The 265,293-nt window shown below is 40.5% G+C and overlaps 28 protein-coding genes and 1 non-coding gene across 47 annotated transcripts; 13 read left to right on the top strand and 16 right to left on the bottom strand.

Annotated features, from left to right (window-relative positions):
* The first annotated feature begins 58,779 nt into the window (after positions 1-58,779).
* Positions 58,780-58,861, top strand: Trnal-aag. Its single transcript has one exon. It is a non-coding gene; the product is annotated as a tRNA-Leu (tRNA).
* Positions 58,862-59,759: 898 nt separating this feature from the next.
* Positions 59,760-64,116, top strand: LOC112461581 (epoxide hydrolase 4-like). The gene is made up of 6 exons (XM_025026873.1): positions 59,760-60,949; positions 62,719-62,843; positions 62,936-63,211; positions 63,328-63,485; positions 63,578-63,832; positions 63,938-64,116. The coding sequence occupies exons 1-6, from the start codon at positions 60,734-60,736 to the stop codon at positions 64,114-64,116; spliced, it is 1,209 nt and encodes a 402-aa protein (XP_024882641.1). The 5' UTR covers positions 59,760-60,733.
* A 1,187-nt stretch (positions 64,117-65,303) lies between these two features.
* LOC112461563 (WD repeat and HMG-box DNA-binding protein 1-like) lies at positions 65,304-76,324 on the bottom strand. The gene is made up of 22 exons (XM_025026848.1): positions 76,238-76,324; positions 76,035-76,175; positions 75,838-75,952; positions 75,570-75,721; positions 75,368-75,476; positions 75,042-75,284; positions 74,733-74,948; positions 74,338-74,622; positions 74,040-74,256; positions 73,701-73,925; positions 73,363-73,583; positions 73,061-73,303; positions 72,566-72,932; positions 72,208-72,483; positions 67,295-67,578; positions 67,099-67,202; positions 66,826-66,980; positions 66,583-66,751; positions 66,185-66,510; positions 65,805-66,109; positions 65,518-65,654; positions 65,304-65,436 (listed from the first exon to the last, which is right to left on the bottom strand). Exons 2-22 carry the CDS (start codon positions 76,109-76,111, stop codon positions 65,412-65,414), a joined length of 4,251 nt encoding a protein of 1,416 aa, XP_024882616.1. The 5' UTR covers positions 76,112-76,175; positions 76,238-76,324; the 3' UTR covers positions 65,304-65,411.
* A 616-nt stretch (positions 76,325-76,940) lies between these two features.
* On the top strand, positions 76,941-79,207 carry LOC112461531 (mitochondrial import receptor subunit TOM20 homolog). The gene is made up of 4 exons (XM_025026800.1): positions 76,941-77,153; positions 77,483-77,574; positions 77,669-77,842; positions 77,917-79,207. The coding sequence occupies exons 1-4, from the start codon at positions 77,027-77,029 to the stop codon at positions 77,959-77,961; spliced, it is 438 nt and encodes a 145-aa protein (XP_024882568.1). The 5' UTR covers positions 76,941-77,026; the 3' UTR covers positions 77,962-79,207.
* Positions 79,208-79,685: 478 nt separating this feature from the next.
* Positions 79,686-83,622, bottom strand: LOC112461529 (porphobilinogen deaminase). Its single transcript, XM_025026795.1, has 6 exons — positions 83,197-83,622; positions 82,479-82,551; positions 81,922-82,105; positions 81,083-81,353; positions 80,689-81,005; positions 79,686-80,552 (listed from the first exon to the last, which is right to left on the bottom strand). The coding sequence occupies exons 1-6, from the start codon at positions 83,266-83,268 to the stop codon at positions 80,378-80,380; spliced, it is 1,092 nt and encodes a 363-aa protein (XP_024882563.1). The 5' UTR covers positions 83,269-83,622; the 3' UTR covers positions 79,686-80,377.
* A 41-nt stretch (positions 83,623-83,663) lies between these two features.
* On the top strand, positions 83,664-86,610 carry LOC112461528 (probable ATP-dependent RNA helicase DDX49). Of its 2 annotated transcripts, none has more exons than XM_025026794.1 (7): positions 83,664-83,756; positions 83,871-84,112; positions 84,491-84,684; positions 85,058-85,402; positions 85,476-85,648; positions 85,747-86,102; positions 86,189-86,610. In XM_025026794.1, exons 2-7 carry the CDS (start codon positions 84,040-84,042, stop codon positions 86,470-86,472), a joined length of 1,425 nt encoding a protein of 474 aa, XP_024882562.1. In that variant the 5' UTR covers positions 83,664-83,756; positions 83,871-84,039; the 3' UTR covers positions 86,473-86,610. The 2 variants fall into 2 exon arrangements, with proteins under 2 accessions (XP_024882562.1, XP_024882560.1); XM_025026792.1 differs by having other exon boundaries at positions 83,673-83,756; positions 83,867-84,112.
* LOC112461530 lies at positions 86,498-90,985 on the bottom strand. Of its 4 annotated transcripts, XM_025026797.1 has the most exons (8): positions 90,888-90,985; positions 88,711-88,948; positions 88,544-88,632; positions 88,277-88,408; positions 87,906-88,178; positions 87,480-87,748; positions 87,228-87,405; positions 86,498-87,160 (listed from the first exon to the last, which is right to left on the bottom strand). In XM_025026797.1, the coding sequence occupies exons 4-8, from the start codon at positions 88,364-88,366 to the stop codon at positions 87,020-87,022; spliced, it is 951 nt and encodes a 316-aa protein (XP_024882565.1). In that variant the 5' UTR covers positions 88,367-88,408; positions 88,544-88,632; positions 88,711-88,948; positions 90,888-90,985; the 3' UTR covers positions 86,498-87,019. The 4 variants fall into 4 exon arrangements, with proteins under 4 accessions (XP_024882565.1, XP_024882566.1, XP_024882567.1 ...); XM_025026798.1 differs by lacking the exon at positions 90,888-90,985 and having other exon boundaries at positions 88,703-89,242; XM_025026799.1 differs by lacking the exon at positions 90,888-90,985 and having other exon boundaries at positions 88,532-88,632; positions 88,711-89,242.
* Positions 90,986-95,571: 4,586 nt separating this feature from the next.
* LOC112461539 (SH3 domain-containing RING finger protein 3) lies at positions 95,572-102,886 on the bottom strand. The gene is made up of 13 exons (XM_025026816.1): positions 101,674-102,886; positions 101,480-101,594; positions 101,294-101,392; positions 101,069-101,205; positions 100,865-100,991; positions 100,466-100,774; positions 99,986-100,290; positions 99,563-99,909; positions 99,268-99,470; positions 99,028-99,170; positions 98,384-98,551; positions 97,454-97,567; positions 95,572-97,338 (listed from the first exon to the last, which is right to left on the bottom strand). Exons 1-13 carry the CDS (start codon positions 102,150-102,152, stop codon positions 97,158-97,160), a joined length of 2,727 nt encoding a protein of 908 aa, XP_024882584.1. The 5' UTR covers positions 102,153-102,886; the 3' UTR covers positions 95,572-97,157.
* A 953-nt stretch (positions 102,887-103,839) lies between these two features.
* LOC112461588 lies at positions 103,840-109,015 on the top strand. Of its 2 annotated transcripts, XM_025026897.1 has the most exons (6): positions 103,840-104,168; positions 104,648-104,750; positions 104,815-104,904; positions 104,995-105,275; positions 105,367-105,664; positions 105,787-109,015. In XM_025026897.1, exons 3-6 carry the CDS (start codon positions 104,901-104,903, stop codon positions 107,541-107,543), a joined length of 2,340 nt encoding a protein of 779 aa, XP_024882665.1. In that variant the 5' UTR covers positions 103,840-104,168; positions 104,648-104,750; positions 104,815-104,900; the 3' UTR covers positions 107,544-109,015. The 2 variants fall into 2 exon arrangements, with proteins under 2 accessions (XP_024882665.1, XP_024882664.1); XM_025026896.1 differs by lacking the exon at positions 103,840-104,168 and having other exon boundaries at positions 104,180-104,904.
* A 103-nt stretch (positions 109,016-109,118) lies between these two features.
* Positions 109,119-109,788, top strand: LOC112461589 (cytochrome c oxidase subunit 6B1-like). Its single transcript, XM_025026898.1, has 2 exons — positions 109,119-109,351; positions 109,423-109,788. Exons 1-2 carry the CDS (start codon positions 109,173-109,175, stop codon positions 109,655-109,657), a joined length of 414 nt encoding a protein of 137 aa, XP_024882666.1. The 5' UTR covers positions 109,119-109,172; the 3' UTR covers positions 109,658-109,788.
* A 60-nt stretch (positions 109,789-109,848) lies between these two features.
* Positions 109,849-118,445, bottom strand: LOC112461587 (microtubule-associated protein futsch-like). Of its 6 annotated transcripts, none has more exons than XM_025026891.1 (7): positions 118,366-118,445; positions 117,725-118,144; positions 113,597-117,240; positions 112,330-113,435; positions 111,948-112,226; positions 110,932-111,765; positions 109,849-110,728 (listed from the first exon to the last, which is right to left on the bottom strand). In XM_025026891.1, the coding sequence occupies exons 2-7, from the start codon at positions 117,954-117,956 to the stop codon at positions 110,629-110,631; spliced, it is 6,195 nt and encodes a 2,064-aa protein (XP_024882659.1). In that variant the 5' UTR covers positions 117,957-118,144; positions 118,366-118,445; the 3' UTR covers positions 109,849-110,628. The 6 variants fall into 6 exon arrangements, with proteins under 6 accessions (XP_024882659.1, XP_024882660.1, XP_024882661.1 ...); XM_025026892.1 differs by having other exon boundaries at positions 109,849-110,340; positions 110,581-110,728; positions 117,725-118,433; XM_025026893.1 differs by having other exon boundaries at positions 109,849-110,340; positions 110,586-110,728; positions 117,725-118,433.
* A 509-nt stretch (positions 118,446-118,954) lies between these two features.
* On the bottom strand, positions 118,955-121,054 carry LOC112461562 (ferritin, heavy subunit-like). The gene is made up of 3 exons (XM_025026847.1): positions 120,008-121,054; positions 119,502-119,693; positions 118,955-119,246 (listed from the first exon to the last, which is right to left on the bottom strand). The coding sequence occupies exons 1-3, from the start codon at positions 120,059-120,061 to the stop codon at positions 119,010-119,012; spliced, it is 483 nt and encodes a 160-aa protein (XP_024882615.1). The 5' UTR covers positions 120,062-121,054; the 3' UTR covers positions 118,955-119,009.
* Positions 121,055-121,157: 103 nt separating this feature from the next.
* Positions 121,158-122,408, bottom strand: LOC112461561 (mediator of RNA polymerase II transcription subunit 21). Its single transcript, XM_025026846.1, has 4 exons — positions 122,284-122,408; positions 122,012-122,190; positions 121,819-121,930; positions 121,158-121,732 (listed from the first exon to the last, which is right to left on the bottom strand). Exons 2-4 carry the CDS (start codon positions 122,051-122,053, stop codon positions 121,350-121,352), a joined length of 537 nt encoding a protein of 178 aa, XP_024882614.1. The 5' UTR covers positions 122,054-122,190; positions 122,284-122,408; the 3' UTR covers positions 121,158-121,349.
* A 692-nt stretch (positions 122,409-123,100) lies between these two features.
* LOC112461555 (histone-lysine N-methyltransferase SETD1) lies at positions 123,101-130,100 on the bottom strand. Of its 2 annotated transcripts, XM_025026840.1 has the most exons (10): positions 129,382-130,100; positions 126,950-128,736; positions 126,592-126,864; positions 126,185-126,496; positions 125,833-126,096; positions 125,101-125,753; positions 124,328-124,964; positions 123,945-124,166; positions 123,607-123,864; positions 123,101-123,392 (listed from the first exon to the last, which is right to left on the bottom strand). In XM_025026840.1, the coding sequence occupies exons 2-10, from the start codon at positions 128,702-128,704 to the stop codon at positions 123,219-123,221; spliced, it is 4,548 nt and encodes a 1,515-aa protein (XP_024882608.1). In that variant the 5' UTR covers positions 128,705-128,736; positions 129,382-130,100; the 3' UTR covers positions 123,101-123,218. The 2 variants fall into 2 exon arrangements, with proteins under 2 accessions (XP_024882608.1, XP_024882607.1); XM_025026839.1 differs by having other exon boundaries at positions 126,950-130,100.
* A 1,594-nt stretch (positions 130,101-131,694) lies between these two features.
* Positions 131,695-135,204, bottom strand: LOC112461523 (F-box/LRR-repeat protein 4-like). Of its 2 annotated transcripts, XM_025026787.1 has the most exons (8): positions 135,107-135,204; positions 133,861-134,130; positions 133,618-133,750; positions 133,068-133,524; positions 132,824-132,983; positions 132,331-132,706; positions 132,083-132,252; positions 131,695-131,798 (listed from the first exon to the last, which is right to left on the bottom strand). In XM_025026787.1, the coding sequence occupies exons 2-8, from the start codon at positions 134,119-134,121 to the stop codon at positions 131,778-131,780; spliced, it is 1,578 nt and encodes a 525-aa protein (XP_024882555.1). In that variant the 5' UTR covers positions 134,122-134,130; positions 135,107-135,204; the 3' UTR covers positions 131,695-131,777. The 2 variants fall into 2 exon arrangements, with proteins under 2 accessions (XP_024882555.1, XP_024882554.1); XM_025026786.1 differs by lacking the exon at positions 131,695-131,798 and having other exon boundaries at positions 131,833-132,252.
* Positions 135,205-135,370: 166 nt separating this feature from the next.
* Positions 135,371-136,344, top strand: LOC112461522 (cytochrome b-c1 complex subunit 6, mitochondrial). The gene is made up of 2 exons (XM_025026785.1): positions 135,371-135,605; positions 136,054-136,344. Exons 1-2 carry the CDS (start codon positions 135,507-135,509, stop codon positions 136,225-136,227), a joined length of 273 nt encoding a protein of 90 aa, XP_024882553.1. The 5' UTR covers positions 135,371-135,506; the 3' UTR covers positions 136,228-136,344.
* Positions 136,345-136,370: 26 nt separating this feature from the next.
* LOC112461519 (rabankyrin-5) lies at positions 136,371-143,793 on the bottom strand. Its single transcript, XM_025026782.1, has 13 exons — positions 143,641-143,793; positions 143,382-143,571; positions 143,174-143,283; positions 142,826-143,085; positions 142,611-142,760; positions 139,647-140,050; positions 138,731-139,444; positions 138,360-138,632; positions 137,799-138,240; positions 137,528-137,725; positions 137,181-137,421; positions 136,801-137,056; positions 136,371-136,716 (listed from the first exon to the last, which is right to left on the bottom strand). Exons 1-13 carry the CDS (start codon positions 143,642-143,644, stop codon positions 136,575-136,577), a joined length of 3,384 nt encoding a protein of 1,127 aa, XP_024882550.1. The 5' UTR covers positions 143,645-143,793; the 3' UTR covers positions 136,371-136,574.
* LOC112461521 lies at positions 140,438-142,554 on the top strand. The gene is made up of 4 exons (XM_025026784.1): positions 140,438-141,033; positions 141,121-141,286; positions 141,356-141,529; positions 141,606-142,554. Exons 2-4 carry the CDS (start codon positions 141,229-141,231, stop codon positions 141,881-141,883), a joined length of 510 nt encoding a protein of 169 aa, XP_024882552.1. The 5' UTR covers positions 140,438-141,033; positions 141,121-141,228; the 3' UTR covers positions 141,884-142,554.
* An 855-nt stretch (positions 143,794-144,648) lies between the features above and the next one.
* On the bottom strand, positions 144,649-146,647 carry LOC112461520 (UDP-galactose transporter senju). The gene is made up of 6 exons (XM_025026783.1): positions 146,366-146,647; positions 146,110-146,224; positions 145,974-146,020; positions 145,730-145,869; positions 145,503-145,646; positions 144,649-145,430 (listed from the first exon to the last, which is right to left on the bottom strand). Exons 1-6 carry the CDS (start codon positions 146,451-146,453, stop codon positions 144,954-144,956), a joined length of 1,011 nt encoding a protein of 336 aa, XP_024882551.1. The 5' UTR covers positions 146,454-146,647; the 3' UTR covers positions 144,649-144,953.
* Positions 146,648-148,856: 2,209 nt separating this feature from the next.
* LOC112461606 (TBC1 domain family member 23) lies at positions 148,857-152,255 on the bottom strand. The gene is made up of 9 exons (XM_025026927.1): positions 152,227-152,255; positions 151,612-151,832; positions 151,333-151,537; positions 150,962-151,198; positions 150,511-150,886; positions 150,150-150,363; positions 149,732-150,067; positions 149,510-149,642; positions 148,857-149,432 (listed from the first exon to the last, which is right to left on the bottom strand). The coding sequence occupies exons 1-9, from the start codon at positions 152,253-152,255 to the stop codon at positions 149,159-149,161; spliced, it is 2,025 nt and encodes a 674-aa protein (XP_024882695.1). The 3' UTR covers positions 148,857-149,158.
* Positions 152,256-152,258: 3 nt separating this feature from the next.
* On the top strand, positions 152,259-156,214 carry LOC112461607 (mitochondrial import receptor subunit TOM70). Its single transcript, XM_025026929.1, has 8 exons — positions 152,259-153,455; positions 153,969-154,142; positions 154,254-154,461; positions 154,627-154,762; positions 154,842-155,196; positions 155,292-155,525; positions 155,622-155,842; positions 155,991-156,214. The coding sequence occupies exons 1-8, from the start codon at positions 153,195-153,197 to the stop codon at positions 156,172-156,174; spliced, it is 1,773 nt and encodes a 590-aa protein (XP_024882697.1). The 5' UTR covers positions 152,259-153,194; the 3' UTR covers positions 156,175-156,214.
* Positions 156,215-156,949: 735 nt separating this feature from the next.
* LOC112461609 (UDP-N-acetylglucosamine--dolichyl-phosphate N-acetylglucosaminephosphotransferase) lies at positions 156,950-162,643 on the bottom strand. Of its 2 annotated transcripts, none has more exons than XM_025026934.1 (7): positions 162,199-162,643; positions 161,804-161,918; positions 161,124-161,569; positions 157,535-157,723; positions 157,372-157,442; positions 157,134-157,318; positions 156,950-157,071 (listed from the first exon to the last, which is right to left on the bottom strand). In XM_025026934.1, the coding sequence occupies exons 1-7, from the start codon at positions 162,363-162,365 to the stop codon at positions 157,006-157,008; spliced, it is 1,239 nt and encodes a 412-aa protein (XP_024882702.1). In that variant the 5' UTR covers positions 162,366-162,643; the 3' UTR covers positions 156,950-157,005. The 2 variants fall into 2 exon arrangements, with proteins under 2 accessions (XP_024882702.1, XP_024882703.1); XM_025026935.1 differs by having other exon boundaries at positions 156,953-157,071; positions 157,134-157,297; positions 162,199-162,641.
* Positions 157,882-160,959, top strand: LOC112461608 (beta-1,4-mannosyl-glycoprotein 4-beta-N-acetylglucosaminyltransferase). Of its 4 annotated transcripts, none has more exons than XM_025026932.1 (3): positions 157,882-158,581; positions 159,366-159,604; positions 159,694-160,959. In XM_025026932.1, the coding sequence occupies exons 2-3, from the start codon at positions 159,446-159,448 to the stop codon at positions 160,822-160,824; spliced, it is 1,290 nt and encodes a 429-aa protein (XP_024882700.1). In that variant the 5' UTR covers positions 157,882-158,581; positions 159,366-159,445; the 3' UTR covers positions 160,825-160,959. The 4 variants fall into 4 exon arrangements, with proteins under 4 accessions (XP_024882700.1, XP_024882701.1, XP_024882699.1 ...); XM_025026933.1 differs by having other exon boundaries at positions 157,882-158,790; positions 159,430-159,604; XM_025026931.1 differs by having other exon boundaries at positions 157,882-158,790.
* A 448-nt stretch (positions 162,644-163,091) lies between the features above and the next one.
* Positions 163,092-165,538, top strand: LOC112461537 (E3 ubiquitin-protein ligase RNF14-like). Its single transcript, XM_025026813.1, has 5 exons — positions 163,092-163,387; positions 163,461-164,312; positions 164,401-164,629; positions 164,780-164,952; positions 165,035-165,538. Exons 2-5 carry the CDS (start codon positions 163,464-163,466, stop codon positions 165,299-165,301), a joined length of 1,518 nt encoding a protein of 505 aa, XP_024882581.1. The 5' UTR covers positions 163,092-163,387; positions 163,461-163,463; the 3' UTR covers positions 165,302-165,538.
* Positions 165,539-165,939: 401 nt separating this feature from the next.
* LOC112461538 (tubulin alpha-1 chain) lies at positions 165,940-168,062 on the bottom strand. Its single transcript, XM_025026815.1, has 3 exons — positions 167,899-168,062; positions 167,252-167,474; positions 165,940-167,160 (listed from the first exon to the last, which is right to left on the bottom strand). The coding sequence occupies exons 1-3, from the start codon at positions 167,899-167,901 to the stop codon at positions 166,031-166,033; spliced, it is 1,356 nt and encodes a 451-aa protein (XP_024882583.1). The 5' UTR covers positions 167,902-168,062; the 3' UTR covers positions 165,940-166,030.
* A 1,659-nt stretch (positions 168,063-169,721) lies between these two features.
* LOC112461540 (protein arginine N-methyltransferase 9-like) lies at positions 169,722-173,183 on the top strand. The gene is made up of 7 exons (XM_025026817.1): positions 169,722-170,397; positions 170,494-170,620; positions 170,731-171,132; positions 171,269-172,261; positions 172,340-172,487; positions 172,636-172,731; positions 172,797-173,183. The coding sequence occupies exons 1-7, from the start codon at positions 170,238-170,240 to the stop codon at positions 173,139-173,141; spliced, it is 2,271 nt and encodes a 756-aa protein (XP_024882585.1). The 5' UTR covers positions 169,722-170,237; the 3' UTR covers positions 173,142-173,183.
* Positions 173,184-173,199: 16 nt separating this feature from the next.
* Positions 173,200-175,270, bottom strand: LOC112461541 (serine hydrolase-like protein). Of its 2 annotated transcripts, XM_025026818.1 has the most exons (3): positions 175,123-175,270; positions 174,764-174,912; positions 173,200-174,539 (listed from the first exon to the last, which is right to left on the bottom strand). In XM_025026818.1, exon 3 carries the CDS (start codon positions 174,492-174,494, stop codon positions 173,586-173,588), a length of 909 nt encoding a protein of 302 aa, XP_024882586.1. In that variant the 5' UTR covers positions 174,495-174,539; positions 174,764-174,912; positions 175,123-175,270; the 3' UTR covers positions 173,200-173,585. The 2 variants fall into 2 exon arrangements, with proteins under 2 accessions (XP_024882586.1, XP_024882587.1); XM_025026819.1 differs by lacking the exons at positions 174,764-174,912; positions 175,123-175,270 and adding an exon at positions 174,942-175,095.
* A 1,284-nt stretch (positions 175,271-176,554) lies between these two features.
* On the top strand, positions 176,555-182,494 carry LOC112461545 (ras GTPase-activating protein 1). The gene is made up of 15 exons (XM_025026826.1): positions 176,555-176,808; positions 177,704-177,885; positions 178,016-178,197; positions 178,574-178,971; positions 179,051-179,196; positions 179,284-179,617; positions 179,817-180,160; positions 180,235-180,426; positions 180,565-180,714; positions 180,787-180,835; positions 180,914-181,132; positions 181,218-181,450; positions 181,583-181,724; positions 181,877-182,017; positions 182,100-182,494. The coding sequence occupies exons 1-15, from the start codon at positions 176,761-176,763 to the stop codon at positions 182,175-182,177; spliced, it is 2,838 nt and encodes a 945-aa protein (XP_024882594.1). The 5' UTR covers positions 176,555-176,760; the 3' UTR covers positions 182,178-182,494.
* A 1,754-nt stretch (positions 182,495-184,248) lies between these two features.
* LOC112461550 (GTPase HRas) lies at positions 184,249-187,857 on the bottom strand. Of its 2 annotated transcripts, XM_025026836.1 has the most exons (6): positions 187,801-187,857; positions 187,569-187,688; positions 185,807-185,995; positions 185,465-185,608; positions 185,185-185,391; positions 184,249-184,993 (listed from the first exon to the last, which is right to left on the bottom strand). In XM_025026836.1, the coding sequence occupies exons 3-6, from the start codon at positions 185,933-185,935 to the stop codon at positions 184,907-184,909; spliced, it is 567 nt and encodes a 188-aa protein (XP_024882604.1). In that variant the 5' UTR covers positions 185,936-185,995; positions 187,569-187,688; positions 187,801-187,857; the 3' UTR covers positions 184,249-184,906. The 2 variants fall into 2 exon arrangements, with proteins under 2 accessions (XP_024882604.1, XP_024882602.1); XM_025026834.1 differs by lacking the exon at positions 187,801-187,857 and having other exon boundaries at positions 187,569-187,775.
* Positions 187,858-265,293: the final 77,436 nt, after the last annotated feature.

Genomic DNA, 265,293 nt, shown 5'->3' with positions numbered 1-265,293 from the left:
ACAAATCAAAATTTGATTATTCGTACTACATATACCTCGAAAGTTATTGCAATCTCAATATTTTCATACTAAAATTTTCAATCCTAATTAATTTCAAGACAAGCGCTATTGAAATATTGTACGGTGATAATGGGATACTCGGTATAAATTTGATTAATTGTTATAGAGAACATAAATTCAAAACGTCACTGACGAAAAATGCGAGCGTTCCCAACGTTCGCGCATATGAGTCCGCTTAAAATGTCACCCGCGTCTCGCCGTAACCCGTAATAAAACACTGCAGATTTTCAGTTTGAAAATCGACGTCTCGGTTTTCACGTGGGGTCCCAATCCAGGTTCACACGGGGTTAATGAGAGGTTAGATATAAGTTGCTATTCTGTGCCATAATGCGACACCGGCGTCCGTTTAATTTAAGTATATCCCGTACATGGGACTTCAATGGGGGTGTGTCACGCGCCACCCTTCCTACCTCCGTAACGGGGCGGCAATAACTTCATGGGAAAAACAAAATATTAGAGAAGCTGAGAGCCGTGGCTTTTTTACTTGTAAAGCAATGCGATGATTATGTATTGATTTAATAATAATAATATCAGGAATCACTATCGAATTAATTAAATATATCGGCAATTATAGTAAATAAATGTACGTTTAAATCCAATTAATTTCTGCTTACATTATACAACAAATAAGATCGGATGTTGTAAATTCCTTCTCTGTCTTTTCTGTCATTGACAATCTACGACTGATTTTAGATAAATTTCACGGAAAAATATAGATAGATAGGAGTATTTCAGAATTAGAACAATTGTTCCCGCAAGGTTTTATCATCTCGAAACATTCTGAACGAGATTTGCAGAGGTTCTCAAAGACTCGAGGACAAAAGTAACCACGGGAGAAACCTTCCCTGAATCGCGCGAATTCGGAGCAGGGTATACATGGATATGTCAGGCGTCAGTGCCCTTACGAGGTACTAAGCCGCTTAGCACTATGGGGTTTATGTTGTGCCCGGCGGGATATCTACCAACTCCATAGAACTTATATAGGGGCCCACACCTCGCTTACCGCGCATTATCTTATCCCCCCATCCATACCCATGCGTCCATCATGATGTTCAGCAGGATCCGGCGAAATGTCAGAATCTACGACGATCCTGACACCCACGGGCTGCGCCGAAATTGCATTTCGCGCTGCAATTTGATTAATCGTCCTGCGATTTGGTCAACGATCAAAATGGGGGACAACGGTCAATTATTCGCAAAGCAAATTAAATGATTGTCATAATATGTGTCTGATGTGTCACGAAAAGGTAAATATATGAAAACACATACCGAATTGCTTGAAATTATATAGATTTTAGCGTAAAAATATGTAACTAACATCGAATCGTGCAGTCTAAAGCTTTTAAATATATTGATAAATTATTATGACAATCTTAATTTTTCGATTTTATATATTTCGATTAATGTAGGATACATAAGTATCATTTATTAATCTTTAATTAATAAATAATATATAAATTATAATATAATTTATATAATTTTATAAACCTAAAGATCGGTGTTACAATAATCGCGAGATAGATATCTCACTATTTTTTCAGTTTATCGACGTGATACCATTTATTTCTTAAGCAGGCTTTCGTCAATGCAAATGGAAATGAATAAAAATCGTTTAAGCTTATTGTCATTGTTAGTGCAATTTGTACACAAAACAGCTCCTCTCACGCTGTTCCCTATCTAGAAGACCGCTCTTAACGATGCGGATAGAAAACACCGCGAGGAAGTTCCTGACGAGGGTATTACGCAAAACTGTATCGGCTTTTCCGTGTTTTGATTTCGTCCGGGGACCGAGGCAGGAGGACGAGGAGAGAGGGGTTGCGCCCGATGGAACGGGAACGCCGGGAACGAGAAGGACAGATACTTAGCCAAGGACTAACAGCAGGCCGCGGATTAAAGGGGGCGAAATGTTATTATTGCAAGGGGTACGTCTGCACCCCCGTGAGTACTAAGTAGCCCGGTTAAGTATGTTGTTTAAGCCAACACTGTAAGTAACCATCCCCGGAGAAATTGCCGTGACGGCATTGCGACAAAGTCCAAACTCCGTTACGCCGATGGAAAATACTTTGCGCGGAGTGCCGCCTCGGTCAGATGGCTCTCGTAATGCTCGCGTTTTCAACGAAGCCGCGATGGAAAATCGAAGCACCCCGCACGTCATGATACGAGCGACGACAAGAAGTCACCGAAGTGTCGCGAAACTTCGAAGGAGCTCGTGTCGCGAAAGCGAGTTACAAGAGTTTCCTTTGCATGCCATCAGGTGATGGTCTCAGATATTAATAATGGATATTCAAAAAATAGGAAACAATAAAAATCAAAATTACAAAAAAATAAATTTTTGAACAAGAATATAAAATAATAATTTCTTTCGTAGCTGTTTATTATTTAAATATAAAAACAGCTAAAAAGAATTTTGTAATATAGTTGTTGCATTAACCCAATTTTATGTTTTAAAATCCGTACTGGACAAAACAGGACGTTTCGTCGTAAATGTAAAAAAATGTTAATTTTTGCGGAAACTGCTGCATGTCGTTACGTTAAACATATGAGAGTAAGAATAATCTTGATGCCAAGTCAAAGCGGGTTTTCAGATATCGTGCCAGAGGGATTATGCTTATTTTTGATTCAACAAATTTCAATCTACGCGAGAGGTGGCCGAGCGCGTAGCTGAATTCAGCGAATAATTTCGCCGGGTGATTGCAGTTTCTGAAACGAGTAGCCTTTGTGCGACGAGGGAATGACAAATGCACTTCCTTGAGCCGAGATTAAAATACGATATTGCCGCTATTAGGCTCCAGGTTTGAGCCTTTGCTCGCGATAGAACGGTAACAGACGTATAATTTCCTGGAAGCTTTGAATTGAACGGCTCTCTCGCTCCGCCGGGGCGAGTGAGACGAGTGTAACCGGCTTTCAAAGCTTTGAGGGTGAGGAAGCTCATTAACGAGAGCTTTCTGTTCCTTCGTTTCGACCTGACGTATACCTTCCATCCACTACCCGATATCCTTTATGGAGTCCTGAGACTCGAGCCACCCCACCCCTCCTACCCGTGCTTCTATACCGACGGCAAACCGAATTCCTTACTTATGTAAATGCGGATTCGTTGATGGTTGTAAATTTGACAATTCCACGTCGCACAAGATACCACGATATATCTCACGATAAAAATTGCTACAGCATTACATCTATAATATCTATTATACCGAAAAGTGATTCGGTGATTGCAGACAGTGTGAATGAAACATTTTTCTACGATATCATAACCAGAAACATTTATTCATCCTAAATCTTATTACGTAAGATCTTCACGCAAGATAAGAATTGGCAGGATAAAAGATGTGCACGTAATAAAATGTTTCTCTCATGGTGGACACAAAGGTATGTTCTATTATACTCTCCCTTGATCAATCGACGATTTATATTACTTGATATTAATTCTAATAAAAGTCATTTGTTAAGCCGCCAACATTAGAGGGTGGACTGCTACGATTGCGGCTGCTTTTAATGATACTTTCTCAAATAATTTATTGTAATACTAGTATACGGGCGCGTCAGAGGTAATTATTCCTCCTCGTTACGATCAAATGAATTCAATTAATCGTCAGCGAGCCGCTCTAGTGTTTGTATATTACTGCTGTGGGGCTCATTCTCATCGAATTTCCATGAATAACCAGCTCGCACAACCTATACAATAATCAACACTGCTAATTTCGCGCTGCAGTTACCCAAATTTCGCATAACGGGGAAATTTCGAGACGAGTTTATCAACGACTCCAACAACGTAAAATCATTAACAGAAAGACTCCTGATATTCTCCTTTTATTTAAATATAATAAATTTAAAAAAAAAAACAGTACGTTTACTCCGACTTGATTCTATCTTATATACAATCAGTTACCTTCATCAGTAATGTAAGCACAAGAAAACAGTATAATAAAAATAATAATAATAAAATTTATAATCTACTAGAAAAAATGCCATTTGCATAATAAAATTTATGTTTGCTATAGCAACAGGCTCGAATGATGTTGATCACTTCTTTCGTTGTTGGGTCGTAGAAATAATTTGAAAAGCGCGTTAATTCAATGACACCAGCGGCAAATAATATAAAAGCCGTCACTCTCCGCTTTCAACTCCGCGGCGCCCATAACACGAGATGGCATCATTTCACGATTCTTCTCCTCCCAGGCGCGAATAAAAGTGGAAGAAACTAAGTATTCCATCTTGACTTAAATACAGCCCGCGAGATGTGGCTAATGCAACCGCGAAATAAAGGGCGTGGTTTTAATACGCAGCCGGGGATTGGCTGTTGAACTTGGCTACCCGGTCGATACTGGCCGACTATATCTGCCCGACCTGTATACTTGATACTTATCCGGCACAGGAGTATATACACCTCGACTTCCATCTCTCGTACACCGTCGGGGTGGAGGAGGATGTTTGCACGCTCGCGGGATCGAATGCGCCAAGATTCTTCAAGTAGAATCATCGCTCTGAGATTCGAAAGGAAAACTGCGCGCATAAATCCTCCTCCCGCGACATTAAAATACCACGGAACTAATTAACAAGACAAATTTGTTAGGGTACAAGATACCGCAAAGAGTGATAATTGGTCCGTAGTTAGTTACGATATTGGAGAACCTATAGTACACGATTTGCAAGTTATGCTACGTGCGCATTGCTGCATAGATATTTCATGATTATTTATGTTTCCGATCATTCTACGGTCAGTTTGTACCACCGTGTCAAATATTCATAAATTTCAGGCTTACGCTGACACGTCGTTAATTGTGCTTTTTGTTATTCATAGATCTATGGTCAAAGCGTTAAACTTCTGCCGTCAGTACAGTAATTGCATCGCGTGTCATCAGTATATTAATTACAGGCGCATTATGTCAAGCAAATAAAGTCATTTTAGCGAAGTACGTCCGTGTTCCTCGGAAGGCTCAATGAGCTCCGAGAATGATCCATCTTGGCTCCCTTATTCCTCGTCCTTAACGCGATATTAATAGCACACGATTAAAATCTTCCTAATGACACCTCGACATCCATCCATCGTAGATTTATCGCGCCGATTATTTGCAATTTGCACCAGAGAAAGCACAGATTACTTTCTAATTTGCGGCGGAAAACGCACGTCCGAATTTCTTCCGACGTCACGTAACATTTATGCGCGCGCTTAAACCTTTCCATATCCTTTTATCACCTGTTATTAAAACTATACTGGGTAACGGCACCCGCAGCAGCGATTGTAGCCATAAAATAATTTAAAGCGAATGCAGCGCAGTGTACCAAGAAGCCTGATATGTTATTAATCCAAGCTCGTATGGTGCTATGAATTGCAAGCCAGCCCGATGCATGATTAACGAGTATTTTAGCGCACAAATTATTTACATAACTAACTCCATTAATCCAAACGATTCTGCGCCAGTAAATTAATACAACCTCTCGCAACCGAGATACCCGCAACCAATAGATTCGAATTCGCAAATCAGCTGAATCAAGTCGGCTCGTCAGTAAACCACCTCTGCGAGTGGCCACATCGACAATTCGCCCAACGTGGGGGTCGGCTACCGGATAACTTATATCGTCGCACAAAAGCGACTAGGTTAGTATAATAACGCGATACCCACAATAAACGCGACCGGTGTCCTCTCATTGAGGGCAACAATGCCCATGGTAGATGAGTTAATCGGTAAGTTCCTCCCCCGATGCGCGCACTACCCGAGTCGGTCGGCGCTGCGCGACCTATTATACGCCGTCATTCGTCGACGACGATGATGGCGGCGTGCCGGGGAGTTTACACGGCGAGCCCTGAAACAGGATATAGGAAAGGCGCGGTATCGGGGAACAAAAGGATGACTGACATCTCCGGTGATCCTGATCGGGAGATCGCAGTGGCTCTCTGAACGGACCGCCGTGTATCCCGACCTATTCCGATCTATCGAAATGTCTGACTGTGACAGACGAGCCGGCGGAGTAGTTTGAAAGGGAGGTCGCGATTATTTGAATCGTGCATCTGTTGAGCCACGTTAGGTAATGTTAATTTAAAAAATGTTATGTGAAACTTTGATAATGTTGAAATCGTGTCATAAATTAAAAAATACTTTATATATCTTATGTAAAATTCAAGAACGATAATGCTACTAATTAATTAAGATTTGTTAATATACTGCGAAAGATTAAGATAATGTGTCGCTTTTACTTTTTAAATCTAATCCTCTTATTGTGATATCAATTCTTATATCACGCTGCACTGATTATCGATATGTCTAAGCGACTGTTCATAAAAAGAACAGCATATACACAATATGTACGGGGTGTAGTAACTACAATCTGGGAGAGAAATCGCTACGAGAAGTACAATATCAGAAAGCTCCGGTAATCCTCATCAACGGTGGACAGAGATTCTCAACGGAGACAAAGTGCTGCCCGTATCGTGTGTAATAAAAAAGTGCATTGTGTCGAAAGAGCGAGCGGAGAGATGAGAACTACTGATCAGCGAAGAGTAATTCATCAGACAGGATGCTGAGGCTGACGGCCGGCTACGTCCGCCTCTTATTCTCTCTTCTTCGAGGCTCTCTCTATCCACTTTCTGTCTCGCGTTCCGTCTCTGTCCGGCGCGTTGCGCTCTTCTTGAATTCCGATTCTACGATGGGCAACGGAGTCAAACCGCAGCCTCTACTTGTTAATTCGTCGCTTCTTCGGCTTGTGTCCTGGCGCGCTAAAAGGCGTCCGCCGACTGCGCCTCCGTTAAATGTGCAACCCGATGAAAGGGACTTACGTCATGCATTATTACTAATCGCGAACGCCGGTATCAATTACCGCACGATGAATCAATCGCATTGTCGTCGGATGCGCCAATTGGTTAAATATATTCCGAGGATATTGTTAGATCGATTCTCGGTCGGCCTTGCCTGCCATTGCTATTTATAACCATTCGTTAGACCTTGATTGAAAACATCTTAAATTCCACTTGAATCAACAATAAATCAATGATAGATTGATAATTTGCTGCAATTTATAATTAACATTTTTCATAATTAATTCTAAATATATATATGGAATGTATATTGGACAACTAAAATAAACCGTAATAAAATATAATGCATTATTTCATCACGCTATTAAAGTAAACAGATTTATCCTTGAAGGTGAAATATTTCTACCTTTCAATTATACGTTACTCAATAATCATATATGCACTCTATATATAACATCCTTCACGACCACAGCAGCGCAAGACAAGTAGGCGCTGCATCGAACTATTATTAGCGTGGCCGAGGTGTCCATATATAAATTTAATAATACCGACAATAAGCGCTCATACACTCATCAATGCATCTTCGCATGGAGCCTCGATGCATAGAGCATAGAAGACGGATAGAAGGGGGAGGGGGATGCGAAGCTATATTAAGGAATGATTGATAAACAGGCTGACCCACATTCGCATACGAACGTGAAGAGCGTTATAGGCGAGTCCTTGACGCTTGCACTTCGTGCGGATAATTACGCGCGCGGAAGGCACGTGCCTTCTGATCCATGGATTTGAAGCTACATGAGGAAGGGGAACCCTCTCTCTACCTCCCTTTCTCTGTTTCTCTCAGGAAGTCCCTCGTGTTTTTTCGGAGTGTTAAATTGCCCGATCGCGTGAACGAGAGCGCGTCTACATACGCGATGAGATTAAAATAGGCTCTTACGCGGTCATTTCCTTAGACACGTACATCTCGAATCCGTCAGCGATCAAAAATTGTGTTTTCTCCCGTGCTTGTACGTTCACATTTGCCGCATCAATTCTCCCGTGTATCAAATTATCGTCTAATCCACGGATCCTACTATTTTAGAAAACTATATTATAACTTTCGCTCGATATCATCTTCACGCGATTTCTCTTAAAATCGCGAACTTTCCGCAAATATACGCATCTGACGAAGATTGCCGTTCTTTTCCGTTCACGGATCATTAGACCCGCGCGTTATCCTCGAGCATTCAGTTTCCCGCATAATCAAACGTAGCGCTCGCGCGACGGCCGGGCCGAGCGGCCGACCGGGCGACGACCGTAGGAATTCATCTCCGAATTAAGTAGCTAATCAATTACGCTCGTCCCGAACGATCGGACACGGTCGACCGCGGCAATGGTATGAACGGCGGAATGGAGATCGTTGCGGCGGCTGTGCGCCGCGCGCAAATTGCTTCATCTCGCGCGAAGAAATCGAGCATTTGGTTCTGGCACCGGGCCCCTCGTCGATATTAAAGTCGGGCCGCGATCAGGTGCCGGCGCGGCGTCCTGACGATTTCATCAACAGGCACGTCCGCGCCGGGATCATCATACTTTGTAACCGCGCGGCAAAAAGCAACTGCCCGCGCCAGGACACGCCAGGAAATATATGCCCGTAATACGGCGTGGATTCAGCGCGACCGCGCGCGCAACGGGTGACGTATGATGATAGTGTGGCCCAAGAGAATCAAGATGGCCGTAATAATATCATTATCCCAGTGGTCTCCATCGGCCGTTCGGGGCTCCGAGTGAGACATTTACCGTAACGACCGGCCATCCGTTATCGAGCCCCGGCATGCCTAAGCTTATATACGTAGCGGCCCGGCGATACCGACAAAACGCACGACTCGAGGCAGATATCCCTGACGCTCGAACGCCAGTCCACGGACGCCTTCTGCGATGCGTTCTGATGAGATATTTGGTCTCTGATTACACCACGTTTATCTTCTCGATTTTCAACTTAACGCGTTATGTCCTTGTTATCATAATTTTCAGAATTTATCGTTTTCTCTTATCATAAACTTTTATCACAAATGAGCGCGAATGAGCGTTGGGAGCGTTAGAAAAGACACAAATACCTATTTCCTTCAATCGTTAATGACACTTTGCAATGACAGCTTATGATTGCGCCTGGCCAGATACCGGGCAATCGCTTTAACTTAGCAACAAGCCGAGCATCCAACATCAAGTCCGCTTAACCACGCTCCATACGTTTTCACGTGCACTCCGCCGTCAGTTTTTCTGAAGACCCATAAAGCCTCTATCACCATCATCATTATCGCCATTACTGCACATCCACTGGCTCGCATTCGAGAGCCACGCTCCAGCGAGTTCCTTTACCCTAAAGAGAAACGTGGTTACCGCGGCCGATAGCAGCCCGGCAGAAGCATCAACGAGCGGCATTTGTTTTGCGAATTTCACGGTGCGAGCTGCATTCGTCTCGACGACAACGATCATCCCGTCTTTGCGTCTCGGACTTCGAACGTGGACTTAGCATGGCCGCGGCCAGTGCACAACTTCATTAAGAGTTTCCAAGTTGGTGGTGCTGATGATGTATATCGACGATATCTCAAGGAAGGTCGGGGTGAGGAGATAGAAAAAAAGAGAGCATGCAGAGCGAAAGAGAGAGAGAGAAAGAGAGAAAGAGAGAGAGAAAGGGAGGGCAAAAAGATCGGTAATGACGTCAGCGCGTTAGGGCAGCTGCCTCGGTTATTAATTAAGAGTGCGGACGGACGAGGCGGCGAAGGCGATCGCGGGGCCTGAAATTCGCCCAGGGGACCGCGGGAAATTAATCGCGCGCGATGGATTTCGAAGTTGGGAAGACCGGGACCGCGCCGGGACATGGATACCTTTAGGCTAGAAGCGAGCGCGTGCTAAGAGGACCGAACTTAATTATCGCGCTCGGGCCGCGCAAGGTGCAGAACGCGAACCGAGGAGACGGAATAGGGTGAAAGGTGCTGCCCGACTGCTAATTACTACGAAAGCATCTAACGACGAGATTCATCAAAAAATCATCACCATGCCGTGGTGTCGAGATGCGTATGATGCATGTGGTTATCGTGTTTTAAAAGTATTTTTCGGATGAAACGCGAAGCTTTAAATCTCGAGATAATTGAAAATTTCTTCCTATTTCCTTCCGCTGCCGCATGGTAATTGAGGAGTAATTAATATATTGTAGAATAATGAGAGAATCCATCGAAAAGCGATACAATAATAATATAAGTAGCAAACCGTTATTCACATCGTGAGATGCGTATCGTAACGTCTCGTTATTAATTTCGTTTCTACGTCTGTCTTCCACACGAGTAACGAAGGGAACGATTTGAATCGTGAGATCAACGACGAGCGCTCATGTCGCTCTTCCCAGAACTTAATTAAATGAATCGTCGTCGGCGTAGAGATAGCGCGCGCTCTATACAACGTGGGGCTCTACGACGGAAATAAACTACGGTATAAATAAAGAGTCACGAGGTAGAAGTCCAAGCTAATTCGCATACTAAATTAACGGAGCCGAAGGACACCGTAGGTCGACCGCGGGCGACCTTTTGCAAATCGAGATCTTCCCGGAGTTGCGCACCCAGCCGCGATGGCAGGAGAAGTTGAGAGTACAGAGCTCTCTTCTCTCGACGGGGTTAGCTCCGCGCGGCGCTTCCCCAAGAATTATAATAACGAATGCTTAAATCAGCTTAGCCGCGCTAACTTCGCTTTTGCGACTACCTCCCATGTAAATATGGAAGTAGCTCTCTACAAAGTGGAAGAGTGGGAGCCGCCGGCCGATTGGGTAGACCGGGGTAGGCGGGTAGGGAGTTCTCGCCGTCGCTCTCGCGGACGAGGAAGTAGGAGGAAGAGGAGGAGGAAGAGCAAGCAGGAGGAGGAGAAGGAGGATGAGAAGGACGAGGCGGCGGTGGCGGAGGAGCCAGAGGGATTCATGAATCCCAGATGCGGTGGATTAGACCGTCTTTGCCGTATTTCTGTTTTCGAGGAAGATGGCAACGGGCTACAGATTACCGTGAAAGTAGCGCCGGCGGCGCGGCTGGATTAGGAATTAAATAGCCATTAAGTACCCTCCGCCACGCCAGACCTAGAGCCTGGCCGCACGAGAACCGCTCAAGTGAGTGTGCGTGCTCTCGCGACTTTTCCGCAAGAAGAACCGCCGCGGAGGACGCGGAGGACGCGGAGGACGCGAGCGTAACGAACCGGAGGTACGCCCGGTGCCATGTGCCTGAAGGACGTTCGGATTATAGCATTTAGATTGTTTGCCATTTAATCTTACAAATGCGTGCCGAGAAACGCGATTAAATATGAATTGTGAACATCTGGTCTATGAGTATATTACGTGGAATACATGGGGAGAAATAATTTATTTTATATTTGGTACTCTAGAAGCTCATCTCATTCGTCAAGTTATCTCTGAGAATTCAGTATGGTCTGAAATCGGAGCGCAACACGATTCGATAAAGATGCCGCGTCGCGCTGCACCTTCGATTTCAGATCGTACTGAATTTAAAAAATAACTCGAGAATCGAGCCGATATGATCCTCGAATAGGAGAGATATCTTCTTGAAAACGAAGCATAACGGTTTATAACAACGTGTCCGTATAACGTCGTGCACCTCGATAGCAGTAATGTTTCGCTGATGGCGAGAAATACACAGCGCGGACGAGAGCGATGGAAACGTTTATCTGATGTGTGTCATGATGAATTTTTAAAACAATGAAAGCAGGATCCCCGAGCTATCCCCGTGTCGCGGCTATTCGATTCCATTTGAGCACCTCTGATCTGACTGGTTTAGCTATAGAGAGCTCTAAACCGAATCCAATCCTGATTGACGTGAGGGAAGAAAGAGGGGAAACTATCGCGAGGATTATCTCTGGCGCCACTAACACCACCCGCGGCTGATGTACGCTAGATCGTCTCATATTGTATTCCAACGAGGATGCCGCGCTATGAACGGTGACGGTGTAGCCTGCGCGCCTCGAAAAAACCTCGGTCATCATTATCATCATCCCGTCGAGTAAAACAAAAGGTCGGCCTGTCAAAATGCATCCTAGATATCTGCTTGCATCTCCATCGACACACGAATCCAACGTTGATCCGCATTAAAACGGCTGGGTCAGGTCGCTGTTACACCTACGCTTACCAGAACGAAACGCGCATAATCCGCGGAGAGAAGAGCTGGTGGAACGAGAGTCCTCCCTCGCGCGGCTGTGCAGATCGAGAAAAGGCCAGGTATCCTCATCGTTATCTCGTGAGAATATGCTGAGGACTTCGAGGCACCTCATCCAATTGCACCGGGCGTAATCCAGTCGAATCGGCAATCGTTGTCGGGAACAATAACTGCCGGTGAGAGGACGCGCGCTTACGTGGGAAAATGCGTTCCGAGACGTCTATCCCAACGCCGGATTAACACCGGCTCCATCTCGGGAACAAGGACAGATCGCGTCGTGAGAGACGCAGATGGCAGAAGGAAATGCATATGAGAGACCGAGGTTACGTTGAAGAGAATTGTTTGTAGGCAAACACGGCACCACGGTTCTGTCCTCCTCCCTCTCTCTTTTCCGTATAGACAACGGTGATATCCGAGATGTGTTAGTGAAGACGTTCCGTCGTCCTGTCTATGGAAATGACAACGAACACAACGACGACAACGATGATGATAATGATGATGACGCTGATGATAATGATGATGATGATGATGGCGATGATGATGATGATGGCGATGGAGGTAGTGGGCCGTGAAATAAAAAAAAGAAATGGACGGAAAGAGAGGCACCACGCCGCGCGCCGGGGATGAAATTACCAAGTCGCAAGTCACTCCAGTAACACGTTAACCCGAGGCACGGCCGGACCCACGATATTATAAGTAAGACGTCTCGGGAGAAGTCGGCCTCCAGATATCCGATCACTGGAATGTAACGGAGGGTGGCGCCTTTTCAGCCCCGCGCCTCGTTGCCAGCTCGCGTGTTAACCGCGTTGGGTCATCCCCGGCGCTGGCTGTATTAGTGTTCCGCAGTATCGAGTGCAGGACGTGGCTGATCGATGCAAAACGTATTAACCCCCTCGATTCGACTCTTTCGCTCGTTCCGCAGTCAGGTTTATCAAGCCGGATTATGTTCCGAGCTAAATTTGCACGGATCGTCATATCTGATTCTACTCTTACAGCATGTGTGTGTTTTATATATAGATAATAGATTGATATACATGTAACGATCTGTAAGAGACAGATTATGTATAATCATCGCGCGCAAGCTAGAAACATTTTTCATGGTTTAAACTTAATGCTACTCATTTCATACAGACTAACAATTATAAACAAATAAAATTGCGGTTGATAATAATAAACGCGATTGTTTGTTATTATCTCTATTTCTCCTGATGAATAAGTGACTAATTCGCATTAAATGTATTGTACTTGAATAATTTAGAATATTCGCAATACACCTTCAAGATGCTTAATTACCCGAAATCGCTGATTAGAGACGATGACTAGTGATGCTGTTCGCACGAACTTCCGGAATACCTGCATTCATCAGCGTGACAAGCAAGCGGGCGCGAGTCGTTCTTTCATGGTGTGGAAAGACAAACAGAGGACAGAGGCCAGAAGTGAAGAAACGCAGCCACGGACAGAAGGAGAGAAAGAGAGAAAGAGGGAGAGGTAGGAAGAAAGGAAGAGAGAGAGAGAGAGAGAGAGAGAGAGAGAGAGAGAGAGAGAGAATCCGAGGAGGGAGAAAGGGAGAAAGCAGCAGCACAGGACCGAGAGATGCACGGTTAGTTAGGGCTCGTGTTTGCCGAGCGAGTTACCCTAACCCAACTCAGGCGGTTGGCGGAATTAAACGTTCGACGGAGGCTCGTTAACGTCATGAATATGTACCCTCCTACTCCCGGTACTCGCTACTCTAACGCGGTCCACTCTCGCCCCCTCGGTCCCAACCCCCGCCCGTCTCCCTGACACAACCGCGCTTCGTTCGGGTGACGGTCGGCACACCGCTGTTTGCTGGTTAATATTCATCGGTTACCAGCCATACACCCAGCCAGATCCTGGGTGATTTTCGATGGGCTCTGATTACAATCGACTCGATCATGAGTCTGGCTATAAAGTAGAAAAAAGCCGGATACATTGCGAACGCGAGAGAAATCGGTAAGTTTTCTCGAAAGTAAGTATGATCTATCGTCTATCGTATCGTGAACAGAATGAAGATTATTCTTGAACAAAAGTCGATGGCGAAATTTGAAAAGGACATAATTTTTACACTGGATCTCTCTTTATCTTTCAACAAAGATTTTTAGACTTAAAGCTGCTGTCTCTTCTTTGATTTCAATTTGATTCTATATACTTTATATGCCACTATTTCCTGCTCTATTCTGTTAATTAAATATTAAAGTTTTATCATTCTCACTACAAAGAAAGTATGTTAGAAATAATATATAAAGAGAATACAATATAAATATTTTTTTTTCTAAAGCCGAATGAGAAACACTGAATCGTCCCGATACTATCCCCATCGAACCGCGATATACATTTATGTGCGACGACGGTACGATTGTTTTCGACAAAAGAAACACGGGGTTTTCTTCAGGAATGAAAAGTAAATGGGGTTAACCAAGCTCTATGGTTGAGCGACCTATTATTTCGAGGGTGGATACGTACGATGAAGAAACGAATCTTTCGAGCATCACCACGAAAAGAGAATCCTTTGGAATAAAGACATCAGACACATCGTAACGAAACAATATTAGAATATGCGATACCGGAGATATATTTGAGAAAAAATCCGGGAAAGTAGAGATTTCTTTAAAATTATCTTTACGTGATTTTCGCTGATTATTTATATTCCGCAAAATAGTCCGCACCGGATGTATCGCGTAATGTAATATCATTCTCTCATTGCAAATGGTTCATTTCTTTGTAATTTGGTAACGTAACGCACATTTAAGAGTTGCCGTCTTCAATTAGCCAAGCAAAAGAGATGGGCGCAGTCCTCAAACCACGGTAGTCCAAGGGCTCCATGTGACAAGTTATGGTCCTTTCAAGCAGGAAGGCACCCCTTGAAAGCCGTGACGAGTCAACAATGAACACCATAACCGATCCATCCGCCACGTCGTTTAAACTTACGAGCGAGCGGTCGCCGGTGGCGTGTACGGACATTCCAAACAGGCGACAGATTTAAAATCATCGCTCCCAAAATCACAACAGTGTGCCGCACTAGTCGTCACGGAGGTATCTCTTCCTTCGACAAAATATAACGAGACGCAGCGTCCGTATTGCGTTCCTGTCACACTTCTAGCAAAGAAAACGAAGAGCCGCGGAGTTACTTCATCCCGCGACTGGAAATAGATTGCGAAAGGCGGCGAAGTGAAATCTCGCCGTTAACCGTGACATTAGTTCTGCGTCGCAATTAATTTATCATCGAGTCAACACGCGGAGTCGGAGTGTATACGTGTACGCGTACGTGTGTACATGTATATATGCGCGTGCGTGTGTGTACCCGTCGTGAAAACAGGCGCGCGCGTTAGTCCTCCGCCGGGTGCTCCGAGTTATGCGCTGGTCATTTATATAAATAAGAAGCAGAAGCGATACCTGTGTGTGACTACCATCCGCACGGTGACTCCACACTTTGCATTATTCCCGAGACGGCCGCGTTCGTACCCGGGAATCAGACGTAGAGCCGGGGGGATTACGAATACACAAGGTGAAGCGCGCGAACGCGAGCGGCATTCAGAACACGTTCACGAGCGGTATCGTTAGCGTATTTTTCTTCGTGCAACGAGCAGCGGCGTATATACGCTTTTAATGAACGGCTACTGTCCCGCACGTCGACGATATAATTGATGAAAGGAGTTTCCACTACTCGAAATGTCTTCATCCCGTCCTCTAATGCGAGCGCGTTCCTCGATACGCCCGTTAGACACGAACTGACTAATGATCCAATCCTCGCGCTCATTGAACGCGAGAAGCGGATATCACAAGGCGCTTTTCGAGCAAAACTCGAAAGGCAATCCGGGGCATCGATGGCAGCGCATAAGCGAGCGAGCGAGTATGCAAATCCTTATGATTTACCGGAGGTGCGAAATCCTATCAGGCAATCACTTAAGACGCGTGGAAGTGTTGTCCATAATTTAAGATGAATCATCGGTAAGATAAAACCGAAGGAGAGGTATGTAATTCTCTTGATTTGACGTATGTACCGATAATTATGGGAGATCGAGGTATATAAGTGCTGAATCACTAAAAGGATCTTGATTAGTATAAATAATTGACTAACATGATAATAAAAATGTCTTGTTAGATGCGATTGTAGATATTAGAAATGTAATCAAACGCAATTGCATGATTAAATTCCTTTAAATCATTGGCTCGAATTTCGTGACGTTTATCATATACTCGTAATTCGCGACAACAATTGCAAGCGCCGTGTCTACGGCATCGTACCAATCGCCATAAAATTCTGTGTCATCTTTCGCTTGCCTTTGAGGAAATAAGTGGAACTTTAAAAGAGGAGAACGCGAAAGCTGTTGAAAGGCATCCCCCCGTGCCCACGGGACATATGCGGCGCGGAGAAACTGGGGACGGTAACAGGTCGTCATAACACTAGTCGCAGGCCCGACAAAAGAGCCATAAGCAAATAAACATTCTAACGAACCAGTTACTTAACCGCCACAACCACTGACCGTCGCCCGCCGAAGTCCGTGCCGTAGGAAAAAAGAAAGGAAAACATTGCGCCGAAACCAGAACTGGTCCACGAACCTGATTCGGGGACGTCTCATTACCGGATGCTGCGGCAAGCTGCGGAAACACCGAGATTCAAGTGGCATCAGACCAGCTTCAAGGACGTGGCGATTCGAGACGATTCTGAAGACAATTGAGGGGCGCCGATGACCCAAGAAGGTCGGATTGGGAGCCCACTGAAAAGGGTTCCAGCATCGAGTGCTTCATGATGAGATGAAATATTCATGCTGTTATTGCAGCTTTCAGCAACCCATTGCAAACGTTACTGGGTACTTAGCCGTTGTGCAATAATACTAGTTTCTCTAGTCGAAACATTTTAGTAGTTAATAAGAAACAAGAAAAAGAAGTCTATTAAAATATCGAAGATTATATCTCTATCTCTCTAATTAGAAACAAAAAATATATTTTATATAATAATGATTATTATATTAAGCTGCATTCATTCAATTAATTATAATAATATATAAAGAAAAAATTTATAAAATATATTATGTGTATAATTCAATTAAAATATAAAAACGTTCGCAAGCGGTATTTACGTGTCAGTATGAATGAATAGATAATAGCAAGCCGATCAAAAATCGAGACTCGCCGCCGCTATTAAACGGCGAAAGGCAACAAGGGATATCGCGATGCATTATCCGACATCGCAGCCTCGTTGGTCCATGAAAGCCCTTTTGTGTCTGAGGGCTAGTTCGGCTCTCAATTAACCCATCAGCTACCGGAATGGCTCCCGCGCTTAAGTTGCCACGGAGCCTCCAAGTGAAAAACAAAAAATTGAAAAGGAGAAAGACAGATCGGGCTGAAGTGGGGGAAATAGGGGGGGCGGGAGAGACACAAGGTCGATGGCGGAGTGAAGCAGCGAGCGGGTGAGAATGAGAAACGGAAAAAACGAACGGCTCGAAAGTCTAGGCCGAAACCGCTTAATTAATTCGAATTTATCCGAGGCATGACGGGCCGGATTTTAATTCAATTCTCTCTTTTGTGCCACGTCCTCTACCTTCTCGCGCACTCGAGGATCTCCATTCGTATTGCGATGCATGGAGAAAGAAAGAAAGGAAGAGAGAGATAGAGAGAGAAAGAGAGAGAGAGAGAGAGAGAGAGGGAGGGAAGGAAGGAGAGAGAAAGAAAGGTTTCGCCAACGTGACACCTCCGCGATTATAATTCCTCGGGAGATTATTATTCCCGCAATTAAGCGGCATCCCAGAGGAGAAGGAGAAAGAGAAGAAGGAGAAGGCGAAGCTCGTCGACGGCAGCAAACTGCGAAATGCCTAGCATGGCAGGTCGCACCTTTTTTTCAATAGGCCGAGAGAGCCTGTTTGTTTTATTATCCACCGTGACCATCGCGCCGAGAAATTCACTACCGCGAGACGTATTCGTATGCGCGTTGAATCTCTCACGATTACTGAATATTCCGTTGGAAAAAAAGTAGATACAACGGAAGATTCTACCGCGCGGTATTAAAACATGTGTGAAGTGGCGGAGAGAGAGAATGTGCATCCTTCCGACTACGCGATAAAAAGTGACGCTTTTTTCATTCCTACGAAAAGTTGTAAAATTTATAAAGTGATAGAAATACTGATTGTGTGATATAGGGCCCTCCCTATTGGATATAAAATCATCACATTCTTCTGTAAAAACATAAAAATCAAAATCATGGTGATTTTGGTGATTCAAATTTTTACTTTATCCCAAATTCTTCTCTGTCTCTCTACATTCATCTATATTTAGGTATACATCTGCCTGCCATCGTCTATTCACAGTCAAGTTTTTAGTGCGTCGATGATCTCTAACTTCCTCGAGTGCACGAATCATCGGCTACGAGAACAGAGCTAAAAATCGCACGTCGATTTAAGAGAAAGAAAGAGAGAAAGAGAGAGAGAGACCGGCTAGCAGCGCCGGATAAAAAACTGGTTGAAGAGTTCGAAGACGCGAGAACGCGACCGAACGATCGTACAAGACCGAAAAGTATCGTATAAGATTACAGTTACGCGACTGCCATAACCAGTCGGGCGTCGACCCGACGTAAGTAGACAGTCCGATGAATATATTGCATCCTCCTCGAATAAAATGTTGAATTACTACCGTTTGACGTGCAAGAAGTCGCCTCTCTCTCTGCCGGTCGTGTCAGGTGGCCGGCGTTCTCGTTCCCGTCCGCGCGTTTCTACGAGTCACACCTTGCAGGAAACACTTCAGGCTTAATTGCTCCTTCAGGGATCCTCCCCCGGGGCCCCGTGAAGCGCAGAATCAGCACGGAGGTTAAGGATATATCCAAACGAGTTCTTAACATTCCACCTGCATGAAGCCGTGGCTGCCAACGCGGCCGCTTCTAAGACCTGAGACAGATCCTCCCTCGGCGCGCATATTATATTTCAGATGAAAATGTCGATGAAGAAAACTCGCAGACGGAAGAATTTTCGCGATTATGTGACAATAGATATTTAATTTCGTGGCGGCTGCAGTGCATTGAAGGTATCAATGGATGAATTATTTTGCACCTATTCTCTATACAAAATATTACCTTACAATATGTTTTATATCTGTAATGTTATTTTTCGATGTTAAATATTAAATCTGTGAGAAATAGAGTCACATAGTTTATACACTTGTGTGTATGTTACATGTGAATTGGTTATTAAATTTAATGTCATGTCAATGTACGCGCGGCAAGTAATCATCAACGTTCAGCAATTGTAGTGATCGGCCGCCACGAGAAGGACAACGCACGTGACAAGTCGAGGGAATTAATCCGTGCCCTTCAGGAAGATTACGGATTTTGGGGAAAGTAAGGATTTCCGCAGGCGGGTGCGACGCGGGCAACGTTGCAACGCAGAAGCGGCAATCTCCTGAAGTGTTTGCCCTGTGTCCAACAACGCTCTCTCCGATCTCTTCGCTCTCTATCTCTACGTTCCTCTCTTTCCCTCTCTCACCTTCGCTCCGAGTTTCCTACCACGTGCCCTCGATTCTACCCCCGATACTTCCATCGTCGTTCTTCTTCGGCATCAAGCTCTTTCCACATCATCGAATATATCAAAAGCATAAACACTCGATTAAAAAGGCGCTAAAATTAATTACAAATTTTTCAAAGAAGAAGACAAGTTTGTAAAATTTTGACTCGTTAAAGTAGCAATTTAAAGAGACTTAAAAGAAATAGAAAGAAGTGCGTTATTCCTCTTAATCCTCTTCATATATATGTAGAATTAATAATTAAATTGCTCCTACAATATATATCAAATTTAAAATATACGTAAGTAATCACATTTCAAGAGGAGAAAAACGACGTGGAAGAACCTTTACGCGCACAACTTCGGCCGACTCTTTATCCCCGTATCCTTCGTCGGACTCGTTGGTGAATTTCGCGAAAATCGCCAGGGGCGAGTGACCGGCAAGGCGGCGATGTTTGCCGCCTACACGTCGAGTATTGTTGAATCACGGCCAGCCCCGCGAGGAAAGGGGAACAAATAAAGGGTTATTGTATTTGCACCGAGGCTTCGAGCAACGGTCTCGACGTGTGTGCGCGGTGGCAGCCTCTTCTTCTCGTCGAGAAAACTACCCGACGTTTCGAACGGAGATATATATCTACCTACTAGCTAGAGAGATCTCGAAACGAAGATACATCGAAGTTCGAGGTTGCGGACATATAGGAATGTCGAACGACCTTTAATAGCTTTCCGCTAAAGGTAAGAAGACTAGACTACAAATGACTATTAAAACATTATGCTATATAACTGCAATCAGTTGCAATATTATTTTTTACCTTTTCATTTTGCTAATAAGATCTTCTAACATTACTATCAGTTTCGTACTATAAATTGTATAATAGTTTTGAAAGCTTTTAATGCTGAGAAAGAGTTTTAATCTCTTACCTCAGGCCTTTATTTCTCAGAAAAGAAAAAGTTAATATTAAAACTATTATTACTATTTGAGGAGATAACAGATTCGTTTATACTTCCCTTCTTCTGTCTTTTTCGCTCTAGTGATAGTGTGATCCTCCCATTACACGATTTTACTCGCATAATAAACTTCGCAGCCGGCAGCGGCAACACAGCGATCCTATCAATAGGATTGCTGCACAGAACTCTTCGCGAAATCGACGACTCTAGTTACAGACCTCTCTTCCGGGAGCATTATCGCACTCTCGTTTGACGCTGTTAACGCGCGCGCGACGCCTGCCGTATCAACGTTTCACACAGCGTAATGGCAAGAGAGGACAGGGTGCGACACAAGAGGGGTTAACGGGGAAAGAAGGGACGAGAGTACGACGAAGTAGTCAATGGCAGCGGGGGTGATGGCTCGCAGCAGCAGCAGCAGCAGCAGCAGCAGAACAAGCCATCATGCCTTGTGATTACGACAGACCCGTGGCGCGGGGTTAACGGGTGGCAGAGAGAGGGACGAGGGAGGGTGGCAGGCAGCGACCATAGCCTCTCATTAGAACTCGCGTGGCGCAACGCGAAATAAGGGTGTATCGCCGGTCGGGAAAATTGTAAGTGTCGCGAGATCAAAGGCCGACGCAGTAACGCGATATCACTCCCGCATGATAGGGCGCGTGCATTCTCCCTCCTCCCACCCTCTGCGAAAACTTCCACCCGCCATCGAAGAGAATGCCAACCTCTTTCTCGCCGGCCGAAAAGGAGCGTTGGGATCGGAATTGGCGACGTAAGAAAATATCGTTGCCGGTAAGGTGTCAACTGCAGCGCAGTCAGCGCGGAAAGGGGAGAAAATGATCTCGCCTCAAAGAGGCGATCGGACGACGCAGAGAAACTACCGGAAACTAGACTGGTTTATAATTGGTAATTTCAACGATTATTTTTTTTGCAAAAAATGAAATAGTAACTGAATAAAAATGCAATAATATAAACATGGTAGGAGAGAACAATTTTCTTCTATGTACATTGAACAGAAATAGAAACTCACTAACCAGAAGTTGACTGAAACTCGTATGCAACTCATTCTAAAGGAAAACGTACAACCAACCGATATTATCATTGTGCAATTAAAACGGCATGTTGTACCGCTTGCAGTTTCCAAGGAACAGATTGCGAGAAACAAAACTGTCGTTAAACCAGTCGATCAAGCGCGTGCCAAGGGGGTTCCTTAATTAAAAACGCTCTTTCATAACGGACGAACTCAAAGCTTCTTTGTCACGTCGCGGACGCAATCGTGACGTTACCGCGTATAATTATCGATAGTATGTCCGAGCGATAACCGAGCGGTTATGGCTAATAAAATTGTTTCATAGTCGACATCGGTCAGGCAACCTTCCGACAGTCCTCTCGCTGTATCGAGATCGCTGATCAGCGATCGCTCGCCGCGCAGGACTATCGCGAGGTCATCCAGAGATCGTCCTCTACGTTCGGAGAATAAACCCGCTGTGCCCGTCGACAATGCCGCGTCTTAACGTTCGCGCTCGCTCGAGTCCGTCGAACCCTCGGCGCCGTTCACGCCGCGTGCTGTGCGCGCCGTTCGTTCAAAGAAACTACCACGGAACGCTATCAAAACAAGAATCGATATGACGTGCCCCGCGGTCGCATTCGCGCTCCGGGAGAGACAGGCAATACAGGCATGGCGATTGGAAATCGAGTCGCGATCAGCGAGACCGAGGCAAAGCGAGAACGTGGTGTGACGCGACCAAGCGCTACGAGTTATTCGTCGTTCGCCTTCTCGCGACTGTGTTTTTAGCAATGCCAAACGCGGCCGATCCGACTCTGCCGCGATTCATAGGCGCGATTACGTCGCGAGGGATGTCACGTATCGCGATTAGGTCGGATTTTAATTAAACGAACGCCGATAGCATCGCGCGCAAACGCCCCGTTCACTCGTTCAGCCCCGGCCAGCGACGAATTACTTTCGTGCAATTAATTTCCATACCGCAGATTTTAATCCTCCTGACGTGGATGTGTAACAAGGGCTAAAATGCCCAATTAAATACTTTGACTCAATGTCGCGCGTCGAGCTTTCTACCCGAGGGTGAATGTGAGTTTCTAAGAAAAAAGTTCCGTAACTTTTTTGCAACATAGCATATAATATGCAGTTGCCTCATAATTGCTATTTGAGGGTTTCTGAGTTCGCTTAATTACGTTAAATTCAAAATTTCCATTTTCTATAAATTTTTTAAAATCTAGAGATCCCCAAAAATTAAATTTATACAGTTTTTAAAAATAGCATATCTATTGTACATTTACGAAATGAAAGACACAAATGCTAATATTTCTAAGCAGTTTAAAAATGCTATTTTTTTGTATGTAATTTTTGAAGAATATATGTGTAATAATCGAACAAGTATTTAAGCTGTACAATTCAGCTTTAGCATAATTAGAATTTTACTTGTATAAGACACGTACGACACTTCATCGAAACAGTAATCCTAATCGGCATGAGTGGTCGCAGAACCAAGTCGGTTTTCTCTACACGAATGAACTCGATCGAAAGTAGGCATATGCGAGAACGCAAATCCTTCCCTCGGTCGCCGCTGCTATCAGTCGCTGCGCGACGACTTTTCTCGCCGCGTGAAAGTGGCCGCCATTATCATAGCTGGGAATCGTGCAGAGGCCGAGCGTGTCGTGGCTCGTGGCCACGACTTGTACGGACTTGACTTGCGCCAGGTAACCGGCGACTCGCGCAAAGCAGCGCAGTTCGGCACGGCATGGCGCGGCGCAGCGCGTTTCCCGCAGCGCAGCGCAAATCACACGTTGCGCATCGGTATGCGAGAGAAACCGGGAGTGCTGTGCCACCTCGTCCGCAATTACAACCGCGCAACTCATAATAACCATGCGCGGCCACGGCCACGTGTAATATATCCAAGCCACCCTGAAAGCGACCGCGCGAACGGTCCCCGGATAGGAATGACGACGGCGCGGGGGCCCCAGGCCCGTTCCTATTTCTTTCTCATTCACTCTCTCTTTCTCTTTCTCTATCTCTTTCGTCGGCCAACCCCGTTTCGAAGACAACGCGCATCCTATATCATCCAACGGCCGTCGCGGAACTGCGGGGTGAAGCCGCATATCGGCGATGCCAAGTGCCGGGGCACCGATAGGATCGGGCTGCCGTGCGGCCCGCGACGTTATTTACGATCGATAATTAGCGGTATCTATCGCTGCCGGCACCAGCCTCGCGCGGTACTCCGCCCAACCTGGGCCAATGATATACCATAGGCCGCGGGTAGGAGAGAAAGAGGTTCTCTCTGCTCGTGTCCCCGTTGCCGTCCGCCTGCACAGAATTATTCTCAACGCCTATCGTCCTTGAGTTCCGCGCGCGAATTTACCGGAATTGCGAAAGAATGATCAAGGTATCGATTAAATATTAAGATAAGATAAATGTTAATCATATCGTGAAAATCATTCAGTAGATACAAAATTTTTAGTTTTGATTCAGGAAAATCGGCAAAGGCGTAAATGAATAGTTAGCGAATAGTTAGCGAATTTCGTAAGTGACTGGATAAAGCGGATTAGAGGCGAATGCGCCGAGCGAGTAATCGGCAGGACAAATATCTATAGGTATACAATATTTGCATATTAAAATTCAGGATAATATACGTCTATCACAGATTCTCGACGTTACGTTACTTTAATTTGAAAGTTAATTTTTGACTCACCGACCCCGATGCGCAGCAGCGGAGGTGTAACTACGATGTTAACCTGTAACATACAAATATAAAGTCCAAATTATAATAATGGTCAAAATAATTAATATTTTAAAGAATATCTATTTAGCTCATTAAATTTTATATTTATACTTTAAGTAAATATTTAAAATAATTATATAATTTTTTAAAAAACTCAAGATCTTCTAATTTTACAACTAAAAGTTTCTTTGTCCTACTGTTTATTTAAATCCGAATATTTAAATAAAGAATAAGAAATAATAAGAAGTAAGGAATAATAAACAATTAAACTAGCAAATAATATATAAAAAGTAAACTCACCCCAAAGTTGGTCCGCCGTCGCCCGATGCCTCCCAGGCCTGCTCCTCCTCTCAGATCATCAGGGTACGTGTACACATTTTCACAATACGGTAATTACGATCGCGCGGTACTTTGAACGACACTCCCGAGACGGTTGTTACAATGCAACGATCGCGCGATACTTTGTACGGCACTCCCGAAACGATTGTTATAATGCAAGAATCGCGCGACACTTCGTACATCTTCGAACTCTCGCACGCACTTAATTTAGCTCTGCCTTCGGGATAAATCTTGGCATTCTCTTTTCCTTGATCCTCCGTTGTTATTCCATCAAGGCCCTTGAACAATATTCAAATATTTTGAGCGTAATATAATTACACGCGTAAAATAATTATACGGTTTTCGCAAAAAATCTTTCTATTAAGCCTCTAAATTCTTATAGAATTTGATCAATGAAAGTTTAATTATGGCCCGTATTTATTGCGATAAATCAATAATTTATAATTCACATTGTCTATCATATTAATTCTTTCTTTATAAATCGCGCGAAAAACTATTTCAGTGAAACTGTTATTTCGATCCGCATATTATAAGTCATTAGTCGCAGGTTGTGAATCGTACGGACTAATAGAGTTGTCAATTGCTCGTAGGGAATAATTGTATTTAAAAAAATAATAGTTTGCAAAAGAATGGAGCGGGTTGTGTAGCATCTAGCCGGTTCGAGTGTCGTCGTACAAATGATAGCGCGTAACCTTGTTTACGCATATCGGTCTACACCCCCCCCCCCACCCGGCTATACGCCACACGAACAAGACTTTTAACATGCCTGCTTATAACTGTCGCGAAATATTTAATACCTTATAACATTGATTATTTTGTGCCTCACAATTTAAATCAATCTCGATAAACGAAAATATTATCGCGTACTTACATTTACCACTTTGTACGATCGATCCAATTCGGTGATTCGTGCATAAAACCGTGCAGTTTGAAATTTAAATTAAAATTATTTATGATTCAATAATACATTTTTCGCAAACGTATCATAATTGAATCATAATTAATTTTAATTCAAATATCAAACTGGCTTAGTGTATAAATAACTGGTAAAGTATGTACGATTCATGTCAGAAACATGATGACTACGCGAGGATTCCGCGTATTGCATAACAAATATCTAATGTGCCAATTGTGAAGAGAGCAGATAGCACAATAGCGAAATCTTCGCGTTGATGTCGTACTTAGGTTGTATAGAATCAACGGACCGGCAAAGCGCAAGATATTTACGATGAAGAAAGCAAGCCCTTGTGTAGCAAAGTTGACTTTGCAGAATATATATATATATAGTTGTTACTGTATTCCTATATATCGAAGGAAAACATAGATCATAGTCAGAAAATATACTACTATACGATTTACTCCTTACACGACACGGCCAACTTGTCATTATCGTGCAGTTTGCGAGTTGCGAGGGAACAATGCATGCATGGCAAAAAAGAGCCTGAGAGACATTTAACAATCGACAAAGAGTATCGTTGTCCAGTTGAATGCAAAGGATACATTGATCGCTGTATTTCTGGCATGCGTCATACATATTCATAAAATAGTAACAGAGCATTTACATACGTCTACGCGTATATACACGTTGCGTCCGGCTATGGAACAAAATTTCGTGGAAATACATGCGGGGAAATATCAAGAGATAAACCTTCGCATAACAGCACGATATACCTACCACCGCATTAACAACGTTAATCAGTGGACGTATACACCTGCAGGGAGAGAGCTATACGCGCTTTATATAAATCATTACAATGTAGATGGATTCTAACGCTTATCTCTCCGTTGCTAGTTCCGCGGCCATTGCTGCCGGCTGCTCTCAGATATTACAGATGCCGTACGCGAGTTACATCTTCGCACAGTGTCGCGAAAGAAAGCTGCGGCAGATTGTAATCGCGATAAAAGATATCCTGTTTACCTCTGTAAAGTCGGTTTTTGAAACATTTATACAATTGATGAGTTCTGGCACCTTTTCAAAGATTTGTGGCAATTAAAAAAAATAAGGATCTGAGGATATGCGGTGTCATTTTTTCGTAATATTATATCCCGACAAAAGAATAACGTGTGATATAAAATCGTAATTAATAAATTATCTGAGCGTGTAAAAAAAATTATAAAAAGATCGCATTTCCAAATCAACTCGATAAATTCGAATGTGTGAGCGTTCCATTTATATTGTAAAATATTTCTCGTGGTGAATTGTATTACGAATAATTACTGTAACTAGATGCAATTCTTTTTTTGTACAAGAACAAAGAGCATAATTACGTGCGCCGATGCCGATAAGCTCGATAAGCTTCTCTCCCGTGCGCGGTTTTTACGTGTAAACCGGGAGAACAAACATTGTTGCAACGTGCAGAGTCACTTGACGGAACAGATGGCGATCACAGTGTTGTGCAAACCGGTGGCGCGCGCCCCACAAGGATATTCGTGTTCGAGACAATTAACACCCCGGGCGCACCATTTTTCAGAGCGCCGTCCGTCGATTTGACACTTTTGACTTGGTTCGCCGCGCCCGCGGTGTCGGAAACCCTAAAACCCGAATTAATTAAGCTAATGGTCAGGACCGCCAATAAATTGGTGAGGAGAGAGGAACGGTAGCCAGGAAATGCGACGGCAGGAAAAGTTGAAATAAATGGACGCCTGTAATGGCGGTGAGATGTGCCGGCGCGTTGAAAATAATCGTAGAAATTAAAGTCGAATTAGTAACGGCGACGTGATGTGGCGCGCTAATGGCGGATTTAATACCTCAAGGTCGCGATACCTCCGCTAATTATGCACAGCGACGTCAAAAGGCAATCTCGTTATTAATATTCATGTGCTCTGCACGTTAATAATTATCGTCGCGCGTAAAATATTTAATTATTGCGGAATAATTAGTAACAGACGGTGAAAAATTTAAATCAAGATTGATAGCTAACCATCCCGCTAATTAATATCTAACGCTTCAAGAAGAGTATTGAATAATAATATAGGTTTGTGTAGATTTCCCCCGTCGAATAGCACGCGCGTCTACCATCGTGTTGAAATATTTATAGATCACTAAAAATGTAAAGTGTTATATCTTTCAACCTTAACTTTCCAAGGGATAGGTGCCACAACGGGTTGCATAAAGCTACTTAGTTTTCCAGTTAAACTTTCCTCTTCGAAAGTTCGTCGAGACGTAGCGAAGTTTCCTCGTCCCCCTTCCCCCCTAGATGGCAAGCTGCCGATCGATATTAGATCGATTTCTTGAAATATCTCGGGAAATCCGTCGGTGATGGACACCACCGACGTTACGCATGATGCACGGAGCAATGACGGGCGGCGTGATGTGTATCGGTATACGTACATATGTGTGTACGTAAACACATTTACGCGTTCAGAAACGGAACGAAGTCAAGAGCGCTCGACGGAAACGGAAGTGCCTGTCATAGCTGGATACATAAACACGTCGCGCTATTATATATTCACGCAACGGGTGCCGCGAATAATCTCTTAGTCGCCTAGAATTTCCTACCGGAATGCCTGAACAAATACCGTCACCATGCGCTCTCGCTCGCTCGCTCGCTCGCTCGCTCGTTCGCTCGAGATGCGCGTGATGCGAGAGTATGGCGTTGCAAGCCGAGATGGAATGCAATCTAGATTCTCTCAGAACGCCGGCTGGCAAATTGCTTTATCGCGATGCAACACGGAGCTAAAAATATTTCACGCATTTATGATCTTACGTACAACGGATATTACTACCGCTTCGTATCACCCATTGAAAATTGATTCTCTACAATAAAAATAAAACGATTGAAAAACGTGCGCTTCTACTAAAACTGGAATTTCATGGTTGCAACGGTCATATTTTCCTTTTTTGCTTTTCAATTTATTTCTCAAAATTCTGTAAGATAAATATAATTGATGTGTATGGAAAATAAGCCGCTTTGCAGAATAAAAGAATTGATAGCGCTAGAATTGATAAAGCAAGAGGTCCTGTATTTAGCAAGAGGGAAACCTCGATCGCAGTTTTCGACGACGAAGCTTTCCGGTACCCGCAGGCCACGTACGCAAGCACGCATATTATTCAGGGCCGTATCTGTGCCATGTGGTCAGCAGGGCTCTCGGCAATATTTATGCCGTCGTAACTGTCCGCCTACCAGTAAAGGGGTCTCTAAACGCATCAATTTCACGCGGCGGCGCGAGAAGGGCGTGAATATTTGAAACGGATATCCATCTTCGGTTACTTTGTTATTTGGCCGGTGCGATCGCGCAAAGGACCCACGTTTTCCGTCTCGCCATTCTTTTTAACTTCGCGTATCACGTGGCTACGCATAGGACTATTTGTATCAAAGTATTAATTTGAAAGTTAATTTTTGACTCACCGACCTCGATGCGCAGCAGCGGAGATGTAACTACGACGTTAACCTGTAACATACAAAAATAAAATCCAAATTATAACAATGTTCAAAATAATTAATATTTTAAAGAATATCTATTTAGCCCATTAGTAAATATTTAAAATAATTATACAATTTTTTAAAAAACTCTTTTAAATATAAGATCTTCTGTGATAACAACCGATTTTCCGGCGAGCAGGTTGAAAGTAACTACAACGGAATAAGAGTTTGCGGCGAAAATATAACACGCAATCTTCGGCAAATATAAAAAATTACTACATAGAAAGTCGTTACGCAGTTCCTGTCGTTGCTTCCTCTGATATAGCATACTCGTGACATTTATTCTCGTACGTCAGAGATAGGAAGCTCTGAATTTCAAGCGGAATTTCGAGCCGGCCAGCGCTCTTCCCATGGAAACGACGACCGAGACAAATTCGAACTCGTACATAATCGATTTGCGCGCACACACGTCGATTCTAGCCGAGAATACGCGAAATTTGCCTCACACGGACGATTTGTTTTCTATTCATGGGCGATTTGACGAGGAGGTCGCCGCGACGGCAGCTTTGTTCGCAATTCGGTATAATGTCGCATGTATTTGGATCACGTTCGACGATATGTCAATATAAAGGAGTTACTCGCGGGTCTCTGCATACCAATTCGGGGGCGGAGCAGCTTGTTATCCTAAATACACGAAATCCTTTGGAGACGCACGGTCCGCCTTTGCCCTCCTCCCTTCGCCTTGTCCTTCCCTCCCCCAACCCTCTCCGATCGTCCGTCCTTTTCTGCCATCCCGTCTCAATCCCCCGGCGAGACCTGGATATAATGCTAGACAAATTGGCGATTCAATCGAACACCAAAGGATACACTGCGTCGCTCGCTGCAACCGTTGGGCCAAGGATCAATTTAAGTATTATGGAAATTGATCAAACGTTGTGGATTTCGTGCAAATCAGAACCGATGAGAAATTGTGCGGATGACAAAGCGATAGATGTAAATGCAAATATAAAACGTATCTATATTAATAACATATTAATTGTCTCGAAAAAAAGAAAGATTGAAGGAGAAGCGAGGGTATCAAATACTTAGAAAGAATATTATAAAAATATATTAACTTCACATTATAACAATACACTTATATAGTCCGTATAGACGAGATGGCAGGTGTTTCTTATCTCGCGGTACACCGAGTCAGCTCCGTATAAATTTCTCCAACAGGAAAAAAAAGAACTCTACTCGGTTCCTTTCTCGACATCGATTTCGCGAGCTGCGAAAGAGAAACGGAAGGAAGGAGTAAGAGGGGACGCTGCGACCTATCTAATTTTTAACGCCGATCGCTTCACCTCGGAATATCGACGATGCGGGGAAGGGTGTCGAACGCTGGATATAAAACAAGCGAGTTGAAAGATAAATCGCGGATACTAGTGAAAAGGGATTCCTTTTATATTCCCCTAACCCGCGACGCATCCCCGCGACGGTTGTCGTCGTCGTCGTCTTCGTCGTCTTCGTCTTCGTCGTCATCGTTGCCGGCAGTGGTCGGGGGAGGGGGGGGGCAGAAATTGGACGACAGAAAGAGGAAGTAGAAAGAGAAGAGAGAGCTCTCGCAGCTTTATTCAAAGCTCTTTTTTATATCTCGATTCCTATCCGGCGGCATCTCGTCTTCGCTTCAACTTCTTCCCTGAGCCTCGTCGTCATCGTCGTGTCGTCGTCGTCGTCGCCGTCGTCGTCGCCGTCACCGGGGGCTCGACTATAAAATATTTGCTTTGGTAATGAGGCCACGGTTGAGCAGCGCCCATGGGTGCACCCCGGCCGAAGGGTAGGATTCGAAGTGCAAATAGAAGAATAGGAGGGATTTGAATTATCGTGACACCTCTGACTTCGCTGCGACTCCGCTACTCTCTTCCGTGCTCTGGCACACGATCCAGCCGATAGCCTCTGCCAAGAGTGCTCGCAGGAGCAATCGCTGAATCGAGAGCATGCGAAACGAATTCGAGAAACGCGCACGTCGTTAGTAAGTTACTAAACGACGACGAAAAGGACGAGAGGACGAAAGTGACGCGAAAAATTCAATTTTGAAGATGATAGAAGAGCTCCTTTAGAAGTTCATATCTCATTAGAAATTTGTAGAGAATCTAATAATATAAATTTCATAAATATAATTAATATCTATTTTATATATAATATTTATATTTAATTTTATATATGATAATTTTAATTATCTGTTACTTAAATCAGTTGATTGGATCGGTGAAAAATTAAAGTACAACGCAAGACGTAATTGAAACCACGCGTTAGAAATGATTATTGTTCAAGAAAAACTTATATGGTTCATTTTCTCCGCTCTGTGATTCCTATATAGGTACGCCAAGTGAATAAATTACACGAGATATCTGTTTTGATGAATAACCGTCATTTCGGTTTATGAACAGTTAAGCTTGGAAGTTAATTAATCATTAGATTGATAATCGTTAATTGCAATATACGTAGAAAATGAACGCGTTCGGCATCTCGTCGTACTTGTCGCGATCACGTATCGAAGACTAATGCGACGACGCGACGCATGGAATAACTCGCGCCGCTGCGCTGCCTGCCTACTCGAGCCTCTCTACGCGATTGACAACAAGGTCACTATGCGTACGTCCGCGAAATAACAGTCCGTTGAAAGTTGCAAAACAAACACGGCAAACGCCATGTGCTAGTCGATTTTTTTTAGCTTCAAGATACATAACGTACCATAAAGATAATACCGATAATAATATTCTGTTTCTTAATTTCTTAATGTTTGAAATTAATTTCGGACACGTTGTACAGCAGTGCAATAATTTGGAGGTACGAATACCGCGTTTAATCAAATATTAGGATCACGTAACGCGTCGATCTTCGAAACAAAGCACTCGTCTGGCGGATAATTTCGGGAAGGGAAAAGCGGAAATCTTTGACTATACGCGTGATAAATTTAAATAATCTTTCAAAGAAAGGGAGAGAAGCAGTAGAGAGACTCGTTGACTCGTGCAGGGGTCGCAAACCCTGTAATCTCGGCCACGTGCAAGTACGGGGTCGAAGGCGTCGATGAGACACGGTCGCGAACGAGCCGCGCAGCCGACACCGGCGTCAAATATACGACGCGATAATAAAATATCCGATAAGAATGCTCCTCCTGCGATAACTCGGCGGCGATCGAAATGGCGACCGCGGCGTGAAAATTTTATTGGCTCGAGCCGCGCCAACGAATCTTCGATCAACAAAATCGCTCGATTCCTGCCCGCGTCACGCTCGGCAGGGATCGAGCGAGGCTCGGACGGAACGCGATACGCGCCGGATCTAATTTGCATGAGATCGAAATGCGCGAGCCCGACTTAAGTATAAGTTTCTGCGTCGGAGTGCTGGTTAGCAAAAAAGCTCGCCTGACGAGCGCGCCTGGACGTTGCGCGCTCGTTAGATCGCGCGCCGATATAACGCGATTGCCGCGTCAAATTATTCGTTTCGTCGACAGTGCATTGATGCGATTTATAGGGTATGGGGGAGCTCGCACATTTATTGGCTCAGCACTTTTAATAAAAATAATGAAATATATCGTAACTCTCTAATAAGATAATTTATATATACGAAAAGAATTAATGTTTATTGTAAAGATATTACATCGACAGTTGACAATGTATTGACGCGATTTATAGTAGACATGTGAAAAAGCATGAATTTTTATCGGTTTAACATAACAAAAAATAAAATATGTTCTTCTAATAATGTTTTATTATTTAATAATAACAGTTTTACTTTTAGTTGTTACTTATTTTCATTGTTGATTAAAGAAATCATAGATTACATCAATGTTTAAAACTTTATAAACATTTTAATTGAAAAACTTTTGTCATATATAGAAATAATACTGAACGAGAGGTTGAGCATTTAGTTTAACCCCTGATTTCACATGACAAAAAGTTTTCAATCGAACTCTAATTGTATACGCAGCTTTCTCAGACTTTAGAGACATATCCCGGTTGCTAATATTGATTATCCTTTGTAATTAATGTGTCAATCTTCCTCCACTCTGGCGAAGGAAGCTAATTGCGGAACGCCTCGTATCTCCTTCAAATTACCGTCGCCCGACGCCGCTGAGATATCGACCGAGAGACGCGCTACGACTACGCGCGAAAATCGCCTCCGATAACTATCGATAAGTTGAAAAAAAAAAGACAACCGAGAAACTCCACGGCTCCAACTGCCAGATCCATTTCGCGCCAGTTCGATCTCGCTCGAAGGCAACAGTGCCGTAGAACGTAGGCGCCTCGAGGGGGTCGTCGTTCCCCACGTAGAGAGAGATCGACCGAGTAGTCGTTCGAGCAGCGGTATGAGGGAAGAGGGAAGGCAGCAGGAATCAGGGGAGGAGAGCAACATGCCGAGGACGTCTCGACGATGACTGGTGCATCGTGCTCGAGACGTGAAGCGTAGACGCGTGATTCTCAGAAAAGGGCCAGGCCATCGGGCTCCGTCCGATAGAGTCATCACGTGTCGGCGCTAGGATAGTACTTTTATTGTAACATATCGAGCATGGGGTATCGGCGGTGTGTGTGCGTGTCAGGCGGGAATCGGGCCGATCAGTGGGATAGGGAGGGGACGCGGGCGCGTTCTTTCAAGCGGGGGAAACCGATTGCGGGGCTAGTTGTCCCGTACACAGCGGGGATGCTTCGACGCACGATCGGCCGATGTATGATCGATCTGACACGTGGGGCACTGGACCTCACGTCGCACGTACCTGGCGTACTTCGCCTCGTCTTCGGACTCGTCGGGATCCATGTACAATCCTCGTGTACAGCTGAGAACCGACAATCCCGTAACAGGACAACACCGCGAGCAGTGCAGTCGGGAATTTGTCGGAAGAAAAGGGGGACGGGAGGTGGATTCGACGTAGCGGGATTGATTGAAATTACACGCGGGGATTACAATCGGGTTTCGGGTACAGGACAGCTCTCGGCTGTCCCGGGTTGCTCCGGCAGTATGCGAAAACAAACAGCACGAGCGGCTTCGGAGCAATTTGTAGAACGAAGTATCTCGCGGCTCGAGGCTGTGTGGAGATTTCGATCGCGGGCGGCTCCGCTGATCAAAAGCGACAGGCTCCTGGTTCCGCGCGCACGGTTCTAGCAATACCACCGCGGGATTTCATCGCGGAGTCGTAAATACCGATCGCGACGTATCGTCCGTCGTATCGCTTCCCGAACGAGCCTCGTTCTCGGAAAGATCTGATCTGCACGTCCGATTCCGTTGATCTAACGACTCGCGGAGTTGTGCGACCGGTAGATTTTCTACCAGGCGGTCTGCGTCAATTAGTATTCTCTTATAATAGAGAAAAGAAAGTTTGAGAGAGAGAGAGCGTGTCTCTCCAGATCTATGTTTAAAAAAAATATCTAAGTTTCCTCATATCAACCGACATCTACAGATATTTGAGCTATTTGTATAAAAAGATTACGTAATAATATAGAATGTAATAACATAGACTGTAACTAAGCTAATTTTTATAAGTTTCACATGAGCGAATTAATATCTATAGGAAATATGAGTAATATAAAATTGATGAGAAAAATCACAGGTGTAGAGAGATAAGCGAGTTTTCATCAACAATGACGATGACGATAACGACGACAGCGACGACGATGACAGCGGCAGATGCATTATCGTAAGTACGAGATTGCGTGTTTCAATTATCCGAGGTGATTCGCCCCGAGGTATGTATATACCGGGATTGTCTTCGTCCTAGCTTCCTCTCCCCCCGTTCCATCCTTTCGTCTCGTCCGAGGTCCGCGCGCGAGGAATCGCTTCATCATAATCGGTCATCCGGCGTTTTTCTACGGGCCGGACCCCCTACCGGCACGACGCCCGGATATCTTAGCATCGAAATGCCGCGCTGACAGGCAAAGAATTTGATATCGTGATTAGCTCGTTACGGCATTGTGCGTTAACGCGCTGCAACGACTCCGCTCGATCTCTTCCCTCTCCCTTTTTCCCTCCCGAGAGAGACGGAGCAGCGAACGACGACGACGACGCTCATCTCGGAGATCCGATACGATTGATTCTATGCTCGGTGTGTAAATAGATGCATCGCCGTTGCCACACAATTTACACGTGGCTCTAATTAGCGTATAATTCGTGCGTGAGTCTGCACCGGCTTGTTTTTATCTCGATTGAATTATCACCGCGAGATGACGCAGGAATAACTTTGTACACCCTTGGGAAGCAGTAATTAATGTTTTGCAAAAGTTGATTGCTTCCTACAAGAAATACACCGAGAGGAGTTACCGAGACTATTTTATCTTTCAAATCTAGAGGTGGCAGACAAATTAGTTAATTTCTCACACAAGTATATAACTGTTATATATATTGATTTACGATTATTTATTAATATGTGTATTTCGCAGGATGAATATGCAATTGATTCTTTAAAAGTCACATCGGAATAAAACGATCGCTGAATGATTTTTAAAGTTTCTCCGTCGTTTGAGATTCATTCATTTCACCTGTTTACAAAACATCGCGAATGTTGAGCGTATCATACTTTTCTCGCGTTATTCTTCAATCGCAGTGTAATAACGTGCGCATCGCGTGCGATTAACAGCGGGGATGCTACGCAAAGTGCGCGCGATCGCAATTAACCATATTTTCGCGAGTGAGTGTTGTATTAATGCCATAAAAGAGAAACAAAGAAGAAAAAAGAGGAAGCCTGGGAATAAGCATCAGGCGACGACGGAGGAACAAGAGAGTACGTAATTCACTATTTATATATTACCATTTGGAGAATTAATCGTTTATAATTATATTTCATGCATGCAACAATTATTTTTCGAAATAATAATTATATTTTGCACTCTATTATAATTTAGATTTTATATTTGTATTTTATTTTTGACGTATACAATACTTCAGGTAATGGATTTGTGATAATTTCGGATATATCTAATTATGAGTTGTCTGCAAAAGTATGTACGTATCAAAAAGAAGATTACGAATAGAAATAAATAAAACATTTCATAGATTCATTGCCTCAAAATGGATGAGCGCATAAATCTTGTGCTTTACAAATATTACTTTTTTTTCACTTGAATCGGAAACTATCATATTTTCAATATTTTCACATAGAATTAATTGCAATTTTTATGTCTAATTAATCTTCAAAATATACTATGTCAGTATTATATGTTAATAGTGGGACACCTCGTATACTTCGTAAGTTCATACACCAAATAGATACATATTCGTGTTTAGAAAGAAATGTTATCTGCTCTCGAAGGCGTTATCTTTTAAATATTATATAAATGGATCTTCAACGAATCGATAATGAAGTAATTTACGATATGCAACGAATGATTGGTCACGAGATTGGAATCGTTGACATTTAATGGGACAAAGGATCGAAAATGACGAACGAGATGACAGTTTCGTGCACTCCTAATTGTCCATTCGGCGAATTAAAAAACGGGATAGACGGGTGATTCATTCTTCCCTCCCAATTGAAGCTCCCAATCAGAAGATAGACGGATGCTGAACCTCATCGTATTCTGATCACGATGCTATTCTGGGGTACAAGAGTTGTTGAATAATTCGGTTTTAATATTTCCTCCGACTAAAGTAAATGTAAATTATATTTCCAATAATGTATCTTAGCAATAAACACGAACGACAATATTCCATTTGCGGTCTCAGTCTCCGTCGCTGTAGCTGCAAAGTAACCGCAGACCTCAGAAAAAATCCATATTTCTCTCGATATTAATAACTTATTTTAATGACTACAATATCATTTCGATAATTACTGCTTCTCCTCCGTAACTACTAGAAGTAATTCTTTATAAAGAGTCCATATCAATAAGATTATACAAACTACGCCCACATATTTTAAAAGAGTAATATATCTAGAGTACAATCAACTTGTACGTTTTCCTAACGCGAAGTATCAACGTCGCACGGAACGCCTATCCCAAAAGTAATAAAGATAACGAGCTACATGATTGCTTAACGATTACCGAGAAAGAGGAATGCCACGAGACCCTCCAAGTTTTCCCGAGTCCACTCGCGTCGAACGACGTTCAAAGACTCTCGGTCTTTCGAGCGGGCCGGCCGCTTCGCGGCGCGGCGCGGCGACGCGAGAGGATCTTTAATTCCCGCTGACCGGCGCCCATTTACTTTGCGGTCGGCACTTGCAATTGCAACGGGCCGCGCAAGTCGGTCCCTGATGCGTCCTGCGGTCGAACGTCATCACCGTAGCTCACGCGCCCTGACGCAGGATGCACCTACCCTGCGGGACCTTCTAATATTCGAAATTGCTCGTCCTGGCATGTTTATTTGACGTCGGGGCTGCCGTAGAGAGTCGCCCGTCCTATCTCACCCTACTTCCCTCTCCCCCTCCCGTTCTTTCACCCTCCCGTCTCGCCCTTTCTTCCCCTCTTCCAATTTGCCGGCTGACATTTCTCAACTCCTTCCGTCGCGCCCGCGCGCGTCGTGGTACTCCTTTTTTCGCCTCCTATGTATCCGTCCCACGGCCTCCCCCTTTCTTTCCCCTTTCCTTTTCGTCTCGTCTCGTCTCGTCTCGTCGCGGCGACGACGACGGCTTTCGTCGTCGGCTGAAGCGCCAACTGAGAAAAACGCGGTAACGCGCCCGAACGAGGCTGTATTGGCACCGGAGCTGGTGTATTCTACGTCAACTACATATCACGACCGCGACGTGCCTGATTCACGTATATATCAGCAGCTGCATCTTATTCATCATCTGATAGATGGAGATGTTTAATTTTAATGAAATATCACAATACTTTTACTCGTATATAACGAGCAAAAATAATGTTGCGCGATTTTCTAAATTCTCTTTTATGCCGATTATCAATGCTACATTTTCGTCGAGGATTCGTTAATTCGACGAGAATAAACATCTGCGAGGAAACCTGTTCGGTAAATATCTTTCCGAGAAGTCCCTAAACAATTCATCGTATATATATAAAAATAAAATAATTTAGAAGGCACCTACAAAATCTACATTTTTTTTAATGTCAAGAAATTAAACAAAACAAATAAACGAACAGAACTTAACTTTTCAGTTATCTAATCAATTTAATAAATAATTGATTTTATAGGTAAATCTTACTTTAAAACTTAAAATAATTTAAAGAATCTCTTTTCAAATATAAAAATAGAAAAGAATTATGACAAAAGACATTGAATTTCCACCCGTGGAACGATAAATTTTCTACGAGATCTAGTGATAGTATGATAGTATATCATCTGCGGGACACCCGGTGTAGAGCAACGCTATCACGTAATTAATGTAGTCAAGTGAATTACAAATGAAGTCGAATCTCTCGCAAACTGAAACTTCTCGCAACTCGTGCACTTTCGCGAAATTACGAGGATCCCGCCGTCAATGCGAGCGTTATAGGTACATACATATGTATAGCGAGCGCAAACCGCGTGGTCAAAGTCTCGCTCGCAACAAGGCCGATTCGGGTTCGTATATTCGTCACCCCACGCCGTCGGGTCGCGAGCAAATGGCGCTCATTTGTAGTGATAGGGATCGGATGGCATCTCGCAAAAAAAAGCGCGGAGCCTAACGACCGAGATGTGCCTATGCGATATCCGGCCACAGATCCGCCAGTGATATCGAACGTGGCTCAATGCACCTACCGGAATTAAAAATGTATTACGTAAAAGTGTTGACCGACCGCTGCGCGTTTAATCGGTGATCGTTCGCGTCACGGAAACGGGCATCGATTTAAAACTAAAACGGTAAACATGTAATATTTGTTCCCTTTAAGATATATATTTCATACAGATTCAATATTCTTCTCTCGCCATTTTTTCAAGTCAAATATTGTTGGGCGAATGTAAAATTGATTTTTGTTGAAAATTTGGAGAAGAAAGTAGCCCTTTCAAGTTTTTCAATTTTCAGTGTTTTAATAATGACGCAAATAGGAGTTCTATCAGAACAATTTAAAACAGCATCTCAACCAATAACGATCGTATGTGTAGATAAATCACTTTTTAACCGACTGAAAACAACCGACATTATTTAGGGGCATCCAATTATTGCGTAATATACATATATGTATTCTGACATAAAAAATCGCTATTCGTGGCGATATATCGTATTTTTACGCCGATAGGACGATCTCTAGGATCGTATGGTATAACGTTCGCTTTTTCACGTCGATTCCTAGAAGCCGCCTCATCTGCATGAGAACAGCGAGCGGCGCGCAGAACCGGGAGACTATAATTAGCGAGCTGACGCCGGTGGTTTCATAAAACGCACTTTCTGGTAATTATCTGTTCGACGATATCGCGCCGCGTAACATCGCACCTCTGCCGTATATATCACCCGATTTATCGCCGGCGGACGTATCTTAGATTGATGCGCCGCGCGCCGTTGTTCGCGCGATGCATAATGCAAGGATGCGCCGCGTTACGAGCGCTTTTGCGGCCGCGGTTGTCGTTCCGCACGACGTAAGTGCATTGTCCTACGTCCGACTGTATCCTACATTTTAACGTGAAACCTGGAAAAAGCGTCGTCGCCGTAAGCGCGTCGACGCTGCTTAAGACGCGAGTCGACAAGCAATTATTTATTCCTTTTTTCTTACCATCCCCCAGAAAAGAAAGAGACGAGCGTATTTGGTGTTGTTCTTCGTTTAAACTTAAACAGTAGAGAGGCAGGAGCGTTTCCGCAATGTCGCCTAACGGTGCTCTCCCCTCCGTAGATAATCATTTACGATGATCAAGTAATTAGCGAACGGATAGAACTCGGTTTATCTCACATCGTGCAGTTAAGCAACCGTATGACTTTGTACAATAACGTTCATAAATAATTTATAGCAAATCGATGAATTCTTTAGGGACTTCTCGGAAAGATATTTGCCGAACAGGTTTCCTCGCAGATGTTTATTCTCGTCGAATTAATGAATCCTCGACGAAAATGTAGCATTGATAATCGGCATGAAAGAGAATTTAGAAAATCGCGCAACCTTTAGCAATTATTTTTGCTCATTATATACGAGTAAAAGTATTATGATATTTTATTATCAATATTTAAGTATCGAGAAAATTAAATATAGTTTCAACAAATAAAGTTTAAACGAGAGTTTAAGTCAATTCGAATAAATCTTATTTTAATTTAAAGTTATTTAAAAAAAATCATTTTAAGAACAGACCAAAAATGTATAAAATAATTTATACAGCAATAAATTTTGCAATCTTTGCCAAACAAACAATATTACCACACATTTACATTGCGTTAATATAAATCTCTAAAAAATAACCGTACTTTCCCTGACGATTCTAAATTCGTTACGCAACTCCTTCACTTTCGATTTCTATAGAGTCCTGAAAGATAGTTTCAAGGAGGATTTTTTTTTCCCACAAAAAAATCACCGATGCTCGAGATCGGATGTTCGTACTTGCATTGGCAAGCAGCGAAGGCCCGCCAATTTGCGCTTATTAATTCGAATTATCGCTGCCAAGTGGGTGTCCAGCAGAGGATATTAAAACCTCTGACCTTTAGCAGGATGAATTATGCCGAAGTCTGTCACGGCTAAGGCGTTCTCGTATTTTGCGCCCCATAAAAAATGTTCAACAGGTTCAACGTTCATTCCGTAAAATCGACCTGAGAGATTAGTGTATCCTTCAAACGTATCATTTTTCCATAGATATTTTCTTATATTTTTTGTAATTTTTTTCTCTGTACGTGATACAATCAAATTGGAGCATTTTATGTGATGATCGTAAGATTTATTATTAATATACATATTACTGTACGTAAAAGACAGCACAAAAAATAAATATATGGAGTATAATAATCTAGTCAGATCGATCGTATCTTAGGGAGAGGAGCTACTTTAAACACGAAGCAGAATAATAATATTTAAATAACAATAATTATTTTTTCGCGCGATATATTTAATCTCATTCAAAATCGTAATTTTGATTACAATAAAATAAATAATTTTTATAATCGTAGCAACTATATTAATATTAAAAAGTAATTTCGTGTTTTTAATCGATAGAAAGTGATTAAAGCAAAAAACGATCATGATCTCTATTTATTGCTATCCCTGCATTTTTCAATTAGTTTCACGTAATCAATTTGTGGAAAATTCATCGTGCAAAGTAATACTACGGTCACGCGGAATTTACTTGACGAAACTGTCGCATTGCCGGAATGTGATATATCCAGTAGTCATATATTCCATTTATGTATATTTATTTCTAGCAATGTAAATTAACTTTAATTTCGCTTTAACTTACTTTTTATCTTTTTCTAGTTTAAAAGAATTAGAAAAAGATAAAAAGTAAGTTAAAGCGAGATTAAAGTTAATCAGCATTGACAGAAGCGAGAAAACCTATACGTGTTCGTAACGTCGCCCCTCTCCCCTGAGAGCAAACAATATCTTCTCGCATAACCGAGGTAGACTAAACTCACCGAAACGGCAGGCCGCGAACCGTCGGCGTCGTCGTTTCCCCAAGTCGAATCGAATTGTCCCTCCGCCGCGCCGGTCAGCAGCCCTTCGGACGCTCCGGAGAATTGCGCGCCAATTGAAGCGGGCGATTAGCGGACGCTCCGTGTAGACACTCGTGTAGACCAGCCGTGACGTCACCACTAGTGCACTAGCCGAAACCGGGCGAGATCCAGGATACGCCCTTCGCGAACGGATCTCGTCGTGTTCCTCGCGCGACGCGGATCGCGAACAAGCTCGACGAATGCTCGGAGCCCGCGGAATCCGTTCGACGGGCAGTTTCGCGGCGAGTCGCTCGGAATTCGCCGAATTCTCGATGGATTCGACGAGCGAAGCGGCGGACCCGACACTCGACTCACCGACCATTACGCGATTTCATCACGAGGGGGCGGGGTGGGGGGGAAATCGATCCGCGCGGCCGAGATCGTTCCGCTGCAAGTTCACGGTGGTCGCGCACTCACACCGATGCGACGCCCATACCCTTTGTCCTTTTATTAATTATGATTTCGTAATGGACGTATGAATACTCGTATGTATACATACATACAGTAGCGAAATATATATGCGCGACTGAAGCGCATATTACGTATGCTAATTTTATTGATTCACAGGTTTCTTTCGACTGGGCGAATAGGTGAAGTTGGGCGTATCGAAAGTCCATGAGTAAGATAGATAATTAGCTTGTAACGCGATACCTGTCAATCCGTTCCTCGCCATCATATCGAACGAGTAACTCGATCACTATTCAGCTATTAGTCGAGTCAACGACGGCACGACGCTAATTGTGACAAACTCGACGAGCTCCAACTCTGCGGAGTTATTTCGGCGAGCTCTTCCGCGCGAACACCTCCAGCGGACCACGAACATAATAAACTTTTGTCGGACGACTCGATTCGTCGATGTTACGCGGTTTCGCCAATAGGAACACGGGATCGCGATCCGAAGCGTTCTGATTTTTAGTTGCAAATTTCGACGATTTTTCTCTTCTTATTGGTGATCTGATATCATTACATAGTAATAAAATGTAGCCAACGATATGTGCAGACCGAATATTTTCTTAATTTTACATGAAATTTTTTGTATAGGATGCATCGCATTTTGGAATTCTGAGTTGCTTGTTTTCAATGAGAACGTGAGTTAAGTCTCAAAATTTTTTAGCGGCATTCGTAGTCGCTTGGTGGATAGAAATTTCTTATTTACACATATGTGCGTAAACGAATGTGCACATTGCACATATGCGAGGATTCGAGAATTGCCGTTCCATATTGTTCTTTATTGTGAAAAAAAATACAAAGCTGTTGGTTTCTCCCATACAACCTGCATTTCGCGTCTTTTTTTTTTATTATTATAAAAATATTTTTTTATTATAAAAAATACAATCTCTCATACGTAACGCTGAATTCCACATCTTTCGAAAAACCGTACACCCAGCGCCATCTACCGCAGGGCGAACGAAGCAACGCTCGTTCCGCGGGCGTCGTTCTTACCGACATTGCGGACGCGGCCGGAAGCTCATAAAGATATACATCGTCGGCTGCGATGATAATAATAATAATAATAATAATAATAATGACAACGCGCGACGAGACGGATGCGGAGCGCGTAGCAATCTCCGCCCCAGGAACGCCCTCTAGTAGGCTATTGGCCCGATATCCCTAGCCCGGAAAAAGGCTGCCATGGCCGGCGCGACCGGGCGAACGCGCCAATCGGAGCGCGCCTCCGGCAAAACAAAAGGCACGCACATCGCCGTTCTCTCTCTCTCTCTCTCTCTCCCTCCCTCCTTCTCTCTTTCGCTTTCTCTCTCTCTCTCTCTCGCTTCGAGAGCGAGTCTCCTCGCGAGAACCGAACAAATGAATGCCGCGCGCGCGGGATGAGGCCCCCAGGGGTGTCGCGCACCCGGCACCCGGCAAAGGAGGATCGCTCGGGAATCCAGCGACCGCAGAACGTGGTGGATGGAACGGCCGGGAGAGAAACGAGGGGGGGAGGGGGGTTCTCCGAGTTTTTGATGTATTAAAACGCGGGCTCTACGTGACACCGAATGCTAAGTAAGTAGACCTTCACACCGCGCGACGGCTTCGAATCGCGAGTAGCCTCTCTCTTTTTCTACCTGCCTGCCTTGCCTCTCGGGCTTGGTCTCATGCGTTTCTCTCTCTTTCCCTCTACATGTATACATATACAGTCATTTCTTTATCATCATCATCATCGCCCTTCTCGCATACGGCGACCGTTATTACCACGCCGTCGCGCTCGATAAATTGGACAGCCCGCTTGAGCGTGACCCGATCATGGCCGGCGATAAGATTTCGATCTACTTAAACGTACCCATCTATATCTAGTACGCTTTATGCCTCGTCGAGATATTGCCGGGTATCCCGCGCTCCCGGCCAGCTGTCGGGACTGTCGAGAGACGGGACGGGAGGTTGCAATGTTGCATAAGCATAAGTGTATCGCAGGCGAATGCAAATTGGCGTCGACGTCGTCTCACGGCTCACGGCTGCTGCGAGTGCTGCGTTGATCGTACAAGTACGTATGCGTTTAACAGCATGCATGCCTACCTCACACCTCACACTTCACATCTCACGAACGCAACTGTTAATTCTTCGCGGTGCTCGACTCGAATAAATTGATTGTTACTCGAAAGAGCTGCGTGATAATTTCGAGAGAAATTATTACATAAGATGATTTAACTTAACCTAATCTCTTAATCTGGCCCCACGAAATCTTTTTTTATCTTCTTTATTGGCCTGTGAGCTGTACAGCTCTAAAATGGCCAGGACGAACCACTCGTCAGGGATCTTTTTTTTTATCATCTGCAGATGAAATATTTGAGAAACAGTATTATGTTCGCGTTCTCAAGCTGGCTTTAGACGATCTATAATTTGTATCGGAGTAGAACTTTATTTGCAACTCTACCTGCCGTGTGCCGTGTAGTATATAAAGAAACATATCAGAACAATCGGTACACATATGAAGTACATATATTAAAATACGCACATATATATCGAAATGCACGGCATATAAAAATATAAAATTGCAGGTAGAATTTTTTTATCCTGAAGTATATGACATGAATTATGGATGGTCTGAAGCGCGAAGTCCACGCTACACGACGAAAGGCAAGTAATTTTCTACCATACTTAAGTTGCCTCACGCAAGAGAGCCGGACATGACGGATGTATCAGCGCGTTAAAACGCAGTTTTTATACAGTCGATATACAGACGGCATCTTCTCCTTGGCTAGACTTTTACACCGGAACGGCGCCTTTTACCGGCGCCCGCGATGATTTCTCCGTAGTCATCGCCGTTACTGTTTGTTGTTTGTAGAATGTAGTCTCTCTCATTTAGCCGATAATCGCTCTTTTCCTCGAGACCTATAATTTGCAACCCGATTGGGCGCCGGCGCGAGTCAATTAGGGATGAACGGGCCCTACGGACCCGTTGAAATGGAGCGACATTTGTGTGGCCCCCGTGCACTTCTCGCTCTTCATTTTCGAAGCGTTTCAAAAGCGCTCGTCACGTCCGGTCTCTCTGCATTCTCCCATATACTTTTCCGATTCCGTTTCGGTGACAGTGCGAGAAAAGCGCCTGGGTATATCGAAGCGGTAGGTATCGACCACAAAAGCCTTTGGACAAAAGATATCTTTTGCGACTATGCTCCGTTCGTACTTTTAATGAAGCCGGGCGAGCACGTAAAGCCAGTCAGCCAGCCGGCAGGAGGGGGTGTCTGAACATCGAGGTTGCGTAATTGAACGAATAACGCGAAGCCGGAAATCGAGAATACGCGACAATGGATGCTGCTTCAAACGAATCTTATTCATCTTCTGTTCTCTGCAATAATATTCTTAACAATTTGTTTGCCTTTGGCGTTTTTTGAATCTAGAGACTCGTTGGCCCCGCGGCATTCCGCTCTTCGAAGTTTTACTCATCCGAATTTTTATTCGTTAATTCGCCGGACGGGAATGGTATACAAATTCGGAAAATGTCCGTCTTCCGCGCGGGACCTTAATTAACGCGGCGCGGCGCCCCGCGGCGCCTACCTCCCGGATACGAGAGCCGTGGGATCGAGACGTGCCTGGGATCGCGATGTTACCCATTGTCGCCAACGGTGAACATTACGATACGGTGGTAACCATTGCGGTACGGCACGGGAAGTCGAGCCGGTGCGGCGCGACTCGTCTCTTCGTTAATGTAATGGCGAAAATGGGGAAACGGCCCGACGATCACGTAGAGGTAATTCGGCACGCGTACGCTCGCCTATCAAATTGATTTTCGCCGAACCGCGTCCTTACGGGCACCCGGGCACGTTTATCCAGCCGCGTTCTGCCGGACAACTACGTCCGCAGCGGCTGTTCCGCATGCGGATTTCGTGAGATGCAGCTTAAGAGAGAAAGAAAGAGAAAACCTGCAAATATCGATAGCTTTCATTCACAAGCATTAAGCAAGGACATTTTTCGAGTAAGGTCAAGCTTGATTTAAATTTAAACGATCCGTAAGACGATAATCTGCTGAAGATTTGTCGTATGTATACCTGAGCAAGTGTCAAATGCTGAGACTGACAGTGACCATTGAAGGAAATACGATCCTATGAAAACACGATCTACTATAATCCGCTAGATCCGTTTTCAAAAATTTTTCTAGTGAATAGAGTTTTCCGATGCCAGTGAGAATATGTTTACACAGATTTGCTCAGGCGTAATTTTTTTTTTTTTTACTATTATTTCTATTGCTTATTAAAAAGGTTTAAATATGAAGATAAGACGATGTTTTTGTGATCTTTCCTGATGCGAGCGCTTTACCGTTTTTGTAAATTTGACATTCTTCGAGATTGCTGGAAATCAAAATACATAGTTATGTATATATGTCGCGAGGATTTCGTGTAATTCATTTTTTTTTTTTTTGCATAAAAAACCGGGATCTTGTGGAATGAATAAAAATTATTAACGTTTAGAGAGGACGGGAAGCCTATTTTTAGGTTCCACCGGAGTTTCCCGGCCACGGTAAAGGGCCAGACTTATAACCGCGAGGAAGCGGGTTTGAATCCCACCTGAGCCGCCTGAGCGGTCTCGAAACTAAATTAAATTGTTAGTTGTGTGTGTGAGACTCGTCAGATTATCAAAACTATTGTCAGTTTATTGATTGTCATATACAGTAGAATCAAATGGTCTCACTTCTTTTACATATGGTATATAGGTCCCTAATATTCTGCGAGGTAGCTGTCGTTCTGCATTTGGAGTTAAGGCATCGTCGAGAGTTGAAGGCTTTCGTCGTCGCGCGAGTGTGCACCTCATCCTTTGCGACTTACCGTCGCTCACACATGAGTACAGTCGCTTTCCGTTATTGCAGCTAATTGCGGCGACTTACACCTCGCGGCCAGTCATCGGAGAATTGTTTCTTTGTTATTAGGATTGGTATCTGCCCTTTCGCGATAATAAAACTCTCAACCGTATAACTATATACCGTCTTAAACACAGTTCGAAACGCATTAATTTTTCCCCCAAGCTCATTATTGTGCGATAATATTTTTGCTGCCATTTCTTTGTATTCTTAAATGCCACTCAATTTTTAACGTAAATATTTTCTAGTAAACGAAAGTTATGTATGCAACCTTCTTTTTACAAGTCAAAAGAAAGAGAGAAAGAGAGACAGATATCAGGAAGAAGTTTGTGGACAGCGCTTAGTTAGATCTCGCAATCGCGTTGCGTAAATTTTGTCACTCCTTATCGAATTACTTTCCAGACTTCCGAGAGTCTAGAGCCAAATGAATCAAAGCACGTCAGTTATCATTAGCTCAATTTTCTCTCTTTCTCTCCAGCATTATCGTGAGAATCTCGATCTAGAGAGGGATAGAGTTAGTCGTTACGTAAAATTAGTTAATGAAGAAAGTGCCGGTGTGCGCGAACGCGCTTTCTAGCGTTCGGCAAAACGGAACAACAGTTTCGCAACTTCTATGAGCCCACTCGAGTTGCTTCTGCACGTGATTAACAGGCGCGTTATCCACGGCTGAACGAGGTGCTACAACTCGTATAATACTCTTCCACGCACCCCGGATAAACGCGACGAGGGGCCCATTGACTTTGTTCATTGATTTTACGTCAATCTGCAGAGAGCACCCTTACGGGAGTCTCCGTGATGCGTTTACCATAAGCGATAAGGGCGGCGCGCGGAGAGAAGGGGGATGGAACCGCGGAGGGTCGTTCGCTCGACACACCCCATGGAAGGGAAATAGAATAGAAATGACCCCCCACGGGAGCCGCATTAGGGACACATGGCCGGGCGACAAAGCCCGATTCCCTTCGAGCCCTCCAGGATCTTAGGCATGTATACGATTACATAACGTTACGTGCTCGCTACCCCTCGGATCGCTCAGGGGTTGGCACGAGGGGTTGGAATGTACACTCCCGTACCACCCTTCGGCGATGGAAACGCCATTTTGTAAGTGGAGAACGATCGGCGGACAGACATAGTTTCCTTTCATTCTTCTTCACTCTTGATTTTGCCATACGGGATGTTTAAAGACCTGCTTTCGATAACGTGATCCTACGCTAATAGACCTCGTGTTACTTCTCGTTACGTTTACAATTATATTTAGATGCGAGCGTGGATTTTAGCGTGCAAAAACGATCTTTTCTTAGTAACTAACGCCAGATATGATATATAAATATGTAAACCGACGATTTAAGATCTTTATTTCCTCTTTACATTACGCATATCTCGTGGTATCACGTAATGCCTCGTACAATGCTGAAAAACGTTATTTCGATCTTCGCGCTGGATGCAGGCAATCGTCGAGGAGACCGATCGCGCAGTAATTGACTCGTTATAACACGCGCGTTGATTCGCGCCTAATCCCCTTTCATAGAAGCGTAAAGAGGATCTACAGCAGAACGAAGTGGCGAAACGAGAGGATCAGCCGCGGTCGCAAATGGACTCGACCGGGCGTGTTCCTCGGTAAAACCGGAGGATCTGTAGATCTGTATCGGGACATTCTGTGGACACCTGTTGTGTTGTGTCACCAAACGCGCACTTCTCCAGGTTCGCGTTATCGCGCCCGGATTGAGTGAGTTCTCGTGTAAAGCCGAGACAATCAGGGGAGAATGGGGCAGGGAGGCGACCGCGAGCCGAGGGTGCAGGCGCGGGCTGAGGAGAAGGAGGGACAGAGTCCTGCGAGAGAGAGGAGACAAAGGTTAATTTGGTACGAGCTATAATCCGTCTCATCCGTCGGATGGAGTTCCAGGGTCCATGGACGGGTGACAGCGGCCCGGATTACTGCCTCGCACCGACAAGGATTATATCGAGCGCGAAAAAAAAAATCAATCGGCGTGTTTCCACCCCGACCCGAAACCTCGTGCCGTACTTTTAATGAAGCCGGGCGAACACGTAAGCCAGTCAGCCAGCCGGCAGGAGGGGGTGTCTGAACACCGAGGTTGCGTAATTGAACGAATAACCATCAGCTAGGCGCACCGAGATGAAGTCATGGGTCACCGCCTGGCAGTAAATCACCGCGTTTTCTCGCGTCATATCGATATCACGCGATTGGAGAGAAATTCGGAAATACATTCAATCTCCATGCCGCGAAGCCAGAAATCGAGAATACGCGACAATGAATGTTGCTTCATTAAAATTTTTATTAATTTATATTTATAAATATATTTCAAATTATGCTTCTAAATACATATAAATCTAATTATATAAATTTATATTTGTAAATTTTATTTATATTTATATTAATCTTTAGAAAAGACGAGCAGGTTTTTTCATGACTTTTCATGATTTTTATTTATAACTTTTACATGTGTGTTAAAGTGTTATACTACCAAAAGTAAGGAATTGCCAGGAATTGAACCCGTCAATTTCGAGAGTCACGCTGGCGGACCATGGGAAAAAACCCGGTCCATAGACTAATTTCCGCGCCTGGTTTATTTATATCTACCGTACGTGTAATCGACACTCGGCTACCGTGCGTCGTAGGAGAATACGATGGTTAAGCTCTCGCGGAGCCCGGGGCTCATAAAGTGGAAGAGTCATCGTCGCTAACGAGACACCGGACACTCGAGGGCCGCCATTGACGTCCTCTTTCGAGGATACCTAGTCCCCCGCGACAGATAGTATCACCACTGTTAAGATTCTCGTTCCGAATACCTCCCCTACACAACAAATGTATACACATATACGTGTATATATATACACACATACATATACATATTTATATATATTTCTCGCGATCGTTGCCATTAAATCTTTGAAGCCCTCCACGGATCGCCTTTGGCGAGCTGACGTATCGGTGAATGCCTTGACGTTCGATGTCAGCGCGATGGGGCCTGAATTTATATAGCGAGAGTTATTTAGGTCGCGATAATTGTGACGTCAGCTGCTGGCAGGCGTTACGATACGATTTTGTATGAATGTAGAATACGCGCCTTTCATGTGCCACCTGCGAGAGGCGCGTACAAACTTAATGTCCATTCATATTTCTATTTAAGAAAACATACGTTAGAGTTTAGCGGGTGAGATAGTACGACAGCGCATTATATACCAAGTACAGATCTTTGAAGCTAGCTTTGAAAAGCGAATATTTAGCGAAATTTAATCTCATTTATTTGTTACACTTATGGCGTCGCATCGATTAGTGATTCGATCATCCCGTCTAATTTTTTCTTTAGTGTTCACGTCGTGCAGCAACTTTCCATAGAATCGAAAATCACGGGTCTGGCGTTGCCCGTGTCCGCCGCTCGAGAACCCTCTTTCACTTCTCGACGCGCGATATTACGTGAAACATTTCTAAATAATAGAAGTTCGCTCTTCGAAACGGACCTCTCCGAGCGGTTACGATCGCGGAAACGACACGGGAACGAGAGCAGCGATCCTTCTCTCTCCCTCTCTTTCTCTCTTTTTCGAGAATCGGCACCTCCGCTCTCGGCGCGTTAACCGGGAGTTTTCCGCGGAAACGAAATAAAAATGACGGCGAAACGCTCTCTTCCGAACAGGTAATTCCCGGCATTTCGCTCTCCCTCGTCGCTCGCCCCCGTCCCGTCTTTCTTCCTTCCGCCCCCGCGCGAGCATGCGAACGAGTAGCAACAACGGGGCACCCTCTCGCACCCGCTGCCGCCCCTCGGACGCCAGCGGCAACCCCCGCGAGCAGCGAACTCTCGGGGGTTGAACGGTTGTCGAACGGATTGCTTTTTGTTCCGCGCCTCCGTACCCCGGCCTTTGTTTCCGCGAGTCGCCGCGCCGCGAGGAAATGACAAACAAATGAGCGCCGTTGTATATAACGGCTGCTGGCCGCCCTCGCGTCGCCATGGCGATGCGACGTGACGATCGACGTTTTTAACTCGTCGTCGTCGGCGTCGTCGCCGCCGGATACCTCGGCCTCTTGGCGACGCGATCGACGCAATGTGCGACGAACGGAGCGATCCACGAGAGAAAAATCGTTCTTCTCGCTAAGTAAATCTTTAATTTATGTACAAGTATCGTGCAATTGATTGTTTTAATCGAGCCTCTTCTCGTACGAACCTTTTTCTTTTAGGTACGTAAAGTTTCGGAAACTAATTTTTCTTGGAAGTTGAAGTTTGACCTTTGTACGATTAATCGTGACGCGTTTCCAATAGAATTTTCTATTAGTAGAGTAATAGTTTTTCAGAATTAACTTGTATCGAGAAATGTATAGAAATTTTATCTGCGTAACTCGATTGAACGATCATTTAAAGTAGTTATCGCGTTATAACAAAAAAATACGTTTTATTTCATGAAGAGCTGACGTAAAGGTTTCAAAGGTACATCTGCATCACACAACCGGTGTTCTTACGTCAGAAAATATAATACAACTTTTATGAGAAGTCGAGAAGTCGATTAATTTTGAAAATAGGAATCTTAAATAATTACGAATAAATTTTTATTTTGCAATATTCTGTGTTTAAAATATCGTGAGTATGATAGCTTAATAAGATTTGAAAATTATAGCTTTTTCTCTCTGCGTCGGTTCAATAAGTATAACATAAAATTAATATAAAATAATGAATATAAATTAACCGAGAATATATTACCCAAATTATCAGCAAAATCCATTCTATTTCGACTTAATCGTGAATTCAGATTTCAATTTATACAGACACCCCGTGGTACAAAAATTAAAGTAAACACGCCTGTGTTCGCTCGCGCACGAGTCGTTCTCTTTGAAAGCAGGAATGTTCGTCGTACATTAAAGCGCCGGGGGCTTTTGTATCAGAAACAAAATGGCGCCTCCACCATGCTTTTCCAAGAGAGAGGCGATAACGCGTGTATATTGGCGGGGGTTGCGCCGCTCGGCCACGGGGGTCGATCGCGTGTGTGCCATTCAAAGTCGATGAAGAGGTGAGCCGTTTTCGCCGGGTGGACCTCGTAACTATCGATTGTGCTTCAAAGTCGATTGTGTCCCCATTATGTACGCAAGAGGGGGAGAAAGAAGACGCGGGGGATAACGGCGAGGGGCGGTCAGGAGAGAGATGACTGTGCTCCGGATCCCGGTGGAACGGAGGAAGAGGAATAAGAGAGGGAAGGAGAGAGAGAGAGACAGAGAGACAGGGACACCCCTAAAGTACGGGCCGTCCAATTGACTCCGCCATATTGAGTTTGGTTCTATGGGCTCTCGAGCACACGGGCTCTTGGAATTGAGACACGTTATACGAAGGTCCGTCGTTCGTAGCTGGAAGGAGCTTCCAGCTTCGGTAACTTCGTTACGGGGTTTCTACGTGAGCAAAATCCAAGCGGCCCGAGAGGGTATATCACCCGGTGGCTTCCGCCTTCGGGTGCTACACAGAAGCCGGCGACGTCGATACGGCTAATTAATCGTACACCGTTACGTCCTTGGAAATATGTTAGCGGAAGAATTAATTACGGCGCGCGCGAGAGAAGAGTATAGAAAGCCCTTGACGGAAAATCGAAGGGAGAACTAATACGTTACGCTCTTGGTGTCTAGACTAACAGTCGTTTGGATATAGGCGCGATATTAATACAATATGAAATCACGTCATATCGTAAGCAGCAATATCTTGATAAAACACTTGTTTTAACTTGTTTACTTGAATTAATTAATAACACTAATTGTAATCAACGGTACAATTCTTAAATTTGTTTTACTTCACGATTCACTATACTTGGTTTTAGTAATATTTGCTTCTAGACACACGCGCAGTTTTTGCAAAATGCAGATCAAATAAAATCGCATCTTTTTTTCGCAGTTATTCCGACGCAAAAGCAGGACAGAACCGCGGAATAAATTTTAGCGCTCCCGGAGCCTGCTCCCGGAGAGCAACAGGACCCTCGTAAGCCCCCGGCCACGATATGTATCAAATTATCCTTATAATAGAAAATGGCGGCAACTTTACACCTACCAGGTGTCGTGCTACGAGGCGCCGAGAAACGGTGCTCGCCATGAGAATGGCGCGGTGAATTACAATGCGTCTTCGCCGCGCACAATAATGCCGCCACAATGCACGTTTTTAGCGACAATGGGTGTTGCTTTAATGGGAGTCCGATTGCAACGGGTCCCTGCTGAAACCACCTTCACCGCACGATTTTCCCGTGCGTGTAAACAGCAACCCTGATCTCTTTCTCTTTCCCGGACGGATCCACTGGACGAAAAAAAAAGATACAGCTCGCTGTGCTTGCAACGTCAAGATTCTGAAACGCGAAACGGCCAAGTAGCAGAACTCTCAAAGAACCGGTCGTTTCACTCGCCGGAAAACTCCGTGTATCGATCGCCGAATGTAATCCGTATTAACTCGGCGGAAAAACTCGAGTAAATCTTGCCGTTGAGAATCATGTAGGGAGCGGTTAATGAAAGAGATACTATCAGTATGCTTAAAAAAACGTACTAGAAAAGAAACAGTTAATTTCTTGGTAAAGAGCAAGAGTGGTAGTTTCATTGTATTTGCAAAGTTTCAGTTAAATTGCGGTTTCCAGCATCCACCAGCGTCGACATACGATTACGCTTTAAAAAGATCAGAAAAGAATTACAGGCTTCTTTTGCAATGCTTTTGTGATAGGCTCCGCGAAGGAATATTGCTTCCAACGTGTCAAAACACGCGCGAAGTCTCTCCCTAACTAAAACGCAGCGATTGATCGGCGACGGTACGGCTTCTGCATCGTTCATGTTTATTCGATCGAGGCGAGAGAGGTGAGAAATAATAGCACGCGCGGACGAAAGATCGATCGTTAGGCTCGCTTGCTTGTGCTAAAACGAACTTGCACTTTAAGGAAGTGCGCCGGGTCGCAAATCAAAATGCAGTCGCTACCGGAAGGACACTCCAGCGGCTGGAGGGTCCTTTGCTATTACTGTGAAGGACTTCGCAGTGCTTGACGAATCACTCACTAATTGCGTTCGTGACATGGCCCAGAACTAACAAACGGTTCCTTCGCTTACGAATACAATGATGCTTTTTTTGCCACCATGTCGATACGCGCGAACAGACGCAACGCATATAATATGAAGAAAAATGCAATCCGATTATATATCTTCTTTTCAGAAATTCTATCAAATGTGGAATTGTTGCTACGTGTCTCAAAAATACGCGCAGCGTTCGTATTTATATTAATTGATATTAGATGTGCGTCGATTGAAAAAATTTCAAAATTTTAGGAAACTCGAAAAGATATCAGTTTCTAAAGACATTGATATTTTTTAAATTTGCACATGTGCGTGTCATATAGTATTATAAATTAGTAGTACAGATATACAATTAATATTATGTAATCGGAATTTTAATAGAATTTGCAATCAATCAAAGTTGCCTTCCGATTCCGATAAATTCTCCGCTTTCTCCTCTTTCTCTAGCTATTATTCTCTATTGTCCTAATGGTGGATATAATCATAAGGTTCTCCTCCAGAGTCTCATTACGAATCAAGGACCCCTTAATGGCTCCTATGAAACTCATTGGCCATTTAACGCCGAGAACACGCCGCGGCTCGTGAGTGATTGACAGTTTCGAGAGCGAATTTTCTTGTCAACGATTTCGCCTTACGTAATATTCATTGACGAAATTTTTACTAATATTGCATTAAAATAATATTACATAGCATACAGTAAAGTTTTTGTGCTCCTACAAACTGTGATAAATTACATCTGAATTTTTCTTTTCTAAATCCTTTAATAATCAATATGATTATATCACCAAAGATAAAGGTATTATAACTATAATACTACATTAATATAAATCTTCCTATTGTATACAAATATACATATTTAATATAATTAATATTACATATCTAAAATAAATCCATGAAAAGTTGATGGAATTTTTCTATATTATTATTAATTTCTCTGGAATTAATTATATAATCTTGTGTATTTTTTATGTATTCAAGTAGATTTAAAAAAACAAAATGATAGAAAACGTTGCGTTATTAATGTGACATCATAGACGTGATACGCGCGTAAGTTTCAACAATGGCAGTCTCTCCATACTTGCATACGTACGGCCGACACCCTTTACACGTTCCCCTTGCGGAAACGCGACGTCTCCATGGTTACAACATTGAAACCCCGCTGGGGGATGACAAAATGGAGAGGCGCAATACTCGGCCCGACAAAAGCGAAGTAGAATCGAAGAACGTCGACTACGTGTACCCGTATTTGAAAGGTCGATTTCTATATACAAAGTGCTCCACGTAGTCGCACTTCTCTGATAATGCACTCGCTGATAATTAAAATCACCCTATGGCGTAGAGCGGTATAGCACTTTAACGAATCAATTCTGGAAGTCGATTTTTCCAGAGTAGATATCAATCTCTAATGGTGCCGATCAGTATTTTTTTAAATTTACATAAGTATATCGCGTAGCAATTTTAATAATATAGATATAAATAAATATACGTAAATAGAATGTTTTCTGTTAAGTTAACGTCTTCCAAAGTATCAATCTATCATTTATTTAACTCGTCATCAATTTTGGAAGAATTACAGTTTTTTTAGGCATTTCTTGATTTCACCAGTGTGACGGTTATCTTTTCGCTAAGTTCCAATTCGCTGATAACAATTTAATATTGAAAATATATTGTGTGAAAGAGTGAAATAGAAGCAGACTAGTCTTCAAATAGCGGAATGCAAACACGAACGCGATATTCGTAGCCTGTCACGATTCCGAGATATCTTCTTTCCAGGCTTGGTATATTTCTCTGGTTAAGTGTAGAAAAGGTGGGACGAGGAATATATTTCGCGGCGCAATCGTATCTCGTATTGTCGTCGCGAGCCAGGACCCCTATTCTGTAACTCGTAACGACAGTGTCGGTATCGTTACGTTGTCGTTGCGCAGGTATACTATATGGAAAAAAAGCTGCGCAACGACGACATAACGATACCGACACTGTCGTTAGAGTTACAGAATAGAGGTCCAGGTGAAGATCACATAGCGTGATTCACACACACAGCGGTCCACCGATGGTACCCGCATTGACACTATCTGTCATCGGAGATGCCTCGAATCAAGCACGAAACCCGGAACGTCACGTTTCTCGACGTCCACCCCAACCGGAACAATCCGAACGATCCTATCTACGCGTTTCGACGATACGGTCATCCTTTGACAATCGAGAAAGAGAGAGAAAGAAAGAGAGAGAGAGAGCATCATAAAAATATCTTCTTTTTTTCTATTTTTTTTCTTTCTCTCCCTATTTCTATTGAAATCATAGACATATTGCATCGTTGTAATCATTTAATTCTTCTTGATTTGATTCTTGATGTGAAATAAATTATTAAATTGTTATGTATTTTATATTATGTTATAATAACCTTATGTTTACTAAATTGTTATCGGTCATTAATTTCTCTCATCCTCAAAAAGATGCTGGCGCAATAATCTGGGCTTAGGTCATTAAATACGATTAACAGCATGATTGCTGTATCTATAATACGTTGTTGGAAGCGAAATGTGACGAGCTGTCTGAAAGACAGCGATGAAAGTAGAGCCCCTAGGTAGCTGATAAACAGAGGGGAATCGCCGGAGAAAATAGTCGCCCGTGGTATAGGAGCGTCTAATCCCGGATGAGAGAGACGACGGCGGATGTGCGACGACGACGACGTGGAGGTGGAAGCGGGAGGCGGCGCAGACACATCTCTCGGATTACGTCTTAACAAGCTCCACGACGTTCATTTGTCTTATCCGCTGCCGCTAATGCGACGCAGCAGCTGTTTGAAATGATTAATTCGGCGCCCTCGTTCCTTTCCGCTCAGCTCCGCTCTGCTCTGCTCCGCGCTTCGCTTCGCACGCGATCCGATCCGTTCCGTTCCGTTCTGCGTCGCGAACACCTCGACTTTGTCGTCGTCGTCGTCGTCGCAGACGTGTCGCGTTTAATCAGCGCAATGTGGTTAATCACCGTCGCTGCGAAATACAAAGCCCGAACGAATGGCATCTCGTTCGGCACGCGCTAAACACGATTCGCGAGGGTAGAGGAGGAAAAGAGGAAAGCGAGGCTGAAGGCCTTAATAGATTCGAGTTCAAATCCTAACTGTTCCGCCGCGTATAAAATCTCGATACGATAATCTTGGAAGGTGTCGGATGGGGAGCTGTTCCTGCGAACTGATCCTACTGCCGCCTACGTTTACTACATTATTACTACACAGGACGTTCTCATTCGCGTTAAGGGATGAGATCCTAAACCGATGATAAGTTAAAAAGCTCGTATACCGTTTCGGCACGCGTATTCTGAGAACGTTAATCGATTCAATTTCAATCTAATCCTAAACTCCGCGGCGCGGCACGGCGTTTCGTGGGCAATCGCATAAACGTTGAATGGATTGCAGGGCGCGATGTGTGTTCCACCGCACGATCGTCGTTCGCGGCAGAAGCCCTACGTTCGCACCCTGTCCAAACAGCAGACGGAGACGCGCGAGCGCGCGATTTAATTGGATTAATTTTCAATTTGTGAGGGCCACCTGTCGCTGACAGCGGCGGCGTGCGGTGCGGATCGTCGATCGCGCTCGCCGTTCGATGAGTAATCCGCGAAAACGAGAGCTGATCCGGTCGCGACTTCTCGCTGCGTGAGGCGGGGGAGAGGGAGCTCTCCCGGTCGCGGCGAGAGAGGACAAAGAAGCGGCGCGGCGCGACAATTGTGCCTCGTCGCGCGGATATAGAGTTACAGGCGGGTGCGAACGGAGAAAATGAGCGGCGCATATTAAGCCGGTCACGGCAAAATGGCCGACGCGGCGCGCGAACGGAAGAAAAAAAATGGGGACGCATTCGTCTCTCTTTCTCTTTGCCGGAGCGCACGGCGCGCGTAACGAAACACTCGATGCTTCGTCATATACATGTATAAATACACGCACACGCGGATCGTGCGCGCGCGCGCGCGTCTCGCTCCGCACCGTGGGGTTACGTCGACGTGACGCGGGTCGAAATTCCGCCGCGCCGGCGACGCATGCGTGACGCGCGCCGATCGAAAGCCCCGCCCGGCGACAGTCTTTGTTTAATCCATGTGATATCTACGCCCACGATAGCAGTGACGTAGTCAGAGATCCTGCTGACGGATATCGCGAGAGAGTGCTTATTAAACATTTTTTTTTAATTTTATATATAGAAATTGAATGTAGAAAGAATTAGAGCGAAAATTCGATTGTATGATCTTTGGCGAAGATGACTTTTGAAAAAAAAGAAACAAAGAAGTCGTCTGTCCTACTTTGCAACTCACAATTAGTCATGTCATTTTATCAGCGTGCAATGTCCTACATCATCTTTTGTCTTAAAACACAGAAATAAGGCGTACGATCTTTAAAGCCCCTTGCACAATAGGCGATAACGATAGCGATAGCGACAGTGACAAAGTTGCCGACAAAGGTGTAGCTCGGCAACCTTGTCGCTGTCACTATCGCTATCGCTATCGCCTATTGTGCAAGGAGCTTTAGATTAACGTTACTAAAAATAACAAAAGAAAGAACTATTAAATCTTCTTTGTCGGAGGTATTTGAAACATTCATTACGCTACTGTCTACTTGTAACTGCATGCGACCAACAAACCGGCAATCGTCATTCAGTTCCAAAACATTTCTAATCATTTATGATTAAATGGGACGAATAGAATCGCTCGATCGTTCCTCAATAAATTAGAGATTATTTATAAATCAATTACGAAGTTATTTCTGACATAGATATTTTCGCATAGAATTCCACAATCGAAGCAGACATTTCCGACGTTTGGAAGATATTTGACGAGGAAGAATGTGGGTAATTTATGTTTGAAACGGAGCTTACAGATTTATTTCATTAGATTCTCGAATATAATATAATGGATATATTAAACTTCATTAATATATATCAGTACATGAAGTTACGCACATTTCGAAGCATGTATGCATTTACTTCACGTATGTCTTAATAATAAGTTTACGTATTAAGGTAATAGTAACTCCGCGTACCCAGGAAAATACGACTGTGAAAGAAAACTCTGACAGATGGTAGCGTGGCCGAGCGGTCTAAGGCGCTGGTTTAAGGCACCAGTCTCTTCGGAGGCGTGGGTTCGAATCCCACCGCTGCCAATTTTTTTTTCTTTTTTCATGAGTCCCTTGGAGACCCACTTTTTTTACACTTGGAAAGAAACATTACTATCTCACTTTGATTTGATTACGACATCGTAATCATGACCAATTTGCAATTTTACAATTATTCGGTCGTCGATAAACGATCGCGCTGCTTATTGGCGTGCTAATTTGCTTAATCGATAAAACAGACCTAATGCGATCCCATCAAACTCGGAAATAAATGAATTTAAAGTGATAGGATTACGTGGTCTCTATTTTTTCTGCGTATTTTTAAAATCGACATCGCGTCACGGTAGACGGGGAGATAAGATACGAACATAGCGATCCGAGCTCGAGATAGCGCTCCGTAGAAGTCGGGCCGATTATTCAGTTCTCAAACGCGTGTATCACAACGACTGTTCAACCGTGCGTAATCGTCTACTTCGAAAACAGATAAACATTGTCACGCTACCATACACGTCACACCGTGGTGGAGTGAGTTGAAATGAGACAGCGCGAGTACGAGTCCACAGTTCAACAGCGGTCAGCTGACAATCCGAAGCTCACTCCTCGCTCCTCTTTCCTCGTAAAGCGACAGTTAAGAGGAAACCGTTAATTAAGCGGGAACGAAAGTGAGGAAACGACTTGGAGTTAAAAATGACGAAGCAAACAAAGTTTCCAAGATTTTGGGACTGTTTGTTGAATCATATCATGTATACATATTGGCACGAGAATCGTTTCTTTTTAGCACGAATAGTTATTGCATCTTTCGGTCTGCAATAAGAAATAAAATCTTCGTAAGATTACCGATTTATATTTTTCTCCGCATACGAACAGAGAATATCAACAAGAAACATAATAGAAAATATTCTGAAATAATCTCAACTCAAGAAAACGAATTATACAGCATATACGAGAATTAATTGGAGTAAAATAAGAAATATTATATTCTAAATATTATATTTTTCTTTCTTGTCAGAGTTAAATTTTTAACTACATTGTAGAGAAGTATCTCGCCTTCCTTGCTCCGGTCTAGTCACCCTAAAAAGATTCTTCAGGAAGCTGGATCGAGAATGGTTTGCTGTAGTTTAATAATTTTCTATTTCTCGCTTGTCCTCCCACGAAGTATCAAACTAAATATCGTGAAATTGAAGCCAGAAAGAATCAGCCTTTTACGAAAAGAAATAGTCCTTCAAGTTTGAAAACCTCCAAAGGCACATCGCCAGATAGATAAAGCAACTTTCGGATTCTCTCCATCGAGGAGATCCGATAAGGAGATACCTCGTCGCCTCGTGGCCTCTGAGCTCACAACGCACAAAAAGTCCGATCAGTGATAGCCTCTCCACGGTCGTGGAGACATTGGAGAGTGGCCTAGACTGGCCGGACGCGCTGACGAGCCTCGCGAGGCGCCAGATACCGATCTGCGGGGAGATTCATTACATCATCCGGCGTGAAGCGTGATGTGTAAAGTCACCGCGTGATTGGGAAGCTGTTGATACGGCATCTACTATCAATAGTATTGTGTTCTTCGAGATCTCTCCCGAGATCGGAGTTCTCTTATCGTTTCTCTTATAATTAGAAGCGTCTCTCCCTTATTCGGCAAAACTGAAAGTATTCTGATAATCGCGCGTGTGTGAGAAGTACTCGTCCTCGAGTAGAATTAATACGATTGACGACTCTTCGCCGAGCGTACCGCACGGAACGTGATCTCACATTCTGTTTCGCGCACGTGTCGGCTGCCTGCTAGAGTGCGAGCTCGCACACGGCTCGCACTACTCGAGCCCGGTTGTTTGTACGAAGAGAGGATTTCGAGTGACGTTGTAAGGAGCTGGTGCCGTCGTCGTACGATCGCAGATCCTCCGAGATCACCCCTTTCGATCGTCACCGATCATGATCGCCGCGGATGACAGGATCGTGCGCGCTTCCACGCGCGAGACGATCGAGCTGCATTTTCTGTCCTTCGTCTACGGCCTGTACCTGATAGTCCGACGGTTCCTTAGATGGATATGGGACCCCAAGAAGTTCTTCATGTTGCAGCAACGGGACCAGCCGCCGCCGTGTCTGGTCGATAACAGCCTCGGCACGCATTCCTACGTCAAGATCAAGGTGAGCTGCGGATGTATCTGGATCACGCGAGTCCGCGGATAGCATGAATCAAACTCTATGCAAGATAGAAGATAAGAATGCGTGTGTCTTCGGTGACTTTCGATAACGCCGGTGATAACAGATTCGAAAAGAATCGCTCACGCTTTTGCTTCTTCGCGACTCCAAAATTGTCCCCGGAAGCAGGGTAAAAGGTGTTTTATGCTCGGCAAAAATATCAAATATCTTCTAAAACGTAGCCGCGAAGACGAACGGGTTCTTCACTTGGAGGAGAAATTTTTAAATGTTTTTACTGATATTGCCAGATTACAGATAGTGTAATTATTACATAATTATATTTTTTAATCATACGTTTTATCTCTCAACACGTTATTCCGTTACTGCGTTGAAGTATCTCGCCCTCGACTGTATCTAATGACGCGAATCGCGGTGTTTGTACACTTTATATGTCGCGTATTAATTGTCGCGCTGTTTAAAAGACGAGAGATTGACAGTATAGAATTTTCGCAAAGTAACTGAATGTAAACTTCGTATAACGGATTTATCTTGCGACATCGAGTGCAGGCGACACTCAAGTAAAGAATAAACACGTTGCACGTTATTTATAAATGGATATTTTTCACTCGATACACGGCTTCTTGTCTCTGTTTTTTTTCGATATTATTAATTACAAATTCTGATAGCAAGTATTGAGATTTGGAGATGTGACCGCTGTGACAGCTGTGACATAAATAAACGTGTAAATAGGGGGATTCTTAATTATATGTCAATACTTCAGTTTATTAAGTACGTGACGTGATCTGATGTTTACTAGTACATTTTAAAAACATAATATACAGTATAACATCACACATAATAAGATGTGACGAAGGAGTAGGCACTTTGAGAGAAGTTTTCTTTAACTTTACAACTTGGCAAATGAAGATCTAAACCGGCCTGCGTTTGTATGACATTTCTTTTTTGGATTGTAATAGTGCCGAATTAGCGAAATTATACTGTATATGAAGAAAATCACCCTATTTATATATATAATTTTTAAATATATAACATAATAGATTATGTAGTAATCGTATTGTCGTAATGTTATACATTATGTAATAATTTTCTTTAACGAGCATCAATTTCTATAAGCAAATTCAAAGCCGGAAAATTCTGACGGAAAACTAAAATATGTTGGAATCTCACTGCGGATTGTCGTAATGATGATTGTGAAAATTACGATAACCCGCGGTGAGATTCCAATATATCTTTAAACAAACTCTTTTCGCTGATTGTCGCGTGCTTTGAACTTTCTCGCAGAAAATTAGTTTCTGCTGAACAACAAATGTAATATTCAATTAAGTAGTGCTGCGGGATCGGCGCCGGCGCCGGCTGCAAGTTCATTGTCTGTATCTTTTTATCGGGAGATTTGAAAAATTACGACGATATCAAATTGTTTAGTCTGGAAAACAGACGGAGGATTCCCTCCGTCATCGATGGGGAAATTACAAATCCATAAAGGAGAGCTACCGTTTATGTGTACACGAGAGTCTGATGTAATTTAATTTCATTTCTCGATACGCACGCTGTATTATTATGATTTATGCTATCATAATTGCGCCATATCTCTATTGTATTCGCACTGACAGCCGCAAAGCGAAAAATCGTGAAGGGGAGTTCTTATATAAAGCTCACTTTCTATTTTAAATTTAAAATGTGTGAACAAATTGATATAATTCAGACATTAGGAAAAAAATTCCGTTTTTTTTATACATTTATTTTTCTTTACGCAGGGTGTTAAATTCCACTACGTAGAAGCGGGAGACAAGAGTAAACCGCTCGTGTTATTATTGCATGGATTCCCGGACTGTTGGTTAACTTGGAGGAAACAAATCCCATGTCTCGCGGAACACTACAGGTACGTTTGATAATTTATATTCATAAAATATTTCACATAACGCATGTTTTTTAGTGTATTGATTATGACTCACGTTTTCTATGCTGTTCTAGAGTAGTGGCTATAGATTTAAAGGGATTCGGCGACAGCGACAAGCCGCTCAACAAACGATCTTACAAGGTCGAAATTTTAATAAACGAGTTGAAACAATTCATTTTGACTCTCGGCGTGAAGACGTGTAATATAATCGGCCATGATCTAGGAGGACTTCTGGGGTGGTACATGGTCACTCTGCACAGAGACATCGTTTCCAAATTCGTAGCCATTTCGAGTCCGCATCCCAATTTTTATTGGAATCGAGTATCAGGAAATTCCGCGTTAGATAGAAAGTAGGTATATCTTCGAAATTATATTCACGAAGATTTATTAAGAACTTTGACAAGTGCTATGTAGATGTAAAATTTTATATTTACGCATTTTAATGACAAACAATGTGACGTTTCAGGTGGATACATTTCAGCAGACTACCATTTCTGCCAGAAATAGATGCGCTTAAAGAGGATTTGTCTATTATTAACGATATATTTCAACATCTTCAAATATCTCAGGATAGCACGGAGAAAAGTTATGTCGAGGCATATAAATATGCCTTCAGTAGGAAAGGTAAATTAATCCTAATTCCTACAAATTAATTTTTACGTCATATATTATTTTTCTCTTACATTTTACTAAAAAAATCGAAACAATTTTTGTAGAAGACTGGACAGGACCGATTAATTATTATCGCAACCTTCAGTTTACAAAACTGAATATAGATAGTGGCGAACAAATTGATAATAAAACGCTGCTTCTAGTCGGAAATATGGATCCTTTTGTAACAATAGAAAGTATTATTCAAAGTGCCGAGCACGTAGAAGTGTCGAGGGTCAAAATCATATCAGAGGCGCAGCATTTTCCGCATCAAGAAAAATCAGACGCCGTAAATAAGGCAATCATTAAATTTTTAATAGGTGAGTTTTATTTCTCTTGCATAAAGTTTCCTTACAAAAATCATATTATTTAATAGATGATAGTATATTGTATATCTCGCATGTATGTAATATAAAATGTTTTAGGCACAACTAACTTGACGCCTTCGAAAACACCCGCAAAGAGTCTCGTGTCCTCCTGGCTAGGATCTTTAAGTAACACCGTTAAGTATGGCAATCAGATGATCGACGCTATGCACAAACGAACTAACGACATCGTGAACGTGTTGCCCAATAAAGCACTTTATTTGGGACAAACAAGTTAGATGGTGTTACGTAACATCAGCGTTACGTTATTTAGAACTTTGTACTTTGTTACGAAGAATCTAGATATCCTACCTGCGCTAACGCTGACGTATGAAACTCATAAAAGGCTGATTTGGTCCTATTTATTACTTATTTTATATGTAAGTATATCATTACAAATGGGGATTGCAATTTTTGTGGATGACGAAGTCTCGGTGTATAAAGATTTCTGTCACATTCACTTTTACGGAAGCGATATATCTCGAATTATTTTTAGTATTTTTTATACGTATTCTTGATCTAAGATCTGTATGGGTAATATGTAGTGAAATGAATTTTTTATAATTGTATATAATCATTATTTAGAAAAAAAAAAAAAAACTAATGGAAAACTATGTGAAATCTTCGGCATAAAATCGTCCAATATTACTTTTTAATATTCTCAATAAAATACCGATATAATTTTCATAATTAAGTAATATCAATATTAATTATATAATTAATGTTAATATTATTTTGTTAATTACATAATTAATATAATTATATATGTATATAAAACTATAGAACTATAATAATTATGTACAAAAATGCTTCGTCTATATCAAAATTGTAATATTACTTAATATAAGAATTTTACTAGATAAATATATTAATTATATATCGATTAAACATTGTGCAGCAACGGATAAACATAAAATTTTGTTGCATATTTGAATCTCAAAGAGCGTATCGTGAAATATCGTCTTTATAATAATTTAAAAGACTGATATTTCGTGTGTCGTACAACAAGCGTATTGATTGACTACAAGATAGAGGATTTCTAGAAACTCGATAATTTCTCTATCTTGCAACTTGCAACTTGCAACCAATTAACATGTTTAAAAAATGTGTCGTTTGACACATAAAATATCAGCCTGAGAAGCGATATTGTTGAGCACTTGTAAAATCATACGTTATCATAAAATGCAATGTACATTATATAAATATTATTGTTATGTAAAATTTGCTGTGTGATACAAAGCATTGGTACCATATATCGATCGTATATATATTTATATATACGAAAAATAATACAAATTATGATAAGAAAGTTCTCTTCTTTTTAGGCATAAGATTTCATAATTATATACTATATATTTAAAAATATAATGTGTACCAATCTTTTGTACAGACTCAATAACTTTATAAAAAATACTGACACATAAAGTATCTTGAATGGTTGAATTTAATGTGCCGTGCTAAATTATTTTTTATAAAATATTAAATTATGAAAAATTATGCAACCTAATGCATATTTCGCGTATCAATTACCAAGTCAATGTTCTTCCTCGGATTTTTTCCTGAAAGATATAAGATTTGTTGCATATTAACAATATTGTAACATTAATAAAAGTGTTTTTATAGTATTTATAGCTTCGTACTTTCCAAAATTTTCGGCATCTTCTATTGTCTCTGGTAACTCGCAATTCATCGTTTCCGGCAAAAATAAACAGAGTACGGCACCTATTATCGGCCCTAATCCAAATATTACTGGAGGCAGCCAAGGTTGAATGTAGCCCTATAAGTTATGTCTTTTTAATTTTAAAACGATAACTCGTTACTTACATATACATATATATATATATATATATATATATAAAATAAGACTCTTGGTCACTAATATAAAATTATTTCATTGTAAAAAACATATACAATACGCATAAATTACCATTGTGGCAATATACGGTGCAATTATACTTCCAATTCTTGCAGAAATACTCCCCAAACCAACGCCAACATTTCTCACGACGGTCGGAAATACTTCACAACTGTACAGATATACTGTGGGAAAGCTAATAGCCATACCCACGAGGCCTAGCGAGGCTAAAAATATCCGGACAGTTGCGTTAGATATAAGAGTTATCAGAAGTAAACTCACGCCGGACAAGATGTTCCCGCCGATCAAAATCTTTAAACGTGAAACTCGCGATATCAAAAACAGCACTATTACAGTTCCAGGTATTTCCATGGCAGCTGCAAGTCATAATAAATATTATAACACAATCGCAGAATTTAATCGCAATCCGAAGATGTATTATTGAATTTTACCAGAAACTGCGACGTTAATGAATATATTGCCGTCGAGATGACCCATGTATTGCGCCAGTCCGAAGAAACACATACCACAGACGAACCAGTTGACGCTCACATATATAGTTTTCAATCTCAAATTTGGAGTTCTAAACAAATGCGAGATATTGTATTTCTCATTGTTTTTCGTCTGTCGGATCGTCGACTGATTCTCATAAGTTTCAAGCGCCAGCTTTACATTTTCCACCGGTATCTTGTTTCGTCCGGCAGCTTTCAGCAAAATTTGCTCCGCTTGTCTGCTTTTGCCCATAGCTAGCAACCATCTCGGTGATTCCGGAATAATCCTATTTTGCAAAACATCGACTCTTAATAACCTTTGCTTTTATATAACAGCGTACATATACTTATCTACGTACCAGTAGTACGCTAATAAGAAAATTGACGGTATTGAGACGGCCATTTGAAATCCAGACCACGTAAGTGTCAAATAGGATATCAGGGGATTCATTACATGTCCGATTAAAAATGGTACGTGAAAGAGAACCGACATGATTGATCGCCATTCTACTCCAACAATCTCCATAACTGCAATCGATTAATTTATCAGTCTTATAAATTATACTTTCATAAATTATGTGACTTGCGCTTAATTAACTTACGTAAAACGAAGCTGACGAGCATGGTTCCGCCAGTAGATAGGGCACAAATAAATTTAAGTACCAGGAACAATTCGTACCATGGTGCGAATGCACTCGCGAATCCTGTCACCGATTGCAACGCGATAGCGATCATTAACGGTTTCTTTCGGCCAATTCTATACAATTAGATATAAGCAAAGTCATTAGTATAAAGTGAAAATACATTTTATATTTACCTATAAAATTACAGCCATTTAAGTTATGATATTGTGCAACGATTTCAAATTAACATACCTGTCAGCCATCATGCTGAAAATTAAATTACCAACGAGCACACCAAACATTGTGCAAGATTGTGCAAAATTCGCCAATTGCTCTCGGTCACATACTAAATTCCACTGAAAAGATTATAACATAATTATTCACATGTATCTCTTTATTATTTTAAATTTACCTGAACAAGAAAGTCATTAAATTATACCTAATTTACCTGCGTTATGATACTCTCTCGGAATATTCTCTTATCGTATCGAAAGTGAGTGCATTCTTCTATAGTACCATTCCCAACGTCAACCTCGCATTTCATTGTCATGGATTCGTTAGTTGCTGACAAAGGGGCGATGCATGAAAAATTAGTGGGCGGTGCGAGAAACACGATGGAAAGCTGATGCCAAGCTACTGGAAATTTGACGAGGGAAATCGCCACGGCGATGACGATGTGCCATGGGCCCATGGAGCCCATGGCCTCTTGAACGGGATCCAGTGGTACGAGACCTGAAAGAGAACATATCGTATAGTATTTGACGTAAAATAAGGTGTATTTTTAAGAATATGAATGCATTTACATTTATTTTTTATTTTATTTATTTTTTAAGAAATCCTTAATTAATCCTTTGCAAACTTATGTCCAGCTGGACTCAATATAACACTCTATAGTAGTCTTTCGCAGTTCTTCAAGCATTCGAATTGAAGAATGTATGATTGTAATTAACACAATATTTTTCTAGAATCTTGATAAGTTCCTTCAAATAATGCTGCTGGCTAATTGAGAACGAAATATCTTATCTTTGTTGATTCATGAGAAGTAATTCGAATCGCAAAGAATTGAACTACGCAGAATATCTTACGTACCAAATTAATCTATGCAATTATTCTGTAAAATTACTCAATACAATTTGCACTTGCCGCGAACTTTTGTTTATGCCTCGCGTTACTTGAAAATAAGCGAAACTAAGCGGGGTGTGATATTAATAATGTTTTGATGAGACATTAGCTTCTATCGATCGCTCTATATTGGGCTCTAATCTAAACACACCGCAAGCTCCACAAACCAAATCTAATAATAAGACGTAACATTTCCGTACAATTCGTGGCAATAATAATTATCACTATTTAATTATCACATTTATAAGATTTAACTATTGAAGATTACTCAAAACGCAACTAATAACTCAGCCTCTTTCTTAATCCAACAAGAAATTTTTATCAAACTTAAATCTTGAAAAATCTCGCAATTAAAAAAGACTGTTAGAAACAGCAGAGCGGAAAATTCAGGTCAAAATTCGCGACAAAACAATTTATTTCTATACCTAAGTACGCGTTTCCACGCAATTCCCAGTTTTCTTATGGGAGTATTACATTCTAAATCTGATTATTAATCCGCTGTAATTCAACTCGGGTTTCTGTTGGACTCTTTTCTAATCACGATGAAACTTTTCCACGTTTTATCCGCCATTGTGACCGAGTATATCGCAAGCAGTTTGATTTAGAGTCAATATCCGATAAGTTTCGTTGCAGCAAACTCGTAAAACTTTCCGAACCGCGGCGGTATTAGCTAACAGAACATGCACGTAATTAGTGTCGTTGCGCCGCGCGCATATATCCACGCGGTTATCCATGCGGTTGCAGATGTGCAAATCGGTGTTGCAATAACAGCGTATCGTGTCACCGTTACATATAAAATTGCCCGACGTTAGCGGTCGACTCGCAAACGAAACCTTAGCGCAGCATTTTTATCAAAATCTGCATATAGAATTACGCTGCTTTAGATAACCTGCGCAATTCTCGCGTCGCGTCGGGATTCAGAATAAAATTCCATTTACAATTTAAAACGTATTTTGGGCGACCTATAATTCGCATCAGATTTCTATTCCGAATCTATTCTACATAATCTTTTTTTGTGCCGCTAAAATTATTAACAATATATTAATATAGATTTTGTATTATGCATATATTCCGAGTTTTTAATTGTTCTTTGTAGTAAACGGCAAATATAAAATTATATATAAATAAAATTCTATTCTGAATTCCAGCGCTAATTATAGAGCGTCTGAAATATGAGCTTTGACGAAATTTGAACTTTTGTCTTCAAGCAACGCAGAGATCAGGAAAAAAGCTTGCAATTGCAAAGAAATTGCGTATAGCCTTGATTATTAATCATCTATTCTGATTAATGACCAATGATTAGTGATAAATAAATTTTGTACAAAAAAGTTTCTGTTTTTTCTTCTTAAAAAAAAAATGTTTCGGCGAAATGCTTCAAACGAAAAGTTATTCTGTTTAAAAAATGGTATTTTTTAACATTATTATGTAAGTTATATAGAAGCTTCATCTTCGTTTTTAATTTCGCGTATCGTTTTTATTTCATTGAGAAAAATCGTATCTTAATTATATACAAATTATATCGACAAATTTGGTCTGAAAAATTAAAAAACCAAACACACAATCACAATTAGAATTCGATCATACTCATTACGATATAATTGATCAAATATTGTATCGAGACGCGGATAACGATAGCGGTACCAATACAAGATTACAAAATATACTAAATATTGATTTTGTTTATGTGATTTTACATATATAAAAAAGATTACCGTTTATGCCAGAGTTAGCTTCAACACGTTGGAGAATCCGAGGAAAGATCGAAATATCCAAATCGAAGTTTGTCGGGTTTATCGGGTTTGCATTATTCACAGAGGTCAGGAAACCGATGTCTGTATAATACTAACGCGTTTCCAGAGACGAAAGTTTATTCGTTATATAAATAATAATTTTCAACACGTCATGAAGATAAGTGTTCAAGAAATTGTTCAGAGAAATTAAAATTTTGCACTTCTACTACCGACAAATGTTAAACGCAAACAATTAGCTGCAAATGTCCTCGTTTTCTTGCTCTCGCAATGTATATTCATAGTATGGAAGTGTTTAAAATGCACGCGTTAAAAATGCACAAGCTTTGTAGAAACGCACGTGACGCACGTCAGACACGAATCGCATCTTGGTAGAAAAATAATGGGCTTTAAGCAATAAAAAAAATCTCTGCATCAACTTATATAGCTAATTCTTTGCAGAACAAACTTTTAATTCCTTTCAACATGCGAGGAATTATTTAAGGATAAGAACAACATTATCGAGTTTATAATTATTTACATAACATGTTTGCGTATTGTTACGCTATAATTAACGAGTATTATCTCGCAAATGCGATTCGCTTAATGAAATTGAAACGGGCATATGTGCTTATTCGCCGTTTTAAACCGCAAATTAGAAAGGTGCGCGATGATTATGATCAAAACAGCGTTACGAGTTAAGACGTCACGATTAACAGTAAACATTATTGGCAAAAAAATGTATCTTAAAATAGCGATGTTAAAACAGGGAGCATCGCACAAACGGATAACAATATTATCAATGCCATTACCGATTTCGCGCCAACTTTTCCCGATGTCGGATTGCATTTTTCTTGAATTAAGAACCTGTTACACGATCAATTATTTTCGCTGTAAAACGTATAAAATAATATTAACGTTGTGATAAGCTACAAAATATTAATACGATAACTTTTCTCCATTATTATAGGAAGTTAATATTATCTTCGATAAAACGATCGGTATTAAAATATCATTTCGCCTTGGCAATAATTGCAAATATGGGTTTATATCCATATAAAGACTAAAATAATAACTAAAATATGTATATTAAAAAATATATAGCATATATATTATACATTAAATACAATATGAGATATCACCAGAAATTTATGTTCTTCCGCAATAGATAACACAATCATTCGAAATAGTATAAATCATGTACATACATTAGAGTAAGGTCAATTGACGTAATCACGTCTTGCACAAAAGACAGCGGCTTATTTAGAATAAGATTTAATTCCATTATCACCACAAATTCATATAGTTTTACAAGATGCTTTTGAAATGAAGGTGGAATATATATATTGATCATACGTAGAAGAAAAATGTAGCTCAGCTTTTTCAGCTCAGCTAAAAAAGAAGAAAAGAAACCGATGAAGAATAAATTACATGAATCTCTTGGCATTGTCGCAATAAATCACATTTAAACCCGGGGAACGTGAGTGCTCATACATCGCGAGATTATGTACCGTGGAAATTAGCCGTCGCACGGCACGTGCACCGTCGCGATGATGCAATTTAAGGCACGCATGCCCGTATGCACACTGGCCGTCATCTGATGTATATTTAGCGCGCCGAGTTCTCCGGATGAGTCTTGAAGGCGAACAATTCCGAGGCCCGAGGAGATCAACTTACCTTTCATCGTGCGGCCGATCGCCCACCGTCTTCGCCGAGCACAAATTTATTTCCGCCGCCACGTATCGCCGTGCTGCCGAGTGCCCGAGAGACTGGAGCAAACTAAAAACGGATCTTAAGTTTGCCACCACGCTGCCTTATCGGCGCAGAAGGGTGAACGTGGGGCAGCGCGCCTGCTTGACACTTGAAAGACACGAATTCATATCCGATCATTATCCACTTATCGCGTTAATACCCTCTCGCCGTTTTAACAAATGACCTGCCTCACCTTCTCAGAGACTTCCGCGCTTCTACACCTAGGAATATACAGCATTAGTGCCATGTGCAAACCTTGCTTTCTTACCATTTCACATAAGTGCAGACATAATGATATAAATAAATACATATTGATACAAGAAGACAAAAAAGACACAAGACATTTCAGTTGATAGTTTAATATCAAAATTAATAAAAAATGCGATAAATAAAATTTATTATTATATATTTAATTCTAGAACGTTCAGAGATGATTGGATTCCTTCGATCTATTTCGCATTAGAAACTCTTTGTTTTCGTGAGAGATACTCGAGGCTAAAAGCGAATTACACCAAATATATAAATGAATAAAAATGTATCCAAAAAACACTAAAATCTATAGTCTTAGGCTTTTCTTCGTGATACTAATTTAGAAATATAATAAACTTCCGGTATCTTCAAATTAAATTGCCAAAAATCTTACAATTTCCACGATTAAAATGATTTTCGTAGCCGAATAAGATTTACTTGTCGAATGCGAATTCGCTGAGTTTGCTGCTAATAGATCGTTTGGCTTCACTACTGTGTTCGTTGTCTGGACTCGATAATTTTCGTTTCTTGAAAAGTTCTGAAGATCCAGCTGCGTTGTCTGCACTTGATTGCGTCAGCTCTTCTTTGTATCGCGTTAAACCGATTTTAGTTAATTCGGCAACATTCACCTCGGGAAATTCTTCTTGCAGATTTTTTTTATTTTTGGCGTACCAATTAACGAACGATTCTTTCTTTGATTCAGTCTTCGATTTTGACTTAACAGGCACGATTTTGGATAAGGCAGGTTTCTGGGGTTTTTCTGGTAAACTGTTCAAACCAGCTAAACCTATAATAATATAATAAAAGAAAATATTTTTAATAATACAGTAGAAATGTCGTAGAATTAAAAAAGAGTAAGTATTATTTACCTTTTGGCGATAGAGACGGACTTCCGGCTTTTAAAAATGGGTTTACTCTTTTTAACGTTTGACTCATGGCCAATGGCTTAATTTCTATCTCTGGTTTTTTAATGGACGGTAAAGACACATCGTCTTCCTCTTGATCATTAATGCTAGAATTACCGTTGGTTGTGAAATCGTCTTGGTGATTTCCCACATCTTCTTCTTTTGAATCTTTGGAATTCGATTTTGCATCAGCGATTGTTTCCAATTTATTTGCCAATGCCACTTTATTTACACGCAAGGCATACCGTATGGCCAAATCTATCACTTTTGTCGACGCAATTTGTTCGCAAATGTCCACTGCGCGATATTCCAAATTGCTTCTGCAGGCAAGCTGATTGCAAAAGATTAAGTATCATCAATTAAGTATCAGCAAAGATAATTACAAGATTCAATGTACCAAATTTATAACCAAAAATACTAGAGTAGAAACGAATGTGTTACCATTCAAAAATTACTTACCGCTATTAGAGTTAACATCGCCTCGGTTTCATCCAACGGACTGCTTCCTATCTCCCACAGTTTACGCTCTTTTTTAGTTTTCTCAGATTCCGGTTCGCAGAGAGGTGCAGATAAATCTATCTCGGTAATTATCGGTCGCGGAGTTGTCGGCGGATAATAACTACCTTTACAGAGAATACACCGCATGTTCCGTTCATGTTCGCTCACGCCGATTATAAAATAGTGATCTGCTCTACCTTTTCCCTAAAGCAGAAATTCAAGTTACGTGGACCGCTGTAAAATTCGTTCATAATTTGCCATACCTGCGCATTTGTATCACAAAGCACTCTCCATTGACAAGATCTCTTATCATATATTCTGATAATATCGTCAGAATCCACGATAGTAGGCGAACGAGCGTCTGATAATCCTAACCACATGAGATCCGATGCTGGCGAAAGCGGAATCGTTAAAGTTTGACTGCGTATATGCGTTCCCTGTATTTGCATCCATAATAGATTTATATTCTGATCACCCGCTGGACCTTTTTACAAAAAAAGAACAGTATTATACTTTTAAACAACACGTATATAATTAGCTGTTTTCGGTTATCAGATTACTGGGCTTTGCATTATGTTAACTAACTAAAAAATGTTCTTACCAATTCCAGCGTGATAAGCTATCACAAGATGATTTCCTAGACCATTCATTGCAACTACAGGCCCGGGCAGAGCTAAAATTTCACGTTGCGTTCCTCCTATCATAAATATTCTTAAATTCCTCCTAGATGTTGCTACTGCAACGAAATTATCACCAGCCGCTAAGCAATCACTTTCCTCTCCTTCCGGCAGATCCAGGATCCATTCTTTATTTCCAGAACCCCAACCTGATACAGAGAAATAACAGTTTATTGTATATATTTATATATTATTCATATATTGTTATGTGAAACATTGATATAATTACTAAATTACCTTATATCTATAATAAAGTAACTAACCTTGCAGAACTATTACGACAATTTTACTAGGACCATCTTCAGAAGAAGCGCAGCTCAGAGCAAGTACTTGGGTAGATAAGGCAGCTAAAGAATGTCGTAAATAATTATTTATGTGCATGCTACGATGAACTGTAACGTCATGGAACTCCACCTCAATGCTGCATTCTTCCCCATCCTCTGATGAGAAACATCTAACCATTCCCACATCGTTCCACATCTATAAAAACACCATAAAGAATTAATTTATCTTTAAAGATCATAAGTGTACACGCGTGTAAATCTTATTATCGTACTGCACCATGAAATATGATAATAAATGAGAGGGTGTAGATCCTGGTTGAAAAGACGATTGCACTTTTACGTTAGGCACAAAAGCCTTCGTGTCAAATGTTGGCTTTTCAAAGCCTGCATCGGAGTGACTTTTCTGATCATCCTCTAGATTGATGGAGGCTTTAATTTTATTCAGGGATATAACATTTTCGTCATCATCGTCATCATCCGGTAAAGCAATATCATTTTCCATTACATCTTCGTTTTTCTCAGAATCCAAGATTGCCTCACTTCCAAGCTTACTAGAGCTTATCTGAAAGAATTATTACAGACATTCTAAATATGTTAAAATTATTGTATTGTATATATACACACATATATATGTAAAACATATATGTATATTTAACATGAGTATTCTCTTACTACATCAATGCATCCTAATTTTCCCATTGCATCACAGAATGCAATTTCATTCGAATGATCTATATGCCACACTAATGCAGTTATTTTAGTATCTTGCTCGTGTTCGAGATATCCGATCATTTCCTTGGTTTCCACATTCCACACAACCATCTCTCCGTACAGTGAACTGGCGGCGATGCGCGTGCCACACTCAGAGAATTTACAAATGCTGAGATCCTATATGAAAATATAAAAACAGGAAAAGTGTTTCATCAATTAACCAAAAAAGAGACAAGAATATTGAGACAAGAAATTGAGATAGTAGCTTACAGTCTTTAAAGTGGAACATTTCAGTCTACATAATTCCTTCCAAGACGATCTCTCCACGATAACTACATCTTTGTTAGATGGATACGCTAAGCAACTGCCATCTGTACATTTGAAGGAAGGTGTGCAATATGATTTCGCAATAAAAAAGGAGTTACATTTTGGTACAACGTTATTCCAAACATGTATGGTTCTCTTTTCCTTAATATTCCATACTCGAATAGATCCATCAGCGCTAGAAGACGCCTGGAAATATCAGTTTCAGATGCTTTAAAATATATTGCTTTTATCATCGATGAAACATCAGAAAGTGATGCAATGATTCTTACCACAAATTCTTCTTTCGGGTCTAAAGACAGGCCTAAAATTGGTGCTTCATGGCCTTCTAATTCTATACTGTCCGAGGTATTAATGTTAGTAACTTGTATCCTCATATCACTTTGAAAAAGAAGACCAAGTTGTTAAAGAATTGTCAGCACAATGATGTAATAAGTAATAAACATAATCAATATAAAATTTGCTCTCACATACCAGGCACCAGATACTATTAAACTACTATTTTTTGCTGTCGCCAGTGCTGAGACCGGCGCTGAAAATCTTGTAACTATTCCCTCCTTCTCTAGATCAGGGTAAGTAAGTATTTGCACCGTGTTATTGTCATTTCCCACAAAAATTTTACCATCCTAAAATTAAAAACTTTATTACAGTTTTGCCTCTATCGAACAGTTGTCTCGATCAAGCGTCCCTATCATAAAAAATCTCTAGAAGTGCTTGACGATACATGGCAATTATTAAGCACCTTTGAGATAACAGTGATCGCTTGTTCCGAGATGCAGCTGGTGGTCGGATCGTCATCCATTAAATTCAACCAGGATCTAACGTCCCCGTCGCATCCACAAGTGACGAGTCCCCTCCTACAATCACAGACACATTCATCAATAATAACTTTCCGTGACAAATTCTGTATATGTACAAGAGTAATATACAGCGATTTACTTTTCACCGGAATAGTAGCAGACATCGGTGTGCCCTTCCTGATGAGCATATCGCGTAGGTTTCCTTATTAATGACATGTTTACGGATTACCGCCAAGATTCACGTGATAAACTATCGAAGGCACTTGTATTTCTCGTCACCCTACAAACATTTCAGAATATCTGTTAGCTTGCTGACATGCAAAATATAAAACATGTACGAACCGTTCTTATAAGAAACGTATTTAGTCGTGTAATAATGCGCGCCGTTTTATCCGCATGTTTACTCCAGTCTCCATGTTACTCCACGTGATCTCCGGGATCTCCCTCCATTTTCCCCTTTCCCCGCAAGGTGTGGGAATGCAGGAGCTTTTTCAAGAAAAAGAAGCGTAGAATACAAAGAAAATCAGATCTATTTATTTTTTCACCATCTAAATTACATTGGAAAAATATATATATGAATACGAAATAAATATATAAATATAAATAAATTTGGCAGCGGAGAAATTAAAACGTTTTCTTTCGATGAGTTTCGGGACACACCGTCCGAACTTGTCCAATGAGACGCGAGCTGTCTGTAAAAATATTTTAATTAATTTCTTCAGAATTTCAAGAGAATTATTAGAATAATCGGAAGAATATATTTTTATAGAAAATAGCGAAAATTACTGCAAATAATATTTATTAATATAATTTGATATTGATATCGCGATCACGGAAAATTATAGGAAAATCATCAGGAAAATGTATTCCGATAATGATTCGAAAATATTATTGATTTTCTTCGGTCTTCAATTTCGTCCGGACGGAGATTTTGTACGAAATCGAATGAAATTATTCCAATCCGCGATCTAGGGCTTTCATCGAACTCAGGTTGACGCGTCTGCGTGCAAACATTGCGCGGGCATGTTCAGCGCGCACGACAGGAAAAGCAACCTTTTCCATGATGGCCGAGGTTTCGACAAGGGTCTCGTGAATTATCTGCAATAACACCGGTGATTTGTATATTATAGAATGACCATGATTTCCAAAACCGCGGTCGGCATTGCCGTCGGCATCGCCGGGATCCTCGTCGGCTACTGCTTCTACTTCGACCAGAAACGCCGCAGCGATCCCGATTTCAAAAAGAAGCTCCGCGAACGTAAGCCTCAGAGACCCTTTTTTCACTCGCGTGCACACTCGGCACGCGTGATCTCTCGTTGCGGTGACGTACGTTTCTAGATAAACCGAGCACGTTTGTCAGAACGATTTTTCTTGATAACTCGCACCGCGTCGTTTGTGCTACGGTCCATTTTATGTTCAGATTTAGCGTGAGAGGTGCTATTTATATACTAAAGAATCTTCCCGTTATAATATTGATTATTGCATTAGAATTGCAATTGTACACAACATTCTGCAGTGTCCGGGATTATAAAAAATGTACTCGCTCTTTTATTTCTCCATGGGAAAAATTCTATTTTTATTTCATAGGTAGAAGAGTCAAGAAGCAAGCGAAGAAGGCTTCCTCCAAGATACCGGACTTGAAGGATCACGAATTGGTGCAGAAATTCTTCTTGCAAGAGGTAAAACTTGCTGTCAATTTTACCGTGTGCAAATATATCTAGCTTTAATCTTTTTTAGGTTCATTTAAACATTTAAACATGTTACACTGTTTAGGTACAACTTGGGGAAGAATTGCTGGCCTGCGGCGAGATAGATGGTGGAGTCGAGCACTTGGCTAATGCAGTGGCAGTCTGTGGACAACCAGCCCAGTTGTTGACAGTTCTGCAGAAGACTCTGCCGCCACCAATTTTCCAGATTCTGGTGCAGCGACTACCCGTCGTCGGCCAGGTACGGATTTGTTTGAAAGAAAATATTATTGAAATGAGGTAACATTTTTTTTATTCTGCCTGCTTTTTTTACAGAAGATAGCATCGCAAACTCAAATGGCGGAAGAGGACGTTGAGTAGAGGAATATAAAATTTCGTTGACAATTCTCAAATAAAATTTGAAATTAGTAAAGAGTCTGGTCATTTTTGCACAATATGGGTGCGAATATAGTTTACATCTAAAAAAAATCCTACAATTATACAACTTGTTGTTCCCGTATTGAACTTCCATCTTGGTAGATGTGTGTAACAACCTTAAGAAATTTTTACAAATATTCAGTATTTTATTTTGTTATAAGCGGATTTTTATATCCGTTTATTTAAATAAAATGAATTTTAATCGAACAGCGATTCTGACAGATTTTTGACAGATGTTAAGCTTATAGAATAGAATATTCTGATATCAAATCAAGATTGAATTTCTTCGCGATGTTAATTGTATTATTGTATGTTAGAAGATATAAAGATCTTTCTAGTTCACATAAGGCTCTAAATATCTCCACAAAAAGTATATTCGATACAAAATCTTGCACGTTGTTAAAATATTTATAATATTTTAATAGATTTAAAATGTGTGAAATATGATTGTGTATGTAGTCACTTGTTCTTATTTGTATTGATTTTATATTCTGAGAAAAATGTGAAATTTATCCTTAATGGCCTACGTTTGTTTACATATCCTATTTTTACCAATTATATTTTCTAATCCCAAGAAGAAATTTTGGTGTTTCATGTACATGATATGTAATTGTTTTGTGTTACATATTAAAGTTAAACAAGTTATTATACAAGTTTTATCAAAACATGATAAATTTCTAAGCAGATTACATAAAGCTCTAGTCCGATTCCGAGAAACGTGTCACGTATGTGTTCAGGGAATTGACGCTAATAAAATAAATTAGTAATATTTATTATATGTTTTGATTAGCTATGTGTTTAATAGAATACGTTGTCACTATCACATTTGCAATACTGATGAGCATATACGTTGCCTTACCTTGGTGTAGTAAATGTGGAAAAGTGACTTGTACAACACTGTTAATCTACGGATCCAATTGTAATCTTGTACAATTATTGTAATCACCTAACTATGATGTTGACATCTAGTATGTTGCTCATTCATTATCAAAAATATGAAAAGTTTATCTGGTATCAGATGCATTATTATATTCTGGAGGCATTTACAAAAGTATATACAGTTGGAAGATTACTGTAAGTCTTCTGATGCGTATCGCTATAAATATACATATACGTATTTTGTAGATAAAACCTCTATAATGTCGCTATAAATTATTTTAAATATAAATATACGTTATATCCGAAGATATTTAATTCTCTTTTTCTCTAACATATAATAAACAATTCAGATAGTTTTGGTATGAGAAATTATATTCTTATAAAAGATATATTATTATAAAAAAAAGAAATAGTTTCTATACACACATAATATATTTGAAATTCTATCAAATAAACATAAACTAAAGAAATAAAATAGATATTTACTGTGCGCGATCTGACATTAAATTTCTGTTTGAAATAAGATGGTCGAGATAAAATATAAAACTTCTTTATTTATATATAATAACGTTATGTATAAATTTTTTCTATTATAGTTCCCCACATTTGTAATTATATGTCTACAAAGTGTTGTACACAAGAAACATCTTCATGATCGGCATATATATATATATATATATATATATATATGCATAAATAATAGACGGAAAACCCAATTATGAAATTATATAATGTTCTTACTTAATACCTTGTAATTTTACATAAGATGTTAATAATACCTCAAAATGTAAAATAATCAAAAATCAATTTAATTTCTTAAAATAAAACAAAAAATTCAACAGAATCAGAAATATACATACTCGTGAGCTATATGTTTAGAAATTGTGCATGTACAAAATTTTATTGTTATAATCTGTTTAACGCAAACGGGATTATATGTATATATATCACGTTGATTGTTACATGATCTATACATGGCAGTGTTTTGCAATAAACTATTATTTTCAGTAATAAAATATCTATGTAATATTTGCATCGTCAACAATAATTATGGATTATTTGTATAACAATAAATTGAACATATAATCCTTACATCACTCGTACAATTAATCAAAACAGACATACATCATATAAGAATTTCAGTGATTTATATTACATACCATTATATGATTATTTCCAATATTTTTCACTGTTATAATTACAATTATTTTTACCAATTAAATAGAATAAACAAAATGGTGTATGAGATACACAAAAGCAGAACTCAGAAAAGCAACGATACAAAAAACAATACGATTTGTACTTCAATCAAGTTTTCCATCTTGAGCATATACAAGTAGAAATGTATGATGGATATCTACAGTCATCGGGCATCGATCGGTGAATTATTGATAATTGTCACTTATTTTTACATTAACATACATTCTAAGCGCACATTTGCAGCCACAGGAACCAAAATACAAATTTATATTTGACACAATTATTTTGAATCTAAGACTTCATTTCTAGCTTGTGACATTACGTCGAGAGCGTTTTTCTTTATAAGACTGTTGGCCAATTTTATACCAAGCTGTTCTGCAGCAAAAAGACTTATACTGCTTACTTTATTGGGAACAACGCTACAGTAAAGGCGGGGTTCCTGATATGGGCATTTCCTATTGTAAGAAAAAAAAAAGAAATTAAATATAAAATTAATAAAATTTGCATTGTGCTCAAAAATATACATTGATAACATAGAGTCGATATCAACATGTGCGAATCTTAAACATGTAAAAATCATGTTTAACTCACCTAGGAGGCTCACCATCATCATTGGGTAAATAAAATTTGCTTTTCACAGTATCGGTAACCAAAGTTTGACCATCTAGAGACCATACAGCACCGGTAATCGTCAACTCGTTCTTTTTCAAAGATGAAGCCACTGCGACTGGTGCGGAACAACCGCCACCAAGAGTTTTTAGAAATGAACGCTCGCATACGCATCTCAATATGGTTTCTAAATCAAACAACGATTCCAAGAGAGAACGTATTTCCCAATCGGATTCTCGACATTCAACACCCAATGCACCCTGGCCGACAGCGTAAAGAGCTTCCTCGGGTTCCAGAAGCTAGAAGAGTACGTATATTAATCCAAGCAAATTTTACAGAATACCAAAGTTAAATGCGAGATAAAAGATCATCATACCTGACTTATTCTGTTTTTCCAGCCCATCCTTTTTAAACCGGCAGCAGCCAATATTATCGCGGCGTACGGGCCATTTTCATCGTCTAGTTTTTTCAATCTCGTGTTCAAGTTACCGCGAATGTTCTCTACCTTTAAATGCGGCATATTCCGTGACAATTGTGCGGACCTACGTAAAGAACTAGTACCTATAACACTACCCTTTGGCAATGATGATAATGTCTTATCTTTGTACTTCTTCGACATAACCACTGCGTCGCGTGGGTCTTCACGTCTACAAAAATACGTTATCTATTGGCATTGATAAATATTAATATCAAATTTTTTACAGTCTAATGTATATATTTAAAATATAAATATTGGATATTTCATAAAGAATTTATTTTTTACAAGTGAAAAATTTATACACAGATCCGGCAATTATCGTACAATTAGTTTAATAGCTTAAGCAAATAACTTGAAAGTAAATTATCATATTTATTTTAATGACAAGCTTGAAAATTAACTAGAATTGATAATCCCGATAAAGCAATCGAGGTCACAATTCCCATGTTGCAAGTGACTGACATTGCATATAGTTTAAGCACGTATTGTTTTGGAGTATCAATAGAGAATATTCTACGGGCAGATGTTTCTTTCATAAGCACGATAGCACACGTATATGCATTTAAATTTTAAATGAAGTCTCCATCTTGGAACAGTGAAGCATATGCAAAATAGCAAAGTCAGCACTTGCTCAGGAGAAACAAGGTAGTCCGGACGAATATAATATTACAAGTAATTTATGACAGAACAGCTAGAATTTTTCAAAGTTCCAAACTTACTGTCAGAAAAAAGCTTACTTTAATATTGCACCTAGGGCCATTCCTGCCGGCAGTGTCGTTGGCAAATCTTTCAATGAGTGCACCACAAAATCAATGCGACCACTTTCCAAAGCTAGCTCCAGCTCCTCGGTAAACAGGGACTTCTCGCCGATCTTCGGTAAAGACTTGTCTAGAATCTTGTCCCCCTTAGTATCCATCGTTACTGCAATGATTACAATTTGATAAAATAAAAAGTTTCTAATTTTATAGAAGCGCATATACAGTTTAATATATATATACATGTTCTTTTGCTGATAAATAAATATAATAAGATAAAAAGCACTTCATTATATGCCAGTCATGTAACGTGTGTGAGAAAGCTATATTTATCACAAGTACTTCAAATGCGTATGTAATGATATGCAGTCAAACGGAGGAAAAGAAGCCGAGAGATTATCACGTATGATATTCGAGAAATTGTGAAATCTAAACTCTTAAACTTCTTCAAATTTATTAAAGTTATACAGAGAATAACTGATACAACAGCCAATGATGCGTACCATTGTATTGGATATTGCATACGCATATTTGCCTACCTATTTCGAATTCTTTTTTTGGATGAACTTCTGTCAGGCATTGTATCACGTGTCTGGTTTGTATCAAGGCCAACTAAAAGAGTTTAAAAAATACATTATTCACCGAGATAGAAAAAGACGCTTATTTGCAATGTAAAAATCAAGCCGTATAATAAAATACAATAAAAAATATATATAATTATATGCAAATTAATTGTAATAATAAAATATGTACAAAATTATATAGTGCTATAACGTTTTAATGACATTTAGAAAAAAACTAATTAGAAAAAATTATTTAGAAAAAACTATTTTGCAATATCTCTTGGATAAAAGATTAAATACCAAATCATTGTAAATCGTCAGACGAAGGAAAAAAAATAAAAAAGTCGCTGAGTAATCTCGCGCAAAGAGGCACGAGCAGACGAGCACCGTCAAGACGCGCAGCAATTGATTATATAAAATTAACAATTGTCACATCTATAAGAAATGACTTGCATATAGAGTCAGTTGTTAGCAGAAAGAGCACGGGGATCATTGTTGACGTAATAATTACACGCTCAAAAGCGTAGACACGCGCAGCCGCTCTCGCGTTCGAGAGCACAACGGAAGTTAGGAAACTTCATATGAGGATCGTCGATCGATATCAGAAACATCTGTTCGCGCGCGACCCACGGTTTTCCTGTTTCCCAAAACTAATTTTCCTATCGGATGGAAAAGCGAAAGTTCGCAGACCTACCTCGCTTTTTCGAGATCCAACTTTGATTACGTCACGTTTCTTATCGTTGTCCATCGTCCACGTTTCGGACATTAGGTGATCGTGTAGCTTTGAAATGTATTAGGTACGAGACATGAAGATCGAGAGATAAAGATTGGAGAAGGGAAGTGAAGGAGAGAGAGAGAGACTGTAATCAGGTCGAGGAACTGCGAGGAACGTGAGCACTTTCACTGGGGAACCGCGCGCTTAACCTTAATAACTTTTTGCGCTTTTGCGAGCGAATTGCGCGAAGAATGAAGGTAAAAATGAGATGGGGGATAATGTGCGTGGGGTTAAAGTTACGTTCTTTCACAGTCACTGGCACTGCAGCAGAATGTGAAATTGATTAGGGAAGATCCGGAGGAGCGACGGTGATGGAAACTATACTTCCGTCATGGTGAACGCAACGCGACTGACAATCACTGACAGTGATGGTTTCTAACGTGCCGTTAGAGCTCCAGACTCCGAACTCCGGAACCGGTTCGCGCGGTTAATGTACGAATCATCTACATACAAGTGCAGTCGGTAACCCGTCTCATAGGGTAACAATTGTCAATACGTATATTACAAATTACACGTGCTAGGCATGCTGGCCGTATATAAAAAACCTGACAAGCCATTAACATATAAGAAGCGTTATTATAACCCAAAGGCAGGGTTGAAGGTTGAAGGTTGAAGGCGCTAACGAGCCTAATCTAAAAGGAGCAAAACAAAAAAAAAACATAAGAAGTAAGAAGAAGAAGACAAATGACACATGCTAAGGTGCATGAGTTCTGATGAGCTCGGATCGACGAGTAACCGGAGTAACGACATTCGAGTAACAACATGAGTGAAGAAGTTAAAGATTTCTCGCACTTGAAACTGAATTCTTGGCTCCTCGCTCAATGCGAGTCCATGGGTGAGTAGTTTTCTACAAAAATAACATGTTTTTCCAGAAAATGTTATAATGGCCAGTCTCTCTACAATGAGTCGTTAGTCAGATGTCGGAAGAAATAGTTATAAGCGTATTGTAAGCAATCGAAGGCCTGTAATCGGTGATCGTAAGAGATGGCATTTGGCCAATCGCTTATGATTGCCGATTACAGACTTCCGATCGCCTTATGACACGTTTATGACTTTTTTCGACTCTCTTCCGACATCTGACTAACGACTAACGACTCATTGTAGACTGGCCATAATGGTTATAAAGAGTTACAAGGAATGATCATATCGAATAATATTCAGGACGTTAAACTTTGCGAAATTGACGAAACTATACAGCTATTTGTTTGTTTAGGTTTAAAAAAGCCAACGCCGATTCAGCAGAATTGCATTCCTCAAATACTGACGGGCAAAGATTGCATAGGCTGCGCCAAGACCGGTAGTGGCAAAACTCTAGCATTTGCCCTGCCTGTTTTGCAAAAATTATGCGAGGATCCGTATGGTATATTTGCTCTTGTGTTAACGCCAACGAGGGAACTAGCTTTTCAGGTGATACATTTTACTTTCTTCTTGTTGTTACTTGCAATATAAATTGTTTTATATGTATTTGTGAGATTTGTCAAATCATCTCATAAGTAACGTAGTAATTTTATATACTTTAAAATAGTAGAAAATAATTTTGATTGTGTACTGCATTGTATATGTATGGTATATCGTAACCAAAGGATAGAAAATTTACTAGAAAGATGGAAAGAAAGAGAGAAAGAAATAACAAATATCTAATTGATCAAAACTTTAGTAGTTCTATTATGTTTATTTAAATAAATTGTATTACTCTTGGAATGATGTGATATTTTTACAAAACAGCCATGCTTGCAGTTAATTATAATAAATCTTATTATATTTAATGGAATTATTTTAGATTGCTGATCAGTTTGCTGCTATTGGCAAGGCTATCAACCTGAAAAAATGTGTGATTGTTGGTGGCATGGATATGGTGGCACAAGGATTGGAATTGTCGAAACAGCCACATATAGTTGTAGCTACACCGGGTCGACTAGCAGATCATTTGGACAGTTGCGATACGTTCTCCCTGCAGAAGATCAAATTTTTAGTGGTGGATGAGGCTGATAGACTGCTCGGTGGCCATTTCGATGAACAGCTTAAGAAAATTTTTGCTGCCTTACCCAAGCAGAAACAAGTATTGTTCTTCAGCGCTACAATGACAGACGCTCTTGGCAAAGTGCAGCAAATAGCTTCTGATAAGGTATATCTCGATAATACAACTGTATGTTATGTTACATTACGACTAGCAGGAATGAAAATGACAACTTTTCTAGGTTTTTACATGGCAAGAGGAAGATGACGCTGGTATTGCCACAGTAAAGGAATTGGATCAACGTTACGTGTTGTGTCCTAAGGATGTGCTCGATTCGTATCTGATAGAAGTAATTAGGACATTTCGCGCCACCGATAAAAATGGTTCCATCATGATATTCACGGATACTTGCCGGTAAAGAATACACGTGCTCTTGTCACGTAACATAAAAGATGCTTCAAAGATTACGTATCTAGATCTAATAATATATTATTATTTTGTGTTGTATTTAGACAGTGTCAATTATTATCAATGACGTTGAATGATGTTGGATTTACGAACGTGGCTCTTCACGGGATGATTAAGCAAAACGAACGTTTAGCAGCGCTAAACAAGTTCAAGTCAAACCACGTACAGATATTAATTGCTACCAATGTCGCGGCGAGAGGCCTCGATATTCCCACGGTGGAATTAGTCATTAATCATACAATACCGAATGTACCGAAGGAATACATTCATAGAGTCGGTAGAACAGCTCGCGCAGGTAAAAACGGTATGGCGATAAGCTTGGTAACTCCACACGATATCAAATTATTGCACGCGATCGAAGATGCCATAGGTACTAAATTAACGGAATACAAAGTAGACGGTGAGTACATGTCCTATTTTGCGATCCTTTTTTTTTCAATAAAGATAGCTCAAAATCACATCTGATCATCCCTTAATTGATGCTAGACAAGGAAATCGTTACGATCTTGACGCAAATATCGGTGGCAAAACGGGAAGCGGAAATCAAATTGGATGAAACTGATTTTTACGAAAAGAAAAAGATCTATAAACAAAAAAAGTTAATCTTAGAAGAATTAGGAGGAGGCCAACCTCCGGATGAGGTGATAGATGACTGGAAGGAGGAGAGAAAGAAACGTAGAAAGGAGAAGAGAAAAGAGCGAAGAAACGAAAATTTTAAGTTTCTTGAGACACAGCGGTTTGTGTTAAAACACACACAACCTAATATATAATATATGTAATAAAAGACACCAAATGTACAACATACTTTATGCCTGTTTGTATAACTTGTGATACAATAATAAGTAATACTAGTGTTATCTTTTTACCACAGTTGTATTAATTCATTAAAGAAGAAAAAAAAGTAAAAATACTTTGTGTCTTGCGCCCAAATTGCACCATATTACAATTTATATTTAAATAATAACTAATAATGCACATTGTACTAAGTGCATAATTACTTCAAAGACAAATGTACAAAAATATGTGACTAAGGTATGTTTTTTTTATCGTTTTTAAAGACGTTTTTAACGTTTTATTTTTGTTTCGTTAAACTTGGTATTAACTACTCGCAAAGTTTTATATAAATATCTTGTAAATTTAAATATTTATAAAACCATCTACTCTGATGTCACCTACATCTATGTATATTATGTCTGTGTGGCAAGTGCTGGATATTACAAATGTATGGAATAAAATGTAATTGAAAAGGCAACTTTATATATAAAAAGAAATATCATACGGCTATGTGTGAAGAGAATTAACACGCTTTTAAGATATTTAGAGGCGCGCTCTAATCTTTTCTTCGTTCTGTATTAAGTTTAATTTTTGTAAGAAGGCGTAGAGCTCGGCAACGTATTCCTTAGGATACGTGTAGAAGTGGGCAACGTGCGGCGACTCCTCGAATATCTTCATGTACGTCTGCAACATATAAATGCATACGTCTCTCACGTGATTCTCTCATGAGCCAGCAAACGCGAGGCGTTACCTTTATTCCTAAAGATTCCCAGTTATCGCGCAAAGACAAATTGCTGGTTACAGCTCCAACAGGATCGGTTTTGCTCATGAATAGTAATGCTGGCACCCTTACACTGGTGGTATGAAATATCTGACTGGATCGAATGTAATACTGTGTCGCTTGCTGATGGAATGTCTTCATATGATATCTAAAAAGTAACTTGATATTAATTAGAGATACTTATTTGTTTGGTGTTTGATCTTATCCCTGTTGCTTACTTACTCTACGTATTTCTGTAGCACAGATTGCAGCACCGTGTTTTTCGGGAATACCGCACGAGGAAAACCAATCGCGATCTGACTGACATCGGCTATACTGTCCCACACTTGTCCGACAATTCTGTCAGTAATGTTATTGTATTTATCCTTATTGGTTTCTATCAAATCTAAAGCTTCACCCCACATGTAACCGCCTACCGAAAACCCGTGTAACAGAATTTGTTGGTAACTTTCATTTTGCTTTAAGAAAGTTAACAAATCCGCTGCCACTAGCTGAAAACAAACTTCGAAAATTGTAACAAATGGATTTTAAATCCATCTTGGACGATTTACGATTTGCGACAGAATTCTATTTACAGTTTATACATAAAGTAGAGACTCGTGTAACAAATTGTAAATTGTCTAAAGCAGATCTACCATGTGTACTTACTCTAGAGCCCTTCACAGGCCACATAAGCTGCCAAGGCGTAAGGGATACCACTGCCACGTCAAAACCTTGTTCCATATACAAATTAACAAACTTCATGACGTGTTGTCGCTTTGATAACAGCCAAGTGAGGATAACCAACAAAGGACGATTATTTGCTAGATTTATATTCTGAGCAACGTTCTTGGACGATATAATACGACTATCTTGCGTAAGAAACTCAATGTTCTTCGAGACATGGTGCGAGGATATCATGCGTGTTAATTGTCCGATACCCTGAAAGAAATGGCAAACGTGATAACGCAAAGTGAGCAAACGTAGCATGATTAACATATGTCATGATAACAACAATTGCAAATAGAAGAATGTATTACCAAGTATGGGTTACGTTTTAATAGCTGTGACTGCGCGCATAGGCTAATCTGCCTTCCCGAAAAGGCATTGCACAAAGCCCTGGCCATCATTGTGACAAAGAATTCGCCGTCTTTCTCTCGTACACCTTACACCTACAACAAGAAAATATTATAAGAGATTAATCACTTTTGGAATATAACGAGCAACGAAAGTCTAAGCGGAGCGTCAAGATCTACACTCGCAATTGATATTCCAATCCACTGAATTAATGTTACATCAATTTTTACCAGTCGACTTCCTCAAGGATCCCACTCGGCAGGCAAATCGAACGAACACCACTGTGTGTTTATTGCTTCAGTACTTAGTTCCGTCGACTCTGCATAATGAACGATTCCTTATGATTGGTTTGTCGATTATACTTGACATAATTATCTTATCTCCCCCACCTTCCTACCTTCCCTCACTCTTCCTCTGGGTCGATTCGAAACTTTCGAAAGGATCAAATTCCACTCGGGCAACTGATTTGCATTTTCCGTCTAGGCGTCAAACGGCTGGCCCGAGAGGCAACAAATCTCTCGGTTATTGGAATGGAACGATGATCAATGCCGCCATTTGTGTGACACAACGTCGACTGGTGGTTTGCCAAAATCACATACGTGCCATTTAAACAGGCACGCACACGCGCACGGGAGCTGTAATGGCAGTACGAGAAGTGCAGACACGTCTAATTTATCGTGAATATCGTTATCCGTTATCGTAATGACTCGACGCATAAAGTCCGAGGTCCGACGACAAACTCGTCCAGCCGGTCCAGCGGCTGGATAAAACCCGTTGCGAGCGTTTATCAAATTTATCTATTACAATACGACAGGTTCCGGTGTCAACCCCCGACGGCGGCGCGCCGCTGAAATGCTCGCTCGGAGTGGATCTCGTCCGGCGGGACGAAGTCTTTCCGCCGCGAGACGCGAGACTGGCCGCTGGCGAGACTACAACAGATTATATACAATACGGCATACACGGCTACACGGCATACGCGCCCGTGCGACGTACACGACCGGATCCCTTATTTTTTTCCCGGGGGTGCGTGAGCGCGCGCGCGCGCACGCGCCGCTCTGGCTCCCGAGGGTTCCACATCTGCGTTCGCGACGAGCAAAGCTTGAAAATCCTACTTGCGATGTAATACGATAATAATAAAATAATATACGCGCGGTATAAAAGAATATATTAGAGCATCGAGATACGCGGCGCAAAAAATCGTAGACGGAATTAAACGCGTCAGATTTCTACTTTGAAGCTCGAATTATAGATCGGCTGAATAATATGGGCTTTAAGTGGCGAACAAAGCGGAGACAGAGAAGACGTACGTGAAGTACGCTGAATGGTGTATTTCGAAAGAGGGTCTGCCCTTTTCAATCCGGTCTCCTCTTAATTCTTCACGCGTACTGATAAATAATACTCATTTCAAACGATCTATAATTTGTGCGAGATTTTAAACAAAGCAGAGATAAACACGCGAATACCTATGCGGAAATTTCCGTAAAAATCTTGATAGAAGACGAAACATTCAAACATTTCAGTCTCACGTTTTTCAAAGTACAATGATCAAGACAATGGAAGAACGTTCACATATATTTAAAACGAATGAGATAATTTTTATATTTAATTTACATTATAACTTTTACTTTCCACGGTCTAGACACGACGTTTACATATATAAAAAGCTTGAAAGAAAAAAAGAAACTGAATAATGAGGCAATTTGTATAATTTGCATAACGCGTTCGATACTATAAATCATTTAACATTGAATTGTGACCTTCAAGACTACGCGTAAAATTTATTTCGATGACTTTGAAATTTCAAAATTTATCAATTCACGTAAAAATATGAATATAAAATTAATTGAATGTGACAGCGATGAAAACATTAATATTTTCCCAACTTTTATCAATATGTCATTATATAATGCTATGCAAGAATATAGAGTCATGCTTGCATAAATACTTATACATTCTTGAAGCGTTTATTCAACAAAAGTTAATCGAAATGCAGTAATAATCTCTCGCTATAAACATTGCCTCATTCCAATCGATTTTATTAGAATAATATAACGTAGGTAATGTACACATATTTCTATCGAAATGGAATTTTAATCGCGCGTAAACGAGAGCGCCCAGATAACACACTGTCCAAAATCGGGACATGAGACGTCTTCAAAACGTCATCTTATAAACATCTTATAAAACATCTTAATTACGTTAAGACGTCTTATGTCGATTTTGAACATTGTCATCTGGGCGTTGTCTGATTTGCGCAAAAAGCACGGTATGCTCGAGAACGCATTCCCGGCATTTCTCGTTCTTCCGTGAAATTGCTAGGGAGGCAAAATGAAGAAGACGATAAAGAGCACCTTGGCTCAGCCGTCCTTGGTCGTTGTTCCACGGTGAGGTCAACGGTCTCGGAAAAGGAAAGGTGCACTGAATTTATTACTCGCGCTACGTGCGTCCCGTTGATACTCTCGCAACTCCAATTCTCCTTTTTTTTTCTTCTCCTCCACGCACTCGCAAAACGAGAAACGCGCGTTCTAACGACGACAGTCGAACGAACCGACGACGATTTATTTAATTACTTACACTCCGGTCGATGCTTCGCAATCCACCAGTCGACGAGCCAGTCAGACGGGCGGCCGGACGGCTTTTGTCGCATGCATGCCCGTCGCCAGAGTTGCTTAACGCGACGGCCGCGCTGCGTTTTGCAGTTGCGCCCGACGCCGCGTGTCTCGTGGATGACACTTCTTCTTTCGTGCAGGATGCCAGTCTCCGGGCATGCAACGTTTTGCTAAATAGATCCTCAAGGTCCTGAGTCACCGGTGACGCTGTGATTTCAGGCGCCGCGCCGCGCGCCGGTCGGGCTGTCGCACGCTACACGTGTACCGTTACGTACCGCGACGTGCCATCGTAGAATTTTAAGATTTCTAATATCCTCGAGACTTCCCCTAAGTTATATTACTTCCTTCAAGTGTAATATTAGACCTTTTGTCTCGCTATCTATGTTGCACATAAAAAAATGAAAAAGTTTTTCTCCCCGAAATCGTTTGTACAACTGTAATTAGGACTCTTATCTAACAGATATAAACTATTCCTCTTAACTATCGACCCTCATCTTTTTATCTTTTCCAGCAGTTTATATCTTATCGTGCAAAGAAATATTAAAATGAGTTTGCGAATGTTCTTATTCCTTAGAGAGGAATTATTAACATCGTGCGATTGCGTAAAAACTCTATTACCGCGCGTAGTGCAGGCGAGGAATGTTACGAATATATACTGTATATCACTTTGCACATGTAAATCGACTCTCGGAGGTTCGGAAACAGGTTAATTATAATCTTGCGTAACAGCTGTTTCCGAATGCGTTGATGAATATTCCAGTCATTTTAGGATAAAAAACATTTTCGAAATCGTTTTAGCGTCATTTCTGTTTCAAAGAATGTAAACCATTCGTCTAAAAATTCACTTGTGACTGGAAATGTTAATTACATATTGTAATACAAAACATTATATTTGTTTTAATTATATGTGTATAATTATTATATTATCCAGACAGCATTCCACGCTGTGTGGATATATAATCATTGTTATATAATTTTTATATATGTAAAATATACGCAAATTTATTTAATTTATACGGAGATGGAGGATAGAACATGATAGAATGCACAGCGCAATGCGTCCCAGATAGAAGCATCTAACTGTGCATCGGAGCGTAAAGGACCGTGTTAAATAACTTTAATAAACTCCCGACAGGGCTCAATTGATACGCTCGCGTGCAAAGAAGCGCTTCTACATCAAGACGACCAGCTGTTGCATTAAAGTAGCCGGCACGAATGGCATCGATGCGTAGTAAACGTCAAATAAACACGGACGTCACGGAAAAAACGGAATAGCTCTGTCCATTATATTTACACGCATTTTCTCCGTATTCGGGGAAAGACTGAAATTAATGACATTAGCGAAATAATGGTCAAGTACGATAGTAAATTAATGATGATACCATTACCGATTTTATTTCAGAGGCATTCCTGAGATATAATATTGTTTTTGTTAAGCTTTCATTAATATATTGCTACGAAACATTCTGCCGTGTGTGTGTGCTAAAAAAACGTAGCTTTTTAAGAAAAAAATCACTATCTTCACAATGTTCGAGATAATAATAAACGTAATGAGAAGAGTGGTGATAATGGTATCTGTATAGCAATAGCGAATTAGATCACTTGCACTAGTCTGATCCGATGTATGCTAAAGGCTGGCTATGTATGCAGTTATCTGATAGAAACATAATATCAACATTTTGACCGATAAAATATCTCACGTCAATATTATAACATTTTTAATTGAAGTTATAATATGATATTTTATTAGTTGAAGTGCTTATATTATGCTTTTTCACTTAGATATCTTCACGTATAACAGTCTTCATCGCACTAGAGAACAGACTCGGTGCATGTCTGTCGAAATTGCGCCCTATAGTACAATAAAGACCGTAAAAGGCTTCAACTTCCTATATGCTGTCTGCGGCAGTTTAAAGGATTCAGCACATCGATCGGTTTCGCGCAATTAAGGAACCACATAAATTTAATCTATATTGAAAAAGAAATATATACGTATTCCTTTTTTTTATATAAGTTCCAATAAACTCTTTAATTGCGTGAAATTAGTCGATTTCTAATCTTCTGAAATAATTATTTACGATCTATTAAATCAAATGTAATTTAACATAATGGATCGTCATATCGAATCGACTTCACGAGCACGACAAACAGAAATGACTGATTTGGGTTACACACACATACAGACCCCGGCATTTGTGGTAGCCACGTGAAGGATTTTATTACAGTTTTCGTATGCTATTTAAATATTAAACGATACCTATGTATATGTGTAAATTACGCTTGGACACGACATCGACATAGACTTGTTGGAACATCGTTACGTTAGTGACAAAATACCGAGTAGCGTAAGTAGCGTGTAAAGGTAGTAATCGGTATATAATGACTATTCTAAGTTTCCCCTTACGAAAGAAGTGCTAGAAACACATTTGGTCTAAACGAAGGCTCTTGACTCGGATCTTTGTCTTACATCCCTACGCTACGTGTACCTGTTCTGCAACCTAGACAGATTCCGACCTCATGCGAAACGCAGGAGGGTCGTCGTCCCTATGTATACGAGAGTATAGCTTTACCGACATGATCTTTTTCTTTTTACTGTAACGTCGCGGAAACGCTAGATTTCGCAGTAACTTATTTACAATCCACAGAGATGGTTTTATAATCGCATCGCATGCGCGCTCTCATTGATTTAAGACTGTTACTGTGACTGTGAACGCGTTTCGTACACTTGCGGCTCTTCTTATGCCTTACGCAAAAACAAACGAGCACAACAATGTTAAATCAACGATTACATAATTACGCGGAGGATGATCTTTTACAGGCGTCTCGTGTCACGTCTGATTCTGTGTTGCGCGCGATATAAAGTAGCGACGACTAATTAGTCTCTCTCGTTACAGCCGATCTGATATACCACCCGTAACTTAGCAGTACCTTCTTTACAAGCCATTAATAATAAATTACTTAAGTGTACGTCATATAAAACACACATACGTATGCCTGTGTATAAATAGTTTCTACGCAGTTTTTTTTAGTATGACATAAGGAATTCAATCGTATAATTTAATCGCCACGGAGATATACCGAAAGGGATGTACAAAAAAAATAAAAGCCGTTATTGAAAATTCATATTCTTCGTCGGAGATGGATATGCAAGATCGAAATGCAAAACATTAAATATATTGTGCGTATGACACATTAATAATTTGTATAAGATACGGTATAATGATTCCAATGATCCGCATGAACACAAATAGACGAGTTTTTTGCATATAAATATGTATACATATATATATAATATATATCTCACGTTTTATTTCCTATCCTTTCTCCAATTTCTAAATATCGCGCTACAATAGACTGCCAAATTTATTATAGCATGCGCAGTGTGGCCCCTCGCATAAGAGTGTAAGAGATATTTTCTTTTTCCTGACTATTATAATTCTAGATTCGATTAAATTCGATCCTATGGTCGATCGGTCGTTCACTTTTTTCGCGCTCAAGTGACTGACATAAAAAAATATATCCAGCCACCTTTCCCAATCGGACGAATAGCTATAAAATTACATCTCTCCCTACGCGAATATAGACGTTCAGAATCTCTAAGTCACACTTTTCTCGTACCACAACGTAGACTTCGTTAACGTCGATAAGATTCGTGTAATTTCTTACCGATTACGCTAATCCTTCTAGGTTTTATTCTACAGTTTGATGGCCACAGAAAATTATCCGCTCGTAAATTTACAGGCAACGTTCTTTTCTTGACCTCAAATGACAGAGATGGACGCTTTTCGTTACCCCTTTTGCAATTATTGCGTGATTGTAAATTGTCGTTTTCTGATATCTGTTTGCTTTGCATTTCAATGAGGACAACGAAATTCTTCGTATCATAAAAGTTTGCAGGTGTCACTGTTATATTTACAACAATTTGCATGTTAATCCATTAGAAAAGTATAGAACTAATGTTGTAATGCGCATTGAGTGTTAACTCATCGATATAATTAATGATAAAAATTCTGAAAGAGAAAGTGCTGCACAGAGAATACTTTCTCTTCCGTTGTCTAGTGAACTATCTCTTTGTGACTTCGTCTTTATAATGTGTACTGTGCAATGTTCTCTATATCGTTACATTATATTGTTCGTTGTACATTGGATTCTGTCTCTAGTCAGATAAACGGGTCATCTGCAAACTTCTATAATATACCAAGTTACAATAAAATTATATACAAATGTGCCATTAAATGTTCATAATTAATATAAATATATATCCCCAGGATATATACGTACGCGTATACATATGCGATCAAAATTATATCGAATATGACATGTGTAAGTTTCTCGTTTACATGTGGATTTGTGCAATACACATGTCTAAATTCGAATATGTAAATGTTAGCTGGATTACTTATGCATAAATGTTAATGAATTGAGCATTACGAATATATATGTACAAGTATACTTCTCTATTTATACACGCGTAATGTATGTACAATTGATGTATATAATTATTAATAACATATCGAAATAAGGTACACTTTTGCGTCTTAATCATAAACTCTAAAAGACGATAGTATAATTAATACAATGATAATCGTAATCAATAAAATATCTTTTAACGATATATGTATAAAGATTTATAAAAACCGATTGCGCAAAATTGTACAATTAATAAGAATAATAGAAGAATAATAATACAAAATATAAAGAACGTAACAAAATTTTATATCTACGTACTGATCAGCAATCAGATAATGGAAGCACTTTAATTTATTGGATATTTTCCTATTTATCCTGAATTAGTTGTTTAAACAACCAACTCGTCATCATGCCATGGATGTCTGTGTGACTTTATAAATTAGAAAACAAGTTATAAATCGAGTTATAAAATGATGTATACAAAGTATATAATAATACATCAACATTGCGCGTATCAAGGCCATTTTCTAAATACTTTAGCTAAATTGCCTATAACAATCCGAATTGTTCGTTAAAATAGAACATTTTCCTTTGCTAAGAAAAGACATTATAATACATTCACCTAATCTCGATCAACAATTTTAAAACGTAGTCCAGTCTTGAATGTCAATAATAAAATTACTGGTTGTGCTCTCGTATAATATAGCTTTCGATACACAAGCATAATAAATTATCGGTGGCAAATAAGCCGATCGTCTACAATGGCAGATTAAGGAAGAGAAAAATTATATAAAGCCCGGTATGACTGACAATAAATATGGATCAGATCCATAATCCTAAATATCTCAGGATAAAATAAATATCCGTGCAACAATACGCTTAAATCTCTAAAGTCGAAAATGATGGAATTTCAACTTTTAGTTAGATTAGCGACTATACATATACAAATACGGTCCCATCCAGACAATCGCAAGTACAACTCCAACATTTAACATTGTTGACGAAATTTAAGCGTATCATCGCACAGACTGTCGTTTGCGCTTATTGTTTCGTATTAGTCTACGTGTGCGTATGCCCCCCCCCCCCCCCGAGATATTTAGATTTTTCTAAGAAAAATCCTCTTTTCTCCACACGCAATTTCTTTCCTCTTCGTTTATTCCATAATTCTACTTTTAATTACGTGTCATGAATGGCTTCACGCGCATAAGCATGATTATTACACAACCCATATTAATCTTTTTTATACATTGCGCGCATGTCGAAAAAGATAGCAAGTTTGAAATCAGTAGCTCAAAAAGGAAAACCGATATTCCTTCCCTTAAGATCGCAAATGGCAGTAACGTCGCGCAAAAATGAATTCGTTATCTCGTTACAATTACGCATAACCAATGGCAGTATAAATTCCGAGTAGTTTTCAGCATTATGTACTACCCTTCGTCATTTTTTGCACATATTTACATGCGAAATACGCATAATTGTTTTGCGCTAAAATTTCCTATTGCACCCACCGCGCGAATGCATTTATTAACTCGACACTGTCGTCGATCATTTACACGGCGCGTTTATTACAACACGTTTAATTAATGGCCCATTAAGTTCGCACAACGGCTCTAAATACATTGCACAGCTCGAGATACAGCATGCGTGATACGCGTGCATGTGTTAGTCGCTTTGAAGTCGATAACATCCCGAAGAGCGGCGGAGAAAACCAACGACAAATACGCCGTACCGGCGTAATCCCGAATCCGAATGTGTCGTGTAAATACTTACACAAAAGGCCAAGTTATATACAAGTTTCTAACACTAGGCGACTTTGCGTCGGGTCTCAGAAAGCCTCCACAAAACTCGCCGGAAATAGCCCCGTACGACCGGTACGCTGCTGCATACCCTTGTACCATCCGTCGTCGCGCTTCTTCTGCACGTATATTATATCTCCCACGCGTAGTTCCAGTTCGAACTCGCTGTTAGGCGGATATGGCACGATACAACGGAATCTATACCCCGTGCTGAAATCGAACACAATTATCATGAAACAACGAGGAACGTTATAATTTTGCGACTAACGGGCGCAAGTTAACGAAAGTTAAACTCGGAAATTTGAGGGACAAATGTTATACCTACCGGTCGCGCGACGATTGCTGCTTCATTTGCTTTCCCATTCCAGCGTCTAGAGAATTACTCTTGCGATGATGATTTCCAACGGTTGAGCATACCATTGCACCGGATTCATTGGATCTAGATGGAAGTAAAGAGCCTATATGTAACAAGACTGTCACTACTAATGCAGAGAATTGCGGTAATTTGTGCTAAAGTTATATACCAGACGGTTCAGCATCACACAAGCATAAATAAATGAAATATATCTAAATTATGGCATTTTGCACAGAGAATTATTAACAAAGAACTATGTAACAAATGTAATAAACATTTAATGGATTCATCACAGTTCACATTGGGGATTTTTCAAACATGCAAAATATCTGCAATCAATGTTTCTCTAACTATAAAAGTTTACTTTGTGCAAAAGAGTGTGCTATAATTTTGTGATGTATGAAAAACAACATATATATTGTTAATTACGCAACAATGCAAAATAAATTGTATAAATCTAGACATTTCTAAGCTTACCTTGAAATGAAATGCAGTTCTACCTCGCAATAAATTGCAAACACTAATATAAAAAAAAGAAAAAAAAAGAAACCGAATTATATAATTCTCAAATTCATATATTGACTTACACATGGAGTGTGTCTTCGCCGTAAAAATTAAGAAATGACTGCTTAAAATAAGAAAGTATTAATTTTATGTAGGACAGTTTATTGTCGGATAATCTATGTAATCCTGTGCTTTCATAAAAGTAAACAAATGCTACAATTGTATTATTAATTGTCGTAAAATATAAAGAACGTCGCAGTTTTCCAATACCAAAACGATTGTTCCCTTTGTATTTCATGAATAATCCTAATTTATCTGCTAGCTGGCAAAATATGCGCGCAGAGGACTTTCACGAATTTAGAGCCCGGTTCTTATTTAGAATTTCAAACGACTAACCTCTGGGTTACTGACACTGGTAAGGAGGGTCTCTCCTTGTATTTCAGTCTCTGTGAGGATGTGACGTGCCCTTGCACAGAGCCTGGACCTAAGCGGTGTGGGCTGTTTGAAGCGTTTAATTCCTGTGTAGGTACCACCTGTAGCAACTGACTTGGGCAAGACCCCGATCTGCGATTGTCAATTTGCCCACCCGCCCCGTCCCAACACAATATTAGAGAAACATTTCAAGGCGTGCAGTTTGTGTCATGCTGCACAAAGCATGATGATGTAAATATTATTCGTGGGTGGCTGCTTAGCCACCTATTAATCTATTCTGTACGTGTGCATAATTATTGGTGATGCAACGATCATGCAACAATCTTAACAAACAAAAAGAAAAAAAGTAGCGCTTTTACTTAAACATTTGAACTAACACTTCGACGAACATTCATACAAATTGCTTGACAATCTGAGAACACGTAATGTACATAATAATGCATGTATGTGCATACGGAAATTAGCAGGATTAGGTGAGATATATGTCAAACAAGATCGATTATCAGAACGTGCAATTTGCAGATCAACGTTGTTCTCGACTTCTGGATTATAATACAGATTGTACAGACACATAAGTTCGCGATAATCTAAATTAACTGTGTACTCACCGAACGTGCATCGGATTGACGGAATTACCGTCGTCGAATACAGGATTATCCATCGAGTACGTAGTAGGTGGAGGCGATTTAGACTTTTTAATATTGGTCAAGCGCCGCATCAAAGAGACGCATTTATCCTTCTTTTCCTTGGGCTGTAATTTATAAGTAGATATATATATATATAAACAACGTTATTACTATATTAAAGAAATATAGCACTTGTATAAAGGCTTATCGTAGGAATAATACCTTTTCCGTGGTTCTGGACGCTGTCGCAGCTGCATTCGACGTTGCGATACCGCCTGCTACACGTAGAGTATTATTCGGGCTTCTATTCATGTCACTCACGGAAGAGGAAGGAGCTGGGATAGTAACGCTGCTATTATTAGCATTATTGATACCTGCTGCCGGTTGTAGCGACGACGACACGGCGATTTGTTTACCGGGGGAAGCTGAAAAGGAACACATGATTGTATATCGGCATAATTGTAACATCAACGAAAAGCGCGCCCATAATCCAACGCGATATATTTTAAGTACTTACGAATATTTGCCGTCATCACCGCGCTGTGACTGCGTCCGAGCGGGGTGGCAGCTGCATTCTGGTCGTTGTGTCGGGGCGGACTAGTTTCTTGATTCGGTCCTTGATTCGACTGAGCGGCGCCGTGCCAGGACGAAGACACAGTCGTCGTGGATGGGCTGATGGCGCGCGGCGGTAATTCAGGCGGCGGCAGGGTGCGAGGATTATACGGCTGCGGCGCGGGACCCTTGCTCTTCGTGTATGTCACCGCCAAACGTGACTCAGCGTTCGACGGAGCGTTCGACAGTGGCGAACCTTGATGTTGGCTCGGTGAGTTTGGAGATCCACGGCACAGCCCGCGTTGACATCTGCTGCAAATACATCGAAGATCGTAACGCGAATGATCAGGCTAATCCGCGAGACAGAGACTGAAAGGTAAATGCGTACTTGGCAGGTGCAACGTAGTTTCCAGGAAAAACCCCGCACTTCTGAGTACGATTGGACGTTCCTTTGAACCATCCGTCCTGACAGCGTTCCGTCACCATGTAAATCCCGCCCTTTCGTAACTCAAGCTCGTCCGCTTTCTGGGGCTTGTATGGATATAATGCTACGTATGCCGCAGGTAAATGCGTCCCGCCGGATGCGCTGGTAGTCTGACCAGCGGGTATATTTTGCGACGCCTGGGCGAGAACGAGATCGCTGCTGCCACTTCGCCTGTGACGAAGACTGTGATCCGTACAACTACCGCTCGTCTAGAATAGAAAGAAGTTCATTCAAATTCAGCATAAATTTCACGAAAGGAAAAGAGAGAAAAGATGTTAAAATGCAAAAGCGATAGAGAACCATACATTGATCGAGGTAGCAGTTCGCGTATGTAGCTATCCATACAGAAAGAGAATTGTCAGAAAGAAGATATGGTTTTCTTACTTGTAAGGAGGAAAACGGCTCATTGCCTCCGCTATTATTGGCGTTATTAGGGACACTGTCTACCGGAGGACTAAGTATTTCAGCGCTATGTCTATGATGGGGATGTGCATGATGACCTGTATTGACGGCAGTGAAACTATGACGTTTAACGTTATGCCTGTTGCCGACCGCGGGTGGCGACGTCGCCGGACTCCCAGGGCTGCTCGGGGCCGTACTGGAACTGCTGGATGTGGTCGAACTGTTGGGGGTGTTCGGAGTAGTGGTCGTGGAGCTGCCGCCAGACGATACGTTTGAGACAGAATCAGATACCTGTGCAGCATTTGTGCATTATAATATCAAAACACATGTCTCATGAAACATATCTTATATTGAGTAGGCGCTTTCATTAGAAATATATACCTGTACTAATTGCGGTCGAGACTGGCTCGTTGTTTGCACATTACGCGAGTGATCGGTTGGTATCAACGGCGTGGTTTCTTCGTTCGTCGGAGTTGGCGGGGCTACCCTCGACGGTCCCGGCTGTACGCTGATTAAAAAATTAATTAACGTATACATTTATTTTTTAAAAGCGCGGCAACTGTATCAATCGACTGTTCTACTTACTTGGTCGAGAGTTTCATCAAAGCTCTAGCGACGCTGTTCAGCTCGACGAAAGCTAGTGGAAAGATACCAATTCTGTCCAAGAGTTTACCTTCTGCCCAATTTTCGTCCACTCTTCTGATAACGCTGATTACTTCCCCCTAAAATACGTTCATACTCATATATTTTGTTTATACATATGTGCCGGCGACACATCAACGGCGAGTGATTAGAGACATATGACCCTACCTTGTTAAAAGTTAGACAACCATCTTCGTCATCATTTGTCATCCTAAAATCGTATAGCGCTTTACATTGAGGTACGTGTGGTGTCAAAGGCGTCATCACCTGAAAATTGCGACAAAGCAAATTACAATGAATTCAAATTTACAGTGTATGAAAACATTCAATTTTTCCAAGATTCTCGCGTTATACCTGAACGTAAGACAGAGGAAAGACACCGTGATTATTACCACATTCCCCGAAATACCAATTGTTATCAATCTTCTTCCGGAGGATGACTATATCACCCTTTTTAAAACTCAAATCGCTGCAAGAACAAACAATAATATTCATATAGTAGAATAGGCACAAGCATAAACCATGAACGTACGAATGGCAATGCGTACCCTGGCACCTTGGAGACATAATCGTAGATCGCCCTTCCGTACGCCTGGTTGTGCAGGTGTACCTGCTTGGCGGCGGCATTGGAGTGTCGCACCGCCGGCTCGGAGCCGATGGTGGGCGCGAGATTGCCGGTGACGATGGGCGCCGGGGCGACCTGGTGACCGCCGAACAGCCGTTGGGGGACGGCGGTGGGGCCGGAGGACCTCGACAATGGCAGAGCGGACTTGGCCTGGTTCTTCGGCGCGGCGTTGCGCATCCCTTCGAGGATGCGCATCAGCAACACGTTCGGCGGCAGGTCGTCCACCTTGGCGTCCACGAGGACGCGGCATTCCGGGCAGCGTAGCTCGCGATGGGTGCTAACGATCTCCTCCAGGCACTTCTTGCAGAACGTGTGCTGGCACGGCAGCACCTTGCTGGACGTGTCGAGCCGCTCCAGGCATACCGAGCACTCCAACAAGTCGTTCAGCATGCACTCGTCCATCGTGAGGCGATCCTTCGGCTTCTCGACGCACGCTACCCAATCGGTCGCTGATCGCTCCCCTCGATCGTACCTACTCCGGACTCCGGACTCCGGATTCCTCGTCGCTGCGCTCGCCGTTCGCGCTCGCTCTATCGAAACGTACTCCCTCCCTTCATCTAACCCTCCCAATTGTTCCCTCTCACTCTCCCTCTCGGTCCGTCTCTCTCGTCGGCCCTCCCGCGATCCGCGATCCGCCGTCGCGCGGAAAGAAACGGATGGTTTATCGGGCGGCACTGGCTGCAGTTCCGGCACCGTACGTTACCGCCGAGCGTAGGAATTCAATTCGCTTTTACACGCTCGTTCTCCCTCCTCTTCTCTTCTCTCACTCTCTACTCTCTCTCTCTCTCTCTCGTTATCTTTCTCTATCCCTCTATCCGCCCTTCGCGCTCGCTCGAGGGAAGGTGCGCGGCCGCCCCGTCCCCCGGAATCCGGAATACGCACGCTCGCCTATTCGCTCGGTCAATCGACGGTTTGATTAACGTCTCGGCCGTCGCACGGCGGCGGCACGGCCTCGGCGCGCATCGCGGCCACGGCATCGATTAATCGCGCGCCTCTCGTTGATCCCGTTCGCGACGGGTTCGTGCACCCGCGACACCGCCGTCGTCGTCCACGCCGACGAGCCCGACGACGACGTTACCGCGACGTTACCCGATCGTTGACTCCTCCTACGTCCGCGGCGTTTCCGCTTCTCTCTCTCTCTCTCTCTCTCTCTCTCTCTCTCTCTCTCTCTTTCTCTCTCTCTCTCTTTCTCCCCCCCTCCCACTCTTTCTCTCTCTCTTCACCGCGCGTTTTTAAAAAGTCATTCGCCCTGCACGGCGCACGCAGGCTGATGTGTATGTATACACTGTAATAGACATACGGGCCCAGAAGTGCAGCGCCGCGCATATGTATGTATGTACACATACATGAGAGAGCATTCTGCTTTTGTAACTAATTCTAAACCGGACAGCCAAAAAAGCATTAGAACTGAAATAATATAAGCTTACATATTTTTAAGTTACTCAAGACATATATGCGCGTCAATTTTTTTTTAGATAAGTATATATATATGGTATTGAACTCAAATCGACACAATTAAATGTTAAAATTATTTTCCTTCCTTTTATTGTGAATTTCCGATCCAATTAGGGCAAAATATCACGGTTTAGCAGGTTTAGCTACTAAAAGTCATGCTATGCGGCACCACGAATCTCAACGTGCATTCCGAATCAATTAAAAATGTACGATAACGTTAATTATTGAGCGTTTTATCGATTAAAATTTTATATTTTTTACAATTAAATAACTTTATGTGCAGTGTGCGCCAACACGATATTTGGACGTAAGGGTCGAAGAAAAAGGATGAAAACTACGGAGTTCAGCTCAAAAAGAACAAACCTATCTTCATCAGATCCGTTCTTCGTAGTTTTTCAGTATTACTTCTCCACCTGAAATAAAATAGATATATAATCGAAGCAGGAAAAAAGGAAAAGATGAAAAGTGCAAGAAGAATTCAGTTATGAAAAACAAACTGCTTGAATAAATCGACGTTTGAACTCGAACCCAACATTTTCCGAACGCACCCGCTCGCTGAAACACAACCTAGAGACCTTAGAGGGTCCCTACTCCCTAGCTCCCTAGTGTAAAACGTGAACACGTCCACTCCCAGCTTCTCTCCGCGTCAACAATCAACAATCCGTTCCAGGTGAAGGGGAGTGGGATCCTTTCCGTCGTGCAGCTGGTGGTAGTCATCAATAGCGTACGTACGTACGTACACCAGCGTGTCCCGGGGAAGTGAAACAGATAAAAGTGCACGCTTGACAAAAAAAATGCGTGACTCAGGCTCGGAGTCGGGAGTCGGTGTTGCTCCTCCTCGGTCGAGCCTCTCCTTCGCGCGTTACTCCGAACGACGCTGTCGTCCGTGGACTGGATATTGAAGCGTGTTTACCTCTTTCCAGTCGAAGTTGAAAGTTGAAACCCTTCCTGGAGGAGCCTATGGTAAAATCACGATCATTTTCAGCGTTGACTTAACTCGCCTTAAATACTGGAATTATTGGTTATGACACACAGTCCGAGTTTACGAATGAAAGAATTATCTGAATCCGCTGTTGCACAGTTTAAGCGGCGTCTAATCTTGTAACCGATCACAAATGGCTGACACTCGTAAATTGATAAAGTTATCGGCACATTTTTGCGACGTTTAGCCTAGGCGTTATCATAAGACAGATAAGTAGAATAGGAGACAGTGGACTTTGAGAGTAGCCGAAGGAAGGTGGAATTCCAAGCGTCTTTAAGCTTGGAATTACAAGTTTATTAAGAAGAGATTAAGATAGTTGTACAAAAATAACGATAAAATAGATAGAGCCAGAAATCTTTGGATCAGAAAATTTTAAATGGGTTTTGAAGCAGCACTTAACTTCAAAGAATCTCTTTAAAAACTGTCGTTTATTAAAAAATATAACTCCGCTGTGTTACAGAAAATCTTGGAGCATCGAGAATTTTTACTGGGGATTTTGCTTTACTCACCACTGGTAGTTCAGGGTTTATTTACAAAGGAAAAACGCTAGACTCATACAAAAAGTATGAGTAAACATTCTCTTTATATATCTTGATTAGCAAATAATAATACTCAAATGGCTCGTAGTTTAGGATATGCTATCGTCAAGATGCATTGATCCAGACAAACATAAAGATTATAGCTGACCCATTTGCTACACCTTGTCCAATAATATGGGTAAGTACAATCAATCAATGTACAATGCGACTTTTAGTGGTTTTAATTAATTTTTATAATAACTGAAGTTACTCTTTTGCAATTGCCTAGTGATGGCAGGAAACGAAAATGCGCCAGGAACCTTGGCAGATGACCCGTTGTCTGCGAGATTGCAATGGCTGCGTCAACGCAGAGAAGCCTTGCAAGAGAAGCTTGCCCAAAAGAACAGCGAGTTGAAAAACCTATGCGTAGAGGAGGCAGAGCTAACGGGGGTTTTACCACCGGAAATACCTTTGGAGCCTGGCGAAAGTCCGCCAGCTTTTCGTAGAAAAGTAGGCACTTCCTTTACATATCCGCAAAAATTGATCAACAAGTTGAAGACCACCGACGTTGTAAGATCACGATTTCTTTTAAACTGATGCAATGGTATAACAATTGACACAAGTATGCTAGATTGAAGGTATCGTTTGCTTACATGCGCAGGAGGAGTCAGAATTGGAGTTGGAAAGGCAAGTACAGCTTAGGATTGTGGAAACTGCGTTGAGTATCATTAACGACCCTACGGAAAGTAAGGCCACGCGACGCAAGCAAAGGCTCGCTTATCAGCAGAGTCAACGAAGACTACAAGAGTTGGAGACGGAGCTCAACTTCATTAGACAGACTCGTGGCAAAGCACAGCGACCGATACAAGTACACGCGGGAAGTTACAATACGCCACCGCATTCACATGTTAACGTAAAACACAGGACAAAGAAGCCACGGCCACCATTAGATAGTACAGGTATTGTGTGTGTATATATATATGTACAAGTGTGAGAGAAAAAAGTTGTTATAATTACAAATTTTTCAATAATTTTACAAAATAAAGATCTTTAATCTATAATTCGTAATTGTATACAACAGGAAATGAAATAACAACTCTGAAGTCTATTGGAAGGAGTATACTTCATGAACCTGGTATTAGTTTGAGTCCTTTGGCATCCGAAGACAAATCGAATACTTATACCGGGCATGGATACGAGGAGCAGTTAACCGTACCGACCGTTTGCAGTCATCATCACCACAGTGGCACTTATCCTGGCGTAAGCCCTGTCGAACCACCGAACATTAAGATCGTGGAGCACGATCATAATGACAATCACAATATCTACATTTTACCCGACCAATATCGCGCGCGCACATATTCCCATGGGAGCGGCGGATCTCGTGGCCATTACCCGGACGCCGAGAGAACGTATCGACCTTATGTGCCGAACACCTATACCGAGGACGAGCGTCAAATGCGCTATCGTCAATTTCAGCATCTGCAGAAGCAACAGCAATTGCAGGATCAACTGCAGCAACCCCACAGACTACATTACACAAATTCCTTCGAGTCCTACAAGCATTTGGATAATGCGGATTTTGTACGGAGAAGTGGTCAGGGAACCTACGACAGAGATTTTCGCTCGTCTCATTACTTGCCCATCGATTACCAGGCCTACTATAAGAGCAGCGCGCAATCTCAGCAGATTTTACCGAGGCGAGATCGTGATTCGTCATTACCGTCCTGTATCAAGAACATCTCGCGGCACAGCGGTGGCAGTACATCGATCGAGTCGCAATTGTCATCCGGCTACTGGGTGCGCCACAACGACGACATCCACTGGGTGAGCATGGACGAGCCTGATAGATTCGGCAGTTTGGATCGCAGACGCAGAAGTGCTCAGCACAACGGTGGTGTCGGTTGTACAAATTTAGATACGCAATCGCGTTATCGCACGGTCGCGGTCGCGTGTACTAAAAGCTCGTCGAGCAGCAACGTTACCGCGTCATCTCATCAGCATCACTCCGTTCACCTGTTGCCGTTGTCCGAGCAACAAACGTCGGCGAACAACAATAAGATGCTGCTGCGCACACAGTCATTGGGAAGCGTGGAGACCTGGCAGTCGAGTCACTCGCATGATTCGCACGACAGCAAGGACACGTCGGAGTACGCCAATAATAATCGTAAGAGTCGTCAAAAGGAGTGGTACGAAACGTCATTGGATGCGGGAGCGAGTACGTGCTTGGATCACAACCTGGTCGACGCGAGAAAAAACGCGCATTATCAGTCGAGTCCTCCGCTTGCTCGTATCAGGACTGCTACTAACGAAAACGCGAGAGACAGTCAGACGACCGGCGGACCACCGCCGCCGATGAGTCCGGTGAACCGTCACAAGAGGGACAAGCCCGAAGAGCGGCAGCACGCGCAGTCTCATTCTCGTTACGATCAGCCCCCAACGAGGCCAAAGGTATTGGAGATACCAGCCGAATCGAAGCCATCCGTGGACGTCTGCGATAACGCGATACGACCATTGGGTTCGCCGCAAAACTGCACGGTCGTGCAACCGGGAAAGTATCAGCCATACAGAGAAGTGACAAAGCCTTTTGAGATGTCGGATTTTTACAAGTACTCGACGAAATATCGTAAGAGGAACGAGGCTGCTGCGCAGTCTCAGGTCGGAAACGGAGATTCCCCGTTCCAGGAAAATCGTCCCGCGGAAATGGCCACCGCCGATTTATCCAGGGATCCAAATTTCGAGCAGAATAGTAATATTACTGCCAGTCCAGTACAAAGAAGACTTTATCAGCCGGTACAGCGTATGACTTGTCAACCATACCTCTCGTCGTTGAGATAATTACAATCGGCGCAAATAACGTAGGGTTTATTCATGCTGTCACGTTGTCACACAAATGTCTACAGAATCATTCATTCGAAGATAGGCTGGTCCTGTCGATACTTTCTTTGCTCTTTAGTCAACCGATTCACTAATTGAAACATATAAACAGGGTGTTCTGCATTAATAATTCTTCTTCGTGGCACATTCCTTGGGTCCAAATTAACCAGGGAATGTAACGTTAAACATTAATGCGATAGTAACCAGATCTGTATATATGAATATACATACATACATATATCGAAGAAACCTAAGACAACTTCGTTCACATATCTTTGTCTTAATATCAATCTTGACATATCCATCGAAACTGTAATATTTAGGTATTTTTATTTTGAGAAATGTTATTATCTACGACGCGATTATTATCTATGCACGAGATGTGCTCCAAAAAGAATGAAAGAAGAAATAAGGAATCGAAGGGATGCAAGGACTATGTAATCCTAATCCCGATGTCGATTAACTGATTAATATTGGGACCTGAATAGTGCCTTTAATGATAGAAGTATCAAGTGGACAATAATGTAACATTATAGTATTGTATTTTAAAATTACACACCTTAATATGAATCTATAACTTTACTGAAAATTATTCTCCACTTGTTAACTTCTGATATAATTGCGTATTCATAATTATACATGATTCAATGATTATATAGATATATATAAGCAAACTGTGGTTTTTTTGGAGACATCGTCAGATTGATGAGATATTAATGTTGGTTGTTAAATGTAGCTTTTTCTCGGTTATCATATCATATTAAATAATTTTGAAAGTTTGCAATTCTGTTATACGCAAACTATTTTTAGAGCTTCATAAATTCTACCAAGAGTCTATCTCTTATGACTGAATATAAAATGTGAAAAAACGCATTTCTATAAAGCTTGAAATGATAATATGCAACACTTCTATACAAGAAATAATGAAAGTGTGTTCTTAATCTTAGAATGATAATACTGACATATACATACGTGGATAATATTTTTATATTATATATAAATTGTTCATATATGCGCGTATATTATATTTATATACCGCTCGGCGTATAATATTGAAAAATAAATCTCATTGTAGATTTTATTTGTTTACCACAATGTGTTCGCCGGGAAGCTTAATGTTATATCTTGATTCATGCGATTCACGCATTAGTCGCTAGCGCTTGTTCTCTTGTATGTATCACAATTTGTATCAGAGAATTGTTTTCTTGTAAAAACGATATATGCTGCTGTATAGTGTGCGTTACCTGAAATGACTTAGATTTATTTGATCCACACACGTTGGAAACGCTTCAGCATCACATATGTAAAAGATAATGGCCTTATGTTAGCTGTGATTAATTATGCATTGCGCGTTGTATGCTATTTTAGGAAATCTTTTTGTACTGCTTTATACGATCGGTCTCATGTCAATAAAGACGCTAATTTAATTATAATCGCCGTATGTATAGATAAAATTTGAACAAGTGAAAAACAGCGAGAGAAAATTTAGAAATGACAGGATGGCTCAACATTTTTAAAGAGGGTTTTAAGATATGTAACAGAATTATTATTATTATCGTGAAGCACACGTGATTGTGTTGTCTAAAGGAAATGGAGGAAAAAGTTGATAATCCATCCTCAATGAAAAATCATGAAACAAGGGAAAAGGGGGCTTCAAAGAAAAAGATAACTATCGTAGATGAAGATAATCCTCGTCTCAAAAAGAAGGATGAGATTCACAAGGAGTTTAAATCGCAGGAATTTAAATATTCTCCTGGTAATGACCCAAGGTACACATGATTGAGGTATTAATTAATTCAAGGATAATACTTTCTTCGTCACTTCCGTTATCCGTTCGCAGATTTCAGCAACAAAATCAGACGCAGAGATGCTTCGTAATGTATACCGACTTTTATCGCTGTCAGCATATTTTAGGTGAAGGTTCTGAAGCATGCACGTGGTTTAAAGATGTTTTCACGTCCATATGTCCGAAGGCCTGGGTAGAACACTGGGATGAACTTAGACTTACAGGCAGATTACCTTGGCACAAATACAAAACTCAGGGCGCTTTCCCCGGCAATAAATACGGCGAATGAAGAAAAATAAAGATCAATCTTCTAGAGTAAAATTAAAGTCTTATAATATTTGAAATTGGAAATTAAACAATTATTACGACTGTATATTCCTAGTGAATTATAGTTAAGAGAGATAATAATTATAGAAACTTATGTAAGGGAGGGGCTATAGTTCAATGTATGAGGGGATACGTAATTGATTTATACTCTACTTAAGAAAAAAATATTCAACTTTTATTATACAGGTACAAGATTCCTTAATATGAGGTAACTTATATCGAAGTACGAAGAAAAAAATAACTGTCCATTGATGATCCGTAATTGCTGGACTTGTCTTCTTTTCGATATTTAGTCTTCTTAGTATGGTCAATAGATTCTTCTTCTATCTTTACCACACTGATCTTGCAGTTTATGACACTTTTTTTTCTTACAGTTATAAAAAATATATACACTCGTAGACATTCTTTTTAAACTTTCGATAAAATATGCCGCTCGAAACCCCGTAGTGGCACGACTTTCTTTTTTAAAAAAGAGATCTTACGTAAAATGTAAGATGTTTGCGAAATAATTTCATAATTTCAGTACTGTGCACTATAGAGCCTGCCATGGATGAAGACAACTTACCGATCTTCGGGTGTTGGCTCTGCATAACATAATCCCGCCTATATCGATATATCTACTTCCTAGACGATAATCGATGATACCTGCAAATGCGAAATCAAAGACACTTGCTTGAAGGGGAACGATCAAAGCTACTGTACATTTATTTTTACTTTTGTACGCGATTCTATCTTATATATAACATATATCGTAAGCGATTAGAATTCAAAAGTCAAGATAATCAAGAAACCAAACGCGCGAACTTATGAAATCTGCGAGCCGATGCTCTATCAACATAAAGTGTACAATCCACATTGACACATTTGACGAGAAATTAGAACCACCTTACGTATGTCACGTTGATTATGTTCAGTAGTATGTAACGTATTATTTCAGATTTGATTCCTCGACTGGTGAATATATTGGCAATCCTCATCCCTGCAAATGCCCATTAATTCGTACGGACACAGGATTCCATGGGGATTGATGTTCCTGGCGTGAAAAGTAACAGAAACCACAAAAATCTTAAGATTTTTAGCACAATCCACAGACAGTTAAGCCTCTTGCACAATAGGCGATAGCGATAGCGACAGTTTTGTCGGCACCTTTGTAATTGTCGCTATCGCTATCGCTATCGCCTATTGTGCAAGAGGCTTTAACGATCGAGTATCGTGACCATTTTTCAAAAGACTCACCTTGGCTTCTTTAAATGCATCAATATCGATACATAAGGTGCAATCGTTTTCGTCGTCCTCGTCGTCGTCGTCGTCGTCGTCGTCGTCATCGTTGTATTTGTCGTTGTTGTATCTGTCGTCATTGTTGTCGGCGATGGTAATCGCGATCGCAATGGCGATGGCGATGGCGATGGCGATGGCGGAGGTGATAGCGATGGCGATGGCGATGATGGCGATGCTGATGGTGATGGTGATGGCAGTTGTGGCGAGACTCTCTTATTATTTTGTTCATTGTATTCTTGATTTGAAGAATCCATCGCTGATGACATTAGTTCTGAAGATGCGGCGGGATCAGACTCGACCGTTCTACTTTCTTCCGTATGCTTATTATTTTGTTCTGTAGGATTACTTTGGTACAGCTTTGGTTCGGACGATGACGCACTATCTTGATTAAGGAATATCATTTGTTCTTCGTTACGATGTTCCGATGGATTTACTGATGTTTCTTCCCTCTTCTCTGGTGTCGATTGGAATGGAACCGTTTGCGAGAAATCCAACAAAGTTTCTAATATCGATAAACTCTTATCTTCATTAGATTGCGTCGAGTGAGAAATATCGCTCTTTGATCCCGCCTCATCAATCACATTTGCATTATTCGTTGGTTGTTCTTGCAACGACAAATTCTCCTCAGTGCACGTGTACCTAGATAACTCGGAGGTTTCTTGTAACAAACTAGAATAGGAATTTTCAGAAATATCATTAGATTGGAATCGCTTCTTCTTGGTAATCTGACGGGTATGATTAGCAATCTCCTTAAGCTTATCACTCAAAAGTTGAGCTACTGCCTCTGGCAACCTAAAAGAACAATCTTCATAGTCAAAATACACTAAAAAGACACGTAAGAATTAATCTCTTTAATTGTGCATACAATGTAAGATATTTAAATTATTATATGTATGTTATTATGTATATGTATATATTACACATTATTATGTTAACTACGCGCTCACGCGCCTAAGACTCTTATACTTGCGTACTTGTAGTTTTTTCCCATGAGCCGGTTACCTAGGGTCGAACAAATTCTAGATAGCTTGAAGCACTCGCGCCGTCCAGCATTGATCTTTTGACGTGCGGTTGAAACCTTTGGGCCCATGCTACTAACGCGATCGCGCTGCTGTTGTAATTTTTCCTCGGCTATCTTCAGTTGTTCCTTAAGTTTTCTCACTTCGCTGGCCAGGATAATCTGCACGTCCTTCTCCATGTCCCACTGACGAAGGTTCCCCGACATTTCTGCTAAATGATCTAAGACCATATACCTGCACCATATACGTAACATAAATTTAATATTGAAACTTTGTTGCACATTACTCATTATTTATAGTTTGTTTCTTCGCGAAATTCTTATGTAGATATAATTACCGTCTCGTAACTAATTTGTTCTCGGTTTCTCTCAAGTATCGCTCTTGCTCCAATTTTGAAAGACTCGTCAAGGACTCCAATTCCGCTTTAACGTCCTTTTTAAGCGTATCCCAAACGTCACTCGCGTTACCATTATTATCATCAGCAATTGTGTCAGATTGACGAGAGGCGTTGTTGCTATTATTATTTTCTGTAAGTACAGACGTTGAAGTATTACGATCAATTTCTCGCTGACGTTCCGCTTCACACTGGGAAAGCATGACTGTAGTTTCCATCGTATCTTCGTGCCGACTATCGCTCGAATTCACGGATAAATTGAAAAGCTTCACGGTAGAGGCGTTAGAAAAATTACTAGTATTATTGTCATCGACATTATTTAAATTTTTTTCATTTATAATTTCTGTATTATCATCTGGCTCGGCCGGATTTTTATTTTGATCGACGCTTATTATCGTGTCGTGCTGCAAGGCCGATTTGTCACTTATAGTGACGACTCGCTCGACCGTGTCTGGCTTCAACAGTACTTGCACACATTTACGATTTATCTCTTCTTTGCTTAACGCTCTCAAGGCCGATCTATGTTGCTGTTTATCTTTCGCAGATTGCTTCTCGCGGTCTTCGACTGTTCTCGTACTTGCTCCGGTGGAACTCGGAGCGGTAACGTTAGAAATTCGAATGCTAAGATTGTTTGGTATCGCTTTTTTATTGCTTTTAGTTTGCAGATGCGTGAAATTAGTATGTTTAGCGATATTCGCTGAAAGTTTTTTGTCAGCAGATATGCGACATACGTTTGATTCCGATGTGCCTCTCGCCAAATCGTCGCTTTTTCTTCTGACTTCTATTGACAATTCCTGGGAATTTTTCTCTGGCGTTTTTAATTTATCTTGATTTTGTTTAATAAGCATTTTCTTTTCGCACAGTGGCAAGGACTTTACTGGCAAACTTGCTACGTCAGCGTTTAATAATTTATTACTGCTACTACTACCATTACTATTACTATTATTACTTGCTACCTTCCTCTGCAGTTTTAACTTTTCGCGCTCCAAGATCTGTTGCTTCAATCGACGATATTCCTCTTGCTGTGATACAGGAAGGTGCCTCACAGCCTATAACAAAGTAAGAAAGTCTGCAGAATGAATTAAGAAAGTTCCTATGATTGGTCAGTGTCTTCTTCAGTAATAAATTCTCAAAAATTACGTCTAGATAATATCAATTTCTAAATTACTCGCACAAAAAGGCAATCAGACGTAATACATAATTGTCTTACCAATGGCGTGTGCATATTAGATGGACCCTTATCCGTTGATGGCACGTCTTGTTTTGTCGCTTGCGTGGCCGAACTGGATGACTTTGCTGCGGCCGCGGATTGTTCCTGTTCGGTTCTCACGTCGCGCAGAAACTTATTCAAGTTCTTCTCAAAGTCGGCGGGGATCTCCTGAGGCATCTGATGCTTCTCTGCGACGGGAACAGGCTCGTTTCTCTCATCCTCGGACTCGCTGTCCGAGTCGGAACCTAAACTTATCACAAATCGCTGAGTGTCGGGTGCGTGTAACGATATCTTTGATGCGCCAGCGTTGGGCCACACATTCTCATTAGAATTCGTTATCGAGGAACTGTTATCGAGCTTTCGTAGATTCAGCCTCCTCTGCACAATCATATTCTGATATTTTTTCTTAGCGTTGTTCACCACTTTCGTGCTCGTGAGCGTTTTTCTCGCCATTTTCTTCGGCAGACTCTTTGCTGTGTCCAGACTGCTGCTTCTTTTCCTGCTTCCATTTTGCACCGAGACGGGTACGTCGTTAATCTTCTTCTTTACGGTTTCCAACGAAGTTAATGGTCTCGACGGTAACGACGAAGCGTTATTGCTCGCCGTGCTCGTCGCGTTAGCCGCGGATGGCATGGTACCTGCCAACGTTTTTAATGCAGGCGTTTGGACATTCGTCGCAGCAGAGCTTGTAACAGAAATGACTGGGATAACTGAAGGACTGATATCTGTTGACTTCGTTCGTTTTAGAGAAGCTAGTAAGATGGCGCGTAACTCGTCCTCGTCCTCGTCAATGCTTTGTCTCCTATTGCTATCGCTTTTCATCGTATTGATGGCTTTGTCAGACACGCTAGTAGAGTCGGAATTGTCTGGCGCGGGATTTGTTGACAAACAATGTGATTCGATCTGTTCCTCTTGCGATTGTTCAATGCGCACTGACAGCGCCGTGTAATTGTTCTTGTCCTTATCTCTCCTCTTTGTCAAAACATCATCGGAGTTAACAGGCTCCTGAGTATCAGTGACACTTTGCAATCTTAACGATTCTCCATTTCCCATCGAGCTCTCCTGCGCATCAGCATTATCGTTGCTTTTGCTCTGATCTGATTCGGTTACAGTTTGTCGATCTGGAACGGACGCATCCACAATATCCGTATTTTTATTTACACCAGCATCCAAACATGGGCTTTTTTCTTTCTCAAGCAATTGCGCGGTGTCAGGACTTTTGCGGCAGTTCTTTTTGGCGCGTTTCCGCTTCTTGCTCCGCGTTGGAGCGGCTTTACTACTCGCGGATGGTGTACCGACGGATGTCTCAGGATGTTGCGGCTCACTTGCCTCGTGATTTTTTCCAGGCGAATCTTTTTGATTCTCTAACACATCCAGAGACTCGTTCATCGAATCGTCGAATGTGGCAGACGCCGACAATACGGGCGCGGATTTTTTCGCTACTTGCAATTTTATCGGCTTGAAGACGCTGCTACTCGCATCCGTGGCAGTAATGGTCACCGGTTGCATCTCAGCACTCTTAAAAGTCGGCTCCGAAATCGGCGTTTCGCGCTTCTTCAGAAGCGCGTCCTGACGCGTTTGTCGTCGCAACTGCCTGTTCGATCTTAAGATCGGCGCGGGTACCAGCGTCCTATTGATCAACGTTGGTATCTTATTCGTTTCCTTAGTAATATCTGGAATACCTTGCATATACAGAGGTTCCTCCGCGGCGGCTCGACACGGTGCCGCTTCCTTTGGAATGTATTCCGTGGCCGGTAAATTTCTATCGTCGCCAAGAGCGACGTTGGGAGAGCTCAACGGATCCGCGTCGTTCTCCGGAAGATCGTCGATCGTTATCATCGATTCGTTAGGCGACATTGATTCAGCATACACCGTTGTTGTTGGAGCACCTGTAACGGAATATTCGGGAGTTGTCTGCGTTTCGTAGACAGACTTGCCATTTCTGAATGCGGAGTTCACATTCACAAATACAATACCGTCGTTGGTGGGTTGCTCCACGATCTGCTGCATCTGAGGCGAAGAAGCGAGAGTGTCGTGGGGAGAGACAGAAGGCGCGAGAAGACTCTCAGACGCTGGAAGAGCGTGAGATGTATTCGACATGATGCTCGTCGAGGAATAGGTTCCTTCCTGACAGCAAATTCCATCTATCAGATCACATACGACATCGTCGCCATGAAGATTTTCTGGCCCTTTTCCGACCGCGTTGTTAAGATCCGAATGGTATGTCTCGCTGCCGTACCGCGATGGCGAATACGAACAGTACTGCGTAGCCGGTGGTACCTGGTAAGGCAAGTAAGTCCCGTCGTAGTAAGGCGTGACCCTGTTCGTCGCGAGTTCGTCCTGCGCGTCGTCGAAGACCGGGCTACCGATCGTCTCGTTTACGTTAATGAACGACACGTCGGATGGCTCGATACCGAGCAACGCTGTGTCGATAGATATGTTCTCGATTTTGTCGGTCGGCGAGTACGGCAGCTTCTCCTTCTCCCTCTCGACGTCGGTGTCCAGATCCATGTCCTCGATGTGATTGCTGTCGCACGGCGGTGTGCACGGCGGCGACGCATACTTCAACAGCTCGTCGCCGGGCACGGGGATGTCGTCGAGGAAACTCGAACTAAACGGACTCTCGCTGCGGGTGGATCTCTTGGCCTTAATGCCACGCTGAACCCGATTCTGATGTTTCTTCATTACCGCCGAGCGGAGCGCGATCATTCGCAGCTGCAAAGCCTCCTCGTCCTGATCGTCATTCACTCTGTCGTCGGCCGATCTGTTCTCCGATTCTACATCCGTCAGATGGTCCGAAGATCCGTTAGACTTCTTCTGCTTTGTTTCCAATGCCTTTTGTCGCAGCAACGCTAGATCTTCCTCGTCGTCGGCGTCATTGATCGTCTCGGACTTCAATTTTTCCTTGAGTTGCACAGCGTGGTCGTCGATGCCAGCTCCCTTTAGTATGTTCGACAGCTTTTCCTTCAGCGACGACGATTCTTTACTCCGGTTGACGCTCGGCTCCGACGAGTGCGTGGTTATGGAGGAATCCAGGTGCTTGACCTTTTTCAACAACCGCGTCACGTCGTCGTGTCTCTCTGAGACATGGGAACGAGCGAACGGCGGCGAGCTCAGCTTCGGCGGCGGTCTCTTCGCCGCTCTCACGGGCGAGTGACGCCGGGGACTACGTTTCGGCGATCTGGCGTTTCGCAGGGATCTCTTCTGTATCGGCGATCTGGGATGACTCACTGGAGATCGGGACGATTGGAACGACGCTCGTGCCACCACTGGCGATCTGTATCTTCGAACCGGCGATTTTGTAATCATCTTTGATCTGCCGCTCGGTCTGTGCGCCGGACTTACTTCCCTATATATTTTCAGCGCGCCGACTTCTGCTATAGACAGATCGATGGAGGACGGAGAAAGCAACTCGTCGAGAGTGAGGGGTTCGTATTTCCTTTTTTTACGCTTTTTCTTTTTTACTTTGGCTTTCGCTCGATTGGACGTGTCTGTGAGACCGACGATTTCCATGTCGCTGTCGCTAGAGATAGGCACTAGGTCGTCGTCGTCGTTTTTCTCTTGCAACGTCGACGCCACGTGCTTCGTTGCGGCACATCCCGTTTCCCTGACATGGTGACGATTTTCCTTCCCTTTGACTGGATCTTATAAAATAAGATTAACTGCTACTTGATTAAAACAATATACTACTGTGGATAAGAATCATTTTAATAATTATTTATATTTCTCCATTGAAAGACACATTTTTCATTGCACGTTCAGACTCGTAAGACTTCTTTCTCTCAAGAATAATTCATTAATAGCAATCTCTGCAAAATTTCTTACTTTCAATTGTATTATAATAGAAAGATAAGATAAAGATTAAAAGTATACACAGACTATTGTAGCAACAATAATAATCAAAGCAAATTATGTTAAAGTACACAACGGTCTCCGTCAGAAGATCATAACAGGTGTTATTGCTTCTTTGTTATTATATGTATTTCCAGAGAATCTATCAACCAAGTGTATAGATAAACAAACAGAAAAGTTCGAGGAAATGTTCGAGTCTCTCAACGCAAATGCAAAATGCAGCTGAAGAAAAAGAAGCATATCTCGAATGAACCGACAGGTCCAGCATGACTTTACCTCTCCTGTTCTTAGGATGATACGTCGCGTTGCACCAGGTCGCGCATTCGCCCCAGGACTTGCAGTCGGGGCACGGGCGCGTCCTGCCGACGACGTAGCTGCTGGTTAAGTGGCCCATCCCGCCCTCCTCGGACGAGCTGACATCCTCCAACGAGATCTCACCCTCCTCCTTCTCGTCGTCTAGGATGTCGATCGTGTCCGTGCAGCCGCTCGACAGATCGCTCGCCATCATTCAACTTACCCGGCAGCGAAGAGTGAAACTTATCGCTGTCAAGCTTTTCAAGCGGAATCCAATCGCGACACGCGAATCACTCTTTAAAGCTCGAAATTAGCTTACGCGAGAGGATACGCTCAGCAACAAAGGGATGGTGCATTCCTTCCGACGACAGGCAAACCGCATCCACAGGTGGAAGGAGGGCACTAGAGGAAAGATTAAGGAGGGATTCCCTTATCTTATCACGCGCCGCGTGCGAGAAAATTGTGTATAGAAAAAAAATGAGAAAAAAATGAATGGAAAGATCGTCCGATGTCCCGGAAGTACGTGGCAGCGAAGCGCGAGTCTGGTCGCTGCGAATTAATGGTGCTGAGACGCGCGTCTAATTAACGTGCACTGTCAGCATTTAGCAACCTTGATTAAATACCTTGACCCCCCTCGTCGATTGCCCAACTAATCAACGACGACAACGACGTTCGGGACCATGGCGGCCATGCTGCATATTTCCCCACTATATTTCCAGATTTCCAATCGCCAATCTCGCCATGTGTCATGATAGTTTCACAAGGTGCGTTTCCATTTAATTGTTATCGAGGATTGCGAATTGGAGGTTAGAATAGTCGCGTTCGGCAGATATAACCAAGCCGCTCAGTAGCAGTCGAACGTGATTGGCTCTTACTGTTAGAACCAACCAATCAACGAGGAGTGTTGATAAGACGAACTCAACAGTTATGTCTGCTGAACGCGCTCAGTACGACCAATCATCGAGCGTCCCGTTTGAGCGTCCCGTTTGACCACGTTGCGATTGACCATAGCCACTCACAGGCCCCGGTGCCTGGAGTTCATCCACTGGACCAGCCAATCAGATATTTTCATTTTAAATCGTTCAATCGAGTCCCATTTCAATAATATGCTTTTTTCGATTAGAAAATTTTATAAAAGTGTACTTTATAAAGAACATAGCAAAAAACGACAATATATGTACAAAAACAGCAATATAAGAATATTGTGTCGAAAATAATTCCATAAGAGGACACATACAGCTATTTGTCGAACTTTCTTCGCTCGGATTTACTTTTCAGAACATTTTTTTAGCAGATCCTTGTCAAATATGAATCGCGCCAGTGCTTGATCTCCAACACCCGACAGCACGGTCGTTAATCTTCCCAATTCATTCACGCTTTTCATCTGATCTTCCATGAAGCCGGTGATGATGAAGTCACTCGCGTTCAGGTCACCGTACTTCTCCGCTGTAGCGTTCACCGCGACCAGTTTTCTACTAACTTCGATTTCCAGCTGCAATGCTGTCTACATAAAATTTATACAGACAAAAGATATTAATTAATAATTAACAATGTTTAATTAATTGCATTTTGCTTCTAGAGCCCAATCGGTTATTACTAAATGAGAAGCTCTTATTATAATATGGAAGAATTAATTCATCTGATTCTAATTAAGGATTATCTAATTCTTAAGATGTATTGTAATTCTTAAAATATTACATTGCATAATATTTTAATTATTTTAAATCGCAACGGGCTCGACTGTTCAAAACAGATTTACTTTAAATGCGTGCAACGGACATTTCCAATCTTGATCGTCCGGCGGCGATATTGCACACAAATGCACTTTGCCACCTCGCATTTGTATGTAGTTAAAAAATTTCAATGCGTGCTTATATTCCTCGTGATGCATCTGCGTGAAGAATGACTTGCATCCGGGTAAAGCAACGTCCACACGACCAAAATATGCAGCCTGCATAAATTTTATAAATTCTCATAAAATAACAATAAAATTACTCAATGTTATACCATAAGGAGAAGAGCATGTTAATTACAGCAATAGTTTACAACTACAAGCAAAATAGTGCTTTAAACAAGTGTAAAACATACTTAAAAATGTAATTAAAAAATAAATATAACTATGAACGATTAGAAAAAGGACAATATTATTATTCGTTATTATGTACAATTATTTAGTGATTAAAGAAATTAAATCTGTGAGTCATGTAAATAAAGCTCTAATCTCTTGTATTTAAATTGAAACGTGATAAAAGGGATCATGCCTACCATTGATAAATAATAATAAAACGCCATCAGCTCCACGTTTATCTGCTCATTCATAGCAGCTTCGGTTTCTTCGTGGAAATCAAAACTGATCCTCTTTCCGCTCGGCCATTTTATCGGTTTATCGATACACGCATCTGCTCGATGGAAATCACCACTTCCCGATTTTTTCCGTGTTGAGCTGTATATGATTTTTGTGAAATTAATGTGTCAAACTAACATTACTCTACAAAATCATTGTAAACATATTTTATATATAATATAAAATTTATAAGAAGAATGATGAAACATTAGACACTGTTGTGTGTTTTTTTATTTATATTATATGATTAAATATTTTAGACTATTTAGAATTTTGATTTATCACTGTAATTACCTGATGTAACCTAAACGGGCTAAACGTCGAGTTTGCGAGTTGAATGCATGGTTGTAAGATTTTAAAAGTTTACAATAAGGTTTACGAATCAATACTCGTAACATCTTTTAATGATTTTTTTCATTAATATTAATTTATTTTGCACAATATTATGTATAAACACATATGAATTTAGTATCGAATATTGTATGCAAACAAATAGATAAAACAAATATTGTATTGGTGACAGACAACATTCTTCTTGATAATTTAAGTGGTAATTTCGGCAATCGATAAATACTAAATCTGCAAAAATCAGAAATTTCGAAAACTGACAACATTCATCAGGAGAACATAATCAACAAGGAGATTGTATTATCTAAAACTGCAGGAATTTTTCAGTCAAGAATTTTCTACATTTCTAAAAATTTTCTTTCTTTCCAAGAATTACGATTGCGAGAATTAGAGATGTTAAATTGATTGACAAATCTATTGTTAAGTAAGAGAAATTGCATGAAATAAAACTCCAAATATTGTTGTGCCAAAAATTTCCATTACTTATTTTCTTTCTTTCACCTACATTATATGCCTAATTAACATATATAATGTAAAATACTAGAATTAGTTCTAAATAAATACAGACTGAGATGAATATATGATATCTTCTAAAGTGCTCACAGTAACAAAACTACTTTCTTCGATAATTGCGATATTGTTTTCTTTAATTTTAATACATGTAAACAATTCTAATATATCAAATTTATATTTTTGTTACAAATATAAGTAATCTTACTAAAATACTGTGACAAACTAATGTTCCATTTATTGTCTCAAGCAATATTTTTGTATAAATGAAATTTACCGTATAATTAATTGTAGTAGTAATTGTAGTCGTCTTTCGAACATGAAATTGATATACTCATTTGATTTTATAGACTGTAAGACGTTACTTTACAAATAATTTCCTAATTACAATAAATCATAAAGCTGTCATTGATTTATCGAATTAGGTGAAGGATCTGATATCTGATGTGTATTATTTGAAGGCACAGTGTTTATAGAACTGAGGCTCTCTTGTTTTATATTAGAACTGTTGAGATTCATGTTGATCACAGTCGTCGATGTGGGATTTTGCATATCTAACTGACTTTGTGCGATATCCTGTAGAGCCGCTTGAATTCGCTGAAGAAGCGCCTCGCCCTGTCTTACCACCTCTTCCAATTGCTCACCAGCCTGTTGATTCTCCTGTTCGAGTCTGCCAAGACTGGCTACTTGTAGCTCCTGCGACGACTCCTCGCTTGGCAAACTTTCTATTAATGTATCTATATCTTTGGCACACCTTGCAATAAGATTCGCAAATAAGGCAGCGTAATCTAAAACGAACGAATTGTGACTTATAATCAACACGTATGTTTAACATAACATTGTATTATCAATATGTATCAAAATATGTAAGAACCTTCTTGAGATTGATGTGGCTGCGGGGTACCGATGCGATCAAAACCGGGAAATTTACTGGGCGTAGAATACTGCTGTAGAATACCGACGCTGTTGCAGAAGTGTTCCGCTTGCTAACATAAAACCGACGTTACTCTAAGCTCGTTAACGACATCGATGTACAATTGAAACAGAAAAAAGAAAAATTGCATTACTTGATTTATGGTGTCTTGCAACTGCGTCAAGCGATCTGCCATAATGCTGAATCAATACTGATTAATACGAATCGCTTAGAATTAATTTGTACAGCCTCTCGTAATGTTCATAACAATCAAAACAAATGGGGAGGAGTTTACCACCTGCCACTGACGTCCTAAAAAAATCTCAGTGCTTCCTAAACAAAAATTCAATGCAATCTATTGAAATCTCACTTTATTTTCTGTGTCTTTTGACCACATTGTCACAACATTCGAAGCTTTGCTTATACCTGTTTTTATTGGGAGAGAAGTTCTAAAACAACAATCTCGCAAACTACAGAACGTCATAACCATAACCTATATACACCTCCGCTCCGCATTTTTAGCACCATCTTGTTAAGCCAAATTCATATTCACAGTATTAAACTCAAGTTACATGGAATTTGTGCGTTGTAAGATTAGATTGGTTGTCTGATGAAAAATTCTCTATTCGCTGGACAAATTTTTCAAAATTAGATTTTAATTTATTAGCTTTATAAGATGTATCTCATAGAGAAATAATAAAACAAAATAAAATAATATAATATAAAATACATACCATTGTTTTGTATATAAATAATTAAATAAGTATGAATTAAATATAAGAAAATTTATATATACTTATATATACATATACATTTATATATACATATATTTTTTTTCTAATGCTGTTCAAGATGAAATAATAAAATTAATATATTTTCTATAATTTTTATTATAATTTGAAAAATAAAACCTAAACGTATGTTCATATAACATTTTTTTTTCATCTTGCACTTCAAATCACTGTGTAATGTCTCATTGACATACAATCAAAAATCACTATATAATACATAGAGAATATTTACATTGTTTAAAATTGCAAGTATGATTGCACTAAATACAATCTTAATTATTATTTCTTAAATGTCAGTTATCATGTTCAGCGGTCGATGATAAATACAAAAATGAGACGCTGCTAAATAATTCTAACACACGCACATGTAATGATTCATACATTTGTCTCACTTGTCGAAATCACACACTGGATCAGAGGGGTCTCGTAATAAAATAGGAGAAGAACGCATCTTAACATAATTTAGCATTTTTCCATTGCATTTTTATAAAATGTTTACATGGGGAAATATTTACAAAAATATGAGTAGGGTGTGATGAAATGTAGAAGACAGGAAAAAGAATAAACAATTCAGTTGAGGGTACCCCGGCATTGAGGAGCTCCGCAAAGGCAAGGGATTTTGTCGTCCTCCAACGGGAATTTATAATCATAAGTAATTTCTTCATTAACTCCTATCGGCTGTTTACTGTAGATAACGATCTTCTTTTGGCTTTCGATCGTGATTACTTTTGCGTAACAATTCGGCTAAAAGAAATAAAGATTTAATAACAATGAAATATATTACTCCACCTCTCTCGCTTCAAGATTAATTAATATTCGACTTTGCTACAAGTCAAATTTTTAGCAATTTTCCAAATTAAATTTCAATTTAAATTAGAAACCTCTTTCTTTTTCATAGAATATATTATATCGCATAGCTAATCAAGCTCAAAGAAATGAATAATCTTAAGTAACTCACATTGCAACTGTGATTTATGAACCTCGCCAAATTTCCGCACTTTGTCGCATCGATAATTGTATCTAAATCGATGCGGAAAAGGTAAGAGCTACCGATTCCAGTGGCTTCGTATTGGGCTTCTCGCAGATCGGCCACAACCGGTCTAACCATTTGTCCAACGTACTCGATAACCATTTCATCGGCCGCGATTGGTTCCATGGCAAACAAGCCCCAATCGTGAATACCAGACTTAGCAAATTTCAATTGTTTTTTACGGAACTAAAACATGGAATTCATATTGAAATGCACGAATCATCGACAATGTTAATAGGTATTGAATATATATTGATATATCCTACCTTTAATTGATTAAACTTAAGGAGATCACTGTCCGTATCAATTCCGAAAGCTGTTAACAACCTACGTTGATTGCTTCGTGCCTCGCGTGACAATGCTTGCATTTTGCCAGTCAATGCTTTAGAATTATTCTTTGGACCATTCATTACACCATCACCTCCAATGTAAGAGCCACCGCTGTCCTCCACGTCGTTAGTGCGCTGTATACTTTGAGCATAATGATGCTGCAAGAATAAAACAATTATTTGCTTCGTCCCTATAAGGATTCTGATTTAAAAAATGATATATCAATATATATATATGCACGTTTCTTAAAACTTTAAAATTAAATTTTTTTTTAGAAAAATGTGCATTTTATAAATATATCAAATGTCAAATTATTTACTTTATGTTTAGCTTTCTCCCTGATGTCAACTTTGTAATATCCTTCCGTTCTAGCACTTCCACTCGCGTGTAATCGAAGCTCGTCCCGTTTCCTCTTCTTTGCAGGACTCGGTACATCCGTCGGCGGATGATCGACCCAATGCGTATCGTTCAACCAGTAACCTTGAGTATCGTCCGCTAATAAAGCTTCGTAACTTCTTCTCAAATATTCTACGTCCTCCGCGTCTATTCCCCTAGTTAAAAATTCGTACAAAATAGCCATTTCCGACATAAGATCTCGTTCTTTGTACGTGACAGTCGGCTCTGGAACCTGCTTAAGAAATTTGTCGTATATATAGTCATTCTGAATATTCTCCTTCTCTCCCACGTGATTCTGATGACTGCTGTGCACTTTCGTGTATTTCTTGGACTTCTGTTTCTCGATTTTGTGAGTATTGTCTTTCGATTTCGTTAATTTGACAATCTTCGGATGTTTTATTTTCATCGAGGCTGGCGGTACACGCATCACCGGTTCTATGGGCTCCGGTTGTACAGGTGGCAACGAATACGAGTGTTCCATGTACACTTGCGAAGCTTGTGAACCAGGCGAACTTGGTGTCCGTTGTCCATTCAATCGAAGCTCCGTCTCCGCTTGATACCTGCTTGATAAAGAACATTGTTATCTCAAGTCATTGATTATCGCAATTAATTCTACAGTAGTAACGCACTACGGTATTATATACAAAAAAATCATTATCTGACAAAAACTTATTTTACAAAAATTATTTAACTGACCTTAATCTTCTGATTTCTAAGCTCTCTTCCTCCGAGTCGGTTGTAGGAATTTCGCTGAACATTTCAATCTTCTCACTATCCTTCAGGATAGGTTCGTCATTGATGTATTTTGCTGACATTGTCTGCAGTGTTCTGATAATGTTAGGTTGCATAGGACCCGGACTCCTGTGCCGTATAATATTGTCCCGTCCAGCCAGGGTCATCAGAGCTTCCGCGGCCGAATTCTCCATTTTTTGCATATCCGGCAACGCCTCCTCCTTGAAGATTGCCATCGGTACAGATTTTATGTCGCTCTGCGTTCCCTTATCCTCTGTGGTTCTCGATATAGCCTTCACTTCCTTGTCCAAGGTTCTACACACGTCAAACGGTTTTTCTTCCGTTACAGACAACTTTTCAGAAATTCTTTCCTCTTCTTTAACGCTTTCGTATCTTATGGGAGAAGATAACGAACTACCCAGATTGTCATTGTCATCAATCTGTGGGAATTCGGTCGAATTTTGATCTTTAATTTTGATATCCGGCACCGGCGTTTCTCTGCCGGTTGGCGTGGGACAATTCAGGGACCTTTGGATCGCGAGTTCCATCAATATATCAGGATCTTCGCTATTACAAGCCAAAGGTCTATGATCGGACATTCGGCTATCTGTATCTTGCTAAAAACAAATCCATTTTAATTAGCATAACTGTCGCAATGTTTTTAAATCACTGCGCTTATTTGCACTCTATACGCACCTCATCCTCAAAGCCTTCTTCATCAGAACTTTCATTCGAACCATCGGAAGATTCACTGGAACTAATCTCCTCGCTACTACTTTCGACCGACGAAGATGTAGTAGATGAAGAAGAGACGGTTGGAAGAGAACTAATCGGTTTTTTCGTTTTTTGTACAGGTGGTACATCCAAATCACTGTCACTTTCAATTGTTTCTATATCAGCGTGACCCGACTGCCGGCTATCCTCATCCTGCGGTAATGGGCTTGGAGCTTTGATCTTGCGCTAGATATAAACAGTAAGTAAATAATAAAGTCACACAGTCTAATGTTACTAAGGAGGAAAGCCTAACAATAATATAAACACATTTTACCCTGAATGAAGGCATCTTTGGCATACTAGCTCTGATACCCAAACCAAAACCGTCATAATTGAGGCCCAATGGTGTTGCTTGCTCCAACAATGATGACAATCCTTGCGGCTTCACATCCTCTTTCGTCGTGTTATTGACAATAATATTATCGCCGCTACCCTGAGTTTGAGTCTTCTCCGATTTCTTTTCGTCCCACCAAACTTCGAACAATTTGAAAGCTGTATTTTCTATCATCTTCTTATTAAAATCCTTCTTTAGAATTTGCTTTAGTTCATTTACAACTCTGCTCAACACTCCATTGATGGTAGGTCCCTAAATAGGAATATTTTAAACAGTTTCCTAATAAACAAATAGCGGCAAAATGCAAAAGTCAGTTTTATATACGTCTACGTAATAATAAATCTTGCCTGTGGATCTTTTGTGATGTTGTAGTTTGCCATAGCATGTAACCGAGATTGAAAAGAAGAATAATAATTTGTTCCTTGATGATTTCCAATTGTTGCCGACAAAGATGCCGTATTAGGTTGATAATGGCTCTGTAAATAAGTCGTTCCACAAGGATAAGGATATTGCGTCGGTCGCGGCCAATTATAAACATCATTAGAGGGATAGTGAGTCAAATGTCCTGGGTAACCAGTTGCCGGATATAGTTGATTCGAAGGTTCAGTCTGCGCTATTACCTGTCAAGAAAATATTTATTAATAAAATAGGCATATACATATACAATGGATACTACATGTAATGGATTTCATATAATAAACTCACTTCCTCGATTTTCTCATCTCCCGAACTTAAAGGACTCAGAGACATTCTGTCGTCGTCAGGTGGTGGAGGCGGAGGTGGTTCCTTGGGTGGCTCCGGTTCGTTATCATCGGGTGCTGGACTGTAACTTCCTAACAACGCCTCGTCTTCACTGGAACTTATGACGCTACCTAAATCCTCATCCACGGAGAACTGACTAATGCTATTCTCGTGAGCTTTCCTTCGTTCCTTATTTCTCTCTACCATCTTGTCGAAACATTGTTTGTATATCTCGCGTGAGAGAAAGGGACTGGGAGGATCTGACAGCATCTCATTGTCAGCGTGTTGAGATTTCCTGTCGTCTTCCGAGTCGCTGCCAAATTGTAAAAAAGGAGGTGCCATTCCGCCGGCTTTGTCCTTCAGCAACATAGCGATTCTCGTATCTAAATCTAATGTCTTGCGAGTTTCGTCGGGAGAATCACGCGGCGTGCTCTTTGCCGTAGTCTGATTCTCCTTTTCCTTTTTAGGAGTGTGATGCGTTTTCGTACTGGAAGTCTTATTATTAATCGGCGTCACATTAGAACCAGCACCGTCCAAATTTGTCGCGTGTTGTTGAATCGGCCAGACGGCAGTCGAGGTTGAATATGCTGCTGATCCAGAATTATTGCCCCACCATACATTTGAGTTTTGTTGAATTGGTATATTCTGGGACACGTTCTGCGGGATGTTAGCTAAGTAGCTACTCGGAGGTTGATGGTGATAATTGCCGTAGTAGAAGTCGCTGTAATTTGTGGCCGGCGTCGAGTTTTGAGAATAATTACTAGAATAATTCAGTTCGCTAGGCGCCGTTCCGTAACCCAAATCACTACCCGTACTGCCACTCGGCGTAGGATAATCCCTATATTTGTTGTATCTTGAATTTTCTACGTATGGCTCTCTGCTCTTTTCCATACTCAGAACTGGTTTTTTACTATTTCTAAAGTCATCTCTCTCCTCGGGCAAAGCCACTTTTTCCACCGGTGTTTGATGTTTTTCTGGCTCAGGTTCCGGCTTCGGTATCTCTTTTTCCACCTTCTTCTCAGGTTTCTTCTCTATGGTTAACTCCTCGAACATCTTCTTGCACTCTTCCCCGAAGGGATCCAAAAAAACCCTCAACACTTTCCCCATCACAGATGTATTATTCAACTTTTCCACACACGCCTTGGATGCCTTGGTCGATTCAAACACCACTCTTGCTATACCAAGGTGTTTATTGGTTATCGGGTGATAATAAATAGTAAGCTCTTCTATAGATCCGAATTTCTGAACCATATTTGTCAAAAATGTCTTATCGATATTGTCGTTTAAATGGCAAAACGTCACTTCCAGCGGCGGAGGCTCTCCGCAATAATTGGAATCAATTTTAAATCTAGGTACAGGTAGATCAAGTTGTTCGAGTCGAGTCCAGATCCTCGTCAATTGCGACCTGGGATCTCGAGGCTGAACTTGTGGATACGTTGGGTCACCCGGAACAGTCCCATCGTATCTGCACAATCTTGCAGCTCCCTTGACTAAAAATGGATCGACTAACAGCTTGAAATTCCTCTGGGTCTTCGGGGTCGCTGGTGGCACGGCTGTGTCACTCTTCTGCGAATGCGTCACGTGGCTGTGGCTGTGCTTCGAAGACGGCTGACTGGAGTTCTGCGACGTGCTCTGCGAACTGCCATGGGAATGGCGATGACGATGCGAGTGCGCATGTGAATGTCCATGTCCATGACCATGTTTCTCCATGCCGTTCATTGCCACCGAGCATCATCCATTCGCATGAACCTCTGTCGTAAACATTTATCCAAACTTTAAATAATATTCGGCAAAATTCGATGAATGTAAATCAACCTACGGTGCAACTAGTATAGCTTGCTCACATCTCTCGACAAAAACCGTGTCTATCAGCGCGAAAAACAAATCGTACACGTTCGCACAAATCGAATTGCAAGTCGGTGCGACACAATTTCCGCACATCACTCGGTTCATCACTTAATTAATTAAACTTCAATTACAAAAATAGCGAATTCGTTGTCGAAACGTTAAGTGCCTAGGTGCCTAGGTATGACTCTCCTACGTCAACAACGCGCGATTACATGATCGCGAGATCGTTCAACAACTCTTTTTATATTATCTCGCGCTCCTACGCGTGCAGACTAGTTTTACAGTTCTTTACGAGGATCCCATTAACGATTCCTTTTTCTCTCCCTTTCATCGTACGCGCGCGACAATGTTAGGGGCAACCAACGATCACGCGGAACCTTGACAACCTCGCCGCTGATCGTCACACGAGGAACGCATCCTCTCGTCGCGCGAACGCGAAACACTCGCTGGATCGATACGATCCCCGGAGCGGCGTTATCGATACAACATCCTCAGATCGAACGAGCGGAAAGCCGTCGCGTCCCGTCCCGTTCGCACCGCAGACTTACACGATGTGGTTCTCGCCCTCTCACCACTCCAGCTTCGGCCTCGCGCGAACGTCGTGCGGTCCCTCGGTCCTCCTCAACGGCACATAACCTCGAAGGCGCTTCTCGGCGCTCCTTCTAGGTTGGATTGCCTGCGCGACGTTGATCCGCCGAGGCCATCCCTCGCCGCGGGATTCTCCGTGCGGAACAGCGTAGCGTAGAGCACCGTCGACGACCCCCCTCGATCGCGCGCCACCGAATCTCGCTCTCTTCTTTACTTTTCTCTCTCTGCCTCTGTCTCTCCCACTATCTTCGCTTCTCCGCTTCAATGTCTCTCCTCTCTTCGTCTTTTCTCTCCCTCTTCTACCAAAACCTTTAGACCCTTATTCAGTTTCGTTCTCTCCTCTCTGCCAGAGATCGCGTAACTTTCGTAACGTCCAGCGACGGTGCGCAACGGCGCGGCGTCCCCGTCCCCGAGCCTGTTCGCTATAATCGCTATCGAGCTATCGAACCGATCGTCCTCTCGACTGTCCCTGTCCCTGTCCTGACTCCTGTCCCGCCGTCGTTTCGCCACCGCTGTCCGCTGATGGTCCGCGGTCGACGCGGTCTCCGGCTGAGCGGGCTGAGAAATGTGACGAAACGTACGAGGAGTCGAGTTTTTCTACCTCTCTCTCTGTCCTTCTCGCTCCCTCGCCGACCGCGCGATTCCCTCTCTTTCTATCTTCTCGACGGGCAGCGCGAGAGCGCGAGGGCGAGTTTGACGCACCTGAGCGTGTTTGGCTGCCGTGTCCGCTCGCGCACGCGAGACGCACTTCGCGCATCCCCCGCGCGCTCGTAAACTCGCTCGCGCGAACGCGTCCTCTTTTTTTACTTTTTTATTACAAGCGCTATCTCTTTCTCTCTCTATCTTTCTTTTTCCGTCAAATTACAGAATTAATTGCTATTACTGGACACCCTTAATTTATTTGATTTCCCTTCGCACTTTCTGAAGAGGATTTTACTCTGAAGATTATAACGCGTGGGGGCCTAGGGGTGACTGTTTCGATCAAACTCCGATTTGCTCCGATTATTCATATACTGCGTCCGATATCCAATAGAAGAATTAGTTTTCTAGAAATTCTACTAAAACTTTTATTTTCCATTTCTATAACCAATGCGGATTAACTTTAATCTCGGTTTATTTTACTTTTTATTTTTTTCGACTTCCTTAAATTTTTAAAAAATAAATACCATTGCTCGTAATGAAGTTTTAAACCTTGTGTCCACGATGCTAGAACTGCGTTCGAGTTTTGGTTTAAGCCAATCAACTTGCAGCTCTTACAGAAAAGTAGCAGTTTCATTGGCTTAAACCGAAACTTCGTAAGACCGTGTTTACATCTAACATCACCTTACCAGATGACATTCTAGGTACCTTTCCGGTATTACGGACGCTTATATATATTGGCTACATTTGCGGCAATACGAATAATGAATAATTTTATATTTCTTTTTTATTTTATATCTGAAATGTTTCTTGCTTGCTGGGATAGCTTTGATAAGTTGTTTAGTTTCAGCAAAATATAAAAATTTACAACACAAACTTCACAGAAAGTTATTTAAAAACTGTGGCTATAAAAAAAGCATCACAGGAGAATTCTATTCAAATTTTAAACAAATTCTTGAAAGAGACATGTGGTTGCGGAAAAAAACCAAGAATTTACTGACGATGTTATTAATGATAGCTTTTGCAATATTTCTAAAAAAATAAGTTTATTGCCCAAAAAAGTCAAATTATGAAAAAAAAGGAACAGAAAGAAGTGTTCAAAAATAACAAAATTATAAATAAATACAATTTTATTTTTATTAGGCATTAACTTCTTTTGTACCAGACAATCTTGTGCACCAGATAATTAATAAAAAAATTAATAATTTTTATATTTAAAAATAGTAGACATAAATTTCATTTGCAAATATATATGTAAACAAAAGTAAACAAAAACTATTCAAATCATCAGTCGTCGTCGTCGTCGTCGTCGACGTCGTTGTCGTCGTAGTCGGCGTCGTCGTCGTCGTCGTCGTAGTCGGCGTCGTCGTCGTCGTCATCGTAGTCGGCGTCGTCGTCGTAGTCGGCGTCGTCGTCGTAGTCGGCGTCGTCGTCGTATGTAAAAACAGACACATGTGGATATTTTTCCGTCCATTGATCAAGTAATTGATCACTTATATTACATTTCTTGAGATAAAATTTCTGCAATTTAGGACAATGTTTCAAAATAAGGGAACACGTATCAGGTGTATCAAGTACCACCTGTTCAAAATATAACGTTTTTAAGTGCCTGCACTGCGCTAATAATTCCAAATTATGATCAGTGAGGTCAGTAAAACACAAATAAATATCTTGCAAGTGTTGATAAGAAGAAAGTAATCTAAATAAACTGTCATCATCAGTAACTGGATATTGGTCTCTGTAACAAAAATCATATAATTAGTACAGTATTTTAATTGCGAAGAAAAAATCATGTAACTTTTTCAAGTACAATTTCAATAAAGAATAAAACACACAATAATGTGTATTTTAAAAGAAAATGTAGCACACGCACACTTACAGGTCAAGGTACACTTTTTGCAAATTCTTACAGTTAGCGAGAGCTTTAATACCCTGAGATGTAAGATCATATGCGTACAGTGTATGTATTACTTCCAAATCACGACACGAATTTGCCAACTCTAGTAGAACTGCATCATTTACCAAGTTTCCCAATTCTACCTCACGTATCCGTGGGTTATTTTGCAGTATTTTGCAAAGCTGTTCAGTTGTAGTTGTCAGACCACAAAAGTATATACGTTCCAAATTACTTAGCCCCTCGAGATACGAAAATTCTTGGTCGCTTATGCAATCACAATAACTTAGATCCAATTCTAAGAAAAATTTACATTAGTTGTTATGCAATTTACTCATAATCTTGACAATTATATACATATACTATATGCATGTACCTTTCAAATTTTTGCATGTCTTTGAAATTTCAAAGGACAGTAGAACAGGATTTAATTGTGTTGAGAAAGCATCTATGTAGCAATGACTCAAGCTCAAATGCGTTAAACGCCTGCCGCAATTATTAAGAAAGTTTACGAAATCATTAACATCAAACTTGCTTCCTGTAAGACCTAATTGTTGCAAATATTCACATCTAGGTGTAAAATAACGAAATAATTTGCACATATATTTGTCACATTCAATCCCTCGCATGTTCAAACGTGTATAGAGTAGAGGATCCCGTGTTGTTAAATTATTGAAGCGCCAATTTACTCTACTCATGCAGCATAACGTTTTCAAATCCAAGTATTTAAATATCATTAGTAATATTTCATCCTACAAAGATAAAATATATATAATATAATACAAAAAATAAATACTTTAATACTCAAAGTACAAAATGTCATTGCAATAAATATTTTGACGAGAAATAGACTTCTTAAAATACTTTACAGGAAGCGCAGATAAACTGCAACGTGATGGCTCCTTATAACTTTTCGATAGAATACGACGCGAATATCTCTGTCCAAGAGGTTGCACATATCCAGGGATTACCTCTTGAGATGCCTTTTTGTGCTTCAAATTACTTTTATAATTAATCCTTTTTATTTCGCTGCAAATATCATCGGAACAAATTGATTTTCATTATTAACAGGAAAAAAGAATTTAAATATTACCTAATGTACAGTAGTAATACCTTTGATAAATAACACAATATTCAGAAAAATTTCGTTGCAGATGAACTATATCCAAATGCGCACTTTTTAAATCTGCTGTTAAATTATGAACATCGTCGTGGTGTCGAGAGTACATGCTGTTAATTCTTTTTAACAGATTACTTAAACTCTCGTTAGTATTTCTAGGAACGATCAAATCTGATGTACCGATAAGCATTACAGCATCCAGTTTTGTATAATAAGATTTACGTGAGCTTTTCTTAAACACTAGTCTGAGCATTTTGGTTTTGAAGTTGCACGGATGCGATAACGGTGGAGAAAATAATCTTGATTCCGGGGGTACAATCTCAGACGATTCATCCCACAACTGTATCCAGTGATTATTGGAATCTTGAGCCAAAATTTTAATTATGCTAGGATTATATAATTCGTAAATAGAGACTCTGACTGGATATACAGCTTCATGAAACTCGATATCTTAAAAATAGAAAATATAATTATACTCTCTTCTCTCAACAAAAGCGTATCTTCTTTAATAATATCTTATTTATTGATTCGAATATTACATACCAATATAATCATTTTCGCCCATCGTCACATGGCCCACTGGATACCATGGAATAGAATAAATTAATAACTCCTCTGAATCATCGTTATATGTCCGCCACGGAGATATTGAAATCTCGGAACCATCCTTTCTCGACTATATTAGAAAATGAAAATGTGTAAAATAGAAAATCTTGTAACATAAATATATAGATAACGATTACTTTGTACAGGACAATAATAGATAATACCAGGAAATACACATACATCTTTTTCTCCAAAAGAACATGGTAAATCAGGTAAATGAAAGTGTTCGCCATAATTTAAAGAATTGGGTGGTCCAATTATGTCAGGGGCAGTATGGAATATGCTAAAACCTGGACGGTTTCTTTTCGAGGTAGCAAATAATCTTTTCTTCCCAAATTGATAGACAAAGTCAACACTATTTTCTTCTCCTACGGATACTCTGCCGATGTAGGGATATCGACTACAACTCTCGCAATTTAAAGATTTATTGTGAGTTGTCATAGTCTCTCTCTAAAAGAAGATAAAAAATATGTATAATAATTTTTTCTTCTTTAGCATATGCTAAAATGCATTATAATATTATATATATTTATAATTATAGCGTTAAGATTATATATATATATAATTATATATATTATAATCTTATATATATAATCTAACAAAAAGTACGTCTTGCTTTCGAGAATTCGCATTGCTAGTATTATATTGACATTATTATATAGTCTGCATGTGTGTGTTGAATATCATTATTGAATAATTTATTATTTAAAAGAAATAACAGTTATTTTTTAATTTTGTTAATGTAGAAAAATGTTCTTCTATAAATCTAAAATATCAGGAGCTCTGTGTTCTTCCACTACCACGTGGCACACACGTGCACAAAAGAAAGAACAAAAAATTACACAATTTTATATTGCTCACATTCGCGATTTAGGTTTAATTTCTAAATGACTATAAAGTTCCATTCTACAATTACAATAGTCGTAGATGTAGACATGTAAGACGCGTAAGCAGTAAACTATTGACTAATGAGATTTTTGTAATCCATGCAAGAATAATCAATTGTAGTTAATCAACTTTTACTGCTTACGTATTACCGCATACTCTTACTGTATCTTTTATCTCATCATTTTCCGATACACGTTATGACATGTTCCACCACGTGGTAATGTGTTTCACACGGTAGAAGAACAGCATACACACACGTTGCACCAAAGAAAAATTGCAAAATGTAAATTGTTTTACGTTCGCTACACTTACGCTTACGCTTTTAAATGACTAAAATTTTCCAAAATATATTTTTTTATGTATTTAATGTATCTTGTATCTCATTTTCTGATATAGGTTGCAGCGATCTAACAATAAGTCGCACAAAAGGTCACACAGTAAATAAGAATTATTAATTATCTACCGGGAATTTAACCCGGAACTGAATCAAAAAATTAATCAGAAAAACTAATTTCTATCGATTTTTCATACTACTTACTGTTTATCAGCAAGGCAATTTTGATTTTTTCCGTAAAAAATGAAAAAATCAAGAAAGAGAAGAATAATGTTGAAACACGACATGCACGCACGTCACGTGGTGAGTAACTGTTGACTGTTGCAAAGAAATGTGAATGTGCAACATACGACATACGACTCTCGCTTGGAAGCGTCAGCCAATCACATTGCGAGCACTACACCTCATTCTCCGGCAGCCGATTGGTCACTACGCGAATCTCGATCAATCGATGAATCGAGATAATCGTTCTTCCCGAACGTTCCGAATCTGAAGTTGTGGTTATCTCAGGTTATCTTCAGCGGTTATTTCGTGGAGCTCCTTCCTTCGGAGAAGCTTGGAGGCAGTCGACTTCCACGACATCGGAATTATCTTAATTGAAAAAATGTCGAACATACAGAACTTCTTCAAGCGTTATCTGCCGGTAGTCAAGGCCGAAGAGGAAGAGGAAGAGGAGCTGGTGGATCCGCAGACAGTGCTTCGTGTAAGTGACAATCGTTACATAATGTTTTGTCTTTCGAACGCGTGCAAATGTGTCGCCGATTTTTCGAAGCAAAGGCACGTTCGATAAGGTTTGAGCCATGATCACGGCTCATATGCATTTTGTGATCGTGTTTTGAAAAATTTTTTAACCGGAAGAAAAAATTTACCAATTACCGACATTCGATTTGGTTTTTAATATAAAAATGACAGTGTTTAATAAAATCGGAAAGAAATACGAGCTTAAACACAATTCCTTTTTACAATATACACGAGTATGCTTTCCTAGTGAAGCAAAACAACTGAATTGAAATCCGATTCAAATTTAAATCACCGTTTACACAGTTATTCATGTCGGAGTTATTAATAAAGAAATCGACATTAAGTATGCTCATGATAATCTAACATTGGTTTGTACCATTTTAATTGACATCTGATTTTTCTTTTTGCAGGAGGAATGCAGTCAACTACCGAAATGTGCCAGTTTCAAGGAGAAATTAGACACATGTAACGACCGTGTCAATTCAAGATCCAACACGGAGGAAACTTGTCTGGAAGAGATCATCGATTACGTGCAATGCGTGGACCATTGCGTCGCGAAGACTCTGTTTAGTAAACTTAAGTAATTGCACATTATATTCCCATAAAGAGCCAATTGTTGTTCGCAATGTTAAAGCTAAAGAATATCTCTCGAGCGTTGTACATATATAATCAAATACTAGTAATAAAAGATTAACTTATTACACATGGAAATTATACCAACACGCGGTTTCCTCTTCATCTGTATTTCAACTCTATGAGATAGTTTTAACAAATCTGAACAATATGTATACAATAGGATACATAAAATATCAATGGCGTACAACTACACACAGACTTTCGGTTCAGTTCACATCTGCCTTTTCTTCGTATAAAAAAATTTTTGGAATGATCTTTCCTTTCATCAGTTGTCGTATATAAATTCTTATTTCAACTATGACGGTTGAAGAGAACCGGTGCCCAGCAATACGTCGAAGCATACGTTGCATACGCGTACCGGCTTGTTCAAGCCAAATTTCAAGATCGGCACATCCTGACCGGAACACTTGCTGCACAAAATTCGTCCACAGTGTCGGCTGAAAAAAGAAAGGAAAATAAGATATATGCCCGTTTGAGAGATCAACATGTTCGATTTTTGTGTTAAAACGATCCGACGGTACCAATGATGCTTGCGCATTGTGAGAGAGAATTTTGTTCCGCACTCCAAGCAGCAATCCTTGTCGGACCACGGCGCTTCTTGCGTCAGGGAGTCCAACAGTCTATATAACAGCTGTTTCGTCGCTACTTGATAGTTGAAGATCGTAATTCCATCTTTATTCATCGAACCTAGGCACGCTCCGGCTTTCACTAGCGTTCTACAAAGATTGCCATTGCCCTTCATGTACGCGATCAACAACGGCGTGTTCCCATCCAAGTCTGAAATATAAATTCAATAGTAGACAGTGTAGACACATATAATATATGATTCAGTTAAGAGAGAGAGATTGCAATGTCCTTCAGAATAATTTTAATCTTTTGAAATAATTTTTGTTTTTTTTACCTGCGTTATTGACTGGATATTGCGACATGCATTCTAAAAATAGGTCGCATATCGTCGCAGCGTTGTCCCTCGCGCATCTAGCTAATTCGTGTAAAGGATTGCGACCCTTGAGATTCACCGCTTCCGCATCCAATGTACATTCGGTCAACAACGTCCGCACTACCGATACATGGCCTTCTCTTACAGCTACGTGCAACGCGTTGTCACCGTCCGCGTTTACCGCGTCAAAGTTGATGTTGTTCTACGCAAAATAAACGGGGATTAGTTTGTCGCGAGATATCGTAGGTGTGTCGAGATCATGACACGACTGTTGATTTAGGTGCTTAGCGCGCTAGTTTCTGTCTTACTTGCAACAACGCGGAAACGACAGTGGCGTGTCCCGCTTTGGCAGCCACATGCAGCGCGGTATTCCTATTTGCATCTGTATCGTTGACACGAGCACCCGCCAAAATCAAACTTCGCACCAACATCTCGTTTCCCGACATGCCTGCGAGATGTAAGGGTGGCGTTTGCGTAACGTCGTGTATTCTCGAATTTACGTCTACCTGAAAAGAGACGATCGGCTGCAGATACTGGCTTTATATACAACGAACTAGCCACGCAAGTTAAATGCAGTACCTGTATCGACAGTAAAAATAGAATGCTCTCCATGTCACCCTTCTGTATGGCAGTATGCAAGAAGTTCCTGCCCTTATTGTCGTATTGTTCGGCGGCCTTAGGTAATCTCTCTAATATCGCTTGTGCAGCTTTGTTGTTGCGGACTGTCAGAGCGGTTGCGAAAGGCGTCAGTCCCTTCTTGTCTCTCTTATTCAGATCTATATTCGGATGATACAGCAGAAGAGAAATGATCTGCGTATGCTGATTCTGTATCGCCACGTGCACAGGTGTTTTTCCCTCCGCGTCGCGGGCATTTACATCGGCTCCATGCTCGATGAGCGTCTGAACGACTTGCTCGAGTCCCCATTGGCAACATAAATGTAACGGCGTGCACTCATCTCTTGCCTCGTCTCCGCCAGCACCGTTTGGACCAGGTCGTCTCGGAGCATTCAAGTCGCATCCACTATGACATAATAAATTGTCATTAAAAAAAAAATAAATTATAATATCTGAAATATTTTAAATAAATTGTTTGTGATAAATCGAATTATCATTTTTTTTCGATTGAAAAAATTTGCGCACCTTCTGATCAGAAACTGTGCGATATCCTCTTTGTTATCGTCGATCGCTCTGTGTAACAACGTTTGCTGACAGCCATCGGGGCCGGGACCCCAACAATCGGTGTCCGCTCCGTGTTTAACCAGGATTGACGCAGTATCTTCTTGATCCGAGTCCAAAGCGTCCCACAACGGGCATCCTATTGAGGTATCTACGCCTCGCCTGCAAAGAGCTTCCACCACTTCGCCCAGTCTACAATGTACGCATAGTTGTAACGGCGTTTCTCCATTGGCTGTTCTGCGCATACAAAATATAATTGTTAATAATTGTAAAAAATTGAGACTATGGTTGCAAGTAGATTTCTGTAAGTTTCAATTATTAATTATTAAACTCACTTTGCATTCATGTCAGCACCATTTTCTAACAGAAATATCGCTGTAGCCGAATCCTCCTTCAATATCGCCTGATGCAACAACGTCAGGCCTTCTTCGTTGCGCTCATTCACGTCGGCTCCAGCTTTTATCACAGCCAACACGATATCTTTACCCTTCTTGAACGGTGCTTTAATAGCCAAGCTCAGAGGTGTCTCATTCGCGTTATTCTTAATAGTTAGCTGCGAATCCGAGCTTGTAGCGTCCAACAGTTCGATGACTATGTCAGTATACAGATTCGAAATGGCGAAATGAATTGCCGCGTCGCCAGTGGAAAGGGTAACGACATCGGTCGGCAGCCCGTTTCTCAGTAGAGCGGGAGTCAGATCTTTTAAGCCGACCCTGCACGCTTCATGCAGTATCGTGAAACCTTCGTTGTTGGTTTTCGTTAAATTGTTATTAGAATTTTCCACTAAGAATAACGCCGCTCCTTCTCTGCGTTCTCGCGTCAAGATATGGAGCAACGTGTCCCCGGTGGCATCGTACGTTGGATTCGGTATAGCGCCCTTAATTAACAGTTTCGACGCGAAGTATTCGTTGAAGGGTTCCGTCTTCATCGCGAAACACAACGGTGTGTCATCTTCGTTCGTAGTTTGATCTACATCTATATTCTTCGCCTCGAGTAACAGATCGAACAGCATCTCGTTTTTCTCCGAAATACAGCTGTGAAGCGCAGTCCTGTAAAAAGACGGAGAATATATATTATTAAAGAACAAAATCATAAGCAAGAAAGGAATAATCTTGATATATTTAGTTATAAACGCTCTACGAATTCTATTTTAAATTCTATCAATCATATAGCTTTTGCATTACTCGAAATATAACGTGAAAGCTAACAATTTTCAAGTAGAAAGTTTTACACAGAGGGTGACAAATTTACCATCCCCTGTGGTCTTGCAAGTTCGGATCGATTCCCGCTTGGAGTAATCTCGATCCAACCGCCAGCATGTTTTCCGTATTGTGCTTCGCCACTAGATGCAAGGCAGTGCAGCCTTCCAGTTGCTTAAGGTCAGCCGCATTCTTCGCGCCCTCGTTAATTCTCACAGCCTCGCACAACTTCTGCACGCTGCCATTGTTCTCCAGCTGCTCGATTATGAATTCGGACGAGTAGGAGTCTCCCTTTAAGATAGCCGAATGAAGGAGAGAAAGACCCCTCGCGTCCTTCGCGCTCAGGTCCGCTCCGTGCTCCACGAGGGTGCGAGCCAGAGACGGCTGGCGAGTTTTCAGGGCAACTTCTAGAGCCGTTTCTCCTTTGTGATCCACAGCATTGACTGCTTTCGGAAGCTGAACATAAAATAGTCGCAACGTTATCATCAAGAAACAGAAGATTATCGAGAGATTCGTCCTCTTCAGCTTGTTTAAAATTGATTTAAAGATTACTCTATAAAACGAGGTGCAATTTCACAGCTTGCAAGTTGCATTTTATCGCCAAAAGCATTTGTATTATAAATCTATACAGTAATGGAATATCTTGACAATAATAAAATAATAAAAATGATATAAAACAACGATGTTATAATTAAACACTTGTTTGCATTTTGAATGAACGTATATTTAAAGTAGCGTTTCAAATATTTTACTTTTGAAAAATAATATCAAATCATAACAACAGTTGTAGAAACTGAGGTTTGAGAGTCACTGCTATCAGCGCGGCTGGTCTCTGCCTGCGTCAGCTGCGTGCGCTCGCGCGTGCACGTGTGCGTGTGTATACGCGCTGGAATGGCACGGACGGTATCGGGTCAGCGTGAAAAAGTGGAGGAAGTATGGAGATTATTTTCTGATATACATGGAAGACCGAAGGAGTATTAAGGCATCGTCGAGGCGGATGACGTGGCCTGCGGTCCGCCCAACCGACCGCAATCGGCCGTCGACCAGTCGTCGTTCCATTGCGTTTCTGATGCGTTGTCGCGCGAGGCGGGTCCGCGACGGTATCTCGTGGTGCGTGTCAAATCAGCAAGCCGTTACGATGCGTCGTTACGCAAACGGTGAAACCCTACGATAGGTGGGCACCGCTTATCCGCTGCTCTATTTGGCGACGAACGTCGATATGCCAGTGCACGCTAATTAGGAAGATAATGAGACCGGAAATAAGTCCAATTTGGAAAGATCATCCAGCGGTGAAATCTAGCGATTTCCAACGAATCTCAAACAGAAGATCTATCGACAATTGAAGGAGTAATTTAATTACCTATAATTGGGGCTTTTAATTCCGTGCAGGATAAGGTTACTTAGGCAAAACATCTGGACGATATCTTCTATCTTAATTGGTTGGTGAAATTTTAATCTTGAAGAGAAAGCAATAAAAATTTCATGTTAAACGTTAATATATAAATGTAATTCAAATATTGTTTCAGATTCTATCATCATTATTATTATTGAAATAAGGTGATCAAGTAAATACCTCATTACTGATTTAAGTAATAATTACTCCTTGATGGAATACGAACGATATCGTGAATAAAATGTACAGCTTAAAGCCAAGTCTGCAGATTATGGTATTATGTATCAGTATTCTACCATGTATGTTTCTTTTTATATTACCGTTATGTAGCAAAAGAACGTGAGATTAATGTCTTGAATGTTTTATAGACATTTCACCAGGACAGGCGGAAGGTATTTCGTGTTTCAAGTGTCTCATGACGCTCGCAAATCCGGATGATACAGAAATGCTTTGTTCCCATTTCGATGGGAGTGCCAAATTCCAGGTGTTTTGTCCGACTTCGACACTTTGTATGAAGAGAACTGTTGAATACAAGTCTAAAAGTAGGTAGATGACTATCGCAGGCGTTACCGCTAAGCGATAGCGCAGACAATTTGTTTATCGAGCTCCTTCTTTCAGCATCTATAGTGACCACTGTTCAGCGAGATTGCGCGCCTCAGAAATATACTTCTCACACTTACAATGACGCCGATAAACAGTGGTACAAAAAGGAAGAGGTCATAACATCCGCTTACGAGGAGGGTTGTTTTATTGGAGAACACAGAGGCGCACCTACTGGCCCACCCGAATACTGTTTTTGCAGTTTCCACTTGTGCAATTCATCTCCCCCGCAAATTGGGACGTTTAACAAAGTATGTGGGGCGATATTAGCGCTGCTAATTGTAAGATTGTTGTAAAACTTTATAGTTTATCGCACATAATGTGTTTTTTAAAAGAAAGTGCAATTCGTACGAAAGTTTTGTGTGCACAAGACAAGTAAGGCTCTCCTGTTAATTATGGAGTGCAGAGATCCTTCGTAACAAATTGCAAATATCATACAATACAGAATTACAGGCCTATCCAGTAAGAATGACCATAAACAATTAACATGTTTCGTACAATTGTTACATTAAATAATTTATTTTTAATTTTGTAATTTCCGAATTTCTATTTCGATATTTATAATTTGGAATAATACATGCTTTTGAATGCAAAAAAATGTTTATCAGGAATTAAAGAAAGTATTCTGGAGTAATCTTTCTTAATTTATAGTTAGAAATATTTTATATCTAGTATCTCTATACATAAGCACTGCCAAAAAGTAAGACCAAAACTGTCATTTAATGTTCATAAACAAAGCATACTTTGTGCATGCAAGTACTTAACATTCAAACTCGAGCTGTGAATATTGATTATAATAATATTGCCACATTTAAGATATTTAACACAATGACAAATTATAATATTAAATCTCTGTACTTTAGCAGTACAATATTTTCATATTATGTTCATATGCATTGTATGAATTATGTAAGTAATTATGTAACAGATGATTTGAAATTACTTCAATAAAATTTATTTCAATGCATATTGCGTCACGTTTGGGCTTTCAATGATCAAGAGGCAGGAGAAGAGAACTCTTACCTCAGCATTGTGTTCCACCAAGTACAGAAACACGACGTCCTCGCGCATCAAGCGTACCGCTGCGTGCAAAGGATATTTACTCTTGGTTTGCAGTAACTTGTACAACAGAGAACCTGGCATTTCCTTAAAGTCCTCGCCCGTCAGATCTTCCTGCAAGATGTATGAGTATTTTAGGTATAAGGTTAATAGCTTTACTCCGACAATTGTGATCTTACCCAATGTGCTGAAATTAAGGAGCTGCAATGCTCTTTCAATTTCAGAGTGCCCAGTTCCTCGGCAGCCGAGTACAATCCCACACAATTCTTCAATCCCACCGTCCCAATCAGATACCTTTCGCACTGATCCACCAACTCGGACAGCTGAAAACCAGCCGCCGCTTTCATCAAATCCAACGTCAAGTGTTCCTGAGCCACTTTGCCTGTGTAAATCCATTTCAGCAGCACTAACGCAACGGCGTTGCTTAAATTGCTCCAATCTGGGAACAATCGTGATAAACATAACAATGTAATTAAAGTAAGAACAAGACACGGACGAATATGCGACGATATACAAGCTTATCTAACCTAAAACGGTCTTTTCGACAAGGGCCGCGTCGCTGAAGAAATCAGTCCTGGCAGACAGCACGAATTTGTGTGCCGGTATCTCTTGGTCGGTCAGTTTTATACTTATATCACTGAAAACACAATTTTCGGAATCAGAATCCTTAATTCTCTACGTTATTGTTATTACAAAAAGACGGCTGAGATTTCAGGTTATACGCGTAAGGGATACCTGTAACGATGCTGACAGTACAAGGATGCCACCGTCGCCAGGAGTCTGCCGGCAAATCCGCCCTCCTGCTTCTCGGCCGTGGCGACGGCGTACTCCCGTTGCAGCTCCGCGTTCGAGTTGTACAAATTGACGTATTGCTCCCGCAGCAGGGCCAGATGATGCTGCCACTTCTGCGCCTCCGTCGGGTCCTCTGAAACGGATCAGCGTCCGTGTGAGAACGCGTGAACTTGGCGAGGACGGCCAGGTGCCGAAAACTTACCCATGATCGAAAGAGAAGGGGAGAGAGAGAGAGACAGAGACCGTCACGTCCGACGTTCCGAACTCGGTGCTATTCGACGCGACGTTATCGTTTGTGGCGCGGGCCCGCCGCGCGTTAACGCACGCTCATTAGCACGCGCACGGGATCCGTCGGCGAGGAGAGACGCGAGAAAAAAAAAAGGAGACGGCCGACGACGAGCGAGATTCCGAGGGGAGGATCGTCGGGCCCTCGGGAGAACGCAGAACGCCGCCGCGGCACACCGCACATGTGTCGCGCACACACACTCACGCCCACGACGTCATTACGGAATCTGTCATCGCACGCGCTCGCACGCACGCACACGTGCGCGACGAAGAGAGACGACTTGAAAGAGAAAGGGAGAGAGCGGCTGTTCCCCTCCTCTTCTTGACAGTGAATTATCAAGGATTTTTTACAGATCGCTTCGCTCAGCGCTTCTACGAATAGATTGGAATAGATAATGAAAAGTGGCGCGATCGCGAAGTCGCTCGTCACGCGGAAAAGAGACGAATGTATTCGGAGGAAAGACATTGCAGTGATGATGGGAGGGAGCGACGAGGAGCGCAATTAGTTAAATGGTCTTTAAATTTAAAGCCGCGACGTTGCGCAAAGTGACCAATGAAGAAGACGCCTGCATTGGCCACCATATGATCACAATTGAATGAAGCGATATGAATCGTTTTGCGAGAGTGTTAATTAAGGCTGATTTTCACGTGTCTGGGGTCTGGGGCGAGCGATTTGGAATAAATCGGAATTGAAATCCAAAAGCTAAAACGTTTAACGATCTTTCCTTGTCCAGATATCGAATTTTATTATAAAAGATATCCGTAAAAATTAAAATTCAAAGAACAAGTATAATACGTGATTGATGTTTTGCTCTAATTTCTGCGAAATGCCCTTTTTTTAATAAGAGATTAGATATATAATACAAACACAGTTAGAGAAAGACACTAGAATTTGATAAGGTATCGCAAAGTATTGCCACTCAGATCTTAGTCTATTTCGTTTTTGTTCAAAAAGGCTTTGAGAAATATAAAAATATTTTTTCGCAATTAATATCGCTTAATATCGCTCGTTAAATCATCTACTTAATTTTCTAATGATTTGTTGAAAGAAACTGATATTTTTATTCAAGCGTTCAGTCATTATCTTAACTTAACAACCTTATATCACATAATCATCGTCGCGCGATAAAGCATATAACGGCTTAAGGCTAATGGTAACGTACACTTTGTTTTGCAATTTCAGTTGGCGATTACATCGTCATTTGGAAAAAGAATTTATAATACTGTCGTTTACACCAGAAGCTTCCCACTTTCCGCCGTCTCTTTAGGTTGAACGTTCTGTACGGGATTTCTCGAATATAAAACGACGGCGAAGCTCACCATAGCTATAGAAACGATGGTGTTCGTGCTAATAGGTATGCTAAATAGAATCCAGCATAGCATCGCTGTAAAAATCAGCTCCACCGCGCTAGCGAAGGTCTTCAATATGGAATTCAAGGTCTTCAGGAAGAAGCTCGTTATTATCCCGACGAGCGAATTGTTCAACATAATTAGGATTACTTTCGGCTGCAGAAACGTACCGATCTCGACATTGGTCAGCGTTTCGTCAACGCCGTTCGTGAATGCGCTTAACAGGACAATCGCCACAATGTTGCAGAAAATACTGTCGATGTACATAAATACGTTCTGTATAAAAATGTCGATGTCCGCGCCTTGTCGTTTCAGCAAATATTCGTTATACACCCCGGCTAAGCAGGAGCATGTTGTCTGTAAAGCAAGATGTTTTTCAAGATAACATATCGCGTCTCCATTCTCATATATCAGTGATAGGTGACTCACTTGTACAAGAATTAGAAGTAGAAAAATATCTACGTGGAATTCCGTGCCAAGGACGTGGGCGTCAAAGTGCTTTACCATGCAGCCGACTGTCAAGATCACTAGGGAAAACCACTGCGTCGCGGACAACTTTTTGCTAAATATGACCTAGAAGAAATCAGAATTCTTACATTATCTGTTCAACACGTCGTTGTTCTACTCTCCTACACTGAAAGCAACATTATTGATACCTGGAAAATGATTCCCGTAAGTACAACGCGGAGTTGCAGCAAGACGTAGTAAGTCGTGGGGTCGAATCTAGCCAGATTGACAAATGCTAGATTGTTGTACAGGCAATATAAAAGCGCAGGTATCATGTATAGCAGAAGCACTAAAAATTGACAGAAGTTTTCTTTAGTATCCTTTGGAAATCGATCGTGCTGGGCATTTATATAGTAAGTTCCTGGAATTCTTTATCTCTATTTTTAATCTCACCCTTTTTATTCTTCCTCGTCTCCTGGAGAAGCGTTAGGATGCTATTACTGCAAATTCAGAATTAATACTGATAAGATAAAAATCAAGCTAAGATGATGTCAGCTGTAAACAAACTACGAATTCTCGAGTTACTTACTCTTTGCAGTAGAGTGCTGTGGATATGACCAATTTCAGAACTTCTGTCATCAGCACAACTGCCACAATATTATATTCGTAGCGGCCGCTTCTCTGAGACCACGTCACGAGAATACCTGCAGGAGATTATTGAATTCCGATGTCAAATTTAACGGCAATTCACGTTTAATTAATAAAATCCCTGTTTTATTTTTCTCATTTGTTGCTTATAGCAAGCAAGATGAGAGGGTTGCTTACAAAACATGTGATCAACATACCTTGGTTTATGAAGAGAGCTATATAGGAGATGAAAATAACGGGACTCCACCTTCCCGGAAACAATTCGCCCCAGTTTATCCCTCCCATCCTTCGACTTTTCTTGGCCACTTCAGCTTGAACAATTTTGGGCCATCACGTTTGAGAGTCATTCCTTCTCCGGTTTTGTACGTATGCACGTCAACGCGCACCAGCAAAGGCCGGATACTGGCTGATACTACTACACATATCAACACATTCTGCGCATGTGTGCGTACGTTCCAATAACACACATATATACGCCACGCTTTCGCCAGCTGCGCGAATTCTACTATTTATATATTTATATTTATCTCAATCTCCAAAATGCCCTCATTATACTCATGGTCATTTATACTCCAAACGTAGAATTATATAAATAAATGTACGCATATCGTGTGTTTATTAACCTGTAGAACCAGTTATTTTTTTATCTACAAACTGGATTTTCCGTCGTTTACTATGTTGTGCATATTTAATCGCGTACTTTTGCTGTTGTCGCAAAATTGAAGAAAATCTATAATCTATAACGATGAAATTTTTTAACGATGTAATTCCAAAATAAAAAAAATTTTTTTAATAATAAAGAACCAGCACATCATTTTCTTAGATAATTTTTTTTCTTAATTTATTTTTAGTGGAATAGAGAAATAGAAAGGACATAGTAAATTACTGTATTTAAACATATATCTTACAAAGTATCGTACTTAGCGCTGAAAATGCTGATAATGGCGTATCAGTAATGATATGGTACCGGCTTCTAAGTTGACTAATATTATTTTTTAATCTATACAGGAAAAAAAATATATATGCATGTATACATATACATATACACGTATACAATCCCACAAATCCACATCTATTTTTCTATAAATTATACTAAATTATTTACAGCGTTGACATTAGCAATAAGAGTTTTGTCGTTGAATTAATTCGATAAAGGAATTTAATACAGTGTTTGAGTTACTTTGTTGTTAACTTTTTATTATATATATATTATTTCTGTAATATATTACATGGCCTTTTTGTTATATACACAATACACATCTATAAACATGTATTTGGGAGTTTTCGACAATTTCCATACGTTTAATCTCTTAAAAGTTGATTTTCTATTGCTGTCTATATGTGACTCATTTCCACCTTTCATCTCAAATTGTCTGTTCGGAAGCACATATATGAAAAGTTTTATCACATATACTCGCACGATGTGTATTATTGATAATTTAAAACCTATAATATATATGTTGCATACAATTGTCGGTGTTGATAATACTCAAATTGTTAACAACATATATGTACATTCTCCAGTTTTCTAGTAAATCTTTATATAATTTTTAGATGTTAAAAATTTTTTTTTTAGTTGATTTAACTAATTTATGTGTAAATGTAAACATATAAGTAAACGTAAAAAATCCGCATTCTCAAACAATAACATACAAGCTGTGCAGCTACAGGAAAACTCATTTATTAATTTATTAATAGAGCATATAATACCGAAATTCTCATAGATTATAAGAGGCAAGTAATATGCAATATTAACTACTACAACTTATCACAAATATAAATTAAAGAAGATACAGAGCTTCCCTGAAGTAAAACTTTGGGATTTTATTCACTTAAGAATTTCAGGGATACCTTACATACTTTCGTTTTAGTATTGATATTATAAAAAATATATATATCTTGTGTAAGCACAAGTTTTGCAAAGAAATAGGAAAAATATTATAATATTTATAATATTTTGTTACCGAAAAGATTTGATTGATAATTATAAGCTTGTTTTAAAAATTTCAAGTATTTTCTTCTAATGTAGAATAGCTAAAACTGGCTCTGAAAAATTCAGAAGAGTAGATATTGCGAAAGGTACTATTTGCCTGCAAATATTGCACCTAATATTCACTTATATAATTTGTATAAATAAGTTACTTCCTACGAAAACACATTTGCAATATGGCGATCTATAAAATGCAAATATTCGAGCATGTAGAAATATATTAAAATCACGTTAGGACCACGATGCCAATTAAAGTAGATAAATATTTTTGAATACTTATTCCTCCCATGCACGAACACAACCAAAGAAACAATCAACAATGTGCATTAGGCAGGCACATATGTATTAGTATCAACTTAGCTCTTTGCATTTTCCACTTTCTACAGAACCTTAATCTAATCAAATAGTCTTCGCTAACGTTAGCACTTCGAAAATTTTATGCAAATTGTCACGCAACAAAGATTCGGAGTAGAGGCCTTTAGATATTTCTATTAGAAATCTAATTTCTAAATTGTTTGGCTAACAATAATTATATATAAACGTGATTTACAAAGTTATGAACGCATTGGTTTTTAGGTCAGTCATACCGTCATGATATTGAAAAAAGTATAAATGACGTAAAGTTATCCGATTAATTAAACATAAGAAATTACATGGACATTTTCATAAAAATTAATCTGTTCGTAATACAATTATATGTAGTTCCCACAAAAATTAACAATATCGGAAATATTTTTACTCAATGTCTAAAGTTTATCGTTTTTGTTAATTATTCTGTTGTCCATATCCAGTGTATATCTCTATATTGATTCAAATGACTATATTTAATACAATAAAAAATGAACGAATAATTACCTCAATAAATAATCGTAAAAAAAATCAAATAACTGGTTTATACCGAAGATACATTTTTTAGGAAAAAAACTTATCATAAATTAAACTTTATAACATCTGTACATTAGCTGAAATTGCTTTATAAATAAAATACGTGTTCATAATATTAATCTGACGTTTTCAGTTGTCTCATGATCTGTTGCGTGATTAACTTGGTCGCTTCGCTCGCGTTTGGTATAAGAAATTTATCCATATCGGAAATAACCGTGTCATTATATTGTGTCGTACCGTATTTGAAAGTTATTAGATCGGCGTGCCGCTTTCTCGACGTTATTTTGACGATACTCGTTAAGGGACGTTTCACGATTACGTGTGCGGCGCCTTTTCGCTCCGGGATTTCTCGCAGTACTATAAGATGACTATCGGTAACCAATAGTTGACTGAAACAAAAAAACCGTGCACACATGATTATCTCTATGTATCGAAAGAAAATCCCTTTTTCTTATCTATTGCTCACCTATCACAGAGATCGCCATTAACTTTCACCTCTTGGCATTTAAAGGAATGTAATAACCTCGGATCCTTCATCCATTGTTGTATAGATACTACTTCGATAGGCTCTTCACTTTCATTATTAGTCATTGTCATATCTACGAGAGACAGGTCGTCAGATTAAATTAGTTTCCTCTACGATAAGCAATTCAAGATCACTTAAGGATAATCTGAAGAATGTAATTACCTATCTCTTGATCGTCGTCTATGCTAAACACAGGCGCGGTCTTTCTCTGACGTCTAATATAGTCCAAGTCTTTGCTATCTCTTTTTTCCATATTGCTATCGACATTTGCCGTAGGATTGACAATATAATCAAATAACTTTCCCTTTACTTCCTGACTCTTTAGTTTCATAGCTAATCCAATCTTGCCCAAGAGATCCGAATTGTTGTTTTTGACTTTAATTGGGCTTGCTTCGTTTGAATTTTCCTCTAACATATTAGCATTACACACTAGACAATGTTGCGACGTGTGATCAATGAGACTTGACACCACTTCGTCACCGAAATATTCATGAATGGCTGAAAACAAAATCATAATTATATATGAAGAGAACATAAATTTATCTTGGTCAAAGTATATCAAAAAATAAAGAATAAATACCCTGATATCCAGAGGTAACCATGCTCACGTATTGTGTATGTTTTTGTAAAAAGGACGCCACTACCATATGCGTGTAGCGATCTTCCTCTTGTCTACCACTTCCCAGAAAGCAAAGATGTTCTCCGCCAGCTTGCGAACCAACAGCTAATGCTTGACGCTGAGCTTGTAGTAAGCCTTGTACGGCTGTAGCAAACGCGGCAGGTTCTTGCAGCATCTAAAAAAAGATAGAAATATATTTGATTTTCTTTTATACCAAAATTTATAAAGTTACATACGTGATTTTAATAAATTTTAAACTGTTAACTTAATATAGATCTAAAAAAAATTTTTTTAAGTACTTTTGTGTAATTCAATAATTTACCAAGTTGCAATCGAGATGAAACGCCGTTGGTAAGTGGCCTGCGTTATACTGTTCGGCAGGTCTACAATCCACGAGAAAGAATCTAACAGACTCAACGGTGCCATTGGGTACGGATGGAGCTTCGATAGCATTCTCTACTAATTCTTGCGCCGATACAGGTAAACACAATGCGTGGGATATTAGCTTCTCATCAGAGCTTTCACCAAACATTACGGGATACAAGTCCTGTTTGAAAGACGTTGGGGTCTTCATTGCATAATACTGTGCCAAGGAACAGAAATCGGTTACATCTTCCGCTTCCAAAGCACAGGGCATTACTGCTATCGCGTCTATTATACTTTGTTTGTCCTCGTCTTTCATGCTCAAAATTTGCTCTCTACAAAGATAAGAATTACTTTAGATAATGTGAACAAATGTACAATACCTAAATATCAATTTAATCAATATTAACCTGGCATTTATAACCATGATAAGTGAGAGGAACAGCATGAAAAAGGGATCGGCCTGCATGAAGTATAGGTCCCACATTGTACAGACCGCTGGTAATGAACAGACACCGGCGAAGAGGGTATTCATCCATACTTTCGTATATTGATCGGGTGATATCCTTTTTGTGTCCAGGAAGGAGCACAGTTCCGGCTCATGATAGAGAAGCAGCAGTCTCAAGACCGAGCTATATGTTTCGCCTCTAAAAAAAATAGTTAAAGGTATCATGAAAAAAATATTTGTTATTAAATAACAAATGTTATATTAACACTAATAACAATATTTATTCAAGTATATAAGCAAAAAGATGTCTATTACATAGATTCTCTTCCTTACCTTGGAATATAAATATCTCTTATTGCCTCAAACAGATTATAAGTTGCAGCGCGCGGTAATTTTAAAGCTATTAAAGGACCTAATAGTTCTAGCCATCCATTTCCTCTTTCGTATCGTTTACACTTACTTTTACAATAAAATGTTAGTATGGACTCAAGATCGGAAACCACCGAGACTTTATCTTCGTCATCGTTTCCAAGTTTTGCTGCAATGTTTGATAAACAGCTGTTAATAAATATAAATGAAGCCTCCATAATATCCTTTCAACGTCAAACTCACCGACAAACTGTTGACAGTCGTCGCGAATTATATTTTGCTCAGGTAAATCGTAAACTTCGCTAAACTGGCTCAATTGATCACCTCGATCAGTAACGTAGAGGCAAGCCAGCCAGACGTCCGGTCTTAAACTTGTAGGGATGGGTTGGCCTTTACAAATGGCATATATATCAGACGCAGACGGTGCTTCCGTGTCGAGCAACGCCGCCTCCAGTTCCAACACCCTGAAACAACAAGGAATCAACTTGGAGCTAATGGAAATGACAAAAACTGCCATTTGAAAGTATGTAAATTGAGGATACGTAAGCACGACTATATAGCCATTTGAGTCTACGATTTACACGGATGTAGCGTATCAATTAGCATGTTAATTAGCAAAAGCTTTGAAACGACATTACGTAATTCGCGTTGCTCCGCTAACAAAAAACATCCTCTACTGCGCTCTGTCGCAGCTGCACGCGTGCAACGCTGCATTCTCTACGTTTCACGTGTAAGCTTCGCGCGCTGCGAACTGCGTCGCGGATCGACGGAAATCAGACGGACGCGAAGTTCGGCGTTCTCGTCGAGGAGACGCGTCGTCTCCCGACGGGGCGAGAAAGCCGCGCGATCTCGGCTCACCAGGTGTTCTCGTCCTCTTGTAAGGCCATCGCGGCGAACGTCCGACAGCGACGTCGTCCGGAGTGTCCGAGACGAGCGCGAGCAAACGGAGATAGTCCTGACCTGAGATTTACGTCCTTGAAAGCCGTCTACGAGCACGCGAAGCACGACTTCGGTCGCTCAGCATTCCTCGGGGATCTCGCGCGAACGGGGACTTTCATGTCAAACGACGACACTCTCTCAGTTCCGACGGGTTAGTGGCATGACAGCCGATAAAACGTAGCTGAACGGCCTGAACGTAGCTGCTGTTGACAGACCGCCCGCCATCTTTCCGGCGTGGTTCCGCGCACGCGCGGGATACGCGGCGCGAATCTCGAATCTCGACGCGTCGTTTTAATTCAAATTCTGCGGAATTGCCGACTGCAAAGTTTCCAGCTGTGTAACGTTCGTCATCGTTAATTAACTTTTTCCTCCTTCCATATATTAAACAAGATTAATTATTGAAAGATTAATTATTCTATCTACAAAATAATAAAATCTAGTACAGGGTATCGATCGATGAATATATCATAAATAATCGATTAATTAATCGAAGTCGGAGTGGCCGCGAGCCGCGACACTCGCCGAGGGGGCGCTGCCGCACGAGGAATCTTTCACGCGACTGCCGCGCATCGCGATACCCCGGCCGGAATATTCCGGATACTCGTCGGCGACGTCGGCATCGAGGACGGCGAGGACTGCCGAGGACGATCGAGAAGATCGCCCGCAACGCGAACAGGACCGGGACCGAGGAGTGGAGAGTGGACGCGTCCGCATGATCGTCGCCTGGACCGCGCGTTCCCTCGTGCTCTCGCAGCCTCGTGGTGTCCTACGTCGGTGAGAGAGAGAGTGAGAGATTCGTCGTCCTATCCAGGTCTCCTCGTCGCGATCCCGGTGGTGCTGGGTGTCACGTCGTGACCGTCCGCGGCTAACGATTCCCGGTCGTAGGAATGACCGCCTCGAGCGGCGTGGCCGGCAGCAGCCCGCTGCCGAAGTGGCAGCTCGCGCTCGTGGTCGGGGCGCCGGTCGCCCTTGGCCTCGGCTACATGTACTACAGGAACAGGCACAGCGGCAGCGGCAAGGTCGACGAGCCGGAACGCGACAGGTTCAGGAGCGGCGCGGCCAAGGAGAACGGCGCGCCCGCCGACAAGCAGATCTCCATCGACGGCGATTGCCTACCCAAAGTGCCTTCACCCGCGGCCGAGCCGGAGGTTAAGACCGCCTGCCTTATCTGGGAACGTCCGATAGATCGCGAAAATCCATTTATCCGAAAGAAAATTAAGAAAGAGGGTATCTTATGCTATATCAATGTCACGTTTGTCGATGTCTCTTAATTTCTAAGAAACGTCATGAGTGATAAATTCGTTTACTTCCCCTGTATCGTTGGTAGTCGTAATTATACCATTGATGTGTTGAAATGCTGTTATCAGGAGCGATAATTTTAAGTAAATAATACTGCCAGCAAATGCTGCTAAACTTTGTGATAATAAGATTGTGATTGTAAGATACGTAGTTTGTGCAGGTGATAAGTGGACTTTTCTGGTCGATCAAGGCTTTCTTAGTATATATTTGTTTATCTCTTAGAACTTAAATGAAATAATTCGTAATACCTTTCATGTGGTGGCATTATATACTTCTAGAATATTCTAGATTATATAGATAATATCATAGATTGAAGAAGACAGTACTTTCATGACTGACCTGAGCAAATTCTTTTGTTCTAGACTCCTTTACAAAAGGCGCAGAAGTATAAGAATGAAGGAAATGTACATTTCAAAACGGGAAAATATGACGAGGCTATTGCTCGATATAATAAAGCAATCGACGTTTGTCCAAAAGAAAACGTGGAGGATCTCGCGACTTTTTATCAAAATAGAGCGGCTGCGTATGAGCAATTGGTAATAAAATTGATTATACTAATGATAAGCCATGAAAATATGATTTTAATCGATTGTCTAAGTTGTTGCGATATATAAGTTTTTTTACACAATTGTAATTGCAACTTACAGAAAAAATATAGTGCTGTAAAAGCAGACTGTACAAAAGCGTTAGAATTAAATCCAAGATATGCAAAAGCTTTGCTACGTCGGGCGCGTGCTTTAGAGCAGATAGGAGACTTGGAAGCTGCCTTGGAAGACGTGACTACCGCATGTATTTACGAAGGCTTTTCTAATCAGACTTCCCTTTCATTGGCAGATAAGGTCTTGGAAAAACTTGGTGAGTTACAACGTACACAAAAGCACTTGATATTAAATAAAATACTACTACCATTATTATCTACAAAATTATATGTGATTGATGACTGGGATAGCTCAAAACCCTTATGAAAATGGGTATAGTTTTTTAGTAACTTAAGTAAAATTGAGTAAAAATTATTTTCAGGGAAACAACACGCCCAGGAAAATTTGGCAAACAAAAAGTTTATAATGCCAAGCAAGCATTTCATCAAAACTTACATTATGTCTTTTCCCAAGGATCCAGTGTTTTCTAGACTTCAGCATCCGGAAAATATTCCAGAGTAAGTATCGGCAGAAGAGACAGTTTCTGATAATTTTGATGTTTACTTTTTAATGTAATGTTCGTGATTTGATTATCAGATTTTTCAAAAAACCATTACAAGCGTTGAAAGACACGGAATACGATGACATAATACCGCTGTGCACGGAAATCATTAAAAACCCCGAATTTGACACGTTACCTTCATCTAAACTAGAGGTGCTATTATTACGAGCTACGTTTCACTTACTTTTGGGCGAACACGATGCTGCAATCCAAGATTTTGAAACGATATTGAGCAGCGAAGATGCGTCCGATGACGTGAAGATAAACGCCCTGATAAAGAGAGCGACATTATACATGCAACTCGATAATCCCGAAATGACTTTTAAAGACTTTGATTTAGCCATTAGTATGAATTCAACTTGTAGCGATATCTATCATCATAGAGGACAGGTATGCGTCTTTGGGTACATTTTTCTTGCACGCGTATAAGTGCACATATAAAATAATGTAATAATACGATAATGATGCTTCTTTTATCAATTTAGGTAAATTTACTCATGAACAGAATAGACGAAGCTAAGCTCGATTTTGAAATGGTCGTTGAATACAATCCAAACTTTGGCATAGCATATGTGCAAAAATGTTACACGGATTATCGTTTTGCGATGTTCAATAGAGATGTAGGATTAGCCGAATCGGCTGTGAGAGACTTTGAGAGAGCTTTCGAGAAGTACCCAGATCCTCCTGAATGTATATACTGTTATATATTGTATGCTCAGGTACGTAATTGTAATTTCTTAAAAAAAAATAAGCGATAAATTATTACTGCTGTACACATTTTGACTTATTGGTGAAATTTTCAATAATCATTGTAGATGATGTCCGAAACTCAACAATACCAGAAGGCTGATACTTATTTTGCTAAAGCAATAGAGAAAGATCCGGAGAACGCAACTGTCTATGTGCACAGAGGTTTACTGCAATTGCAATGGAATGGTAATGTTGATAAAGCTGTGGAATACATTTACAAAGCGATAGAATTGGACGAGAAATGCGAGCTTGCATATGAATCACTAGCAAGTATCGAAGTACAAAGGTATGTTTCCAACGTAATTGTTCACAATGATTATTGCATGTATGTTGGAATTATTTAAGTGATCCAGTTGCGATCACATACGTGACTGAAAAATCCGAAGATATTCTAATAAAAATATATTCTAAATTCATTTTTTTTTCTTTCACAGAGGAAATATAGAGGAAGCAATAATATTATTTGACAGGGCTTTGGTATTATGTCGTACATTCATGGAACTGACACACATATACAGCTTGAGAGACGCTGCGAAAACACAACTTAATATAAAGAATCGATTAGGTATGGACGTCATTCGGTCGTCCTCTCGATTCATCCCGAATTCCATGTTCTAAATTATTAAGAAATTAAAAATAAAAGACCACTGTTACTAAACTACAAGAATCAAATTTTATGTTACTACATCAATCATCACAATATCATACAGGGTACCTCAAAAACTGAAATATGCAAATAGTTTTGCATTATTATACCGCATTATTTTTTATATATACATATATATATAACTACTTTTAGTTCTAACATTTGATCTGACTTACACAAAGAAGTTAGTGATACAATGTACTAGTTATAGATCATCAAAGCTTTAAAGTATTTGTTAGCATGATAAACAGTTATTTAGAATTGCTCAAATTTTATTTTGTAAGATTTTGTGCTTGTGCAGACATTAAAATTGGTTGTGTATTATTTGAGTAATTTTATAATTATAATCACAAATTTTTTAATTCCTAAAGAATGAAGTATATTTATGTATCTTTGCTTAGAATACTTTACATGTTAAAAATAGCCTATTATTGAAAATTCATACGAAATCTTTTTATGCGATTATTTTTAATAAAGTTATATACATATATAAAGTTTGTATAATAGAGAGAAACTTATACAGAAGTTATTTTATGGTTATTCCTTATTTTATCATATGTGCGGAAAATAATGTATTGATAAAATAAATGTTTGTAATATATACTTTTGTATTTAAAACCATGAAAATTTGAGGATCCTTAAAATTTATGGCACAATCTTGGTATTCTATGAAAGGGAAATAGGAAATTAGGAAAGATGTAAGAAATAGTATGATCACTGATAATAATTGCGATAAACTCGAGATTTTTACAATTTTAATATATTTTTATTCTTGCATTCAAATATTATTTTAATTTATTTATTTAAACATCGTAAAATATGGAAGCCAAAGGATATCTGATAACAAATGCCATCATGCTGCTGACAATCTAAAAAAAGATATTAATTTTATATATTTTTAATTAAATACATTTATTTTTTTTTTAATTACCTGAATTATCAGTAAAATTGAAGTTAGCGTTGGTTCTTTCAATGGACCAGCATTGATCAGTATAAAATTAATCAAAGTTAAATTATTGCAGGTCACAATACCTCCCTTGTCTTCTTGCCATTTTATCAATTTAAATGTTTTAAATATATACATTAACAGCCTTCCTAGTAAAGTAAAATATAATTCTAAACAACACAAACGGTCTTTTCCTTATATAAGATAAATTATGCTATAATACCTAGTACATTAAGTTCCGATTTGTGAAATACAGTTACACTAGGCTCCAATTTATCCATCTTTTCATTATACCTGCGTATAAAATGTACATATACGCTATGAGTAGATCTTTCTATGGAATGGAATTTTCTGACGGAATATCGTCTTTCATGTTCAGAACTTACTTTGGTAATCTGTGTCTAGGACACGGTACAAGATGAAATAACTGTGGCACGCTATACAGGAAATTGATTATCTGCGGGATGAAAAACAATAGGGTCGTCTTGCTGAAGTGGCCTATGATACCGACGACAGCGAAAGTCATTCCCGATAGATAGCAAAACGTGTCACCCACGAAAACCTGCGATGGATACCTTGAACAAAGCACCATTATTCCTTTACCTCAACGTGACCTCGAAACATCTAATAATCGTAAATTCATGTATATTACAAATTAAATATATACATATATTATAAAATATATTAATAAATTATAAATTATAAATATATAGAGATTCACATATATATATTGACGCGAATACAAACTACAGAGGGGATCATTATGCCATTTACCCCCCTCCCCCCAGTCTGTATTATATCTCTTTTGCAGCAGCGTGCTTTATCTTATTATGCATATTTTTTCCCATGCAAATACGGGAAGTCGTAAACATGTGTGAAACACGTGCGGGGCATCGCCCCGATGAGAAATCGAGCGCCATTGCTTAGCAACTGTGAGCGAGGACCAGGTGGCCACCATGATGACTACAAACGCGCGGGCTTCTGGCTGCGATTTGTGAAGAGAGAGCCGCCGCCGCTTTTCCTCGAGCCTGACTAGCTAATTCTCGAATTAATGATCTAGTTTCTGACTCATGGGCGGGTCCGTTTCGCCCGCAGGACGGATTACTCATGCATGGCAACGCGGGGCGGAAGGGTGGCACGTAGATACGGTTCGACGAGACGCGAGACGCCGCCGTAAGACGCGTGCGCTTTGCGGATAGTCGCGATCGGCGAGAGTGTGTTCGTCGACGAGCACAACGGGCGGGATCGCCGGCTGCTGCGGCGCTCGGGCGTGGTTTTTCACGTCGTCGCGGTACGCGCCGTTGCCCGGCCAGGAGGGGAGAGACAGAAGGTGCACCTGGAGCGGCTGGAGCTCGGGGGGCGCCTTTCCCCCCATTTCCCCCCGCAACAGCCAGTCAGCCTGAGTCAGGCAGCGACTATCGACGGGACTAGAGGTATGCGCGGTGTCGCGCGTTGCCGGTCGCCGATTGTCCTGTAGTCGCCGTGGGATCTGACAAAGCCTTAAAATCGGCGTGTCCGGCGATCAACGGGCACCGCAAATTAAATGGCACGTCCCGCCGCGGTGACATCACCGTACGAGCATCACGGGGTCCTGGTGAGATCATCGTCGAAGGCGTCGTCGTCGTCGTCGTCGAGCCGCATTGTGAGCGACGCTTTATTACGTAATATTGTTGTGGGCACTGGGCAATGACATGCGTGCGGGGCGGAGGCTGCCGGGGCGTTTAACGAGGCGCGGAATCCAATTGGCGGGCGATAAATATTCTCTGCACTACGGCGGATCGGCGACCGGCCGTTTACCTCGCACGACTGAAAAGAATATCGTGCGAATAATGAATATCTAAAAGATATGCGGGGAAATATGAGAAACGTCGTCGCGTCGAGAAATGGGGTCAACGCATTTCTCATGTTAAAGCCCACTTGAGACGATCTATAATCCCTGACGGTTTTCAAGATAATTTCTCCTTTGACGTGCGTATATGCATATAGTTCAATATATATACGCGTATGTACTCCGATTCTTTTAAAGTTATAAATAGAATTCCATCCTGTATTCTAAGACGAGTTACATATCATCTGGTTTTAGTGGGCTTTAAATAGAGATGCACGGTATAGAGAATGCTATGGATCCTTTAAAGAAGGTCGAAAACTGATAAAATGTAAATTTAAGTTACTGATTTTGTTCTCGATGATGTTCGTGGGACTATAATCTCAACGAAGATGTCTCAGACAGCTAGCAAGATTTCTCTTCGGGAACATAAGATGAGAAATTGAACTGTCACAGCGCAGGGATCGGTGCCATGCAGGTCCGTCTAGATGGGAAGCTGGCGTTGCTGTACACTCTATTGGTCTTGCAAGTTCTGATTGTTATGATCTATGTCGCCACAACTCCGCCGGCCGAGCTAGCTGCGTCAACGACTCGCGCATCCGTCAGTTTCGTCAAGTTTGAAGCATCACAGGTGCTGCGAATTTGTGATTGACGATGTAAAACGTTAACGATTAATTTACTCGAGATACTCTAAAACTAATTATTTTCTTTCGTCAATAGGAACTACACGTAAACCAGGGCAATCGTAAAAAGTCACCAATTTACCAGACAATCAATGGAGAGGTAGCGTTAAAGGATGTCAAGACATTTAGACTGTTCGAAGTATACAATCGTACCGTATGCTGGAAATATGGAGTGGACCAGCGTAAGACCAAGAGCAATGAGCATTTGGAAAGATGTATCTGCAATCAAGGATGGCACGGCTTGGATTGCGGACAACCGGAAGTCGTATGGAGGGCAATCATGGCATCGAAACAGAACGTTAGCCTAAAACGTCGCAAGACCACCAGACACATTATTCACATCTTTTTTCTAAGCGACTACAACTCGGCGATCGCCGAGGTGATAGTGGAGGAACTCTATAACGTGGTGGACCTTTTTGTAATATGTGATTTCAACAACGCGGAGGATAATTTCCGGCACAAACTGTCCAAGGGACTGTTGCAGCGGGAGCAAAAGAAGATTCTATACATCAACGTGGCAACCAAGTCCCGCAAACCATCCAGGATAGTATCAAAATACGTTTGGGATAAAATCAGGACCGTGGTGCAGAATTTAAGGGACGACGATATCTACGTGACGACGGAGCCGGAACAGATATTAAACTCCAGGGCATTAATGTTCCTCAAGGTGTACGACGGTTGGCCTCAGCCCATCGGATTTAGATTAAGATGGTCGATATACGGCTTCTTCTGGCAGCATCCGCTCAAGACAACGATCACGCTCGGCGCGTACACCGTCGGTTTAATGCGCAACGCCTATCAATCCAACTCGCTTGTATTGCGGCAACAGTTGGATGGAGACACCAGCGAGAGAGATATTTTAGGATTAGTCATAGGAGATTTGAACCACTACGGCGGGTGGTACTGCAATCTGTGCCAGGCGCCCGCGAATATTATTATCGGTCTTCGCAATAAAGTTCAGTCTAAGGAGATTTATATCGAGAAGACTATCGACGTGCCCTTCGTCGAGGACCTAATAGGTAGCGGACTGTGGTTGGACGGCAAAACTGGTCTTCTGAGAGTCTCTAAGTCCAGGGATTCCTATTTCGCGCCAGAAACGATTCTCAATAACACGTGGAAGTACGACTGGCTGGTAGACAATTTTTACGCTAAACTAGATTACTACTGACGTACTGGTCGCACCCGACTGTGATATTAACTCATACTCAATACTCAATGTACACTAATGTAATATTATACTGAATTTATACACTAAAATATTACGTTGACGAAATATAAATGTTAAATGGTTTATACATATAAATTTCCACGCTTGGAAATTCAAAACTCCCTTATAAAAAAAAAAAAAAAAAGATCCCTTCCACATAATACGTTACATATTATCACAAACCAAATAATCATTATTATAGGTGGTATTTTACAAATTAGAAATTATTCATAAGAACAGTTTTTTTTAGTACAACTTACCAATTAAATTTGAATAATGCGAGGGAAGTTGTTATATAAGGCAGCATAAAGTATATTGAAAACTGGTGCGCCTTCCATTGACTGCCAAATAGCTCGACAACATTGAAGACGAGAATGCTTGTGGCGATGACTAAACTTTGTCCGACCTCCAAACCGTTTATCCCGGCTAATATGTTTATAGCGTTTGTGCAAAACACCGCCAACATTCCCATATATACGTAGTAAAAAATCCACAAGTCCAGCGAGAAACCAAGCCACGATCTCAACGGTTTTGGTACGATGATTATCGTGGAGTTAAAGTTAACATAGTAAACCATCAGTAATGGCAAAGATGCTACGGTGGGCAGAAGTAGTTTATGCCGCCAACGAAGATCCAAAACGTCGTCGGCAAATCCCAGGAGTAGCATGCAACATATGGACAGTAACGCAGCCAGAAATTCAACAAACTGTAATAGAAAACGCGCGTTCTACATTGCTTATAAATCTATGCACACATTTTAAAATCAGATATAACACAATATAGAATATATAATATATTGTAATACAATTATATCTTGTATTCTTAGATTAGGCGTAGCCATTTCTAAAGTTATTCAAAGCCAATCTCAACTTAATCTTCTAAAACCAGAATCGGAGAGAAGAAATTACGCTTAGCTCCTGACTGACACTCGTCGCCGTACCTTGTCATGTGGGAAGTTTACGTTGCTAAATATACAATCTGTAAACGGCACGGGAATGAAGATGAACATTGTTACGAGAAACACGCATCCGGTGACAACGCCTATCGCCTCTGGTCTGCAAGAATAAACCCAGTCGGGTGCCGAGCATCTCGTGGTGTAACGATCGACAGATAAACATATGAATACAACGAGCGTGTTTCGTACAAAACGAGCCTCTTGGAAAACAGACCGGATCAACTCCGTGAGAGAGAAAGCCGAGAAAAACTCAAGTTGCAGTCATGTGCAACCGATACTAAAGTTTCGAAATGTATTTAAGTATAAAACGTGGAGTCGATCAGCTCGGTTTCTGGGAGGCTCGAGCAGCGTTGGATTCCGATATCCTACGTCCCACTCACACTTTCCCACTGCTCCTCTTGCTCATGTCGACGCCGTAGAGGTTAGCCTTGACGAACATGGGTTTTATCCTCGGGATCAGGCGAACGGTCAAGCCGTACGCGCACACAGACATCACCGCGTTGACGCATATCGGCAGCAACAACTTCCACGTCTCGTTCTCGTTCATCGTCGTGCGGTGCGCGTATTCCGCGTTCCGCGCGCTAAATACCGATTTCACTTCTCGCGCACCTGCGACGGATCAGCGACGCGCTCAAGGGCGATAAGCAACCGCGATAAACGGAGAGGCCGATCCTCCTGCTTCGTGTTGATCTTGAACGCGTTTTCTTACATCGACACTGAGACCGTGCATCATTCTCGCACTGATTACACGCACACCGCATATTTACTTCCTGGGCGCCGCCATATGCGCCGTATCGCAATGTCTCGAAGATCGATCGAGGACGACGAGATCGATCAGGAGACTCGGAGCTCGGAGCTCGGGCTCGGAGCCGGAAATCGAAGACTGAAACACTGAAGCCACTGAAGAGAAAGATCTGAGAGAGGATTTCAGGATTTAGCGATAATAAATAATAATGAATATTATCAAACTGAAATTTAATGTAGCTATAAAAAGATTCTTTTAATAAAAACTTTGATCCCTTTCCCTCTGAACTTTGAAGTTCATCTCCTTTTTTATTGTAATTATTTTCTCGCGTCTAATTATTTCATCGATACTCCGCAGTAGAACCTCTTATACAAGGATTTTCATTTTTTGTTATCTGTTTTAATTTATAATACCACTATAATATTTAATATTCGATCATTATTTAAAATTAATTTTATAGAATAATAATTATATTAATTATTTAATGTTTCTAAATAGTATGCTTTTACATATGTCTGTCGACTTTTTGTCATGTCGTAAACGCGAAAAAATACAAAATACTCGAGTCGACTAGAGAGCAGAGACCAGGAGCACTCGAGCGCTGTTCAGAGTGTTCAGCTGCAGTACCGCTACGCGCAGCGTCATCGTGGACTTGGGTACTCGTGTCTCGTCGCATAACCCTCAAACTTGAATCCTCCTCGTCCGCAACATGCACCGTTTTTGACAGCCAGTCAGCCAGATCGCAAAGTGCGTGACGATTTAATCGTGAGACCTGACGTCTCAACCACGTCGCACGCCTGACGCGCCCCGAGCCTCCGGATTCGGTGAGCAAGGGATTCGCCTCTCGTCAGAGGAGATTCACACGTGACAGCTCGATAATCGGGTTTTGTTTTTCAGTCGATGGACTGCGAGAAACAAAAGGACGAGGTCACCGCGTTGGAAAGCATCTACACTGAAGAGGAATTCTCGTATCATGAGGAGAACGGCCGGTTCGAATGCACCTTCAAGATATTTGTGAGTCTACCGGCGAAATGTCACTTGTCGTACAAGGATCTGAGGCACGAGGAGGACCTGGCGCAGGACGTACAGATATCGTATCTCCCACCCTTGACGCTGCACGTCACGCTGCCGGAGGATTATCCATCCAAGTCGGCCCCTACGTTTATGTTATGCTCCTCTTGGTTATACCCGGTTGTACTGTCTAAGTTATGCAGAAAGCTCGACTCGTTGTGGGAGAGCAGCAAGCAGGAAATCTTGTTCACGTGGGTGGAGTTCCTCCAGGATAAAACGCTTAGCTTCTTAAAGATAAAAGACCGTCTGGATATGGACTGCATGTACACGTCTTACAAGAGAACGGTAGAGAAGCTGCAAGGCTCGCAGACGAACAAGGAAGCGAGCGAGCCTAACAGGCAGAGTAACAGCGAAGCCAACCGAGAGAGCATGTCGAAGAAAACCAGTGTCATTGACAAAAGGGCCATTCTAGACTGTCCGATCGGCAGTAACCCCATCCAAGTGTTGATCGACTACAATGAGAAACGAAAGCAGATTGAATTCAAAAAAAATTTTTACACCTGCAACATCTGCTTCACCGACAAGTCAGGGGAGCATTGCACGCAGTTCCTGCCTTGTGCTCACACCTTCTGTAAAGATTGCGTCAGGGGTTATTTTGAAGTCAAGATCAAAGAGGGAAATGTACAGAATATTTTTTGTCCCGAAGAAAAATGCAAGTTTGAGGCTACGCCTGGTCAGGTAACTATTTCGCGCTGTATTACATAAATTTTATTGAGTATGCATTGCCGATTACATAATGCATTTATGACCATTGGCTTTGTTGCAGGTAAAAGATTTGGTAAGTTCGGAGTTGTTCTCAAAGTATGATTCCTTATTGTTAAGTACTACGTTAGATACTATGATGGATATAGTTTACTGTCCAAGAAGACATTGTCAATATCCAGTCACTCGTGATCCTGATGATAATATGGCAAGGTGTCCCGTTTGTCAGTACGCATTCTGTATTCGTTGCAAGATGGTTTATCATGGGATAGAATCCTGTAAAATTAGTTCAGGTACGCGCCTAAATCTCATTGACAATTTGCATTTTGCACAACAAGCTATTCGCTCTTGTACCATTTAGTTGTTAACAAAAAATTCATTCAAATTTTTATTATATTTTATGTAACGTACTAATATACGTCGTGCGTTGGTTTCATTAATAGCTGAGAAACAACGATTATTGAAAGAATATCAATCAGCCAGCAACGAAAAGAAAGCCGAAATGGAAAAGCACTACGGCAAGAAACAGCTTCAAACGTTGATAGAGAATGTAATGTCTGAAAATTGGATTAATGATAACAGTCACAATTGCCCGCACTGCAAAACTGCAATCGAGGTACAAAGTCAAACTTTTCTTCACAGATAAGATTACGCTTGTTGTCGAGTAAATTAACGCATATTTCGGCGACGTGTTTCAGAAATCTGACGGTTGTAACAAGATGACGTGTTCGCACTGCGGCACGTATTTCTGTTGGCTGTGCGGCACACGGCTGAATCCCGAGGCGCCTTACTTACACTTTCGAAATCCAGAATCCAATTGTTTCAACATGTTGTATCGCGGTGCGATACCTGACGAACTGGACGACGACGACGATTTCGATTTTCCTGCCGAATACCTGGATTATTATTCAGAGGATGAAGAATACGCCCATGATGAAGATTTTGTCTTGGAATACGATGATTGAATCAATGTTGCTAAATTACGGATCATGAATAGATGATTGAATCATTTTGGAAAAATTACAGATCATAAATAGATGATGAAATCATGTTGGAAAAATTACAGATCATGAATAGATGATGGAATCATGTTGGAAAATTACAATCATGAATAGATGATTGCATCAATGCTAAAATTATACATTTGATTTTTAAATTTACATAATATATATTATTGGATGATTTTTTATAAACAGTTGATCGTGGATAAATCTAATTAGATAATTTATCTTTTTACAGAATGTATTGTAGTTAAATTTAAATTAAATTAAATTTGAAGGATCATGTGAATGTTTTTTACGGATGTATATAGGTCTGATCACAAATTGCTATTGTAAAACGAATTACTGCAAAATATACACGTTATTTTTTCAATAGTATCATAATCATCTCACTATTTCCTACTTACATAAAAATCTCTTATGAAAAATATATGCACGTTTTGAAGTGAAAAAAATACATACTAAGCACGTATCTCTTTTAACTTTCATGAATATATCTTTTTAAAGAATTCGAGCTAGATAACAATTTTTTATGAAACAAAAAGCCAGTTAACTTAATCGTGATTCAGGAAAGAGGGCCGGATGTATCAAATAGACGGAAATTTGTGTTGCAAATGAATTCAGTTACTTTATTTCAAAACACATGAAGATATTTCAAAGCCGTGAAACAGAAGGCCGAGCGACGATAGCACTTTAGTACTCCTCGGCGCCCTCTTCGCCCTCGCCTTCCGCAGAATCCATTCCGACCTCCTCGTAATCTTTCTCGAGCGCGGCGAGATCCTCGCGCGCCTCTGAGAACTCTCCTTCTTCCATACCCTCGCCGACGTACCAATGGACGAACGCACGCTTGGCGTACATCAGATCGAACTTGTGATCCAGACGGGCCCAGGCCTCGGCGATGGCAGTGGTGTTGGACAGCATACAGACGGCGCGCTGGACCTTGGCGAGGTCGCCGCCAGGCACGACGGTCGGCGGCTGATAGTTAATGCCGACTTTGAAACCGGTAGGGCACCAATCGACGAACTGAATGGTGCGCTTTGTCTTGATGGTAGCGATTGCCGCGTTGACGTCCTTGGGTACGACGTCGCCACGATAGAGCATACAGCAAGCCATGTACTTGCCATGACGAGGGTCGCACTTGACCATCTGATTAGCTGGCTCGAAGCAGGCGTTTGTAATCTCCGAGACGGAGAGCTGCTCGTGATAGGCCTTCTCGGCCGAGATAACGGGCGCGTACGTCACTAGGGGGAAGTGGATTCTCGGATAGGGCACCAAGTTGGTCTGGAATTCCGTCAGATCAACATTCAGGGCTCCATCGAACCGTAGAGAGGCCGTGATAGACGACACGATCTGGCCGATCAGGCGATTAAGATTTGTATAGGTTGGCCTTTCGATATCCAGGTTGCGGCGACAAATGTCATAGATCGCCTCGTTGTCGACCATAAACGCGCAGTCGGAATGTTCGAGGGTGGTGTGCGTCGTCAAGATAGAATTGTACGGTTCGACCACGGCGGTGGAGACCTGTGGTGCGGGATAAATTGCAAATTCGAGTTTCGACTTCTTGCCATAGTCAACGGACAAACGCTCCATCAATAGGGAGGTGAAACCCGAACCGGTGCCGCCACCGAACGAGTGGAAGATGAGGAATCCCTGCAGACCGGTGCATTGGTCCGCGAGCTTGCGAATGCGGTCCAGCACGAGGTCAACGATCTCCTTACCGATCGTGTAATGACCGCGAGCGTAATTGTTCGCCGCGTCCTCCTTGCCGGTGATCAATTGTTCCGGGTGGAAGAGCTGACGGTAAGTTCCGGTGCGAACCTCATCTGCAAACACAAACATTTCAACATGTAAAAACTTAGATATCAATCTTAGGTATCAATACTGAATAGTCACGTAAAGGCGAAATATACATACCGACTACAGTAGGTTCCAAATCGATAAAGACAGCCCTGGGTACGTGCTTGCCGGCACCAGTCTCGCTGAAGAAGGTGTTGAAACTGTCGTCCCCACCTCCGATAGTCTTGTCAGACGGCATCTGGCCGTCCGGCTGGATGCCATGCTCCAGGCAGTACAGCTCCCAGCAGGCATTACCGATCTGTACACCGGCTTGTCCAACGTGGATTGAGATACACTCACGCTGAAATGAATCAAATGGACATTAGTACCGTATACCTAACTGCGTTATACCTGAGGTTTTTATTAAACGGTGACGAATGACTGATATTGACGACGCGACTGAGCAAGGCAGAATATTGATTTTCTAGACTGACTCATCGGGGTCGATGGCTCGTAATGTTCGCCGACTGGAACATTTGAGTACTTTAATAAACGTATAACGGACATAGCAATTTCCTATGAGTAAGCGCGGAGATTAGCAAGAATTGGGCACGCGATACGGATCTCCCGTGATATCGGGAACAAAGGAAAGGCGGGGCGACGCGATCTAAATTTAACAGCCGGCCGGCGTTTAACCGTCGCAAAATGGCCGTCAAGGGGCGACGCCGACACGTCAGGACGATCAGATCTCGCGCGAATGAAAATGCGAGGATTCGCCGGCTTACCATTTTGTATTACGGGATCGTTTAGCGTCCTCTTAGAAAACGAAGATACAGATAGCCACCACGGGGCGATCGATAGTTGGCGAAAGCAAGTAATGGAGCTTTTGCTAACAACTATACGACGTATGACGTCCGATCGGCGACCAGCGACTGTTGGGCGTGCGGCGCCTCCTGCGCGCTATTTATACCCGCTGGAATCGACCGTTCCAGCGCGCGCCGATTGGCCGGCGGTGACGTCATGCCGCGCGACGATTGGCCGGTTGCTGGACCGCAGCACTCATCACGTCCGATCGTCAATTCTCTCCACGCTGGGACGATATAGTCCCATTGACGCTAGTTCGAATTATTTTTTTTTCCCCGTGGAGAAATCGATTCTCGTCTATCCTTCCGGATCCCACAATCCTGATTTCAAAGAACGCGATCGCGGGATCGACCCTCGGGAACAACGAAGCGGGTTTCGGCGCGGAATTTTGGCGAAATCTCGTTTCGCTGTCGCTAGGCGGGGGCACGAATGTCGTTTCGTCCCAATTGCACCATATATGGGCCGCATCTTTCGCGTGGCACGGCTGAATATCGTTTCTCTCCGGTCATTTCTTTTTTTGGCAGAACGGAAACCCGCCCACGGAACCGTGTCTGTCTGACGAAGGGAGGACCCGGTGGATTGATGATCGAGCCGTCTCGAGTCAAGCGGATTGATTTTTCGCTGCATATGATTCCGCTGCAATTAATTCCTCGTCCTCGCGCTAGATAATTAACGTTATTTCCAGGGAGTAGGTACGCCGAACGTTTCATGATCTCAATGATCTGATTCCGCCTCGTGTTTCGCTCGAATGCACTCCACGCCGGTAATAGCCATGTCTGTCGACGATAAAAGTACAGTTATACGTTGCTTGTATGCTAGAACTCGGCTCGCCCGAGAATTAGCCAGGAGGTAGCTGGAAGACGTATCGCACGTGTCCTCGGTTAATGTTAAACGTCAATGATTGAAAGCCACGACATGAAATATAATAAATTATTTGCAAGACGAAAAAGACGAGAAAATTTCGAAGAGAAACGCGATAGAATATCTCATCGTTGTCAGATGATTGATTAATTAATTTCAATAATGGATTTTCTAGAATGTCTGAACGTCACGAACAGAGTCTACTTGCTCTTTCAAAAATAAAAAAGGATTTAAATAATTTTCTTTTAATTTCTTATTCGGTCAAATTAGAAATGTTCTACTGAAGTAGAAAAATAGCACAAATTTATTTCACGTCCGAATTTTGTACATAAATTTTGTATTATTTAAACTAAATTTGCGTACTAAGTTAAGTATCTTTTCGAATATTATTGACGTACTGTTATTCAATTCCTTTTAACAGGTTTGACGAGAAGAAAACAAATTAATGTTTGAACGTTTATTCTGTATTGGGTATACATATATAGTTTGATTATACGATTATGGAGCAGATGTGTTTCCCAGTGAGTGTATAAAGTATATATTATATATGGTGTGTATGACGTGTATGTATATATGTATGTACACACATATATATATGCATGGGCGCACACGCTTTGCGAGCGGGAGCCGTTATGATACCTTTTCTTTATGAGTTTTGGAACGCATCGACGTTGCAAAAATAATGGTCGTGTTCAGCAGACCAAGCCGCTCAGTAGCAGTCGAACGTGATTGGCTTTTACTTTTAAAACCAACCAATCAACGCTGAGTGTTAATAAGACGAACTCAACAGTTGTGTCTGCTGAACGCGGCCATTAGAGATCAAAGGTCGGTATTCATAGTCGAATCTTATACGATCTTAAGATGTTATGAACCAATCACAGAGCCGTATTAGCATCTTAAGACATACGAAAATAAGAACCGACTAATATGAATACCGGCGAAAGATTGCAAATTTAAGATTAGATTTCGATTAATCGGATAACATCAATTTTAATCTTTTGTTTTGATTAATTAATTGTAATTTGTAATTTGCAATCTTCGATTTTCTATCTATAACGAACTTATTTCAAAATTGGACAAAATGCAGCAACACCTGCGAGCGCTATTTTTGAACGCCTTTAGGAACGCAGCTCTGTTTTTCGTTACGACATATGTATTTTATTTTCAGAAAGTTGACAGCTTTGTTCGCAATTCGCAATACGAATCGAAGTAAACAAATGTTAGGTTAATCTCGTACTTGCCGTATATAGACGTGTTTGTTTGCGTGCAATACTGTTAATTTGAATTATCTACATAATCATTCCTTCGACGTGATAACAGTCAATTTGAAGCTTTTTTTAAGAGACGATTGTAATAAAACTAGCGCGAACGAGGTAAAGAGAATTTTAATCGATGCAAAATGCAAGCAGAGGTAAATGGCATATTGGAAGAGTCGCTGCAAAAGGCCAGAGAATACGACAGGAATGGAAATGTTGGAAAAGCTTTTGCATATTACATTATCTTTGCGGAACTATCTGCAAGGAGATCGGAGATTGAAGAAACGTTTACAGATGTGCTGTGTAAGATATAGTATTTACATATGTATAGAACTTGTATTTATATTTATGAGATAAAAACGTCTACTTTTTTTTATATATATGATATTTAATTTGCAGGCGAATGGGGAATGCAGTTAGCGAAAGAAAACAAATTTTCAGACATTGTAAATTGCTACAAAGTTTCCTTGAGTATTTACCCAAATAACCCTCGTATGCTAAATAATTTTGCGGCGCACTTGTTAAGGTAATCACGCCGTATTATGCACAAACATTAATTTTTCAATAGCTTTCACAATAAATTCTTACAATTCCTGATCTAAAAGACTCATAGAATGCCGCATATACTTGTTAAAGGAATAACGATCCCATAAGGGCGATAGAATATTTAAAAAGAGCTTTGAAAGTTGATGTTAACTTTCTACCGGCAGAGCGAAACTTGCAAAATGCGTATAGTATGGCGGTGGACAGGTGGCATTTCACGATGCTAAATGACAAGCAGAGAAACAATGCTTTTGAGAAGGCCATACGTAAGAGAGTCAGTCAGGGATATGATACGGTATTGGACGTAGGGACTGGTACGGGTCTTTTGAGTCTGTACGCAAAAGATGCTGGAGCAACGAAAGTTTACGCATGCGAATGCTCTGAAGCGATGATGCTGATTGCGAAGGAAGTGTTTGAATCTAATAATGCGACTGATATAAAATTAATACCAAAACTATCATTCGATCTTAAAGTACCTGCAGATATTCCAGAAAGGTTTGTATATATGTGTGTGTATATATATTCAGAATACAGTATGTACTTATATACCATTTAATAATTGTTCGCTTTAATCAATTACTACAATATTATACCTTGATTAATACTAAAACCATATATCATGTAATTCTAGAGTAAAATTAATAGTGACTGAAACGTTTGACGCTGGCTTATTTGGAGAGCTTGTAATACCGTCTATGATTAACGTGCACATGAACATTTTAGATTTAAATGGCATGGTAATACCTATGGGCGCGACGGTTTACACAGCAGCCATTGAATGTGAATACATTAGATACAGATCGTCGGTGGTTTTTGACAAAGTAAAATATCACTGTCCTTTAAACTTTGACAACGTGTCTATACTGTCAGACGACGAATATTACGATACGGAAAACCTGGAAAAAGTTCAAATTAATTACGTCACAGAGCCACACGTGCTCTTTAATGTAAACTTTAACAATTTGCTAGAATTGTACGAATTCTGCAAGGATGGGATAAAGCAGATGCTACAAACAAAATGTAGATACGACGGTATCATAGACGGTTTAGTCACTTGGTTCAAGCTACATCTTGACGAGGAGATCATGTTGGATTCCTCGGATGGAAAATCTTGTTGGCAATTTGCTGTTTTCCCGACGATGCCGACCGTATGTCGCGAAGGTGACGTCTTGACGATAAAAGCGGAAACCTTGAAGGGCAAACTAAAATGTTCTTATAGCGCGGGTAATGCGCGATTCAATGAGAATTGTACAACTTTGTATCATTTGCCAAAAGAAGTCATTGCCTTCCTAAATGACTTCGATTACGTCAAACTGCTCACAGAAATTGGTAGATCTCAAGAGAATAGAAAAATGAAATATATTTTGGATACTTCGCCTTTTCCAATCTACGGATTGACTCGTTTAAAGGAATGTAAAGATAGCGAAATTTTATATTACAAAACTGACAATCCAACGCTACGTGTTCTGATTGAACAAATAGCCCGTGATAGCGGACTGCAAGGGAAAGTGCAGATGATATCAAACTATGAGGAAATTCCATGTTTTCTAGATTCCATATTTATTCATAACTTTGATATTAAAGGTGAATTGAAAGATGATCAAGATAGTTATGAAATTTCCAGGTAATATATTGTATGTAATATTTATATATTGTATGATTTATGTAGTATTAAAATCTTTTAAATTATCCATTGGTTCAGGAACTTACTTAAAACGAACGGCGTGTTATTGCCGGAAAAGATTTTCCTTATGGGACAATTAGTGTACTCGGAAGATTTACCCAATATGGTTTATGTACAAGATGCAAATCTTCAAAGATCATGTTCATTCGGTACCTCCATTGATACGGTATAACGATGCAATATTTTTAATTATGTAATTTATATTTAAATAAACGGTACAATCTTATGAGAGTATGATTATTAAAAATAAAATTTTGTAAAATTTGCTTGCCTCTCTAATAACAGTAAAATAAAGAATAGGTTTTTCTTTTCAGAGCTCGGACAGCGAGGATGATCTGCATGTGCGGGATAATATAGCCAATAATAAAAGTACAAATTACATAATCGCTGAATACATAAACAAATATAAGGTAAGTCCACACTTAAAATACTCTAGTCTGAAGGTATCGATTTTCATTTCCTTATTTTGCTACAGATCAACCAAATATTCGATTTGAATTCGAGTTTATATTCATGTGAGATTATGTCTGAGACGCAAATACTGGCAGAAATAAATGAAACCGAGACTACCGAAACAATCGTAAATTTTGGCGAAATAAGTAACAAAGGAAAAATTTTGCCAAATGCCTTAATATGTTGGTACAAGGTTCAGCTCAGTCCATATCACGTACATGATACAAAGAAGAATGATTCTTTCATGAATCATACGGCAATCGTCCTCGAAGATAAACTGAGAGATATTATTCTGAGAGATAAAGAAGTAAAAATTAAAGTCCACCAAATGAAAGGTTTAGTGAAAATTACAATACTTAATTTGTAAAAATTTACAAGAATAAACTATTTTACAATTTTATACAAATTTCCTATGGGAAATACAATTTTTATAATACAATATCTTTTTTACTGCAATACATTTTATAACTATTTTTTATATGATACCTTACAATACCTTACCTCACCAGTTGAATAAATATTAACATTGTAAAATGTAAATTGCATACGAGAAGTACAAATATAGATATACAGTATACCTATATGCGTATTATATATACAATATATTTTTTAAAATTCAATTATTTGACTCATTCCACACAATTTTCATGCGTAAATTAGGACTATTTATAATAACATATACAATATATTACATATATATATATATATATATATATATAATAAAATCTTTTAGAGGACATTATCAATTGTTTTTTCCATGAAAAATTCTAACTTAAATAGGCAATCTGTTAATACACAGACACACAATTGTCTACAGTTTGCTGAAATTGTCACTGTTCAATATTTCACATACAAATGGCGCGATATTTTCGGGATTATTATTATGAACGTCATGATTTCCGTCTATATTAATTATTTCCAACATGGTTTTAGTTTTTATCGTTTCCAACACTAATTTAAGTTCTTCTTCATGTTTACGAAGAACACCGTGAGATGGAAGAAAGAGGTATATTGGAACTGAAAGCTTGTTATTAAACTTCTGACATTCTTCCATATTCATAAATAAAAGAGGTTGATGTCTTAATCGCAAATCTCTATTATATATATACTTCCCATTCCCATTTATTTTCGTAACTGCACGCTCAAACAGCGCATCAGCAGCTTCGGAATTTAAAGGTGACATCCTCATAGTCTTAAGAGCATGTAATATTTCTGTTTTAGTGTAAGACCGCGGTTTTTCGGTTTTATGATAAGTTTTTACTACAAGTGTAGATGTTATATAAAAATGTAGTACATAATCTTCCTTCAGGTGACCCATAAGAAGCCCATCAAGAGAAATTAACTTCCTGATTCTATTTGGTTGAAAAATACTGAACATGAAAGCTATTTGCGTTCCTAAACTGTGTCCTATATAAATAAACTTTTTCCACTGCAGGGCTTCTAAGATGAAATATAATCCGTGTGTGTAAACTGTTATGTCTATCATCATCCAAGATGGAAAGGGTGACGACCATCCGTGGCCAGGTAAATCTATGCATACGTAATAAAATAATTCTTTTGGTAAATACTTCATCAGTCTAGTAAAAGATCCCAAGTTATCTTGGTGTCCGTGCACTAGTAAGACTGGCTTTCCTGTGGGAGAGCCATAGGTTTTGGCAGCAACGTGACCCCAGGGTACAGAGAGTTTTATTTCCATACATTGTTGTTCTGTCTCTGCCATTTTTGTTAGTTACTCTTGCTGAATAAGATAAAGGAATCTTATTCACTGAAACAATACATTTTTTAATAGTTTTATACATTGCATACCTATAGAGTTTTTAAGATTTAAGTATTAATAATATGTAACTAATATTGCAAACCTAAATCTTTTTTACTACAAATCCTTTTAGGCTTCATTTTCTTACATTCAGCATAATTGTACTTCTTAATTCTAAACGGAAGAGGTATACGGCGAAGAGTTACAGGAAGGAAAAATCAAATAGAGCTTACCTCTTACGCACGTAATTTGGATTAATTTATGAAAATGTCACAATGACTGATTATATAAACAGATTGACAAAAACTGATGATAAAATTTCTCTTTGTTCGCTACAAATCTCGGCTGCCAAACGCGACTAGCGATGCGCTATACGAGTCGACTGCGAAGGAAAGAAATAAATTCACGTACTTAATTCTGTGTATATATAGCCTGTGGCAAAAGGTTCCCTCTCCAATATTTAGTCACACTTGTTTTTTATTTTAATCATTTCTTCGTTTCTTCCAAGTAGGCCATTATGCGATATTTGTGGAGGTTATCTCTTTTAGGAAACAAGTTTGAGTAACAAGTAGAAAATAGAAAGTCATTATACATGCCACGTGTGCAGATGTATTTGACCCTGGATAAGTTTTTACTTAGCTCTGTTTGTTAGTCTAATACTCGCGGCTTGATATATGAGACTATCGGTTCAACAATGTGAAAAACTGTTCCACTGTAACTGTTTTGTGATGCTAAAACGTCCTTGTTCCTTGTTCTCTTCTAGGCGAATGAATAAATAATTAACTAATTATACTAGATAACAATGACTAGGTAGAAATGATGAATAATCATAGGAGAGTTATCATCATGCTAGAAAATGGGCTCGATAAATATTCAAGTTGGTCGGAAATACAAATAGGAAAGAAGAAAACCGAGAAATTGTTTAAATCGTAATTATGGAGCGTTAATTTAAAAAATATATATATATATATATATATTTTTATATAAAGTATTAAATCAATTAGTACAGCAAAACGTTGCACATTTAACATTTGCTCGACGAATTTATTACTGATAAAAAAAAATTACTTATTTTTTTTTTTAACGTATAAACATAGTCTACACAAATTAAAGCAGGTTTTGTAGGTTTAATTAAGAATTAATATGAATACATATCAGGCGACTCTTATTTAAAACAATTTTTAATTTTATTATTTTTAGAATTATGTATATAAAACATCATTAAATTCTTTATATTATGTATTATTGCGAAGTTATCAGCATAAATATTTAAAACTTTATTTATCTTATCTCTATAATGTTTTATACATATATAATTATAAAAATAATGAGATTAAAAATTGTTTTTAATAAGATGAGTCGCCTACTGCACTCATTATAATTCTTAATTAAACCTGCAGAACCTGCTTTAATCTGTGTAGACTATGTTATATGTTTTTTATATCAACTGCTGTAATGGTGCTATAAAACCAGATTTAACGAGCGTTTATACGATACGACATTTTACGCAATCAACTAGGTAAATTTTTAATTTTTTAAATATTTCTTAAATTAACGTAAAATTAAAAACAGAACTCTTATATCTTTTAAATCCTGATGCGAATTAATAGATTAATTATCAGAAATCGCGACAAATCGTTTCTTTACGTTGCATCTCTTATAAATTTAATATGATTAATTAATGTTTACTAAATAACATCTATCATTCTGTAAATAATGTCCTTTTGTTTCAATTTGTTTTTCAATATACAAGAATATTTGCGGATTCATAATTGTATGTATCCGAAGTACCTCGAAATTAAATTGGTAAAAAAAAAAATTAATTTGCGAGCGTTATCTATTGTAAGTTCGTTCTATTTTTTTATGACTTCGAAGCCCCGCCGGCTTTGCTCCGTTGGTAACCACTCTCATTTTTATATATCGACGCCACCAGGGATCGAAACGGCATGATAGTTCGCCGAGAAGCCGCTGTCGCGAGTGAATTTCCATGACGGCCCTTCTTGGCTCGCGCGTGCGTCGCGGTTGATCGCGGTCGGCGCGTGCGGATAGTAAAATGGCTGCCGGGAAACGTCAATACATTCTGTACTGATACGAGCCTGCCTTTGTAATCGCATTTGTAAATACGTTCGCGACGCGGGGGGGTAACATCGTCGCTGGGACGTCGCATGCCGTTCGACTGATCGGCCCCGGGTGCTTCGTGAACCGTGTGCGCGTGCCGACGGGCGACGGGATGGCGGAGTTTGTGCGCGGTGGGCCAAGCGTATCCAACAGTGCCAAGGTGCGTATGTACTATGCGTGCGTGTGCCGTGTACTCGCGTAGCCGCGAGAGCGTTGCTCGCCGTTGTCTCTTTTCCCGGACGAGCGGAGAGCGGAGTCGCCAACGGCGGGAGGCGCGACGCGAATTCTTGCACGCTCCTTATTTTAATATTTCGCTCCCCCTGCTCTCTTTCTAGTCTTTCTCGCGCGGACTATTTTCGTGGAGAGCACACACACCGGGCACCGGGCCTTATCTCCTGTATCCTCTGTTATCGCCCAATGAGCTTCTCGACTCCTCGATTAGGCATACATGTGCGTTTCAACAAAAACAAAAAAAAAAAAACGCGCTTTACATATGCCACGCTTTCGTTTTGGATTATTCTCGAATCATTTTCTGGGATATGATTCACTCATGTTCGGCGATACTGGTTGATATTGTTGATAATGAATCAGATCCTTGACAGCTACAGAGAGTGACAGAACGTGATTATGATCGCTTTTAATTTCTCTTTCAACCACTATTTTTCGCGATATCGAGGTAATTTACGTTTTATTTTTTAAAAATTAAAAGTGTTCTTTTAATCATATTGATTGAAAAGCAGCATCTAGAGAACCTTAGAATCTGGGGCCACTTGAAATAGAAACTACAAGGAAAAAAGTTAAAGATATGTTGGATTTCAAACAGATCTTAAAACAAATCTATATAGAGAGAACTTCCTCAAAAAGCAATAATTAAAACCGCACTAGCAAAGAGAGATCATATAAAAAATTGTTACAGATCATTGATATACATATATATGTATGTATATAAAAAAGTTATTAAAAATTCAAAGTGTTCATGATTGCGTTATCTTCTATATGTGTGGAAAGATATCAAACACTGGGTAAATAAAAAGTTTGTCTCATTATGCTTTTAGTTGGAGCATAGCAGCAAAGGTGGATCTCCTAGTACGGGAAGCGAGGATGGTGGTCAAAACGAGTCGTTGAATGCGGAAAACGAGTTTGATCCTTTTCTGGAAAATATACCGGATGATATACAGGACGCAGAAGAACCTGACGGCGCAAACGCCACTCTGTTAACGGCACCGCCGGAGAATCAGTGAGACTTGAATAAAATTCCTATTCATTTTTCACAAACGTTTTGAAATAAAGTTGGATGTAAGGAAGTATACGAGTCATTATTTGACTGGAAAATTAAAATTAAAATAGATGCGCGTGATCTCTTGCAGGTGGTATCATGGTCGTTTAGATAGATTTACAGCAGAAGAAAGACTGTGGGATGCAAATAAAATGGGTAGTTATTTGGTTCGCGAAAGTGACAGGAAACCTGGAAGCTATGTCTTGTCTTACTTGGGAAGGACTGGAATAAATCATTTCCGAATTACAGCTGTCTGCGGAGATTATTATATTGGTAGGAACTGAGATAACACAATTTAACAATTCCTGATCATACTTGTATACAAAAATACCTTTATAATCAAAGATCAAATTAAATCGCCATTAAATATCTTTGTGCCATCTTATATGTCAATAGTTATATATTCGTAATCCGTAATTGTTATATATTCAGAAGATATTTAACATATAATATTATTTTTAAAAGATAATATGCAACATTTATCTCGAAAATGGCGCAAGTAAAATTTTGAGATAAAACCTTAAATTGAGATATTTGCAAAAGATAATTCGCAATACGCAGATTGCGATATATATTTTCTACATTTGTATTATGTTGCAAATAAATTCTGTTAGATATATAACTCCCCTAATCTGAAATAATGTTGTAGGCGGTCGTCAATTTAACAGTCTCTCAGATCTGGTTGCGTATTACACTCATTGTTCGGATCTCTTAAAGAGAGAAAGACTTATACATCCGACGCCACCTCCGGAGCCAGTGAACGATAAGAAACGAATCGTCGCGATACTGCCATATACGAAAATGCCGGATACCGACGAACTGAGCTTTCAAAAAGGGGATATATTTTTTGTGCACAATGACATGGGCGATGGATGGTTGTGGGTCACTGCCCACAGAACCGGCGAACAGGGTTTAATATTTCGGGAATTAGTGGAGGATCTTGATGATTCCATAGATCCTAACACAGTATTTTCCTGGTTTCATCCCAATGTCACCAAAAGCGAGGCAGTTGACATGCTAGTAAAAGCAGGACCTGGAAGTTTCCTAGTAAGAAAATAACGATTCTCTCACATTTCAAATGCCGTTTTATTATACATTTTTTAATTGATTTTATTTTTTTTTACAGGTCAGACCATCGGACAATAGTCCAGGAGATTACTCACTTTTCTTCCATATAAACAACCAAATACAGAGATTCAGAATCGAGAAAAAAGGGGTACGGTATCTCATGGGAGGTAGAACGTTCGAATGTCTTGACGCTGTAATTAACAGGTTTTTACATTTTTACTATTTTAATTTTCCGCAAAAAGCAATACTTTTTATATTCTTACTTTACCTTGCCGTATCGTTACGTCACAGATACCGAAAGGAACAAATTGTGGAAGGGCATACTTTGGTTCAAGCAATGGTAACCGAACCTGATGGCAGCGTCAGAGTAAATAGGGAGGTTCAACATGCCGAGAAAATATATGCGACCTTGAGGGAATGTCGAGAGGTATCAGGAGCGAAGAAGAACAAAGGAATTAAAATGCAGGGATATTTGGAAAAGAAATCGGAGAAAAATAAAAAGTGGAAAGCGTTGTATTTTGTCTTGTTGGTGGATGCTACCGACACGCATCTCTATCTATACGACAATCCCAAGAGAACCAAGCCAAAAGGTCTCATTGATTTAAGCTGTGCTTACTTGTACCAGGTGAGGAATGTATATTGAAACATTGAACGACATGCCATACGTCAGCATTAACATATCCAAATCTGAAGTCTTTATGAAAAATTCAATAACATAAAAGTAATTGTAATAACACGCATGCTTTACATGTGCCATGTCTTATCAAATAAAGAAAATAATACCTTAGATAAACGTGGGATGAGTTATCGAAGTGTCTTTTTAGGTCCACGAAAGTGTGTTTGATAGGCCTCATTGTTTCCAATTAGTTGAACGTGCTTTACCATGTCTGGCCACCATAACTTATCTGGCTGCCCCGAATTCCGAAAATGCATTAGACTGGATTAATGCCTTGAAACCATTATGTGTATCACAACTCACCCGTGCTCCGAAAGTCGCCCGCCTCCGTGAATTACGTTCATTGCATCTGCATATCTTAGACGCACATAGGCTTCCGTACAAGCTAGTTCCGAGTCCGTTTATTATAGTGGCTTTAAATAATGTTAAAGTCGCTCGCACGAAGGTTAAAACAGGATTACATTCACTCTGGGATGAAGAATTCATTCTAGAGTACGTATGCGAATCTTATATGGACTAGTCTCTTGATGTACAAATCTTTCTATGTTTGTTAATTTGTTTGACAGGGATGTACCGCCAGATGTTATGTCTTTTTCGCTCACTCTGTACAATAAGGGCAAGCGCAGCAAGGATACGGAGGTCGCAGATCTAACGGTTGAGTTGGCGAGTTTAACTAATGGAGAAGAAATGGACGAATGGTATCCATTATCAGGAGTGACACCAATCGGAGAATGGGGTGCCTTGCGTTTACGCATACGGTGAAGATTAAGAATATTTGCTAATGTACAAGATAATATAAAAATGGAGTATATAAAAATATCTTTATTATATACATACAATTTCGCACTATAAGAGTCTTATATATATATATATAAATAAAAATATCTGTATTACAGATACAGACATGATTTAGCTATGCCTCCTGAGGAATATAGCCCTCTTCAGCAATTATTATTGGATCCAGAACTGCATGTTGTTAAGGCATTAGCGGACGTATGCCACTTAGATAGAGTACCCTTGGCAAATAGTCTTCTTAGAATCTTTAGGTACAAATAATTGTCCTATATAATCTCATTTAATTATAAATGTATATTGATCTTGACATTAATGATTTATAGGCATGAAAGAAAAGAAGCGGATCTTTTGCGATCATTGAATCAAGCTGAAGTGAGTTATAATTTGGTGTACAAGCAAAAAATATCATTAAGCATATAAAATTATATTTTTAAAATGTATTTCAATTAGGTTGAGAAAGAAGATGAAACACCAACTCTGTTTAGAGCTGCCAGTCTTACGACCACTTTAATGGATTTATATATGAAATCTGTTTGTACTTCGTTTTTAAAGGCCGCTTTGCGTGATACGATCGTGAAACTAATTGAAAGCAAACAGAGTTGCGAGTTGAACCCAACGAAAATGGATTCCCCGGAAGACGCGTGCAATAATGCTGAATTTTTATTACAAGTATAATTTCTTTTGCAATGTTATATGCTCATTAATATAATTAGCGAAGACAGTAAAAGTATTGCGTAATATTTTCTCGTTTTAGGTGTTGGATGAAGTTACATTAAGTATTTTTACAAGTCCTGATGCTTGTCCGAGAACTCTCAGATACATTTGCGGATGCTTACAAAGAGCAGTTGTCGCTAAGTGGCCACACGAAAGACTAGTCAGAACTCGAGTTGTCAGTGGATTTATATTTCTACGCCTTCTCTGCCCTGCCATATTAAATCCTAGATCGTTTAATTTAATAGCTGAGCCACCACCTCCGTCTGCTGCAAGGTACGATATATAATCCAAATATAAATTAAAAAAATTGATACATGGAAATCACACAAATATGAAATTTGTGTAATATATCGTTTTGAATATCTTCACGATTTGTCGTGCTATAATTATTTAAACTATTTACAGATCATTAGTCATGGTGGCAAAATGTCTACAAAATCTGGCTAATTTAGTCGAATTTGGTGGAAAAGAACCATATATGGAAGTTGTAAATCCATTCATACTCAAAAATAAAGAACGAATGGTAGTGTTCCTTGATCAGCTGTCTGTAAGTTTATATCTTATATTTATTTTAATTTCATATATCTCATATTTGTTCGTGGACACAATTTTTCAGATTACTTCAGTTAATATAAATTTTGAAATAAATTACGATAAAAAAATAAAGATTGTATTTAACTTATACAATTAAATGCACAGAATGTTGCTGAGAAACCAGAGCCATCAGAAGCTACAGATCCAAGAACTAAAAGTGTGTCTGACACTGCAAGAGACTTAGCGACGTTACATCATATCTGCGTTTCACATCTGAAGGAACTTCAAGTTCTGTCGAAGACACAGGTATGTCTCTAATCTAGTCTCTAATCAAGTTGTGAAGATGTAGGATGCTTATGCATAAAAAAATTACATTTGTTGCTTACAGCCGACGATTAAACAGCTGGTAACGGTGACTGAAATGTTGAGCAAACATAAGCAGAAGTATATGGAAATGATACGGTAGTGCTAGAGCCATCAGCCATGAACAATGCCAAACACAATAAAATGATTTATAAAATTCAATGACGGATAACATATAGTAGTATTTAATAATTACGATTAAGTAATTAAACGTACAGACTGACGTGCCATATATATTACTGTATACACTCAAGCCTACATTTACTATTTCATATGTAATTAGAAGTTAGTTTATATATAAATATAAATATTATAGCGACAGTAACATGACAGTGATATAGATACATACAGAATTATATAGACGTATAACAATTTTATATTTACTTAGGTGCTCGAAAATAAATGCAACTTCAATCGAAATATTTCGATGTTTTTAGTAATTTTAAGCCCATTGCCTTAAAAGTATTGGAGAGCTATTAAATTAAGTTTAACTTAATTAAATTTTTAAATAGACTATTTGCAATTGAATGTGATATGCAATTAAGGTCAATAAAATAAGCTGTATATTATTTGTATTAGTATATTTCAAAAACAGATATAACTTTTTTGTGAACATTTTGATATCGTATATTGGATAAGATGAAATATATTAAATACAAGTTTATATATGTATCTTAATACATTTGAAGAACTTGAACAAATACAGGCAAAAAATTGACATATAATCAAATTTTACGTAAACGTTCATGATCTACGAATTTCGATTAATAGCTATAATAGCTGAAACATGAATATTGTTGATTGATCTATATTATCTATGAATGATTTATTTCTATCTAAAGACTCGTATCAATAACGAATTATTGTTAAAAGAAATTTATTAACGAATATAAAGACTAATAGTTATTAGAAAAGTAAATAGCATGGATGAGCTGTAACGATCTCATAGGCAAGCATTCGACAAGTGAATGCATATAACAAACAGGTTTTATATAAAGTTTCATTATGAAATTGAATTATGTAAAAAAATGATATCTCTATCCCGTGTATATTTATATATACACATATTTTCACTTTAGCTGAAAACATTAATATTAGAAAATACTACATGTACGCGTATTCGAGAATATGGAAGTTGTATCGTTTGCATTGTTTAATGAAGGATTTAACCCTTGATTGCTCTTTGAACATATTATAGAATCTAGTCGTCAATATTTACGTTGTACGTTGATTGAAGAATAAATTCATTGTATCGAAATTATTTTATTGTCTGAAAAAAATACTCAATTAACTTGAGTACCATGCTATGTTCGTCGTTTATAATAATTTTATTCGACTACGAGTATATCGCACGAAATCATGATTTATTATATATATGTATATATTTATATAGGTATAATAGAATAAATATACATATGTATATATACATATTTATTCTACTACATTTGTGTGTGAACGTATGTTCTATTATAATGAATTAGCAAATGATTAGTAAAGTAGAAACGTAAGATTGTTGCTGTCTTAATTTTTAATAACAGTGTCTAGTTTACGTTTCTTCTTAAAATTTAGGAGAGAAGAGATAGTAGTTTTAAGTATACTTGATAAATTTCTCATATAAACTTTAGAGAAAGATAAATTTATAAACATACATTAGCAGAAATATAGCTTTCTTATAATAAATTTACTATCTCTATGTAATAAATGTATAGCCTTTGGTTAATAATATATGTTAGCAGCATGAAAACTCAATACAGGAAAGCGAAGTTTTCCTGTGTCCAAATTTAATCGGCATGCAAGTTTATTTTGGTATATAGTTATACAATACTCATTATCTGATTTATGTCTATATCCAAATGGTACAAAAAAGAATGAATTGCTTAGCTAAAGAATACAGTTATGTCGTACGTACCTTCCTCCCTTCTCCTACATATAATTACCAAATAAAGGGCTATTTAAAAATTGCAGACTTAATCACAGTACACTTAACTAACTTGATGTACTTAAGAATACACTCTAATCACAGCACATAATGAATTAAGTTTGTGATATCGTTTCTGTGATTCAGAACTTTTTTCTTTTTTAGAATGATAATTTCAGTTTCTTGGCAAGTATTTGATGTACAAAATGGCAATACAAAACTTAATTCACAAGTTATAAAATAATTCGTACATCGATTAAATTTCACTAATATATTATAATATTGCTGTTTGATTAAAATCCATTAGTGCAACACGTGATTGATAGTATATATATCGACTAACTATTTATAAAATAAAATAAACGTAAACACAATGCAACATATACATGTCACATTTCATGTCACATGTTTTGTTATCTCGATCTATTTGTTTTGTAATAAATTTTCTGCATATTATAGAGACGACAGGACCCAATACTCGTCTATATAAATGTATAATTTAATGTAAAATTTGATGTAAATATTTGCGAACTAATTGTAATTTTGCATTTATATAAGCATATATATATATAATTCAATGTCTTTTTGTGCCAACGTTAAATATATGTGATTAAAAAAGTCAGTATCATTCTTTCATTCAATCAAGGGTTAAGACGCTTCAGTAATGGAATTGCATGGCAAGCTGCCAAGTAAACATTTCTTACATGCAACATAAGCCCATTAGTAAAAACGTACTATTAGGTAATTTGTTCTTCTCTCTCAATGTATACAAAAATTGTGCTTGCAATTCATTACAATATTTCTATAGAATAAGCTGTAAATGTTTGTGCACTGTGAACATAACGTAAGGCTTTTCATATCCTATTTCTGCGTTGTAGTAATCAAGTAAAAGTATGTTGGTATTATCCAAAGACTTATAAAATACAGCATCGACGTTTCTTGTGTCCACTACTGCCAGGTGGTTTACCTGTACGCTCTTTATCTTTCCGTATTTCTCTGACCTGAAATATGTGACGAAACTTTGTCACTTGGAATTTTTCGCGAATTTATTTCAAATATGGTTATGAAAAAACTTGATGAAACTTACACAGAATAATTTGCGATACGGAATATTGCGAGTATTATGACACCAATTGAAATTTATAACACTTTAGCTACAGAGAAAGAAGGGGAGGGGGGAGTGTTTGCTCACCAAGGTATAAAATGCATCGTCTACGCCCATCCTCGTTTTCGCAGAAGTTTCCACAAATGGCACACCGTACTGCCGCGCGACTTCTCTCGCTTGAGTCATATTTACCGCCCAAGACTGTTGAAGATCACACTTATTTCCCACTAACACCATTGGTACTTCTTCCGCATCTTTCACTCGTTTTATTTGTTCCCTATACGTCCCAATGTCCTGCAATGTTGAACGTACAATGCAGTCATTTCAAAACTGTAAATCAAATGAATTGTCCACCTCACATGCTCACCTCAAAACTTTTAGCCGAGTTCACGGCAAACACTAACAAGAATCCTTCTCCTGTTCTCATATACTGATCTCTCATTGCACTATATTCCTCTTGTCCAGCTGTATCTAATATATCTAGAAGGCACGTCTCACCATCGATCACCACCTGTTTAAGAACATGGTAAGATGTATTTAAGGAAATAAAAAAAAAAAAGACACAAGGGACTATACAATTTTAAATCCTCTAGGTTTCTGTATTATTAAAATATATTGATTGTCGATTGGATCTAACAATAATTCAGAATGAAATAATGAATTATTGGAAACTATTACGAAAACATGGAAGAAATTGGTATATTCTTACTTGTTTTCTATATGAGTCTTCAATGGTAGGATCATACTCGTCGACAAAATGATTCTGTATCAGCTGGATGGTGAGTGCTGACTTTCCGACACCTCCAGCTCCAACTACCACGAGTTTATATTCCGTCATGACGTGTCTTAACACAAGGTACAGCTTGTATTATTTCTTTCTGATCACTTCTTGGATTGTCTGCCAATAATAAGGAAATACAGGACTGTGATATAATTATGTCACATATTTCTTATATCTAATCTTTTTGCTAAGACTTTTAGGAATTTATTATTAAGGAGTCCCATCAAAGAAATTAATTTTTCAAAATTAATTTTTTGTAAGAAATCTTATCAGAGAGATAAGATAAAGTGATGTAAACTTTGTAGATATATTATATTTATGTTTGTCGAGATATATTAAGCTTAATGTTAAAATAAAGACATGCCGAGCACAACTAATTCTGTCAATTTTTATTGTTATTAAAAAGAAGATTGCATTCTTCATACAGATTAAATAGTTAAATTTATTATAGGTCATCCTATAAGTAATGTAATAAATTTTAGATGCTTTGAAATAACGGCGAGTGAACTTGTCTGCATATCGTAATAGTATAAGCAGGGCATAAAAAAGATGGAAAGAGACTGTACAAAATGAAAGTATACATAAATGTATAATTAATTAAAAATTTACTCAGGTTTACTAGGTTTTATAAAAGTTTTTTTTTTTACCTTTTATCATTCATTAAATAAAGAAAACAAGTTAAAAAAAAAACAACATTTATGCATTAACTTTAGCTAAACTTAACTTATCTCTACAACACATCTCGTCAAATACAACGAACAGTGCGGTGAAAGCTCTAATTGACAATTATCCTTCGCGTTCGGCAGAACAAGCAGTTTTGTTAATCATCGTGTGAATTCTTGCCTTGCCTATCTTTCGTCCGCTACTTACATCTGGCGAAAGCCAACTTTTACGACATACCGAAGGCGCGTTTAACAGGGGAAACGCATCGTGAAACGTACAAGCTAACGCGGCTTAATGAGAGAAGAGCATTCAAGCGGTAATAATCTTCAAGCTGTTTAGCTTATTAAGCGACAGCCTAGTGCCCGTCTCCTGCTCAACGCAATCACATAATCGCTGGGTATTAGTCACTCGCAATTACTACATGTGCTTTAAACGGAGCCAGGCGAGCCGAGTGACGTTCACCTTACTCCTCACTCATAGGCCATTCTCCAGGAGGAGTTCCGCGGAGTCCTGGACGAATTTCGATGTTCGGACAACGGAGAGAGAGAGAGAGAGAACGGGGACCGATATATAAATAAGCGGCAGGCCGTTTTAACGATCGCGTAGAAACGCGAGCTTTCACCGCACTGTCCATTGTATTTGACGAGATGTGTTGTGAAGATAAGTTTCGTTAAGGTTAATGCATAAATGTCGTTCTTCTTTAACTTTTTTTTCTTTATTTAATGAATGATGAAAGGTAGAAAAAGCTTGCGGGGCGGACACACGACGAAGCGACCGTGATCGCGATCGCAGTCGTACGGCAGCTCCGGATAGATCGTCGGCCGAGAAGGTGTCACTCGACGAGGATATCCTCGAGCCGAGGGAGAGAAGGGTGATCGGCGACCTCTCGGGAATCGGCGTTGCCTCTCGCGGTAAACAATCGCGAGAGACGACGACACCAGGGGCGAACTGAGAAAGAGAGAAAGAGAGAGAGCGCGCGAGAGAATGAGGAGAGGGAATCGCGTTTTCCGTAGGTCTCGGCACTTACCGCGACTTCAAGGAATGCTCATTTCACACGCTGCATGAAACGGGCCGTTTAAAATGCTCCTCCTCTCCGTGGTATGCACGCTAGTCGCGTATTAGTCACCGGAGTCACCGGAGATACCATCTGGAAGAAAGGAGCATCGTCAGTGCTGCCAATGTCCCTCTTCCCCGATGACAACGACGACGTCGACGGCGACGACGACGGACGACGACGGGCACGAGTACCACGTACTTACCACGACGACCGCGACAGCGCGGAATCACGCAAGTGTCGGGAAGGGTTTTAGGGTGTTGACCGTCGCGCCGAGCGAGTACTAGATTGCGCTCACAGATGACGCTGGTGACGCTCGCGGCGCGAATAGTTGCGCCGAGCGCCGAGAGATGACACGAGTGTCACGATTGCCGTTGCGAATGGGAAGACGGTTGCCGGGTTGCCTGTAAATAATCCTCTATTTTTAATCACGATAAGGAGAACGTGGCACAATTTTCGCGTATCCATGATATCAAATATCGAAATTAATCCGATTATAACGGTTATGGTGCCAAATAAGTACGCCTAACGGTTCATGAAGAAGTGAGGTTATACTACGTCTGCCGCATAATTAATTAATTTGCTTGATAATTTGGAAATAGATTCTTATGCATAAAGAAGCATCGCAAATGCAGAAATAATAAAAATATAAAATTCCGGTAGCGTGATTCTCGATCTTTTTATCAATATAATATGAAATTTGGATAAATCGCTATAACAGAGTGGTTGTGAGGGTTGTGAGTATTATTATTGATTCGTTGTCGAAAATAATCGCCATCTTTATCCGTAATAATAGGAACGTTGTATAATTTTTCGCATATTCGTGGCATCGACTTCTATAATATTGTATAAAATACATTCTATGTGCAAGGGAGCCTTACAAATGCAGAGACAATCGAAAATACGAATTTTCAGAGTCGTACAATTTTTGATCATTTTATTAATATGAAATTTGAATGAATCGCCAATATCGATCCGTTGTCGAAAATAATCCCTGTTTTTATCCGTAATAATAGGATATTTTGGCATAATTTTTCGCGTATCCGTGACATCGACGATTGAAATTCATCGAAATATCGCGGCGGTTATGATTCGAAATAAATGCAACGAGTTCGCAATCTCATTGTCAGTCATTTTATTAATGAAAATCGCGCGTTGATTTTTCGGTTCGCGGTATCGTAAATTTGTTCGATTGTGCCTTCTCTATGCGCTTTTCCGCAATTCTCTGTTCATTTTGCCTCGAGCATGCAAGCGTAACGGAAACGCGCGGGAAAAGTGCAAGTATATACGATGCATATATGCCTCACGCGTTGTCGCACGGTAATTATACTCCAATGAGTAAGCCGCATTAATATTCATATTATTTATATTTGTCGCGTGCGCCCGATATGCATATACTCAAGTGCACGCCCTACGAGTAATCAGTTAATTAGGTCGAATGGATCGGGGCGATCATCGTTTCGCCATCCTTAATTAAGGAGATAAACGCATGCGTGCGAAATTATTTAGCGACGTAATGATTTATTGATGTCGTATGGCGATGAGAATTATACAGGAGTAAATAGTGAAAGTAACTCGCCGCGCTAATTCGCACCGCGAAATTTGACGCAGTATGCCATTGGCTATTGTTGCTCGCGACCTTAAGTCACGGCTCGCGCGAATCAGATAATTTGCGACGCGACGCGACGTTGCGTTGTGGAGTCGCCATATTAGCTTTTGAATTTCCCATCGGGCATTCGTCATTCGGTCGCGGGCGCGCAGGCAGGTAACATCGCGGTTATTGCGCGAGCAGTAATATAGGCACATTCGAGTACATGTACAGTCTGTAAGTAATCAGATAATTAGTAGCCGGTAGCCGAATGGACCGAGATGATCGGTGTTTGGCTATCCCTAATTAAGGGAGGATGCGTACGCGCGTAATGATTTATCGATAAACGCCGTCGTGTTGCGATAAAGACGAATATTTGGAGCAAATAGAGAGAGTAACTCGTTGCGCTCTCTCTTCTCTCTCTCTCTCTCTCTCTCTCTCTCTAATTCGCATCGCGAAATTTAACGCAGTATGCGATTGGTGCTCAAGTCACGGCTCGCGCAAATCAGATAATTTGCGACGCGCCGTTGCAAGTTTGCAAGTAGCGTCGTGAAGTCGCCATATTGGCTTTTGAGTTTCCCAAATCAGGCATTCGGTCGCGGGCGCGCAGGCAGGTAACATCGCGGTCGACGCGCGATCCTGTGCGTCGATCCTTTTTGGCACATTTGCGCGAGCAGTAATATAGGCACATTCGAGTACATGTGCAGTCTGTAAGTAATCAGTTAATAGCCGGTATTAGCTGAATGGGACCGGGACGATCGGCATTTCTCTATCATTAATTAAGGAGGCATGCGTACGCGCGTAATGATTTATCGATAAACCCCGTCGTGTTGCGATAAAGATGAATATCTGGAGCAAATAGAAGAGTGACCCGTCGCGCTAATTCGCACCGCGAAATTTAATGTAGTATGCGCGTATATAGTGCTCGCGATCTTAAGTCACGTCTCGCGCGAATCAGATAATTTTCGACGCGCCGTTGCAAGTTTACAAGTAGCGTCGTGAAGTCGCCATATTGGCTTTTGAATTTCCCATCAGGCATTCGGTCGCGGGCACGCAGGCAGGTAACATCGCGGTCGACGCGCGATCCTCTGCGTCAATCCTTTTTGGCACATTTGCGCGAGCAGTAATATAGGTATATTCGTGTACATGATCTGTAAGTAATCAGTTAATTAGTAGCCGGTAGTAGTCGAATGGACCGGGACGATCGGCGTTTCTCTATTCTTAATTAAGGGAGCATGCGTACGCGCGCAATGATTTATCGATAAACGCCGTCGTGTCGCGATAAAGACGAATATCTGGAGCAAATAGAGAGAGTAACCCGTCACCCTAATTTGTGTCGCGAAATCCAATGCGATATCGATTGGTCGCGAGCCTAGATTACGGCTCGCGCGAGCCGGAGCGCTCGCGTCGGAGCGGCCCGCGCCCGCGGCCGTAGTAATCCGCGCTCCGATATCGCGAGCATCGCGAGTGACGTCGTAAGACCGCCATGTTGAACTTCCTTGTCGTTCGATCACGGATACGCGGGAACGTCTCATTTAACGCGGAATCGTCGTGTTCTCGTATCATGTACGCGAGTGTAGTGGCGTGTCGCGTCGGGATTGTCGTGGCGTAGTGTTAATCGGCGCGAGTGCGCGATCGTGATTAGCCGCAGTTTTCCCGTTCGTATCGCGTCGAGATGAACATGGGTTTGCGCCAGCTATAACGGAGCAGCGAGGACGAACGCACTCGTCGGCCGCGCGGATGGTGAGTATATTCATTTATTGGTTACACGGTTAATTATTCGCTTATTTGCGATGATTAGGGTAAATACACCATTGGACGGTTAATTGGAATATTATTACCGAAGCTATTTTGTGAAAATATTAGATACGTTTGTGTTTATATAACTCTTATTTATTATATTTTATTATTATTATCAATTTATAAATAAATGCATATAAAAGTATTGAAATTATTTCTGTCGACAGGAGCTCCCGCCTTGTCTCTGGCGTAGCTGGGCGTAGCAGCGACGATGTTTGGTGAGTGAATATAAATTATAACAATATCAATGTTATTATAACAGGATCTCTCAATTGCATGGTTTTATTACATGCATTATACAGTAAAGTGAAAGATTTTATGTATTGAAAGAAAATGATATATCACTAATTATATATTATGAAGACAAATAATACCAATATTAAGGTTATTGTTCTTCTTTTCAATTGTGCAGATTAATAATAATTTCTAATTTATAATGATAATTTATGGTCTCAGAAATTTTGCGTATCGTTCACTGGAGCATATAATCATGCAATTGACCGTATTTTCTTGGGAGACTGTTCGAAATATTAAAGATACTCGCACGTCGCAAATAGCACATAGTGCGAACTTTAGACTGGTCTCGAATTGAAATCGTGGGTAGATTTTACCCTCTTCTCATTGATTTTTTTGCTTAACAAATATTTAATTAATATTGCTCGAGCAAGGTAAAATAATTCACAGTTTGCTCTTGTGTTTATTTTCATTATTTAACTATTCCGAACTTGTCAGTTTTCGACGCGATGCTCGTTTGTAAAAGACTGCGTTTCGTTTGAAAACATCGGTTTCCGGAAATTCTGTTTATGTAAACACACGTTTTATAGCTTCGCGATGTTACTCGAAATCTCTCTCTCTCTTTCCCTCTTTCTCTTTGGTTGAAGTTTGGCAGGCGAATCAATCATATATCGCGACATGCATTATCGGATCGCGGCTGGTACTTTCGTTTCGTGGAAATACATCGTCCCTCGTTTCCCAGGCACGATGTAAAGTCGTGACATTATCTGCAACAGGGTGAACCAACTTTGGCGAGATATCATCTCGCATCTCATTCCGGTGGGGAGATGCTCGTACAAATTTTCCACATCTACGCTATAAAAATTGATAAGGGCAACGCGCGTTTTTATCAGCTATCTGCGATGATCTATAAATTCATTTTAGAGTATATGGACGATTTGGACGAGTATATGGATTTTATAATTTTGCGGTTTTAGTAATTTTAAATCTGTCGACAAGTACACAAGACTTTTATATTTATACAAGATGTTTCATTCCTTCAAACTTTGATGATAAATTTTTTAGTCACGTATAGGTTTTAATAAAAGTTTCAAAAAGTCTTAATTTAGTTTTACTGTTTTAGTAAGACATGCTAATGTCCTTAACTTTTTTTATAAACAGAGAGAGAGAGAGTGAGAGAGAGAGGGGTTTCGAAAGTATTACCGAATAAGAAAAAACTTTGTCCATAAATCTATTTTAATAATTGCCTCGAGACAATAAAATCGAAAACTTGCAGAAAGTAAGTTCTTGTAAGTATTTTAATTATCGAGAAGAATAACGGAATTGTCTCGAAGTAATTTCCATGAGAAATTAATATTAAGATCAAACTTTAGTTATAGAGAGAGAGGCAGAAATGAAATTGTTTTATATCTCGATTGTACGGTTTCGTCATTGGAATTTGATACGGTGGATACCCGTGTAATCAGTCGGATATTGGATACATACGTGGCACGGCGAAGATGGTTTAGCTAAATAACGAGGACAGACCTCTCTCTCGTCCCCATCTCCTATCGGAATCGCGGTTGCTCTCCGCGCAATTACGCGAGCGTCGCTATTGCATCAATTCGGTTAGCTATGTGACACCGCATTATCGCTCGCTTTAAATCACCTAAATTATATAGCGGCCATTCTCCCGGCTCGCGCGTGGCTGCGGCGAGGGAACCGGGAACACCCCGGGCTGTCATTCGCGCCGCGCGTAGCGCGGTGTATCGCGGGTTGACGGGCAAATTATGATTTATCGAGTGAATGAGTAATCATCGCTGTAAATAGCGTGCACGTTTTCGAGGATGCGTCGCTCATTACACGCGCGAGAGGAAATCGAGCGCGGTTGTATACCGGGGTGCTGAACGATTTTTTTAAATCGGCCACGCGGTGGCCGAGCCGCCGCGCGCCGGCCTTTACGATAATTGAGCGAATCGAATTATACGTACGTGTATCTAATAACTGTCGACTACGACCATTGCCGAAACGTGCACGTTCGGAGAACGCTAATTGATCGTTCCCTCCGTACTCGCCGGACGATAACGCGCTAATGATATAGTGACGCGTGGGAAAATCAAGATCAAACCCCCTCGAGGACCGTCGCGAATAGGACCCGCGGGAGTGCTTATGCCCTTCTGATCCCCGGACGGCGTCATGCGCGATAGTATTATTTCAATGTTTTTTTTCCCTCCCCTCGACGCGGACGTCGTTAATTCCGCGCGGCGAGAGAAGCTCTTGGAATGATCGCGTGGGTGTGCGTACGCAAAACGTTATACGGGCGGGAAGGGAGAGGGCTAAAGCGAAGGGGAGCGCGCAAGTAATTTGAGGGTTTATTGCGGAAAAGCACGGAGATTTTACGAGTTTTCCGATGGGGCAAATTAAGATTTGCATAACGTGCCGACCCTGCCGCCCGCATCTAAGCGTCGAGAAATGCAAATGTAGCCTCGTCTTTAAGATTCTCTCTCTCTCTTGCTCCGCGTGTCAGAAGGCGCGCAGCATGGAGGTTCGTTTATATCTCGCTGTACCAGCATAAGACGCGAGGAGACGCGACCTGTCTCCTTTTCGCCCAGTTCGTCTCCGCCAATCGGAACCAAAATGCCACTAAGATCCGCAGTCTCGAAAGCAAAGAGAACCCTCCATTTAGAGATGGAGGACCCCGCAGTCCCCTTCGTTCACATTGCTCGCTGCCAGAAATATCGTCGCTTCTTCTCGCAACACCCGACCGCTCGATACGTGTTGAGAATCGAGCGAGAGGAATTTGAAATGTTCTACCGCGGAATTACTTGTCACTCTCGCGGTCGTTTTGTTCTGCTGCACAAACGCGAGCAGACGCGAGGGGATGGTGAACGAATAATTGTGCGCAAAAAGACACAAAAATAATACATTCGTCTCTTGGATGTTATATACATTATACTATAGGATTATACAAATGCACGTAATATACATATAATTAAAAAATGGAAAATAAAATCATTTTTAGATACTCGACGTGGAAAATATGATATAATTAATTCATGTTGGAAAATATCCAATATTTTATATTTATATATCTGACAATTTTGCATCCAAAAATTATTCGAAAATATTCGCGTGACAATATGCTCGTTATCGGAAGACACTCGTGTTTCATTAAAAAGGAAAAAACGCACCCTGTCCGAAAGTCTCGAATTTATTTGCGTGACGCAATGCCACACGCGTCAATCAGCAAGAGTCATATTTTTTAAACGGGGCTCATTATCGGACGCGACAATCGAAAACCATCCGATCGGCCAGCGTGTAACAACTACGGGCCGGCGCGACGCCAGCGGACGCGATCGTTAACGCTAACGGCTCGCGTTGCGAAGCGTATTCATGCGTGGCTCAGCTGCACCTGATTACGTTAATAATGAACGCAATTGGCGCTCACCTGCGTGACTCGCCGAATGCGCTTTAATCTGTTTACCGATTGCTCGCCGACGGTGTTATCGCGTGCGCGCGAGAGTGCGAACGGCCGCGCGCGCATTCGGCGCGACAACATCGACGTTTGCGCGCTTAATTCGCCCGATTTCGCCGATTCGTAAAGCCGATGATGACGCGTTTGCTATGTGACATCGTGCACGAGGAGATAAAACAATGTGCCACGGATATCGCAAAGCGGACTCTTCATTTTCCACGAGGCATAAGATGAACGGAGCGTAAAACGGGTGTATCAGTGAACGAGCGGTGATTCCGTATTCCTTTTTTATTTTTTCAAAATATACGAAATAATATTTTTTCGCGTAATTGTTATTCATCATAGTTTTATTGTTTTAAAATTCCTTTTCTTACGCACGGTTTAGCGATGTTCAGCGATTTCAATTCTATTTGAAATGTCGTGGAAAATGTCTATAATGTTAAACGCGTGCGCGGATTATCATTATATCGTCTTCAATTGCATCTATAGCACGTGAATCTATAGCAGGTGAAGAATCATTTCGAGGTCTCTCGACTGTATAACGCGATAGTCGCGAGGCGATTATTTCAGCCTTATCGGCGATACACTCGGTGCGCAAATACGATCGAAACGCGTCGAGGGTGAACGGAAAATGGCGGAAGGATGCGTGGGAGCGGAAAATAAGATCAATTTCGTTGTGCGTTCACCGATCATGTACAGTTTCGAACCTCTCTTTCTCTCCCTCTCTCTCTCTCTCTCTCTCTCTCTCTCTCTCTCGCGTCGCCATCCTCAGCGTCGCCGCCGCGTTGCCGTCGTCAGCTCGGTCAACCATCGAGACTTTTCCCTCTTGTCGACTTCCCGTCGCGTATTCCCGGCACGCCGCGGAAACAGCGGTGGGTTTATTTTCCGCGGAAAATCACAACGTGTCCGGATAATGCCGGTTATCGCGCGGCACGCTGAATACAATGCCTCGGAGTACGGAGGGAAGGATCGGAAGCTGCCCTGCTTTCTGGCTCCGGTGTCGAGAATACCGTATAAGTGTGCATTCGCTGCAACGATGGCGAGCTCGCGTTTTGGGTGCACACTGCACAACGCCTTTGGCAAAAAGATATAAGAGAAAACGATAGGGCGCGTTTGCCTCCAATTTGGAGATACGACCCTTCCTCCGTGGAGATTTAGCGAAAATATAAAACGCAAGAATGATTTAATATGTATTATCGTAAATGGGTCGTATTCTTATAAATATACAACAAATAATAGAGAAAAGTATATATCACACGTGAGGCTCATACGCGGAATTCTCCAATGAATCGTTTCTGAGCAATCGCCGTTCGCATCGCGAGCTAGGCAATAAATTCAAATTTTATTGAATTATACAATAGGAACCAGGAAGATCGTTTAAACTACACGCGAACGCTTTCACGATCGGGCAGCGTTGAATTCCGCGGAGTTGTTGCAGCTGATCTTATCGGTATGTGCACAGAGACGTGCTACGGAATACATTTTTAAATAATCAAATTTGATATTGATGAAATTTTTGACTTACTACAATTAGTCTGAATATGATATATAGTAGAATTTTTTTATGATAAAAGTATATCTTTGCATTTCCATCAGAGGCTACAGTCTAAAGTGATCATTATTCTGAGGATATCTTTTGTTTGAAGAATGCTCTCGTATCACCTTTTACGATATGCATTTGAAGAGTTATTATCCATCTCGAGTTTAATTACGGTAATGTTTTAATTATTCAGATTTAATTATTCTTTCAATTAATCTCGCATTATATTGTCTGTAATGTAGAAATGCGAAATTATACAGCGCATTTCTATTACGCGCAGATACATGCGCGAATTCGCATTCATTACTTGGACGTGTATATGACTAGTGAATCGTATGACGCGTGAATAATTTTGCGTGCCGATTTTGCATTGGCGCTACTATCATATTTCCGACTATGCGTGCTGTCTCTTCTTTGGTACTCGTTAACGCGTAAGCGGCTTACTCAGAATATGTGGATGTGAAACGTTATTCCTATACAGAAATATTAGTTACAAAGACTTACATTTACGAGCTCATTAGGTATGTAAATTCATTAAGTCTTTCATTTCGAATAACCGTGAAAAGACGCTTCTAAATCTCATTATTTTCTATTCTTTCAAATAATATTATTGCTTTTTCCGCGGTGAAAATGGTAGTCGCGGTTACGGTAAATTGCGCATATTTACCTGCCTGCCGCGTTAAAACATCTCTATGATAGCATTTATTATGCAGAATATTTTAATCCGTTATTTTACTTTCGCATCAAATTTTAATCGTCAGACTCTTTGACTAGTTACGAGCTAATTTTTCTTTGACAAAAATATCGTAACGTCAACAGTTTATGACTCTAAATTCCTGTGTATCGATTTTATCAAAAGGATTTATTAAAAAAAAAAAGAAATACGCGTGAGTGCCTTTGATCGATTTTGAAGTATATGTTTATTATTAGAGAATGCATTGTGTTATCGCGATCATCAATTCTGTCTGTACTAAGATTCTCCATTAGCCCGACTATACCCATGCTGCGTTAAGGGCAGTACGTTACGCATGTAAATTGCGGTTCCACCAGCTTTGCTCAACGTCGGATTCGATACTCAGGCTGGCCCGTATTATGGTTAGGCTGGTCTTAAGTGTGGCAACGAAATTTCTGCCCCTGGTTGCGCCTGATTACAGTTACCACGCACGGATATTACGCAGATACAACGCGCGCTTAAGCGGCAAATATTTTGATACGTGACAATATTTAATCTCGCAAAGGAAATTGATCGTAAACAGCGATCAATTTGAAAGCGTAAAAGCGTTAAATGTCCAGCGACATTGTTAACAAATACAGTGGACATCCACAGCATTACGCAGCTTTAATTGAATATTTAATAATCGCTTTAAAAATTACGCGTCGAATTTTCGAGGATCTCACGTGCGTTTACCCATTTCTTTTGCATTGACCTAAATGCCACATTCTGTTTTACATGGCGTTACACGTTAGAGTTTAGATTGATGGCCACGTTTAATCGTGATTTATCTCCCGGCCGTTTAAGGCCCTAAACGCGGCAATGAATTCTGTAACCAACGCCCAATTACAGCCATCCAGTGCACGGGCCAACACTTGCGCATGCACTCGCGCGCCTTCGCAACAAGCGGGTGCATTTGTCGTTGCCAGGCTTTTACGGCTTCGCAACCGCACCCGATGTTCTTCGTGTTGAGTACCGTGAGTATTTTGGGTCCGCGGAGACAAATGACGCGTTTCATCATCCCGCCCCCTCTCGATTGCAGATGTACCTTTCGCGCCGACCCTCGCCCTCGCTATCGAGGTTGATAGTAGTAGTAGTAGTAGTAATCCTTCTCCAATTTTCGAGTGTACCTACAGCACCTTTTTCAGACTACGATCCGTCACTCGTTACCGCGTCCCTGCACGATCTTTTATCGGCTCACGTCGCTCGCCGCGTCATCTGACCTCTTACCGTTTCCCCTTCATTTTTTCTCGGCCCTCAAATCATGCGCCGCAAATCATGGCACTCGTAAGTACGTCTGATTCATGAGCGGAGAGGACGAAACTCAAAGCTTAAGTCACAAAGATCCGGGGGATTGTAGACATGTCGTAACAAAGGTAAAAGAAGCTTAAGCCGGATTCAGAAGCTCGTTTTTCCATTTTTTCCAGTTTGGAAAAAAACCTGATACAGAAAATACGTTAGACACGGAAGTTTTTAAAATTAAAATCTCATTAAAAATCTCGATTAATTTATACGTTCGTAAAAGAAAAGAAGGAGAAAGATGGAGGAAGAGCATCGATAAACCATATAAAAGCTCAAAAACTCTAAAACCACGCTATCGAAGATCGAAGCAAAGATCATTTTCGCGCTGCCATTCGACAATGAATATTTTACGCCTCCGGAAAAATAGATCTCTTTGTCACTCTATCCGTATCGATTCCCTCGCATTTCTCCGTTGATCTCGCATTTCTTTCCGTTACCACACACTTCTTGGCTTCCTGGTTTCCCTCGTTGGAGGCAATACGAGAGCCTCGAGTGATACTTTACACCGGCTCTTAGCGAGCGCGTCCTAATGGAATATTTGCGGAGACCCTTTCTTTTTCAAACCCTTTATCGGAGAGCCGATTCTCTTTGATCGTGCTCGCGTTCGCGTTTCTCTTACCAGCAGGTAAAATCGTAGTGATTTATCGGCGAGAGGGAGAGGAAGAGGGAGGGAGAGAGAGAAAGAGAGTGGGTGGAACTTAAAGCGCGGCTTAAAAAGGTCGCCGCCGTCACGGCAATGCGCGCGCGCGCGCGCGGTGGGCGACAATGGGCCCAAAAACGGTTTAATACCAGCGTATCCGTATATACGCTATATGATCTATTGTTTCCCAAGACGGGCAAGAATATAATACCACCGGTGATTTATCGCTCCGTTATTCGACCCCGCGCACGCTCTGTGTTTTCGACAAAGTGGCGAACACTTCAGTTTCGCAACTCGTAAATCTATAAGACGCTTGTATCTACCGTCAAAATCGTTCGATCTATGTTGCAATAATAGTGGAAAAATGAGTGCCAGGGAGGCTGATCTATGATTATTATTTTATCTGTATATGAGAATTATTCGTAACAATGACAGTTTCAAAGAAAATGAATTGATCGATTTTTCACAGTTTGTCATATTTATATTTAAAGAATTTTTAGTATCAGCAAAGAATTTTAGACCTATTTTAAAAAAGTTTTATTGGATTCACGAGTTTACTTTTTAAGTATCTGTCGTCGGCCTTGTACGTTGCAAATTAGGGTTTCTTTCCAGATTTTACACAAGCAAGATATTTCTCACAGATGATGTTGCTCGATGTTTATCTTTATTGCTTTACTTCTTTTTTTTTACTTTACCCTCAAGTTTCTTCACGATAACAGGTTCTTTCGGAATAATTATGGGCGGAGGAGGGCCTGGTTCGGGTAACGGAATATAATTTCGCGGTGATTTAAATTCCACTTCAAGACTGTGCTTCATATCGTCGGTGAGGGTGATTTGTCTCGTTGTCTTTAGTAATAACATTTCCTCCGCCGGTTTTTTCGGAGTAAGTGCCTGATTGTGTATCACGTTGATTTTTGGACAGCCTCTCTTGCATTTCTTACCTTGCAAGAAAGATTTATATTTTGTAATAAATTTAATATAACTTATTCCAGTTTTATAAATAATCTTGTCTTTAGTATTTCTATCATATTTTATTATTAATTAATAATAGTATCCTGATAAAATAATACTCGCAAATAATAATAGTGAATTGTACTTTTATATTTTTGTATTAGTTTTGCTGCTTATATAGTAATACTTTACCATATTTATCCAAACAATTAACGTCAATGATAGGTTCGGCAGTTTGTTCGTCCACGGCTTGAACGTGATGTCTATCTTTAGGTAATTTAATGGTTAAAATGTTACTGTCAATCACATGCGATACTTCATCGTACGGTGACTGTGAGTTAGTTGGACACATAGCACGATTCATGATTCTTGAGTAATACAATCAAAAATTTTCTGATTTTAACTTCATAAATATGGATTACGTATCTTAGAATTTTGTCGTTTAAGGTTATGCAAAATAATTCAGGTATTTCAAGACAAATTCACGTATCTCATATTAATATGTCACAGTATCATCTTGACCGTTTTATTTTTTTGTGCTATACGTTGAACTTTGAATCTCGCATGTTAGTTAGATTTTCCAACAAGAACTTAAATCAGATTCTCGTAGTTCCAAACGTATTATTTTACAATCCGGTTTCACTGTCCTTTAAGTTGGTTATTATGCTCGAAAACACAATAGTAATGCTACTGTCTGAAGCTGTGTTTAACAAACGGCACGAATTATTCTTGGAGTTGAAATTTTTATATGTCAAGTGTACATAAAGAGAAATATCTGTGCGAGCGGAGTGCTTTTCTTCCTTCTGCCTTGCCTCGCCTCGCTACATAAAGACGGTGCGGAAATAAGGAGAAAGAAAGTATATAAAAGCGAAATGCAGATGAGGAAGGACTGTAACGGAGCCGACTCCGTTTCCCCGTAGAACTGCGAGACTGGAAGAAGCAGCGAGGCGGTTTGGTCGCCGGGAATAGCTTCGCTGTTTTCACTCGGAAATTTCTTCTGGACACAAGACGATGCCGACGAGAGCTTCACCTTCCCGTCCGTTTTGAGAGCTTTCATTGTTTCGGTTTCTCCCTGACGTTTGCCGGTATTGCAGCCGAAAGAGCCCGCGTCATTTCGCGAAGTGCATAGAATCATACTTCACAAATAGATATATGCAAATATTGTCTCAGTTTGGTTCGCCCACAGGCGTCGCACCTCCAACGGCGAAATATATATCACGCGCCGTTTCTTCTCTCTGCCGCCTCAACAACACTTTAATTTTTCCCTTCTCGCTATATTGCCGACACTTTCATTTTCTTTTTCCTTCCCTTTTTCACTCCAGTTTTTTTCTTTTCTAGCGCGCGCCGCCCGCTAGGTGAACTTAATATTCTTGGCACCTAAACTTCTCCTTTGTTACGTAACTTCATAACGCTCTTAATGTCCGCGCTTTTAAAAGATAATATTTCAGTTTTTTTCCGATGACTTATTCTCTCTCTTTCTCTTTCGCGACACGGTCGCTTCCTACACGACGATGATTGTTTTTTTTTTTTGCAAATGGAGCTTTCTTTAAGAAAATCTACTAAATGGATATATACATCTGGAATATCTGGCGAAATAAAATATTTTTCATGAAATAACACATTACTACATATATACTTTAAGCATACATATATGTGCGCTTATGTACGGAGGGATGTCACGTCAGTTTACGCGATGGACAGAAAGAATAGAAGAGGGGGACGAATATTTGGACGAACTCAAAAATTCCATCAATCTCCCTGTTCGTTCTCGGTCGCGCGATATTCGACGTGCTCTATCATGGAGATATGCTTCACGCGGCCGAAGGGATATGCTAATATTATGCGGCGTTTTCATAACGCACGCGGGGCCAGGCGTGTTTTACTTTCATGAAGTACTTCGTCCGGTTAATACTTTCGACAGGGGAAAAGTCGAGAAAATTTCTTTTAACGGCCGACCAGGCCGCGCGCGCGCGCGGCCCGATAACTCGGAAATCCGTTGAAATGAATTCGACGATTGTTATATACCGATCGATGCATAATCAGCTTTTAAAACATCTCTCTTTAGAATGGCGCGATCAGTGCCCCGAGCCCCGAGTCGACTTGTGCATGTCGCTTTGTGCAAAGTCGCTGAAGAGTTCGGGCTGTTAAACTTTTAATCGGTAATCCGGCGGGAAGTCTCCCTCGCATACAGGTCGGAATGCAGCAGCAAGTTTAGCCTTTTAACTTCCGAACTTGTTCTCGGTATAAGTACTGGCTCGACGTAAATACTGCGTTCCTCGAATTGGCGCGTTAACGCAGTTCGTATAGCAAGTTAAGAGAAATATTGTTTAATTCCTCCGATAAAAGCTTGCAACGGTATGCCTTGGTAGTCGCGCTATTTATTTTCAACTGCTTTGTAAATTCTATGCGTACTTTACGAGTTTTTCTACAGTCATAGTTTTGTAGTTTTGTGTAATGCTATCCAAATTCCATGTTATTTCTCTAACGCTGAATCCGAATGTATGAACTCTGAATTTTGAATTATGGGAAAACAGTTAACGTCACGTGGTCGATATGTAATTGGCCAGGCGTTTACAAACCTAATCTAACCTAGTGCTGTAGGCTAAATACACTCTGGATCGATGGCTATTGTACATCGAATGTATGATGGATTCAAATTATTGACTTGTCGATTGTTAACTTTACCGATGTTTGTATTCTTAACATTCGTTAAAACGATGTGCACGACTGTTGCCGAAGATCAATATTGAAATCTCGAATAGTTACATAGATAACACTAAAATCGCGCTTGCGAAGCAAATAATAAAAAAAATAGTCGCATTTATGAGAGTAACGTTGAACACGATTGTCCAAATCGGAAAAATGCCGATTCATTCTCTTGAATAATCGTGTGCTAATAATTATGGGACATTAATAATTGCTCATACCGTCAAGCCGCGAGCCGTGTTGTTGGCTTAATGCTTCGTTTAACTTATTTCGATCAAACATTACACATATGATTTATTAATGAACGTTATACCAATCGCGTTACAAAGGTATAATTTCGAAATAATGTATTTGATCGAGAATATGAAAAACACGGGGTTCGCGCTATGGTGCATTATATTCGTCGATTTATAGTACCTAACCGAGCTTTCTGTCCGAATTAATACAAACGTAAAACAGATTATCGTCTCTGGTTTGCAATAAAATTGCATTTTCAATGCACCCCGTTACAAATGTATCGTTAATTGCGAGTGACAAGCGCTGCGAGCTGCGAGTTAATTCAGGTGTGAAAAATTTATTCTTCCAAAGTGGGTCGAACGAAAGCGGCGAGATACAAATTATGATCGACTGTTCTTATAACCGCGCGCGATATATGACGTATATGTACCGTGACGTTTGTTGCATCGAATAAATAACGTCGCAATATTTACCGAACTTTTCGATATCGACACAACGCGATATGTAATATTTAAAAACGAATTTCAATTTACGCTTTGACGTCTCGCGACAATTTCAATCACGGTGCGTAATGCCTGTTTCCTTGATGCCTTTCGTATCAACGATCGTTTATTTTCGAGGAAATCTAATATACTTCCAGCGACGGTTTCTATATATTTCGTTGAACGTGCGGATGAAGGCACTTCCTTTCTACTTTTGTCCGTGGAACTTCGTATCTCTTGCCGAGTATCCAATGGACGATGGAGACCATTTCAAGAAATAAAACGTCACAGAATTAAGTCCCCGGGAACTTTTGTATAAACATCGAACATCTTATGATACTATATTTAACTTGGAATATGGAGAAGAGCCTTTACTCTCTTCTTACGTTTTCTTCGGTAGAAATACATTCAGCGCATAGTAGACAATTTCCAAAAATAATGTATAAATATGTAATATACAAAATATTTAAGAAAAAATACGGACCAGTAATGCTTAATTCCAAATAACTTGATTGCGTACGATCATTTATTTGTCTTTCTACAAATATTGATTGCGAAAGGTATTTCAGGAGGCAATGATATTTTTGAAAATAAAGCAGACTGAACGGAAATCACGCGGTAACGTTTTATCTCTCGGTCATTTATTATTTAGCCAGACTTATTGGCGGATTTCGCGAAAATCCACCGATATGTTATTTCGTGAATAAATAAAAGTCGCGCGACGTATATCATGCACGATGTCTACAAAACGCGCTATCGCTCAACGTAATAGGTTCATCACTTTGCATAGGAAAGAAGATGCGTGAAAAATATATTTGTCCCGGACTTGCGTAGCCCCGAGGTAACATTTGTCGTCGCTGCAATACGCAGACAGAAGCTAAGTACTTCGTAAAGTTCAGTAGTCCCGCAGCTTTTTTTCACCGTTGTCGACGAAACTACTGCTTGTTATGTTTCTCCCGTGTTTTCCGTATATCTGCGACATCATAACTTCCGCAAATAGTTCACAAGTCCGTACTCTCATGATTTCATGCGACGTTGGAGTAGTTACAATGTAAATGCGATCCGACGAAACAGAAATGAGAGGGAAAAAAGAGAGAAAAAATCGGTAACTAAGCAAACCAGTGCTTCAAAACTGTAATTGTGTGAGGTTTTGCATTACTGAAATGTAATTGGGTAGTTATGCACCTGATGTAATACGAAAAGGTTAAAAGAAAGAATTTCTAAAATCATATTTTATTTGAAAAGTCAGAAAATCGTGACACGATCTTTTTAAATATAGTTGAGCACTGACATAATTTTAGATCGCAGATAAATAACATACATATCAATATAGTCGATGTATGATTTATAGCACCTCTTTTAGAAATGGATATGCGTCCACTGACTTACAACATTGACATATAGCAGTTTCGAAAACTATTGCGAATTTGCATTACCGCGCGAGATGTCGGCGAATTTACGATGTCGCCAATTTGGTTTTAATCGATGCGAAGGTACTTCTCAGTTCAATGAATACAAAGTTTAGGGATCCAAAGGCGGTGCTAATCAATTATCGCGCTTAACGCAATATCTTTATTGAGCTGCTACTGCGGGACTTCCGTCTAATTGGAATTTTCCCCGTAGTTTAAGAAATTACTTTCGCGTAATTGTTCGTTACGGCTTATTCATTATGATGAAGGAAGGAATCGTTTCCCGCTCTCGACGCTGTTTATTGCGAGAGAATGGGACAATTTATTGACAATTCGATGGAAGTAAAGTCAGCTACTTATTGGATTAAAAATTATTCGTCGCCAATAATGAAGACGTAACGAACTACATTTCCATTCGTTATTAACTCAAATTATAACGCAGATAATTCTTATATTCCGCTGCAGTGATTCGTATAATAATTTTCTAATCCAATAATTATCCGATTTATACAATTAACATAATAACGATATTGCGTAAATTTAGGTTACTACATTAGTAGCCATTTTCCACACGGCGGTTCATCAATAATGAATGTCTAGACTTGTGGACGCCAAGGTCACTATGGTTGTTGCCACATTTAACGTTCACGTTAATATGCTATTATTACGGAATATAAAAGAACAGTGACACCGGAATGTAGGGAATGTATTATACTTTAATAATGACGGTGCGACTTCTATATATATAGTATATATCAAGCATATTTCTTATATAATTTTTCACCCGATGGATATTATAAGTTACTATTATTTATATTAGTAGAAGATATATATTTGGAAGTATAAAAAAGCTATGATACAAAAATGATATAAAAATAAAAAATAAAGATGTCATTAAAAAATTAAAGCTTTTATGCAATATGAATTTTATATAATATGCAATAAAATTTATACATTAATATCTTTATATAATATTCGTCGTTTTCGGTTTAAAAAAATCTGAAGGAGAATTGTAAAACTTTATTTGTTATCAATTGCAGCTCACGCGAACGGTCCTGCACTTCTACTTTAATTAATTTCGAAGACTTGTGATTTTGCACGCGGCGCCGTTAAAACAGCGGGCGCGGCCGCGCCAATTACGGAAGTAAAAAGTCGGTCGCCCGTAATTAATCTCGGACCACTCCCTTTTTTTCCGTTTTTCCTTATTAAAGCTGGCAAGGCGACAAAGGGAGCATGAATCGACTGTTTTTCGAGTACGTGCAAGTATTTCGTTCGTGATGTTTTACGAGGTTAGTTGAGCGCGTTTCTCTAGCACAAGGAGTGTTTGCGAGTTCTCCGATTTTTATAAAATCCGGTTGGAACAGAATAAAAATAGAATAAAAATAATTTGAACGTGCGTTTTACGACTCTTTGAAGCTGTAACCACTCACGGCCATATCGAGAGCCATCAGAGATTTAAAAAAAAAAAATTTTCCCTATACAACTTTTATAGTTTTAAGCACACAGTGAAAATATTGAAAAATAAATATTATACTATATCTCTGACTGAATATACTTCTCGGTATTGTGCAAGTAAAATTTTCCGGAAGTTGGCTTTTACCATTAATAATTAACCCGAATAATGGAGCAGGAACAAAGAGACATATTTATTTTACATAGGAAATTATTTTCACTCGTTGCATAAGAATATCATGGTGCATTGTTCGGCTGGGAGGGAGATCATTCTTCGTGAGTGTCAGAATTCTGAGTGGCCGAAAGTGAACGAGAGAAGGAAGGAATGAATAGGGGTAGGATTGGTAGAGAGGTCAGCGCGTGACAAACGAGGCTGTTTGTCTGAGCCTCCTACACATGGAACGAGCCGTTCCGAATCTTTCCGTGGAGTACTCAGGTCCCTTTCGCCGGTAGGCCTCGCCCTTTTCGTACTATCTTTTTGCCATCGATCTTATCGTACGTTTCCTCAAATAGACGAAAATTGCGTACTTTAACTACATCGGCTGTCCCTTAATCCGCGAGTCTGCCGTCTGCATCTAATTGACACAGTAATTACGGGACGGTCTATATTTGGTGATTAGCGAAATGCTGACTCGCCGCGCGCAACTTGTGGGAAGGAATGCTCATTACTTTCGTGCATGTCGACGTATGTAAGATAGTTCCGAGGAATATGACATTTCTGTGTCAAGGAAGGTTTGGGTTATCTTGAACGTTCTTCCTATATCTCATTTTCCTCATTATTTATTGCTTATATGTCAGGTTTTTGTTTCTTATTAAATTTCAATTATTAAAACTAAATTATTAAAATTTTAACATCATATTTTGATTAATGACATCTAAACCTGTAGAAATAAAATAACAAGCGAGTTTAAGTTCGTAAAACCGTCAGTATGCTTTCATCTTTTCATATTATTTTATTTTATAAATGAAATATAAATGAAATCTGAATGAAATCAAAAGTTATTAAGACGAGATAAAGAATCAAACGACAGCTTTCAAGCTATCCAAATGAAATACTCACGAAATATCTATAGTAATTTTTCCTTTGTGGGTCACTCGTTCACATGGCCGAAGAGAATAACGAGATTCAATTTTTTTGTACAAAATTTTTTCACAAAGAGCCCGCGTGACGGAATCGGTTAATGCTCGTCGATCATTTGGGCGATAGATGTGGGGTCATGAGAGAGAGAGAGAGAAAGAGAGAGAGAGAGAGAGAGAGAGAGGAGAGAGAGAGAGGAGGGTCCTGTAATCGACGGCAAATTGAATGGATGCATGGACGGCAGCCTGACATTTGGGCGTCCTTTAAATTCGAATCTTTTTTATCGTCCCCTACTCCCTGGTGGTCCGGTGAATTTTAATATACGTACCGATGCGACAGCTCTCACGATAGAAGGATTTCAGGATATAGAAGGGATGGCCGTGCGGGAGGCAGCGCGATAATCCGCGAATAAATTCTGCCGCTGCGGGCTTCTCTTGACACGACGACGGTAATTTATGCGTTATCCCATCGTCACCGATATCGAGAGCGACGCTTCTTAAATCCTATTGTTGTAATAATCACCCTGGTGAACACACGCGTTTGATCTAATCATGTAAAATTGTATAACGATATCTTCTTTTTTAAATTAATTTAATAACAGGCTAAATAAATTTTTCCTTTTTTAGAGATATATCAGTGTTTGATAATATAAAAAGTCGGAATCATGATATAAATGAAAGGAAACGATTCCATATATGAAACAAAATAATAAGAAATTATCTTTTCTTCTTTTTTCCTTTGATCTTTTATATTGTAGAGACATAAATTAAAGAATGTCTTAAATTCGATAATAAATCAGTGACGGTACTGACGGTAGTCGAAAAGGCTGAATTATTTGAGAAAAAAAAAGGTAAAAAGAATTACGAAGCAATAATCGATAGACTAAAATGGTTGGCTATCGTAACATACGGCGCGATACCGCAAACGAAAGTATCTACGGGTGAATCGAAAAAGGTACTTTGATTGTCCTTTTTTGGACCCTTCGTCCAAAGCCTGAAACAGATAAGGAGACCGATAACAACATCCAAAGCTTTACAATACTTTAAGTAAGTGCTCCATTCCTCTCCAATACGCTTTTTCGCTTGCCTTCCGTCTTCACCTTTGAGCCTTTTCCGTTAAATCTTTTGTGATTTTCTCAACGTCGTGATCTCTATCGGTTACACTTTACGAAGTCTAGCACCAACGTCAAAAGCAATATAATATTTATGATTGATTAATGGTTTTTTCAAAACTGCGAAATATCGAAATCGAAAAGATCTATAATAAAACTAAAATTATATTTATTATATTATTACCATCACAATATTATATGTATATGTGATCAATGCAAATCGAAGTTATATCGCGATCTGGTCTGCATGGCAAAAAATATGTCGGTGCGAAATATTTATCGCGATTGTGCAAATTTGCGGGTTCTGGAGATATGAAAATTGATTTTGATTTTTTAGTTCTACAAATGTTGAGTAGCAAAGATCGTAATTCTGACTCGGTACGTTTAGGAGCGAGAGGTCCGTAGGAAAGAATATTTGCCGCCGAAGACAGATTTCTGTTGGATGTCATGCATGTAATATTCCGTGAGAATATTAAAGTCGGCGCTGCTTTGAAAGAGATTAATGATATCGTCACTGATTAAAATACGGTGAGAACACGTTGTACACCGTCGCAGTTGTACCATAAGTATTTAAACATTCAACAATGCAGTAGTCCACCATGGAATGTAACGAACGTAATATCGTATCGGTACAAATTCTAGGCGCAGATACAAGAGGGAAGTATTATGAGTTAACGAAGTATAACTGCGGTGATAAAGTAAGCAAACACTTAATCGAGGTTATTCGACGAACGTTTCATATGGCAATTAATGAAACGTTCCGCGCGTAGCAACGTACGAAACTATGTACCATCGAGTCGCGTAATTTGAGGTCGCGTCAGCAAGGAGTTTAATTTAATCATACAGTGTAATTCTATTATCTCGCATCGTCGCTATTTCCGATGTTCCTCTACCGTCAAACATTTTGCCAGTCGTGCACGTAAACTGAAAATAATTGTAAGGGCAGTGTACCCGAAGTAGACGAAGTTACGGGTACTGGGTTAAAGGGCGCATAGGAAAATATCATGCCGTAGCGTATGGTCAAAGTCCAATAAATCATTTGACGCTCGCTCCCTGATGACATCCGTCATCGATCATACCCGATACAGAAGGAAGAGATCGTTGACCCCCGCGGTCACAAGCGTATTCTCGACCGATCGATTATCGATCGTTAAGTACATGCAGGCCTTTAATTATGGTCAATAACTTTGATGTGTGCTATTATGATGATATGGCGATTCACTTTGACGTATTCGCGGTAGCGTTGCGACAGCGATGTGTAATAGTAGCATGTCTAACCGTTGTTTATCGATACGCTTATTTGCACTGCGAGGCACTCCGGTCTTTGACAGTAATACGTGTGATACAGCAAGATAAATACTAATTGTTTATCCTTGCATGTGAAACACGTTGACGAAATCGCTTTTGGAGTCGCTCCAAAGCTTGCACGGTCCACAGATCTTTGTAAAATGCTGTCATGAATACTGAATACTTTATCTGCAAGAAAAAATTGTCGATATAGTACTCTTTTTAGCGAGCAACGTTTATTCTAAATACATCTGTTATTAAAAACGTCTTTTTCATGAAAAAGCACGATGTTTTTTACTGATGGCTTTACACCGTCTTCATGCTATTGAAATAATTTTCTTACTTTTGTCTTCAATATATCTTTAATATTTCGTGACGAGAAACGAGGCACTCGGCAATAAAGTGGAAGATTCAGTCTTGAAAAGAAGAAAGGAAAAATGTAATTCTGTGACGTGTCGTCTTAATTAAAGGGAACTCTGACATCTCTTTGACATACGCCTTAATTAATCTGCGCGCGAAAGATACGCGGCAAAATACATTTGTAACGTTCGCCCAAACGTAACGACGCGATATTTCAAGCTATAACGATGACACGGCGCGCGCGATATTTCATTTTCTTTGACGTGTAAAAATTGCGCGCGCCGCGCAAATATATTCTTCGCGAAAAACGCGCTAAACTATTAGGTACAGCGGTATGTATGAAAGAACTCGCGCGGTTAAGAAGAATTTCACTCGAAGTAACACGAAGAACGTTATTGTACGTAATATTTCTTTGGTGCATTCCACAGTATTAAATTCTTTTGCACATGTAAGAACACATTGTGCTCTGCGCGCGATAAATCCCCGGGGAACGAAATAATATTGGATACAGCAAGTGCTGACAGTTGGACATTATTTATGGAGAATACTTTATTGTATTTACGAACGCGCTCATGTCCCTCCCCCTATCTTTCATATATACATATAAACTAGTAAGATTTCGATGTCTTGTTCTTAGTGCACTGCACTGACTCTGTATTGTGCTTTTGAAATATTGCTTGTGATAGAAATATCTTTTTCTCCCTATTGTCACGGTCTATCTGCAATGGAAACATTTAAATCAGTACGATGTTTGCCGATGTAAGATAACTATCTTGCGGAAGATCTTTTACTTTTATTCCTGGTTTCTCAACCTTTCTTTCTTTTACACTTAATTGTATAACGACATTTGCATAATCTAATTAATGCGATTTTAGTGCGTTATAATCGTATTTTTTTATTTGCAAAATCGTAACAAAGTATTATTAAACGTTTTTATTAATCGCATTTTGCAGGGAAATCAGCAGATTTAATATCGCCGATGTAGACTAACAATCCGATTCGAGAACACAGACCGGCAAATTACCACCAGAAGCTTAAATTTAATTGAGTGCTAGCGGCAATCTGGTTACGTTAGCTATTGCTTACATACATACTCTTTCAATTTAGCTCTTTGTTCTCTGGGTAAGCGCGTTCTCTGGGTATTTTCCTGCGGAATTCTACGGGGAATGATCAGGGAATATCGGGAATAGTGTTGCGAACAGAGGATGATATCAACATTTTTATAAGCAAACTTTATTTGCGAGTTAAACTTTATTCGTAGGTGCTTCTCTTGTTCCCCGTTTCATATTTTAAGAATTTTTAATGCAGGGCGATAAAGTTCCTGTCCATTTCGTTGAAGTAGCGTATGTATTATTTCAAACGCATCCTGCAGATACTGCAACGACGTCAGACAATAGTAGACTTTTTTCTTCTTTCTCTTCACACGTACTACGAATAAGTAGATCGTAAAAGATTCAGGGAATGTTTGCTGCGAAATGTACTCTCGATTTCTATTTTTTATGTCATATAATGCAAAGCTAAATTTATATGTAAATTTAAATATATACGCAAAGCTATCAAAAGATATTAAGCAATTTTAAAAATGATCCTTTGTTGAATTGGATTCGCTAGTTAAACGATAATATTATTAGCATGATATATTATGAGATATATTACCGTATTGTTAAGCAAAATTACAAGAAGAGATAGAATTTTTTCAATATTTCTTATTTTATCGTTAAATTTTAACTACACGCTTGTCAATAACAAAGTCAGTAGTGTAAAAAAATTTAATTTTTAATATCTTTGAACCATTATTACAATTATACTTATTATATTATAATCATTTTTCTCTATTTTTGAAAAGGTTGAACAGGTAATTAAATGTATCTATCTATGCATCAATATAATTATTTATATACTCGAGAATTACCCGAAATGGAAAGGTTTCCCCGAAAGTATACGTTAAAGTCAATATACTAGGAAAATTAACGACATTCTGTCTCGGCAAACCACACTATCGACCATTTGCTTCCCGCGGGTGACATTATTGCAAATTAAACTACGAGTTTATGCGGTATCGATATGTCACGCGCACACACACCTCGACCACGGTAGGTACGAAATATTAACGCGTCAGACGGACGTGGTGGCTCTTACATTTATTTATTCGTCAGGCTTGCGAGCTGCGGACTCATTACTGCGGCGCATTACCCAAATTGCCGACATTTCCTAGCGCGTCACGGTTCCCCCCTCGTCCTCATACGCTCGTTCGTTGGCAACCCCTTTCGCCACTGGGGGAGAATTGAGAAAATTTATGGGATTCTTGCATGAAATCACTCGCAAACATAATCCTTGCTCTCTAAGACGAATGTCTCCCCGACTGCGGCGGCTCCATTCCTTTCGCTCTCTTGCACGTCTCTCTCTTCTACCCTCTTTCGCCGGTTTCCTCCGCATTTCATCCGCGCTTCCGCGCTCGGTTTTGCTGATCGCTCGATCGCGAAACTTGCCGGCAGTTTTACGGAATTTGATCTGCACTTGCATACATATAGAAAATGTAACGACCGGATGATTCAAAGATCGCGGAACTCGTATCTCCGCAAACAAATCCAAGATTAAATGCAAAAGGATATTGATCTTATTACGTCGCCGATGTAGCATATTGTCGCAATTTTCATGATATATTGTAAAACCTTGGTCATTTTGATGTAACATTGCGCTCATCCATTTTAATGCTATTTTATTACTATTCATTTTCCTTTCTTTTTTTCATGAAGTATGTTGCGAAGTATGTTACATGCTAAATTGACGTAGAGTAAGAATACCGATCGCATAATTGTCGTTTTATCGGCACGACGAAGCTGACTGGTGTCGGAAGTTATGCGACGATTTAAACGATGTCCAAACTATGGAGACTTACGAGCCTGACCTATATGAACCACGCGGTTCGCAGTTAAAGTTACATCTACGGAAATAAATCCGGTTTAGTCCCGCGGGAAGAGACAGATTTATTTCCAAGCAGAACCTCGGACCGTTCAATCGTCTCTCACCCTCCCGGTATCGCATCGGCAATTTACCAATCCACTCTCTCTGTGGGAAAAGAACCGATTACGAGGCATATACTTCAGGCATCGGGTTTATTTTCGCGGACCGACAACGACGATCAGTTCTTATCTCCGTCGATTTTCCGCACTCACGTTAAACTCTATGAGAAATCTAGAATTCTATTAGTATTGTAATTGTATAGCTCAGGGAAGATGGATATTAAAAAAAATACGTATTATTTTTTTCTAGTAGTTTCAAAAGAGTGCCGAGTGTGGTAATTAATGTAGGTATCGATGCGGACAAAAATAGCAACTCATTTTTAGTAGTAATTGTAAATGTATAATATTTAGAAGCGTTGAAATTTTGAATGTTTAATTGGAATTTACATGAACGTAAACGACATAGATGAATTTACGTAGACGATATGCATATTTCGCGGGAATGCGAAACAAGTCGCTTTATTCATCTGTAAGCCCGTGAAATGTTACTGTAGCATTAGCCACTCTTTGCATAAACCATGCGAGAATAGCGTTAAGCGACAGATTTATTCGTAGTTACATCGCCCATTCTCCAACCCATTTATGGAGTTACATCAAGATATTCTCTATAGTAACTAAGCACGTTTCGTATTTCTACGGGAACTTGCACGAAGCACGATATAGTATTAACATTTCAAATTGGATAACCGTCGTTTCTCGCGATTATTCGTAACAAACGACTGAAATAAAATTTTTCGCGTTGTGTCACTTGGCGTAATATTGGGAAGCTTTCGGGCCGTCGCGCCTGTATCCGTTTGTGTGCCGTCGTAAGGACGAAAAAGCCGAGAGCCAGCTGAGTTATCGTCTCGTCGAAATCTCTTTTTACATCCGCCAAAATAACAGATTTACAAGACGGAATCCCCTACGTAGTCTAGAAATGACGTCGGCAACTTCGAAAATACAACGGGCAAATACATATGTACTGTGGGAGAAAGGAGACAACGGGAGAGTTAAGGTGAAAGCCAGTGGCTGTAGATACACAATACACATGTACGGTCGCGAGTTCACAAACCTTGCGAACGAAAGCCCGTCTTTCGACCATATCTTCTTCGCGGTGAATGCTTCGCTACGTGTGATTAAGACTGGACCGAGAGGGATGCCATGGGGCGAGGAAGATCGAAAGCGTAAGAGGAGGACGTAGGGGCAGGAAGCGAAGCCTCGCCCACTTAAGCCGTCCGCAGTCCACAGTCCAAGATAAATCCCCCGACGTGATGCTCCTACTAACTAACGGGATTGCTCGAAATAGTGCGCTTAGTTACGAGCACGTTTGCAACGGTCATCTCTCTCTCTCACTGCCGTAGGACGCTTCATGACCTCTCTCTTCGTCCCGCAATAGCGTCTACTTCAACCCTTTCCCATCTCCCTCTTGCTCTCTATTTATCTATCTCGATGTCGCGAGAGACGCTTACACTGGAGCCACGATGGCGTTTTACGATGGCGGAGGTGGTGATGACGGTATTGTCGCGGTGAGGGTTTCTTGCGAGGGCGGGTCGCCTTCACGGGCCCGCCGTCACGGAAGTGTGATTAGTTTTTGTGGGTCACTCGGTTGTGGTTGATGAGACGGAAACATTCGTCTTAAGGCCGTTGCGTTCCAATTACTTGGAGACCTAAAGCGGATGCGTTGCTGATGACTATGGTCGAATGAAACACTAGTATAGAGTCGACGCGACGCGGTGAGTTTAAGATTTACTGATTTCTGATTTGCCTCGTCTTACGAATGTAACTACGTGGCTGCGTGTAAAGGTATACCGTGCGGAACGAGGTAACGTAACGTAGCGAAGTTACGACGAGCGTGCCAACTAAATCAAAGCGTAAACGGATTAAATGCGACCCACGTTAATTTCACGATAAACACGAAGCATGAGGATTAGGATAACAGGGCAATATGACGAAGTTTCGTCGCAGGCTGCTCGGCCGCGTGTAGACGAATCCGACGGAGACGCCTGTTTCTCGTTTTTCCTCGAAATCCAATTTGTACCACGCTGTGCCGTAAGTCCTTCGAAATTCCATATCGGTTGCTGTTCCGAGGATTATTCCGCGGAGAATGATACGCGGCGGAATACCGTGTGTCGGACAAGTAATGAATACCGCGGGTGCACGGAGAGTTTCCAGTTACACAGATTTGATCCGGTAAACCCGCTTTACATCCAACTGCGCACTATTTCATCTCCGTGACGAGTATGCATTCGGATCTTAACTTCGTTACGGCGTTAGTTCGGTTGATTCTGAAACGTGCGCGCTTCGATACAGCGCGCAGCTTCGGCATTTTTTGTCCCGCCATCGTGCGTGCTTTCGCCCGTGAGCAGAAAGGAAATAACGTAATTCCGCGCTTCATTTTATCTCGCGTGTCCGTTTCGGCGGCTGATTTCCGGACTGTATGAGTAGCACGCGCGTAATTGTTCACTCGTTACTTGCTTGATAAAGCGACGGGGCGGCAGCGGCAGCGGCAGCGGAGTAAACGAACTGACTTGGGGGCGCGGTAAACGTGAATAGCGTCAGGGTTTCGCCGTTTTATTTGGGAGCCGGTTTTGCAGCGACGCTCGTAAAAATGTAAATTTTATCGGACGATTAAACTTCCATGACCGCAATTAGTGAGCAAACACGGCGGCCGGAATTTATCCGTTTATAATTACGATTTATGCCGCGCCGACCCGCGAGACGAGCCCCTTGTTACTTTTTGCGGAATTTAGCGGTGGTCGCAGTGGTAAGATCGAAAAGAACTACGTACTGTCATTGCGTCACCGTAATTATGGCTCCCCCGGATTAGTTCAAAAACTCGTTCCCGAGTCATTAAAATTAAACTTTCTTAAGTCGTGGTACTTGTTGTTTAATGGCACGTGTAATCGGATATCCGAGACTCGACTAGAGTGTTCTGGAGGCGAACTTGCAATCGGTATTTATGAGGCTGATAATACCGTCTTATAAGAGTACGTTCAAGTAGGGTAAAGTGCATATTTTGGATTAGATCCTAATTCGGATCAGCAAATTTAAAATGCCTCTCTAGCCGACTGTATTTATCATATGTGGATTTTTTGCTCTTGTTTATAGCTATCTCTTATAGCTATAAACAATTAGTGAAAAAATTCCACATATGATAGGTACAGTCGGCTAGAGAGGCATTTTAAATTTGCCGATCCGAATTAGGACCTGATCCGAAATATCCACTTTACCCTACACTTCTGCTGTAATCTTACGCGAAATATGCATACGTCTTTCTTCTGTGCTTCGCATCGAGCAGATTATTATCCAGCCAATGGTAATGCGTATCCAATATTTATATAGTACAGGCTCGAAAGTAATTAGGAATCTGATAAAGTGATTTCCATCTCGCGATGTTTAATATCGATTAAGTTTCTTTTGTTCGAGGCAAATTCAAACACCGACACTTTTTCTCGCTCACGATTCCGCGGGAATCCATCATCCAAATGGCACAGCATTCGTCTCCTCGCAAACATCCTAAATGCACTTCTCCTGTCGCAAGTGAATCATATAGTTACAGTGTATGTTGATAGGATTACCAAGTATATAAGCAATCTGCTATGCAAATAGACATTGCGGATTTTTATGCATAAACTGTAATTTAATCTGAGGAGCTCCTTTCTTGGTTCTGATGATATTTATTATTAAAATACTGCTGGAATTTAAGGGTAAAAAATAGGTCTACAAAATAGAGAATCATTTACGTGAGTTACATTTCTTCTACGTGCAATGATATGTCTACAATTTTCCTACGCGTAATTATATATTTTTTTAATGTTATCATGTTCTCGAAAATACCCAAGTGTAATTGTTATCTCTGCCGTTAAGAGATATCTTTTTTCATAATTACTCCCGTGTTGTAAAACTTACATTAAGTTTAAAGAGATTCAGCTTACGTAGATAGCGAAAGAAGCGGGAGTGCTTAGTCATAGGGAAACTACTGTACGTTGTAATTAAACATGAATACGCAAACTCGTACTGTATAGTAGCGACTGGCTAAGTAATACAATCCAATAATTCTAATTTCATACCGCGAGTTGTACAGTACCATGCAATTAATTTTGCAAAACGTAATCTACGAGAATGTTTAAGAGCAGGTTTGCAGAACGAAGAGAGAAAGAGTGTGTGTGTGTGTGTGTGTGTGTGTGTGTGTGTGTGTGTGTGTGTGTGTGTGAGAGAGAGAGAGAGAGAGAGAGAGAGGGAGAGAGAGACAGAGAGAGGTGTGTGTGTGAGGCACAGTAGATAAAAACCCGGGCTACATACACGAACGTATGTATAAACAATACCTCATAATTAAAGGGAGAGCAGATTGCACGCTTTTGCGAGGAGCAAGACCGCTCGCATTATCATATACCACAAACAAACAAGCGAATTCCTTGTCGGCATTTAATCTTCGTATCTGCTTAATGCATGCAAATGCTAAAAAATGCACCTAACGTTGCCCAACCCCAGTCGTTATTCAGCGTTACTCGCGTGATTCACGTCCCGACCAACTCGTTCGCCCTTTCCCTCCTTCCCGCGACGTAACTTTGCGTTTCTTTTCTTTTTTTACTTGTGGCTCGCAGATAAATCGACGACGACGACGACGACGACGACGACGACGACGACGACGACGACGACGGCGGCGGCGGCGGCGGCGGCGGTGGCAGCGACTCCACCCCCTTTCGTTCGCTCCCGACATCCTCTCTTCCCGCGATGTTATTATTTATGCACTGTGCGCGGTACGCGCCACAGCATAATCTTCTCGTCTATTTTTGCCCACCCTTCTCCTCCCAGCCTTATGTCCCGCAAGTGCAGGGGAGAGGCGAGACACGGCTGCGCCCGCGTCAGGAAAACTCCGGTCAGGACGAGCGGCCCGTTTCGCTCGGCGCACATGCAGATGTAACCGCGGCTAAGCATGTTTTAATTATATGCAAGCGCAGCCAGGTCGGCCCGCGCGTCTCTGTGCATTCGTTAGTGGTAGTAGTTACCGCGAGTCCGATTCGTTCACGTCACGTTTAAATCGCTTAAAGTTTCATTTATTTATCTCCGTATGTTGTGCCGTAACATTATCCGGAGATTGAAACGTCGCGTTCGTTGAAAAAAACATTAAGAGCCACATTTCGCTAATTTGCAAATATCATTCTGTATATTATTCTGTCGAGAATATTATTTCCGTTACAATAACATAAACTCTGTGCTATTACAGAAAATCAAATTACATTACATAATCTTATTTTATATATAAATCTATGAAATTAGTATAATTTAATAATTATTCAGTTTACATGTTAATTACGCACGTGGGATGATACAAGGCTTTATACATTGATATTGCGAATCGTTTTGAATTCTATGTGGAAATATTTACGGGCCGCCGGGCAATGTCTGTTACCTGTTACGGTATTCCGGCTTCAAATTGTATGAACAGATGAACAGAACATTCAACGCGATATCAATCAATGTTCCACCGCATTGTAATACGACGTTCGCATACGAGTCCAGCGATTTTTGACTCGTCCGCGCTATGAATTTCCTCTCTGTTTTGTAGAGTAACTAGATTGGCTCCCCGAGTTTTTGATATGTTTGCACATCTGGCAAAAAATACCGGATTTAATAACGGTGCTTTCGCTGATTTCGAATATCGCCAACTCCAACTCTAGGAAGAAAGGAGCATAGCCGGCCGCTTTTAATTTTATCCATGATGTTTTTCCGCGCTCTTCTTCCCTCGCTATTCTTCCGTTCCCGTCATCCTATTTTTTTCCTCTCGCGTCCTCTCACCCCTTCCTCGCTCTTGTTATCTCTCTTGTTTCCTTTCTTTCCTAAATTTTTTCCCCGTTCGCTACGTTTCTCTCGATTTTCTCTCTTGCCGTTTCTGCCGTTCTCGTGCCCGCTCCGTCGTTGCCACCTTCCCGCTCGTTCCCTTTCCCTATTTCATTTTAGCATCGTCGAGGGAAAAATTATGTACCTCTCCGCCACATTTCTCTTGCTCCCTCTGCTAGGCGCAGCTACGTGCTGGCTCTACATTGCCCTGCAACCGACGACGAAGACCTCTTGGCAGCTTTTCGCTCGTTTCACGGGAGGGTTACGTCTCGTGTTGCGAACCTTGCCCGAAAACTACGCGGCTGTCGCCTCGTGGTATATTTACTCACGTGTGTGACATGTAAACAGCAAGAACGGCTTGATAAAATTTTTATACTCAAAATAGAATACAGCTTTGCGGTTAGTCAGCCCTTTTTCGAGATCGTTTACGATTTTGGTTATTTGAGGATGTAATGAAAATACACTTGACTCTCTTTCTTATTTTATGCTTATAATAGTTATTTGTGTAACAAGTGAGGTAAGATGAAAATTACCGGGTGCGGTTACCGCACTCGCCTTCGGCTCGTGCGTAAACTCCGCACCCGGGAATTTTCATTTTTACACTCGACTTACACTCCCTATTTTATGTTGCAAGTGCCTGGAAAGTGGTCTATCACGCACGCATAGCGTGCGTAATGGGGCACTTTCCATGCACGTGTTGCATAAAATTCTGTTAATTTGCATTTCTTAAAAATAATTTGACTTTTTTTTAATTAGTAGTTCTTGAAAAGAATCGTATTCGCTTTATGACAATTTTTACAAAGTTTCTTAGACGTACTTTGGAGAAATATATTTTCTTTTACACACGAAAAAATTCTGTATGATATAAATGTTTATTCTTATTTTATACACACTTTGTTTTCACGCTTCGTTTTTTATATGTGCCACGATATGGAGAGTTTGTTCCCTTTCTTCCTACGTTAGCTTGATATATTATTTTATTTAAGTATAGTATACCACCTGCGTAGTATCCTTTTCCACGAATGTCGTATGTACATCAATTTCGTAATATGTATCGCAATTTTCTAAATTGTATTAATTTTCATAGCTCGTACTCGACTGAAATATTATGATCGCAAATCTCGTCGATCGACGAAAGTTTGCGTTTGTATCTAGCGCACGCAGTTTACAAGGAACGCAGGTTTACTCGCGCTCGTGACGTTGCACACGTATTTTTGCTCAGCACGTAAAAATACGCTCGACCGAGAAAATTCTTTCCCCGTGAAATCTTAAGGATGCCGCCGGGTGCGAAACAGTATCCGTTGTGCTTTAGAAAAAGGGAACTCGATCTAAGCTCCGAATAAATTCTCAGACACGTACTCGATCTTTCCCGTTAAAATGTGTTAAGATTTTCATCCCGAAGGGGTATGAAAGTTTCGTGCTGTACGGTAGATCCCGCAATTGCAATTGTAAATTCCCCTTAAAATATAGTGTGGCCTGAACTCTTTCCGACCGCATTGTACGTGCAATGGAACCTTCAGTATTTATACGCGATTTACCCGGCATACGAATCGTTCCGGTTAAATCTTTTACTTTGTCGCGCTCATTTTCGACCAGAGGCAGTGTATTAATTACGTGTATTGATTACGTAAATGACACCTTATGCACCAGACACGTTAATATTTCCGTAATCACGGAGTAGTCTATGTACGTGATCTGCTGCGTAGCGCGTGAATAAGCTCCGGGCGAAAGGTTCATCACGTTTATAACAAAAAGCGACACTGGATAGGTGAAACGAAGAGTATCCAGCTTTCACAACAGCTTTTGAAGCTCAATTGCGCACGTTTATTGGCAACGAAACGTCCCACTTCGTCCTTTTTTTTTAATGGCGCACAGTTATTTATCCGCGCTTTATTGGCGAGCAGAAATGACTTTCAATTAATAAACATGAATGCGCTCGACACGACTGCAGCGTTCTCGTTACCCGTTTGTTTCAATAACTACATAGAACTGGCCGAATTGGGTCATGTGAACAAAAGTAGTACAAAACGCTTTTTATTACTTTTATCGAATGGAAATGCTTTGAAAAGTACAGATATAAATATCAGTAATATTTGGCTATATGCTCAAATCAATGTGTTATATTTAGCAAGTAATGCGGACGCAATGCGAAAGCATATGAATAAATCAATATCACGAAATTACATATTGAAATATCTTCTATTACCTATGTGATGTACAAATCGGATGATTTTTCGGACATATATTTCTCGCCAGCTGTGGAATGCGTCAACGGTCAAATCACGTCAAACCTACAAGTTCTCGTCCGATCACTTAAGTCAAGCGGCGTTGAGCGATATTCTTGTTCCAAGGTGAAAATTTATCTTCTACATTTCTCTTCTGTCGTCGGGTCAAAAAAGAAATATTATTTATCTACGCGTGCAAATGAATACCTATATAACATTGTGCATTGCCATGTACGTTAATGCCGATAAATTTGCGGAGCGTGGTGTTTCCGTGTAATATATCTTATCGATTACATAGCTAACGGTCTCGAAGAAGCGTTAATAAACCGCGGTAGACACCCTCTTTCACAAATGGAGCTATATATATTATCAATGACTCGTTGAAGCAGCGAATAAGTTACGGCCGAGCGGAATCTCGGCTGATTGTGCAAGATCGTAAAGACGAATGCAAAACATACGCCACCACGCATCCTGAATTCGAGACGCCTATTATTAAATATTTTATGCGCGCTGTTGTCGTGTTTTTGTAGAATAATCTTGCGCAAGAGATATTTACGGCGTTTACACTGTGTTCAAGTTATAATATACATTTTATTACATTCTTTAGAAGAAATATGCTAAAAGAAAGGGTATATGAAGGGAAACAAGCATGTTCTTTTATCTTCCAAATTAATATATCTATGTTATAATAACTTTTTGTTGAGACGTGCAGACCAAATAAAAATAATGTCCATTTACGGTATAACCATGGGATATTTCGAACTTGCTAAAACCGCGTGATATATTAAATCTTGAGAGTAGAAGACTATTTGTCGCGGTTGAGATTTCGGATTGGCAGCGGTGAGGAATTCTTAGCCGTTGAAAAATGGAAAAATCCCACTCGCGCGGAAGACTGAGTGAAACCGGCGAAAAGCGCCATTCGTTCTCATCGACGTGCCTTGACAAAACCACTTTGAGAATGTCGGCCAGACGAATAACGTCCCCGGGTCTTTTCGCGCACGGATGATACACGGCCGCCATTGCTCTTTCGTGGATCCTCCTCCAGTTATCCCTGACAGGAAATTCCCGAGGTGGAATGGAAGGTGGAGCTACTCTTCGACCTTTCTGTCTCCGCTTCCTCGATGGCGGTAACTGCGGCGACTGTCGTATTTCATTCCTCGAACTTGCATGTGTGCAAACGCGTGTCGTCATGTCACACTTCTGGCTATAATTCCGTTTAAGAGCTAGGTACTCTCGAGTAGCGCGAATATCACGCTCGAGAAACGGTGCGGAGATAGTAGAGAAACGACGAGTCCAGATAGCACGAGTAGAGTCGTGGTTTCCATCGAGTGGTTTTTGGTAAGAAAGGGAATCGGAATGAAAGGAGAAGAGAATGTAATAGGAGAGATAACGGGACGACTGAGAAAAACGGACTAAAGAAACCCAGTTCTGAGAAAGATAATTGTATTTTATGAATTCGAGATAAACGCGGGAGGAATTATTCGGCGATCACTTTCGCCCCTTCGTCACGACGAGTCAGGGGCCAAAAGGTTAGGCAGAAATAAGGGATAAGGATGACGGTACGACGGCGGTGGTGACGGCGCTAAGAGACGCGGCATAACATCAACATAATTTTTAAGAGACGCGCGCGAGATCGCATTTCCATAATGGGATGCATCGAAAGCTGGGATGCTGGGCTGGTCGCTTTCTCCCTCAGGCTCCCCGTCCTCCGTGTCGCCGTGCCGCCGTACCTCCGACTTCGCTTCGGAGGATCTGGAGCAAAACGTCGAAAAGGGGTTGCTTGGCGTCGACGACGACACGCGCGGGGATCGTTCTTCCTTTCCCTTTTCCTACATCTCGTACAAGTAGTCGCGTTTCGTTTGATGGATGGGACTCGCTCTCTCTTTTTTTCGGTCTGTCTTCGTCTCGACACGAGAGAGAAGCGATATCGGCATCACATACACATTCCAGACACGTGTCCTTCGTCCCGCTCCATTTGCGTTTTCCCGTCTCTCGTATATGCACGGAGGGTAGGAAGGGAGGAGAGTATTTTCATTAGACGCAACGAGCCGCGATTGCCCTCTGCGGTTTTTCTCTGTTCCTCTTGTCGTATCGCGCGCGTCGACGACGCGTCCGTGTCCGCGTCGACTCGACGTCGTTTGATGCCTGGATTTAATCGAGAGAGCCACTGGCCGTCGTTCCAGTGTATCGCCCGAACCTGTTCACTTCCACGTTGTTGCACTAATTGAAACGATATGATCTCTCGAATATAACATTCCCGAAACGTGCCGCTGAACAGCCTAAAGTTCCGAGGCACCGCTATATAAATTTATCTCCGTTCCTTTTGCAGCGTTGATGCGGTTCTCTGTTGAATTTTAGATCCGCTTTTGCATATCATGCGCTTACGAAAAAAATGTTATGAAAGTTCGAAACGTCGCTAAATCGCTTTCCGGCGAAAACGTGATTTTGGAATTCATCTAATAAAAAACCTATTATTTTACGGTACCATTTGCGGTCTCATTTACACAAGATATAAATGCATACTGAAATTATTATGTCCCGCAACGATGGGGTGCGTTACGGTTGTTTTATACAATTACACATGAAATTCTAACAAAAGTTGAGATTGTTAATTAAACGCAATGTGTTTAACTTATAATTTATTTAGGCTTTGACGTAACTTATGGTACAATTTACATCAAATTTGTTCGTCGCCGTAGCCCACACCGACGAAATTGGGTCGACGCCAGCGAATCGTGCGTCACAATATTTTTAATTAAAAATAAATGACTAATTTGCACGAAATGAAATTTTGACCGAGACGTATCTTGCGTGCTGCTTTTTTGTCAAGGTGTGAGCATGAGCGATACAATTTCGCGATTCGCAACAGTCATCGTGAAATTTATTACATCGGTATGCTATATTTTTTTACCGGTGTATTTTTGTTATTAGTATTTTCCTCAGGAACCAGACATTTCTCTACATTTTTCCCCATGGTCAATGCAGATAAAATTCCATCAGAGAGACGGCATGTGGGACGTAGTCTAATGGAAATCGTCATAAACGTTCGCGGAAACATGCACGTGATTGCGCTGTCGATTGCAATGATACTAAACGGACTCTGGGCAATTGATAAATTTTTTTCGATTCGCGGTTAGTGTACCGTCCTGCATCAGCATGATACCCATTTCGGCGACATTTCTTTAAAGGGGATCGTATGGAACCGTCTTCTCAGGTCTCTCTCACTGGGAGAGCAATTGCCGATCTCAGGTCTCTTTCACTGTCGCATCTCGTTTCGATATCGCGCACGAAATCGGAAACGGATTTTCTCATTGTATTTTCCGCGGCAGCCGAAGAGCACGCCTCTTATGTTCCTTAGGATTTTCCCCTGGCGTGTGTGTAACGGGAACGTCGAATGGGAAAAGCGGCACGTCGAATGGGAAAAGGATATCAGGCGCGCACCACCGACTGTCGTCTGTAGAAAATGGAGGATGGAGCAAGGCAAGAAAGAGAAGACACGATTTAAGTGGCACTCTCGTTTCTGTAACGACTGCGCCCGTCGAAGGAAACGGGTATATTCGTTCAGCACATCGCCGTTCTCCGCTACCGTAGCTACCGCAAACTGTCTTCTGTGTTTGCAGCCTGAACTGTAGTTCCGCCGAAGAAATATAACGATGCGCTTATACGAGACTTTCAGAAGGTGTTTGCAGAATGAAATCAACGTGGGTTTTTTTTGCGAGTACTGGGTTCAGACGCAGATGCTTAGTTGGCGCGTGAATGCGATGAGATTTCACTTAATGAGTGAAATAATAAAATTACTTGTCTACGTACGATTATAAAAATTATACATATATGTGTATAAAATTACACCCTTAAATCGAAATTTGAAAGTAATTATATCACATTGAGAAATGGCACGGTGTCATAATTACCTCGACCGAGCCTGTCCATTATGCACCGAGTTTCCGACGAATTAATGAGAAAGCTCCGCCGTATCGTTACCATTGTTTTATCCGACGCGAAGCGTACGCGTAAGCGAATAACGAAGCACAGCGAGAGCTTTTGAAATGTGCAGGTAACAAGCGAAGTTTCATAATGAGAACGCCCAAGCATCGTTAGCATATGACTCACGTGAGTTAGGTTTGAGATTCTGATTTCATTAAGGAATATACGTAAGGAGGTATGGGCAATGTGAAACGCGATCTCGGCCACGCCGGTTTACCAGTCTCGAAAGGTACCCTCATAATCTCCTTCCACGTGAAACCGCAGCTTCGGCAAATAAACCGTCGCACTTAGGCACCTTTGGTGAACAGGTTGACCTACTGGCTGACCGCGCGCGAAGGTGTTAACGTGAGTTTGCTCGAAGCGACAGATAGAGCGAAGATGAAAGGAGAACCGAAGTAATTACGTTCGGAGTCGCGCGATGAGACTTTAATCTTCGATCGTGGAGTTGGGCACCGAGAAAAGGAGCAAACGTAGAAAGAAAGAGTGAAAAAAGGCGAAACGAGCCGAGCGGCATCGTCGCGTCGCCATTTCCGCTTTCTCGCTTCCGACCTTCCTTCAGAACTTTGCCCATTTTTGCGGCGTCGTCGGTGTACCTCTACGCTTCGCGTCGACCCCTCGCGTTTTCGCCACCCTCTTCCATTCCTGTGTCCCCCTCACTTCACCGCTCTTCCATACCTTTAAGACCGTAACGTGCCGCCGCTTTCGCATTTCCTTCGTTGGAATGGAAGCGGATCCATTCTTTCTGCTTTTCATTCATGATGCTTGAATCGCGGAAAATGCAGTTTCCAGAGAGAATAATGCTTGTATCTCTCTCTCCCCCCGCAGTTTCTTTAGCTACGGTAATACGCGAGAGCAAGCGGTCCTCGAGTACTGTTCTAAATGGGAGTATTTAGTTTCGTCAGCCTTTTACCTCGACAGTGTCTTTTCACCGCAATTTATTTCGCAAACATAATATTAAAGCTATTAACTCGCTTTTATGGCAAACATTTGTTAACTTATATTGAGGAATACTTGTTCAATGCGAACAAATTAGGCGCTTAATTTGTACTTTTGCTACATTATTATTATTTGCCCTGCTAATCCAAGAATTTTGTTTGTTAAACTTTAAGATAATTTGTTTATTATTTAATAAAAATTTATATGTAATATGTAGCAAAAATATATAATTATGCAAGATTGATATTTAGATATATTTTTTTAAGATTATTTTTCCATTGATTGTAACACTTCATAGCGGCTTAACAGATTACAGTTGTAATTACTTCGTAGTACTGACGTCTACTAAGAATACTCTATTGCAGCTGTTGAAATAGTTAGACCTACAAGCGTATGGCCTAGCTGAGTCTGACAAATGCATCTGTGTAATTACTATGAGCCGCAAGCAGTCTGTGCTAGAATTTCCTGAATAAATTGCATTCACTATTTACCAACTTTAACGTAATAGAAAGGTGATTTGAAGAAAGATAGGAACAATTATAGCAGAAAAATCATATATATTGTTATCATACATATACTTAATATTAGAAAGCTTTTCCAATTTTAGTAGGAAGTAAATTAAATTTCCATCATCTATACGAAACATAAAAATTGTAAGATATAACACGATACATCACGCAAGTTGGGTAAATGCACGCAGGGTTGTACGTTGAATTTTGTATCGCGCCACTCGAGATAGAAAATCACGCTAGCGTGAAACAGCGAAAGTTTAAAGTTATTAACCGAATTTCATAGACGATGGAAAGGGTTAAAACGTGCTACGTTGGCGTTATGCGCTCATCGGTCGTATTCTTCGACGTCAGCACATTACTCCGATGCACGGCGCGTGTAGTTAAAGCAACAAAATGCGGAGACGGTGATTATTGGCCGATAATAGGCATTTGCAAATGTGTATGATGCGCTATATAAATTATGGTCGCGCAGTATGCGCATAAATTACGCAGTATGAACTATTAACGGAGTCCCCCGATATAGAGAGAAAGCCCGGGTGAGCGTTGACGCTCCATTAACCATCGGCGATTGAACAATCGGGTGGAAGCTGCTAAAATCCCTCGCTATAGAGAATATTATATTAAAATTAGCCCGGCGTGTAGGTTCTACGCGTCTAAATTTAACCGGGCACAATGTCCAATCTGCCGACCGGTCGAGCACTGCGGTAGCCACGCTATTCCATTTCGCCTCGGCGAAAGCAATTAGTTCTATGGTTTACGTCGGGATATTAATAGCGCATAGTGGCTCGATTCGTTAACTTACTTGCTGGACTACGCCTGAGATTACATGGACCGTTCGTCCATATACGAAGGAGGATTCAGTTTCGTTGCGTCGCGCTTAGCCAGCATGAAAATTAGCTGGAGCTTCTTGGTCAATTTGCGGGCTAAGGTACCGTGTCGAAGTTACCCGAGTTTATGACTTACCGAGGACTTTCTCTCCCTCTGTCTTGTCGACGTTACGCCACGATAACGTATACACCGTGCATCGCGCACGTTGAAGATGGAACGATGGAAGCACGTCCACGCGCGAGCGAGCGTATTCACCTTACGGTGCAGTTTCATTAGCGGCAACGAGCATTATCAAATAATAACTTGCTCACCGGCGGGCGTCACGGATCCCTTACGTGTCGCATCCCTACGGCCTAGACACACGAAGATCGATAGTTGCTCCATGCAGCTTGTCTCGCGTCGCTAAACTCCGCGCGCTCGTCTTTGCCGTTATACGTTATCTACGGGGTGTGTTTCAGCGCGATTCGTCGTTTATGTCTCGCTAAATACGCGGCCGTCGACTATTACGGGAGTGTTACCACGCGCGTTAAATTGTCGACGTGCACTACCTGGATATTAGTCGCGCTTTATCTCGCTAAGTAACGCCTCTCTCCCTCCCTGGTTATTATTCGCGTAATATTCGCGTAATATTGTTCCGCCCCCAGCGGCATCTCGCCCCTCTGTTGAGATATTACTTTTAATATCTCACGACATCTTGGCGAGCGATGCGGCGGATTCCTCGTTCGTCCGCCCATAAGAAGTCCATCATCCGGGAGTGCGTTTTAATATTCGTTTTATGTCTTACGAAAAATATCCCTCATGTTTACCGCAGTTCCAACTAATTGTGAGAAATTTCACTCGTATTGCGATTACTTTTCCTATTACTGCCTTATAGATTTTTACTTTTTCCGTATCAGTTGCAAACGCATAATCATTGGCATGCGCGCATCCACAGAAACGGATCTATCGAATCTAAATATAATTTGCACTTGTTTTAGAACAATTTTAAGATACCCTTAATGTAAAAAGCGAACGACTTTTGCAGAATACAATTCATGCAAAAACTGTAACGTATTATATTATAGGTCCGAAATCGCGATAAAGAGAAAACGTCATTGAACGTGCCTTGTAAAATACATAAAACTCACTCAAGCGAAATCAAATTGTTCTGAAATACAGCTGTTTATGCAAAGTACCTATCAATGTCTGCGTTCGTGCGTTCGAAAAATTTGTATTTCATTTAACATCGGAGAGCAGGCGCGGATATTAAAGTTTACGAGGTTTTTCCTCGTGTTTACCCCGAGGATTGAAATTGAAAGAGAGATCAGACTGCGCGTATATGCAGTCAGAAGTCCGTGTGCACAGAGGGCATTTCGCCTAAGGGATTTTGAAATGCGGTTAAAAGGAAATATTCCGCTGATTTTTCGGACAGGACACTCGTGGAAACGCACTGGATAGCCATGCTCCCGCTCTCTGTTACCAACCTTGTCAAAAATACAGAATAAAAGACAGCGGAGTGAATCAAAGCGATGGTACGAGTGTAGCAGCTCCGAAAGGGCAGAACGCAGGGAGGAGGAAGGCTACGGGGTCGTGAGACCGAGGGACAGAGAGGGAAGGAGAAAGAGAGAGAGAGAGCTCTTCGTAAGATTTGCCAAGATTTACGTGCTCGGAATTCTCCGCATGGATGCCCCGAGTGCAAGGAATTCTTCGTGCCCCTTTCGCTCGCCTTCGGTGCTGCTGCTCTCTGCTGCTGCTACTGCAACGCCCGTGAAAACCGTACAGCGTACAGCGTACAGAGACGGTTACGTGCCCACGTATACCGTGCCCATCTTTCGCCGGCGCGTGACTGTAAACTATTCTTTGACAGTAAACCCACCGCCACGCTATCGCAAACTACGTGTCGGATTGCACATATACCGGGCTTGCGGTGTATCGTTGCACGGCGTGTGCTTTTCCCTTATGCCGCGAGATAGGTCAACCTTAAAGTAAACTGCCTCCCCTCGACTGCGCCAAAGTTACATTTTTTGAAGAACCTATCTTGCGTTATCTCGCTGCGAGCTTGTTAGTCATTGTAAATATTTGTCTCGTAATCGAGTTTACGACGCTCGCTGATCCCTCTGTGTACCGAATGCGGCAGCAATTTCTGTTGACGTGTCATTTTGCAGTTTCGATAACCTCGAGATAATGCAAACAACTGATGATTATTACACGAGGATTACATTTGTATGATAATTATTGGTAATCTATGAAAATTTTAAATTGAGAAATCGATGAATTATTAATCGCTAGAATGCCTAATGTATCGCATCATGCATCAATGTTAATGTAATGTATTATCCGTGGAAAATAAGCGTATGATTATAGTGTGATATATTATATCGCTATTGCGATAATTATTGGTGCTCGATGAAAATGTCGGTTTAAACATTGATAAATTGCTTATTCACCCGGATAATTCTTGTTCATATTCATTACCGGTTGGGATGTCATTTGTCACCCGATACCGAGCATATTACGCGCGTTTAAAGTGCAACTAACCGATCGTCTGTAGTGGACGCACGCAATATCAGGGCGCGGCTGGCGAAATTGCGGACGGCGTAATGCCAAGTCCGCGGTAATTACGGTCCAATTGTCAACAAGTTAACACGGTGGGACATATATCGTGCATTTTGCTAACTGCGCAGATTGTCCTATCAGTACCGACGTAATATTTTGTGTGCTCGACAATGAAGTGTTCGGTTACAATAGGCTACAATGAGCACATTTGCATGTAAGTTAAATAGTTATATTTAGCGTCGAGCAATTCTAAGTATTTACACAAGAGTGTTAACATCTTTTTTATGTAGATTAACATGCAAATTATAACGAGGGCGGAGGAACGTTTATAATGAGCATTATTTAACGCTACATGAAAATGTCTTTAACGTGATGTTTAAATTAGTTGTTTGTTCTCGAATTTTATGTATTCTTGCAGTTTATCGAACGAATAGATACGCGGTTAAAATTATGGACATGTCATTGATCACAGCTTATTGTCGATGCATTCGCTCGATTGGTTTTCCCGAGCTTAAATTATTACGACCATTCGAGGTTTCCTTGTCGCGTTTCCGCGCCGGGGAAACGATCGATAGCACAGGTATCGAAAGTGAGTATAAATCACAACGCGGTGCGATAACGTTCTCCGTTACGACAACTCTCCGCTGTACATTTTCGAGAGATATAGAGCAGTCGGTAGTCGAAGGAGCTCGCGGATATCTTCTGATATCCGTCGTAAACGCGGCGCAGTAATTCTTGGTAAAGGAGAGGTCTCGGGAAAGGAGGCTAAAGGCGAATTCCGTGAAACGATATTACCGCGTCTGGTTTCAAGCACTATACCGCGCTTGGTGGTATTTCGACGTAATAACCGTGCTTTCTAAGCTACCATCCGTATTGTGCTTGATAATTTTACTTGCGAAACCCCGTTTGAACGTGAACTAATATACGTCTACGAGAGAGAGATCGACACGGCGGAGGGGAGAGAGAGAGAGAGAGAGAGAAAGAGAGGAAAGACATAAAACATCGTTTTAGGGTTACATGGCGTTGGCAGCGCAGCACCGCGTGATGACAAATTGCCACCGCGGTTGTTAATCTATCGTTTTTGCCCCAGTTGGTTGAGGTCAAACGTGTCGTGATGTATTTTCTTTCCGGCAAGGCCGCGATAAATCCTCGTTACGTCCGACCCGGCCTTCTTGTAACTCCGCGGCCAGCGCGAACTTGTGCCGCGGATCGCAGCAAATCTTTGTAACGAATGGATCCGTAGCCGCGATAGTTCCCGATAAACGTGATCCTACGACAGTCGTGCGAAATGAAGAGATAAGAAGAAGAGGTAAATGCAGCTCGTGCACATCCGATACGAATATTCTCCGCGAAAATCCGTCGGATCGACTGGCTAACCGTCTCTTCGTCTCTGGCCGGCGCGCGATCTATCTTGTTTTGTTTTGACGCGATATATTGGCTGACTCGCTCGATCTTCATAATCAAATTCTCATACAAGTGGAGTGCGAGATGTCGGGGAACATTTTTCTCTCCGGATGTCTTCGAAAGTACGTGCAACCTCCATCCGTCTTGTTTTATCTCCCGCCGTGTGCTTTCCGCGATTCTCTACGCGCACGACGTGGATGAAATGTCAAGCAGCTTGATATTCCTGTGATTGATGCGTGCCTTGATAAAATAACTCATTTCTGATGAAGCGACCGTGAGTGCCTTTTTCGGACAACGTGAGCTTCAATTGACACGCGCGCCAATCACACGTAGAAGTCGCGCACAGTTCCATTTCTATCAACGTAAAAGTGATTTATGGGATATATCGTAATTGATCGATAAAGCGATTACACGTCGTGTTATTATATAACTCGCGTAAAAAAAGTGCGCCATAAATTTTACGCGACCATACGCTCCGAATATTTCGTGCACTTTCGAATCTCGACAACACATCCCATTGTGTGTTCCCATTGACAGTTAAGAAAAAATTTCAAATTTTACATCCATGAGAGGAAACGTCTTTTAAAATAACCCACTGGTATTTCTGGTTCGCTCCGAAATCATAGAATGGAATTTTCTTTTTTTCTATTTTGTACTTTCGCACCGCGCTTCTCCTCGTTAACTCGTGACACGTTCTCAACGTGATCAATATTCTGGGCGGTTGCACGATTGAAACTGAATATAGTTCAATGCGCAGATGTGATCCTTTTCTCTTTATAGAGTTTCTGCCGACGACAGAATCACTTCGCGCTCTCCGCGCGCGAGGATTTGCACGGATCGGTCATCCGTCGGCAGTTCACGACGTGTGAACTGTAAATTGTGGTAGCGTAGTCGCTCGGTAGTGGCATTCCGCTCGAGTTCGCAATGCAAACGCAATCCAACTAAGGTCAGCGTACGCGGCTTTGTAAGCGTTTGTTGATACGGAATTAATGTCGATGTAGCAATTCGCTCCTAACTTTTTATATTATTATAGATGCTTTAGGTGGTACTTGCGGACATAAAAAATGTAATAAATCAAAATATTAAAAAAGAAAAATTTACTGTAAATAGAAATTTACGAGTAAATATTTAATCTAAGAAATCAGTTTCGGAGATTAGAAATTTATAGCTTTTCGACTTCATAAAATAATTTTCTATTAATGTGTAACTTATTTATTTTTTATGGAGTCGATAGAAATTAAATTGTAATATATATAATTAAAGAGATAAAATAATTAATTTTTTAAAGATTTTCACCGTCGCATTTTAAATTGTCTGGAGTACAGTGTCATGGTAATACAATATTATTCGTGGCTGTCATGTAAGCTCGTTGTTTCTTGAGGTAGAAGATGCGTAAATAGTCGTGAGAACGATCAAAGGGAGTACGGAATTATTCTACTTCGTGAGGTATACATTTCCTAATTCCGCAAAGGGCGTCAGTTGGTCTTGGCGAAGGAAATTGCAGAATTACGCGGATTCCTTTGACCTTGTACCTTGATCGAGATACGTATACTTCTCTGTCACGAAAGTTGCTGGACTTCTATCTGGAGATGCAGGGATTTCTAAAATGTGTCAATTACTATAACAACGTATGGTACTGCTATCTTTATATCACGAATTTTCAACAATTTTAATTTATTTTTAGTTTTTGTGATTAATGAAAAATCCGATTATACTTTCCAAAATTACATTTTATGAAAAAGTTACCTTTTTTGACTAACTTTTTCAGACTTTTTTATCATTAATTTTAGATAATTATTTATCTATATGTCACGGTAAATGTACGCTTACTATTCACAATACATTGACATACATATTGATAGTATAATATGTAAGTATAGCAAATAAATCATGCATTTTATGTATATCTTACGGTAAATGTGTTAATATAATGCATAATTTTTCTGCTATATTTTTCTTATATATTATATTATCAATATAAGTATATGTGCATTGTGCATACATTGACTAGTAAGTGTATATTTACTGAATTAACACATTTACTGTAACATCTATATAGGTATACTAATTTTTAATTTTACAAATTGTGTTGTATCTTTTGTTTATCCCATATTTTTCTAAGTTATATGAATAAAGTGTAATTGAATAACGTTGATAAATTGCGCGCTTTATTACGCTAACAGTCGCTAGTCGATGTATTTATTCGCGGAGAACAGATTGCAATCTGGCGACTCTTTGACTTTTAATTCGTGGGAAAGACAACCGAGATTTCACGACTGAGAGAATCTAGGCCGGGCATTAAAACACCGCATACCGTAAGCACCGCAGTAAGATGCCTCTCGACTTTGCGGTCTCGCATTGCGGAGAGGCGCGCTGCTCATGCCATTACACGGGGCAAGGAATTACCATAAGCTGGTCGGTGATGTTTATAACTGCTGTGGATTTAATCCCGCCCATTCTATGCCACATCCCGCGGGCTTGCAGAGAGTTTCACAAACCGTACGTATCCTTTGACTCCTATCGCGGATTTAAGCAGCTATATCGTTTTATATGTCGCATTGTGTCGTCGCAAGTTAAACGTAGGTACAGAGCTTGAAATTTATATTCGTGAAATGTTTTTTGTTCATCTCGTTTTGCTATATTGTGCGTATACGCGCTATTACAAAATGTTATATTAGAAAACAGGTACAATCGAAAAAATCGTATTTTTGTAAATAGTCTTGCTTGAAAAATAGTTTGACAAACAATTAACTGGTTATGGTAGAAAAACCATAAACCTTCTTAGAAGTCCCGAATAACACACGTATCGCGTCGATAATCCGATTTCAGGTTGTTACGTTCAACGAAATCACGAGTCGCGCGCATTATACGGCGATCCAGCAATTCGGCAGAAGTGGTTCGAACCTGCCACGAGCGCGACGAGTCGATCTCGTTGGAATCGAACCAATTTAAATATGCCAATCCTCGCCATCCCGTCGCAATCCATCCCGTACATAGAGCCCTAGACATATATGCGTGTACAACCACCAACGCAGAAAGCTTCAACTATTATATAGCGCAGAAATTCCGATTTGCGATCGAATATGGCACGACGGTGCGGCGTGTCCCGACTTTCATTTCGTCCGGACGTGCGCCGTCGAACGCAAACTTTCATCCGCCGGCTTTAAATCGAACCCCTAATCGGGCATTGGAATCTTGCGCAACCCTCGCCGGCTCGCTCTCCTTTGCATAAACGCGAAGCGTCTGGCTGCAACCAGAAACGTCACTGCCATCCGCAGCATCTACCACTTTCCTCATTCTCTCTCTTTCTCACACACTCTCACACACGTACAATCCATCTCGATTTGTCTCTCCGTATCGGATTTTCTCCCTATCAGCTGTGGTTGGTCTAATTAACAAAATAGACTGCTTCGTTAATGAAGTACATATAGTAACATTGGTGCGATGGACGTCCTTTCGCAGTACGACAAATTTTATTTTGATAATAGATAATTAGAGATGTTAAAGCGTATTGCGTATTTTATTTCTGTATTTAAATAAAAAATTTCTTTTTATTGGAAAATTTTTATCTACAAGAAGAGGTTTGATCGACAGCTATGGTTTTTTTTATGGTGTCTTTGACGCATCTCTGTCGCTGCACGAGTAATAGTGAAAAATATTTTTTCAACGGACCATGTATCATGTATCAAAACATGGAAATATAAAATACGTTCATAGTCATGAAATTCGTAAAATGATGGAAATAGTATAAACAGTAAGGTTCGCAAAAAAATACAAAATTTTCTTGTTTGAAAAAGTGACGTTTAGTCCATTAATTTTATCCTCAATCTCGTTTCTAAAATTTCTTATAAAGCGGAACTTTGTTGAAACTAATTTAGGTAAATTAGTCATTTAGAGAGTAATTACGAAAGTTGGTGCACGTAATAATTAACCAAGTGTTATATCGCGAGATAAAAGAAGCTTATTATGTCAATGCTTGCAGCTAATCCCTTCCGAGGATGATGGACTCTGGTGTATTTTACTCTGCTAGACAGTCGGTCGATACAGTCGGCTGCCAACGTCGTGCGGGATGAGCGCCGGGCGAAATTAAACAAAATAGAACTTCCATGCGTCTGTCCTTCTCCCGGTAAGGGGGTTATCCACCCCCGGCTGCTGACCTCCGTTTATTTGCTCGTTGCTCGTCTCTGCCCGGGGTTGGTAGCGCGGTGAACACGCGCCCACGGTCGTGGCAGTCTCTTTCTCGATTGCGATTTCAATTTCGAAACGTATTACACGAGAAGCGCGAAGCTGACGGTTACATTCAAGAAAACTCGGGCGCGATTATTTATTACATCTTGGAAGGAGACATATCAGTTCGAATAGTAATTCTGGGTAGCTAGGCACGATTTATTAACTAATATAAATTTATTTAAGAATTGCTTTATTTTTTAATACTTTTTATGTGATCAAAATTTAAATCAAAATCTTTAGTTAAAAAATATACTACAGCAAGATATGTACAATGAAAATAATATGAAATATATAATTTATTTTATTGTGTAAAATTCTGCATCTGCGACATTATATAATTTCTTTTGAAAGACTTATATTTCAATGTAATAAAGTCATATTGTGCTGTAATTTAGATAAAATGGAGTAGATGGTTCGCTACCGTTTATCTTCACGTTTCTTAACCCGCTCCTCCGAATTGTTTCCGGATCATTCGGGTGTTAAGATTCTCGTAACGACGAGATTATCGGCTCGTAGCTGCGCTTATTTAGAATACAATCGAGGATTTTCGACGAGACTCATCTACCTCGGGATACAATCGGCTAATGGAAGAGAAGCGGGTGGGACGAGACCGCGGAGGAAATAAAAATACGATTAGAGATGGTTGAAATAGGGTATTTTCTTTTCACTCTCTTTCTCGCCTTTCGTTCTTTCTCTTCTTCTTCCTTTACTTACGCGTCCAAGTCTCGACGTGTACGTGTATGCACGTACACACGTATACATTCGCACAATACGTATAAAAATCCCTGCATGCTTATTGAAACCATTTGATGCAAAAGTGCACGGTCGGATTTTCAGAGTAGTCCGAAGGTGAGCGAATGTGACTGAAGCTTCGCGTTCGCTCATCCTCAGAATTAAGCTTTACAGCGCTACTACGACAGCGAGTGCGCATGTTTCGAATACGCGTCCTTATAACTATTTCGTCGGTCGTTCGCCCGACAAGTAAGCGCGCGCGTATTATTCAATTTGTACACGCACATCACGTACACGCGTTCCCACAATAGGCGCTTGTTACAACGTGTTAATATCCTTGCAACGCGCGCGACGTGTAAGGAAGATCGCAGACGGCGTTACGAATTTACGGCGGTAGACACTGACGCGTATGGAAAGCGCGTCTTTAGAGTGCATTATGCATGCGCGACTCCTCGCGTTTTCTGCTATGAGAGAAATATAATCTCGCTATTTGGGACGTTGCCACCATTTCTATCTCCATAATGTTCCGTAGTGACACCCGCATCCGCATTCGTTCGCGACGCCGCGTTCCGAGCGCGCGTTCCATAAAATTGCCGAAATGTTTGTTTTAAGAATGCGACAAGAGAAAACGGTATCTCCATCGACGTCATACGATATTTTGCGAGAAATATCTGAACGTATGTATTTTATATAACGCAATTCAATAAATCAGTCACAATTCAATATGTATCAATGCGTTCCTTCACGACGTACGACTGTCTGACTCGTCTGTTTTCTCATGTAAAATATATGTATAAGAACATGCAACGCAAAGCAAGATAGAGTCAACTTTTAAAAATGTGTCATACAGGTCCGCACAAATTATCTTCCAAAAACTTAAATAATATGTGTGCATTTTAAAGGGAAGAAATCGACATAAATGCAAAAAATAATTTTATCGGTATGCTCCGAAAATTTAAATGATTGTACGATTCACTTAAATCGGTATTTACATCCCATAAAATGAGAAAATGACTACGGTCGAAGTGTTTGACAATAAAGTGGAAAATAAAACGCGGCAACAGCGAACATATAACACAGGAACACATACATACACACACATGCACATAACATAGGATTATTTCTTTGTCTTAATTTACATCGGTATGAATTTGCATCGACACGAGCGTGCACTGGCATCGCATTTATCACGCTGACGTGTTGTTTGTTTACCGTTCAGCGGCTAGTTTGCGGGGAGGGACCGACCGTGACGCGCGAAAATCGAAATCATTCGCAGGACAGAGTGCGGATAATTCGTTTTACTTGAGTATCTAATAGTCTTTCGTCATAGATGAGAATTTGCGCAATTTGCCGTTCCATGCATCCGCTGCATTAGGAATAAAAATTTCTTAACTTTTCTGCGACCGCGTCCAAATTTTGTTTCAGTGGTATTTAGCGGTGCTCTGGTATCATCGTTCGTTTCGGGCAAATTAACGAGTCCGAGGTCTGGCGTGTTAGCCTTTCGCGTGGTTTCTCGTTTCTCTGATTTCGTCAAAATCTTGCGTGTGCTATAGATATACTATATTCGTGCGTAACGATCGCGTTATGATAGCGTCACTATTTTCGTTCCTATACGAGAATATAATAAACACATTCGTCGTATCAAATATAACGATAATTATGGCGATTATAGCAGGCGAATTTATTGTTAACGAAAACGAGGTTATTGCACAAAAGAAGAAAATACAAATGTAATGTGCAGAAGCGAGCGTAGTGCGGTATCTCCAGATTGAAACGTACGTAACGCGAAACATATTCCTGCAAAGAATAGTGCGTTACGCCGCGCTCGCTCAAAGCGGATTACTACAATGCGAAAACGTACGCAATTATGGGAGACGTGAGGCGTCGACTTTGTCCGACTACAAGCGCGATGCTCAGTGCATACGCGACAATGTTTAGCGGGTAATACGAACTCTCGCTCTCTCTTTTTCTTCCTTTCTCCGCATTGTTTCTACCCGAAAGAACGACCAGAGTTCTTGTATTCACCGACGTAATATAATATTCACGCGGTGCTTTCGCGGTAACAATGGTATTGCGGATTACTCGTCCTATTTTACACGGGCACCGTTTTGTAAAATGTGACCGAGAACCGCGTCTTTATCTCGCAATGCGGGTAATGGGGAATCTCGCGGATTGTTAAGCCGTCGCCAATGGTGTCTTTGAGTGACGGTGAATTAATTAAGCGGCAACTAATCGGATCGCGCTAATTCGTACTCGCGAAACGACGAATGCAATGAGACGCGGGATGATTAAAAGTGTTTCTCTCGTTCCGTTGATATTTTGCAACGAAGTTCTCTCGACTTCGACATTTATTCATTTCTTTCTTATTCATTTTACGAGTAATGTTGCAATGCCGTGCATGGTGTATAAAAGTTTTCATAATCTGAGAAGCTATTACGTTCGATACATCTCTAGCGATTAGCGAAAGCAGCTTCCTATTCCTCTTCTAGGAGCATCGGATTGCCTGCAACCTAGCTGTTCCTCCTCCTCCCTTCCTTTCCCCTTCGCTCTTGAGCATCATCATTCATTGTATCGCGTAACTAGCACAATTATATCCCTTCTTGAACACGCGTTGAATGGTGCACGCGGCGACCCTTTCGAGCGTAATTCCAATGGCGAGATTACGCCAATTATGTGAATGCCGCATGTTAATGTGGTTAATAAATCTCATTCTGCGGATGATATCTCTGTGCTAACAGGTCTAATGGCGCTAATGTGCGGTCTGAAATCGAGTGAACGTGTTTTAACATACGTACGAGAGCAAGTAAAAAAATAACGATGTATAGGTGATAAAAATAAAAAATTATTTATAATTATTTAACGATGTTACTTATACGCGTCTCATTGATTTCGTTCGATTTTCAACATTGATACAATGTTCTCTCGTCACAGTTTATTATTTTATCTTCCTTCCTTTCAATCTCGTAAAACTGAAAGCATAAATTATCGATATCAATGAGGGAGAAATTCGAGTAAAAGTCTGTGTCGTCATTTTATGACAACAGCGTTGTATTCAAAACGGTACTTCGAACAATATGCGAGCATACGCGATCGTTCACCATATTCGTTCTTCTCCTCTCTAAACAACAGCTTTAGAAACAGATTTCATAAGAAGATACTCTCGTAACCGGCGGCGAAATGCGATACGAGGGCGATTCTGTTTCGTATTCAAAAGCATTTCCCTGTCTTGTCTGCGGTTGCCCGCTCCGATCCCACTGAGACACTTAAATTCGATTCAGGAGGCAAGGCAAAAATTGATTTACAGGGTGCTAGAAGGCACACGCTAATGTATAAAATATCAGCCGGGTACATGGGGGGCATGTCGTGGCAGCCAAAGGGACGCAAGGGAACGAGAGAACGAGAGACCGCGAACATGAAGACACGCGGATTCTTTATAGGATTCCGATAAAATCGTCGGAAGCAGCTCAAAAGCGATTAGGCCTCGAACGATCGAAGTGAAATTGGGTCCCTGGATCGATTTATTGCCCGGTAGTCTTGCCAGCCACGGCCTACAATCGCGGACGTAAATAATAGGGAACGATATAGAGCAAATCTGCTCGTATGAGGGCTCGTTGCGCGATCGCGATTGTGATCCATCTCCTTCGTGTATATACTGTATGGGCACCAGACTCCGAATAGGCGAGCAACCGTCGTTTGTTGATCGATTGCCCGATGTTTGCGTGTTCAAAATCGATTTATGCCCTACGAGATGGATTGTATATATAATTATACAACGATAGAGCTCGAGCCGCCCACAGGGTTCATTTATCTACTGGTTCTTTGATCAGTTCGGACTCGATTTTACCTACGTGGATGCATGGGAGATTTGCCAATACGATTTGTCCCGTTTATCGAGAAGCTCTGCATGCTTGTTGGCTTTTCCACGAGTAATCCTCATAAAACATCTCGGCTTCGCCTCTCGTCCGTTCAATCGTCCGACGCTCGGCATATAAATAATGCGGCTTAATCTGGCTTACGCTAACCAGACCTAACATGAACGTTCGGTTTTTGTTGAGCACATTAAAATGCACATTATTTGCGCTCGCGGTATTTGCACAACTAACGATAAGCATATGCATTAGCCTGGTTTACCCATGACTGGTTTGCAGTTATAATCCAAGTGCTAAATTGATCCTTAATCAGTACAAACTGTTATCAGCACAAAATCACTACAAAATAATAGTTAATAAGAGCTTGGCAAAACAAAATACCTCATACAATGTATATGTATATTTTTATCTTTTCCTACCACAGTATATAATTTTAGAATTAAAATAACTTCATCGGTTTTTGATTGTAAAAACTAAAACTTTTTTCTGTTTGCGCAATTACACACAATACATTTCGATGAAAGCTGCGATGCTCTAATTATAACGCTTCCATTAAATGCAGCTGATAAAGCGTGCATGGTGATTACTGTATATTACTGACGCAACAATAATAATCCCTCTAATTGCCAACGCTCTAAAGAGATAACTGTCGCTCGAATGAAACTGATATACCGGCATCCTACTAATGGACTATAAAATGCATCAAGTTGCAACAAGGATCGCGTCTCATCCCTCGAAAGTTTTCATTATAGATGTCTTCTCGTTATACTAGACAAGCATTCTACCAGAGAAACTCGTTAATCACGATTGTTCGTCATGAAGAAAAAATAAACTCAACAGAGGTTGGATATTGATAAATTGCACCAACTGTATTAGACAAATTGTATCGCTAAAATAAAAGTCGATCTTATCATTTTTTGAAAATAATTTATTTTTCATTAAGGGATCAAGTTTATTTTATTTCGTAATTTTTTATGTTATTGCACAAGTTAAATAGTAGTCAATTACTATTTAGCGTTTACTATTAAACACTGTCTTTTTTGTGCTACCAGCGATTATAATTTATAAGTGTCTATATCGCAATTTTCTTAAAAGCGTGTTGCAACGCACCGGCCGTTTACGATGATGTACATCCAGGCTTCATCGCAGCGATATTACCTTAGCTGTTCTCTCTATCCCTTTTGGGTAGGTATGCATCCGACAGGTCGCAGGAAAACTCAGTTTCCGTGGTGCGGAAGTAACTTGAAGTCGACACAAAAGCGTCCAAGCGACCGAGCGAAAAAGTACTCTTGGCTACGGGAAATTGACGTTTTGGATTATTTAGCGGTGCAAAGCGGACCGAATAAAATACCGCTTTATATCCTAGACGGGATTAAAACGCGTCGACAAATGTTTTTACGTTGCCATTTTTGCGCCGTTATTTTATTTACATTACAAAATTACTCATTTACCGCGAAATAATATACGCAAGTCTCATCTAATTCTTTTGAGAGAGCGAAATTATTCCTCCTGTGCTACGTCTCGGTATAATTAAAGTATAATATAATAATATGCTGCAAATTTCTATTATATCATTATTATATTATACAAAAACGGTTTCAAGCGAGCAACGTAAAAGTAATCTCCAGCTAACTTTTTTAGCACGTGCATGAGAATACTGGTAGGAAAAAAATATTTTAATAAGGGAGTTTATGCGAAAGTTTTATATTATATAAATATACGAAGATATTTTTCATAAAATATTACGTAAATGCAAAATTTTTTAATAACAACACGATACTTTAAGGAATTACGACACTTCGACTATGCGAGACGAGGTTTGCGCTCGATCGGATTTTCACTAAGGAAAAATCGGTTCTAGATTGACCGAGGAATTTCGTGGACGACGAAGGTGATTTGAGAGACGGCCTGTATATACATTCCCTAGGTAGAGAGAGTAGCCGGTGAAGGAAAAGCGGACTCGTGCACCCGTGAGCGCGAACATCCTGATTCCACGGCGTCGGGCATTGTGGCGACGGTTTTCTCCCGTTTCCTCCGCAGCTTCGCGTTGGTCCAACGGGAAGAGATCCTCCACCCGGGCGCGCCGAGCGCCCGGAGTTTCACCGGAAGGTGGTACAAAAGCTCGCCGGACGGATGGTGCCAAGTCGGTGGTGCGGAGTGGCGCGGGAAGAATGGTCGCCAGCAAATATACGTATTTTTTTCTCCTTTTTTCCTCCCCCTCTCTTTTGACCATCGTTCGGGGCTATTGTCGCGTTTCCTGACCTCGGACTTAATCTCGTTTCGTCGCGAGCGGCATGTGCTGTGCTTTCCGTGTGGGTGCATAGTAACTAGGTACTACAGAAACTGTTGGCAAAAATAAGCGCTTTAATTTTTAATTGTATACAATAAGTATATACCAAAAATTGATGCAAAATATTGCGTTATCGCGTCTCTGCGGCTTAACTTGCGAGTACTATCTTATTTTCACTAAATAAACATACGAGTTATATATCAGATAATAACTTGTATGTTTATTTAGTATTATATTTCCGTGCATTTCGTGCGACTCTCACTGAGGAAACATCCTACACTCGCGCGGGCGCGGTTCTAATGCTCTTGAGATACTTTGTGATAGGTCAGGGGACATCCCATATAATATACGAATGTCTTCCGCCTACAAATGGAACACCATGAAACACGTCCGCGCAGCGATGTAGTGGACGAGGGGGAAAAGCCCGGTAATTCGCGTAAGGCTGGCGCAGACAGTCGGACGAATCGTTTGCACTGTGTCGCTACACGGGTGCTCGTAGATATCGCGGTCGAAAGGTCAGCCGGTGATAAACGAGGCCGTTAATCTGCGCCCCGGATGTAAGAAAATGAAGTTTCCTTCCCGCGCGCGCCGCGGCGCTTTGTTTCGTCGGACGCGCGCTTTATCCCCCCGTAAATTAATCTGGACTGCTAGCGTGCGTGCAGGTAAACCGCAATTGCAATGGCTCATCTGGGATCGCTAAATTCGACAGCAGCCGGCAGGCGCCGCAGAACGATATTAATATCGGGTATCGCCTAAAACTGTTATTCATTTGTCAGTAGTATTGCAAATCGATCGTATTCTAGGAAAGCATAACAAAATTGCCAGGCAATAAACCAACGCAGACAAAGGTGTATTGTGTTTGTATGAATTGTTTGGTTTTTTATATGTAACATGAAAATGCTTTTTCGAACCCGATTAAAATATTATTTTTTTCTCAGATTTGTTTGTTTTATTAACAGAAATTTTATAAAATAACATTTGACCGATGCATTTAATTTGTTTATTTTATAGAGTAAACTATTTGCATATATAATAAATAAAACGATCTTAGATTTTTTGTTGATATTTTTTTTTGTTAATATATTATTGTTAATATATTCTTGTCAATATAATTTTGATCATTTATGGCTAATTATGGATATATATAATAAAAAAATATGGATCGATCAACTTAATTACCTGTCCATAATATGGCCTGCAACTTTAAATTTTTAATTGATGAGATACGCATTGTAATAATCCGTAACGAACTGTATTCTAAAATCGAATAGGCATAAAAGCTGTTAGTCGACACGGATATTATTCATGCGTGAGGATCAGCTAACTTGCGCATCGTAAACCTTGATAATCGGATGGTTTATCGGTATCATATAAATGTCACTTCACTCGTGCATGATATAGTTACAAATGCGTGGTTGTTCGACAGATGAATTTTTGTTCAAGCCTTTGCTCAATATCGAATATGCCACACGTTACACGATGCTATTGTAACGACGTTATTGCAATGCATCGTGTGATATAATATCGCAGTCAGTGTTATATCTACTGGAAAAATATACATTTAGCTGAATTTAGTTACGGACAAAATTTAATTTGCGTTAAACTTTGAACTTGTTAAAAAAAACATCAATTTAAAATATCATTAAACGGCAAATGTGGCGTCAAAATTTGGCGGAACAAAACAAATCTACAGAATTCGCGAACTATCAATCGGCAATACTTACATAACAAATATTATTTTGCTAGTGCAGTTTTGGCTTTATCTGGAAAAAACTATTCGTATATCTGATATCATCCGGAAATAAATTCCATAGTTACATAAACATGATTGCATTGCATATTATGTAAATATAATACATGTATGTGTGCATGGTGGGGCGCTCAGTTAACAAATATACACCGAAACTAGCGAAATTTGATTGAATTCCCCAGTCAACATTTATATCATATTCCAACACGATGTAAACTTTAAATTCAATTTGCAAATTCTCTACGGTTTATCGGAACTTACCATATCTCAGAGCTAAATTTATCGATGTACCTTTAAGACAAGTGTACATACATAATATATATATAATTAGTGACCGCATTATACATACAATGAGCTTTATTTGTTCATCGGAATTATATATTAGTCGTCTTAGACTTTATCATTCCAGTTTCGTCATTAATTTTTTTTTCATGAAAAATGTGTTGTTTGCACTATGAAGTAACATTCGAGAAAAATCGTTAGACGTTATTGATTTCTCAGCGATAAAGACTAAGGTCCGTCGCTAAGGAAGACAAGGTAGATTCGTTAAGTCTCCGGACGACGACCTTAGTTTCTTCTTCAGGCGGGGACGTGAAAAAAGAAGCAACTCGGTTATGCAAAAGTGAGAAATTATGCAAAGTACTCGCAGGGTTTGACGCGACTGGTCGCTGAACAAAGGGGCGGCGGGCGCGGGGACAAACGGCGCAAGGTTGCACGAGGGTGAGCGAGAGGAAAACTAGGAAGAGGAACGGGACAGACGTCGGGAGTTGTTTTTGCACTACGGGTTATTCGGCGCGAAACTCTGACGCCACCCTTCGTCGTCGTCAGGCGTGGGGTTGAATTATCGGGCCGCGAAACAGGATCCTTGGGGCTGCAGAAACGCGTTAAATCTTAAACTCCCTTAATTCCAGACTCGCGTCGCGAAAGCATTTTGCCGGTGGCTTGCGGACCGTGGTTGCAGCTATGTAAATTCTTTAGCGAGAATTCGCATATAAGTGCCGGACGGCCCGGACGCGCAGTCTGCCGGTCTCTCGCGGCTTACCGGGTGAAGCGAGATTTCCAAAGAGATATGCATCCAACGTAGATAGTGTTTATATTGAAATATCGCACAGAATATTGATATAAAAGGATGAATATGCGGCGACGACCGTATTGATCGACACAAAGATAGGCAAGTAAAATCTTCTACACGTATTTTATGCATCTTGTATAAACACGTGCAATTACGAATGCTTTATTTATTCTGATTGCTTTCTCTCATAACCTTATCTATAATTTGAAAAAAGACAATCTTGAATTTTTATAATTTACTAAATTTAACGTGCATTAATTTGAGTTTAGACAATTGGAGCATAACTTATCGTGCACTTCATACCACGCATTTCTTTTAAGAATTGTTCCACTCGATCGATCACTCAACAACTTCTCGACCGATCGCGTTCGCGTATCGGAGGAAAACGGTTCCTCGAGATGTTATTTTGAAACTTCTTAAAGAACTTGTCTTGCAGAATTAGCGGAAGACATGTGTAAGTTCGCAATCATCGTGAACTTAAGAAGTTTACTCCTCAGAGTTCAGTTACACAAGGTGGTTTGAAGGGATTGCCAGTTGCAGAGCGTCCGGCTCGACCATTTGTAATTTTCCGCTCGATGTAGCATAAGCTTGCTGGCATGATTCAGAGTACTTTCAGCTATTTGCCGAAGCCCGGTAGAAGATATTTCATTTTGTCGTGACGGAGAAGGGGAGCGTCGCGCGAACGGAAGCGAAAATAGTGTGGAGGAACCGAAGAATTCTCGGACAAGAAACTTATAATCCTCCGCATATAGTACGCCCTTTGTTAAAGCGCAGTAGGTCCTTATACTTTCCACATTGCATACTACAATGATAACGTACCTATGGGATGGAATAAAAACATTTGGCTATTACAGTATTGACGTCTTTGTTTTCTAATAAAAGAAACATTCCAAGTCTCTAGAGACAACTTGATTCGATCTCTGTGAAATCGAAAAGAAACAAATCTAACAATAAGAGATAATGTCTTCTTTTATACGTACCATTTTTGTGAATGAAATCATCAAAGCTAATTCGATATATTTCTGAGTAAATATTATTAAAAGCATATAAAAATATTTTAGATTTATTAAAAGTTTTATAATATTTACATTTATATATAAAAAATATTACAGTTACAAAATTTAAATATAGTTATAAAAAACATGAATATGTATCTATATCCTACAGTTTTTATAATATTCGCTTAAAATTAAATATGCCATATTACTTTCGAAAGGTTGTTTCACTAATACGATACGTAAAAAAATGTCTTTTAGAGATTTTTGCTTTTAACAACATATTTCGAACTTTAAACACTTTTGATGTTTTTTTGTAAGAAGAAATTTGGAGATTTTACAATTTAATTTTTTATGAATGCACAGACATTTAGGAAAAATTTCGCGGATTTTTTAACACATTACTTTTTTATGATTGCTTTACGGCGCGGGCGATTGCTACAGAATATTTTGGACTTGGCAATTTCACATTGGTCGAGATATGGTGCACGAAACTCATTTAGATCCGTCGATGTATCACGAGAGCGGCTGCGATATCGGGTATAGAAGAGCGCGGCGGGTGTTTACCATCGAATTTGCATTGTAAAAGGAAAGCGGTTGCGCGATTTTGCATGAAAACCTCCCATACGATTGCGAGAGTGGGCTTCCAATCGTGCATAATTCAGGTTTCCACCTCCGCCCGTCCTGAACTCTCTCTTTCGCTACCGATTCTGCGGCCCCCTGAAAAACCGTGCGGGACGGGAGATAAACTCCAGGCAGTATTTTATTGGCTGAGTGACTTACCCCGTTGCGAGTAATTTATGTTTTGAATATGCTAAAACTCCTCTCATAAATATGAAACAAGTGTCACGGGTGTCGCCGTGAAGATAACGAATTTTACAGACGAATTTGTTTTTTACTATCTTCCCGTTCGTTTGAGCAGCTTCGACATGCTGCAGCGATAGATACGATCGGGATAAATGCGATACACATCTTGCAACATCGATTAATTTCTGTAACTTTCAATTATTAATTTTGTTCCTTTATACTTTCTTTTTTAATACAAAAAAGACACTATTGTATCTGAAATGACTGAAATCTGATTTAATACAACAAAGTACTTATTGTTAGAGAAAGAAAGAGATTTCCATAATTTAAACCTGGATTAGATAGAACTTATTTAAAGTGGATCTTACGAATAATAGATTTAGTCCATTCTAGCTCTATTTTTTCGGCTTTTGTTTTCGCTCGCTATCCGAATAATGCATATTCCTATGTAATCGTCCTTGTCACGTTCGCTTCGACGTAAGTGATCGAGGGGTCGACGCGAACGCGGCTCTGCTATCCGGGCGGGTCCCAAAGTGTACCTTCCTCAAAGTTTGCGGCGTCGATCATCACCGAGAGTCACTGCGGCTCTCGATCTCCGTCAGTGATGCGCGATCGATGACGAACGCACAGGATATGTATAATCGGATTAAATAAATTGATGGATGGACGCACAGCGGCGGTCTGTAAATCCCGAGGGGTACGGGGCACCGCGTGACGTACGCTGTAAAATAAATCTGCATGGGGCGTGGATTATAGCATGTGTGTGTATGTGTGTGTTTGTGTGTGTATTTCTACCCTGTTTGTGCCTACATGTGCATACTATACCACTACTAACTGTTGCGGCGCAACGTACTCTCGACTGACATTAATTCTTGGTCGAATTGTGTGTATCCGAATCGTCGCCACGGTGGTTTATTACCGGTAATCATATTTGTTACGAAGTGCGACCGCATTCAAGCCGGTCAATATACAGGTAATCTCGGAGCGGATATCGCGCACTGACGCTGCGTCCATTTAAAGATATTTGCGCGCATTTGACTGCTACAATACATTTGTTCGCACACGCGATTTATTCGCGAGATAATTTAAACAAATAATACATAATATTTCGAGACGGTGATTTCCAGTCTCAGTCTCGTGACACTTCGCATATTTGATACCTTTTTAGCCAACACTGTTTTCACAGCACATTATTGCGCTCTTTTTTTTTCTTTTTCTCTTTTACCATACATATATTATTATTCCATCGCGAAATTTCAAATGTCGCAATCCTGCCGTATATAATCGCTTGAGCGCAAGGTACTACATTGGCGTAAATCAGCTCAAACGTTCCTTCAGTATAATCTTAATGGAATTAACCCCGTAGCTCTATTATAGTTTCACAGTCCCGCGCGTCGTAGCCTCGCTTAATTGCATGAAATATAGACGAGAAGGAATTACGCGCAGCTCAACGATAAATAATTATTCAGCTCACGCATCGGCGCATATTATTAACGTTAATTCAACCACGGCCATCGACGGGACTGCACAAATACTTCCTTGCTCGCCACAGCCCTTGATTATAATTTTATAACGATAATCATCTTCATTATTATTTTCACGCAAATTGTGCACCATTTAACGATTAATTATCATTTTACTCAAGTATCGGACATACTTTATCGGAATTAATGTTATTGACATCTGACAAATATGTGCGAATAATCTTTGTCTTTTATACTCGATTAGCGTTTTACATGATTTTCTTGATTGTTTATTCACGCAGATATTTTCGACGAAACCTTAGCGGCATTGCACTCGACTACCGCAATTCGTCAGTGAGCGACATGGTAGATCGGTAACGGTGTGTCGACGAACCGATGTAACTTTCGTATAATGAGTCCATGTAACGGTAAACCCACCGCTCGTTCGTTCGTTGCGTTGCGCACGTTTTCATTACCCCATAAAACATCACTCAACTCTCAGCCGTGCAGTTACGGCGCGAATACGAGGCGCGGGCGTTCAGATGTCGGCACGCGTATCCACTTTTCCGCCATTGTATATAAAAGCGCTTACACACCGGGATTTAGGACTCCGTTCTGAAGAGTCGAATTATACGGGCGCATAATGCGCATGGAGAATCCCTCCCAGCTACAGGTTTAGGAAAGCGCGAATCAACAAAAAGTTGGAAGAGTCGAAGAGAGATAGCATTTTTAAACGTGTTTAAAAAATTTTTTTCTCCCACGTATTGCTACAGCTTTGTTCAATTATCGCAATCATTTATAGAAATGCATGTACATATGTGCTCTTGCTAAAACGTCATGCTTGAAATACGATTTTGGAGTATTGTACGGTGGAGACGGGGAAGAAGAGAACGGGCGGGATTTGTAAGCGCGAGAACATTAAATAACGATGGGAATGTTGGTTTCAACCGGCCTTTAGAGGAGGACGGGCGCGCAGAACCGCAAAACATCGATCTCCGTTTAAAGTCGCTATCGCGATCGCGAAAAATATTCCGTGAAACGCGAGTACCCGATGGTATATTAAACCCGCGACGGCAAATGAAAAATATCTAACCAGGCAGGCGAATGTTTCGTTCGTATGTACATAGCTGAGCGGACGAGAGTGCTTTACACAGTTTACAGAAGAGTTCCACATATCTCTTCTGCTAATATCATCGGTGCGAGAATTCGCTTATGTAAGCCGCTATTCAGAGACGACCCATTATCGCGTTCTGCGATTTCTCGCGGTAGCAAATCGATTCATCACATGCGCGTACGGAGAGCTTTCTACGTGTATCTTTCGCGACTCGGTAAAAGCTGGAGAGAGTACATTCGCAAGAGATTTATGAGTATACCATATTTAATACTATTGGATAATTTTATTTTTCTACCGAATGGATTTATTATTTCTAGTGCATACTTACTATCAATTAAGATTTTTCTATGTGCTAATATTACATTTAAATACAAATCACATAGTACATAAATGTTATTTAACTATATAATATTATGTTTAGTTAGGAATACTTGTGTATTTAAATGATCGTAGAAACAAGCAAACATTCAGTAATTATTCGCTCACGTATTTGATATCTTTGATATCTTACGAGCTCTCTCTCTCTCTCTCTCTCTCTCTCTCTCTCTCTCCATCTCTCCTTCTTTCTCTTTTTCGACACAAATACGAGCGAATGGGAGTTTCGCGAAGATAAGCGAGGATAAGGATAAGAAGTCCGTATTTTCCACCCTTGCACAATGAAAGCGTTGTGCTCGGTGATAGGTAGGAGAGATTAAGTGCCATTAATACGACCCGCTAAAATACGCGCGAGGAGTCTTGGCATCGCCGCGCCACGTAAAATCGCCTAATCTGTTACCGACGTCTGACCGCTCGTATTTTTCGAGGAAGCGGCTACAAGGATCTACAAACACCGTAAATCTGCGTCTTCCTTTAGCTTCGTAACCCGTGCCACCACGTTCCCGTCCTCGACCGTGGAAGAGCGATATCGATAAGAATAGCGGCGCACTTCTCGCTTCTCGCAAAGCTTCTCTTCGCAAGCACAAATTTATGAAATTCCCTTCATAATTCGTTTCTCTGTCTGATTTACAATCGATTTACGCGTTCTCGCGGATGATATTTCACGACAAGCGCTCTCGTATTTGCCTCGCGAGATTATCCGCTAAATTAAATTTAACTCGAGGTGTATTTTATTTAGGTGTAGTGTATCATGTTACCGCGATAATACGCCGCGGAGGATATATGTGTAACGCATTTAAAATTCAGTCACGTACACCTCGAAATTGTATCCGCATAGGTGGTAAGTGTTTAGTCTCTCTAATCGTCGCAAAACTGATATCTTAACTTAGCACGCTGGTAAACCGCGTGCTCGACGTCGACGAACTTTCCTGGAATATATTAGCCTAGTCTCGTGCTACATATTGTGGGCTGTAACAAGTAAGAGCAAAACCTCTGGGATTAGTTTATTTATCACGTGGAGAGTTGCGGAATTTTGATACAGCCAATTTGTACAGGAACATGAAATTTTAATGGATATTGAGCTCGCAATGCAGCTAGAGTAATATAGAGCTGATTATTCGCGAGCTTTTAATACCAGGACAAAGAACAAAGAGCTGTTTGCGATTTTAATCGGTATCTGGAAGTGAAGATCCGTGAAAAGCAGAGTATAGTAGTGAAAGTACCGTGTACATGCGTATATTATACGTATATACGTATACATACATGCATATTTGCCTGCATTTATAATTTTCTTTTCCCCTGGGACGAAAAATGTGCTTTATCTTAGCCGCGTTTGTGTCGACGTAATTCGCGCGATTTAATTACCGAGCGAGTCGAAACGAGTGTCGGAGGTTTTACATCGGCGAAACATCGTTTTCCCAGCCCGGAGCGATTTTCATTTCGTGTTAATCACTTCGCAGCGCCGCTCTTTACTTTGGCGGACCCGTTTTTCACGTGAATCGATAAATGCCAGTTATAGAACAGTGAGCGGTTCCGTTTAGCGTAGCAGGTAGATATAACGGCGAGTACAGAAGCGACCGTGGTATGAAACAATGGTGGCTTGTTTTGATAAAAAATACACATTGTAATTTGCCTTCTGGTTTGAACGTTTGATCGAACCACACAAGGATGTTTTAAATAGTTTTATTTGTATTACGATATATCTCAGATTTTTAATCGTAATTAGCTTTTCGATGAGTAAAAAACTTTTAAATTACGAGGCATGACAAAACGAGGAATTAAACTACGAATAATCGACATTGATGACACTCTTAAAAAATAATAAAAGTATTAGTACCATATAGAAGTGTTTAAAATTCTTCTTTATTCTCGAAAGAGGTATTTTTTCCTGCTGACGGATATGAAAATGTGTGAATGTAAGAGCGATCATACCATACTCAATGAAAGCGGCGGCGGAGCAAATCGGATGACGGTCTAATGGAATTTTATTCGTCTTCACTTCTGTTCTCGCTGTTTACCATTCGAAGTATCTGCTCACTCGCAATTCCCTTTCTCTCTAAATTTACTTAAAATCCAGAGTTGGCGATCTTTCTATTTAAATTTCACGTAAATTTTACGTAATTTATCTTTACATAATTTATTTTTCAACGACGATTGACATTCTAATGGAAAAATATCTTGCGGCAGGCAGTTTTAAAAAGATGACATTTGGCATATCGTACTCGCGAAAGCTGCTCGCTCGTTGCACAAATGTTACAGCAGACATCTCGCTGTTTATTCATGCAAATAAATTACATCGACACGTAATAGTCGTCGCATCGCCGTCGAAGAGCAATCGTTCCGATTACATCGCCCGACTGCTTTCGAGTACATCTCGCTCGGGTTTCAGCTATAATTGTCCTCTTCCCTTTCCGTGGACATGCCCGAAAATGGCGAACGTCAACTCGCTTGAATAGACGCGAGCACCTCAATCGATCCCTTATTCTGCTGCTCGATGTCCGGGCGATTAATTGATCAAGCGGGCAGCGGGACGGCAAGGTCATTTGTCGGAGACGTTGTTAGGGTCTCTTCGAGGATCAGTGGGGATTCTCCGCCGTATCGGTCCGCCCTAGAACCTCCGAATCCCATCGCTTCTATGCGCACGGCAATACCTCTACGTTGACGGAACGCGAGAAACGACGGTGCCGGTAGATCGTATAACTGACGTTGTCGTAACTTCCGGCAAATTGACACAATGCGACGCGACGCGACGTGATGCGACGCGACCGACCCAATAAGCGCCAACACAGGAATACCATCGGATTGTAGGTAGGTATTCTTGTGCCGGACAGATTGTGCTGATAACATGTTATTGGGAAAGGCCCGACATCCGTGCTGTTTCCGCATGGCTGGAGGAAACCGTCTTGCAAGAAATGGTCGTTTATTTGCTTCCGACATACAGGTTGTTCCAGATTTCTTCTGTTCTTTTCTGTTATCCATGTTTCTTCCCTTTTTTCGTCAAATCGGAGGAAATTTTTTCTGCACAAAAATAAAGCCAAGCATTGAGAATTTTCGAGTTGTACGTAGAAAACTGATCGTGAGGTATTTTACGTGACTTTGTGGGATTTTGTACTTTGTTTAATTTTTAACGAGCTCTGTTACTTGTTGGAGATTATTTCGATATTTTTCCAATGGTCCATTATTAGTCTGGGATTGATATTGCCATTTTACAACGGGAGAAAGCGAGGAAAAATGGGAAAAATTTTACAACGGGATATTGTTCGCCAACGGAGAAAGTCAGAACATCGTGGAATCCATTCGCGGGTTATTGCTGTTATAATCATGAAAACGTGAGTGTCCTAGCTATAAGGATAGATTGTCGAGTCAAATAGCAAATCAGAACGAGGAGGAGTGTATCGAGGAATAGTATTTGTTTGCGTTGTTCCGCTTTCAGATCTTAACCTTAGTGTAAATCGTGTACGACTTAAAGATATTTTTCGCATGCTGATGTGAGTGTTCGTCTCTCCATTCTCCGATTCGGAACAATGTCTCCCGTGGCGTTCAAATAATTCAGAAGAAGGAGGTAGTCGCAGGGCGATAAAAATAATGCTTGGGTTGTTGTAAACAGCGTGTAAATGAAAAAGATACGAGATGGCAGTTGGATAGTTAGTGGGTCTCTTATTTTGCCTTCTCTACGCAGCTCTCATAAACTCAAACTTTTTTCAGCTCTTCTCGGGACTTCCATCTCTTCAAGTCGCTTCTCAACCCCCTCTGCTCTCTCTTTTCTCTCTTCATTAGTTTCACTCTGTCGCTTCGTTTCTATTAAGTTCTCTTATTTTCTTCTTGCGAGATTTACTTTTGCATTTCCAGACTATACATATATATTTGTTATTGAAAAAATCTCTCGTGTGCGTTAACACAAGATAAACGAAAGCGCCACTGTTATTATCAGTAAGAAGAAAGACTCGCTATATTGTTAAAGCAGAATTTTGTTTTGTCAGAATTGTTTTGTTTAAAAAAGTTATATTGAAATTTATCACAATTTTTGCGCCGTATTTTAATTTCGAATTATTAACATGTCATTCTCCGTTGTTAAAAACATACGTTGTTAGGATTGACTTAATTAAACACGATCGTTGATTTTCGACGTTTTTATTTTCGCTATTTGTGTGGCGGACAAAAAAAAGGGTAGTTCTCATTATTTTGTTAAAGCAAAAGCGATCCTCACCAGATACGCCATCGAGCTGATGGTCGCGTTAAATCGATTGATCGCATCTAACGTAGGAAAGTCCGGAGAATGGCGTGGCTCGTTAATTTAGAATGCTGTTCGATGCGGAACACGAGGACGGAACGAAACCGGACCACGGTACTAATCACGTTGGGGGTAATGAAAAAGTTAATTGAGCCTCGCTCGCGAAATGCCCGATTGGCGTCGCACTCGACAGCCGCTACGCTATTCTAAGCTGCGAACCGGTTACGGCACAGTATGCGCACATGTTGGGGTATAGTAAATTGATGGGGAAACTTTACTTTATCTCTTCGGCGAACGCCCGGCATGAATATTGATGGTCGCGCAAAATGCGCGTGTTCTCGCGTGTCGCTATTATTGTATATTATGGACGCTAATGGATCACGATCGAATATTTGTAATGTGTTCCCGGCGATACAGCTCGGCATTAATCGAATATATCGCTGAGTAAATAGTAAACCGAAATAACCATTTTGTGTACTGGTTGTATCAAGCGTACGGTGAACAAATCGCGGAAATTTTCCAACTTTCGCAACTAGTTAATTAATTTAATCGCAGAATCCGATAAGCTTATGGGCAAAAAACATTAGAGATACGAAGTAAAATTTGATAATAAAATTCTAAAGGATATAATTAAGTTTTCCTACAATGAATTACGCGAGATTTAGCTTTTGGACTTTCTCTTTGTACGTGGTTATTAATTAAATATGGATTATTCCTATATTAACCGATGATTCTTCACGGTTTCCATAATTGTTGTGGGATTCATTAGAAACTGAGATCAATTAACATTCTTCGTGAAAGTTATATTCAAGAGGGTTAATTTACTATCGTCTCAATGGAAGCGTTAATCGCGTTCTGCGAGTTAGCCAGTGATAAAAGCATTGGTCAGCCGGGACACATCTGGTTTGCGTCCACTCGAATGTGCGCGTTTTTTTTTCCCGAGATTAACGCGTCTGATATTTGGTGTTGCCAAGGTGCATCCCCTTGTACAACCTATGCGGTAGCATGCCCTATGTTTTTTAGAGGTTTACAGCTTCAGCGGTACAGGACCGCCGCATGTTCAACAAAGTTATTGCTACTAGCTCGTGTAACAAATACGTGTTTCGAATGTTCGCGCCTGCATACGTACGCATTCACGCACTCTTATACACACACTCATATACATCTCTCATCTCTACACATATGTATATATAGATATATACGCATAACTGCCATCACTTCAAATGTACATCACTCGGATTTCAGTTGTTTCAGCGTTTCGATGTCGATTGCATTCCTGCACGCCTAGGGCATTACAAAAATGCTGAAAGAATTTCACAACCAAAGAATTTCACGCACAGTTAATTTAGTCACTTGATAATTACGAAACTCATTTATATCGATAGATGTTGTTCGACCAAAGTACGAAAATTATAAATATTGAATATTTTCTTTTTACTCCCGACTGCCGCCAACCGAAGGTTGAAGGCAGAATGAACACAGTTTAGACTAGTAATTATAGGACTTGCAGATTGAGCATTCTGCATAATCAATTTGGAAACTGTTAAACTGCCGGCAATGAATGCATGACAAGATAATAGTTTGGTAAATTGGCGGGCGCCGTCTGATCAAAGCAAGGATACTCTCCTTCCACTGACCACGTTTCATCGAGATCTTTTGTAGAACTATGGGGGGGGAGGGAGGGAGAGAGGGACAGGGGGAGAGAGAGAGAGAGAGCAAAGAGAAAGATCGACAACGTTGAAAATAACGATGCCAAGTGTCATAAAACGCGAGCGGTATTTCATGCTTGCGATATCTCATTCTCGCGATAACTTTGGACAGTAACGAGAAATCGGTTTAGTTATAGCATGTCGCGAGGCAAGTCTGATGGAAATCGTGCATTCAGAAAGCGTATCGATTGAGTCGCTCTTTCTCTCGTATCCTGTCACTTTGAACTTCCGTCGTGAAACATCCGGACGTACCGGGATACGTTAAAATGGATCTTGTAACACATACACGTTGATCCGCAAATACAGCCCATTCAGACATCGAATGCCACGCCCTGGGATATTGAATTGTGGTACATTTTTTAAAGTGCATTAACAAAAACGAGTTTGATTCTTTAAGCATGTTACACCTGAGATAAAATGTGAAAGAAATTTTGTGAAATATGAGATATAAGATGTAGGTTGTTCTATAAAAATAATATCTGCAATAGAACGAGTCATTTTTAATATTAATTCCAACTAAAAAAATTAACGAATTTTTCGCATAAGAAGAAAGAATCAAGTTTTGCGATAAGAAATAAGATTAATTAGAAACGAATGTTAATTCGGGTAATAAAGATCTTTTAACGTGAAGAGTTATTTTGTGTCACGTACATTGTACATGTTTGATCGAAAATTGAATTTTCTGTATATATTAAGGGCTGATATCATATCTCCTTTGCGTGATAAACATATTTCTCCATTACACAAAGTGACACGTACCGGTTTACGAGGCAACACACATCCGCCCACGCTCCTCAATGGGTTAAATTATTATTCCATCCATTAAGTGCAGCGTCTTTGATGCGTTCGAGGTCGCTCGCTCGCTCGGGCGCGAAGGACGTGCCGTCTTTCGCATAACGAAATCAATGCTCAAGGCGCAGGGCTCCGGCACAGAGCTTTCGTCGAGCTTCTCCTCGTTGTCACCTCCGCCGGCCGGAAACGAAGGGAAACGCCGTATCGCCACGTCGCGTCGATACGGTCAAAGGAAAGTCGGGAGAGAACGGTGCGTGGCGTCGCGCAGCGACGACAGAAAGGCTCTTTCGTCCTTGTTTGCGAGCTCTAGGGAGAGTTCTGTCACTCGCATATACTACGGCATAGCACGCGATGCATTGCCGCCGTCCCCCTGTCTTCCACTCCCAACCGAAATAGCTTCCACCCATTTTCGCGTACGTGTTATTCTCCTCCTGCTCTCTCGCGTAACATCGTCTTCCCATCTCTTTCTCTCTCCCTCTCTCTCTCTCTCCTTCCATCTTTGTCGGTTCGTCTTCTCGGCTCTTGGCCGCATTTCACCCCGCGATCATGCATAAAACAGACGTTCGCGCTTCCACAGACGTTCGGCCTTGACGCCCCGAGAAGCGTTTCGCGGGACGCATATACATACGTATTATGCGAACTCAGGACTGCGACTAGATATCAGGTAGCGAATTTTGGGGTCATTGAATTTCAGTAGCGAGTAAATCGCGTACACGCGAGAGATTCTGGAACCGCCGAGTTTAATATCTCTCAAGAGACTTTTACGCGAGTTAGGTATATGAGTCTATCAACTGTAATTAATTTTCGGAAAGAGCGTTTCTGGATTTTTGAAGAACGCGTGTTCCGTGTGCGGAATATCACATTCTGTGCGCGTTCTTATAAAAAGAGGAAGTGCAAAAGAGGAATAGACACACACACATACATACACGGAGAGTTTCTTTGATGTACAATACAATTTCGAACGAAGGAGAGATTCTTCTAGATGAAACGCTACATTGCGCACTTTTGCACACGTGTGCGTTCAAAAAGATTAATGACAGATTCTTTGATAAATTTGAAGTCGACTTTTCTGTAATTAAAATACCGAAGCACCAAAATTTCAGAATTAGAAATAATTAAAAACGCAGGAGCTTTTTAATGATTATTAAATAATAGTGAAAAATTTGTAAACTATAAGAAGATAACACGATCCAAAAATAGAATATGTGTAGGCGATACGCTAATTCCTGAAAATTCCTAAATTAGGAACAAGCGCAGGATAACGTTTTTTCACGTAATGAAATCCTCGATCACGGTTCTGTATGGATACGTACGTGTATGCTCACTTGCAATCGTACATGGTTATATATACATCCACAGGTCGGGAGAGCGGTGAATAACGGCGGCCATCGCTTTCGCAACGACCACATACTACCGTGTTTCTCGGCACGCAGGGAAACAAAGGCAGCATCGAAAGCACGCGCGTTCGGTGTGAGAGAGGATTACGTGTGTTATGTGAGTGTGAGTGTGAAGGTGCACAGCTAACACACGCTGCCGCGCTTAATTAATTTAGTGGGTCACATTACCGTGCGTGCCCGTGGCCACGCCGGTAAATGTAGGTAAGCGCGCATTGTGAATCGTTATCGCTAATTTTCGATAAACTCTCGTTTCCGCGCGCTTCGTTTTAGCTTGTCTGCAAAAGCATATTTCCGTTGCAAATTGTTGGCAAAAAAACGCGAGAAATGCTATTGATGTTATTGAACAACGCATTGTTAACTTTGTGATATTCTCGTATATCTATATGTTCTAAAGGAGATAATTATAGTCGATACCTATTTAGTTTTTGCCAAGAGCATTTTGCTCATCGAAAACGTATGCGAAACTTTTAGGTGTCGACTGTCAGAAATATTAAGAATATTAGAAGAGCTATGGTTATTAGCAGATAATATAGTGTAATAATCATTAAGCAAGTCGATATCAATTACGTGATATCTTAGATAATATCACATGGATTAACGCAGCAACAATAATAATCTGCCGCATACAATGATCACAGGGACCTTTGATACTAAAATTGACATGGCTAATCGCATTGTCTACTTGAATATAAGTCGAGCATGGTATAATATTATTGCAAGAGGCATTTTAATCAGGATTATATAATAATTAACAGACTGTAATGTACAGCCTCGTAGGGTTGAACAAACTGTTTCTTCAATTCGCATATCTTGCTAAGTGCGTTTCGCGAAGTTCTTTGAAGATCCTTTCGCTCCGGGAATGGCGATCGAATCCACGCAATGAAGGCGCACATTTTTCCGCCTTGTGCCTTTCTGTTTTCTTGCTTTCTTCGGTGCGTCGCGATATATATACGCCTACCTCCTCGATTACCGTCGAGGAGGTAGGCGTCAATTGAAGAGGAATGAGAAAGTGTTCGTCGGCAGTGTTTATCGTATAATTTAAATAGACTATATAGTTTCGCCAGCTGGCGGAAGCATCTTGGAAGAGCGGAACACAATTCGAAGGAGAGGGACAGTGAGAACGGACAGGGAAGGGATGCCGTTCTCCTGAAAGACGTTGTTCTAATTCCGCCATTCTGTTGCAACGGTTAAACGCACGGTCTGCCTGCCAATTACCGTAGGAATCTCGGGACGAAGGAACGTGAGACGCGCGGCGTCCGTGTGCGGTGTAGTCGACGACGACGACAGGGCGGTTTGCGCCGCCACCTCAGGGTGAAGAGGCGATGGAGGGGTGATCCGCCAACCGAGAGCAGCGGGGGACGCGGCCGCGGAGACGAGGGAGGGAGGTGAAGTCCGGGAAATTAGCTGTTCCCGCGATAAATTGGAGTTTCTGATTTTCGTTTTGCGGTCGTCAACGTCACGTCCCCGATGGCCATTGCGACCTCTCTCTTTCTCTTTCTCTCTCTCACCCCAGCGACTCTTTCCTTCACCCCCGAGCACCCTTGGCCGTCGCCGGGTACATGGGCCAACCTATTTACCAATCTCTGATAAATTGAGTTTCGTCCTGCGTCATCCTTCCTCGCCGTATCGAGCGGTGAAACCGTTCGTATGTACGGCCACGACGTGCGTGGATAGACTCGGGAGCGAATATTTCTGCGAAAGAAAATAAGGTTGCATTTTCAGGTTGATATGACAAGATCGGTCCGAAGAGAGCAAATGTAGATATCTTTTAAAATACCATCTATTTAGTTCGCGTAATTGTGAGATCGTTCGACAATAGCGAGAGTAGGTATTATTACGTGCGCAATAAGTATTATCGTATTTTGTCATGTCGCAAATGTTTATCGGAGGGACAGTGTCACGATATATTTGCAATATAGAAAGAATTGAAGAAATATTGTTCTTTAATCAACTTTAGTCTCCCCTTTCGGACTGGTATTTTCTCGACACGAACTGTGCTGAATTACAACGGCGAAATTTATAACACAGAAAACACATAAATTGGAATTAACGTAAAAATGATAAAGAAAGAAATATGTTGTGTGATTTATGTCTATTTAAATGCAAGTTTGTTGAATATATGATATAAATATTATTTTTAATTATTAAATCATAACTGCTATTTTTAAATTAATTGACTGTGATAGTATACGCATTAAAACGCCTCATTTAAGCATTTAAGCATTGATTTTCCTATGCCGTGAACTGGACATCGATGTTCGATAGCTATCTTCAAAACCAGACACGCCACGTACACTGGTTTAATTTCCCTCGCTTGCAACACGCTGCCAGATAATGATCCTGTAATCCGTTATGCCCTACTTTATGATTATGATGGCCATCTGCGAAAATTACACATGTGTAAAATTTAATAGTTTAAGCTCAAAAGTCTGTGAAAGAATGTTTACATTTCTGTTAAAGTATAATATCACAAAATTATTAAAAAGTGAATAGATTACATATTGTACAAGAGGAACAATTATGTTCTCAAAATATGTGATATAAAAATGGAATTATCGAAAGTCATAACAAGACAGTGAAATACATTCTATATGATTGCATTAAAATTCGCACTGAACGTATATACATACGTTTGCAGTAATAAAACGGTTTTGTTTTTGCGTGCTGCCATTCTTGTGCTCGATACTCCATTAAACAAACGTACCAAAATGGAAATGGATACCCGCACACAACCGATGACGTTAAGGCACTCGAATGGAATTCGCATCAGGAGTCAACTATTTGGTGTATTGGGTTGCCACTCGCGGAAGAATCAATCAATATTCGGGCATCGTATAGCATGGTATTGAAAGCACGATTATATCGGGTGGTTTCTATTTCCTCTCTCTTGATATTGTAAAGTTATCTGAAATGTTGCTGCAGAAAGGAGTGCCTATACATGTCATTTTATTTTACGTTGCCATTTACGGAATTTTTACTTATTTATTATTTTTATCACTTTACAGACATCTCGCATCCATCGTTGGTAGCAATAATTTTACGTGTCTTACAGTTTTACTCTATTTATTTTGATCAAAGGCAGAGATCGGCTTTCTTCTGTAATTCCGCGTCACCCTGTCTAAACATACCGCTTACGCAGGTTTTGACGATGGAAACTGGATGTCTCGCTAATAACTTCGGAAAACACGGCTATTTTACGGAATTGTATTTCCTGGGTATCAATAACAATCGCAAGTTAGAAGTGTCCTCGGTTTGCAATGACAAAATTGTTAAAATCGTTGTTTCATCATTGGCGAGTGCGGAATGGTGAAGTGATATTACACGACTGTAAAACTCATTGGATATTTTACATTGCATTACATGAACATTTATGATATAGGAATAGATTTATGATATGCGCGATATATAGATACTTTAAAAATCCGGCATTTCTAGTTAATGTAATAAGCGATGTTTTATGATAAACTATATATATATATATATATATATGTATAATTTAACATAAAATGTCGCATTTTATTTGATTAATTGTATTATTTTTTTAATCAAATAAAATTAAATTAACTTAATTATATATATTTTTATATATAATTTTATATATAACTATATATATATTTTTTAAATTTTATTAATTAAATTTACTTGATTGAAAAACATTGAAAGTTAATTTAATTAAAACATTGTTTTAAAATTACAAACATTTAACCCGAGAACTTGAGGCTACTTCAACCCCAGTTGAAAGAATGAAACTCACGTCACAGTAATTTTAATGTGTTTCTTTCGTTTTTTAAATATTTTCTTGGTTTTTCCTTACTTTTTTCGGAGAATGTTGAGTACATCTATACACGTATATTGCCCTCAAATATTGATAAATTAACAATCCAAAATATGCAAATAATAATAATGACTTTTAATTCGAATGTAAAATAGCCCTAAGTGATCGTTCATGCAAAAAAAAAAAAAAATAGTGCGTCCGTTCTCGGGTTATAAAAGTGTAATATATAATGCTGAATAATTATATAATAATTTATATATATTAGACTTGGAATAAACTTTCTCTTTACAAACGCGACAAAGCATGTGTTGAGCATCGATGGTAAATACGCCATGCTGCTGTTCTTGCAAACTTGTGCGCGATGAGCTTAAGTGATATACCCCCTAAGACGTTGACGAAGTCCGTACGATAATAAAGCCGCGAGGTACCTTATCTAAAGTCGACAGAAAAGTACAGCGAGATGGGGTTTTGAGACTCGACGCATCGCGTGTAATTGCGAGAAAAGAGACCGCGAGGGGAACGTAACTTCGTGGCTGAAAGGAAGATAGAGGGGTAACAGTGAAGTTTTTATCGTTGAAACTTTCCTCGCAAGTATTGCAACGAGGTTTTCAACGCAACTGTACTAGCTTAACGAGTTTTTAACATAACGACTTCAACCCGTATTACGGACCCGTGCGAAACAGGAAAGGATATAAGGGTTGTAAGAATATGATAATTACTAAAAACCCCTTTAACTCACATGAAAATGAATTTTGCAACGCGTGGCTCTTTTTGCCAGTGCCATTGTAACAAGTTTAGTCATTTTATTGGTCGCTTCATCATCAACTTTGTCGAGTTAACCGTTCAACTGCGTTTGGCTCTCTTTTGACTCAGGCGTCCTTAAAGAATGATCTTGTAATTTTTACGAAAATTGACTAGTTAATTTATCTGACGATATTAATTATATCGGCGAATTCCTACAGCTTAACGAAGTAGCACGCTTTAAATATACGATTTTTTTATTTAGTCTATGTAGCTAACTGATATACCTAAAACAACGAGCTGAAAGGTTAAGGAAGCTTACATGGAGCCGATCGATCAGTAACAATGAGTTACGGTTAGAAGAAAGATTATACCGCTCCAACGGCGATGCACTTTCCAGGGAAGTGGAAGTCGATTCCCTTTAATATCCCGGGAAGCGGTTATATCACTAGGCCGCAATGGCGAAAAGGGACAAAAAAGGGGGACGAGTAATTCTCAACGTTATTCGTAAGGCGAGAAAAGAGACTTTTAATGAGAACCGTTCGGTATTTTAACGCAATTTCCCGAGAGAGAACGGCATACCTTCAATCAGTTACGATTTTGTCGACATTCGTCTGCATGCACTTACATAATAGCCGTATACGTTGTGTACTGTCAATTAACAAATCGCACGGGATCCGCCCGCGCCGGCAGGATTGTTAAATTGGAGTTTCAATCGTGGTCGTGATCATCCTATCGTCACAGCCCTCATAATTCACCATCGCAGAGCGAATCATGTTCAATATTTCAATATCTTGGAGTTAGAACAACCGATGGCTCGAAAGGAGAAATGATCGGCATCATATATCGCGCCATCGACGCAATATAGAAACTCTAAGACACTGTATTTTCGGTAAATTCGAGAGACACCGCAAAGTTACGGATCCGTGAACGGAAAGCTACTATTCCCGAAATGTGATGGCAAACGCCGTGTCAAAACTGCGTCGTTAAAAAGCGAGCTATTTTGTAAACTTTTGAACATTTGCTGTTTCTCAGGGTCGCAGTTTTATCGCGCCAATGTTTTTCGAGAATAGTACACATAACATTTCTTCCTTCATACTTTTGATTCAATGCTACTACGTTGCTCTATACTCTATGCAATACGTTATTGCCACGAAAAATATCTTTTGCGTGGATTCTAAAACAAAATAATATGAATTATGAGATTAATCTTGTTAAATTGGACTAATCACTCTTGCTGTTTGCTGTAAAATAATTTTATTCCTTTTACAAGGCTATTTCCGCGCTTTTTAAGACCTGAAATAAGTAAATCTTATTATCTCATATCTTTTGCTTAAAAGTAACTAACAGGAAGAACGCTATACGGAGACGCTCAATCTATTAACGTATAGGATTAACAATGTCATCGCTATCATCATTTTTCGCGGCTAACTGTGGCGACGCGCATGAATTGCATGTATCCCGAGTGATTCCCCTAAAAGGCCGAGGGAAAACAAGCCGGCTGGCATAATTTTATAAATGTTTCGCGAAGAGCGACCCGCAGAATGGTGGCGGATGTAAGGCAGTTACAGGGAGTGCGGAGCAGCCGAGACAGTATTGCATTAAAATTTACATAATAGCCGACTCTAACCTCGGTGCATCGCCCGACCGAGCACTATCCTCCTCTTCCTTCTCTTCTTCCCCGTCCCTCTATCTATTCGCTTCACCGCTCTTCGCGCCCTTTCTCAACTGCATCGAGAACGAATGCCAGCTATATATATGTATATACATATATATATATATATATATATATATATATATCGTTTTATGTATATATATACATAAAACGTACATTTCCTTCCTTGCTTCTGAAGATCCCAGTTCGTTCGCGAGAGTTCGTTCTGTTCTTTCTTTTTTTTTCTCCGTTTTCCGTCACTTAGTCGAGAGATCTTACCGTCTCTACCGTCTAAAGATAAATTGAAATGAAAGGTTGTACCTGAATCTGAACGCTACGACGTATGAAAATAAGCTCGCTCCTGGTAACGAGTGTTTCTTCCGAGCCGTTTCTTCTGTCTGCGCATCTCGCTGACACTTGTACAACGCGTCAAACTAACGGTTATAATTAAAGGAGCTTTTGCAAGTTTAATCTTTTCTGCTACGCTCGCTTAATGACAGAGAATCCACGTAGCTCGAGCGGACTTTGCGCGACATTCAGCATACAAAGTACTGAATAATCTCCCGTGTTGCATAACGTTATATCCTAATCATAAAATCCCATATAAAAAGTACAGAAAATATACATATCTGTGAAAATATTCTTCAATATTCTAGCATCTATTGTTGACAAGTTGAATTAAAATTCGTCTAGTAAATTTTCATGTGGCCCTAACTTTCTTTCCGTATATAGGTGAGATATACCTATGTATATAAGCGACGAAGGCAATAGAGAGAGCGAGAGAGAGAGAGAGAGAGAGCCGTTTAGTCTTGTTCGAAATAAAATTAATTCTCTGCTTATTATTGCCTTGCGCCGAGTAAACTGTATGACAAGGAGTAATCTGATGCGAGGATCAAGTCGCTCAGAGATGATTAACGAGAGCTCCGCTGCACCTGCACGGATCTTCGCAATAACGCGCATCGAGGATATGAGAAAGTTTCCACCGGGATGCTGCGCGGTGCATTCCGCGAGAGAGAAAGAGAGGAAGGCAGAGAGAGAGAAAGAAAGAGAGAGAGAGAGAGAGAGAGAGAGAGAGAGAGAGAGAGAGAGAGA

The sequence above is a fragment of the Temnothorax curvispinosus genome, unplaced genomic scaffold (assembly GCF_003070985.1).
Source record: "Temnothorax curvispinosus isolate PA1 unplaced genomic scaffold, ASM307098v1 QBEX01011515.1, whole genome shotgun sequence".
Classification (NCBI taxonomy): Eukaryota; Metazoa; Arthropoda; class Insecta; order Hymenoptera; family Formicidae; genus Temnothorax; species Temnothorax curvispinosus.
The sequence above is the reverse complement of the archived record's forward strand: the minus strand, read 5'-3'. Positions and strand labels throughout refer to the sequence as shown.

What these genes read in the sequence shown, in the direction of transcription:
- LOC112461521 (XM_025026784.1), top strand. Translation starts at nt 141,229, where the DNA reads ATGTACAGCTTAAAGCCAAGTCTGCAGATTATGGTATTATGTATCAGT. An exon ending in ATGTATCAGTATTCTACCAT is followed by an intron (nt 141,287 to 141,355) that starts GTATGTTTCTTT and finishes AATGTTTTATAG; the next exon opens with ACATTTCACCAGGACAGGCG. An exon ending in TGTTGAATACAAGTCTAAAA is followed by an intron (nt 141,530 to 141,605) that starts GTAGGTAGATGA and finishes TCCTTCTTTCAG; the next exon opens with CATCTATAGTGACCACTGTT.
- LOC112461541 (XM_025026818.1), bottom strand. Translation starts at nt 174,494, where the DNA reads ATGGCAGAGACAGAACAACAATGTATGGAAATAAAACTCTCTGTACCC.
- LOC112461528 (XM_025026794.1), top strand. Translation starts at nt 84,040, where the DNA reads ATGAGTGAAGAAGTTAAAGATTTCTCGCACTTGAAACTGAATTCTTGG. An exon ending in CGCTCAATGCGAGTCCATGG is followed by an intron (nt 84,113 to 84,490) that starts GTGAGTAGTTTT and finishes TTGTTTGTTTAG; the next exon opens with GTTTAAAAAAGCCAACGCCG. An exon ending in CGAGGGAACTAGCTTTTCAG is followed by an intron (nt 84,685 to 85,057) that starts GTGATACATTTT and finishes GAATTATTTTAG; the next exon opens with ATTGCTGATCAGTTTGCTGC.
- LOC112461550 (XM_025026836.1), bottom strand. Translation starts at nt 185,935, where the DNA reads ATGACGGAATATAAACTCGTGGTAGTTGGAGCTGGAGGTGTCGGAAAG. An exon ending in ACTCGGCTAAAAGTTTTGAG is followed by an intron (nt 185,392 to 185,464) that starts GTGAGCATGTGA and finishes TCAACATTGCAG; the next exon opens with GACATTGGGACGTATAGGGA. An exon ending in ACGATGCATTTTATACCTTG is followed by an intron (nt 184,994 to 185,184) that starts GTGAGCAAACAC and finishes CACATATTTCAG; the next exon opens with GTCAGAGAAATACGGAAAGA.
- LOC112461581 (XM_025026873.1), top strand. Translation starts at nt 60,734, where the DNA reads ATGATCGCCGCGGATGACAGGATCGTGCGCGCTTCCACGCGCGAGACG. An exon ending in AATTCCGCGTTAGATAGAAA is followed by an intron (nt 63,212 to 63,327) that starts GTAGGTATATCT and finishes GTGACGTTTCAG; the next exon opens with GTGGATACATTTCAGCAGAC. An exon ending in AATCATTAAATTTTTAATAG is followed by an intron (nt 63,833 to 63,937) that starts GTGAGTTTTATT and finishes AAAATGTTTTAG; the next exon opens with GCACAACTAACTTGACGCCT.
- LOC112461545 (XM_025026826.1), top strand. Translation starts at nt 176,761, where the DNA reads ATGGCGGAGTTTGTGCGCGGTGGGCCAAGCGTATCCAACAGTGCCAAG. An exon ending in AGTCTTCTTAGAATCTTTAG is followed by an intron (nt 180,715 to 180,786) that starts GTACAAATAATT and finishes AATGATTTATAG; the next exon opens with GCATGAAAGAAAAGAAGCGG. An exon ending in TGTTCCTTGATCAGCTGTCT is followed by an intron (nt 181,725 to 181,876) that starts GTAAGTTTATAT and finishes TTAAATGCACAG; the next exon opens with AATGTTGCTGAGAAACCAGA.
- LOC112461589 (XM_025026898.1), top strand. Translation starts at nt 109,173, where the DNA reads ATGGAGGAAAAAGTTGATAATCCATCCTCAATGAAAAATCATGAAACA. An exon ending in TCTCCTGGTAATGACCCAAG is followed by an intron (nt 109,352 to 109,422) that starts GTACACATGATT and finishes ATCCGTTCGCAG; the next exon opens with ATTTCAGCAACAAAATCAGA.
- LOC112461519 (XM_025026782.1), bottom strand. An exon ending in CCTTAATTTCAGCACATTGG is followed by an intron (nt 142,761 to 142,825) that starts GTAAGATCACAA and finishes TACATCTTGCAG; the next exon opens with GAAGATCTGACGGGCGAGGA. An exon ending in TCGTTTCCGCGTTGTTGCAA is followed by an intron (nt 137,422 to 137,527) that starts GTAAGACAGAAA and finishes TATTTTGCGTAG; the next exon opens with AACAACATCAACTTTGACGC.
- LOC112461587 (XM_025026891.1), bottom strand. Translation starts at nt 117,956, where the DNA reads ATGATGGCGAGCGATCTGTCGAGCGGCTGCACGGACACGATCGACATC. An exon ending in CTAATATGCACACGCCATTG is followed by an intron (nt 113,436 to 113,596) that starts GTAAGACAATTA and finishes ACTTTGTTATAG; the next exon opens with GCTGTGAGGCACCTTCCTGT. An exon ending in CTCATGGGAAAAAACTACAA is followed by an intron (nt 111,766 to 111,947) that starts GTACGCAAGTAT and finishes TTGTTCTTTTAG; the next exon opens with GTTGCCAGAGGCAGTAGCTC.
- LOC112461608 (XM_025026932.1), top strand. Translation starts at nt 159,446, where the DNA reads ATGCAGGTCCGTCTAGATGGGAAGCTGGCGTTGCTGTACACTCTATTG. An exon ending in TCAAGTTTGAAGCATCACAG is followed by an intron (nt 159,605 to 159,693) that starts GTGCTGCGAATT and finishes TTTCGTCAATAG; the next exon opens with GAACTACACGTAAACCAGGG.
- LOC112461539 (XM_025026816.1), bottom strand. Translation starts at nt 102,152, where the DNA reads ATGGACGAGTGCATGCTGAACGACTTGTTGGAGTGCTCGGTATGCCTG. An exon ending in AGCCGTTTTCCTCCTTACAA is followed by an intron (nt 100,291 to 100,465) that starts GTAAGAAAACCA and finishes TTTCTATTCTAG; the next exon opens with ACGAGCGGTAGTTGTACGGA. An exon ending in GGTGATGACGGCAAATATTC is followed by an intron (nt 99,471 to 99,562) that starts GTAAGTACTTAA and finishes GTTCCTTTTCAG; the next exon opens with CTTCCCCCGGTAAACAAATC.
- LOC112461563 (XM_025026848.1), bottom strand. Translation starts at nt 76,111, where the DNA reads ATGTCATTAATAAGGAAACCTACGCGATATGCTCATCAGGAAGGGCAC. An exon ending in AATGTTCCACTTTAAAGACT is followed by an intron (nt 74,949 to 75,041) that starts GTAAGCTACTAT and finishes ATTTTCATATAG; the next exon opens with GATCTCAGCATTTGTAAATT. An exon ending in GATGCCGAAAATTTTGGAAA is followed by an intron (nt 65,437 to 65,517) that starts GTACGAAGCTAT and finishes TATATCTTTCAG; the next exon opens with GAAAAAATCCGAGGAAGAAC.
- LOC112461531 (XM_025026800.1), top strand. Translation starts at nt 77,027, where the DNA reads ATGACCATGATTTCCAAAACCGCGGTCGGCATTGCCGTCGGCATCGCC. An exon ending in AGAAATTCTTCTTGCAAGAG is followed by an intron (nt 77,575 to 77,668) that starts GTAAAACTTGCT and finishes TACACTGTTTAG; the next exon opens with GTACAACTTGGGGAAGAATT. An exon ending in GACTACCCGTCGTCGGCCAG is followed by an intron (nt 77,843 to 77,916) that starts GTACGGATTTGT and finishes CTTTTTTTACAG; the next exon opens with AAGATAGCATCGCAAACTCA.
- LOC112461537 (XM_025026813.1), top strand. Translation starts at nt 163,464, where the DNA reads ATGGACTGCGAGAAACAAAAGGACGAGGTCACCGCGTTGGAAAGCATC. An exon ending in TTGAGGCTACGCCTGGTCAG is followed by an intron (nt 164,313 to 164,400) that starts GTAACTATTTCG and finishes GCTTTGTTGCAG; the next exon opens with GTAAAAGATTTGGTAAGTTC. An exon ending in ACTGCAAAACTGCAATCGAG is followed by an intron (nt 164,953 to 165,034) that starts GTACAAAGTCAA and finishes GACGTGTTTCAG; the next exon opens with AAATCTGACGGTTGTAACAA.
- LOC112461522 (XM_025026785.1), top strand. Translation starts at nt 135,507, where the DNA reads ATGTCGAACATACAGAACTTCTTCAAGCGTTATCTGCCGGTAGTCAAG. An exon ending in ATCCGCAGACAGTGCTTCGT is followed by an intron (nt 135,606 to 136,053) that starts GTAAGTGACAAT and finishes TTCTTTTTGCAG; the next exon opens with GAGGAATGCAGTCAACTACC.
- LOC112461561 (XM_025026846.1), bottom strand. Translation starts at nt 122,053, where the DNA reads ATGGCAGATCGCTTGACGCAGTTGCAAGACACCATAAATCAA. An exon ending in TGCAAGACACCATAAATCAA is followed by an intron (nt 121,931 to 122,011) that starts GTAATGCAATTT and finishes GTTTTATGTTAG; the next exon opens with CAAGCGGAACACTTCTGCAA. An exon ending in GCCACATCAATCTCAAGAAG is followed by an intron (nt 121,733 to 121,818) that starts GTTCTTACATAT and finishes CGTTCGTTTTAG; the next exon opens with ATTACGCTGCCTTATTTGCG.
- LOC112461588 (XM_025026897.1), top strand. An exon ending in AGTTGAAGACCACCGACGTT is followed by an intron (nt 105,276 to 105,366) that starts GTAAGATCACGA and finishes TTACATGCGCAG; the next exon opens with GAGGAGTCAGAATTGGAGTT. An exon ending in GCCACCATTAGATAGTACAG is followed by an intron (nt 105,665 to 105,786) that starts GTATTGTGTGTG and finishes TGTATACAACAG; the next exon opens with GAAATGAAATAACAACTCTG.
- LOC112461562 (XM_025026847.1), bottom strand. Translation starts at nt 120,061, where the DNA reads ATGAATGAGCAGATAAACGTGGAGCTGATGGCGTTTTATTATTATTTA. An exon ending in TTTATTATTATTTATCAATG is followed by an intron (nt 119,694 to 120,007) that starts GTAGGCATGATC and finishes AAATTTATGCAG; the next exon opens with GCTGCATATTTTGGTCGTGT. An exon ending in GTCCGTTGCACGCATTTAAA is followed by an intron (nt 119,247 to 119,501) that starts GTAAATCTGTTT and finishes AATTTTATGTAG; the next exon opens with ACAGCATTGCAGCTGGAAAT.
- LOC112461530 (XM_025026797.1), bottom strand. Translation starts at nt 88,366, where the DNA reads ATGATGGCCAGGGCTTTGTGCAATGCCTTTTCGGGAAGGCAGATTAGC. An exon ending in GGCCTGTGAAGGGCTCTAGA is followed by an intron (nt 87,749 to 87,905) that starts GTAAGTACACAT and finishes GTTTGTTTTCAG; the next exon opens with CTAGTGGCAGCGGATTTGTT. An exon ending in GGGAATCTTTAGGAATAAAG is followed by an intron (nt 87,161 to 87,227) that starts GTAACGCCTCGC and finishes TATATGTTGCAG; the next exon opens with ACGTACATGAAGATATTCGA.
- LOC112461540 (XM_025026817.1), top strand. Translation starts at nt 170,238, where the DNA reads ATGCAAGCAGAGGTAAATGGCATATTGGAAGAGTCGCTGCAAAAGGCC. An exon ending in AACGTTTACAGATGTGCTGT is followed by an intron (nt 170,398 to 170,493) that starts GTAAGATATAGT and finishes TTTAATTTGCAG; the next exon opens with GCGAATGGGGAATGCAGTTA. An exon ending in AATACATAAACAAATATAAG is followed by an intron (nt 172,732 to 172,796) that starts GTAAGTCCACAC and finishes ATTTTGCTACAG; the next exon opens with ATCAACCAAATATTCGATTT.
- LOC112461555 (XM_025026839.1), bottom strand. Translation starts at nt 128,704, where the DNA reads ATGAACGGCATGGAGAAACATGGTCATGGACATGGACATTCACATGCG. An exon ending in TTAAGTTTAATCAATTAAAG is followed by an intron (nt 123,865 to 123,944) that starts GTAGGATATATC and finishes TCCATGTTTTAG; the next exon opens with TTCCGTAAAAAACAATTGAA. An exon ending in TCATAAATCACAGTTGCAAT is followed by an intron (nt 123,393 to 123,606) that starts GTGAGTTACTTA and finishes TATTTCTTTTAG; the next exon opens with CCGAATTGTTACGCAAAAGT.
- LOC112461607 (XM_025026929.1), top strand. Translation starts at nt 153,195, where the DNA reads ATGACCGCCTCGAGCGGCGTGGCCGGCAGCAGCCCGCTGCCGAAGTGG. An exon ending in CACCCGCGGCCGAGCCGGAG is followed by an intron (nt 153,456 to 153,968) that starts GTTAAGACCGCC and finishes CTTTTGTTCTAG; the next exon opens with ACTCCTTTACAAAAGGCGCA. An exon ending in GCAAGTATCGAAGTACAAAG is followed by an intron (nt 155,843 to 155,990) that starts GTATGTTTCCAA and finishes TTTCTTTCACAG; the next exon opens with AGGAAATATAGAGGAAGCAA.
- LOC112461520 (XM_025026783.1), bottom strand. Translation starts at nt 146,453, where the DNA reads ATGGGAGGGATAAACTGGGGCGAATTGTTTCCGGGAAGGTGGAGTCCC. An exon ending in AGCTCTCTTCATAAACCAAG is followed by an intron (nt 146,225 to 146,365) that starts GTATGTTGATCA and finishes AATCTCCTGCAG; the next exon opens with GTATTCTCGTGACGTGGTCT. An exon ending in GACGAGGAAGAATAAAAAGG is followed by an intron (nt 145,870 to 145,973) that starts GTGAGATTAAAA and finishes GTCAATTTTTAG; the next exon opens with TGCTTCTGCTATACATGATA.
- LOC112461609 (XM_025026934.1), bottom strand. Translation starts at nt 162,365, where the DNA reads ATGAACGAGAACGAGACGTGGAAGTTGTTGCTGCCGATATGCGTCAAC. An exon ending in ATCGGAACTTAATGTACTAG is followed by an intron (nt 157,319 to 157,371) that starts GTATTATAGCAT and finishes TGTGTTGTTTAG; the next exon opens with AATTATATTTTACTTTACTA. An exon ending in CAATTTTACTGATAATTCAG is followed by an intron (nt 157,072 to 157,133) that starts GTAATTAAAAAA and finishes ATCTTTTTTTAG; the next exon opens with ATTGTCAGCAGCATGATGGC.
- LOC112461523 (XM_025026786.1), bottom strand. Translation starts at nt 134,121, where the DNA reads ATGACAACTCACAATAAATCTTTAAATTGCGAGAGTTGTAGTCGATAT. An exon ending in TATTGTGTTATTTATCAAAG is followed by an intron (nt 132,984 to 133,067) that starts GTATTACTACTG and finishes TGATATTTGCAG; the next exon opens with CGAAATAAAAAGGATTAATT. An exon ending in GCAGTTTATCTGCGCTTCCT is followed by an intron (nt 132,707 to 132,823) that starts GTAAAGTATTTT and finishes TTATCTTTGTAG; the next exon opens with GATGAAATATTACTAATGAT.
- LOC112461606 (XM_025026927.1), bottom strand. Translation starts at nt 152,255, where the DNA reads ATGGCCTTACAAGAGGACGAGAACACCTG. An exon ending in CGACTGTCAACAGTTTGTCG is followed by an intron (nt 151,538 to 151,611) that starts GTGAGTTTGACG and finishes CAAACATTGCAG; the next exon opens with CAAAACTTGGAAACGATGAC. An exon ending in ATCATGGTTATAAATGCCAG is followed by an intron (nt 150,887 to 150,961) that starts GTTAATATTGAT and finishes TTATCTTTGTAG; the next exon opens with AGAGCAAATTTTGAGCATGA.
- LOC112461538 (XM_025026815.1), bottom strand. An exon ending in TTTGGAACCTACTGTAGTCG is followed by an intron (nt 167,161 to 167,251) that starts GTATGTATATTT and finishes TTGTGTTTGCAG; the next exon opens with ATGAGGTTCGCACCGGAACT.
- LOC112461529 (XM_025026795.1), bottom strand. Translation starts at nt 83,268, where the DNA reads ATGTCCGAAACGTGGACGATGGACAACGATAAGAAACGTGACGTAATC. An exon ending in TTGGATCTCGAAAAAGCGAG is followed by an intron (nt 82,552 to 83,196) that starts GTAGGTCTGCGA and finishes AAACTCTTTTAG; the next exon opens with TTGGCCTTGATACAAACCAG. An exon ending in GATGATGGTGAGCCTCCTAG is followed by an intron (nt 80,553 to 80,688) that starts GTGAGTTAAACA and finishes TTCTTACAATAG; the next exon opens with GAAATGCCCATATCAGGAAC.